This window comes from Culex pipiens, unplaced genomic scaffold, assembly GCF_016801865.2.
Source record: "Culex pipiens pallens isolate TS unplaced genomic scaffold, TS_CPP_V2 Cpp_Un0001, whole genome shotgun sequence".
In the NCBI taxonomy this organism is placed as follows: Eukaryota; Metazoa; Arthropoda; class Insecta; order Diptera; family Culicidae; genus Culex; species Culex pipiens.
In genome coordinates, this window is record NW_026292818.1 from 1,108,402 (window position 1) to 1,396,759 (window position 288,358).

Here is a 288,358-nt window from a genome sequence, read left to right on the forward strand (position 1 = left end):
TTAGAAGTATTTTAAAGTCATAGTGAAGATTTTGTATTTTTAAATTAAACCTCTTTTCAGAAAACATTGTTTTACTCATACCATAATTTTCAATTATTTCCTTTCTTTTCTCCCCACAAACTAGCATCACATCACCGAGCAGCACCAGAAGCAGCCCCTCAAGCTGACCCGTGTCTGCCGAAGAAATCTCTGTACGTACCAAACCAAAGTGGCAATCATGAAAAAGTGCTAGGATAATAAAAACCAGGAACCAGAAAGTGCTCCAAGCCAGCCGAACGAGACGAGAGTGGGGTGATAAATCTTGACGAATCTCATCATAAATAACAGTGTTTGAGCTTTTTTTTTTTGGTTTGCTGCACCCATTTGCTTCGACGTCTGGGGGGTCAGCTCACATACGAGCAGGCTGAAAGGTGCTAAAATTGCTTTGCGAGAAACGGAAGGAAAAAGTGTTGGACCCTCGAACACATTAGGAAAGGGTATTTTCGTCCTGAACGTCCGAACGTGCCCCAGCTGTCGAGGGGTATATCCGGGGCTCTCCCTCTCGGAATGACAGAATAATCCTAAAGTGTGAAAGCGGCACAAAAAAACAAAAGCTAATGACACAAAAGACACATTTGTGAGAGTTTCTTTGAAACGGAAGGCTAAAAATACACGACGCTTGAAAAAGTGAATTTCCATAAAAGAAAGAAAAAAAAATTGTTGGTAAAGGAAAATTGTTCAAGAAGAAGAAAAAAGTTTTCGCAAAACAAGCTAAGTGAACATCAATCGAGAAAGAAAGCAAGAGAAAAGTGAAAGTGAAACCATCTGGTCTGAGAAGCTTTTTCCGGCGTGTTTCTATTGTGCAAAAGAATTGCTGCTTACGTGAGTGAGTGTGTGTGAATGTTTTGTTGAAAAGAAAGAAAAAGTTTTTCCAGTGATTTGAAAACCCGGACAAAAAAAAAGGGAAACAAGTGCAAAGTGTTTTGTGTGGCTTCACGCGAGATTCAACAAGAAAAAAAAGAAACACATTTCTTAGTGAGTGATTAGCAGCATCCGGTTTTGTTCAACTTGGCAGCCCCAGCAACCACCAACTCACATGGGAACATGAGCTCAAAGGATATTTCACCGCAGCTTCGTCGTGCTCGTAATGAGTAAAGTTACATCGGAGCAGCGCATCCATCATACATAGGATTTTTATAGCAGGTTATTATGGCTCTTTTTTTCTTCTTACAATGTTTTCCCTTAACTGTTATTGCGCACGCATGCACGAACACAAACACACACTCGCGCAGGAAAAATCATCATGAAGTCGCATCTGATTTGCGATGCGATGATAATGTCAGTCAGAATGTGAATGTGTGTGTGTGTGCATAATTTATGCTTTTGCTCATTTTGTGGTAGGATCGAGCAAGACAACAACAATAATGATGATGATGACATGGTCGTGTTAGAGTTTTGTTCCCTTTTTTTATTGGATTTTTTTTTTGTGGCTTGGAAGATTTTTACCCTAACATGAGACGTCAAGGACGGTCGTTAGAGGAAATTTATGTTGCGTACACGATTGTGATTTACTTTGTAGGGAAATGTGTTTCAATGTAGGGCGGAAATTAAATATTAATCAATTGGAATTTTATTGATTCATGGTATTCAATTGTATCATTTTGTTTAACCTTATCGCAATTACTATTAATTTATTAATTGGATTTCATTAATTTTTTAAAACATTTCAAATACTTTTTACATTTGTTTTGTTTAAAATTATTATTTTTTTGAAAAATTTAAAAAGATGCCTAAAAACATTCATTTTTAATCACAAACTTAAACCAAAAAAAAAGGTTTAATAAATTTTTCAAGTTTTTCGTACTTTTTGGCAAAAGGTTAACTGAAGTTTTTTTTTTATGTATTGATGTTTAAAATTATGCCGAAACAAACTTTAACAGTTTTAAAATATTAATGTGTAATTCTCTACCAACTCACACGAAATCGGGAAAAGTTGTCCCGACCCCTTTTCGATTTGCGTGAAACATTGTCCTAAGGGGTAACTTTTGTCCCTGATCACGAATCCGAGGTCCGTTGTTTGATATCTCGTGACGGAGGGGCGGTACGACCCCTTTCATTTTTGAACATGCTAAAAAAGATGTGTTTTTTCAATAATTTGCAGCCTGAAACGGTGATGAATTGGAAATTTGGTGTCAAAGGGACTTTTATGTAAAATTAGACGCCCGATTTGATGGCGATGTGTTTTTTCTGACTTTGCAGGGTTATTTTTTCGAGTGTAACAATGTCGTAAAATCGCGATAACTCGTGATGGTTACAAGCAAACCCCTTATGTTTCTATATTAATTTTTTTGTAATTGTCTGCTCCACAACTTTGTAAAACATTGTTGAACTCTAATAAATAACCTTGCAGGGTCAGAAAAAACACAAAGTTTTAAATGAAAAAAAATGTTCTAAGTGAAAAAATTACCCTTATGGGTCAATGTAGATTCGAAAAGATCATTAAATTTACCATAAAATGACATGTTAAAAAAATTTACAGTCGAGTAACGGAAAATGGCAGGATTTTTAGTGTTTTAGTGTTTTTTTCGATGAAAAATACGTTTTTTCTTTGTACGCCATCAAATCGGGCGTCTAATTTTACATAAAAGTCCCTTTGACACCAAATTTCTATCTCATCACCGTTTCAGGCTGCAAATTATTGAAAAACTCCTCTTTTTTCGCATGTTCAAAAATTGAAGGGGTCGTACCGCCCCTCCGTCACAAGGTTTCAAAAAACGGACCTCGGATTCGTGATCAGGGACAAAAGTTACCCCTTAGGACAAAATTTCACGCAAATCGAAGAGGGGTCGGGGCAACTGCTGCATGAGTTGGCGGAGGATTACCCTTTTGTTTAATCTTATCGCAATTACTTTTAATTGATTAATTGGATTTCATTAATATTTTAATCATTTCAAATACTTTGTGATTTGTTTTGTTTAAAATTATGCATTTTTTATAAAATTTAAACAGTTGCCTAAAAAACATTCATTTTGAATCACAGGCACAAACCTAGAAAAAAAGGTTTAAATTCTTCAAGTTTTTCGTACTTTTGGCAAAAAGGGTACCTGAAGTTTTTTTTTATGTGATTTATATTTGAAATTATGCCGAAACTTACAGCTTAAAAATATTAATGTTGATCAAGTTGAAAATTTAAAAAAAAAATATGGTTGTTGGATTTTGAAAATCATTTTATTTTCTAAATTCGAGCAACCTGTCTTTTTAATAATTAGTTAAAATTGCAAGTTTTTATAGCAAAAGGTTGTAATTTATTTGTTTGTGTTTTTTTTGTAAATTTGTGGCATATCTCTTAGTTAATTCTTACGTCATTCGAATGACAATTTATAGAACTTTTTTTTTTGTCATTCAACTTCAGATACTCAGATCAATTTTAATTTATCTTGGTTCACAAATCGTTAGAACTCATTAATATCCGAAATATTGTTATAAAAAAAAATCGAAATTATGATACTAAATATATGTTTGAACTGTTACGTATTTTGTCACCATATAAAAAGGTAAAATTATACAGAAATGTTTTTTTGCATTAAAAGAATAATGCATAAACAGTAAATACCTGAAAAAGCGTAAACATGTAATTATAACATAAAATATTTCGAAAAATTCCGATTTTCGAGCCACCTTAAGACAAAAATAGCTGTATTCAGCAATTCCCCACGAAAACAGCATGATTCGAAAAAAGTTCTCCGATCGGGCTCAAAATTTTTCTGGGGGTTCCTTGGTCGAAATAATTAGACCCGTATTTTTTTTTGTTTGACCATAAGGGTGACCTACGCCGTGTTAGGGTGGTCTAAAAATGGCCATTTTCGTCGATTTTCGCAAAAACCACTTTTTTCGAAAAATCATAACCCCTCGCCATTTCATCCGATTTTAGCTGTCCTAGACGCAAAAGAAAGGTGATTATTTTGGCTATTTGGGAAAATTAGTATGAAGTTTCAAAAATCTAGCTTAACATTTGAAAAGGTCGTATGAAAACTTAAAATGCTGTTTTGAAGGTCTCGGGATCAAAGGGCCTATGTCTGAAAATATGTTTATCGGATTCCTCGGAAAATTTCAGATAACATATCACAAAATGGTAAAGTTATGTTTTCAATACTCTGAGATACGATTTTTTGAAAATAAAAACAGGGTTTTTCGACGCGCCACGCGCAAAAATGGAAAAATGACGAAAATGGGAAAAAATCGACCTTTTTCACTAAAACTGCGATAACTTGAAAATTTCAGCGATGACCTATACATTTCGTTTTAGTGAAAAAAGTCGATTTTTTCCCGTTTTCGTCATTTTCCCATTTTTGCGCGTGGCGCGTCGAAAAACCCAGTTTTTATTTTAAAAAAATCGTATCTCAGAGTATTGAAAACATAACTTCACCATTTTTTGATATGTTATCTAAAATTTTCCGAGGAATCCGATAAAAATATTTTCCGACATAGGCCCTTTGGTCCCGAGACCTTCAAAACAGCATTTTAAGTTTTCATACGACCTTTACAAATGTTAAGCTAGATTTTTCAAACTTCTTACTATTTTTCTCAAATAGTCAAACTAATCACCTATCTTTTGCGTCTAGGACAGCTAAAATCGGATGAAATGGCGAGGGGTTATGATTTTTCGAAAAAAGTGGTTTTTGCGAAAATCGATGAAAATGGCAATTTTTCAGACCACCCTAACACGGCGTAGGTCACCCTTATGGTCAAACAAAAAAAATACGGGTCTAATTATTTTGGCCAAGGAACCCCCAGAAAAATGTTGAGCCCGATCGGAGAACTTTTTTTTCGAATCAAGCCGTTTTCGTGGGGAATTGCTGTATTAGTATATCTTATAAAAAATGTGTGATTATGCAAGTCATTCTAATGGTTATTTCAGTTTTTTGAAAAAGTTGTTGTGCCTTTGGTTTTCCTGAGGTATATTTTTAAATCATGAAAACACAAGATACATATTTTTTAACTAAACCTGACTACGAAAATGTCATCTACTGTGCTAGAGTTTAGAATAGTCAAAGCTCTGGTACAGGAGGTATATTTTTATTAAATTTGTGATTTTGAAAAAAAAAAATCATGTTCAAGCCAAAATCAAATTTGCAATAAGTCATTCAATGATTATTTAATTTTTTCGAAAAAAGCCGTTGCAAATATTTTCAAAGATTATGTCAAAATATAAAAAAAAAATCAAAATTTCAATGAAATTAAACGTTTAATCAACTGAAAAAAAAATGAAATATATTTTCCAGCAATGATAATCACTTTGAGCATGATTGAAATCGTAAAAAAATAATTTGAATTTTGTAAAATTTCGATGTGCAGTACCGCGAAAATATTTAAAAAGCAAACCTCGTGCAAATTTAGATTTTTGAAAGCAGATGATTGTAAAACAATTCTTTTTTTTTAATTAAAATTTCCAAGCTATGTTAAGTAACTCCAATTTTTTTTTTGTGAATGAATGTAGTGCGGGAATGAAGAATTATTTCTTTTGCACAAAATTTAACCGTTAATAGGCTCTATCTCAGCATTGCAAGCCCGATCAACAAAGTCAAGGAGGAAAATGCAGTTTTTTTTGAGTCATTCGATTTTTTTTTGCACTTTTTCGAATATTCAATTTGCCAATTTGGTATGACCAGACCAGACTTCTATTGACTTAGGGAATGCATGGACAAAGTTTCATTCATAGTTATAATATCAAAATTAAAAATTGCGACATTCTGAAAAATACTCACCTGTTTTTTTTTTTTTGGGCGAATATGAATAAACAAACTACAAAAAATGGCTCTGATTTTTCTTTAAGTCTAAGAAAATCATATAACTTAAAAAAATCTGAACAAAAACTTTATACTAGTTTAAATTTCAGTTAACTAATTGCACTAAATTTAAAATAAAACTGAAAAAATAATATTAGATGTTAAAAACTGTTTTCTCCACATTTTTGAACACATAATTTTAACCATAATAAAAATTAATTAAGACAAAACCGTCACAACAACTTACTGAAATGTTTTATTGTGGCAAAAAATAGAGTTTTTCCTATTGAAATCCAGAGTAGAGCCACTTAAGACTTTTCAACAAAACACCATAAATCAAACCCGCACAAAGCGCGGGCAACCTCTGAACTTGAAAGGTGCATTGTTCACCAAGTTCACCAAGAAATGGAAGTGAACGATAATTAATTCCACCGTGTGAGTGCAGCCTATTTAGGGCAGGTACACAATCCCACAAACACTACCAAAGAATCGATAATATCTGGAGCAGGTTTCAGACAATTGGCCGGGAACAAAAGGGCTCCGCCGGGATGTTTTTCGTCCGAGGATTTCCATTAAATTTTAATCAACCTCTCTACATCGTAAGCTTATTTGAGAGCTAAAGCTCGCAATCAGGATCAGGAATTGTTATGAGTGTGTAAGTGCGACTTTGTTTGAGTTAGTGTTGATCATAATGGAGCGGTCTGATGGTTATGGAGAGAAGGAAGCTTTTCCTTGTTTTCCGGAATCCCGGGATGTGTGTGTGTCATTGAGCCAAGGCCTTTTTAGCAGCAGACGTGGTGGGGGAGACCTTTTATCATGACACGAGGGTGTGATAAGTGGGTGGAGGTCTTTGTGATAGGACGGAAGGTTTCCAGGAAAAACGAACAAGATTTTGCTTGCAACTCAGATCCGAGAACCTACAAATGTGATGGGATGTGATTCGGAGAAGACATTTATATGACAAATGAATAAAGGTTAGACGATACTGAGCTAGGGATTATTGTTATGATAATGCTTATTTTGGCAGGAATCGTTAGCTTAGTGTCCATTTGAATTCTTGGGAGATTCAAATTATGTTGAAACATAAAATGCAAATAAAATAAACTTATTAGCAATATTTATAACAAACAGTCAACACCACAATCCCAACCACATTCCACCACAGCTCAGCAAATCAACTTTTCACTAAACTTTCAACAACTCACCAAATCCAATGTCAGCTTTGTCCGCTCAACAGTTGTATAATACTATCCCGTTTCCAGTCCTTAAACTTTCGTCACCCAGCTGGTTTTTCACTTTTCCAAATGCATTTTCTCCCCCTTCCCCATTCAAGGGGAGGAGGGTCACTCAACAACGCTTCGTAAAGTAGCTTTAGCCATGGAGTTTCTTTGTGGTTTTCCACAGAACTGGCCAGCTAGCTAGCAATTGTGGGAAAAAACTCAGGGTTGGACAACCGGCACCACTGGGAACAGAGAGTCCCTTCTATCATTTCCACATTATTGCAGTTGGATCCCTCTCTTCGGTGTTCTTTGTTCTTGTGACGCCAGCCGTGACTTTTTGCCCATGCTTACTTTCCCTTCTTAGAGAAAGCAACTTTGCAAGAAAGTTTTTGTGTGTTTGTTGGAAGCAGCTTTCCAACTTTTCCTTTCAGAGTTTTTCTTTTGAAAACAGGTAAAAATCAACTACATTTAATTTCATTTAGCAAAATAATGGTTTAAATTACCCCTAGAAAACTCACAAAACAAACTTTTCATGTTAGCAAACTCAACATTCTGCATCTAATTTGAGACAATTGACGCTAACATGTCATGTGCTTCCACCATACGTGCCCGGAAGGTTGTGTTCCATCCAATGTGTGCGGTTTTATTTGGTACGCACGCAAATGACGAACAAACCAAAAATGTTAACAGGACATCCGGGTGGCAAAGTTAAAAGTTTGATAATTTTGTTCTCTTAAAAAATCGACAGAAACAAAAACATTGCAAAACCAAATTTAAAAAAAAATACGTTCAAATGCCAATTCAAATCATGTGTTAGAATTGAAAAAGTAGAAATACTCGTGATTATTTTTGATAATTTACTAATTTTTGACTTTATCAGAATTTAAATGAACCGATATTTTTTTTGGTTTTTTTATTCAAACATTTATTCGCACATGATTAAGCGGCAAAGAAAGAGTCGATCTCTGCCAATCTTATCATTGATATGAATGTGAAAGCTATTAAAAACGTTTCAAACAAAACATCCACCAAAATTATAAGTTTGACAATATGGCTCGAGTTATTCAAATTCTGATATAAATAGGGCATGATTCCATCATTTGGAGTATTATTTGAAATATTTCAGCGCCACTGACCATTTTTGGAACAGTGGCAGGCCGGAAATAATAAATTTGATAAAAGTTGTAAAAGAAAACATTTTAATAAAGTAGTGTTTCAAATAAGAATAATATTGGTTTCTTTACATCAAGAAATATAAGTCAAATCTTTTTTACAAAAATAAAACTTTTTGCGGTCTTCAAGTATTTTACTAAATATTTGTTAAAATGATTTCAAATTTCATATCAAATTTTAACAGTGTAGGAAAATATACAATGAAAAGTTTTCAATTGGTTATTCTTAAAATTTCTTGGAAATATTGAAGTTTATGAAAAAATATATTTTGGTCCTCCATTTCATTTTCAGACATTTTTTTTAAATTATTGGAAAAAAAACTTAAAATTATAGTACGCTGTATAAACTGTTAGAAATTTAAATTAAGTGTTTTTTTCTATACATTTATATTCAACAATCCATTTTATTTTTGACATATATTTACCATTTTTACGAAATAGATGATTAAGCTTGTAATAGAAATAGAAATGATTAGAATTAAATTCAAACATAAGTAGCGTTTTAAATTAATTTCAAACAAACATATTTAATTTAAAAAATCCAAATAATACGTTGACCAAGCAACATTTCGTCGTTGTCGTGCTACCTTGTCACACGTGCTTTTTGGCTAAATCAAATTAAGAATAAACGCTTTTACTATTTTTTTTTAATTTGGCCATTCAATTTATTTACAGCTTAAAGGGCCAGTCATAGAACAGAATGATATGCAATTGAAAAGTTACATATTTTTTTCATTTGATTTTAAATAACAATGTCTTTATTTTTTAGATTTAAATATAAAGTCAATGTTTGTCCTTCTAATTTATGGATTTTTCTGAAGTATTGAAAAACAAGCTTCTTTTTAGAACTAAAAGTAGGATAAATTGATTTTTTTATTCTTAGCTTAGGATAAGTTGCTGCTGAGCTTAAAATTAAAAAAATATTTTATCTCAATTTGCAATAAATTTTCAACTGATGATATCTTGGCAGTTATTGTTTAATGTTAACTAATTAATTTGGTAGTTTTGATTTTATTTTTCGTAAAACAATTTTTTCCTGTTTTTTTTAAAGCTTGTTTGAATTGTATCAAAATTCTTTCTTACTGTCAAAATAAGATCTGCTTAGGTTAATATTGAATAAATGCTAAAATACTTTTAAATCATGCAGGCCCGTAGCCAGGGGGGGGGCTACCGGGCTGCAGCCCCCCCCCCCCCCGAAATTTTTCCCATATTTTTTTTATTATGTACTATCGAAAAAAAAATCTAAAATCGATGATTGTGTGTTCTCTTTCATTCTCCCAGAAATAGATTGTTAGATAGAGAATCTAGAATATATTAATCAAACTATGTAATTTTTGCGTCCATTGCCGGCCAAAAACATTGTGGAATATATAAATCCAATATTCAACAATTGAGCTGCATATTTGAACATCGTTTTACTTTGGTGCAAAATCTATCCTACACTGAGACGTTAGGCTATCTTTCAAAGGAGAAAGAAGAAAAAGTGTCTAAAAGAGCGCCTAGGTCAAATAAAGTTCGGCCCAGCCTCAATTTCCCGCAGACCTTGCAATAATTTGACTTCGAAAAATCGAATCACGAAAAAAAGTGTGTTATTTTTAATTTTCGAGCTTAAGTACGGTACTTTTCTAAAGTGATTTTAAGAAAGCGGTCATAATGGCGGTGATGGAATATTGAATTTGACTGAAATGAGGTGGCAGAAGCCGAATTTGATTTTAAAATCAAGTAAATAAAAATACTTTTTTTATTTTTTCATGTTTCATGTTTTAACATTGAAAATCTTACCATTAGTTGCTGAGATATCGACATTAGAAAATTGTGGGTTGTTTTGGTGAGACTTAGAATACTTCAATTTCCTGATTCTTTTTATTAAACCCACATTATCTAAGCAACCAGATGTCCAATCTTCAATGTCTCTTAGAAAACTTTATTGCAAATTTTCTGAACTTTTCAAAAAATATATTTTTGGAAATGGTCATTCATGGTCACTATTTTTAAAAATCGAAAAACTGCAAATATTTCGCCAGAATCAAACTTTCGGTGGCTATATCTTGAAAACGGAGCCCTTTTTTCAATAAATATGTAATGTACTTTTCGATTGCAAGTTCAATTAAAAAATAACGTCAAATGATTTTTTCGAAAAATCACTATTTTTTTCAAAATTTCATAACTCGGCGACAGATTTTTGGACCATGTTTCTCTATGGCTCAAAAGTTGCGGATTTTTGTCCCCTCAAACATATCAAAAATCTCGAAATTGTAATTTTTTTCCGTGTACCTATTTTTTCTCAAAAGTCCTCAACAATACCTACTACTTTGCCGAAGACACTCAAAAGTTACAGCTGTTTGAATATTTACGTACCATTTTTGTATGGACAGCAGCCAAAATTGAATGGAGACTTGTATGGGTGAACCAATGACACAAAATAGCTTATTTGGTCACAGGAAAGGCCCCCACAAAGTTTGAGCCAAATAAAAAAATACAAAAAATTAAAATTGCCGATATTGGCCGATTTCGTAGAGAGTTGCTCAAATGAAAAAAATCATTAAATTAAAACTAAAAATTCTCAAAATATTTTTTCTATTATTTTTAATATTTATTATTTTTTTTTAAATTCTTAAATTTAATATGGAGTTTATGTTTGGAGCATTTTTCAAGTAATTTTTGAATTTAGACATTATATTTTATTTTTATACTTTTCTGTTTTCAAACTTTAAACTTTCTGATTTTTTTAATCAGCACCTTAAGATTTAGAATTTCAGAGTTTTAATTTTTAAATAGTAAAAAATCTAAATATATATTTGTTTAATTTCATATTTCTGCCTCTTCTGCAACTCGTCCGAAAATTTGAAGGACAAATAGAACATTTGTTTCAAATAACTTCACACCATTATGTAGAAAACAAATTGAAGTGCATTTTCTTGCGTCAATAATACGACATTTTTTGCCTTGCTGAAAATATTTTAATTTTTTCTAAAATTTCGATGTACAGTAAAGAAAAAAAGGTTTCGTCACTAGCCGGATATTTTGAAAACTTAGGATGCAAAACAACTGGTACAAAATGCATTTTAAAACACATGTAAATGTTTTATAATTTAATTTTTTAATATATTTTTTATTTGCTTTTGCTCCGCCTGCTCGACCTTGGTCAGAATCGAGAGATAGAAATTTAAAAAAATATTCGTAGCGGCCTAATTTTAAATTGAGAAATTTCACAATTTTAATAATTTTAGATTTAATTTTCTTTATTTCAAAGTGTTTTTACCTTGTATTTTGGAATATTTGAATTTAGAAATTCTTAAATTACTGAATTCATAAATGCTCAATTTTATTTGTTTGTTTAAATTTTCTATTTTTTTAAATTTTGCGTTTTTTTATTGATTTTGATTTTAGAATTACCTAATTCTAAAACTTTTGAATTCCTAAATATTTTAAATGGACTAAATTATGGATTTTTAATATTTTTTAGCATATACAACATTTGCTTGAGCGTTTTTTATATATGGAATTTTACGTTCCTTCCGTGCTCCTTACATGATACGGCAATTTTTTTTTATTTCCTTTTGAATGTTAAATATGATTCTAGTAGCAAAATGCCAGACGTAGATTCGATTTACAGGGAAAGCCTCATTGTTTTAATCATTCTTATGTAATGTTTTCTTGACTTTTCATTGAATCAGATTTCGTACATAAAAAGTATCTAAATCCTAAAATTTGTAGGATTTCGTTTCCAGTATCACGATGTTGCTTGAATATTAAAACCTAAATAATTTTACATAATTTTTATTAGTCAAATCAGGGAAATGAAAAAAAATATTGTGATATGTATTTTTTAATTTTGCTAAAAAAGATTAAGAGAGCATTAGACGTTCCTAGAACCAACACAGCCATGTTTATCAACAGTTTAGTAAAACATTAATTTTTCTCCTATTTTCATGTACACTCATATTTTCTATCAAAACTCATTTCAGATTAAAATATAATTCGGACAGCAATAAAATTAATTGAAGATTTCAATGGGTTAATCGTGTTTATATGAATTTATATTTTTTATCGCACAATTTTATTTTAAATTTCAAGAAGCTGTGTCTCAAGAACGAGTAGACAAATTTTTAACAACAAATTCATGGTTAAAAACAAATTCTCATTTGAGAACTTTGCTAAATTGTTTGTACACTATTTTCAATACATTTTTTAATGCAATATCTCTTTGAAGATTACTGTGAATTTAGGATTTTTGGTCGAAAATCGGAAAAGACATTTTCTTTTGAAATATAAATGTTTTTTTTTTATGAAATCATTTAAACCTATAATAATGTTTATAAGTATATTGTGATACTCTTTGCTGGATTTTTTCAATTTGGAATATATTAAAGGAAAAATTTAACTATATTTATTCGAAGATAAAATTTTGACAGCACTCAACCATATATTATTTGCTATTAAAAATAAACTTTTTGAAATAAGGATCTGATTTAAAAATTTTCAACGATTTGCATAATTTTAATAATACTCAAATTTCTGAAGCAATTTTTCAGCATTTTTTTTGTTTTATTTAATCGGGAAAAATCAAATTATGATTCAAACTTGCTTTAAATAAATGCATTTTTTCAGTAAATATTGTGACGTCTGTATTTATTAGGATGTAACAAAAATGACTTTTTGGCGGGCATTCAAGGGTTTGTTCCGGTGGGCATACTAAGCCCAAATCCAAAATATGAGCTTGATTGGACGTAACAGGAGCTGGCGCTCCGCCCTTCAATTTTAAATAGGATTTAACCCGTAAAAAAAGATTTTTTCAAAAATGTAATTTTTTTAGGCATTTTGGCCACTGAAGCGTTTATTTTCAACATCATTGGCGTGTAGGCCAGATCCTTGCGCATCTTTTGGTATATATAACATTGAAATTTGGAGCACTCTGGAGCTCGGTACAGACCTTCAAAGTTTGGCATTTTTTCGAAAAATCGGCCCCGGCAAAATCAAATGGCGTCTAGGGCGTCGCGAGGCGCGACGCATATCTTTTTTGCCGGGACCGATTTTTCGAAAATGTTATGAGATATGAGTTTTATTTTGCTTAAAAATCGTGCAACATTTTTTTTCAGTTCATAGTTTTTAATTATAAAATATGCCATCAAAATATACACACAGCTGAAAATTTCATTCTAAACAGTTTTTAATTAGATAGTAGAAATTTATTTTAATTTTTTTATTTGTTCATAAGTTTTTCATCCAGATTTGTTGAAAAATTAAATTATACATAAGTGAGATAAATTAACATTCTTCGGGCATTTTTTTTAATCAAATTTTATTTAGGGTATATTTTAAATTTAACGATAATTTGCTAACGGACAGTTTTTCATGAAATTCGTTTAAATGTCAACAATCCAAGAAAATGTAAGAAAATCACTTTCTTTTCATGTCTTTTTATGTAAACATGGTATATGAAAAAGCGGATTTTTGATGAAGCATTTTCTTCAATTTAATTTTTTTAAACATAGGATGAAGCTTTTTGAAATCTTTTTTGCATACATTATTTTATAGATTTATAATTCGTCTCAATAATCATACCGTTAGCCAGGTGAATTTAAACAAATGGAATTTCTGATTTACTGATTTCTATATCCTTTGAGTTTTTGAATCCAAGCCCCCCCCAAACAAAAATCCTGGCTACGGCCCTGAAATCATGGTTATCAAACAGAATTCAGCCGGCTTAATTCCTCATTATTTGGTTAATATTCATGCTATACATTATTGAGGAAAGCACAATGGTTTTTGAAATAATTTACTTATGATTTAATTAATTTAATAATTATTTATTTTATTTATAAAAGATTTTTTTATTTTATATATTTAAAAACATGACTTTTTCCAACTTTTTCAGCCAACCTTTTTTTCCAACCTTTTCAGCATGGAATCCCCGCAAAGTATAAAACACGACCGTGACTATTTTTCATTCAGATTACGCTCGACACGGCCAAAACCACTTGCGCAATTCAAATTTAAAACAAACAGGTGGGCGTGTGTGAGCTGGTTGAGAGAGGTGGGGAAAATGAAAATATTTATTGTTGGTTGGCATTTTCCGGGGATGACGCTCGTTAACAAACCAGATTCAATTATTCGAGTGGGTGCACAATTTTGCGTCGAGTTTTTTTTTTTGGTTTTCACTTTGCGCGGTTTGCTCACCAAATTGTGAAGTGTACTTTATTGCAGTTTGTTGAACGCATAAATTTGCTTTGCAATAGTGGGAAGTCAAATATTTAAACATGTTATTGCCACTATATAGTGGACCTTCTATTTTGTGGCGATAACAATCAAATGTGGCACTAAAAGTCTATCACGTTATAATTTTATTACAATATGATTACGTAACGAACATCTGCCCACGGCAACATATTTTATTTTTATTGATTTGCCATCATTTCCTCCCCCTTCTATCATTGGACATGTATTTTGGAAATTTTCACAACAGGAGGGCAGCACCGGCTGTCCGAGGATGATATTCTAACGCAAAATATGGCACCTTCCCTATTGGAGCGAGATGATTTGCCCCACGGGATATGTTTCCACAACTGGGGATGGAATTTGACTCCCCTCTGCCAGTTTTATGGAACCAAATGGTGGATATAAAGCCATTATTGCGATCGTTGTATGATAATGGATCGATCACGTTCGGTTGAGGGAGTTTGTTTGGAAAGCAAATTTGCAATCTAATTCAAATTTAAATTAAAATTATTATGAGTGATATTGATTGATTTTCTGACTGATGCTGGGTATCAATGGTAAGTAATCAATTAAATTAATCTCTTTTTTTTGCAAAGCAATCTCATATAGTAGTTTCATTGAATTTGAAAAAAAAAATTTCAAAGTAATGTAACATTAAAACTCAATTCAATTTCATCACTGCTTCTCTTCCTTCTCGCAGAACGTAGAAATTTCGTTTCCAATTTTCACTCTCTTGAAGATGAGAAGCTCGAGCTTTCCTCTTGGATTATATTTTTCTAAGAAGTTGTCTTGCACGTGCAAAATCCACTCATCCCGTTGGGAAATGATCCGTCTCTGACAAGGACGTCGACGATGCTGGTGGTGATGAGTTTATACCTTAGCACTCTTGGTCCCGAACCCACAGTTTCCCAGCTCGAGCGAGATAATCTCCAAGATAATGGCAAACTGGGGCAATAACGGAAAACTCCTGAAAAATCGTTTATCGATGCTGGAAAAGCAGCGCCCTTCTTCACCTCTCAAAACTTTCCTCTTACTTTTCTAAGCTGCCGGGATTAAGTGTACTTTAAAGCGATTTAGACGGAAATGGGCGCACTCTTGACAACACTCTGATGAGATGATTTTCCAAACTCAGCTCAGTTCAGTATGATGCCGACAGGAACAAATAAACAGAACCATCTCGGAAGCCGAATTCAATCACCAACCTGTTTATTATTTTACCCTCCCCGTCCGGAGGAGGGGTTTAAGCAAATAGTTTGGGCAATTCCGATTTGATGGCGCGAAATTCGCAGAACCGCCAAATTCTTGAATCGGTTCCAAAATTCCTCCCCCTCCCACCCTTCTTTTTCTGTGCGGACATGCTGCCAAACTGTCAATCCAGCCAGACAACTTTTAATCGCTCAAGTTTTGCTTTGTATCGAGCAGAAAATTGCCGACCGACCGACATCCTCTCATTATGTGGGGGTGTTGCACGCGCGCGCTGAAGGGTCATTAAAATAAATCATAAAATTTATGAACATGCGAGTTTGTGAACTCCCGAAGGGGGGTGACGGAAAGCAGTCGTTTTCAATGCCAGAAGAGCCATTTGATTCTGGGAATTTTTCGCGATTTTAGCTACGCACTTCCTTGCGAGGATTTTGATTGATTTGGAGGGAAAGCTTGAATTGATTATGTTTGGCATTCATTTGCGAACTTATGAAGAAACTAGTTCTTTTTATACTCAATTCAATTTAAACATTAAAACACTCGACATTTTATTTGCAACAACTTTACGAGGGTACGCACATTTCAATGAAAAATCTCAACATTCCATTCGCAATTCCAGACTGATGTCTCATTAGGGAGAAGTTGAAAAGAGTGCATGAATGCAGCACGAGTGACAGACATTCACTTTTTGTTGGTTGAAAAGGCAGAACAGCATCACAGATGTGCTATATTTTCAAGTTTTCTTGAGTAAAGTTCCGAAATGACGAATTTTGTTTTATAAAATGACGTGAGTTGTGCAAAAAATAAAAAAAAACATCTTAAATTTATTTTATTTATTTTGTGGATTCTATTTTCAGTTCAAAACTGTTCATACTTTTAAAAGATGTGAACGCGGTTTTGGATTCAGCTAGCAAAATCACCAGAATTCTCATCCTTTGGCTACTACTAACAAAATGTGACAGCGTTAAGGAGGTATTAGACTTAGAGCGTCCAATTTCCCGGGGTTACAAATTTCCCGGGAAACGGGAAATTTTCAACCAATTTCCCGGGAAATCCCGGGAATTCCCGGGAAATTTTAAATTTATTGAAAATTATTCTAATTTTGGTTTTAATTAATATTATGCAACAAAATTGTATAGAACAGCAACTTTAATGGTTTAACCATTTTGTGAAGATAAATAAACAGCTTGACTGCATGTAAAAAATCATTCAAATACAAGAAAATGTATATTTTTTTTTCTAATTTTATAAGCTCCAATCGTACAATAAATCCAAAAAATATCTCAGGTATTTTTTGATGAGAAGTATTTTTTTAAGTGTTTTAACTGTGAGTAAAATGAATCCATAATCCACAATAATAAAATTCCTTTAAAACTTGCCTCTGTGACCAGATTGTTGAAATGAGAAAAAAAACATGCAGGAATTATGTTTTTCATGACAAATACTGGTTTCAGCTCTTGAACAAATTGAAAAGCTTTTTAGTTTTGATATTACTTCAAACACCCCAATGTTTTCCAATATTTGAAGCAAGCTTTGAATATATGTTTGAATTTTTCGAGAACTTTTTAAACAATACAAAGTAGTTTTTCAGTTTTTTTTTGTATTTGAATTATACGATAAATTTTAATCATTCCACGTTCTTCCATTTTTTAACATTAAACCCTCTATGACTTATAGTTGCACGAGTGCTCCATAATTCTTTTACTTTAAATTTTAATTTCTGTAATACTAGGTATTCAACCAATTTAATTAATGCTTCTTGCAAAAAATCGAGTTTCATCTCATTTGATCGTGGCAATTTCGAGGTAAGAAATAATATTGGTTTTAGAAATAATATCAATTTGTAAAAAGCTTACCTAATTGCAATAATTTAATACTCATTAAGCAAGATCTATTTCCAGTTACTTCAGATATTAATATTATCAGAAATAAATCTTGATATCATAATTTTTGATAATCTGAATAATTATATATAATAGGATGTAACAAAAATGACTTTTTGGCGGGCATTCAGGGGTTTGTTCCGGTGGGCATACTGAGCCCAAATCCCAAATATGAGCTTGATTGGACGTAACAGGAGCTGGCGCTCCGCTCTTCAATTTTAAATGGGATTTAACCCGTAAAAAAAGATTTTTTTCAAAAATGTCACTTTTTGAGGCATTTTGGCCACCAATGCGTTTACCAAAAACATAACTGGCGTGTAGGCCAGATCCTTGCGCATCTTTTGGTATATATAACATTGAAGTTTGGAGCATCCTGGAACTCGGTACAGACCTTCAAAGTTTGGCATTTTTTCGAAAAATCGGCCCCGGCAAAAAAGATATGCGTCGCACCTCGCGACGCCCGAGACGCCATTTGATTTTGCTGGGACAGATTTTTCGAAAAAATGCCAAACTTTGAAGGTCTGTACCGAGCTCTAGGATGCTCCAAACTTCAATGTTATATATACCAAAAGATGCGCAAGGATCTGGCCTACACGCCAGTGATGTTTTTGGTGAACGCATTGGTGTCCAAAATGCCTCAAAAAGTGACATTTTTGAAAAAATCTTTTTTTACGGGTTAAATCCCATTTAAAATTGAAGGGCGGAGCGCCAGCTCCTATTACGTCCAATCAAGCTCATATTTGGGATTTAGGCTCAGTATGCCCACCGGAACAAACCCCTGAATGCCCGCCAAAAAGTCATTTTTGTTACACTCTAATATATAAACTAAACAATAAATTTAATTGAATAAAATCATGTTGAGTTTGCTCATTTATATTTTTTTCAGAGCATTTTCAACAAAATGGTTCTAAAAATTCAAGAACATGTATACTTTTGCTTAAATTTCGGGAAGTCCCGGGAAATTTACAAATTTCCCGGGAAACGGGAAATATTTTTTTTCGGGAAATCCCGGGAATTCCTGGGAAAAATTTTCCCGGGACGGGAAATTGGACGCTCTAATTAGACTATAACAATCAAACAATCAAACAAACTAACACTATTCACAATTTGCCTGCTTTGTTTGTGTATCTGTATTTGTTGGCAGAAACGTAAGCCTGCATACATTTTGCTTTGTTTGTGAGTTTGCCACAAACAAGTTTGCGAGTTTGGTAAACTTTCAAACATGGAAAAGTGCGAGTTTGTTAGTCATAGCCTAATACCTCCTTTATTTCAATTAATAAATTTGTCAGGTTTTCTTAAAATTATTAAATTATTATTAGCCTGTCCCATTTTGAGGTCATGTCAAGGGATTTCAGGTGCTCACTTCTTAAATGATAGATTATGATGTTAGGAACAATGTTTCCTTAGACAAGAAAAAATAATAAAATACTTTCTCGCAGACACTTTAAAATATCGAACAACTAAAAACATCTAAGGTTAAATTAAACTTAATCTGATAAACAGCACACTCTATCAAACTTTCTGCAAAGTTCTTTTTTATAACAAATTTGAATTCATATTAAAAAGAAAATGAAATTTCGACACTCCAGAGCCAAGATATTTGAGTTTTAGTGAGAAAAAAAGTGCCAATTTTCAAAATTTCTCAGAATTCAGAAGCAAGGCCTACTAATTACACGATGTTGCAAGCATATGTCTTATAGGTCAGGGTTTGCTTTCTTATAGTAATTTTGGCCGCTGAATCCGAATCTGAAATCAAATTTCGTGTAAACAGTGATAATTGGAGCTAAACCCTTTTGGAATGTTATTTGCGTGTTTAAATCGCTGCAATTCAAATTGCTTGCAAGTTTGGTCATACTTTTCTCGGTTTTCGTTCCACTTTGATTGATATTTTACTCACTGAACTCTTTATGTGTAATGTTTTTTACGTTCTGATTATGTTTTAATAATGTGTTTAGTAGGATGTAACAAAAATGACTTTTTGGCGGGCATTCAGGGGTTTGTTCCGGTGGGCATACTGAGCCTAAATCTCAAATATGAGCTTGATTGGACGTAACAGGAGCTGGCGCTCCGCCTTTCAATTTTAAATGGGATTTAACCCGTAAAAAAAGTTTTTTTTTCAAAAATGTTACTTTTTGAGGCATTTTGGCCACTGAAGCGTTTATTTTCAACATCATTGGCGTGTAGGCCAGATCCTTGCGCATCTTTTGGTGTATATAACATTGAAATTTGGAGCACCCTGGAGCGCGGTACAGACCTTCAAAGTTTGGCATTTTTTCGAAAAATCGGTCCAAGCAAAATCAAATGGCGTCTCGGGCGTCGCGAGGTGCGACGCATATCTTTTTTGCCGGGGCCGATTTTTCGAAAAAATGCCAAACTTTGAAGGTCTGTACCGAGCTCCAGGATGCTCCAAACTTCAATGTTATATATACCAAAAGATGCGCAAGGATCTGGCCTACACGCCAGTTATGTTTTTGGTAAACGCATTGGTGGCCAAAATGCCTCAAAAAGTGACATTTTTGAAAAAATCTTTTTTTACGGGTTAAATCCCATTTAAAATTGAAGGGCGGAGCGCCAGCTCCTGTTACGTCCAATCAAGCTCATATTTGGGATTTAGGCTCAGTATGCCCACCGGAACAAACCCCTGAATGCCCGCCAAAAAGTCATTTTTGTTACACTCTAGTGTTTAGCAATTCGGAAATCGCATATTTTTATTTGGCGGGGGCTTAACTGCCCCTGATCGCATAAATGTCCCATATGCATTTTCATCGATTTCTAGTTATTGATGCACTTTGGTTCAAAATTGTGTGCTCTTTCAAAAGAGCCTATAACATCCTGTACTTTGTTCTAGAAATCAGGAGGAAATCCAGTTTTTTCGCGAACACTTAACACGTAGCCTTATGTATGGGACAAACTTCAAATGCGTTTTTCTCAGCTTGCTGTTTTTGCATATGGGACATTCATGCGAACATGGGCAGTTAAGCTAATATGGATTTATAAAAAAAGAATACCAGAGAAAATTTTAGGAAAAAGGGATAAATTTGTTTGTAAAATTACATTAAAATAAGTTCTAGAAGACATTTTCGAACATTTTTCATAAAAAAAAAATGTATGTGACAACTATCAAAAATGCTTCAGAATTTTTAGTTTGCTCTATTTATTAATCAATCCTTAATTCTAGTAAGGGACCGTTCATAAACCATGTGGACACTTTGTTAGGGGGCGGGGGAGGCGGGAGAGGGGTTAATAAAATTGTATCAGATTTTTTTAAAAGTTCAGTTTTTAATCTATATTCAAATTTGTTATCAAAAAGTACTTTTTAATATGAATTCAAATTTGTTATAAAAAAGAACTTTGCAGAAAGTTTGATAGAATGTGCTGTTTATCAGATTAAGGGGTTACATACATGTAAATCGGCAAAAATTTCAGAGGTTGGTTTGAGCACACGATTAAACTTTTTTTAAATCTGTTTTCAGGGCATTAAAATAAACATTTTCATATATCAATAAAATAAATTTGAACACATTTGGTTGTATATTTGCCGAGATATAGCTATTTGAAGTTAGCAGTTTCAAAAAACGGGTGCCATGATATCTCAACATTGCTTTGACCAAATCGGCTAGAAATTTTGGTGAAGACTCAATAAACCAGTCCCGTCTTCTTGATATAGCCACACCGAGTTGATTTACGGGTGCCACGATATCTCGAGATGGGATAGACCAAATAGGCTGAAATTTGGGGTGAAGACTCTCAAGACATATTCCGTGTGCATGACGAAGCCCGATTTTCAAAATTTTGTTTTTTTTTTTAAATACAAAAATCAAAAACTGACGAATTTTTGTATGAAAAACACAAAAATATTTTATCTTTTTTTTAAATAAACTTTTTCAAATCGGTTTCTCAACAACCAGGGGTCCAAATCTTCAATGATTATTTTTATAGGACATTTTCTAATCTTTTCGTTTTTTCCAAGAAATTGACGCTAATGTAGCCTTTATTAAATAGAAAAACTGAAATATTAAGCTTAATACTTGATGTGGCTATATCATGAAGACGGCGCAAACATCAGAATTTATTAAAAGTATTTACTTTCCAACTTTTATATGACTGCAAACTTTTTTTGAGAAAAGGTCTAGATTTTTTTTTTAATCGTAAACCTTGTTTTTGTCCCTGAAAATTGAAAAAAAAACCGTAACCGTACTGTAAGTATTTTGTTGTTATTTTATCTCAATTAAGTTGAAGGTAACTTTTCCGAGGACCAAATTGATCAGAAAATTCCTCCAAAAGATACCGATTTTCGAATATTTGCGCACGATTGTTGTAGGGAAAGCTGCCAAATTGTATGGAGGATTGTTTGAGCGTATCAAAAATTGAGTCAAATAAAAAATCAAAAAAGAAATAAAATTTCGCTAAATCTGCTGATTTTGTAGAAACAGAAAAAATATGATTTCTTAATTTTTAATAAAAACTATTTATTAAACATGCGAAGGATGAAAACAACCTACCCAATCAAATTGTTTTTGCTTGCTCTAAAATTTTGTAGAACACATCACAAATGAACAACGGAAGAAACCATCGAAGCTTTTGGGTTTTTGAAAATCAACCATGCGTTTTCATCGAACTTAAATGAAAATCAAGAATCAATGAGGACGCATGGTGGTTCATGATACTTCTTAGTTTAGGAAGACTTCCTTCCTTAGTGATGGAAGTGTTGAAAGTTTTTGAAAAAATTTCAACTAAAAATTTCAAAATTGAAAATTATTCTGTATACGCCTTTTTGAAAACTCTCGCGTGTACTATTCTGTGCCAGCTGGTGGTGAAACTTTGTGAATGAGGTTTTATCATCGCCATCACTCATCGTTGCACTTCATTGCAGCGTTCAAGTACGTGCGCCAGCGTTGAATGCAGAAACGCACTCACCCACATTTTTCCGCGTTAATGGCACAAGTTTTCCCTCAACTAGATGCAGTGGAGTGCAATAAATGATTGTTTGAAAGTGTCATTTTGAAATGAAGGAGGAAGTATTCAAATTGTTTGTATAAAATTATTTGAAAGAGCTTTTTTACTATATTGAATATTCAACTTTCTTTGAAAAATACGGCTATCATCTCGATTGAGATAATCCTACAAACAGTGTGTTGATACTACGAGATCAAAATTCACCAGATTCCTACAATATCATACGTCTATTTCCAGGCAAAAAAAAATCGTGACCCAAAACGATAGCAAACTTTCCGAGCTAAACGACCACGACTGGGCCAGCCCTCTTCACGTCTTGATGGATGTGGTTACCAACGTTTAGGTGTCACTGATCGTCTTGCGTTTTGCCCCAAAAAAAAACCATGAGCCCATTTCCTGCCATTTCCAGGGAAGGAAACACCATTCAAAAGCAGCAGCTGTTTCCTCGTTGGCGGAAATGTACTTCCAAAAAGCGCTTCAAGAGCAGCAAACACATTAATCTTCCGGGCAATCAGAGAACCATTGTTTCGTGGCTTGGCTGTTTTGGTTCGCCACCGGGAGGACGAGATTTGAGACTCTGTTTTGGAACGATTTAGCGTGGAAAAAGTGGGGCAAAAACCGCGTTTATGACGATTCACATGATAGATGAGGGTTAGCTAAATGATGTTATATAAAATGATAAAAATACTTATGGTACCATAAACTAAGTTTTTTTTAAATTCTTTTAAGCAAAATAGATTATGTTTTACGATTAATTTTGTTGTCTTTACAGAATGTGATTTGATATTGAAACCACTAAAAATTTGATGGTTTAACCAGGTCAGAACAAAATTTTACTTTTTTCAAATATTTATGTTTTTTTTAGACGTTCGTGCAATTTCTTTTTAACAGCTGAGCAGTTCTCTCCGATTTGGGTCATTCGATTTTTTATTGTATTTTTTAATCCGACTGAAACTTTTTCGGTGCCTTCGGTATGCCCAAAGAAGCCATTTTGCATCTTTAGTTTGTCCATTTAATTTTCCTTACAAATTTGGCAGCTGTCCATACAAAAATGATGTATGAAAATTCAAAAATCTGTATCTTTTGAAGGAATTCCTTGATCGATTTTGTGTCTTCGGAAAAGTTGTAGGTATGGATGAGGACTACACTGAAAAAAAATAATACATGGTAAAAACATTTTTGGTGATTTTTTATTTAACTGCTGTTTGTCACTAAAACTTGATTTGCAAAAAAAAAACACTTTTTTTAATTTTTTTAATTTTTGATATGTTTAAGGGAACATCAAATGCAAACTTTTCGGAAATTTCCAGGTTGTGCAAAAAATCTAAGACCGAGTTATGAATTTTTTAATCAATACTGATTTTTTTCAAAAAATCGAATTATGAGTAAAGGCGTTATATTGAATGTTTGGCCATTTTGAAATGTTAGTCTTGATTTAAAATTTGTTTAAGTATTGTTTTCGAAAAGATCGAATTTCACAAATGTTTCATATTTTAATATTGGAAATCGGACCATTAGTTGCTGAGATATTGACATTAGAAAATTGTGGTTTGTTTGGGTGAGACTTAGAAAACATCAATTTTCCTGTTTTTAAACACTTGCATGGCAATCTCTCAGCAACTAAGCGTCGTATCAACAAAGTTCAAAAAAGCAAAATAAAGAGAATTTTCTCAGCTTTTTAAAAATATTTTTTTTCAAAAGTGGGCAAACATGTGCACTAATCTAAAAAAATAAAAACTGCGACTATTTTCCAAAAAAAAAAATTTTGCGACCAATATTTTGATATTTTGAAAAAATCAGTATTGATTAAAAAATTCATATCTCGGTCAAAGATTTTTTGCAAAGCCTAGAAATTTCTGAAAAGTTGTCATTTAATAGGGGACATCACATAAACATATAAAAAAATAAAAATAGTGTTTTCTTGCAAATCAAGTATTAGTGACAAAAAGTTAAATAAAAATCGACAATGTTTTTACCGTGTATCATTTTTTTCCAGTGTAGTCCATATCCATACCTACAACTTTGCCGAAGACACCAAATCGATCAAAAAATTCCTTCAAAAGATACAGATTTTTGAATTATCATACATCTTTTTTGTATGCACGCAAAAAAGTCCGTTCGCGTAAACGTGAACAACGTACCATGAAAATAGGAAACAAAGCAAATTTTATGATAAGATTTTGCACCGTGAACAAATGCATGATTGCAACCGATTTCCATGAACGTTTGTTCACGAAAAACCGTAACGCCAGGTCTGGTTACGTTTTTCCTGATCTCGTATTCATAAACGTCGTTCATGGTAATGGGAAACAAATCATACATTTGTTCACGCTCATGCGAACAAAAAGCATGAAATTTTTCTTGGGGGGAATTTTGTGGGCGTTGCCACAGCTTTGAAACAGAGGCGAAGAACGTTCAGAAATCCTTATACGGAAAAGTGACAGTTGCAGGGTATCATTCAATTATTACGTGATAAACTATTTAATTTTGGCCCGGGTACGGATATATTTATCTGCAATCAGTTATTCGCATACCAAAATTCGATAATTTAACCGATTTTGGATTTTTTGGCCGCAGATGAAAGATACTAAGAACCTGCTTTATTGGAGCAATGCCAACGGAACCTGGTCCAACCTGGCCACTCCGGAACGGGTCACCGGTAACCGGTGGCCACTTGGGGACACTTCGGAATTTGCAAGGAACCATGTCATTTGACATATCAAAATTCATCAAATTGAAAACTATGACCATAACAAGTTAAGCCAACGTCCTCTGGTCCAACCTGGTCACGTCGGAACGGGTCACCGGTAACCGGTGGCCACTTGGGGACATTTCGGAATTTACAAGGAACCATGGCATGTGACATATCAAAATTCATCAAATTAAAAATTATGACCATTACAAGTGATGCCAACGTCCTCTGGCCCAACCTGGCCACTCCGGAACGGGTCACCGGTAACCGGTGGCCACTTGGGGACACTTCGGAATTTGCAAGGAACCATGTCATGTGACATATCAAAATTCATCAAATTAAAAACTATGACCATTACAAGTGATGCCAACGTCCTCTGGCCCAACCTGGCCACTCCGGAACGGGTCACCGGTAACCGGTGGCCACTTGGGGACACTTCGGAATTTGCAAGGAACCATGTCATGTGACATATCAAAATTCATCAAATTAAAAACTATGACCATTACAAGTGATGCCAACGTCCTCTGGTCCAACCTGGCCACTTCGGAACGGGTCACCGGTAACCGGTGGCCACTTGGGGACACTTCGGAATTTGCAAGGAACCATGTCATGTGACATATCAAAATTCATCAAATTAAAAACTATGACCATTACAAGTGATGCCAACGTCCTCTGGCCCAACCTGGCCACTCTGGAACGGGTCACCGGTAACCGGTGGCCACTTGGGGACACTTCGGAATTTGCAAGGAGCAATAACATGTGACATATCAAAATTAATCAAATTAAAAACTATGACCAATACAAGTTATGCCAACGTCCTCTGGCCCAACCTGGCCACTCCGGAACGGGTCACCGGTAACCGGTGGCCACCTGGGGACATTTCGGAATTTGCAAGGAACATATCAAAATTCATCAAATTAAAAATTACGACCATTTAATGTAATGTCAACGAACCATGGCCCAAAGTCACGTAGAAGTTGCTATATTAAAAAGTACAAAAATACAAAAATACAAAAATACAAAAATACAAAAATAAAAAAATACAAAAATACAAAAATACAAAAATACAAAAATACAAAAATACAAAAATACAAAAATACAAAAATACAAAAATACAAAAATACAAAAATACAAAAATACAAAAATACAAAAATACAAAAATACAAAAATACAAAAATACAAAAATACAAAAATACAAAAATACAAAAATACAAAAATACAAAAATACAAAAGTACAAAAATACAAAAATACAAAAATACAAAAATACAAAAATACAAAAATACAAAAATACAAAAATACAAAAATACTAAAATACAAAACTACAAAAATACAAAAATACAAAAATACAAAAATACAAAAATACAAAAATACAAAAATACAAAAATACAAAAATACAAAAATACAAAAATACAAAAATACAAAAATACAAAAATACAAAAATACAAAAATACAAAAATACAAAAACACAAAAATACAAAAATACAAAAATACAAAAATACAAAAATAAAAAAATACAAAAATACAAAAATACAAAAATACAAAAATACAAAAATACAAAAATACAAAAATACAAAAATACAAAAATACAAAAATACAAAAATACAAAAATACAAAAATACAAAAATACAAAAATACAAAAATACAAAAATACAAAAATACAAAAATACAAAAATACAAAAATACAAAAATACAAAAATACAAAAATACAAAAATACAAAAATACAAAAATACAAAAATACAAAAATACAAAAATACAAAAATACAAAAATACAAAAATACAAAAATACAAAAATACAAAAATACAAAAATACAAAAATACAAAAATACAAAAATACAAAAATACAAAAATACAAAAATACAAAAATACAAAAATACAAAAATACAAAAATACAAAAATACAAAAATACAAAAATACAAAAATACAAAAATACAAAAATACAAAAATACAAAAATACAAAAATACAAAAATACAAAAATACAAAAATACAAAAATACAAAAATACAAAAATACAAAAATACAAAAATACAAAAATACAAAAATACAAAAATACAAAAATACAAAAATACAAAAATACAAAAATACAAAAATACAAAAATACAAAAATACAAAAATACAAAAATACAAAAATACAAAAATACAAAAATACAAAAATACAAAAATACAAAAATACAAAAATACAAAAATACAAAAATACAAAAATACAAAAATACAAAAATACAAAAATACAAAAATTCAAAAATACAAAAATACAAAAATACAAAAATACAAAAATACAAAAATACAAAAATACAAAAATACAAAAATACAAAAATACAAAAATACAAAAATACAAAAATACAAAAATACAAAAATACAAAATACAAAAATACAAAAATACAAAAATACAAAAATACAAAAATACAAAAATACAAAAATACAAAAATACAAAAATACAAAAATACAAAAATACAAAAATACAAAAATACAAAAATACAAAAATACAAAAATACAAAAATACAAAAATACAAAAATACAAAAATACAAAAATACAAAAATACAAAAATACAAAAATACAAAAATACAAAAATACAAAAATACAAAAATACAAAAATACAAAAATACAAAAATACAAAAATACAAAAATACAAAAATACAAAAATACAAAAATACAAAAATACAAAAATACAAAAATACAAAAATACAAAAATACAAAAATACAAAAATACAAAAATACAAAAATACAAAAATACAAAAATACAAAAATACAAAAATACAAAAATACAAAAATACAAAATACAAAAATACAAAAATACAAAAATACAAAAATACAAAAATACAAAAATACAAAAATACAAAAATACAAAAATACAAAAATACAAAAATACAAAAATACAAAAATACAAAAATACAAAAATACAAAAATACAAAAATACAAAAATACAAAAATACAAAAATACAAAAATACAAAAATACAAAAATACAAAAATACAAAAATACAAAAATACAAAAATACAAAAATACAAAAATACAAAAATACAAAAATACAAAAATACAAAAATACAAAAATACAAAAATACAAAAATACAAAAATACAAAAATACAAAAATACAAAAATACAAAAATACAAAAATACAAAAATACAAAAATACAAAAATACAAAAATACAAAAATACAAAAATACAAAAATACAAAAATACAAAAATACAAAAATACAAAAATACAAAAATACAAAAATACAAAAATACAAAAATACAAAAATACAAAAATACAAAAATACAAAAATACAAAAAAACAAAAAAACAAAAATACAAAAATACAAAAATACAAAAATACAAAAATACAAAAATACAAAAATACAAAAATACAAAAATACAAAAATACAAAAATACAAAAATACAAAAATACAAAAATACAAAAATACAAAAATACAAAAATACAAAAATACAAAAATACAAAAATACAAAAATACAAAAATACAAAAATACAAAAATACAAAAATACAAAAATACAAAAATACAAAAATACAAAAATACAAAAATACAAAAATACAAAAATACAAAAATACAAAAATACAAAAATACAAAAATACAAAAATACAAAAATACAAAAATACAAAAATACAAAAATACAAAAATACAAAAATACAAAAATACAAAAATACAAAAATACAAAAATACAAAAATACAAAAATACAAAAATACAAAAATACAGAAATACAAAAATACAAAAATACAAAGAAAAAACATACAAAAATACGATTGTATCTCCATTAAACTTCTTTTTAGACGTGAATTTTTTTGAATTTCTTGAATTTCTTGAATTTCTTGAATTTCTTGAATTTCTTAAATTTCTTGAATTTCTTGAATTTCTTGAATTTCTTGAATTTCTTGAATTTCTTTAATTTCTTGAATTTCTTGAATTTCTTGAATTTCTTGAATTTCTTGAATTTCTTGAATTTCTTGAATTTCTTGAATTTCTTGAATTTCTTCAATTTCTTAAATTTCTTGAATTTCTTGAATTTTTTTGATTTTCTTGATTTTCTTGAATTTCTTGAATTTCTTGAATTTCTTGAATTTCTTGAATTTCTTGAATTTCTTGAATTTCTTGAATTTCTTGAATTTCTTGAATTTCTTGAATTTCTTGAATTTCTTGAATTTCTTGAATTTCTTGAATTTCTTGAATTTCTTGAATTTCTTGAATTTCTTGAATTTCTTGAATTTCTTGAATTTCTTGAATTTCTTAAATTTCTTGAATTTCTTGAATTTCTTGAATTTCTTGAATTACTTGAATTTTTTGAATTTCTTGAATTTCTTGAATTTCTTGAATTTCTTGAATTTCTTGAATTTCTTGAATTTCTTGAATTTCTTGAATTTCTTGAATTTCTTGAATTTCTTGAATTTCTTGAATTTCTTGAATTTCTTGAATTTCTTGAATTTCTTGAATTTCTTGAATTTCTTGAATTTCTTGAATTTCTTGAATTTCTTGAATTTCTTGAATTTCTTGAATTTCTTGAATTTCTTGAATTTCTTGAATTTCTTGAATTTCTTGAATTTCTTGAATTTCTTGAATTTCTTGAATTTCTTGAATTTCTTGAATTTCTTGAATTTCTTGAATTTCTTGAATTTCTTGAATTTCTTGAATTTCTTGAATTTCTTGAATTTCTTGAATTTCTTGAATTTCTTGAATTTCTTGAATTTCTTGAATTTCTTGAATTTCTTGAATTTCTTGAATTTCTTAAATTACTTGATTTTTTTGAATTTCTTGAATTTCTTAAATTTCTTGAATTTCTTGAATTTCTTGAATTTCTTGAATTTCTTGAATTTCTTGAATTTCTTGAATTTCTTGAATTTCTTGAATTTCTTGAATAACTTGAATAACTTGAATTTCTTGAATAACTTGAATAACTTGTATTACTTGAATTTCTTGAATTCAAGTTCTTACTTGAATTACTTGAAAAACTTGGAATGTACTTGAATTTATCGAAATGCTTAACATGTTTGAAATACCCCTCCAACCCAACCCTCCACCCTCTCCCTGTGTTGCTTTTCTCCTTCCTCTCCCAAAAAAAAAAACACATGCATGAGTCCTTGTGTGTAATGACCCCTCACAAAACTTACCAGAACCACTCGCCCCGAAGCCGAACGGTCGAAAATCCACTCACAAAACTACAACATTGATTTGTAAATCAAACTTCTTCGATAATCTCTTTGAAAATACACAAACCAATTCCACCAATCAGCTGGTCAGCACGTCAAAACTTGTCTGTTTTGTTTCCAAGCGTTACTGGTCGACTTTGAAAAAGTAACGCAACTTATCGTCTTTAAACACGGATCACAGCGTCGTGAACTAGTTCATAACTTTATGAAGTGCATATCATGATTTCATAATTTTTGTACCATGATTTCATGAATTTGTTCACGTTTCCATGAACACGTTTGTTTGCTAAATTCGTGATTTTTTGTTCATGGCTACGGGAACGCTTTTTTTTGCGTGTGGACAGCTGCCAAATTTGTAAGGAAAATTATATGGACAAACTAATGATGCAAAATGGCTTCTTTGGGCATACTGAAAGCACCACAAAATTTTCAGCCGGATTAAAGAATACAAAAATTAAAATTCTAAAAAAAAGACCGATTTTGTAGAGCTCAGCTATCAAAATGGACTTTTAAAAATTTTGAATTTAAGAGTGAATATAAACATCACCCGATAAACATCGAGAATCACTTCCAAATTGTCGCTTCTCCAGATCCTCTCACACACATCCGACGACATGAGACTCGTATGAATATATATTTTTCCGCATGTAATTCCCACCATTCGGAACCGATTGATTGAGCCATTAAAAGCGCGAGCTCGCTGCATTCATATGGAAATCAAATCTCGCAATCGACATTCGATTCCTAACATCACACTCCTGCAGAAGTCAAATCCAATCACATCGGAGGAAAGAGATACGAAAATAAGCGTGTTTCGCGTTTTTGCATGTCAATATAAAAATATGTTGCACACGTACAAACATACAACTTTTTCCTAACATATTGAGGGTGTGTGTGTGCACGCCAAGTTGAGTGGTTGACACGACAAAGCTCGTTTCGCAGCGTAGAGGTCTCCGCTGAACGGTCGTTGACGATGTCGATGGCATCTTTATCGAGTGTACCGTACAAAATTGGATTAGGGTGGTTCACTCAAGTTTAAATTGTAGTGAATTTTTCTTTTAAGTTTGCCCGAAATGTGTTTCCGTCGTAATTTTCATAATATAAAGGAACAAATTAATATTTTTTTAGCTGCACTGATCTAAAATCACACTTCAATTCCATACAACGACTCCAACAAAGCCCGTCGTCATCGTTATGAACCAAGCCAACAATAAAGCCCGACCATATCGTCGTTGTGACACAAAAGCACGCACGCACGATAACTTTGCGCGTTCATCAGGTGGATTTCTTCACCAGCAGTGTATGTGTGGGTGAATGGTAAAGTTTGTCCCATCATCATCAAGTGGCGGCGCTGTCCTTCCACCACCACACCTTCCTTCTTCAACTACATTGTGCCTCAAAAGCCGGAGGGGAGTGAGGGTAGAGACAGAGTATGAATTTCAAATCGAGTCTCTTAAATGGTTTTTGGCCCAAAAGTTGCCAAAATAATTTGCTCTTTTATTCAATTTTGCCACCCTGTTGCTTTTTCGCAAATGTGGGTGTGCTCGCTTAGATCAGTGTAGTTGTGTGGAAAGGATCCTTTCAACGGCGAAAAAGGTCCTGCCTCTTCGAGAAGGTGTGTGTTCGTGTGCTGTGAATTTAAATTAGAGCCATTTTCGGCTTCCTTCCAACGGAAACTGCTGCTCGTTCTCGAAAAGTGAGTCTGCTGCTGCATCGTCCTTGTGCGGTGGGATCAAGAACCATCCCATGTAGGAAAGTGTATGTTTGTGAATCGGTCGATAAAAGATCCTAATCACTCGAATCAACAGGCCTTCTTCCGTTGGTCCTTAAGGGCATCCTTTTGAGGATGTCCCGAGCAGCTGGCAATGCCAATTTTGTTGATTGAAATTTAATTAAGCGATTTTGAATTTAAGATTTTCAACAAAAAAAAATTGTGATTGCATCAGAGAAATGTTGAAAAATCTATTTCAAATCAAATTACCCAAAAACTAGAAGCTTCCCAAGCTCGGGACACAACCATAGACCCATAACTTTCGCCTACCAAAAACGGTTGGTCGACCGGTGGTTCTAGCCCCCCCTCCCCCACCCAATTGGAAGGCACTGTGACGGCAAAAGTTTGCTCCTTTTTGGTTTTTGTGGTTTGTGTGCTTGTTGATTCAACTTTATGACCTACACTCACTTACACAATGCTAAGCCCTAGGATCATCCTGCACACTGTAAGAGGGGATGGGATGAAACGATTCCGGGAAAATCAATTGTTATAGAGTGTGAGAGCAGGTCATTATGTGAGAGAGTGCTTTAAAATGGGTGTCATTTGGGCTTTGAACCTGGAGGCAAGGGAAGGCCCATCAAAGGACGTTTATGGTTCGATAGAGCTAATAACTCTGGGTTATTTGGGAAGCTGAGGCATGTTTTATGTTTTTCGGATGCTGTTTATGGCTTTGGGCCCCCATAGATCGGACTTTGTATGGACGCTGGCCAAAGGGATATTAGGTGAATGGCCAAATTTTTGAGGAGAACAATAATAGTAATTTTTTGATTATCCGTTAACTATGAAATTCGTAAAGATTTGTGAGCAAATAGCAAATAGCAATAAGGCCGTTGCAAATATTTTTCAAAGTTTCAAAAATATGTTTTCCAAAAAACAAAATTTAAATGAAAATAGATGTCAAATCTTAAATCAATCTAAAACGCATTTCTCTGCATTGATAAGCATATTTAGCATGTTTTTGATGGATAAATTTTTTTTTTATTTTTTTATGAAATTTCTAATTGTTTTGCTAAAAACTATAATGATAATATATTATAATAATAATTTTTCGTCAATACTTAGGTAGGTAGGAAGCTAATGATTGCAAAACAACTGGACAGGTGTATAAAGCATTTTTAAACACTTTTTTCATTCATATGATGAAACCATGGCTCGTAAATTCAATTTTTATTTTTTTTATTTATTTAATTATACAGCAATTCCCCACGAAAACAGCATGGAAAAAAACAAAAGTGCTCGGATCGAGCTCAAATTTTGTCTGGGGGTTCCCTGGCCGAAATAATTACACCCGTATTTTTTTGTTTGGCCATTAAGGTGACCTACGCCGTCTTAGGGTGGTTTGAAAAATGGCCAGTTTCGTCGATTTTCGCAAAAACCACTTTTTTCGAAAAATCATAACTCCTCGCTTTTTCAACCGATTTCAATTGTCTTATACGCAAATGAAAGGTGATAAGTTGGCCTTTCAAAGAAAAATAGTAAGAAGTTTCAAAAATCTAGCCTAACATATGAAAAGGGCGTATGAAACCTCGTCTTTTAATTAGGAAAATTTTTGTACCCAAACATCTATAGGTCATCGCTGAAATTTTAAAGTTATCGCAGTTTTAGTGAAAAATGTTGATTTTTTGCCAATTTCGTCATTCTCCGGTTTTTGCGCGCGGCGCGTCAAAAAACACGGATTTTATTTTCAAAAAATCATAACTCGGAATCCTGTTAGTGAACTCCTCCCATTTTTGTGTATGTTATGTAAAAATGTCCGGGGATTCCGATAAAAATATTTCCAGACATAGGCTCTTTGGTCCAGACACCGTCAAAACGGCATTTTAAAGTTTCATTCGACCTTTTCATATGTTAGGCTAGATTTTTGAAACTTCTTATTTCCAAAAAAGTGTCCACGTGATTTATGAATGGTAAAATCTAAAAAGCACATGTCTCAAGTCATCGCTGTCGTGCTAACTTGACGCAAGTGCATTTTGGGCCAAATTGAGTTGAGAACGCCATTTTGTGTAGTTCACAATGCCTCTCCTTTTTACCTTCACAGATCTTCAAAATTCCGATTTCAATCCTGAGATATTCAATAAAAACTGAAAAATTTCCGTGCATTGTTGTCACTTTTCATATGAAAGAAGTTTCAATCTTGCAGTGCTATCTTGAAAATTGATGTAAGTGCGACAAAGGGCAAAGAGATTTCAGGTCAGAACGCGTTTGACACAAGTACGAGCTCGACTACGGTAAATATTTGTAATTATAACTCGGAACTCCAGCAACCAAATTCAACAAAACTTCGGGGCAATGCACATAATGGTCTACCAAACAAAACTTGTTTGTTATTGTTTACATTGCGTGCTCTCGTTTCTGTTTATTCAAGGTCAAACATTGAAACGATTTTTTTCTCGGAACGTCAAAACGCGACGTGCGACAAGTTAGCACGACAGCGTCGAAGTGTGCCTTGGAAGTAATATTGTGTCACGTGTCACAAGGGTGCGTGCATATAATTGCCATACAAACTAAAAAAAAAACCGACTTTACCATTACATTTTCAAAAACAAAAAATAGCATTGCCCTTATAAACTTTGTATCAACGTAAATTTGTGAAAAATAAGATTTTTTTCCACATTTCCATCGTTATGATTAGAAGTTGATTTATGTCACAAGTGTGTTTTTGCGATACAAAACGTCATCATTAACTCGTTTTCGACCAAAATAATCGTAATCACAAGAGACTACTTGATGATATTTTAGAATTCCCAAGAAAAATCCATCTTTACTCAAAAACTTCTGGAATAAAATATTGTTCAATCCATCAATGTAAACTTCAAAACTCACAATCTGCGTCATTCCTTTTCTATTTCTCTACTGATTAAACTTTGAATCGCGTGAACCTCATTCTCCCGTCTATACTTACCTAGCTCAACTGTTCTTAATCTAACTGGGTCACGAATAAACTTTAAAGATAAGCTCAACCAGAACACGCGAAACAATTACCATTCACACGGCTAATACCCAATCCATCCCGCCCGAATGTGTAATCTTACACCCGCAATCTGGTTGACGTGACCCTCTCAAAAGGTTTGCGTGGGAGAAACCCTCCTCCAACCGCCCACCAAGGGGAGCCCAATTCTATGCAATATTATACGATTTCTTGGTCGGACCGTTATCACCCACGCAAAAGAAAAGGTGGGTGGGCACCACCCCCTCGGCGTCACGCTCGAAATAAAGCGAAAATAAATAATAGATGCAGACTTACAGCAGAAAATAAGGAAAATGGAAAAGAATTGTAGGCAAATGGAAAAATTGTGTGCTTGATTTATGAAACGCTTCAACAGGTATTCTTGCTCCAGACGGCAAACCAGCCAGATGAGCAAGGTGAGGGTGGTCCTGCGAAAGTCAGAGTGGTCTTCGTGATTCGTGAGGAAAGAGGAAAAGCAGAGGAAGGTGGGGGGAAGAAAATTGTATGCTCACTTTGGGGAAAATTGCTCATGCTTATTTATTTTTGCTGAACTCGAGCCAAGTCGCTGATGGCACTTTGCCAGTGTGTGTGAGTGAAAGAGAAAGAGAGATATAAAGTATCGTTTGCCAGTCCAGAATGGAGGTTGGAAAAAAAAAACTTTCTTCTTCGAGTACGATGGTTGGGAAAATAAATAAAAACAAAAAAAAGTGTACATTGGAAAGAAGACACAGTCTGGTACGGTTTGTATACTTTTCCGTTACTACATGCGGTGAAGTGGTTGGTGCTTCTGCTGCTGGCATGATACTCTATCTGGGCATTTTTTTTTTTTTTTTTGCAGAAAGAGAACGGGAGCGAGTTGGCCATTTTGGGGAAATTTTCATACAGAAGAAGCTGTTGTTTTTTTTTTGCTTGCCTGTTCGATGCATTTGAGAAAAAGGAAAGCTTGAGTAGATTTTTCCGTACTGATAACAGCATGAAAATGAACTCATTTAGATTAAATTGATTGGGTATTTGAAATTATTCTAAACGTATTAACAAGCACGATGTTAAAGTCTCATCACATTGACGTAGACGAATCCGAGGTCCATTTTTTAAGACAGGTTTTTATTTATGATTTCTAGGGCATCCAATTTTCCCGGGTTTTGAAATTCCTGGGAAACGGAAAAAAATGTTTTGTGAATCCCGGGATTTCCCGAGATCCCGGGATTTTTTTGAAACAGTCTAAAAATCTATGTTTTTATCAAAGTTGTTATGTTTTCAAGCTTAAAATCATAGAATGACCTCAATGCTAGTAATTGTTGAAAATCTACACTTAAATCTAAACATGAACAACAAATTTATTGTTTTTTTCATTGATTTATTTTTATTAGGTCCTTTACGGTACTGGGACATTTTTTTTTTCATTGTTGTGCTTTGGATTTCAAATAAACCATAATTTTCAAAACAATGAGATTCAAATTAGTTAGGTTTCTTATTATTATATCTCTTTTATTGATTTTTTTCTATGACATGACTACAAAAGCTTCAACAAAATCATTGAAATTGTCTATAAAAAACAAGAAACGAAAATAAATAAAATGATAACAGCCAATGTAAATTTTTTGATTAGTTTAGAACGTCATGTTTTCATAAAGCCAATTTTACAAGTTACCTTTAAGTCACTACCGTCAACTGGGGAAAATCGGGACTACAGTCTGAATAGGTACATGAGATTTTAGAGCAATAAATTTGGAAATCAGTGTACTAATTGTTTTGTTCTGTTCCTGTTTTAACCGAAATAAATAAAAAAAATCAAAACATTTGGCCTTAACAGCTGTCTTAATTCGTTACTTTTTTCCTTATTTGTCCTTGTTTGATGAAAAATAATTAAATATGATTTTTTTATGTTTGACAACATAAATAAACGTAAATATAATACCAAGTCTTTTTAAAAATAAATAAAATTAAGTAGAAAATATTTTAAGCACTAGGCATTTTGCGGATCTGTAAACTAAAATTTTAACAATTTTCCTAAATAAGCTAAATTAATGCTGATATATGCCGAAAACAAATTTTAATGCTTTAAAATTCTTATCGATTACTAAGTATTCAACTGTTCATCTATTTCCTCAACCAAATCTAAATTTGCAGACCAAAATTTGTTTTTTTTTTCAATTTCGGGAATTCCCGGGACAAAATATGTAAAATCCTGGGATTCAGGAATTCCTGGTTTTGGAAAAATCCCGGGAATTTTGTCCCGGGAATTCCCGGGATGGACGCACTAATGATTTCCTTTCCTAAAACGTGTTTTATGAAAATTTTTGGACCTTAGATTCGTATCAGGGAAATAATATTTTAAGGAAAATAATAGTTGAAATTGTGAGAAAATATCAAAATACTTGCATTGGGCTACATTTTCAATTTTCAGCTGAATTTAAATGAAAGCTCAAAAATTTACAATTATTGCCATTACTGTTCAGAACCATTGCCAAGAAATGTTTATTTTTGTTTTATCAAAAGTAAAGTAAGATTATATGAGAATAATGATATTCATAAACAATTACCCTTTTTGTCGGAAAACTTCAAATCTATGAATTTTCAAATTTTGTCGAAAAGAAGGGTAATTTTTTATGAATTTCTCAATTTTCGAATAACTTACTCTACTTTCAGCAAAAGAACAACAATACAAATTTCTGGGAAAACATTTTGCTGGGGATTGGTTTATTCTGACATTTTTATTGTTTTTGTTTCCATAAACATCTTTGAAGAAAACCATGAAGTCATATAAAATACAATCTTTGATAACATTGTTAAGAATTATACATTCATAATTCTGAACCTGAACCAACATAGTTCATCACTTCATTGTGTGTTCTCTAAAAACATTTTCCTTTCAAAATCCATCTACCCAACTCAAACAAAGCATGGAATTCCCCTTTTCACAAGTACGAGGCAAGATAAACAATCCGGTTGAACGACTATCATGATGTGTGGTGCGGTGGTGCATTATCGAAATGAGAACAAGTGTGCGAAAAATCACCCTCAAGCACCCTCGAGTACATTCATGCGAGTATTTGAGGAAAATTCTTGCTGGAGAAAAAAAAAGGAAACCGATGAGCAAATGCTGCTGGCTGCCAGTGTCAGTCACTTTTCTTCCCAGTCAGTCAGTTATTCAGTCATTCGTGTCTGTATTTGCTCTTCATTAAATATTGGAGTCTGTGTGAGGCGATATCTGATCGTTCCGATCTGATCTGGGCAGATGTGTTGTGAATGGGAGAGCTGCAGGATCAGTAGTCAGTGGGCTAAGAATAGAAGCGTTTGTTTTGACAGGTCGTACATCTCCTTCCATTCATCGAGTTGCTAGAGATTTGAGACTGGGGCAGGTATTTTGGCAGCTGCTTTACGTGGGAAACGCTGCACGAATGGTCACGGGTCCCCCACAGACCGTTATTATGAAAAAAAAAATTTCCACCCAAACCAATGATTGGACATGGTTCCTGGGACCATTCTGCACCTCTGGGCCGAGTTTCAAAATATTTGCCGGCAGAAATTTCGAATACGGTCAGTTTTAGTGTTTTGAGTAGAAATTAAGGAGAAATCACATGTGAAATGCGTAGGAAATGATCAAAATTTCAATGTTTCAACTCCAAAACATTACTGGTCATGGTTTTAAATTGTATTAACATGTAACAGAATGATATAACAACGATTTACAGCTCTGACTTAGCCGGATTAAGCCTAAGTGATGTGACTTAAGTATATTATTTACAAGTTTATACCTTAATATTTAAAAACACTCCAACATCAAAGAATTTTAAGTCAAGGAATACTAGATTGCACAAACATAACTTAAAATGGGGTGACTTTGAGCCAAGGGGTGACATTGTACCAAATTTTACGATTTTATAATAACCAGATAGCTTAACAACAAGCTCAATAAGCTTGAATTGCAAAGTATAATCGTTGCAAATATTGTTCTTATGTTGTCCTCTGCCATGAAAAGTTCAATAAGTACGCAACACTAAAAAAATAGATAAAGCTTTAGTTTCATAAGCCTTATCGTTTGACCCCGACAAGAGTTTTAGGACACAAGTCACATTGAAAACTTACATCGCCTGTACATACTTGACTATACCGGGTTCGGTGGTAGAGTGTTAAACGTGGTTGCCTCTCACCCCAGTTTGGCTGTTAATGTTGTAGAGCGAACAATTTGATTTGATTTGATGTTTAACTGTACTATTTTCATGTTTTCATAAGATATGCCAAGCTTGTTAAAAGATTGATTGTGTTTTCACATTGGGCAGAAGTAGGATTTGTTTTGTTGAATACATTATTAGTGAACGTTCTTGATGATCAACAATATGTTCTATTGAATTCTGACTATGAGTGTTTCAACATTAATTTAATCAATTATAAAATGTTATTTTATGACGATAACTGCAATATTGGAAAATAATTGGCTGGTTTAAAATATTAATCCTGTGGGAAGTTGTGTCATTAAACTTTTGCTAAGTATAATCATTACACAGGATAACAAAAATATATGAGCTAAATGATAGATGGAGTACTCTCCAGATTTCATTCGTAAGGTTGAAATTTGTAAGCGATTTAAAACAAAAAAGATCAATTTTATTCTAATTCACAAAATTTGTTTCCCTAATATTTTGATTGTTTTATTTGATTACAGTAGGAATTGATTCAGAACTGAAAAATGTGAGCATCTTTTTCAAATTTTGAGGATTCCAGGAGATTTCAAGTTTATTTTAATTTATTTAATTTTAAATCAACAGTCTTTATTTAAACAGAATAAGCAGATTTGCGTAGCAATATCATCAAATTGCTTTGGGGGAACATAAATAAACCAAATTAATCCGTCTACAAATAAATAAATTAACATAAAATTCAAGCTTATAAAAGCAATCTTTATGCGTTTGTTGATACAATGTCACCCCTTGGCTCAAAGTCACCACATTTTAAGTTATTTTTGTGCAATCTAGTTTTCCTTGACTTAAAATTCTTTGATGTAGGAGTGTTTTTAAATATTAAGGTATAAACTTGTAAATAATATACTTAAGTCACATCACTTAGGCTTAATCCGGCTAAGTCAGAGCTGTAAATCGTTGTTATATCATTCTGTTACACGTTAATACAATTTAAAACCATGACCAATAATGTTTTGGAGTTGAAACATTGAAATTTTGATCATTTCCTACGCATTTCACATGTGATTTCTCCTTTATTTCTACTCAAAACACTAAAACTGACCGTATTCGAAATTTCTGCCGGCAAATATTTTGAAACTCGGCCCAGAGGTGCAGAATGGTCCCAGGAACCGTGTCCAATCATTGGTTTGGGTGGAATTTTTTTTTCATAATAACGGTCTGTGGGGGACCCGTGATGGTGCATTCAGTGTATTCCATCTGCGCTGAAATCAACGTTGAATCTTCTGTTACGAAAAATTAATTAAAAGCATTGAATTGTACAACTGTCACATGACAACATAACTGCGTGTAATTAATTTCGTTAAACAAACCAGAATGTGCAAGTTTTATTGTCCAACAACACACACACACGTCAGCTTGTAATTTTTGGCAACAAAACCCGCGCCGAATAAAACCACGACCAAGCATAAATCATAACTGACAGGCGAGGATCGGGTCGTAAATCATTTTCCGCCCCATGAACCATGGGCGAACGCGACCCACCAAAATACATTTTGCACAGTTAAAAAATTCCCAGAAATTCATGTTAAAAAAAAAACAAATATGTAGTAGTTTATTTATAATTTGGAGAAAATATATCAAAAAAAAATTTTTGTCTCATTGTAAAACGTTGCAAAATTCCGTAACCAAAATGAATCATGCCCAAACAAACGTGTCTGCTACTGCAGTGGTTGTTGGTAATTCTAAATGTCACGTGCAACAACGGTTTGGTTTGGCCAAGTGCACTCAGAGATTCGCTATCAGAAAAGCATTCAACCCGAAAATATGCGCTCACGGTCCAAAACGGTTGCGGACCCTCTGCCGGGAAAATGGACCAAAAAGTTGCATTCAAATTTTAACGACCACTTAACGATAATTGGCTTACAAAACGCTGCTGCATTAACAGACTCTGGCTTGGCTCACTTGGGGCGCACGGTATGGCGCCGATCGTCGTTTATACTTATCAACTGCGGTGCTTTGGTAAACAGAACACACAAAATTGCACCAAATGGGGCTGGGAAATCACTCGGGAAAATCGTTCGACACTGATAGAGACGTTATTTTTTATGGGCCTCTTTGCGTGGTTGATATCGGCGTCATCGAACACGGGTTGTTGATTTTTTTACTTTTTGACAAGAAAGACAAATCTTTTTTCTTGATTTCTTTTCTTTATCGATGGTGAAATTTGTTATTATTACGTGAATTAGATTCAATGGAAGTCTACAAAGACTTCATTTTTTTCAACTAAGACCTCATTAAAAAAAATCATATCTCCTGAACGGCTGAACCAATTTTAGCTAGCCACGTTTCAGAAAAAAATGCAATTAGTTAGGCTTTTCATGAAAAATACTAAGATATTTGAAAAAAACATGACACTTGCAAATAAAATCAAAACTTGGTGTGCTGATTTGATGGCCTCGGGACCAAATAGCTCGAAGCTGAAAATATGATTTTATCAAGGTTGTTAATCAATAAAATTATCGTCGATGATATTATCGTCTAACTTTAACGATAATGGTTATCGTTATCGTCGGGACGATAAAAAAATACTCAAATTTTCATAATTTGCAATATGGGTATGAAACGACGCAAAATGTTGTTTGCGTTTTCACATTATTAGAATTTTTTTGTGAAATCTAAAATTTTCCAAAATACCGTATTTTTTCGATAATACTCAAACTTTCAAAATTTGCTATTTGATGCCCATATACGAAGCGAATTTGCATATGCTTTTCACTTTATAAGAGTTTTTTTTTTCTTGAAAACTAAAATTTCACAAGTTCCCGTATTTTTTTGAAAATACTAAAATTTTCAAAATTTGCAATATGGATATAAAAATTTCGCTTCGTTATTTTTCACCTTATTATTTTTTTTTTGGAAAATACGCAAAATTTTCACAAAAAGCCGTATTTAAAAAAAATGCTTAAATTTTACAAATTTGAAATATGGGTATCAAACGAAGTGAAATTTGTATGCATTTTCATTACATCAGAGTTTTTTTTGTTGAAAACTAAAACCTTTAATTTTTTTTCGAAAATATGAATATTTTAGAATAATACGGCATTTTGTGAAAGATTTAGAACTTAAACAAAAAACAATAAAAAAGTGAAAAAGTATGCAAAATTTTGCTTCGTTTGATATCCATATTTCAAAATATAAAAATTTAAGTACTATTAAAAAAAAGTATTTTGAGAAAATTTTTGTATTTTCCTAAAAATACTCTCATAATTAGAAACTGCATAAAAAATTCCGCTTCGTTTGATATGCATATTGAAAATTTTGAAAATTTTAGTATTTTCGAAAAAATACGGTATGTTGTGAAAATTTTGAGCATTTTCCAATAAAACTTCAATAAGGTGAAAAATTTCGCTTCGTTTGATATCCATAGCGCAAATTTAAAAAAAAATGGGTATTTAAAAAATACGGTATTTTGTGAAAATTTTAATTTAATAAAACTTTTATAAAGTAAAAAGAACACAAAATTAATACCCATATTAAAAATTTATAAAATATCCCGAGATTCCGAAAATTCCCGGGATTTCAAAAATATTTTTCTTGCTTCGAGGGAAACTCAAAACCCGGGAAAATTCGAGGGAAACTCAAAACCCGGGAAAATTGGACGCCCTATTTTTCAAACTATGTCACTTTATTCTTTCTCTGAGATGAAGTCTTAAACTCTATAAAGATGTTATTTATAAAGTGAATAAAATTGTTATTTTTAAATAGTTTTATTATATTTTTCTTTATTTTCTTTAAATAATTTTTCTTTCTAAATCCATTGTTATAATTAGTTCTTAAATGCTTTATTTCCATTTAAATACTTTAAATATCAATCCAGATTGTGTTTCCTTAAAAGACATAAAGCAACCGCAATCGTGACATTGCATGTTAAAAGTATAGGAAAAGCGTTGCAAAAGGGGGAAGGGGGGTACATTTTGGCTGATTTTAGCGTGACGTACTCTATCGATTACGCCTAATGAAAAAAGTAATAAGAATTTGTTGATTTTGATTTTAAGCGTTGAAATTTTCATTTAATTCAAACTGAAATTAAGAATTCACGTAAAATGCTTTAAAATGTTAAACAAAGATGTTTAGGTACCATTGAACAACTATTTAACGATTTTGTAAAGTGATAGCATAGCATAGCATAGCATAGCATAACGGGTCTGCACCACGCTGTAGGGGGTGCCACAATGGTCAATTCAATATTCTTAGACAATTTGATTGCTGCCCGGTACATCCAAAAATATCTAAGAACGTAAATTTCCACACTGTGCTCCAAGGCTACGCCCATACAGTCCCGTGGGGATTTGGGAGGGGATGTTTTTGTTGTTCACTAGTGGCAAAAGTGCAGGGAACCCATGCGACTTTTAAAAGTGAACGGAATATTTTTGGGAGGTTTGGAATGGGGGTTAGGGGCATTTCATCGGGCCGATGAAAATGGTTGAATGCGTAGTGTATTAAATGATTTGGAAGTTTGTACGTGTAAATGTGAGTCTTTAGTGTATTATATAATAAGCATGTAGTTTTGTAAAAATAATAAACGAAACAAATATAATACAAATAATAAATATAATAAATAAAATCAAGATGATTCCAGGAAGCTGTAAAAAAAATGCAGTAATTTAAAATATAAATGCTCCAGATGGTTCCCATGCTGTTCTAGAAAGTTTCGTTAATATAAACAATTTGATCATATATGGTATGAGGAGATGGTATGTTACAGGAAAGGAAAAGGATGAGGAAAAATATAAACAAGTATATAAATCATATAGTGAGTTGATAAATTTGCATGCAGACAGTAAAATTACCACAATCCCTCACCCCATACGAACAGCGACACAAAAGCACACACAAACAAAATTAACCTGAATAATCACGACTTCGACTGACGCGCAACAATATTCATTAGCACAATGACCCCCCCATTATTTAATTATAATAACCACTCACCCAAGCACACAAACAGCGACACAAAAGAAATAAAAATGAGCATGCAAAAACAAGACAACGCGTCCCCGTGGTCAGCGCACTAATGATGCCATTATTTAATTATAATAACCACGCACCCAAGCACACAAACAGTTACACAAAAGAAATAAAAATGAGCATGCAAAAATAAGACAACGCGTCCCCGTGGTCAGCACACTTATGATGCCATTATTTAATTATAATAACCACGCACCCAAGCACACAAACAGTTACACAAAAGAAATAAAAATGAGCATGCAAAAACAAGACAACGCGTCCCCGTGGTCAGCGCACTTATGATGCCATTATTTAATTATAATAACCACGCACCCAAGCACACAAACAGCGACACAAAAGAAATAAAAATGAGCATGCAAAAACAAGACAACGCGTCCCCGTGGTCAGCGCACTTATGATGCCATTATTTAATTATAATAACCACGCACCCAAGCACACAAACAGCTACACAAAAGAAATAAAAATGAGCATGCAAAAACAAGACAACGCGTCCCCGTGGTCAGCGCACTTATGATGCCATTATTTAATTATAATGACCACGCACCCAAGCACACAAACAGCGACACAAAAGAAATAAAAATGAGCATGCAAAAACAAGACAACGCGTCCCCGTGGTCAGCGCACTTATGATGCCATTATTTAATTATAATAACCACGCACCCAAGCACACAAACAGCTACACAAAAGAAATAAAAATGAGCATGCAAAAACAAGACAACGCGTCCCCGTGGTCAGCGCACTAATGATGCCATTATTTAATTATAATGACCACGCACCCAAGCACACAAACAGCGACACAAAAGAAATAAAAATGAGCATGCAAAAACAAGACAACGCGTCCCCGTGGTCAGCGCACTTATGATGCCATTATTTAATTATAATAACCACGCACCCAAGCACACAAACAGCTACACAAAAGAAATAAAAATGAGCATGCAAAAACAAGACAACGCGTCCCCGTGGTCAGCGCACTTATGATGCCATTATTTAATTATAATAACCACGCACCCAAGCACACAAACAGCGACACAAAAGAAATAAAAATGAGCATGCAAAAACAAGACAACGCGTCCCCGTGGTCAGCGCACTTATGATGCCATTATTTAATTATAATAACCACGCACCCAAGCACACAAACAGCTACACAAAAGAAATAAAAATGAGCATGCAAAAACAAGACAACGCGTTCCCGTGGTCAGCGCACTAATCACTATTTAACGATTTTGTAAAGTGATCTACATAAAGAAATTACTTATTTTTTTCTCTTTTATTCAATATGAGGGCTGGTGCTTAAATACAATTGAAGCATTTAAGAAATTTCACATTCAGCTCCTGAACATTTCCAATTATATCTTTAATAAAACTTGGCTTTATGCAATCAGCTTCCACCGGGATCAAAATGTTTCGCAACTGCAATGCTAAAAATTAACGAGCTCAATTTCAAATTCCCAATCAACTCGCAACAACTTTCAACAATGTTTATCAAAACAAGGTTCCCACGGCCCATGTGTCGACATAATTCCAAAAGTTCAAAATCAACCCAATCGAGTGACAAATGACGCATGAGGGATTACCAGGTATAAGCCGTACAGCACAGGACAAAAACCCTGTGTCAACAGAATTCATCATATTCCCATCGCCATCAATTTCAAGCTTACCAAAATTTAGCCCACGACAAAGGATTTTTCGGTCTGCGCCTAGGAAAAACATGTCACGGCTTGGTGGGCAGCGGGTCGGAGTCGGTGTCGGTTCCGGTGACATTACACGCTCGATTTACGGTTACATTAGCTGGTCGTGGGTGAGGTGCAGTGATGCGAGGAAATTTCTGGCCTCACAAAACCCGAGAAAAAGTTTCGCCGATTATTGTTTCCGGCTAACCTAACTTCACCCGCCCAAATGGAGCTGATTGTTTGGCACAACACTGTAAATCAGAGCTCCGGAAACAATATTTTCCCAGCCCGTGTGTTGTTGTGCAATCAAACAAATTGGGTCGTAAGGCGAATGGAGCCGCATGGTGTTTGATGTTCGAAAACACACGTGCCATCCCCTCCAATAACGATTTGCGCCAATAAATCGAACCCCGGCTCATTATTCGGCTGCGCGTATTCGAAGCATCAATAAACTGAAGCTCATAAAACGACTTCGTTAATGATCGAGGGAGTCAAGGTCGATCGGGCGCGTGGTGAAGCATTCTCGGGGGAAATAATGTTAGGGTGGTTCCCTATTAAGCATTCCAGAGAAACCCTTGAACTCAAGCATGGATTGTAGGGCCCAGGTTGAAGTGAACGACTTCTGAAGTCGTTCATTGACCACGCCAAAGTGGACTTTTGAGTTTTGGTTTTGTCTGGTCTTGTCTGGTCTGGTGGAGAACGATGGTGCTCTCCTCTCCAACGGGCTAATTATAGACTTCCAGTCCAGGGAAAAACGATGTTCCAACTTTTACGTCGATTCGATCGATACATATTAGTTGGGAGGGAAAATGTTGGATACATTAGTAGGTCCACGGCAAAGAACGAACAATGAGTTTAGTGATTTTTCCTTGCTTAATTTTGTCCCTAGATACAATATTTGGTTAAATTCAGACAATTGGGCTAAAGAAAAAATCATCAGATATTTCAGGATGGATGAATGGATGGATTGCTCATATAGATTTATAAACAATGCTTTCAATTCCTCGAAAAATGTATAAATTTTTCCCTTCCTTAAAGAAGGGAAAACTCTCCTCCTCCCTTTTAAAGGTAAAATTCAACTTGTATCAGTCAGTAAAGTTTTCCTTTGTTTAAAGAAGGGAAAACTTTCTAGCCTTGTAATAACTGCTGACACAAGTTAACGTGGTGATTATTGCACTCGAGCGTAATATTTCAATCTTTATTTCTCGCATCACGTTCGAGATTTTTCGATCTAAATATTATGATCATAATTTGTCAATGGTAAGTCAAAAAGTCAAATTAAAAACATTTTCAAAATTCTCAAAAAAAAATCAAAAAGTTTGGAATTCAAAAATCAAAATTAAAGAGAAAAGAAATTTTAAAATTTAAAAAAATCAAAGATTATGAATTTTACTTTTTTTAGTTTGAAAATTTGAAATTGAGTAATTCTCGCTGAAAGTGGACCACTATTTACACAAGGTGCTCAAAAATCAAAAGCAATGTACTTTTCCAATAGCCCCCACCAAGTTATGAATGAAACCATGTTTGGTTGGTTTAATTTGTCCTCACCTCGGCGCCACAAAGCTAAAACATTTTTTTAAATTGGTAATTTTTTGACTTAGGCGCGTCTACAAAATTGCTCATAACTTTGCAAAACTTCAACGAACCCTTGATGTTTAGGGGTGTTTTGGAAAGGAAATGAGCAGAGCTTTCGAATGAACTTGTCAGAAAAATACCGTTCCATACATTTTTTAGCCACAAAACACCAATGTATTTTTAAAAGTCATTTTTGAAGGCCGGCGCCCCGCTTTTTCGAAAAACTGACAAATCCATTCGAAAGCTGAGACGATTTCACATAAAGGACCAATAAATCTAAGGTGTATGTTCCTCCTATCTTTTTTAATCTTATTTTGATTCTGCGAGCGCAGCGCTCCGTCCGCATTTCGGGTGCCCAAAATGTTGTGATTTGCTTGCCCCATTTTAAGGTTTTGTCAAAAAATATAGTTGCTCACTTTTTAAATGATAGTTTATTGTCCAAGGATCAAAATGCACTTTCGATAATTGACCAATATTTATGTTTTTGGGTTCTTCCAGGCAATTTAATGTCGAAAAATTGTTTTTTTTTTATTTTTTTTTGTAAAATGCTCACTTACAATTGGGTGGACTTTTTTTCAGTAGTACTAATGAATGTAGCATGTAGGAAATTTCACTACGAACCTTTTTTCTCTAAAAGAAAACGTAATTTAGATACTCCAGTGCCAAGATATTTTTGTTTTAATGAAAAAAAAAACTGCAAATTTTACAAATTTCTCAGAATTAACAAGCAGGCCTATTATTTACATGCGGCATATGTTTTGGAGGCCAGAGTATGGTTTCTTATAGTTATTTTGGTCGCTGAATTTGGATCTGGAATCAAATTTCAGATAAACAGTGAACAGTGATATTTTAGTCACGCTCAAATATTACCTGCTTGTTAATTCTGAGAAATTTGTAAAATTTGCAGTTTTTTTTTCATTAAAACAAAAATATCTTGGCACTGGAGTATCTAAATTACGTTTTCTTTTAGAGAAAAAAGGTTCGTAGTGAAATTTCCTACATGCTACATTCATTAGTTCTACTGAAAAAGGTCCACCCAATTGTATGTGAGCATTTTACAAAAAAAAAGTAAAAAAAAACAATTTTCGACATTAAATTGCCTGGAAGAACCCAAAAACATAAATATTGGTCAATTTTCCGAAAGTGCATTTTGATCCTTGGACAATAAACTATCATTTAAAAAGTGAGCACCTATATTTTTTGACAAAACCTTAAAATGAGGCAAGCAAATTGCAACATTTTAGGTGCCCGAAATGCGGACGGAGCGCTGCGCTCGCAGAATCAAAATAAGATTAAAAAAGATAGGAGGAACATACACCTTAGATTTATTGGTCCTTTATGTGAAATCGTCTCAGCTTTCGAATGGATTTGTCAGTTTTTCGATAAAGCGGGGCGCCGGCCTTCAAAAATGACTTTTAAAAATACATTGGTGTTTTGTGGCTAAAAAATGTATGGAACGGTATTTTTCTGACAAGTTCATTCGAAAGCTCTGCTCATTTCCTTTCCAAAACACCCCTAAACATCAAGGGTTCGTTGAAGTTTTGCAAAGTTATGAGCAATTTTGTAGACGCGCCTAAGTAAAAAATTACCAATTTAAAAAAATGTTTTAGCTTTGTGGCGCCGAGGTGAGGACAAATTAAACCAACCAAACATGGTTTCATTCATAACTTGGTGGGGGCTATTGGAAAAGTACATTGCTTTTGATTTTTGAGCACCTTGTGTAAATAGTGGTCCACTTTCAGCGAGAATTACTCAATTATGGAAATTTTGATTTTTTTTTTGAATTTTTGAAAATTTTGGAAATTTTGAAAATTTTGGAAATTTTGGAAACTTTAAAAATTTTGGAAATTTTGGAAATTTTGGAAATTTAGGTAATTTTGAAAATTTTATAAATTTTAAAATTTTTGTAAATTTTGAAAATTTGAAAATTTTGAAAATTTTGGAAAATTTTGGAAATTTTGGAATTTTTGGAAATTTTGGAAATTTTGGAAATTTTGGAAATTTTGGAAATTTTGGAAATTTTGGAAATTTTGGAAATTTTGGAAATTTTGGAAATTTTGGAAATTTTGGAAATTTTGGAAATTTTGGAAATTTTGGAAATTTTGGAAATTTTGGAAATTTTGGAAATTTTGGAAATTTTGAAAATTTTGGAAATTTTGGAAATTTTGGAAATTTTGGAAATTTTGGAAATTTTGGAAATTTTGGAAATTTTGGAAATTTTGGAAATTTTGGAAATTTTGGAAATTTTGGAAATTTTGGAAATTTTGGAAATTTTGGAAATTTTGGAAATTTTGGAAATTTTGAAAATTTTGGAAATTTTAAAAATTTTGGAAATTTTGGAAATTTTGGAAATTTTGGAAATTTTGGAAATTTTGGAAATTTTGGAAATTTTGGAAATTTTGGAAATTTTGGAAATTTTGGAAATTTTGGAAATTTTGGAAATTTTGGAAATTTTGGAAATTTTGGAAATTTTGGAAATTTTGGAAATTTGGAAATTTTGGAAGTTTTGGAAATTTTGGAAATTTTGGAAATTTCGGAAAATTTGGAAAATTTGGAAATTTTGGAAATTTTGAAAACATTCAGAAATTTTGAAAATTTTGGATTTTTTTTTAATTTTGGAAATAATTATATTCACCACGATAAATATTTCTGGGGAACAGTACATTCTGGGGAATGGTTTTCTGGGGAATAATACATTCTGGGGAATGGTTTTCTGGGGAACGGTTCATTCTGGGGAATTGATTTCTGGGGAATGGTATTCGGGGGAATGGTTTTCTGGGGAACGTGACACAATCAAAACTCTCTTGTCTGTCAGTACTGTTAACAAAAGTTTAATTTTCCCTGGAAAAAATCTGGAAAACCCATATTTCAAACCTTCATTTCATTATCTTAAAATTGTGTGACTTAACTATAAAAAAGAAGAAGAAAATATCAATATCATAGTTTCTTAGTAAAAAACAAATCTAAATTGAAATAGTTTTTCAAATTAAAAAAATAATTTGACATAGTTACAATAAGTTAATTTTAATATCATTTTATTAAGGGCTCACATCAGCCGGGGAAGTTGTTCTCTTCTTCTTCAAAAAATGTTGCATGCGACATTACGCAGAAATGTCGTGCAACGTTTTGAGGTGGTTAGATTGTTCTGTGGAGTGATTTGAAGATGGTTGATTGAAATACCTTTCATCCTTTATTGGTTTAGGACACATTTTATGTAATAATTCGTGATTTTTTTTTTGAATATCCTGAAATAATGCAACACAAGTGCAACAAGCAATTCAGTTGCGCAGCGCAAAAATGGCAACAGCGCACCATTCTTGGCTGCTGCTGCTGCACACGGCCAGCACAAAGCGAGGACAAAGAAGCGTTATAGGGTATACTTCACATTTGTGTTCTCTATTATGAAAATAAATGTTAGAAAGTTGTTATTTTTTCATCAACATTTTACTAACATATTGAAAATACATTGCGCAATAATGTATCGTATGCTAATAAAATTTAGAGATGTCTCAAAAAGACCAAAGCCCATTATCATCTCTTTTGCTGAGCAATTTTTCCTTCTCAAGCACAAGTCAAAAAAAAATGAATAGAAAAATGCAAAATATATTTTCAATTGTTAGAGCACACTTCAAAATAATACAAATTCTATATTCTAGTTTACTTTTTTATGTCAGTGACCGATCGAGTACTTGACCCTATTCCAGCAGCAGAGGCTCGCCAGGAGTATTGTTTTGAATTTGATCCATTGTGATTGGCTGAAACTTCAAGCACGTGGTTCTCGTGTGTAAACAAACTAACATACTCTCGCGCATGGCTATCTCTATACGCATCCTGTCTTAGTAGTTGAATTGTTTCTAATTTTGTTTCAATGGAATGCATGATTTTTGGGTTTTTCGGCAACCTGTGACTGTCCACGTGACTGGTAACGGAGTTGTTCACGTAAGAAATTTTCATGTGATTGCTCACGTGACGACTCAACCACGTGTCTAGCTACTCACGTGACTGACTTATGGACGTTAGGGGAAGTGTCGTGAAAGTTAATAGATTGTTCCAATATTGTGTTGTAGTTCAAAGTAGATAGTCGAAGAGTTTTCAAATGCTTCGAACCATCGAATCATGAAAAATAACGTTTCAGTAATGTTTTTATTTTTTAGTTCAGCAGCAAAAATACAAAAATACAAAAATACAAAAATACAAAAATACAAAAATACAAAAATACAAAAATACAAAAATACAAAAATACAAAAATACAAAAATACAAAAATACAAAAATACAAAAATACAAAAATACAAAAATACAAAAATACAAAAATACAAAAATACAAAAATACAAAAATACAAAAATACAAAAATACAAAAATACAAAAATACAAAAATACAAAAATACAAAAATACAAAAATACAAAAATACAAAAATACAAAAATACAAAAATACAAAAATACAAAAATACAAAAATACAAAAATACAAAAATACAAAAATACAAAAATACAAAAATACAAAAATACAAAAATACAAAAATACAAAATACAAAAATACAAAAATACAAAAATACAAAAATACAAAAATACAAAAATACAAAAATACAAAAATACAAAAATACAAAAATACAAAAATACAAAAATACAAAAATACAAAAATACAAAAATACAAAAATACAAAAATACAAAAATACAAAAATACAAAAATACAAAAATACAAAAATACAAAATACAAAAATACAAAAATACAAAAATACAAAAATACAAAATACAAAAATACAAAAATACAAAAATACAAAAATACAAAAATACAAAAATACAAAAATACAAAAATACAAAAATACAAAAATACAAAAATACAAAAATACAAAAATACAAAAATACAAAAATACAAAAATACAAAATACAAAAATACAAAAATACAAAAATACAAAAATACAAAAATACAAAAATACAAAATACAAAAATACAAAAATACAAAAATACAAAAATACAAAAATACAAAAATACAAAAATACAAAAATACAAAAATACAAAAATACAAAAATACAAAAATACAAAAATACAAAAATACAAAAATACAAAAATACAAAAATACAAAAATACAAAAATACAAAAATACAAAAATACAAAAATACAAAAATACAAAAATACAAAAATACAAAAATACAAAAATACAAAAATACAAAAATACAAAAAATACAAAAATACAAAAATACAAAAATACAAAAATACAAAAATACAAAAATACAAAAATACAAAAATACAAAAATACAAAAATACAAAAATACAAAAATACAAAAATACAAAAATACAAAAATACAAAAATACAAAAATACAAAAATACAAAAATACAAAAATACAAAAATACAAAAATACAAAAATACAAAAATACAAAAATACAAAAATACAAAAATACAAAAATACAAAAATACAAAAATACAAAAATACAAAAATACAAAAATACAAAAATACAAAAATACAAAAATACAAAAATACAAAAATACAAAAATACAAAAATACAAAAATACAAAAATACAAAAATACAAAAATACAAAAATACAAAAATACAAAAATACAAAAATACAAAAATACAAAAATACAAAAATACAAAAATACAAAAATACAAAAATACAAAAATACAAAAATACAAAAATACAAAAATACAAAAATACAAAAATACAAAAATACAAAAATACAAAATACAAAAATACAAAAATACAAAATACAAAAATACAAAAATACAAAAATACAAAAATACAAAAATACAAAAATACAAAAATACAAAAATACAAAAATACAAAAATACAAAAATACAAAAATACAAAAATACAAAAATACAAAAATACAAAAATACAAAAATACAAAAATACAAAAATACAAAAATACAAAAATACAAAAATACAAAATACAAAAATACAAAAATACAAAAATACAAAAATACAAAAATACAAAAATACAAAAATACAAAAATACAAAAATACAAAAATACAAAAATACAAAAATACAAAAATACAAAAATACAAAAATACAAAAATACAAAAATACAAAAATACAAAAATACAAAAATACAAAAATACAAAAATACAAAAATACAAAAATACAAAAATACAAAAATACAAAAATACAAAAATACAAAAATACAAAAATACAAAAATACAAAAATACAAAAATACAAAAATACAAAAATACAAAAATACAAAAATACAAAAATACAAAAATACAAAAATACAAAAATACAAAAATACAAAAATACAAAAATACAAAAATACAAAAATACAAAAATACAAAAATACAAAAATACAAAAATACAAAAATACAAAAATACAAAAATACAAAAATACAAAAATACAAAAATACAAAAATACAAAAATACAAAAATACAAAAAAACAAGAATACAAAAATACAAAAATACAAAAATACAAAAATACAAAAATACAAAAATACAAAAATACAAAATACAAAATACAAAATACAAAAAAACAAAAATACAAAAATACAAAAATACAAAAATACAAAAATACAAAAATACAAAAATACAAAAATACAAAAATACAAAAATACAAAAATACAAAAATACAAAAATACAAAAATACAAAATACAAAATACAAAAATACAAAAATACAAAAATACAAAAATACAAAAATACAAAAATACAAAAATACAAAAATACAAAAATACAAAAATACAAAAATACAAAAATACAAAAATACAAAAATACAAAAATACAAAAATACAAAAATACAAAAATACAAAAATACAAAAAATACAAAAATACAAAAATACAAAAATACAAAAATACAAAAATACAAAAATACAAAAATACAAAAATACAAAAATACAAAAATACAAAAATACAAAAATACAAAAATACAAAAATACAAAAATACAAAAATACAAAAATACAAAAATACAAAAATACAAAAATACAAAAATACAAAAATACAAAAATACAAAAATACAAAAATACAAAAATACAAAAATACAAAAATACAAAAATACAAAAATACAAAAATACAAAAATACAAAAATACAAAAATACAAAAATACAAAAATACAAAATACAAAAATACAAAAATACAAAAATACAAAAATACAAAAATACAAAAATACAAAAATACAAAAATACAAAAATACAAAATACAAAAATACAAAAATACAAAAAATACAAAAATACAAAAATACAAAAATACAAAAATACAAAAATACAAAAATACAAAAATACAAAAATACAAAAATACAAAAATACAAAAATACAAAAATACAAAAATACAAAAATACAAAAATACAAAAATACAAAAATACAAAAATACAAAAATACAAAAATACAAAAATACAAAAATACAAAAATACAAAAATACAAAAATACAAAATACAAAAATACAAAAATACAAAAATACAAAAATACAAAAATACAAAAATACAAAAATACAAAAATACAAAAATACAAAAATACAAAAATACAAAAATACAAAAATACAAAAATACAAAAATACAAAAATACAAAAATACAAAAATACAAAAATACAAAAATACAAAAATACAAAATACAAAAATACAAAAATACAAAAATACAAAAATACAAAAATACAAAAATACAAAAATACAAAAATACAAAAATACAAAAATACAAAAATACAAAAATACAAAAATACAAAAATACAAAAATACAAAAATACAAAAATACAAAATACAAAAATACAAAAATACAAAAATACAAAAATACAAAAATACAAAAATACAAAAATACAAAAATACAAAAATACAAAAATACAAAATACAAAAATACAAAAATACAAAAATACAAAAATACAAAAATACAAAAATACAAAAATACAAAAATACAAAAATACAAAAATACAAAAATACAAAAATACAAAAATACAAAAATACAAAAATACAAAAATACAAAAATACAAAAATACAAAAATACAAAAATACAAAAATACAAAAATACAAAAATACAAAAATACAAAAATACAAAAATACAAAAATACAAAAATACAAAAATACAAAAATACAAAATACAAAAATACAAAAATACAAAAATACAAAAATACAAAAATACAAAAATACAAAAATACAAAAATACAAAAATACAAAAATACAAAAATACAAAAATACAAAATACAAAAATACAAAAATACAAAAATACAAAAATACAAAAATACAAAAATACAAAAATACAAAAATACAAAATACAAAAATACAAAAATACAAAAATACAAAATACAAAAATACAAAAATACAAAAATACAAAAATACAAAAATACAAAAATACAAAAATACAAAAATACAAAAATACAAAAATACAAAAATACAAAAATACAAAAATACAAAAATACAAAAATACAAAAATACAAAAATACAAAAATACAAAAATACAAAATACAAAATACAAAAATACAAAAATACAAAAATACAAAAATACAAAAATACAAAAATACAAAAATACAAAAATACAAAAATACAAAAATACAAAAATACAAAAATACAAAAATACAAAAATACAAAAATACAAAAATACAAAAATACAAAATACAAAAATACAAAAATACAAAAATACAAAAATACAAAATACAAAAATACAAAAATACAAAAATACAAAAATACAAAAATACAAAAATACAAAAATACAAAAATACAAAAATACAAAAATACAAAAATACAAAAATACAAAAATACAAAAATACAAAAATACAAAAATACAAAAATACAAAAATACAAAAATACAAAAATACAAAAATACAAAAATACAAAAATACAAAAATACAAAAATACAAAATACAAAAATACAAAAATACAAAAATACAAAAATACAAAAATACAAAAATACAAAATTACAAAAACATAAAAAAAACAAAAACACAAAAAAACAAAATTGCTAAAATACAAAAAATACAAAAAATCAGAAATACAAAAATATTAAAATACAAAAATACAAAAATACAAAAATACAAAAATACAAAATACAAAAATACAAAAATACAAAAATACAAAAATACAAAAATACAAAAATACAAAAATACAAAATACAAAAATACAAAAATACAAAAATACAAAAATACAAAAATACAAAAATACAAAAATACAAAAATACAAAAATACAAAAATACAAAAATACAAAAATACAAAAATACAAAAATACAAAAATACAAAAATACAAAAATACAAAAATACAAAAATACAAAAATACAAAAATACAAAAATACAAAAATACAAAAATACAAAAATACAAAAATACAAAAATACAAAAATACAAAATACAAAAATACAAAAATACAAAAATACAAAAATACAAAAATACAAAAATACAAAAATACAAAAATACAAAAATACAAAAATACAAAAATACAAAAATACAAAAATACAAAAATACAAAAATACAAAAATACAAAAATACAAAAATACAAAAATACAAAAATACAAAAATACAAAATACAAAAATACAAAAATACAAAAATACAAAAATACAAAAATACAAAAATACAAAAATACAAAAATACAAAAATACAAAAATACAAAAATACAAAATACAAAAATACAAAAATACAAAAATACAAAAATACAAAAATACAAAAATACAAAAATACAAAAATACAAAAATACAAAAATACAAAAATACAAAAATACAAAAATACAAAAATACAAAAATACAAAAATACAAAAATACAAAAATACAAAAATACAAAAATACAAAAATACAAAAATACAAAAATACAAAAATACAAAAATACAAAAATACAAAAATACAAAAATACAAAAATCAAAAATACAAAAATACAAAAATACAAAAATACAAAAATACAAAAATACAAAAATACAAAAATACAAAAATACAAAAATACAAAAATACAAAAATACAAAAATACAAAAATACAAAAATACAAAAATACAAAAATACAAAAATACAAAAATACAAAAATACAAAATACAAAAATACAAAAATACAAAAATACAAAAATACAAAATACAAAAATACAAAAATACAAAAATACAAAAATACAAAAATACAAAAATACAAAAATACAAAAATACAAAAATACAAAAATACAAAAATACAAAAATACAAAAATACAAAAATACAAAAATACAAAAATACAAAAATACAAAAATACAAAAATACAAAAATAAAAAATACAAAAATACAAAAATACAAAAATACAAAAATACAAAAATACAAAAATACAAAAATACAAAAATACAAAAATACAAAAATACAAAAATACAAAAATACAAAAATACAAAATACAAAAATACAAAAATACAAAAATACAAAAATACAAAAATACAAAAATACAAAAATACAAAAATACAAAAATACAAAAATACAAAAATACAAAAATACAAAAATACAAAAATACAAAAATACAAAAATACAAAAATACAAAAATACAAAAATACAAAAATACAAAAATACAAAAATACAAAAATACAAAAATACAAAAATACAAAAATACAAAAATACAAAAATACAAAAATACAAAAATACAAAAATACAAAAAAACAAAAATACAAAAATACAAAAATACAAAAATACAAAAATACAAAAATACAAAAATACAAAAATACAAAAATACAAAAATACAAAAATACAAAAATACAAAAATACAAAAATACAAAAATACAAAAATACAAAAATACAAAAATACAAAAATACAAAAATACAAAAATACAAAAATACAAAAATACAAAAATACAAAAATACAAAAATACAAAAATACAAAAATACAAAAATACAAAAATACAAAAATACAAAAATACAAATTTGTATTATTTGTATTATTTATATCATTGTATTATTGGTATTATTTGTATTATTTGTTTTATTTGTATTATTTGTATTATTTATATTATTTGTATTATTTGTATTATTTGTATTATTTGTATTATTTGTATTATTTGTATTATTTGTATTATTTGTATTATTTGTATTATTTGTATTATTTGTATTATTTGTATTATTTGTATTATTTGTATTATTTGTATTATTTGTATTATTTGTATTATTTGTATTATTTGTATTATTTGTATTATTTGTATTATTTGTATTATTTGTATTATTTGTATTATTTGTATTATTTGTATTATTTGTAATATTTGTATTATTTGTATTATTTGTTTTATTTGTATTATTTGTATTATTTGTATTATTTGTATTATTTGTATTATTTGTATTATTTGTATTATTTGTATTATTTGTATTATTTGTATTATTTGTATTATTTGTATTATTTGTTTTATTTGTATTATTTGTATTATTTGTATTATTTGTATTATTTGTATTATTTGTATTTTTTGTATTATTTGTATTATTTGTATTATTTGTATTATTTGTATTATTTGTATTATTTGTATTATTTGTATTATTTGTTTTATTTGTATTATTTGTATTATTTGTATTATTTGTATTATTTGTTTTATTTGTATTATTTGTATTATTTGTATTATTTGTATTATTTGTATTATTTTTATTATTTTTATTATTTGTATTATTTGTATTTTTTGTATTATTTGTATTATTTGTATTATTTGTATTATTTGTATTATTTGTATTATTTTTATTATTTGTATTATTTGTATTTTTTGTATTATTTGTATTATTTGTATTATTTGTATTATTTGTATTATTTGTATTATTTGTATTATTTGTATTATTTGTATTATTTGTATTATTTGTATTATTTGTATTATTTGTATTATTTGTATTATTTGTATTATTTGTATTATTTGTTTTATTTGTTTTATTTGTATTATTTGTATTATTTGTATTATTTGTATTATTTGTATTATTTGTATTATTTGTATTATTTGTATTATTTGTATTATTTGTATTATTTGTATTATTTGTTTTATTTGTTTTATTTGTATTATTTGTATTATTTTTATTATTTCTATTATTTAATTTATGTTATTGTAATTTTGTAATTCTGTAATTTTGTAATTTTGTAATTTTGTAATTTTGTAATTTTGTAATTTTGTAATTTTGTAATTTTGTAATTTTGTAATTTTGTAATTTTGTTATTTTGTAATTTTGTAATTTTGTAATTTTGTAATTTTGTAATTTTGTAATTTTGTAATTTTGTAATTTTGTAATTTTGTAATTTTGTAATTTTATAATTTTGTAATTTTGTAATTTTGTAATTTTGTAATTTTGTAATTTTGTAATTTTGTAATTTTGTTATTTTGTAATTTTGTAATTTTAAAATTTTGTAATTTTGTAATTTTGTAATTTTGTAATTTTGTAATTTTGTAATTTTGTAATTTTGTAATTTTGTAATTTTGTAATTTTGTAATTTTGTAATTTTGTAATTTTGTAATTTTGTAATTTTGTAATTTTGTAATTTTGTAATTTTGTAATTTTGTAATTTTGTAATTTTGTAATTTTGTAATTTTGTAATTTTGTAATTTTGTAATTTTGTAATTTTGTAATTTTGTAATTTTGTAATTTTGTAATTTTGTAATTTTGTAATTTTGTAATTTTGTAATTTTGTAATTTTGTAATTTTGTAATTTTGTAATTTTGTAATTTTGTAATTTTGTAATGTTGTAATTTTGTAATTTTGTAATTTTGTAATTTTGTAATTTTGTAATTTTGTAATTTTGTAATTTTGTAATTTTGTAATTTTGTAATTTTGTAATTTTGTAATTTTGTAATTTTGTAATTTTGTAATTTTGTAATTTTGTAATTTTGTAATTTTGTAATTTTGTAATTTTGTAATTTTGTAATTTTGTAATTTTGTAATTTTGTAATTTTGTAATTTTGTAATTTTGTAATTTTGTAATTTTGTAATTTCGTAATTTTGTAATTTGTAATTTTGTAATTTTGTAATTTTGTAATTTTGTAATTTTGTAATTTTGTAATTTTGTAATTTTGTAATTTTGTAATTTTGTAATTTTGTAATTTTGTAATTTTGTAATTTTGTAATTTTTTTAATTTTGTAATTTTGTAATTTTGTAATTTTGTAATTTTGTAATTTTGTAATTTTGTAATTTTGTAATTTTGTAATTTTGTAATTTTGTAATTTTGTAATTTTGTAATTTTGTAATTTTGTAATTTTGTAATTTTGTAATTTTGTAATTTTGTAATTTTGTAATTTTGTAATTTTGTAATTTTGTAATTTTGTAATTTTGTAATTTTGTAATTTTGTAATTTTGTAATTTTGTAATTTTGTAATTTTGTAATTTTGTAATTTTGTAATTTTGTAATTTTGTAATTTTGTAATTTTGTAATTTTGTAATTTTGTAATTTTGTAATTTTGTAATTTTGTAATTTTGTAATTTTGTAATTTTGTAATTTTGTAATTTTGTAATTTTGTAATTTTGTAATTTTGTAATTTTGTAATTTTGTAATTTTGTAATTTTGTAATTTTGTAATTTTGTAATTTTGTAATTTTGTAATTTTGTAATTTTGTAATTTTGTAATTTTGTAATTTTGTAATTTTGTAATTTTGTAATTTTGTAATTTTGTAATTTTGTAATTTTGTAATTTTGTAATTTTGTAATTTTGTAATTTTGTAATTTTGTAATTTTGTAATTTTGTAATTTTGTAATTTTGTAATTTTGTAATTTTGTAATTTTGTAATTTTGTAATTTTGTAATTTTGTAATTTTGTAATTTTGTAATTTTGTAATTTTGTAATTTTTTAATTTTGTAATTTTGTAATTTTGTAATTTTGTAATTTTGTAATTTTGTAATTTTGTAATTTTGTAATTTTGTAATTTTGTAATTTTGTAATTTTGTAATTTTGTAATTTTGTAATTTTGTAATTTTGTAATTTTGTAATTTTGTAATTTTGTAATTTTGTAATTTTGTAATTTTGTAATTTTGTAATTTTGTAATTTTGTAATTTTGTAATTTTGTAATTTTGTAATTTTGTAATTTTGTAATTTTGTAATTTTGTAATTTTGTAATTTTGTAATTTTGTAATTTTGTAATTTTGTTATTTTGTAATTTTGTAATTTTGTAATTTTGTAATTTTTTAATTTTGTAATTTTGTAATTTTGTAATTTTGTAATTTTGTAATTTTGTAATTTTGTAATTTTGTAATTTTGTAATTTTGTAACTTTTTGATTTCGTAATTTTGTATAAAGTATCTCATTTGATCATTCTTTTTACCAGTCGATGACGACGTGAATGCCAAAACAACTCCAAAACCATGCCTTTGATTGCAACAAAACAAGCCTACACACACGCACACACAATCACACACCGAGGCCAGCCGGGCCGGCAAGTTAGCAGAGAAGAAATAGGGTCAATAGTCCACCAAAATTATCAAGATGTTTTATAGGATAAACACTGTTTATTTTTGAAATCACGTGTGTTATTTGAAGTTTCAAATTACATTATTATTACATAAAATTTCATTCAGTTTTCATCTTGAGGTTTCCAAATGCAAATGTTGAGCCGAGTACGAATTTTGCGCCTCCATCTGGCTGTAAAACATCAATAAATTTTATTAGAATGTAAAATGTTATTGCATAATTTACTATTGCCATTATTTCAGTGAAAATTATCTTGAAAGATATTAGTCATTCAATATTTATTTTCCTAAAAGCGTACAAAAATATGAAGTCGACCCTATCTGGCTTCTTTGTTCTCGCTCTGTGCCACGTGCTGGCCGAGTGCTGAGCAGCAGGCTAGCATGGCGCGCTGTTGCCACTTTTGTTGTACGCAACAAAATGGCCTGTCGCGCGCCTGTTGCATGATTTGAATTGGATAAAAATATTTTTTTGTAGAATATTTACTATAAAAAAACGAAAACTCAAATCAATACAAATTTATATTCAATGAATAGATAATTGTCTTGCAAAGCGCGTACCAACTTCCTTTTTTGGACTGGCATTGTGGTTTTTGCCCTGTTGGGGTTACACGACCAAAAAATAATATGTAGAGTGCAAAAACAGACTGCAACATTGAACTCTCGGACCCAACATTGAAACAATGGTATTGTAAAAATAGTTTAGCTTAGTTGCAAATTGTTCAGAAATTAATACTCTAGGGGCTAAATCAAAAACCATATCGATATGTTTTGTAGTTTTCGAGATATACCAGTTTTAGAAAAAAAAAATTCGAGGACGGGTTTCCGGCTGATGTGTCTCGTTAAGTTGAAGAATTTATTCATTAAATCATGACAAACATATTTCACAATATCTTTAAAATATTTCCATTGAGCAATCGTAGCTATACAAAATAACCATGGGATGTCTCTCAAACTCAAGCTGAACAGCGGTAGGTTTTTTAAATTATTGATTGGAATAGCTAGCATTTGATAATAAATCATTTTCTAACTTCATAAATGTTTACATGTATGCGAATATGTGATATTTGTATTAACGATTATTAAAATTAAAAATGTGAACCATTTTTTCCGTATTTCTCAAATAATTATAAGCAAAAATGTCTTCTTGACAACAAAGTGCAAAGGGATGATTCAGAAAACATTTGTGATTACTTTTTTAATTCGAACTTTGATGTTCTAATGACTTTGCGCAGACTTTGACTAACTTGACGGGCAGAATTTAAACATTTTTTATTCTAATAGTTTTGATGAAAAAACTTAATTAATGTTCTGAAGTTCAATTATGCAAAGAAGTTTGTAATAAAGCCACAATATAAAAATATTTAGGAATATGAATAAATTTTCGTCTATCAAGTTAAGGAATGTTTTATTTACTTCTTATTGAAATTTTCAGAAATATCGGTTTTAGCCAAACAAATAATTTTATCTAATAGTAAAAAGTAGTTTTTCTAATTTCTATTTTTAACAAGAACATCCCAGTTGTTACAAAATAAGGAGCCGTGATATTTTTAAATTCGTGATCTGGAACCACAATTTGCATCTAGAAAAAAAATTCAAGAAATTTACAGTCATTTGGAGACAACAAATGTTTATTTTTGGAAGAAAATAGCCCTCGAAAATGAATAAAATTTATTGGATAAGATATTCAAAAAGCAACCATATTAAAAAAAATCTCAGTGATTGATGCCTTCTGCACCAAATATTATGACTTAGAAAACAATAATTACGCCTAAATGCAATCGGTCAAAAAAGTTAGCTAAAAGTTATTTATAGGCGGGCTTTGATCTGAAGATTTGCCAAAAATCAATTTTCAACCAATTTTTGAAGAAAATTACGTGTTGAAAGTTTGACTTGTTTCATGTGACATTGAAAAATGTTTTTAAAAATGTTGTTATTTCTGGGGTCAAATTTGATTGTGTTTTAGCGTTTTAGACTAACATTTCCTATATGTTTTGCAAATATAAGTTTGCAGTAATTTTTATAATATGCTAAACTATGCCTCAAGTAAAAAAAAAAATTAAGAGTGGCTGAACTTGAAAAAACTGATTATTGGAGGCTACTACCTCCAATAACTTTTAAAAACAAACATAAACTAAACATGATAAATTCAAACAAAATACTGAAAATGTAACAAGAAAAACTAAAAAAAAAACAATAGAAGTAAATTTTTTCCTAGATCGAAAGTTGCTTAAAATGACTTGCTAAACAAGGGAAAAATAACAATTTTCGAAAAAAAATATGGGCTTTAGAGACATCAGCCTCGCCACTTTTGAGTTAATTGGAAAATTTACTTTTTTGCATCTTACCTTGATTTTGACCTTCTTCTACACCAATCCCCACAAAAAAAAACATTTGATCAGAATTTCAGTGATTTCTTAGAGCAAACATTTTCTTGTATGATATTTGGATAGTGAATAATTCAAATAAGTTTCATGAATTTTCAAAAAAAGAACATCACTCGTTCAAGCTGGAATTTTCATCAAACTATATATTTTTAATCAGATCAATATCATGCTAATCAACCCAAAGAACATAATTCAATCGCAACTTGACCTGGACTCCCCTTAATGAGCCACGCCTGTTGGAGCCCCGACTCGTCTCTTGATGCACCTTTCCCCTCCTGGAAAATCCAAAACCAAGTCCAGCGAGAAAAAAGATCGGAAGGACGCAAATATTTAGATTCTCCGGGAGCTGTTTTTATTTAGAATTAATTTTTAATTATATACTATCAGCAGTCGAATGTTTACATCGGGGGCTTCTTTCCTTTGGAGGTCGCGGTCGACCTCTTGAGCGGACTTGGTCGGATCAAAACCTGACTGAATGGACTGTTTTTCAGGGTACAAAACGCGCAAGATAAATTCTTCGCCCCGAAGGGCAGAGTTTTCCGCCCAGAAAAAGAAAGACGAAAATCAATATTTATAAACTGCGCCGGCGGCCGTGTGATCACGGCTGTCTGACGTAGACACGCGGGAAAAATCCAAAAGAAAATGTGTTCATTAACTTGTTCAACTTTTTAACAACTTTACTCACCTTTTTTTTTTTTTTTTTTTGTTGCTTCGTTCGTTCGAACCCGGTGTATGATAGGAGAACGGTCAGCCTGACCGTGGGTGGCCACGTGGATGGGCGTGGATGGATGGACGGAGACAAACCACCTGACCTGAACCCGGCCCATGTTTGGCCCGTGTTTGCCTTCATTGACCGGTTGGTACACAGGTTGGTGAGGTTGGTGTTGTTGTCGTTGTTGGTGATGGCGGTGCTGGTCATGGAGGTGGTTGTCTGGAGAAAATTGTTTTAATTAAGTTTTGACAGCGGGACGGAGGTGACCTACAAAATTGGTCTGGAGAGGAGGGTTAATGTTATGTCAGTTTGAAGGTATGGAGTTTGTTGGAAAAATAAAGAGTGTTTTTTTTTGTAAAATATTATTCATATTTATACAAGTTCTTAGTGCCAGCCCCAGTCAGAATTTTATTATATTTTTAATTTTATTCAACGTGAAAGTCAGATCAGTAAAATATAAATACAAAAAAAATGATTTTCTTTATTATACCTTAAAATATAAAGAAGTTACCATTAATTTTCATCCATGAGAACAAAAGGCAAGACATTGAATTTCACGAGAAAATTTCAGCAATTTCCTGTGTCCCGCTCCACAAAGCTATCATTACGGCTGGTGGCTCTCCCAGTAATAGAGTAATGACCACGTTAAATGGCCATCTCAAATTTTTACGACAAAATAAAAGGTAGCAAATTACAGTCTATCAACTGCTAGGTCGGGGGGTCACGTCCAAAGACCGCTTCCTTCAGCAACAGGTGAAATGAAACTCGACTTTAATCGCGCGCGCTCTCCACGGAATACGTGGCAACGGTGGCAGAAGTGGTTTATAAGCGCAACATTAACGCTCCTTGTCGAGCGAAACCACTTTGCATGCCAGCAAAAAAAGAAAAAAAGTGACCACCCTTGAAGAGGTGTACTCTTGGCTGTCGAACCGTTAGAGAGTCAAATCGCTGTTTGTCACGTATAGATCAGGAGGAAGGAAAATCGTTGTAGAAAAATTTCGTCACGTCATCATCGTTATTTAGATTGTTATCCACGTGGTGGCCAGAATTTGGTTTGTGGTGTTGGTTCTAGGAAAAAACAGCATCCCGGAACGGAGGTCGTCCTCGTTGAATTATACAAGGAGGATTCACAATAATGGGAAAGCACTTGCTTGATGGTCGTGGTCGGAGTGGAGTTGAGCTTTCTGTGTACCTAAGCTATTATAAAAGAAGAGTCATGCTGGGTTGGCAAATTTGATGATTTTGGGATGAAGATGCTGGAAAAGTCCAGCAAAGTGGAGAACGAAAGGTCATCTGCTGAGAACGTTTGAACTGACGTGCAGTGAAATAGGAAGTCGGTAATGAATTTTGATGTTGACAAGTATTACCATTTTGAACAAAAAATAACTTATTTTAATTTTTCAAATTTTTGTTATGAGATTAGATCTGTTCATACAGAGGTTTGTTAACGTTTAAATTATCATTTTTTATCTAACTTCTCTTAAAATACCTACGTACCTACTGATTAAACATTTTTTTTTGCAACATGCAAAACATTTGAGTGTAAACTATTAAATGTAACAAATTTATTTTTTCTATCAAAACAGATTGAAATCTTCAGATCGACTGCGCTTGGGTACACTGTCGTGTATGAAAGCTTGAAGATCTGGCAATTATGTCTCAATATATTACCACTTCTGTGATGTATAACGTCATGATTCGAATTCCCGGACGCTTCGAAACCCGGACACTACAACTTGTTTTATCAATTATTTGAATATATGATCGCGTTATGAATGTCAAAACTGTGTTATTTGATGAATTCCAACATCAACTTTTATTTAAAGTTTGTTTGAACGCTGTAGTTAATAAAATAAAATTAAAATTAATAAAATTATAAGTTTACCAAAAATGCGAAACATTTCACTTGAAATATTTCATAGGCGTTCGAAGCACCGGGAAGGCAAAGCAGAAATTTATGGTTTCGATTTCCTTAAATTCTAGCAAATTTTTATATAAACTATCGATTGTTTTGATGTTAACAGCTTATTTGAGACCTAAAGAATGCCATTCACTAACATTTCAGTCCAAATTTGTGCGATTCATAAGTAAAATCGAGTGTCCGGAATTCGAAGCAAAAGTGTCCGGATTTCGAATCAGCTTTTATCAGTGTCCGGGATTCGAAGCACAACAAGTCATTTTAATTTTAAAATTCTGATGAAAAATTGTTAGAAAAGACATATTTTGCATGCATTTTCTTGAAACTGACTGTTTATACTACATCCTGATGATATTTCTACTAGGGCGTCCAATTTTTCCGGGTTTTGAATTTCCCGGGAAACGGGAAAAATATTTTCGAAATCCCGGGAATTCCCGGGATCCCGGGAAATTTTTGAAGCAGTCGTAAAATCTATGTTTTCATAATATTAGATATTTTTTCATGCTAAAAACCATTGAATAAGCTCAATAATAAAAAAAAATGGTGACAATCTAAACAAGGACGACTAAATAACTAAAAAATGAAATGGATTTTTGTTTTGTTCTTTGCTGTGCTTTGGATTTCAAATAAATTACAATTTTTGATTCCAATGTGATTCAAATTAAATAAGTGTTTTATAAATATATTTATTTTATGTATTTTTATCTATGCCGTAATAACTAGAAAAGCTTGAAAAATTTCATTCAAAATGTCTAAAAAACGAGTAACGACAACAAATCCAGAGTTTTTTTTTTTTTTAAGAGGTAAGCTATTGTCTCTCATTTATAGGACCTTTTAAAAAAAACTCTGGAAATAAAATGATACCAGTCAATGTAAAATTTAAGATAAGTTTTGAATTTCTTAGTTTATATAAAACATATTTAACAAATTATCTTTAAGTTACTCCGCCAACTGGGGAGAATCAGGATTACAGGCTGAATAAGCATAGCATATCAGAGCATTGAATTCGAAAATCGGTGTACTAATTGTTTTGTTCTGTTCCAGTTTTAACCGAAGTTATTCAAAACACGATACAAAAAATTGACTTGAATGGCTGTCTTAATATTCTAAATTTTTCTGGGGCAAATAGATTCCGGTGTTTGTTGAAAAATAATTTAATATAAATAATTTAATATTTTTTTTCATATTTAAAATCTTAAATATACGTAAATATAATACCCAGTCTTTTAAAAATACATTAAATTATACAGAAAATATTTATTGCACAAGGCATTTTTCGGATTTGTGAACTAAAATTTTAACAAATTTCCCTAATAAGCCAAATTAATACTGATATATGCCGAATAAAATTTTTAGTGCTTCAAATTCGTATCGATTACTATGTACTCCCTATTTATAATAGACCAAAATTGTTTTTTTTTCAATTTCGGGAATTCCCGGGAAAAATTATAAAAAATCCCGGGATCCGGGAATTCCCAGTTTTGGAAAAATCCCGGGATTTTTGTCCCGGGATTTCCCGGGATGGACGCACTAATTTCTACACTCAAAATCAGAAGTACCCTTCAAAAAGGGTTCTATCTACCCTTTATCTGTCATCCCAAAGAAAAAAACCCCTTTGCAAAAGGGTGACGACGGGTAAACTTAAAAAAAAGGGTGGAAGTAACCCTCAAAAAGGGTTTTTTTTCTTTGGGATGACAGATAAAGGGTAGATAGAACCCTTTTTGCGGGGTACTTTTGATTTTGAGTGTACGTTTCCAACTTGTTATATGATTTTTTGCCAGCTATAACAAAAATGATATGCTACTAAGTGTCCGGATTTCGAATCATGACGTTATGTTTTTTTAAGCTGAGTAGTTTTCTAGAATTTCGCAATTTTTTTCGAGATATTAATTTTGTATTTTATTATTTGAATGAAACTTTGTCCATACTTTCCCAATGTTTAAAGTAGACATTCTGCATCATAAGTTTTTCCAAACAATGATCCATCACAGAAAAAAAACCATCAGGGAATGGTGGCAGATTTTGTGTCAAAAATATGTGTAATATTACATCAGGAACTAGGAAATTTTCATCAGGTTCACATTTTTACAATTTTTTAGGTAAAATTACTCAAATAAGAAAAATAAATCAACCAACAAAATTTTTAACCATCCAAAAATCTACTTTCATATCTGGCATTGAATTTTGCGGGGTAATGATACAAAATCGATATAGGAATATTCGAAACAATTTATCTTAAGAAAAGATTTTTTAATTGATAGTCTTCAGAAAAAAAAATTAAGTGCAAAAATGTTTTTTTCCGTATTTTAAATTTTATTGCCGTTTTTTTTTTTTATTTCAAAAAGTTCAATTCCTCAACTACGTATTTTTATAGGTCTAAAAGCCATCTTTTCTGATTGAAGATGTGAATTTTCGATAAAAAAATTGGATAAAATTATCTAAAAAATCATCAGTTAAAGCTTCTAAAATTGGAATAACGATGCAAAATCAAAGGTGATTTTTTGAAAAATGTTGAATTGTTTTGCGTTTTTGAAAATACTATATAAAAAAATGCATCAACACACACAATATTAAAAAAAATAAAAACAAAATCCTCCTTTTTTTTATTGCTCGATTAGATTGCTGGTTGCTGAGAAACAGCATACATTAAATATAAGTCACATACATTTTGTGGAGAATAGGTTTTTCTCATCTCGTATTTTTTTTATCCCGCTATCCTACAAAAATATTTTTTTTTTATTTTGGAATCAAGAGTTTCGAGAGGGCTAAAACCCGCCTTTGGAAAGTTTCAACTGTTTTGTAAAAAACTGAAAATATTAATTTTGAAAAAAAATTGACGAAAATAAAAGCATCTACAAAAACCATCAGAAATGATGATTATTATTTGTCGTGGAAAATCAAGATCTAGTTTTCTTTAGAGATGGAATAATTGATCAACTTCTACTTAAGGGAAAAAGCTGTAATAATTTCTCAAACAGTTTAGTTATAGCGAGCAAAATGAATATCTTGTAAATTTTTATGAAATTATATCATTTTCTGAACAAAAGCCATTTTTAAAAAAGGTCTTAAAAATATCCATGCATTTTCAGAATTTTGTTTTCTTTGTTGCTTATTTTTCCAATTTTTATCAATTGACGATTTGATAGAATTTATTGATCCGGATTACATAATCAAAACAATGCAACATTTAATTTCAATTTAAATTTAAAAAAAAACCAAATAACAATTAAAAGAAGCTAAACTATCTTAAAAATAAAACCATTTCAATCGGAAAGGGATGGTAAGGCAAGTAATCATACGTTATTTATTATTTTATTCTAGTTTGTGTTGAATAATAAGCCATCCCTTTGAAATATAAATCAAAAATTTCAAAAAGAATTAAAAAAGTCGAGATTTTTGAAACCTTTACATAAAAGAATTGCGTTGATAAAAAAAATCTTAACGCCTTCAGATATTTTTTTATCAATTGCCATCTCTTTGGAATAAAAATCACAATTTTTGAAAACAATTGTAAAAAATTAGAGTTTTTTCAAATGACAAAAAATATTTGAAGACGTTGTGAAAATATTTTTTTCATATAAGCAATTCTTTGTAGTAAACGTTTTAAACTTAAAAGAATTGCTTCGATAAAACTTCTTATTTTCTCAACGTCTTCAGATATTTTTTTGGCCCCTGAGATTTTTTTTTTTTTGAGTTTCATGTCAACAATATAACAAAAATATTCCCTCAAATATTCCCAAAAACTATAAAAATGCATTGATGGAGATTTATTATTTGATATAATTTTAAGCTTTGATCTCTAAGGCTTCATCCATAAAGTACGTCACGCTAAAATCAGCCAAAATTTACCCCCCCCCCCCCCCCTCCCCCCTTTGTCACGCTTTTCCTATACTTACAACACGCAATGTCACACTTGCTCAGACCCCCCCTCCCCCCCTAGAGCGTGACATACTTTATGGATGACGCCTAAGTGGATATAACCCGAACTCTATATCAAAATTAAACATTTCAGAACACGGAGAAAAAAACCGTTCTCAAAATCGTAAAAAAGCTTTTATGAAATTCGGAACCACCAACAATTTGTTTGAATTTCATGGAACATTTATTAAAAACGTAAAGATTTCTTTCAGATTTCAAATTCAAAAACTTTTATTCTTTATTACAGATTTGTATTCTCTGTGTAGTATTCGTCAGGCACTGCTCAACAGTTACACCCATGCTAAGAAATAAGCTGCGGAGTCTAATCAAACTAAATTGAACAATTCAAGAAAAATAAAGAATTGCGAAAAAATTTCCGCTTAAAACCATTCCTGTCCCGAAATTTTCTAATCAATTCCCCAATTTCACGGACAATTTTCAATGCATAGAACGAGAAAATAGCAGAAGCAAAAAAGACTCACCCTCGTGAAAGAGAGAAAACCCAAACCCTGCTGCGGTTCACCCTCATCCCGACGTTAAACAAACTTCTGATCGACCATCAATGAACGGTCGTTTTGGTTCACAGAAAATGGAGTAGATGAGGGAGGGACAAAAATCCTTTTACCGTGGGATGTTCACAAAAACTTTTTTTTGTCACAAAACTTCACAGTTTACGATATTGAAGCTGTTATACAACTCCAACGTTCTAATTCAATTCCAGAATCACAAAACTTTGTCTGCTCCTTTTATCTGACAGAGAGTAGGACAATTATTCGAACAACCCAACCTGGGGGCTTCCACTCCGGGAACGGTTTAAGATAAAAAGTTCAACTTTTCTCCCGTCGTCGTCGTCGTTTGATTGCAAAACGAAAAGGGAAAAATCAATAAGCACTATACGGGTGTCCTCTTCCCTTAAGTTGGTAGGAAAGACAGGTAGATGTTGAAGCTCGTCACTTTCCAGAGGTGGAAAAGACCTTCTTCCAGGACGAGGCATGATTTGCCTCCAAGTCATTGGAACGGTTTTATGAGCGAGGAAGGCCACAAGATGAGTGAAAAATCAATACATCAGGATGGTCTTATCTGCTTGTTCAGTTTGGTAGTTGATAGTCATTCATCCAAAGAGCACTTCCGATCCCTGGATCTTGAGGTTTCTGACCTGACCCAGAATTTATTTTACGACTCTCCGACCCACTTCAAGCAAGACAAGAAAATGAACCTTTCATCGAGTTCAACCCCAAGTTTCCAAACGAAAAACCCTCATATATCTCTCCCTCCTTAGCTAAGTGAGAATACCTAATTTAGTTCAAAATTAATAATCTTTCATCGAAACTCCCCCATTGAAACTCCCGTTCACCACGCGTTGGTGGTGGCCTTGACAAGCAAGGTGTTTGCTCAATTTTGTCCCCCATCCGGGCAGCTTCCAGCCAGCCCTGCGAGCAATTAATTAAATTCCGCCAAAATCAATAACGAGAAGCAAATTTAATTTCGAACCCTGATACTCGGTGGTGGAGGCTGAGTGGTGAAATTTATATTATTCAATTTAGCGCGGGACGACACGGTGCTTGTTGATCGATTCGGGTGACCTTCGGTGAAGTGCTAATAATCGGCCCCACCTACAGGTTGTTGGAGGCTGCCCAAAGAGGAGATTGTGGTTGCACATTGAGAGTAAGTTGGAGATGATTCTGCAATTTCTACTTTCAACAATGACTTCATCATAAAAATAATAATTTTAAAATATGTTGAGAGAGAATTATTTGCAATATTACTGATCTTATTGGAATTGTAAGATATGGAAAGTATTGTTATGAACAGAATGCAATTTATTATTTTATCTTGATTTATTTTGAAATTGAAATCCGTTATTTCTAATCTAATCCGTTTTTTACAATTGGGTTTAAAAAAAAACATACTTTTCCCGTCATTTATTATTATACATACTCAATATTATAATACTCACTTGTAGAATCTATGACATTTCCCCGAAACCCACATTCCCGAAAAGACATTTCCCCGAATGCCACATCTCCGAAAAGACACTTTCCCGAAATGTCATTTACCCGAAAATCATTTCCCCGAACAATCCATTTCCCCAAATGGCCACATCCCCGAATGGCGACTTCCCCTAAAAACCATTTTCCCGAATGGCCACTTCCCCTAATTTTCCACATCCCCGAAAATCATTTTCCCGAATGACCATATCCCCGAACGGCCATTTCCCCGAACGCCACTTCCCCGAACCCGGTCAGGCGGGTATGCCCGTTGCCCAGAACCGCGCGCGCGGTTCTGGACAACGGGCATACCCGCCTGACCGGGTTTGGGGAAGTGGCGATCAATGAAGTATCATGTCCACAATTGAACGTTCAAAAAATTCTGAGTTTTTTACGAGCGTTTTATTCCAGCTCCACTTGAGTTTCTCCCAAATCCCAAATTTTGCGTTACGTAATAAAAGAACGCTCCCTTATTTCTAATGAACAAATCTAAATAGCTGCGTGTCGCTTAATTCATTTGCCTATTTTTCTCATTTCGTCGCATTCGAGCTAACTTGTCGTACGTCGATTTTGGGCCAAATTGAATTAAGAAAGCCATTTTGTGCAGCTCACATTGCCCAAAACTCGATTTCAATTCTGAGATATTCAATAAAAACCGAAAAATTTTGTCTCGTGCTAACTTGACACACTCTGAAAATTGCTGTAAATGAGACAACTGGCCAAAAAGGTTTCAGATCAGAATGCGTTTGACACACGTACATGCCCGACTACCGTAAACGATTGTAATTATAACTCGAGACCTCAGCAACCAAATTCAAACAAATTTCAGGACAATGCACAGAATGGTCAACAAAATATAACGTGATTGTTATTGTTTACATAGCGTGCTCTATTTTTCGTTTATTCAAGGTCAAACACTAACACGCATTTTTCTCGGAACGTCAAAAAGCGACAAACGACAAGATAGCTCGACAGGGTCGATTTGATACATTGATCATTTCGGTGCTGTGCAATCCTTACCACGTAGATACCGTTTTGGAAAATTGTGCTTTGCTGAAAATTGTCCGATACAAAAAAAATCTTTTTTATTGAACATGGATGATCTCAAAACCTCACTTTCTTGAAGTTTCCGCGTGGTTTATGAATACGGTCATTTGTTTTGACAAAGAACTTTGTCCTAAGGTTTCTATACGGGGTGTCAATCCAAAATTTTCGCGAAGCGAAAACGTAACGTGACGAATTCCCCTCTCGGCAAATTTCCCCTCTTTTTGGTGCACGCTGGTTGGTTGAACAAACGTTTTCCAATCAGTCAATATAGAGACGTGAGATTGATGTATCTAAAATCACCCCCACTCTACCTCATAACTTTCGGATCGTCGACGCGGCAAAAAGCGAATAAGGAGATGTAGGAGAATGGGTGCAAAAAGGCGGGGCATACGTCCCCGATCTAAATTAACAAAACTCGGCTCGGTCGGTCCCGAAAATTCAGTCTGTTGCTGGCCGTCGACGAGAACACATCAGGAGCAGATGGCCTGGTGGCCCGTTTGCAGACGGCCTGGAGGCCCGGGAGCAGATAGCCTGGAGGCATGGACATGCCAAGACATGCCAGCCGGCATGAGCGGGAATTGGAATTGGCCACCACTTGGAGTGGCCGGAGTCCCCGGCGGGTGTTCCGATAGGGGGACTTTTCCCGAACCATAAGAGTTGGGGCAATATGGGTATCAAACTTTAAGGTTTTTGATACTGAACATGAAATTTGACATTTCAGCTGTAGTGGCCACAATCCGGAGGGCCCCGCAGATGTTCCGATGGGGGAACATTTGCCGAACCATAAGAGTTGGGGCAATATGGGTATCAAACTTTAGGGTTTTTGATTGGATATGAAATTTGACATTTCGGCAGTAGTGGCCACCACCTGGAGTGGCCGGAGGCCCCGCGGATGTTCCGATGGGGGGACATTTGCGGAACCATAAGAGTTGGGGCAATATGGGTATCAAACTGTAGGGTTTTTGATACTGCACATGAAATTTGACATTTTGGCAGTAGTGGCCACCACCTGGAGTGGCCGGAGGCCCCGGGGATTTTCCGATAGAGGGACATTTGCCGAACCATAAGAGTTGGGGCAATATGGGTATCAAACTTTAGGGTTTTTGATACTGGATATGAAATTTGACATTTCGGCAGTAGTGGCCACAATCCGGAAGGCCCCGCGGATGTTCCGATGGGGGGACATTTGCGAAACTATATGAGTTGGGGCAATATGGGTATCAAACTTTAGGGTTTTTGATACTGGACATGAAATTTGACATTTTGGCAGTAGTGGCCACCACCTGAAGTGGCCGGAGGCCCCGGGGATATTCCGATGGAGGGACATTTGCCGAACCATAAGAGTTGGTACAATATGGGTATCAAACTTTATGGATTTTGATACTGGACATGAAATTTGATATTTCAGCAGTAGTGGCCACAATCCGGAGTGGCCGGAGGCCCCGGGGATGTTCCGATGGGGGGACATTTGCCGAATCATAAGAGTTGTTGCAATATGGGTATGGGACCATCCATAAACCACGTGGACACTTAGGGGGGGGGGGGTAAGCGATTGTCCACGCTCCATACAAAAAAGTTTTTTTTTTGTATGGACAATTGTCCACGAAGGGGGGGGGGGTTGAGATTCCCAAAAAAGTGTCCACGTGGTCTATGGATGGTCCCTATTAAACTTTATGGATTTTGATACTGGACATGAAATTTGAAATTATGGCAGTAGTGGCCACATTCCGAAGTGGCCGGAGGCCCCGGAGATGTTCCGATGGGGGGACATTTGCCGAACCATAAGAGTTGGGGAAAAATGACTGTTAAACTTCTAAAATCTGTTTCTGGAAATTTAGAATAACTATTTCGTAATCAATTAGAGCCCTGAATAGGGCAGTTCAGCTCCACTTGCAATTTTCATCCCCTTAGTTTGATAGGACGTTGATATTATGTCTTAAAACTTTACAAATTAAACAGCCTGTTTCAGAGCCACGAAATAGACCACAAAAGAGTTGTCTTGTGTAATTATAAGGGAATCATGGGGAAATTTGGATCGGACGTTCTAATCGAAAATTTCAACAATCATCTAGCAAAGTTCTTTGTCATACTGGTCATGTGTAACATAACCACCTGCACCTTTTTTTTTTTCATATTTTAAAACACACGTAGGAGAATTTAATATTAAGGTCATACTTTTGTAAAAATATCCCTAAAAAACAATTTAGTTTATGTCTAAGTTAATATCATTCGGGAAAATGGAACTTTCGGGGAAATAACCATTCGGGTATATGTAAATTCGGGAAAACGACAGTTCGGTAAAATGGCCATTCAGGTAAATGACATTCGGGGATATGGAATTTTCGGGAAAATGATTTTCGGGGATGTGGAAATTTCGGGAAAATGATTTTCGGGGAAATGGCACTTTCGGGGAAATGATTTTCGGGAATGTGGAATTTTCGGGGAAATGATTTTCGGGGATATGGGATTCGGGAAAGTGGGATTCGGGAATATGGGATAAAACCTCACTTGTAACGTAAAGAAAAAAGGAAAAATAATGTTTAACCAAGCGTTTACTGAAAAATTCTACTTAAAAAATTATTATTTTTTGCTTAAAAATCTACATGCAGCTCGTTGGTATACTCGTTTTTCAGCACTCATCATATTTATTCAACTGAGCTTCTTATAACAAATGTGCGAATCGTGCTGAAAAAATCATCATTTTGCAACTGATTCCATAAACTACTATTTGAAAGTTTATTTTTGCAATTCCGTCGTGAAACTACTAACTTTTCCTGTCATTCTTGAACGACGAAATAGCCTACTTTTCTGTACCAAAAATAACAGAATCGAATAGCAACACTTTTCAAAATAAATGCTGAAAAGTTCTACTTTTCAGCACTCTAATGGGTGCTGAAAAGTTGAACTTTTCAGCACTTGTTTCGAAAAGTAATACTTTTCAACATTTTTTTGATTTAAACGATTTATTGACACAATACATGAAAATTTGACATAAAATTTCACTAAATGTGTGTTTTTTGGAATTGCAAAAAATGTTGTATGGAACTCGTTGCAAAACTTGATTTTTTCAGCACTCTTCGTATTTATCCAACTCGGTGAACCTCGTTGGATAAATGTACGACTCGTGCTGAAAAAATCCTCTTTATGCAACTTGTTGCATAGACTACTATTTGTTTATAATTGATGTTTAACGTCTAACAAAAATCTAAAATTAAAATTTCAAATGAGATTTGAAAAGAATTCTAAATAATAACGCAACTCAACAGGAAAACCCTTTCACCAAAAATGTTTGAAGCCATTTATAAAAAAAATGGTTAAGGATTGATTGATTGATTTTGACCAATTTTATTTTTTTTGTATTTTTTTATTTGACTCAAACTTTTTATGGACGTTTCCTATGACCAAAGAAGCTATTTTGTGTCATTGGTTCACCCATACAAGTCTCCATACACTCCGGCTGTTAGCTCATTAATAAAGATAAATCATAATAAGTCTCCATTCAATTTTGGCAGCTTTCCATACAAAAATGGTACATAAACATTCGAAAATATTTAACCTTTGAAGAAATTTTCAGAGCACTTTGGTGCCTTCAGCAAAGTTGTAGATACTGTTCAGGACTATTCATAAAAAATAGATGCATAACCTTGTTTGTTATTAAATTACTTGGAGATTTTATATTTAAGAAAACCTGATGCTAATTTACCTTTTATCTTTTATATTAAAAAATTTCGACGGTTTTGTTCGAACGCGAATCAGTTCAATATGTTCAATGCTCTTTGTTGCGTTGGGTTCGTATAAGCCCAAGGAAGGTTTATACGCTAACTAATTGACACTTTGGCCACTCTGGAACCGATTCCGGAGCAACAGCAAATTGTATGGCGAAAGTTACGTAAAATCAAATTTTAATCACAGGAGGCTGAATAAGCAAAAAAGCAAAAAAACGTCAACAAACGAAAAAAAGGCAGAACGAAGTTTGTCGAGTAAGGCTTGTTCTTAATATTTATTAAAGTCACTTTAAATTGATCATACACAAAAACAATTTTTCTTAACAAATTGCAATTTGGCTTTCAAACGACAATTTTTTTAACCAGTTCAGAGTTTTTTAGTGAAAAAAACGTAAATACTCAAAAAAATTACATTACTTTTTACAAACTAGACAGTACAGAACTGGCCACAGGAACCATGTTCCGGGACCCCGCTGGAAGTTTGTCCAGGATGTCCAGTAATTTTAGCATGTTGCATTTCAAACGTCATGTTTTCAACAGAGTTGCTTACCAATTAGTAAAACAATCAATTTTGACCTACTGTGACCGGTTCCAGGTGCCCCGAGGGAAGTGTTGGCCACCATGGTCCAGTAAAAAGGGCAAGATTCATGATGCAACATCATGCATAAAAAGCGTTTTCAAGACAAAATGAAGAATTTGGGAAACTTTTTTTCAAATCATAAAAAAAATTGAAAATATTTTTTTTTCTTTTGAAAACGCGTTTAATGCATTGGTTTTAAAAAATCGTGAAGTTTGACATGCATCTTGTCCTTTTTACCAATCTTGTCCTTTTGTCCAAAGTAACCAATTCTTCCCCCGGGGGAAGTATAGAAAGTTATTTAAAGTTGAGATAGGCTAAAGCATTTTTTTAAAATTAATTTATGATTAGGCCTAAAATTTTATTTATCTCTAACTTTTCTAAAGGCCGTATGTACATAGAAAACCCATGGATGCTTTGAAAAAAAACTCTAGATTTTTATTGTTTACCCCCTACCTCCCTCTTTCTCGATCTTGACCAGAGCCGAAACATAAAAACATTTTAAAATATGTTTTAAGATTTTGCCAAAAAAAAAATAGGAAGTAGAAAAATAATATTGATAAAAATCTCAACTATCACTGCAAAAACTTTCAAAATTGATTGTAAACTATTTGAAACACATTGTATAACCTTTATTATTGCTTTTTAATATTATTATTATGTTATATTAATATTATTTAACCAATTCAGGTTAGGTTCTTCATAAATTTTGAATTTTAAGGGTACACATAAGAAAAAAGATGTAAAACATGAGTGAGTATTATTATAATGAATTTATTTATATTTTGTAAATAAGTGAAAGTATCAGTTTCATAAGGCATTTGATTATACTATTACTTGACCCAGTTTATTTTTTTTAAGATTTGGCTTGATTTTTTCTTTATTCTTATCATTTTAATATTGAGCTTGTCCAGCGTTTTTCTCATCATGCATTTTTGAAAGCAGTTAACTTAAGATATGTTCCATGCTAACAGATTTTACGATTATTCCAAATATAAGCAGTATATGTTGTATAAATAACGTACACTTTCTAATTTAGAAAATATTCCACGGATTTGATAAAATAAAACCCTTCAGAACGGACAAACACATTGAATAAATCTTTCATATAAAGTTTTATCAATAATGTTTAAAATTGTTTCAATAGATAACAAACAAGAACAAATCAACAACAAAGTTCAACTGTTCTCTCGATATGTTCACAAATCGCGAAAAATATTCAAATAAATCGCGTCCTTCCTTCCCTTCCAAGAAATTCATTCAACCAAAAATGTTACTTTATTTCCTTCCAACTTTCCCCCTACCATTCTCAGTGAACTTTCCCAAAATTATAGAAGGTACTTTATTAGGTACTTTTCTTCCAACGCCAATGAAGGATACAGTGGCACCATTAACCAGAAGGGCGCCTACCTGCCAGACCCCCGAAATTGATATCGATTTTGAGGTTAAGCCACCACCCACACTTCCCTTGTGGTGACCAAAATTACGCTCTTCTACTTGATTTAATGGCGATGATTATTTAGTCCTGGTCGTTCATTTCCACGACGGATGGTCAAACGTGGCTCGTTGCGAGAAGGTAAAATGATAGCTAGACTTGTTAGACAGTTCTGGGAGCTTGGAAATCAATAACGGTAATAACGAATTGTAGCTGAGATTGATTATTCTTATTGCTTCAATAAATAGTGCTGTCCATCATTTGGGTGATTATTTACGTTTCTGTTGAGGAACCAAGCGTCTCCATATATTTCACATAATTTAAATTAATTTAATTACTCTTTTAAAAAAACAAAACTTTTCCAAACGGCGATTGAGCTTATCTCTTCCAGACAACTGACACCAATTTGCGACCCTTTCATGAAGTCAGACATAACTTTTTCCCACAGCACATGAACCAAAAAAAAATCATCGAAAGGCAACAACTTTTCCCGAGCACAGATTCACGCGTGACGAAGCATGAAAATGTTGGTTCTGCTCGTTGCCTCTCGAGAACATGTGATCTCTACTAGACTTGGCTTCCTTTTTTTCTCGTCCTTCATTTTGGCGCGCGCAAAAGAAATAAATTGGCCTATAATTATTGATGAGTGCCGAAATGCTAGGCCTAATGAATGGGTATTGGTTTCCGTGTCTTTCGGCTTTGTGCTCTCTTCCCGAACTTCAGCCTACAGGGTTGAAGTGGTTCTCGGAAAATTATTCTTCAGAAATTAGCAGTAAATTTGGCTTTTTCAACTGAAATTTGCCGCAATTCTATGTTGGAAAAATTGAAAATGCATACAAAAATTTTAAAAGTTCAACTAACATCTGTACTGCCCCTGATCGAATAAATGTCCCATATGCATTTTCATCGATTTCGAGTTATTGATGTAGTTTGGTTCAAAATTTTGTGCTCGTTCGAAAGAGCCTATAACATCCAGTACTTTGTTCAAGAAATCAGGAGGAAATCCATTTTTTTCGCGAAAACTTAACACGTAGCCTTATGTATGGGACAAACTTCAAATGCGTTTTTCTCAGCTTGCTGTTTTTGCATATGGGACATTTATGCAAACATGGGCACTGTTTGTATCAACAACCTTATACGGATTATAAAATTATACAATTTTGAAATTTAAAAAAATAAAGAAAATAACTTTTTATCAAACGTCAATGATTCATTTATAAAAAATGTTGAGATGGGTGGTTCGGTTACAAAAAATTACAACGCACATTTTTGTGTCACTGATTCTTAACGAAAATTACTATTTACTCAAATGAAAATACCTCAGATTTCTATACAAGAAAACCGGGATAAATTGAAAAAAAACAGAATTTTCCTTGCTTTTTTAGTTCTCGGGAGTTTGGTGCATTTCAGGGATTGACTCTTTGTATGTTTCTCATTTCAGAAAAAACGAGAAGTTCAAGAAATTAAATTTGAAACACTCAATATTTATATCTTAGCTCAAAAGATTTTTATTTTTTGAACAAAAATATTGAGGAAATTATTTACCCATGGTTTTCAGCAGCATGTTAATGAAATATTCTTTTGAAATTAATCACTACAGAGAAATGTGAATTAAATATTTGTAAGACCTGCGAATGTACAAAAAATTAGTTCAAAATTCTACAAATATTGCTGAAAAGTACACACAGATTAGCAAATTTTGAAAAAAGTAATTTTCGATCATTAAAGATATTATTTAAGAATTGGCTATTTTTGCAATTTAAATCAAATTTCAAACATTTTAAATTTTCATGAAACACTAATGTACAGTCTTTTGTGATTGGAAAGCAACTGTACGCCTGTAAAATGCATTTTAAAATACTTTTTTCATCCAAATGTTGAAACCTAGGCTTGTAATTTCATATTTTTTTTTTTTTGCAACAGATGATGCAAATTTTAAAATTCAAGTGATTTTTGAAAATACGGTATTTTGTCAAAATATGAGTTTTTTACATAAAAAAATCTAATATCAGTGAAAAATTATACAAAATTTCGCTTCGTTTGATACCCGTATTGATATTTTGATAGTTTTAGTATTTTCGTTAAAAATATGGTATTTTGTGATATTTAAAGTATTTATGCTTTGAAACTTAAAAAGTCTATCCGGTCCGAAAAATCAGATAGCAAAATAGTAGTTTATGCAACAAGTTGCAAAAAGAGGATTTTTTCAGCACGAGTCGTACATTTATCCAACGAGGTTCACCGAGTTGGATAAATACGAAGAGTGCTGAAAAAATCAAGTTTTGCAACGAGTTCCATACAACATTTTTTGCAATTCCAAAAAACACACACTTTTGTCAATGTGTATTTTGTCAATAAATCGCTTAAATCAAAAAAATGTTGAAAAGTGTTACTTTTCGAAACAAGTGCTGAAAAGTTCAACTTTTCAGCACCCATTTGAGTGCTGAAAAGTAGAACTTTTCAGCATTTGTTTTGAAAAGTGTTGCAATTCGATTCTGTTATTTTTGGTACAGAAAAGTAGGCTATTTCATCGTTCAAGAATGACAGGAAAAGTAAGTAGTTTCACGACGGAATTGCAAAAAAAATGTTTTTCATTTCCATTTTTGAATTTTAGTAAATTTGCGACTTGCCGCAATTTTTTTTTCAAATAAATGTTTTTCCTCGAATCTTATTTTTTAAACTAATGATTGCATACCAATTGTACAGGTGAAAATTGCATAGGCCTTATAAAAAAATATACTTAGTGAAAGTGCTGAAAATATAATGTGATATTGATGGATTATGTAAATTTATGAAATATTTTGAAAATGAGTTATCGTTCGTCCTATCGTTAGACGCTAATATTACGAACATAAATTTTCAATGTATAGTGGCGCAAAAGTGATTTTTTGCTAAAAAGTATTTTTCAATAAAAGATAGAATGTTTTTTTTTAATAAACATTTATTCTGCATAATTTTGCTTTTTTTTAAATTTGCCAAAGAAAGCACAGGTCGTTGTATAGATTTTTTAGTTTGTTTTGAGATGTAATTGTTACAATTCACCCAAGTTGTTGATGCTGGAGTTTAAGAATCCTTATGAATTTTTGAAAGTTATTGAAAATCTTGCAACATTATTTTACGTTGAGACTATTCAATTGAATTTTTCAAGGCAGTCATGTAAGGCATGATGAAAATAACTTCCAGGACAACCCTTCTGTATATCGTTTTTAAAATATTTCTGGAGCTTTTTCCAAAGGGTCCAACAAACCAAAATCTATAAATTTGAAGTCCAATTGGGAGAAAACCCAAATTTTCAACAGGTTGGCTTTGCTTTAATTTACTAAAATAAATTTGCAAGGCCTATTCTTCACCCGGAAAACCTTTAAAGTGAATCAATCACCCCATCCCTCACATCCTCATCAAACTGACAGCCTAACTAGCTCTCTTCACGATTATCGATCTTCCATTCCGAGAACGTATGCCACCTTCTCACCCTCTGAACTATTCACCCAAATGAATGCTGGTCGGTCCGGCGTATTTGCGGAAGGTAATCCGCTTACGGATTGATGTAATTAATTAGCACGGATAGAATAACATTCATTTCCTTTAAGAGCACGACGACGACGGGGTGAAATGGGCTAGAACTAAACGGTTCTCGCTAAGCTAACCTAGGGTCTAGGTGTAGAATTGGGGGTCGTTACGCCGAACAAATATCCGCGTGCAAATTGAAATGGTAATTTCGCGATTAGCGGTCTTCTTGGTGGTTTGGGGGGAAATCTAATTAATTAGAGATAAATTTGTGTGCCTTTGAGTGGTTTCCTGGGTTGGGCCTTCGGCCAAACGAACTCAATCAGCTGGAAGTTCTTTGTGAAGGAACGTGCCTGTAATGCTGAGGTTTGAGAATTCTTTAAGAGAACTTCAGGCATTGTTTTGAGGCAACAAAAAACTCACCCTCCAAATTGAGGTTAATTGGCCAAACTTTGTTATAACAGTCGCACTAACGAATGCAAGTCGTCCCGTTTGCAGTATCGTGACATCTCTTGAATTGGACTGTGCCTTGCCTGCCACTGTACAGAGATCCTGAATTCGTCCTTATCAGCGTCGTCGTAGTCGTCGTCTGCAGACAATAAACCCCGAAAGCAGCCAGCCTGAAAACGGCATTCCAATTAGGGCCCCGTTAAGCGAAATTCCTGCCTTGTTACGCAAAAGACCCGTCGTCGTCCTTGTTGTCCTTGTGTCCTTTTTTTGCGCTGTAGCTACTGCTGCTGGTTGAGTTTGGTTCATGACATTGCACCATTCATCCTTCTCTGGAACCTGCAGAAGCTGTGTGCACTCTGTGTGTGACAATGTGAAAGGATACAGTCGGTTGTGTATAGTTAGCCGAGTTCTGGCCCAGGTATGGTTTTGCCCAGGTGAACCACCCAAAGGAACAAGTTTCACTTCGTGGAGTGAATAACGCACTCACACACACAGGTACAATTTCCAGAACCAGGTGGAAAACCCCGGGACCATGTTGCCATTGTGGCGGAACCATTTCCCCTCCCTTCCCATCCCCCGGGGCTCCTCTATCTGGTAGGAGGGTGAGAGTTTCAGTTAGGGATGGTGAGCTGCCGGCATGGCTGCAACACTGTTAGAACAGAAGAAAGCCCAGTGAGGACGACGACGATTCTGCAGTCCCTGGTTGCAGGCTGCAAGAACATTTCCGGCTCGAAATCGAGAAGGATCTCCGACGGTTGAGGCGATGGAAATGAGCGGTGGATTGGGTTATGGGTTTTTTTGATATAATTTTGATCTTCCAAACTAACCAACAAATCATAAAATTACAATAAATAGGAATAAACCAATTGGTTTTTTGGTGGTCTGATAGAAAAATTCAAATTTATTAAAAATGTGAATTAATTAAAGTTAATATCTATTCAGTTAATTTAACTTCTGCTTTTAACTATTTTTTGAAATTACTGAAGCAAACTAAAATGGTTAACTCTTCGTAAACTCACACAGCAGTTACTTTTTTACATCACATAAGGAAAAAAAATAAAATTGCTTAAAATAACCTAGACAGGTCAATTTATTATTTGGAAACAACATTTTCATTTTCAAATTACGTGTTTTTTTGTAACTTTGCAAAATTGTCTTTTTGAGTGTATCAAAGTTCAAAAACTTTGTACAGCAGCAAACACATTTTTATATACATAGTAGGCTGTGCAAATGTTTTTTGAAGTTTATGCCCCTCAACCAATGTCGAAACTCTACAAAAGCGAAATAACGAGCCATGATTTCAACACTAGAATAAAAAAAACCGATCTAATATCACCAGAGGTGAAATAGAGCCTTTCTTACAAAATGATGAAACTCCGACAAATATATTGGTGCAATTAATTTTTCAGAAACAAAATGATACCACCCAGTGAGAATTTGACCTAAAGCTTCGAATATTTATAGGCAAAACCACGAATAGGGGAGCTGGGGGTAAGACGGCCAGGCGGGGTAAGACGGCCACCCCACTGTTTTACTAAGTATACTAATGAATATTACTAAAATGTTTAGCAATACTGTTCCTCATGCTAAATAATGCATATGGAGTCACCTTTGCCGAAAATATTGTTTGAAATAGTATAAAAATAGCTCAAAATAAACAAATAATTTTTGAACATGAAGCTGGATGTAATTTTCATGAATTACAACTTAGGCATTTTTTTAGATAACAATATGTTTTCCTGTCTTCAAATATTTTTTCATGTTAAATTGAAGTTTTCCCTAGATTATGTCCCTCGAAAAAGTTTAGAAAATGCGATGAGCTATTTACAAAAAATGTTTAAAAAAATAATTTATTTGGGGGCAAGACGGCCACCTCCTCCGGGGGTAAGACGGCCACCCGTAATTTGTAGATTTTAATTGATATAGGTTATATTTTTGACGGTTTTTGACTATTAAGACATATTTGTAGATAAGGAAAAGCATTTTCAATAAAACTATCAATTTTTAATCAAAATGCTGTTAACTACCGTTTCGACAACATTCTTTACTGTGATATAGCAAAACTCATTGAATAGTATGAAATCCTATCAAACTTTTCATAAAAATCGCTAATTAATATTGTTTACATAATTTTGATTTACTTATTCTAATCAAAATACAAAAACTAATTATTTTGCATCAAATTGTGTTTGTTTTGTAGTAAAAATTCACAGTTTTTCATAAAATGTGGTCGCAATAATATGAAATTCACTGAGCCAAAATATGAAAATTTTTAAACAGCATTTTTCTTCACATTTGAAACCTGATTTTTTTAAACAAAATAGTTATGATGTTCAGAGAAGTCTGTTCAACCAACTTTGTAGGAATTTGGGTGGATTTAGCAAAATTATTAAGTTAATTTATAGCACTGGCCGTCTTACCCCACATGGGTGGCCGTCTTACCCCGCGTATTTCATATATATACGATTTCAATTATTTTTTTAAAATTCCTGAAAAGTATTGAAAATTGGTTTTTAGACTAACTAATTTATGTCATTTCTATAATGGACTAGTAGTAGAACACTATGTACGTAATTTGAGATCAAAATAATCTTTAGTGTAAATTTTATTAGACTTCTCCCTTAGGGTGGCCGTCTTACCCCCATCTCCCCTACCATTTTTTTTTAAATTTCAGAGGTACATTATGGGTCGCAAGGTATTAAAATTTAATTAAGAAAAACATATTGGATTGACATTATAAGAAAAATATAAAGGGTGCTCAGTCTTTAATGTTAGTCTATGATTAACTTAAAAAAAATATGTATCGCTATTGCACTTTGTCGATCTATTATGAGAAGCCAAAAAGAACACTTTCACGTGCAGCGAAAAACGCGCAAGCGTAAATGTGCTGGCGTTTATGCTTCGACTTGACGACTTGTCGATCTTTCGAGCGAGAACGTGCCGGGACTTCGAATTTGATGTTCAGTATATGATTGTGTATAAAACCAATAATTTAATAGGAAAAAATAGGGTAAAAACAAGAAGAAAAACACTTATATGGGCCCAAGCAGTTTATGGCGCATGTTTTCAAATGGCTTTTTGTTTGAAACTGTATTCTTTTAATTTGATAGTGTTATCTGTAAAATAGTCCAAAAAATACCTCTAAAAATGACTTTGACCACATTTATTGGTCGAAAATTGTGAATCGAAAAATAAAATGTTCGTCTCCGACCCCATGGCTACAGATCTGACTTATAAAAATTGTGGGTTTTACGAGCGGTTTTCCAATGATGGAAGACACAAGTATTTCAGAAAAAAGAGCTCTCAAAAATCAAACTTTGAGTTCCGGGGGTGTGTGTGTGTGTGTGTGTGTGTGTGTGTGTGTGTGTGTGTGTGTGTGTGTGTGTGTGTGTGTGTGTGTGTGTGTGTGTGTGTGTGTGTGTGTGTGTGTGTGTGTGTGTGTGTGTGTGTGTGTGCAACCATCCAAATGAGACCACGCGGCCACTTCTTACAAATTGAGTTGTTTCCATGTATTTTTAGATCTACATTCTATACATGCAAATAACTCGCATAGGCATTTGGAAGGTGTTAGCTCTGCCGAGCTTCGGTGACCCATTTCTACGCTGGCTAGCCGAGCGCGAGGTACTTCAGCTTTATCGACAAGCCCCGCCCTGAAGAACGTTTGTATCAATCGGATTCAAACGTTATTTAGAACTTCCGAACCCTTGTCAAATGGACAAGGACCCAGCGCGTATATAGTTGATAGTAACAGTATTTCTAATTCCAGTCATAGCTCACCAAGTGGTTAGCATTTTTGCTTACCAATTCAAAGGACGGGGGATCGAACCCCGACTCAAGCGACTTTGATTTTTCGTTCTTATTCAGTGTTTCAAGTTTTTCTAAGTCTTAAACTTTCTCGTTGGGAGCAGATGGGCATCAAACCCAGGACCATTCGCTTACAAAGCGAATATCGTAACCAGTCGGCCACGGTCGCTCCTTATCAAACTTTGAGTTCCGGGTTTCGGGCCAAAATTCAATCGAAAGAGCGCATTTAAACCTTCAATTTAGTAATAGGATTTTTTTCTGGGACGATTCCTCGCCGCGCACGATTTTTTTAAGATTTCTGAGAAAAGTGTTTTTCTAAAAGCAAACCTTAAACCTTTCTTTTGTAAAAAAGCAAAAAAAATGAAATGGCATAATACACTTTTAAATATGATTATCAATCACTTTCGTTCAAATTTCGAACCTTCAAGGGGCTGGGCGAAATAAACTTTGGAAAATATTTACAACAGATTAATTTCAAGAAATGTGACGATTTTGTAATTTGTATACCAATTTTTTAAATGTTCAACCCTAGAAACTCAATTATGTGCTTTTGGAGGTTTTTTTTTTTTTGTTGGAAAGTTTAGCAAAATTTGCATAAGAATGTTCATTTGATCGTTTTTTTTGTGGTGTGTGCCATACAAAAAACAGATACTCACAGAAAAAAATAAAAAAACGGTAATATTCATCAGGAAATGGTGACAGATTTTGTGGCAAAAAAGTGTGTAATATTACATCAGAAATTGAGTCTGATTTGCGATGCCTTTCGGTCGGGTCGCAGGGTTTTTTCGCGTTCGTCGTCGGTGTGTAATAACAACATAAGCTTATCATACCATTTCAGCTCGATAAACATCGTAACTCGTCGTTCGCTTCGTTAATCAGTACCCCACTAAACATGAATCATGTAAAACTCGTAAAAACATCTCAATTAAAAAGTCAGACTGTTAAATCCTTCATCATTTAATTACAAATAATTTTGGTTCTATCTTTCCACAGCCGGCTGTCTAAGATTAAACCATTTCAATTAAAAGTTAACAGCCGATAAACGGGAAATGTCTCATCCGCAGCATCCGATTGCTTGCCTTGGGAATAAAACATAATACCTTTCAACAAACTCTATGATTTTGGATCGTATCATCATCTTCTATGATGAATCCTGACCAAACACCCTATCCTACTAACAAATTTTCAGGTTCCTGGTGTTTGTGGGGTGTAAGCACAGAGTAAATCAGCTGCCCTAGTAGCAACCTGCGCTAACTAACATTCCCGTCCCTAAAAATCGAGATCTACAAACTGACATGGCGGGCGCCGTTGGTGGCCAATGACTGTTACCTATTCGCAACTGATCTTGTTTTGGCAATCATGGTGTTTAATCTTTTCAGCGCATTCATACATGCTGTTGATAAGGGAAACACCACTAGATCGTCGAAGCCTATAATCAGTAGTGCTGAAAGGATATTACGGTTCTGTTCAGCAACGGAGGGGCAACCATGGGTGATCTCTCATGCTCATGCTCATGCTTAATATTACATCAGAAATTGGTGAATTTTCATCAGGTTCACATTTTTACGCATTTTTTGAGTAATATTACTTAAAAATTAGGTAATATTCAACCTACCAAATTTTCAACATTCCGAAAATCATCTTTTTTTCTGTGTCGCCATTGATCATACAAATATTTTTTAAATAAAAGATTCTCGCATTTAAGCTTTGACCGAGTCAATAGTCAAAATCATCACTTTTAAACCAAACCATTTGCTTAAAATTGTTAGAACTCGTAAATGATTCATATACAATAAATTACGTCCGTTTTTACACCTTCAGTAACGAACATAATCTCTCTAATAGAGCAAATCGATCAGATTTCGGTCATTGGATTTTTTTGTATTTTTTAATCCGACTGAAACTTTTTTGGTGCCTCCGGTATGCCCAAAAAAGCCATTTTGCAGTTTGTCCATATAATTTTCCATACAAATTTGGCAGCTGTCCATACAAAAATGATTAATGAAAATTCAAAGATCTGTATCTTTTGAAGGATTTTTTGATCGATTTGGTGTCTTTGGCAAAGTTGTAGGTACACAGAAAAAAAAGTTGAATTTTGGAATGTTGAAAATTTGGTAGCTTGAATATTACCTCTTTATTTGTGTAATATTACATACAAAATGTGTAAAAATGTGAACCTGATGAATATTCATCAAAAACTGATGAAAATTCATCATTTTCTGGGGTAAAATTTATCATTTATTATGCCACAAAATCTGTCACCATTTCCTGATGAATATAACCATCATTTTTTTTATGTGTATAAATTTTTGAATCAATTTTATTATTTTTTTTCAAAAAATCGAAATATTGGTCGCAAAATTTTTTTAACTTCATTTTTCCATGTAAAATCTAATTTGCAATCAAAAAGTACTTTAGTGAAATTTTCATAAAGTGCACCGTTATCAAGTTATAGCCATTTTTAGGTAACTTTTTTGAAAAAAGTCGCAGTTTTCTTTTTTTTTAACTAGTGCACATGTTTGCCCAATTTTGAAAAAAATATTTTTGAAAGGCTGAGAAAATTCTTTATATCTTGCTATTTTGAATTTTGACCCTTAGTTGCTGAGATATTGGCTTAGAAAGCAGGAAAATTGATGTTTTCTAAGTCTCACCTAAACAACCCACCATTTTCTAACGTCAATATCTCAGAAACTAATGGTCCGATTTACAACGTTTAATTATGAAATTTTTTTCAAAAACAATATTTTCAAAATTTTCAAATCAAGACTAACTTTTTAAAAGGGTCAAACTGTCAATATTACGCCCTACACAGAAAAAAAAATGATGGTAATATTCATCAGGAAATGGTGACAGATTTTGTGGCAAAATAAATGATAAATTTTCATCAGTTTTCGATGAATATTCATCAGGTTCACATTTTTACACATTTTTATGTAATATTACACAAATAAAGAGGTAATATTCAACCTACCAAATTTTCAACATTCCAAAATTCAACTATTTTTTCTGTGTAGGTTAAAAATATGGAAAACTGCGAATATTTTCAAAAAAGTTACATAAAAATTGCTATAACTTGAAAACGGTGTACTTTATGAAAATTTCACAAAATATTATTTGATTGAAAATTTGATTTTACATCGAAAAATGAAGTTGAAAAATTTTTGACCCCAATATTTCGATTTTTTGAAAAAAAAAACAGTGATTTTTTGCACAACCTGGAAATTTCTGAAAAGTTGGCATTTGATGTCCTCTAAAACATATAAAAAAAAATAAAAATAGTTCTTGACTTGATCCCTTATTTTGTATCGCGCATAGCTCTCTCAATGAATACAAAACTATGAACTTTTTGCATGATGACCAGACCAACGTAATCTTATCGATTTTTCACATTCTAGACCCCATTTGAAACTTTCCTCCTTCTTAAACGTCAACCCGTTTGCAATACATTTTAAATTCTACATCCCAAATCACCGAACCGTGTTTCAACGATCCTCGCCGTGTACAAAAGCCTCCACTGCTCGCTACCTCTTTCAAGAAAGGTAAGCAAGCATCATAATAGGGTTGAGAGGCTCTGTATGTGTGCGTCTGTGGGTGTGTGAATAGGGTAGTGAAGTATCCTTAAGGAACCCTCACACACACATAGTATAGTAGTTGGTGCCACTCTCCTCTTGTTCTGCTTCACCTCGTCCACACTCACAAAAGTCAAAAACCACACAACACACTGCTGCTGGCTGCCAGGGTTTTCTCCCAGTGTGTAACTGTGTGATTGTGTGACAGGATGTGTACGTGTGTGTGTGTGTGTTGCTCACCGGATACCAGCAAGGATGGAGGATTGTCACAAATTGCACGGAGGATACAAAACCGGCAGTTGGAGGAGCAAAAAAAAGTCCCGGAGAGTATGCTTTTCGACATAATAATCTTCCTTTGGCGCTGTCCCCTCTTATCACTGTGCAGTTGTGAGGGTATTTGTGTGTATGTGTTGTTGTTAATGTTGCAGATTGTGCTGGCTGGTATCGTAGACAATAATAAAATGCAAAAGAGACACCAACCACATCAGGAAGGTTGGACCGGCAGCAATCACTGCTTCTCTGGTTTGCCCATCCGGAATGTGACACAAACATGCACAAATTCGCGATTGGCGGCGGTGGTGGTGGTGGTGTTAATGCTGTTTTATGAGCCAAGGGACAAAAGGGATGTCACGCTGGGGAATTACCGCGGGGTGAGTAGGAAAAGGGTGGGAGGTGTTGCATAACTGATTGGCTTTAATAAGTGTTACTTTTTAAGGTGGGATGTAGGTCAACGTGGTAAATGTATTCCCATGGTACTGCTGTGCTGACCGGTGATTGGAATTACAAATTTTTTTTCTCTTTGTTAATTCTATTCAATCAAGCATTAGCTTTATGTATTGGTACAGATACATTTCCATATAAATTCACCATAAAGTAACATTGAAATGTTCCAGGTTTTTAAAAATCGGATTGAAAAAAAAAATGAAAACTTAATTCAATAACGTCATGATTCGAATTCCCGGACGCTTCGAAACCCGGACACCTCATATTGTTTTATCAATTATTTGGATATAAGTTCGCATTATGAATGTCAAAACTGTGTTATTTGGGGAATTCTAACACCAACTTTCATTTAAAGTTCGTGTGAACGCTGTAGTTAATGCCAAAACAATTATATAAAATAAAATTATAAGTTTACCAAAAATGTGAAACATTTCACTGAAATATTTCATAGGCTTCCGATGCACCAGGAAGGCAAAGCAGAAATTTATGGGTTTGATTTCCTCAAATTCTCGCAAGTTTGAATATAAAATATCGGTTGTTTTGATGTTAGCAGGTTATTTGAGACCTACAGATTGCCATTAACCAGAGCAATTCTCTGAGATTTCGGTCATTCGATTTTTTTGTATTTTTTAATCCGGCTGAAACTTTTTTGGTGCCTTCGGTATGCCCAAAGAAGCCATTTTGCATCATTAGTTTGTCCATATAATTTTACATACAAATTTGGCAGCTGTCCATACAAAAATGATATGTGAAAATTCAAAAATCTGTATCTTTTGAAGGAATTTTTTGATCGATTTGGTGTCTTTGGCAAAGTTGTAGGTATGGATATGGACTACACTGAAAAAAAATGATACAAGGTAAAAAAAATTTTGGTGTTTTTAATGTAACTTTTTGTCACTTAAACTTGATTTGCAAAAAAAACCCAATTTTTATTTTTTTTTTATTTTTTGATATGTTTTAAAGGACATAAAATGCCAACTTTTCAGAAATTTCCAGAATGGGCAAAAAATCTTTGACCGAGTTATGACTTTTAAAATCAATACAGATTTTTTCAAAAAATCTAAATATTGGTCGCAAAAAATTGTCAACTGCATTTTTCGATGTAAAATCGAATTTGCAATCAAAAAGTACTTTAGTAAATTTTTGATAAAGTGCACCGTTTCCAAGTTATAACCATTTTTAGGTAACTTTTTTGAAAATAGTCGCAGTTTTTCATTTTTTAAAAATAGTGCCCATGTTTGCCCACTGTTGAAATTTTTTTTTTGAAAGCTGAGAAAATTCTCTATATTTTGCTTTTTCGGACTTTGTTGATACGACCCTTAGTTGCTGAGATATAGCCATGCAAAGGTAAAAAAAAAACAGAAAAATTTATGTTTTCTAAGTCTCACCCAAACAACCCACCATTTTCTAATGTCGATATCTCAGCAACTATAGGTCTGATTTACATAAACATGAAACATTCGTAAAATTTTTCGATCCTTTCGAAAAAAATATTTGCAAAAATTTAAAATCAATACTAACATTTCAATCGGGCCAAACATTCAATATTACGCCCAAAAATCACAAAAATCTGTATGTACAGATTTTTTTAAAATGATTTAATTTGAAAATTTCAACAATTTAGTAATTGAATAATGCTTTAGTATGATCAAAAAGCTTACATCTGTTGTGAAAAGTTTCAAAAAATCTTCTATGGCTTCGAATTTGACATGATACAGATAAAATACAGATTTATTTTTAAGAAAATACAGATCTCCCATAAAATAATCTGGCAACGTTGGGCCCAGCTAATGATTAAACTTTATTATGACTGACACTTGGAAAACCTAACAACCCTGTTGAGAACGTAACTAGAAGCAAATTTTCTCTTGGTAATGTTGTTCTTCTTTTATTTTTAGTATTTTTATGTCTATTTTAAACATGTCTACATGTTTACTTCATTCTTTTAATTTTCATCATTAGTTTTTAAGTTGCCTAAAAGCCATAGTCTAGAATTTAACAAAAATTACTGCATACTCATTATGACTAAAACAAATTGATGATTTTTTGTGAATTTATGATCTTCCAAGGCCATCCCGAGCAGACGGAAATAATTTGGGAATAACATTTTTTTGTTATTTGAAAATACTAGGCCAATAACATTATATGTTATTTATAACAAGATTTGTTATTCGTCGTTATGATTTTTTTGTTATTGGATTGTTATTGCAATAACAGGCTTATAACATATTTAGTTATTCTTCGAACAAATCTTTGTTATTATTTTTTGTTATTTTAACAACTAATCCAATCATCCCAATAACACTTGGAGATATATCAGACCAATAACAAATTTTGTTATGATAACATAAACTGTTATTATACCCTTTTGCAAAAATGGATTTTTCAAGAAGATTCCATAACAATTTCTGTTATTTTAACAGTATTTGTTATTGAAATGGCATGAATTTTGTTATTACCGTCTGTTCGGGATTTCACAAATCTGCATTCACAAAACTTCTTTCCCAAGAAAGCAAAACAAAGACAGCTTATCACATTCGTTTAGATTACTACATTGTTAGTGATACTGAACAGGATACAAAGAAAATCCCTAATTTTATCACTCCAGCCTCTCGTAACTTACAATGCATCCGGACAAAAGCCTTACAAGTGTAATTCCCAAGAAAAATAGTCCTACTCCATTGGGCTCAGGCACGCAGATACAGTTCTGCCGCAAGAAGTCCGGTCAAAAAGATAGATTTATTTTGGGATTGGGAGAACTATTTCAAATTAGATCTCATGAATGAATTATGCATATCATAATCTCTCATTTTGTCTGATTCATCTGCATTCCAACGAAATGTACCCTTACCAAAATATGAATTGAGATGAAAGGCCTGTCCAGTGGAGAAAAGGATACCCTCCCGTAAGGGGGAAACCATGTTATTTCTTTCACTTTTTCCTATCCTCAATGTCCGGCTTTTTGGGAGCTCTCTTGTTCCGCTGGGCTTGTTGTACTACATCCGACAATCGTGAGCTGGTGACAAAATCTTGGCTAAGCAAAAAGACAAGGCGATTTTCTTGTTTTTTTTTTGTGTTGTTCCCTAAGAAGTTTCGGGGGGACTAACAAGATTTATGCTTCTGCTCCAGTTATGAACAGCTTGTACTTGTCTCGTGTGAGAAGACATGATGGCTGCCGGGCGAATCTTTAACTCTTGTTGTTCAGCTACTTGAGAGAGAGTATCAAAGCTGGTACTCTCCAAGGAGCAGGACGACGATGGTGATTTATACTCGTGTTGTTCTGAGTGGATGCTGTGAATAACTCAACTCCGATGTACAGCTGTCTCATAGTCGTCCCCCGGAGTCGTGTTATCGGACAAGTGTTATTCCACCTCTTACTTACAAGCGATGCACTTAAGGAATCCATCAACGTGACCCGAGTTCACAACACGAACACCAGTAGTGTGCATCAAGTCAATTATCGTCCTCATCGAGGCTGCTGCTAATGAGATTTCCTGTCATCTTTTATTGCTTCCGGTGTGTTTCACACGTGCGTTCGCGAACAGACCTGGGCATGGGTATGTGCATCCCCCCTCCCCTCTCTGGTTGGCGAGATGATCTACAATCTCATCAATTTCTCACACGTTCCGGGCACAGTTCGAAAAACTGTTATAAGCTTGACTTTCTTTTAAAAAAATATTAAAATATGATCTAAAAGATTTTGATGAGTTTTAAGATTTGATCCGCTCTTTAAAAAAACCTTTTTTTCCAAAGTAGTAACTTAAGTCAACTGGTCCGGAAAGGCGAATCGAGTATCCCTAGCGCGTGATCCGAAATCATGGAAGGGAAGGGTGTTGGAAAAAGAGAGGCAGCAATATCTGATGGGATTACTACCCTTGCCTGGTACGAAGTTTTGCACGCACGGACGAGAAAACGAGAAAAAAGTGTGTTTTATCCAGAAGGAAAATTGGCTTCGCTAATCCGGGAGGGACGTGCTCTGATGGAATTGGGTCACAGGTGAATATGTCAATTTGTTTGTGTTTTCAAAATGATCGGAAAGGGTTTGTCAATGTGAAATTTCCATCGAACATTTATCAAATGATTTTTTTCTTTTCATTTTTCAATAAACTAAATCGGCGTACAAAATCTTAACGAGTTGGCTGTACTCAAACTGTTGTTTACTTTCCGCTTTTATATCATTTTTCACTAAAATAAGTAAGAAGAGAGTTGCGAATGGGATAACCCGGGTTTACCCGGAAAGTTCATCATGTAGTTATACCCTCGATTCCCAAGATTAGTTGTCGAGAATCCTAGGAATTTTAAACTTTACCAAGGCAAAACAAAATGTCGATTTTCTTCTTATTAAAATTGACCGTACCAGGCAAGCGTAGTAATTGAAGTAACATTGATAACTTAATTAAAATTAATCTAATCATTTTATAGTTCAATGAGCTTAAATGCCCAAAGAAGCCATTTTGCAACATCAGTTCCATATAATTTACCATACGAATGTTGCAGCTGGCCGTGCAAAAATGGTATGTGAATATTAAAAAATCTATACCACCTGAAGGATTTTTTGTCTTCAGCAAACATTTAATTTTTTTTTTCGCTGATTTTTAAAATCGCTGTTGTCAAAATTTATTAAAAAAAAACATTTTTCAGGTGTTTCAGGGGACAAAAAATGCAATTTTTCAGAAACTTCCAGAATAGGAAAAGAAAATATTTCAAAATCAAAATTGCAATCAAGAAGTTCTGAAGTAAAATCAGATAGGTAACTCTTTTGAAAAAAAAAAATCAGTTGTTAATTTTTTTAAAATGATGCCCTAGATAATCCAAAAGACAGTAAAAATAGATTTTCACAGAGTTGCTCAATTAGCTCTCGTTTTATGATTAGCAATATCTCAGGAACTAATGGCTCGATTTTCAACACTAAAAAACACTGAGGGCATATTCAGATTCAGTGGGCAAAATTACATGGAACAACATATGATTGCCCGGGCAGACGGTTATAACAAAATTCATGCCATTCCAATAACAAAAACTGTTAAAATTACAGAAAGTGTTATGGAATCTTCTTGAAAAATCCATTTTTGCATAAGAGTTTAATAACAGTTTATGTTATCATAACAAAATTTGTTATTGGTCTGATATTGATCGGCAGCCAAAACAATTTGGGAATAACATTTTTTGTTATGGATGAATACCTCCAACTGTTATTGGGATGATCGGATTAGTTGTTAAAATAACAAAAAATAATAACAAAGATTTGTTCGAAGAATAACTTAAAATGTTATTAATCTGTTACCACAATAACAATCCAATAACAAAAAAATCATAACGGCGAATAACAAATCTTGTTATAAATAACATAAAATGTTATTGGCCTAGTAATTTTAAATAACAAAAAATGTTGTTCCCACGTTATTTCCGTCTGCTCGGGTGGACTTTTTTCGAATTTCGTTAAGGTGGTCTCATACACTTTTACCATCAAAATTAAATATTTTCAAATAAAGACATGTCGAGTTTAAAGAAAACGCCTCTGAGATTTTTTGGCGCAACTTGGCGCTTAAATTTTGACTTGCGCTTTTTAAACAATAGTATCATGTCAAATTGGAAGCCATGCTTCAGATTTTAGCTTTTAAACATTATTAAAGCATAATGCAATCAATAAATTGTTGAAATTTTGAAATAAAATCAATTTAAAAAAAATCAGTATTTACAGATTTTTGGGATTTTTGGGATCAAAAAATCTGTAAAAAAAACAGATTTATCTGTATATCTGGCATGGCTGCATTGGAGACATACAATTGAACAATATAACTGCTAAAATTTGGACATAACAACTTGATTTTTTGAAAAGCAATTTTTTGCCACCTGATTCTTTGGGATTATTTTGAAAGGGGAGGGGCGATATAATCTCTGAAAATATGGGTAACAGCCTATTGTAAAAAAGTTGTGTTTTGAAAAGACTTTTGTCAGGCATCCCATTTGACTTTAAAATAAAGCACCATCCACAAATGACGTAGTTTGGTGATTAGTGGAAACTGCTTCTAGCCTTTAATTTTGGTAGCATATTTTACCTATGTACATATTACTCCGCTAGTTGTTTGAAATGAATTTAAAATATTTTTGGAAAAACGTACTTTTTAATATTTTGACATTTGTCAAGAATAAAAAATAATTAAGAACGTCTAATAAATTTCTTCGAAAAAAAAATATGTCATAGCTGAGATTCATGTCACCCTCTTTCCCCTTACTACTTTATTTAAGATTCATATAAATCTAGACCGTGGTGTAGTGGTAAGCGTGGTTGCCTCTCACCCAATCGGCTTGGGTTCGATCCCAGACGGTCCCGGTGGCATTTTTCGAGACGATATTTGTCTGATCACGCCTTCCGTCGGATGGGGAAGTAAATGTTGGCCCCGGTCTAACGTAGAGATTAGATCGATAGCTCAGTCCAGGTGCAGGAGTCGTCTCCCTGGGTCCTGCCTCGGTGGAGTCGCTGGTAGGCAGTTGGACTAACAATCCAAAGTTCGTCAGTTCGAATCTCGGGGTGGATGGAAGCTAAGGTGTAAAAAGAAGTTTGCAGTTGCCTCAACAACCAAACCTTCGGACACCTTGTTTCGAGTAGGAATCTCGCAATCAAGAACGCCAAGGCAATACTGTAGAGCGAATAATTTGATTTTGATTTTGATAAATCTAGACTAATACAGAAGTTCAAAGTTTCTCTCCTTCTAAATTTTCTAGTTAAATCGGGTATAAAAAAATAAAACTGAAACTTAAATTTGCTAAAAAAATATATGAATTTTCATTATAAATAACTTTGCAGCTTTCTTTTTTATTTTCAATATGTTTTTACAATTTTAAAAATATTGAAAATGGGAGCTTCAAATCTTCAAAGCTACAGATTGCATGAATCAAACAATAGTTTCCTACATGTTATTATTATAAGCATTTTACAAATCACATGTTTTTTCATATCCATTTTCTTATCCTTCTTCTGAAACAGAATTCTATTTACCATGACATCTGCCAGCACAACTTACAGCAAAATTTGACAAACCTAAAACTTTACCTTCCTCAAGAAAGCTTGCAAGTCACCCTCTTCAAGCCCGGGTTGAACCGACGAACTAAGGATACTCCGTATCATCATCTTACCATCGATCTGGGGGTCACTGGCAAACCACCACAGCCCAGCGATGTTTCCGCCCGGAAGCCAGCCGGAATCAGTGCTGCAAACTCCTTCTTCTGGGAAAACCCACCAGAAGAAGAAAAAATACGGGAAGGAAGTCCGTATTATTCCGCTTTAATGCAACATCTTGATTCAATCAATTTGTTCCGCATCAAACCATCCCCCATCTTCAGATTTTTTTTTTTGCTTTCTGTTTGGTGGATAAAGTAGTTGGAAAGTCCCAGAAGGGAAGGGCAAAAGTCGGGGATGAAGTCGCAAAATCGAGTCTGGCCCCATCTGACACGGTCGATTTTCGTTCGACTCTTATTTTTGGGTGGGAAAAACTTCGAATAATCTTACATTATGAATATGTACGATTTTTAGTGTGGTTTCGATGATCTTTAGTGGGGCACAATTTGGGACGAAAAATTTGCTGGGTTGAATATTGTCGTGAATAAAGCAACAGATTTTAGGGCGATTTCAGCTCGGCTCTGACTGGTTTGGTGTCGAGGCACGTGCTGAACCTCTCTTAAGCTTGTCTACTTAAATTTGCAACCGCGATAAGCTCCAAATGAAATGGAAATTTTGTGGGGATGAACCCCTCCCTCGGAGATTATGTGGGAAGCTACAGGTGGTAAATAGAAAGAAATTTTGTTGTTTGTTCTACTCAACAAAAATTGTTATCTTTAGTGTTTTTTTGTCTCAAAACTTCAACTAACATTTTTTTTCTCTCTCTTTCAATTTACAGGTAAACACGAGATTGATTTCATCTTGGAGAATTTTTCACAAAAACTGGCAACACTGGCACCCACGAGTGTCCACCGAGGTTTGCGCAAACGACAATTTTTTTCAACTCTGCTCAACCCTTCAAGCAAATATAAACCGCACTGTTCAAACACTCGGCTGCTGGCTCTCGGCAAAGGGTAAAACTTCCATTTGTGAAAGTTTCACCATAACACGAAGCACACACAGTTTATAGTGTTACGCCAGGGTGGCCAGAGTTATGAATAAAAAATGTCGCTGGTCAGGCCAACGCGCCCGGGGGACGAAACGTTACGCGCGCCAGCATAAAAAGGTTAACCAAATAGGAAAGTTTTATGCGGTTGAAGGGGTTTTTCTTTTTTTTTTCAGGGTACTTTCAAGGTGTTTAGTGCAGTGGTTGTGACAGCGCAGTGATAATACTGGTGGTGATATAATTTTTTTTTTCGGGTGCAAAACTGCGAGATTGCTGACCGAAAAGTTGCCTGGCAGCGTCTATTGACTGAAGATATGGCGATGGCGATTTAAGTGGGATTTTTCTGTGAATTGGCACATTTTTGATGAACTTAATGTTTTTACAATATTGTTAAAATTGTTGAAGTTTATAAAAAAATCAAAAAATAAAAAATCCAATGTAAAAAATAACTGCAAAAAAATATATTTTAGATCAAATTCAAACAAACGAAATCAACTCTTACCTGATTAAAAAAAACAAATGACGATTTTTTGAATAGTACACATGCAATAAGTTCTACTGATAAATTGAATCACTTTAAATTTGCATATTTTCCGAATTGTACTGCATATTTTTGTATGACCTATGAAGACATTTTAAATCCTTATTTCGTCCATACAAGTTTTCATACAATTTTGGTAGCTGTCCATACAAAAAGACTATTATAACAATAAAAAATCTGTATCTTGAGAACGGTAGGCATTTCTTTGGACTAATCTGAGAAATATAGCTACACTAATAAAATTTTACACATTTTTTAATTCGACTTTTCACACAAAAAACTGGATTGCGCAAAAGAACACATTTAGAAAAATCTCACGTTTGGTTGTGTTTGGATTGAGGAATAGAGTTCTAATGACAATTTTTTTTAAATTTGTTTCGTGTTTTCCAAAATTACATTTTTTTTTTTTTTTTTCATTAGATAATTAGCACCACTGCCAAATAAGTTTCGTCCATTTTTTCAAAAAAAAAAAAACAGTTGTTATGCGCAATCCATTTTTTGGTGTGAAAAGTCGAATTTAAAAATGGGTGATCTTTTTAGTGTATGCGAATATAACAAAATTGATCAGAAAATCCGTTCTCAAGATATTTTTTAAAATTTTATAGAAAGTTAGAGCAACTATCTACGAATTCGGCCGATTTCGACCATTTTTATTTTTTGTATTTTTTTATTTGACTCAAACTTTGTGGGGGCCTTCCCTATGACCAAATAAGCTTTTTGCGTCATTGGTTCACCCATACAAGTCTCCATACAATTTTGGCAGCTGTCCATACTAAAATGGTATGTAAATATTCAAACAGCTGTAACTTTTGAGTGAATTTTCTGATCAATTTGGTGTCTTCGGCAAAGTTGTAGGTATTGTTGAGGACTTTTGAGAAAAAAAAATAGTTACACGGAAAAAAAATTACAGATTTTTTAATCAACTTTTTTTTCCCAAAATACGTATTTTTTGATTTTCGAGATTTTTTGATATGTATTAGGGAACAAAAATCCGCAACCCTTGAGCTATTGAGAAACATGGTCAAAAAATCTGCCACCGTGTTATGATTTTTTGAAAAATAGTGATTTTTGAAAAAAATCGAAATTTCTTGCAAAAAAAAGTTTGACATTATTTTTTAATGCAAAATTGAATTTGCAATCCAAAAGTACTTTACAGATTTTTGGATAAAGGGCTCCGTTTGATTTTAGCGAAATATTTGCAGTTTTTCAATTTTTAAAAATAGTGACCATGAGTGACCATTTCTAAAATTATGTTTTTTGAAAAGTTCAGAAAATTTGCTATACAATTGTCTAAGTGACATTGAAGATTGGACCTCGGGTTGCTGAGAAAGAGCCGCTTTAAGAAAAAGAAACACGAAAATTTAAGTTTTCTAAATCTCACCAAAACAACCCACAATTTTCTAATGACGATATCTCAGCAACTAATGGTCCGGTTTTCAATTTTAAAATATGAAACATTCGTGAAATTTTTCGATCATTTCGAAAAAAATATTTTTAAAATTTTAAATCAAGACTAACATTTAAAAAGGGCCAAATATTGAATATTTCGCTCATTTAAAATGCTAGTCTTGATTGAAAAAATATTTTTTTCGAAAAGATCGGAAAATTTCACGAATGTTTCATGTTTTAACATTGAAAATCGGACCATTAAATGCTGAGATATCGTCATTAGAAAATGGTGGGTTGTTTTGGTGAGATTTAGAAAACTTAAATTTTCGTGTTTCTTTTCTTAAAGCGGCTCTATCTCAGATCGGGTTCAATCTTCAATGTCTCTTAGACAATTTTATAGCAACTGAACTTTTCAAAAAAAATATTTTTATGGTCACTCATGGTCACTATTTTTAAAAATCAAAAAACTGCAAATATTTCGCTAAAATCAAACTTGCGGTGACTATATCTTGAAAACGGAGCCCTTTATCAAAAAATCTGTACAGTACTTTTCAATTGCAAATTCAATTTTGCATTAAAAAATAATGTCGAACTTGTTTTTGCATGAAACTTCGATTTTTTTCCAAAAATCACTATTTTTTCAAAAATTCATAACTCGGCGGCAGATTTTTTGACCATGTTTCTCTATGGCTCAAAAGTTGCGGATTTTTGTCCCCTAAAACATATCAAAAAATCTCGAAAATCAAAATATACGTATTTTGGGAAATTGAGTTTTAGTGAAAAAAAGTTGATTAAAAAATCTGTAATTTTTTTTTCCGTGTACCTATTTTTTTCTCAAAAGTCCTCAACAATACCTACAACTTTGCCGAAGATACCAAATTGATCAGAAAATTCACTCAAAATTTACAACTGTTTGAATATATACATACCATTTTTGTATGGACAGCTGCCAAAATTGTATGGAGACTTGTATGGGTGAACCAATGACACTAAAAAGCATATTTGGTCATAGGGAAGGCCCCCACAAAGTTTGAGCCAAATCAAAAAATACAAATAAAATCCATTTCCGGTTTTGGTAGAGAATTGCTCAGTAGGTTGATAACAAAAATATGGATTTTTGGAAAATTACTAGATTCATGTTGCAAATTAGGCATCTGTGCCAATTTTAAGCCAAATCGGGTAAGACTTAGTGGTAAAAATCTTTTCATGCATATAAAAACGTCGGTTCAAAGTCGAAAAATTTTAGTTTTTTGACATACTTTTTTTAAAATTTACCGCACCAATTTTTAACTCTTAATCCACATGTTTCAATTTCCCTAAGGGGAATCACATGTGATTTTTCAAAATTTGCAATTTTCGTGTCATTCTAATTAATAGCTGCCAAAATCGTGTGAATACTAACATGGAGGAACTGAAAATGACTTTTTTGGTCAAACATACGGATTTTTTCCTTACCGTACGGATTTTCAACCCTCTCCGCGGATTTTGAACAGGCCGGAATTTTTGTACGGAATTTTTCGCATAATACGGATTTGTACGGAATTTCAACAACTTTTTAAAAAATCTATTGCTTTTTTGATTGGGTTGCTTTTGCTGATTAGACATTTTTATTTAACTGTCAGTTTGATTTTAAGGAGATAACTTGCATAATTTTCCGGGTTTTGCTCAGTTCAAACTTGATTGTCAATAATTGTTCTTTTCAAATTCCTTACAAAACATATTTATCAAATAAAAGATCAAAAGGCTTTCTAAAGCTTGTGAAAACCTTTCCAATAAAAACTCTAGAAATGTTTACTAGAAACACTTACAACGATATTATCCGTAAAAGCAATCTTGATATTCCGTAATCTTTTAAACGTTCAACAAAACTATTTCTAATTCCCAAATTCCAAATTTATCTAAATAATTCCTTGACATTTTTTGTTATACCATGGTGTCATGTCGGTAAAGTATACGGATTTTTGCTCAGCAAGAGTTGGTAGCCTTAGTCAAACATAAAGTGTACACAAATTTTCATCAAATTAAAAGAAAAACAGTTTTCTCCAACTCAAACAGGATGTTGGCAGTTCAATGATATTTTTTAATGTATGTTGTGACTCGTCTTCCTAAACATTCATTTTTTTAATCAAGGCTAACATTCCAAAAGGGCCAAACATTGAATATTACGCTCTTTTGAAATGTTAGTCTTGATTTTAAAAAATGAAAATATTGCTTTCGAAAAGATCGGAAAATTTCACGAATATTTTATATTTTAAGATTGAAAATCGTATCATTAATTGCTGAGATATCGACATCAGAAAATTGTGGGTTGTTTGAGTGAGACTTATAAAACATCAATCTCAGCAACTAAGAGTCGTATCATCAGAGTTCAAAAAAAGAAAATATAGAGAATTTTCTCAGCATTTCAAAATATTGTTTTCAAAAGTGGGCAAACATGTGCACTAGTTTGAATAAAATGAAAACTGCGACTATTTTTAAAAAAGTCACCTAAAAATGGCTAATTCGATTTTACAACGAAAAATTAAGTTGAAAAATATTTGCGACCAATATTTGGATTTTTTGAAAAAATCTGTATTAATTGAAAAGTCATAACTCGGTCAATGTTTTTTTTCCCATTCTGGAAATTTCTGAAAAGTTGGCATTTGATGTCCCCTAAAACATTTCAGAAAATAAAATCAATTTTCAATGACATAAAGATAAATTGAAATTCACTAAAAAAATTTACCGTGTATCATATTTTTTCTGTGTAGCCCTTATCCATACCTACAACTTTCCCTTGGTGTCTTCGATCAAAAAATTCCTTCAAAAGATATAGATTTTTAAATTTTCATACATCACTATTATATGGACAGCTGCCAAATCTGTATGGAAAATTATATGGACAAACTAATGATGCAAATTGGCTTCTTTGGGCATAACGAAGGCACCAAAAAAGTTTCAACCGGAATAAAAAATACAAAAATTTAAATTAAAAAAATAATACAGATTTCGTAGAGAGTTAATCTGGAAAAAATCGCCTTGATTTGTTGAAGTTTGGATTCTGATTAATTTAGTGAAAATTCTATATAAACGTCCCACACAAATTTAAAAATTTAAAAAAATACAAAGAAAAATCAATATATTTTAAAGTGAAACATGTTGATGTTAGTAATTAAGTACCAATTATGCAGCAAATAGCTAAGAACCTGTTTCCACAAGCCGTCTCTCTAATTAATTGCACGACATGCTCGCACCCATTTTGCAGCCGCTAATAGCTTTGCGTGAAACCATAATAATCTCGTTACATGTGACATAATCGTTCCGGCAAATGACTTGTCAAACTCGCCTAGAATCCGCGCCACATCCGGCAAGCCAGGTAGACTTGTGTAATCCCGCCGTCGTCGTCGTTGTATTCTTGTGTGTCTAATTCCATGATGTTACAGGTCGTGATTCATCATCTTCGCTATGCGTCCAGAACCACAAACAACAGAAACGATTTGCCAACCGGCGCGTTTCCTCTCTCTCTCTCTAGAGAGCACCACGTGGCAACAACTGCGTACACAACATTGGCCATTACTGCGCCGCTAACCGGAGCTAATTACGCCCCGCTTCTCCTTAATATTAATGAAGACACTCGGTCATAAAACAGTAATTAACACCAGCAGCGCGCACGACCAGCACAACCCAAAGATGTAGACGGCTCTCTCTCTTCCTTTGGGGGAACGCAAATACCAACCAACCAACCAAAAACTCAGCGCCAGACTCTTAAAAGCTTGCAGGACTTGGACCAGAAGAAAAAGATCACGCAAAATGAAGTGAAAAGCAGCCGAGCTTCAAGTTTACAGCGAGATTTCGAGCTTCTATGGAGACGCCTAGTACTTCAAAAGATCCGTACCATCCGCAGCACGACTGTTACGTTTTCCCCCTCCGCAAAACATTCTTACCGGAATACCAGCGAGGCACTCCCGAGCAAGTGGAAATCCACCTTTTCTTCTTGTCGTCACGGAGGTCGGAGCTGCGCCACCAAGGGGAAGCAATTTGGCAGTTTGCCAGGGCATGAACTCCCGAGCCATATGATATTGGGCAGCACGTTTTTATGGGCTCGGTGAGTAGAACGAGTCCATGCCACGCCAAAAACTTTCGGATTATGACGGGTTCAAGTGAATCCGAAGGAGATTTCAGCGCTGAAAGACGGCGTGAAATCGAAGAAAATGAAATTTTTACGACCGGGCGCTGGCGTGGCGTGGCGCAGGTATTTCTCTGAAGCTGGCTGTCTGTCTGTCGGAGGAGCTTTTGAAAGGCAAGGATTTTGACGGAGAAAGTGGTGCTTAATGCTCGGGTGAAGTCATCGTTTTAATTTCACTGCTGCAGTGTGTTGAAGGTGGTGCTTTAAGGTTCCCTTTTTATTTCAAAATGGGTTGAATTATCTGAAATTCACAATTTTTTATGCATTCAATATTCACTGATTATAATTCAACCAACAGGAAAAAAAATGATTTCGAATTTCAAGTATTTTAAATCTAAATAAGCTAAAAGCTTTACACAATGCTTAAAACATAATTAGAGCTATGCTATTATCACAAATTTGTTAAATATTAATCAATTATTAAAAATAAATTCATACTTCTTTTTTCGATCTGCGGTCCCAAAATTAAAAATTTGTAAAAAGATTCCCAATTCATTCATTAAAAGGGCAAATTTGAACATTATGTCATATTTAATAAAGTCAGAATAGTTAATTATCGATTGTTTTGTATATATTGAGTTAAATCTATTAATTTAATTCAGTGTTTATCAACCGATGAGGAATTCCCCTCGGGGAGCAATTTGATCATCTTTGGAGGGGAATTAAGATGCAAACAAATCCATATCTTCAAATTTGTTTGTAGAAAAAATATTCTGATCTAACAGCTTTCTTGAAAAAATCATTTAGCTTTCATAATTTATGTTAGGCCAATGCAAATATTTTTCAAAGTTTTTGTCCCTCGGCCCTGGCCGAGACCGAAAGGGGGGGAGGAGCCATAGTCCCAACATTTGAATGCAAAAAGTGTTTTAAAATGCTTTCTACACTAGTTCAGTTTTTTGCAATCATTAGTTTAAAAAAATGATTTGACAAAAACAAAAAAAAATTAGCGTAAAAAAAACTTTTTGCGGTACAAAACATTGAAAATTTTCATAAATTCAAAACATATTTAAATCAACCCAAACATGGTAGAGAATGCATTATAAGTCAATTTCAGCTGATTGCACTTACAAAAACTTCAAATAAAACTTTTACCAGCCTTATTTAATAAAAATTAACAGTTTTTAATTTATTAATTTATTACATAGTTTCATTTTTGTGAGTTTAATCATGATACCATACCTGAGTAATTCTTAAAAATAAATTTTTATATTGTCCACGTTTGTTTAAGGGGTTACATACATGTAAATCGGCAAAAATTTCATAGGTTGGTTTGAGCACACGCTTAAACTTGTTTTTAATCTGTTTTCAGGGCATTAAAATATACATTTTCTTCTATCAATAAAAAAAATTTGAACACATTTGGTTGTATATTTGCCGAGATATAGCTATTTGAAGTTAGCAGTTTCAAAAAACGGGTGCCACGATATCTCAACACTGCTTTGACCAAATCGACTCAAAATTTTGGTGAAGACTCATTAAACCGGTCCCGTGTGCATGACGAAGGCCGATTTAAAAAAAGTTTTTTTTAAGATAAAAATATTTTTGTGTTTTTCATATAAAAATTCATCAGTTTTTGATTTTTATATTTTTAAAAAACACAAAATTTCAAAATCGGGCTTCGTCATGCACACGGAATATGTCTTGAGAGTCTTCACCCCAAATTTCAGCCAATTTGGTCAACCCATCTCGAGATATCGTGGCATCCGTAAATCAACTCGGTGTTCAGAGAAAAACGCTCACAAAGTTTGACAGTCCGCTTTGCGCATGGCAAAAGTTTAAACTTAAATCGTCTTCTTCTCACTTAAATCATGACATATCTTCATGAAATTTTCAGGAGTGATTGGAATTCATCTTTTTAAAGGTTTTAAAAAATATTCGGAATTATGAAAAATTTAGATTTTCTACATGTATGTAACCCCTTAACCTAAAAAGCTTTTTTTCAATCCCTTTAAACATTTTTGTTATGATTTTTCATTTTTGATTATCAATCAACAGCTCGTATTTATTCCTCTTTTACAAAAAAAAACTTTAAGTTCTGGCATTCTGTCAAACAGAGTTGCATTCCATTCAACATTCTTTCAGGCTTGAGAAGTTTATACAATTTTAATATTTTTTATATTGAAAACTTCCCTAACGGAACGGAACGGAATCGACGTAACACCTTATAATGTGGCCCTCTTAAACCTTGCGGTTTCGTCAACGGATCCACAGGCGTGTATCGTTCTTTTTGCGACAAGACTCCGCCTCCCGGGTCTCCTAAGTGTGAAGGTATGACACGGGGAGAGGGCACCGAATACCTATATTAACACTTAGAATTTTTGCGTCTGCCTCGGGATTCGAACCGGCGACCTCTGGATTGTAAGGCCGAACAGGCGATTTTAACTAAATTCATGCCATTTCAATAACAAATACTGTTAAAATAACAAATTTTGTTATGGAATATTCTTGCAAAATCCATTTTTGCATAAGAGTTTAATAACATTTTATGTTATCATAACAAAATTTGTTATTGGTCTGATATTAGTTGGAAGCCATAACAACTTAGGAGTAACATTTTTTGTTATGGAGAAATATTTCCAATTGTTATTGAGGTGATCGGATTAGTTGTTAAAATAACAAAAAATAATAACAAAGATTTGTTCGAAGAATAACTGATAATGTTATTAGTCTGTTACTAAAATAACAATCCAATAACAAAAAAAATCATAACGGCGAATAACAAATTTTGTTATGAATAACAGAAAATGTGATTGGCCTAGTATTTTCAAAAATCAAACAATGTTATTCCCAAGTTATTTCCGTCTGCTCGGGAATGCTGAATTTAAAAACAATATTTTTAAGGGATCGGGAAATTTTACATACTTTTCTTTTTTACTGTTATTAAAATTTTAACCGATAGTTGCCAAAGTACTTTAGCCAAAAAATGATTGCTGATTGAATAACAATAGCAAAGTTTTTTTTATGTATTTTTTGTGTTGACTGAATCTGTTCGATATTCAGGATAAAAAAAGAAAATTATTTGAATTTTTAACTATATCTCGATTTAAAAAAACATGTTTAACTGGATAAATAAACAGAAAACCAACATTTTAATGTATGAAGAGTATGATTGTGGTTTTTTATGAGCCTTTCAAGACACTTTTCAATGTAAAATATATTAACTACTATCCAATTCATTGAAAATTGGCTTCAAACATTGCACTCAATTTGAAAGAATCGATTAAAAATTTAAATTGTATGTTAAATTATTTGTAATGCATTTCAAAAACTGTTATTTTTTCAAATAAAAATTATGATAAATCTTCTAATAAATAACTTTAATTTTACCACCTCAGTGATTGAGGCCATCATTGCAAAACCGATTGCTGAATCTTCCTGGTTGTACTACGCCTGAATACTTGCAAAAAAAGGTCCATCAATAAAAGGTAGTTTAATATCCCCGCAAGAAATCTAAAGTTAAGGCGTTGATTTACGACATCCAGGCCTGAACTGTTCTGGTTATCTAAAAATTAACCCTTTTTGCAAATTCAAGGATGGTTTGTTTGCATTACTTAAGAATAACTAAATTTAACCTTACAATTTTCAATACCAAGTTATGGGACCCGAAACTGGATCGAATGGAACAAATCCGGACAAATTTGTTCAGTCAAATACATGAATATACAGTGCATATTTTTAAATAATAGCCCCAAAACAAACACCACAATTTTCCTTGAATTTTATTTAGAGTTGACGTGTATAACAAAAAGAAAGTCTAGTAGGTCTAATAAATAGTTTTTTTTTTCTCCAAACTGGAATGCCCAGATTGTGGTAATGGAATAATTATGAATATTGTTAAAAATAACTTTTGACAATCTAAAATGTTACCATTTTACTTAAACAAGATTTTGTTTATAAGTCAGTCATCCTGCATCAAAGATTAGCTAAATCGATATTATTGCATTTTTCAATTTTATTTTCTTTGTAGCATAACAAATCAGACCAAAATTCAAAAAATCCAGCCAGCCAAAGAAATAAATACGTAATTTAAATAAAATTATGACAACAAACAACCATTAAATCTACCTTTTCCATTTCAACACTCTATTCTTCTCAAATCTTGAGCTGTCAACGCGCGCCAGCTTCCTAATAAAAGAAGCCCTCCAGAAAAGCTCAGTTGCCAAACAAGCTTCCCCTCCAAAAAAAAGGTCCATAATCCAAAGAGTGATGATGGCCGGCAGGAAAATTAATTGCTGCCTCTCCAGTTTGCTGACCTTAAATTGCTGCGGGCCGCGAATGAGCAAAAAAAATCGCCCGGCAGGGGTACTTTGGCTATAAAGAATGGAAGGGAAAATTTCGGCCCGGCCCATCGTTAAGGTGAAGCGAAAAGTTTTAATGAACTTCAGACGGAGTGTGTTACGGGAGGGAGATTCCGGCGTAACAAGGGCGATTAAGCCGAAAATAATTAAAATGACTATCTATTCGTCGCCATCGTGCTAACTTGTCGTACGTGCATTTTGGGCCAAATTGAGTTAAGAACGCCATTTTGTGCAGCTCACAATGCCTCACCTTTTGACCTTCACAGATCCCCAAAATTCGATTTCAATCCTGAGATATTCAACAAAAACTGAAAAAACTCCGTGCATTTTTGTCACTTTACATATAAAAGTAGTTTCAATCTTGTCGTGCTATCTTGTCACTCCATGAAAATTGATGTAAGTGCGACAAAAGGCCAAAGGGATTTCAGGCCAAGAAAGTCAGGATGCGTTTGTCGCACGTACAAGCTAGACTACCGTAAACATTTGTAATTATAACTCGGGACTCCAGCAACCAACTTCAACCAAACTTTGGGACAATGCACAGAATGGTGAGCCAAAGAAAACGTGTTTGTTATTGTTTACATTGCGTGCTCTCGTTTTTGAATATTCAAGGTCAAACATTAAAACGCGTTTTTCTCGGAACGTCAAAATGGCGGATGCGACAAGATAGCACGACGACGTCGTATTGAGGATGGTTTTTTTTTTGCACTCTCTCTCTTAACGACCGGTCATTTTTGGGGGTTATTGCTGGGGAAAATTGGATTTGCATTTTTACGACAATTAGGGGCAAATTTGAAACATTTGCTTTTTCATCTGTTGCGGAAAGTGCTGTTGAACGGGGTAGCAATTGCAAATTATTTAGCTAGAGAAAGTATTTTGGGTTGAATTACCATGCGTCTCCTTTGAATTGACTTTCGTTCAACCTTTTGGTGGAGACGCATGGTACTTTAAAAAAAATTAGAATGTTGTTGATCAATTCCACGTGACATATTTAAACCAAAAGAAAAAAACGTAAATTATCTTATAAAGCCTCAATTTTTTTTTTTCATTCTCAATCCTCATGAGTAATTCTCTAGACTTTCGCAACAAAAAATAAATAAAAGCTTCTTGACTTGTTGTAATCTATACAAATTGGCAGTCAGTCAGATTTTTAATGTAAACAAATTTAACTTTTGTGAGTACGCGTGTTTTTGTTTTCAAAAATTTCATAATAAATAAAAGTGATTTTTTGAAATCGTAAAGATTTCCGCTCACCGAATGTATTTGTGTCTGCTTTTCTGCTGGGTGGTCGGACGTGAATTATTAAAATAAAGCATAAACCTCTCATTTTTTCCTCAACTTACACAGCAAAACATCCCCACTACCACCACCAACGCCAGCAACAAGGACGATGGCAAACATAGAATCTTGCCGGGGAAGAGGGAAAAAAGCCATGCAGGCGTTATCTCCAGCGTTCATCATCGGACGACTGTTTTCATTTCACTTTTGTTTGCTCGACAATAAGGCTTCACGGTAAAAATAAGTAGAAAAAAGTTTTAAAAAAATTGTTTATTTTAGATACTTTGATTAATTTATTTAACAAAATAGTAACAAAATTTCATTCAGAAAATTTACTCATGAAACTACATCTTATTTGTGATGCACGGAGGGAAATTCACGTTTTCCCTATCTGCAATCATCGTCACCGTCCTACATTGTGATGTTCTGATTGTCGCCGTCCCCGGCAATGACGATTGGTGTGAAATTAAATACTCTAGACCCCTGATTGTAGTTGTGCAACTGTCCAATGGTGGTGCAACAGCACTTTTTTTCACTCTCTGTTGCCTTTCGACAAAACACAATGTATTATTGTTTGCTACGAGGGTGGAAAAATGTAGGTGAATGAGCAGCTCTCTCTTTGTATGGAAAAAAACGTCACAAAAAGTAGATTTTGATAGGGTGACCCAAATAAAATTAGCCAGTTTTATTTTATGTATTCTTTTGCTTAAAAAATGTTTTAAAAACTTATTTAAAAAAAAACAATTCTACGTAATTTAGAAACGTCCCCATTCTCCCCCTCAGTCGCTTGTTATCTATTTCCGTTCCGGTTGTCGGACGTCGTCGTCATCATCATCCAGAGATAATTTCAGTATGTTCCTCACATCAACGATGAAGACCGTCCATGACGCAAAAAAATGTATGTCTGTCCAAACGTGACAAATTTGGCTTTATTTATCGATCATCATCAGGCTAATTCGAAATCGATTCCCTCCCCCTCCCAAAATAACCGTGGCGTATTTCCCGCGACACCATCCCTTCGAAATTTGTGGTCAGACCACCGAGGCAGCAATGTCGACCTGTGGTTTTGGGACCCTGTCCCGTCCTGTCACCACATGCCCAAATTTTCGGCCACGCGTCAATGGGGCGGAATTTGCGCTGAGCTGGCAACAATTATCGCGATGGCGTGGTGATGCAGTTAGCACGATAGTGACTGTCAGAGGAGGTGGTCACGGCTGGTTGGGTGCTGATGGACTATTTAGGACAAATCGAATTATGCTGGAGACGTGGATGAAAGGGATGTTGGTCATTGAGTCGATCATTTGATTATGAAAGAGAGCGTCATCAGGGATGAGATTGGGTCTGGGGGGTTAGATTGGGCAAAATTTCAGCATTTTTGTATGACCCAATCTCAGCCCCCAGACCCAATGTCACCCCTGATGACTGTAACAATAATTTGTTTTATGTTGCAAATACAAAAGAGTTATAACCTGGTATAAACTGAGAAAAAAAACTGCATTTCGGCATAATTGAGCTTATTGCTGCAGCCGTTAGAAAATGTTCCAATAAATCTTCAAGAACTTGTATTTCACCAAAAAAAAGTGGTAATTTAAAGAATTTAAAGAATTAAAAGAATTTAAAGAATTAAAAGAATTTAAAGAATTTAAAGAATTTAAAGAATTTAAAGAATTTAAAGAATTTAAAGAATTTAAAGAATTTAAAGAATTTAAAGAATTTAAAGAATTTAAAAAATTTAAAGAATTTAAAGAATTTAAAGAATTTAAAGAATTTAAAGAATTTAAAGAATTTAAAGAATTTAAAGAATTTAAAGAATTTAAAGAATTTAAAGAATTTAAAGAATTTAAAGAATTTAAAGAATTTAAAGAATTTAAAGAATTTAAAGAATTTAAAGAATTTAAAGAATTTAAAGGATTTAAAGAATTTAAAGAATTTAAAGAATTTAAAGAATTTCCTACAATTTTGGGAAGTAAGATATGTCGCATGATTATGTTTCTAATGAAAAGTCATGTGTTTATTTTCTTACTGATTTCAATTCAATTCAATTGTGTTTTTATTAGAATTTAACAGTTCTGCTCCAGGATGTTACATTTGCAATTCAGAGATTTGGAGAACCTTTCAACTGAGATCAATTCATAAGCCTTTGCAGGGAGGATACATATTTCTAAGTTTAGATTTTGCTAACTGGGTGTTCTTTTAGGGAAAATAAATTTTGAGAAAAAACCCTAGATCTATTTTCTTACTGATTTACTAAGCTTTTTTAGTAAAACTTTATAGAAAACATAGTCGTTTCATATTCGTACCATAAAGTTCAGATGGCTTTTCAAAACACTATTAAACATTAGTTTTGCTCATGTTTTGCATGAGATGTATTTTTTACAAATTTACTGTAACGCATTTTGCTCGGATATTTTTTCGTCAAATAAATATGGGTAAAACAAAGCGACGAAGAATAAATCACGTTTTCCTCGGATTCTCACAAATCCGGAACACGCACAGGACTTTTTAATGAAGATCAGCAAAACACTGTGTGTTTTTTTGTGTGTGGTCCAATCCAATACCCGCTAACCGGTAACGAAATTATGGGAAAGTATAATTTGTATCAGACTTTGTATATGCCGAATGCTGATACAACTTATCTCAGTCCCGGGTATTAGGTGTTGATAGCCCTCGCGCTGCTTCCAACGACCCGTTTCAGAATGACAGAGCTCCTTGCGGTCCAATTCCGAGGTCGCTGGGCATTGTTCGGCCCCGCCTAAACATAGAAGCAAGCATCTGAAGGAAACTCGATCTATATTTAGACTTCCAATCCCGTCAGGCAAATCAGGGATCAGCGCGTATTAAGATAACATGTTTCAACGCTACGGATCAATTTACTGCAAGAGTTTAAACCTTCTGATGGCCGACTGCTCAGCATCCCAGACCACCAATCCAGAGGTGTGAGTTCGTATCCCACCTGATTCATTTTCGTTTTTGTTCATATTCAAAGTTCAAATTCCTGAATCCAAATTTCAAAGATACTGGCCGGGATTTGAACCCTGAACCTTCTGCTTGAGAGGCAGAAGCCGTAAACATTAATCCACGGAGCCGATTTATAATGAAGATCAGCAAAACACTGCCTCCAAATTGCCTGTTCCATCGTAGTGAGAAGTTATTGTTTGTGCCTCCCACAAAATTTTGTGCAACACGTGAATGTAAGGGATTACTTCCCAAATTCATAAAAGCAAAACAAAACTTAAATTTCAATGATTTTAGTGCTTGAAGCCGCAATTTTGCAAAACAAAAATTGCACTCCTGGAAAAAGTTTGTTCCAAATTTGTGGATTTCAAGGGTCAAGGTTTTTCTTTAAGAATTTGAAATTATGCGATGACATTTTTATAACATCACTCGAAAGTTTGCAAATGACGGTAAAAGCGAATTATTATGTTCAATACTTTGATTAGTTTGCAATACGTCGTAACAGTCAACAATTATTTGATTTTGTTCTCTTGAAACGAATCAAAATCATATTGTTTTTTTTTTTCAATAAAGAGTATTTAAAAAAAGTGCATATAAAAAGCTCCCACCTAAAAGCGAATCTCAAAATTCTGTAAATACCGTTCATGCGTTCTTCTTCATAGAATAATTACATCAAGATTACCCCAGTATCTTTATAAAAAATTGACTCCCTTTCGTAACACAAGAACCCAAAGTTACGTTATTCCAAATTATAACTCCTTTTACTACAGTCAATCATTCTTTGCTAGAGGCATTGTAAATTGGAACAGTTTACCAACCAATATAAAACTCGTTATATCTAAATATACTTTCAAACATGATTTGCTCACCGACCTTAACAACAAGAATAATTATTTAGTTTAAGAGAACCTATCACTGTGTCAAATAGTTTTATTACACCAAGCAAGCACACAAATTGTAACAATTGAAAAGATTTCATCTTACGTTACATGAATAAATAAATAATACTAATAACATAAAAAAATAAATTTGATAATTCACCAATGTACGGAGAACCAATCGAAATACGGCTTTGGTTACAAGTGGTGTTAAGGGCATTTTAAAAACTATTATTAGCGAATTCAGTGCATGAGAAAAAAATAAGCTACAAACTTTCTATGGCCAAAGAAAACGTTTGGCATCATGAGTTTGTCAATACAATTAAGGGAGCTGTCATACAGAAAGATATAAATATTTTGAAAATAGGTTTTCTGGTCGATTACGTAATTTGGCAAAGTTGTAGATATAACTTAAGACTTCTGAGACAAATATTGACTTAAAAAAATAAACTTTTTATTTCAACTTTTCTCACAACAAAAATTCAAAATTACCATTGTTACAAAATGAAATATTTGGACAAATCTACGATTACAAAAAATTCCATCATTTGAGCTATGGAGCAAGTTGCTCAAATTAGTTTCGCAGTGTTTACAATTTTTCGATTTTTTTTTTAAAGACGTGGAACAGATTAAAAAAAAATATTTAATATTTAGATGTTAAAATAAATTATCCGGAGTTCCCAAAGTTTTTAAATGGTGAGCCAAGTTTTAAACCATTGAATTATTTTATAACAGCCATTGACTTGCAAAATAAATAGATTTATTGATTCGACTATGTGACGTAATCGCCAATAAGGAGAAATGAATTATAAATAAATCGCCTTTAGTACACAAAATTTTTTTTCACCGGTTTTGAAGGGAGAGGAGGGGGGCAACATAAACTTTGAGAAATATTTGCAACGGCCTTATTTCAGAAAGGTCACAAAATGTCCTATAAAAAAGTGTCTATTTTTTAAGAGATGTCAACTCAGCAAATGTGCGCCATTACGTCATTTTTAATATCAGAATATTGAACCATCCAACCATTGAGATTGATCTTTTCTTTCTTTTTTTTTAATTTCCAAAAATTTCTTATACAAAACGGAATGATTGCACTGATAAATGCTACTTTTTAACAGTTACAACATTTTTTCGATCCCAGACGGTCCCGGTGGCATTTTTCGAGACGAGATTTGTCTGATCACGTCTTCCTTCGGAAGGGAAGTAAATGTTGGTCCCGGACTAACCTAAAAAAGGTTAGGTCGTTAGCTCAGTCCAGGTGTAGGAGTCGTCTCCCTGGGTCCTGCCTCGGTGGAGTCGCTGGTAGGCAGTTGGACTAACAATCCAAAGGTCGTCAGTTCGAATCCCGGGGTGGATGGAAGCTAAGGTGTAAAAAGAGGTTTGCAATTGCCTCAACAATCAAGCTTTCGAACACCTAGTTTCGAGTAGGAATCTCGCAATCGAGAACGCCAAGGCAATGCTGTAGAGCGAATAATTTGATTTTTTTTTGAACATTTTTTTTGTAATACAGATATTTTTTTTTAAATTATGTCTTCTGAATTAGAAAAAAATAGTTTTATACCTTTTCACAAAATTATTATGATCATAAAAACATTAGTATCACACTATACTTGAAGCCAGGTATAATTTAAATCTTGTGTTGACATAGATCTGCTCAAAAGGTTAATTAGTCAATTTATGATGCCTAACCGCATCAGTGTCAATGTAGGTAGACGAGGAAAACCTTACGCTGCACGTCAGTCTGATCAAACACGAGACGCGTGGCTTAGCTAGCCCGGGCTAAGTGGCTGAACCGTGTAGATTAGCTTGTTAATTTTCCCTCAGGATACTCAGGTTGAGGTGGATCTGATTTCCGCTGGGAGGAAGCAAAATCTGGCGGGGGGAGTTTCCTAGGATCGATTTCACAGCATGAGCTTGCACTTTGCAACTCTTGTAGGAAAAGGTGGGTTTGGCTTTGGAGGAGGGGGAAAGCGGAAGATTTTCTCAAAACCGGTACTCGTGTTTGCCGTCTCATCGCGTCAGCTGGGATTAAAGTCTAATTACTGGAATTTCCTATGAAACGGTTTTCCCACTGTCATCGTTGCTCGCTGATGGGGTTCATTATTGGGTTAAATTGGGTTTCCAACTCGTTGTGAATACAATGGCCCTTTTGGGATCGTTATTTGGATACTTCAACGAGAATGAAGGGCTCTTTTTTTTGCTGACATTTGCAGAGGTGATAAAAGTCAGAAGGGCGAATTAAAACATAAATTTTCATCAATTTAATCTTGTTCGAACGCAAGCACTTAATTAACGGCATTTCAAAAATTATATATTTCTGCATGTGTTAATTAACTTTCGCACAGCATGAAAGCTTGTTAACGATTCGCACCGATAATTATCGGATGCCAACTTGGCTCTTTATCTCGCATTGAAATGTTATTCGACAGAAATAATACACATCATGACTTTTTAATGGGGTGGTTTAAATTTTACAGTAGTCTTTTGATTATGCGACACTTTTTTTATGCGTATGTGAGAAATTTTCAAAGTGACCAATATTCGAGTACAGGCTGTAAGCTGCAAACCCGGTATCCATTAAAATCCAATGATTTATCATATACCTGGTGAAGTTTTGCAACAGTCGCATCGCAAATGTACTGGAATTAATAATACACTCCAGCTCGAGCTTTGCGAGGCTGAAAACCAGCAGGAGAGCTGCATCTGAGCTCTGTAACTTTAATTGCAAAACTTTTCGGGGTGGGATTTTCTCGGCAGAAAGTTTCACGCTCGACTTTCTCCAGATGTAATTGAAGAGTGTTTTATTCATGGCTTGTTTTCGGGTTGGCTTGAAGGTGGCGGCGAGGAAGGACGATGGAGGGGGATTCATATTCATAACCTTTTCAAGAGGGAGGCAGCCAAAATGGGCAGAATAAAATGCAACTAAAACTTTCAAGTCGTGCGAAATTATAACCGAGCAAAGAGAAAAAAAAACTAAGCTGGAAACTGAAACTGAGCTCCGGTGGATGTGCAAAAGACAACCGTTGCCCCCTCAGCACTGTTGGACAAGTGCGCGCGATAGTTTGAAATTGGAGCAGAAATTCTTGTTTGGAGAGGTTAATTAAAATTTCATCGTCCCTCGTCTCCCCCAGTTAAGCTGGGAAAAAATCTTTTTATTTTCTTTCTTTTTTTTTTGCGCCACGTGGCCCAGCTCCAATTAACTGCCGTTTCAGAAACAGTTGAAGAAGGTTGAACTTGGTGGAGACGCGTGGTGCATTTTATCTGAAGCAGCTTGGTTGTTTCTTTGAAAATAAACATCATAAACGAAGTTTAAGTGCTTCCGGGAAACGGTCGATGAGGGTCAACAGTGAAGTTTGTTGTTGATTGAGAGCGAGGGGGAAAGTTAATTGATATGCCTTGAGGGGATGGACGTTTATTTGAAGTTTGATGAGATGAAGTTTGTTGCTTCTTAGAAGTGAAATGAGAAGAATTTAAGGTTAACTTGGAATTCTTTCGAGAAAGTTACAAGACTTTTAACTATTGCAAACAAAAAAGGCAAAAAAATCAAAAAAAGAAAAAAAACAGACAAAAAAAACAAAAAAGACAAAAAAGACAAAAAGACAAAAAGACAAAAAAGGCAAAAAAAATCAAAAAAAGAAAAAAACAGACAAAAAACAAAAAAGACAAAAAGATAAAAACGACAAAAAAGACAAAAAAAAAACAAATAAAACAAAAAAGACAAAACAGACAAAAAAGACAAAAAAGACAAAAAAGACAAAAAAGACAAAAAAGACAAAAAAGACAAAAAAGACAAAAAAGACAAAAAAGACAAAAAAGACAAAAAAGACAAAAAAGACAAAAAAGACAAAAAAGACAAAAAAAGACAAAAAAGACAAAAAAGACAAAAAAGACAAAAAAGACAAAAAAGACAAAAAAGACAAAAAAGACAAAAAAGACAAAAAAGACAAAAAAGACAAAAAAGACAAAAAGACAAAAAAGACAAAAAAGACAAAAAAGACAAAAAAGACAAAAAAAGACAAAAAAGACAAAAAAGACAAAAAAAAAACAAAAAAGAAAAAAATGAACCTATTCTTTTGTAATTTTTCGAATCAAATAACCAAAAGAAAAGTCGAGAAAAAACTTCAGTCCTATCAATGCATTGAATCCCACCAAAAATGAACAGATTATCCCCACAAATCTTCGATAAACCTACTTATCAATTTAAATGGCGTGCAAAAATCATCGCCCTCCATCATTGTTTCCACGCCGGATTGGATTTCGCATTCATCCTTTCTGTGAGGGTGGGCTTAAATTTTTCATCCATGATTGGACCACGTCGGCTCGCTGCTCACACAAAAGGCAACAGCGGAAAACGAAGGCAAAATCTTTTACCATTTAATGAGAAAAATCCCAAACTGATGAAAAACACGGGCGCGCGGTGCGGAACGAAAATAAGCATTATTGAGGCCAAATCGAGGTTTCTCTTTTGCTCAGTTCGATTCGTTCGCCGTTGGTGGGATCCTTTATCAATCGGGTTCGATCCATTTATATTTTTTTCCCCATTTTCATGGCGCTTTTCAATCACCCTCGTTCGAGAATCCAGCCGGATTTAATAGAGACGACTACACTCGATTCCGCGAATGGTGCACACGAAATTGGCCATATTTATTGATGGATGTATCGAATTTCAAATCGACTGGAACGAGCGCTGGAACGCGGTGATAAAAGCGATTTTTATTCCAAGCCAAATTGGCAACACTGCCGTCAAGCGGCAGTCAACTCGCTAATTTACGCATTAAATTCAATCAAAGTCTCGCGTGGGGATAGAGAAACGCGATGAATCGATTTCATTCAGCTGGTTCACACACGATTTTTTCTCTCGCATTTGTCAGCGGGAGATTTGGCCCAGTTTCGGGAAAACAAATTGACTGTTCCAAACTTGGAATGGATCCGGTCGGCAACTCGGAAAAATTGATAAAAAAAGTCACGAAGGGTTTGAGCAATTTTGAGGATTTTAAAATGTCTAATTTACGAGAAATGAAGCAACGTTGTTAAAACATTTTAAGTCAATTTTGTTATTTTTTCAAATTTGTTTTGATAAAAAAAAGTTGAAGCAAAATAAAATTTATTGAAATACAAACTTTCTCAAATGTGCCCGTTTTACCCTATTCACACCCTTGGACGGTTTCCCCGGGAATCAATCGATCAATCTTTTTTTCTCCTTTCGCATCCGAAATTTAGCTTGCGTGTTTGAACAAAACCACGTGTGCGAGGCACATTTTCCAACGTGTCAATCGAGTGCGTGTTTTTGTTGACTTTTGGGAATTTGTGCCTCCTGTTTTTGCTTTGTTGAATTTGAATTGTATTTTTGTGTTTATTTTCGTATGATACGTATCTGGTTTCAAATGATTGCTGATTCGTTGGTTTGGGATTTTGAATACATATTGACAGCATCGATTCGCATTTTTTTCGATATGGAGATGATGGTTGGTGTTTCAGTGATTGCAAAAAAATTAACATTTATTTAAATTTCGTTACACTTAAATAAAGGCATTTTAAAATCTCTCAGATAAAAAACAACTAAAAACATACTCATTATTATTCATACCAACATTTTCAACAAGTCCTTTCCCGCACACAAATTTCTCCACCCACTGCCAAATTCAAATCAAATTCAATTTCCGACGGCAAACGAGCCAAACGAAATTATCATCGCCCAGAAGAGGTGGATAATTTTCTCAAGAGCCTTCCCGTTATTTTTTGTCTCCAATCATATTACACCCTCCCACAAATGATGCCAAAATGATGGCACCGATCGTTCCGAACTTCCCACCCATCCATTACGTGGTTTTGCTTCCCCCCACTCAAAGAAAAAAAAAATGTGAAGCAAAATCAAGGCCCTCGGAGCTTTTCCAGTCAACGCAAGGCCTTCAAAACACACAACAAAAAACAACCAAATAAAACATATCGATTTTTGCCTCCCCCAACTCTCACACGCATCATCGACACTCTCTGCTGAAGACATTGACTATGAAGGCAGCAAGCGAAAGCCAGGCCAGATTGCTTCCTCTCGCTTGGGCTCAAGGCGTCGTCGTCTTGCTGTCGAGCAGTCTCGGTCTCGAGGCGTCATAAAGCAATTGACTTCCTTGGCTCGACAAGAGGGAGAAAGAGAGAGAGTTGCTTCTTGGCTTTTACTGCTTTGATTTATATGGTAAGCGGGTGTGTTTTGAAGCAATAATAAAATAAATCATTTGATTTTAGCAGACATTTAATCAATTAAAATAACTTTCAAACTCAAAGTACTATGCTTCTCCATCGAAATGAGTTCCCAGTAAATTTTACTGGAGACGCACGGTGCTTTATGTTGAATAAATGTACCGAATTTCGATATTTTGCCTTCCTCACTGAGGTAAGGCTATAATCCTGCTCTAAAAATGAACTTTTTATTAAAAGCTCGAAGACCCACCTTCATGTATACAAATCGACTCAGAATCGAAAACTGAACAAATGTCTGTGTGTGTGTGTGTATGTGTGTGTGTGTGTATGTATGTATGTGTTCAAAAATCTTGCCAAGTTTTCTCAGCACTGGCTGAACCGATTTTGATCGAACCAGTTGCAATCGACTTGGTTTAGGGTCCCATACATCGCTATTGAATTGTTTGAAGTTTCGATAAGTAGTTCAAAAGTTATGTATAAAAATGTGTTTTCACATATATCCGGATCTCAATTATATGCATGTAAACGATGTCCGGATCCATCATCCAACCCATCGTTGGTTAGGTAATCAAAAGACCTTTCCAACGAGTCCACAACATTGAAGATCTGGCAACCCTGTCTCGAGTTATGACCACTTAAGTGATATTTATGTACTTTTTTGAAGCCGGATCTCACTTAAATGTATGTAAACGATGTCCGGATCCATCATCCGACCCATCGTTGGTTAGGTAATCAAGAGACCTTTCCAACGAGTCCAAAACATCGAAGATCTGGCAACCCTGTCTCGAGTTATGACCACTTAAGTGATATTTATGTACTTTTTTGAAGCCGGATCTCACTTAACTGCATGTAAATGATGTCCGGATCCATCATCCGACCCATCATTGGTTAGGTAATCAAGAGACCTTTCCAACGAGTCCACATAATTGAAGATCTGGCAACCCTGTCTCGAGTTATGACCACTTAAGTGATATTTATGTACTTTTTTGAAGCCGGATCTCACTTAAATGTATGTAAACGATGTCCGGATCCATCATCCGACCCATCGTTGGTTAGGTAATCAAGAGACCTTTCCAACGAGTCCACATAATTGAAGATCTGGCAACCCTGCCTCGAGTTATGACCACTTAAGTGATATTTATGTACTTTTTTGAAGCCGGATCTCACTTAAATGTATGTAAACGATGTCCGGAACCATTATCCGACACATTGTTGGTTAGGTAATCAAGAGACCTTTCCAACGAGTCCACAACATTGAAGATCTGGCAACCCTGTCTCGAGTTATAACCACTTAAGTGATATTTATGTACTTTTTTGAAGCCGGATCTCACTTAAATGTATGTAAACGATGTCCGGAACCATTATCCGACACATTGTTGGTTAGGTAATCAAGAGACCTTTCCAACGAGTCCACAACATTGAAGATCTGGCAACCCTGTCTCGAGTTATAACCACTTAAGTGATATTTATGTACTTTTTTGAAGCCGGATCTCACTTAAATGCATGTAAACGATGTCCGGATCCATCATCCGACCCATCATTGGTTAGGTAATCAAGAGACCTTTCCAACGAGTCCACATAATTGAAGATCTGGCAACCCTGCCTCGAGTTATGACCACTTAAGTGATATTTATGTACTTTTTTGAAGCCGGATCTCACTTAAATGCATGTAAACGATGTCCGGATCCATCATCCGACCCATCGTTGGTTAGGTAATCTAGAGACCTTTCCAACGAGTCCACATAATTGAAGATCTGGCAACCCTGTCTCGAGTTATGACAACTTAAGTTATATCTGTGTACTTATTTTTCTGGGCCTAAAAAAATAGCTGAAATATGTGTCCAAACCACTCATATTACCCATTGTTGGTAAAAAGTGAGGAAGGCATCAACCACATAGGTGGATTAAGTTAGTTTTTTTCAAAAATTCTACCTCCGAAAACTTTTAATAGATACTCTCAATTTTAAGTTAAGTGACGTAAACGTAAACCACCCGTAGAAAAATATTTAAAGCTATGAGCTCTTTGGACCCGAAGCCTTCAAATCAGCCAACAAAGCATTCATTCATTTGATCGGTGAGTGTATTCAGCTATGTTGTCAAAAAGTCTTGATATTTTTCAATAAAAAATTCTTTCAAAACATGGCGAGCTAAAATTGGTTCAGCCGTTCCGAGGATGTGGTTCTCTGAAAAATGTGTTAAAAATCGTTAAAATGCATTTTTTTAGACCACTCTATTCAAAAATGACCACCCTAACTGCCAAACAAAAAATATGGATCTCACTATTTTGGCCAAGGAACTCCCATGTGAAATCGAAGCATTTCAGATCAAGATCATGTTGGTTTGACTTGCTTTTCACTAAACTAATATAAAGAACCTTTCAGCGATTCTAGAGCTTTTTTAAAGGTACACCCAAACGGCGGTCGCATGATTGTGATGCATGGCTGCATGAAATTATATCAGATTCTGCATGAAATCTGTCCTCATGCTTTTTTCTTGCGATGAAGGGGTATGACATTTTTGCCCATTACCGACAATTATCGACATTACCGCCTGCTGTTTGTTGGTATTACGAAAAAAAAATTTAACCGAACGAGGATTGAACTAACAACTTCTTGGTTGCGAAGGACAGAGCACCAACATATTCTTCTCTCTGAAGTGTTGCTCGGGGAATCGCCAGCATTACATGTGTTGGTGAGAACTGCAGATCGCTGACATGTTTACACATGTGCAATGATCTTCGGACTTGTTGCAAAAATTGTGAGAAAATGTATCATTTTCTGCAGCAAATCCACTATTGCACATTTTGATATATATTTATCCTTTGAGTGTACTTTATGCTATGAGATTCCCTAAGTTTGTAGGACCTTTTCAAATAATACTCTAGAATTGCATCTTGGCCTTTTTCGCAAAATTTGAAAAATCGAGAGAGTTGAGAAATTATAGCAAATTTTATTTAAATCTTTAAGACATTCGCAAAACAAGCGCTTTTCCAAGTTTGAACATATTTTTATTCATTGGCAGTTTTGGTGACATGCTTATGTATAGCTAAAGGATAATCCACAAACAACCTGAAAATTTCGTATCATTTCCCGGTTAAGGATCCAGTTCTTTTTTCATGCAATTTGTCGATTCTCTTTTTGTAACGAAATGATTTTGCCAAACATTTGAGCAATTTAAGCAATTCTCTAACATTTTGGATATTAATTGGATTATTTTTAATGTATTTTTTCATTTCGATGAAACTTTGTGTGTACATTTTCTATGTTCAAAGGTGACATTTTGCATCATTAATATCACACAAATCTCCGTACAGTTTTGGCAGCAAAAATGCCAAAATACATATTTCGACGCTAAATATTTTGATGAAGCATGAAAAGCTTCATTTTTCATGTATGCTTTTCTTTCAGAGATTGTTTCTCAGCAACCATTGGAAAAATCTTCATTGTCTTTTTGATATTTTTTTTCAAAATTTCTGGTATTGTCGATAAAGAACATAATTCAGAGAAGGTCAAGCATGGCGTGTAAAACATACACGTTTTTTACAAAAAAATGTAAGCTGCTATAACTTGAAATTTAGAAATTTATTTACGTGCTTTTCAAAAGGAAAACTTGAATTTACATGTTAAAAATGTCAAAACGTATTTTTGAAGGAACCTGTTCCGTAGCTCAAAAGATCCCGGTTTTTGCCATATAAATTATAACTATATTCAAGAAAAAGATTTTTCTAAAAGTATAATTTCGCCCAATTTGACATTTTGTTTGAATAATTTAATTTAAAATTAGTAATTTTAGCAACCTACGCAATACGAAAGCATCGTATCAAAAACAGGCCAAAGGCAAACTTGTAGGAAATTTGACGGGCTTTCTGAAAAATTATACTGAAAAAACAGTCTTTTTTTTCTTTGCAATTTTGAATTTTGTATATTTTAATCCGGCTGAAACTTTTTTGGTGCCTTCGGTATGCCCAAAGAAGCCATTTTGCATCATTAGTTTGTCCATATAATTTTCCATACAAATTTGGCGGCTGTCCATACAAAAATGATATATGATAAGTGACAAATCTGTATCTTTTCAATTTCAATTCGGTTTTATTGGTGAATAATCAAGATACAATAAGAGTTTTGGAGTTCCTTACAGCTGTGTGTTACTTCATAAACCATGTTGGAACAGTTATTGCTTGTAAATAATAGTGTCACCAAGAGTAAGAAAAAAATAAAAATAAACTTACTAAAATATCTGCATCTTTTGAAGGAATTTTTTGATCTATTTGGTGTCTTCGACAAAGTTGTAGGTATGAATAAGGACTACTCTGAAAAAAAATGATACACGGTAAAACATTTTTTGGTGATTTTTAATTTCACTTATTGTCACTAAAACTTAATTTGCAAAAAAAAACACCATTCTAAATTGTTTTCTGATATGTTTTAGTGGACATAAAATGCCAACTTTACAGAAATTTCCAGAACGGACAATATATTTTTGACCGAGTAAAGAATTTTTGAATCAAAACTGATTTTTTTTCGACTTCATTTGCAGATGAAAAATTAAATTTGCAATCAAAAAGCAATTTTAATGAAATTTTGATAAAGTGCACCGTTTTCAAGTTAAAGCCATTTTTAGGTAAGTTTTTTTTTAAATAGTCGTAGATATTTATTTTTTTAAATTAGTGCCCATGTTTGCTCACTTTTGAAAAAAAACTTTTGAATAGCTGAATAAATTCTCTGTATCTTGCTTTTATGAACTTTGTTGAAACGACCCTTAGTTGCTGAGATATTACCATTCAAAGATTTAAAAACAGAAAAATTGCTGTTTTCTAACTCTCACCCAATCAGCCCACTATTTTTTAATCTGGAGTTTCTTTTTTTAAAAAAAAAGGTCCAATAAACCAAATTTCCAGTTTTTGCATTTGGGTGTTTCTGAAACCGCCTTGAGTCAGGGATATTTAGAAACACCCAAAAAGCAAAACAGAATATTTGGTTTATTGAACCTTTTCAAAAAAAAACTCCAGTAATGTCGATATCTCAGCAACAAATGGTCCGATTTTCAATGTTAAAATATGAAACATTCGTAAAATTTTCCGATCTTATCGAAAAAAATATTTTCATTGTTTTTTTTAATCAAGACTAACATTTCAAAAGAAACAAACATTCAATATTACGCCCTTTTGAAATGTTATTCTTGATTAAAAAAAACTTTCTTAAGAAACAGTGACAACAATTTTCGCCTTTAAATTGTAAATGAAGATATTATTTCAAAATTATTTTTATATAATTATTTTAAAGAGTGTGATTCCCAAATAAAAACCTGTTACCCTAACTTTTCACTAAACCTCCACCGCACTCTTTGACATCCGGATCGTTTTGATCCGAAGACGCTAGAAAAAAGGGGCGAAAAAGTTAACTTTCTGCTCAAACGCCACGTCCTGCCGTAGCAAAACGATATGAGTAAGTAAGCCCGGGACATAAAGTCGTAACCGTGATGATTTCGTGCTGGTGTGGGAGAGGAGGTGTGCGACTACTACTGGTGGCTACTTTTTATTGACTGGCAGGAAGTTTATACATGGGGACCAGCTGTGGGTGTGGCGGTGTCTTGATTGGGATGAAAGTGAAGGAAAATGGAGGGAAACATCGAACGTTATAGGACAACAATGGTCGTAAAATGAGTGAAGGAGGGGTTTCTTGAAGTTTTTTTTTTTTTTTTTGGTTTGCTTCCCAAAACCGTACAAGAGAGAGTCATCAAAGTGACGTAAAAGTGCTGTTTTTCAGGGGTTTATGTTGTGGGGGTGTGATGGAGATATGAGATTTCAATCTTGTATCTTCAGGTTGGACAGCTTTGAGAAGGAGGATAGAGATTTATGCTGACATTGAATGACTATGAATTGTGTCTTGAATTGAATTGAAGCTGGTATCGTTTGGGAAAGTGCCATCTTGATAGTTGGTATCACTAAACTACTAGCAAGTGGTTTATTTTCAAAGAAATAAATGATCTCTTCACACTCGAAAGAAGGGGGCTTCCGTGTTGAATAAACAAGCAAATACTTGCACGGTTAGACCTTTAAAACGAGCGACATGAATAAATATCCATTCCCAGATGAGTAAACACGACGGAACGTCTCTCCATTTCACGGGAATAATCTCCTTGGAGCGTGATTCCGTTTGTTCCGAGCTGGTGGTGCGTGTGGCAAGGATTTGCGGTTCCATTTCACTGCCAGCCAAATAACCGACCAACTTTTACACACTAAAGATGGTCGTGTTTTAGCGTTAGATCCACCCTAAAATGGTTCGTTGAACTCGACCATCTCGCTGCCAACCTTGACTCACACCTTCCACAATAAACAGGTCCTTTAATGTCCAAACCCCGGGAATGTTGCGTGTACTGTCTGTGGTTTCCTCTGGAGAGATCCCTCCTCCATCTTCTTCGTCTTCCCCCCAACACAAATCCAACCGAATATTTGCTAAGCCACATAAAAGGTTTTCGATGTAGTCCCGTGAAAGTATTTCAAATCTCTTTAATTCACCGAACGTCGGATTTTGGCAAGCCGGGAGATGAGTCTCTCTGGTGGGATTGGACGCTGCTGGGTTTCTACGGGATTGGCAAACAGTATGGTATGGGTATGGGACTGTTTAATTTTGGGGAAAACGATGGAGATTCCATGATGGATGCCGGGTTAATACACTCCCGAAGGAGTAATCTCTGCTGCGGACATTTCAGCGCGAAGGAGCCCGGGCAGACGGTAATAACAAAATTCATGCCATTTCAATAAGAAGTACTGTTAAAATAACAGAAACTGTTATGAATTTTTCATGAAAATTCCATTTTTGCATAAGAGTTGAATAGCACTTTATGTTATCATAACAAAATTTGTTATTGGTCTGATATTGATTGAAAGCAAAAACATCTTGAGAATAACATTTTTTGTTATGGAAGAATAACTCCAACTGTTATTGGGATGATCTGATTAGTTGTTAAAATAACATAAAATAATAACAAAGAATTGTTCGAAGAATAACTTAAAATGTTATAAGTCTGTTATTACACTAACAATCCAAAAACAAAAAATTCATAACGACGAATAACAAATCTTGTTATAAATAACATGAAATGTTATTGGCTTAGTATTTTCAAATATCAAAAAATGTTATTCCAAAGTTATTACCGTCTGCTCGGGAGATATATTTGATTTGAGCTGGTTTGACCTGATGTTTTCTCGCAGAATGGTATTTCTACTGAATAGTTGCTAAAATCGACAGATTCATCAAAACATTCATCAAATTTCTTTAAAATATGCCACATAGATTATGAATACAGAGAAACCTCTTTTTACGCGGTGGCGTTACGTTTTTTGTTTCGTAGATTTCTCTTAAACTAAAGAATATTTTTGCAAGCTTAAAAAGCGTTTTGTAGAACCAAAACCTTACAAAACCTACAAATTGATCTTAAAACAATGCAAAATGTTGCGTCGTTCAAAAGAAATCGACAAATTAGACAAATGTCACTGTATTTGACCTCAAATGAAAAGTTTTCTAACCAAATTTAACCGGATTTCTAGCATCCTACACACAAAAAAATATTTTCGAATGTTACATCATTTATGATGTAACACTTTTGCACGTCATTTAACATTTAAACTTACATGCAATTTGATGTAAATTTGCAACAAATTATACGTAAACACATGATTTTACGTGTGATTCAACCGTTTACGTTGAACAACTTTTTTTTTGTGCAATTTGTCATGTAAATGCAAGAACATGCTCATATTTCATCAAAAAGCTATTTATTACCCAATAGACTCCCAAGTTATTTTTTCAAATAAAAAGTTGCCTGCAAAAAGCAGTAATAGTGTAAAATAAGTAGTGATATTCCCAGTTTCGTAAAATAGACTATCATTAACAATCTCCAACACTTTTGGATTAAATTTTCTTTCACAGGAGGAGACCGCCTACTGGATTGTTTTTATAATACTACAAATTTTATAAAATTTTCAAATGTAGTGTTACATTATCTTCATTGGTCAGTGGTCCAAATCGCAAAATCAGGGAAAAAAATATTTTCCGAAAATAATGTGAAGGTTTGTCTTAAGAAGAGTTGCTGCAAAAGGAAAGGAGAAACATTTGGTTTGGTTTAGAATTAGAGTGGTTTACAATAAGGGTGATTTTGACAATCTAACTTTTCAGGAATATATTTGGCATTTTATTTTGTCTTCTAGAAAATTGTTGAACTTGCCAATCCAAACAACTTTGTTCTAGACACCAACATTTTATCTCGAAATCTACGCCTTCTACGACTTAATTTAGAGAAACATCTTTAAAAAAAAGTAAATCTTTCCCTGTTCCTGAGGGGAACACCCTTGAAGAGTATCGGGGCCGGCATTTACAAAGCGGATTCAGTGGCAGTTTCATTTTCAACTTAATGTTAACATGTTAAGGTTAGTGTTAACATTCCATAGGTCGCCTCCGTAAGGTGTCGTGATAAGGTCCAGTTTGTGACGATACACTACCTTCCCTTTACTAAGCAATCGATTCCAGAAGGGAAAAGATCACCAGTTGTGTTGGTCCGAGCCGGGATTTGAACCCCGATCTACCGCTTACGAGGCGGAAGCGTTATCACTGGGCTACGTGGCTCGGTCAGAAACATCTTAGCCAACCTGAAAAAACATAGCAATTCATAATAAAGATTTAGAAAAAAATGATTTTCGAGGAACTTTTAGGGCTCAGAAAAGCAAACATTTTTATTTTTTGACAAGTCATTTTTTTCTAACGGATTAAGAGTTGCAGCCATTTTAAAGTAAAAAAAAATTAAATTTAAAACTTGAATGTCTTGCTCTTCTTGAAAATCGAGATATCTTCATTTAAAAATGTATAATTTTCAAGGGAAAAATGTATGGAACCACCCTAACAAAATTTCAAAATTGTTCAACTGCATGTTTTTTTCATGTAATTCTACCCGCTGAATCTGGTTTTGCCATTTTTAAATGGTTTTTGCAGAAAATTTTAAAGAATGTTTACCACGGCTTTTTGAAAACTAATCCGAGATTTCAGGTATGCTTTTCAAAACATTTATAATAGTTGTAAATTTCCTCGAACATTTTGTGCATTTTTTTATCCTACCAAGTTAAACATTTTCTATGGTTCCAAGCTTTTCTAAGCAAAGTTTTGTTAAAGAGAAAATTTCGTCCACCAGCATTTTCAAGTGGCATTAATTTTGCAAACCCAAAAAATCCAAAATTTCGAAGTTGTTTTTTTATTATTGACAACCCTATAGAAAATTCGAAGAACACATACAAGTTTTGGATCAACATCTGTATAAAAATGCTGTAATTAAAAAAAACAGCACTAAAGATTTTTTAATTACCTTTTCTTTACAAAACCTTAATTTCCATAAAATCCGTATTTTTTTTTATTTTTGAGATTTTTTACATGCTTTAGAGGACAAAAACCTTCATTTTTTTAAATAGTGACCATGAGTTGCCATTTCTGAAAAAAATTAAGGTAATAAAACAAATTTCGATTCTTATTCAAAACTATTTTTTTTTTTTTCAAAAAATCTACCATACTTCTTTTGGTTCAAAAAAAATCGTAATAATAAATATATCAAAAATCTCGAAAATAAAAAAAAATACGGAATTGGAAAATTGAGTTTATGTGTAAAAACAAGTTTATTAAAAAATCGGCATTTTGTCCGTGTACCAATTGTTTTTCATATTTGAACCAAAGTCCTGAAAAAGCTCAAGGAATAATATTCAGCTTGTTCAGGTTTGGGGAAAAAAGTCCCACCCTAATGGACAGCAGCCAAAATTTTATGATGACTTGTATGGGTGAACCAATGACACAAAATGGCTTTTTTGGTCAGAGGGAAGGTCACCACAAACTTTGTTCCAAATAAAAAAAAATACAAATAAAATCCATTTCCAGTTTTGGTAGAGAATTTCTCAAATACATTTTTGTAATAACCACTTGAAACCCACTGCCATGTCAAATCCAGACCAAAAAGTCAACACTATATAGAAAATCACACAAAAAGCTCAGAAATCGATGTTTAAGTGTGCCCATCCTGGCACCCGGTCCTAAAACAACAGATTTCATGTTAGCTCTTTATTGGCCCCATCGCGAGAGGTGGGGGTAATCGAATCAGTATCGTATATCCCACTCTAGTTGGTGGCATTTCCTTACTCTTTCTTCTGTGTGTGTGTGTTTTTTCTCCGGAAAATCTCCCAGGATTCCACCACATGTGAGCTTTTACCCAAGTCGGATAGATTTCATAGCGTCTGGCAGAATTGTAAATATGTTTGAATAAGCAATCCTCCCCCATCAGGCTTAAACCGTGCTGGTCTAGTTTTGACAATGGAAAATGCTTCAGGGTTCTTATCTGCTCCTGTGTTGGTGTGTGAGGCCAACGGAGGTCGCTCTCAGAGGGTGATTTTCCGCGGCAATTTGGCGATCCTCGTTACCTCTCTCCATCCGTGGGTGAAATATTCGGGGTTGTTTACGAAAACATAAACAACTGTTTACATGAACGGCTCAAGTGTTTACAAGCCATTTGGCGTTTCGTTCGGGGTGGCACATTTTTTTGCTTTAAGCGGGAAAATGGGATGAAAGGAAGAAAATCTGGGAGGGATAGAAAAAGTTTGCGAGAAAGATGATTTCAGTTCAGATTTGAAAATTACTTTAAAGAATAGAAAGCCCAGCAATAACCTCAATAATTCTGATTCAATCATCATCCATTCATTAATCTCGTTCTCAACAAGTTCAATGCCAAAATTCCGGAGCAATTTCTCAACGCCGACGGAAATCAAGTTCATCAGGTTATAAGATTGATCGATTTCTGTTCATTTCCCGCCAAATTGAAACCATCTTCACCGGTCCATTGAATCAGTTTTCCAACCATTCAGCCTCTTCCCATTTGCAAGATGATTTGATTGAAAGGGGTGGGGGGAGGCGTCGTCTGTTTGATCTCTTCTCGAAGAGCTCATTTGTACAGCGATCCGTCTTCGTTTGGCAAGCAAGTCTACTCTCTACCAGGAAAGATGGAGAGCACGATGCCAATGCGTTGACGGACATATTTTCCAACCTCAACCCCTCCCCTCCGAGAAGATGGTGAACCCGTGCCGCTAATGATCGCTCAATTAATAATATCTGCCGCAGCTGATGGTGGTGCTTAGAGTTTAGTATATCGACTAAGTCGGTCGTGTCATCACTTTTCAACGAAGCGCACTCCCCGGAGGCAGCGAAGGAACATACCGCAAACTGATGGCAAGAGGTTGTCATCAGCTTCGACTAGAAGGAGGGTGGACCAGCTCAACGACTAGGGGAATTGTGAGGTAATTTGAAAATTGGACAACTCTATCAAGTGATACAGTTTTTGAAAGCCAATTTCACAAAATTTGGTAAAATGAATTGATCATCAAGATTTAACAATGCTACCAATAGTTATTAGTACTTAAAGGTTATTAACACCTAAGAAATATTTACAAAAAAAAAAGTTACATTCATCTTCCTTTAAAGCCGGAAAAGTGCTTCTCTCGATATCTACAAACTGACAAGGCGCGCGCCGTTGGTGACCAAGGACTGTTTCTTGTCCCCTATGATCAAGTTCAGACTTGGTGTTTTATTTTTTTTGACGCGTTTACACATGCTGTTGATTAGGGAAACACCACGAAATACCACTTGGTCATTGAAACGCATGATTGGTAAGGGGAAAAAATATATTTGAAAATCTCTGCTTCTAAATCGACAATTGAGTTATCAACAACAAACAGTTCTTTTTTCCACTTTCCCAACCTCCCGCAGTGGATTATGACGACACCCTAAAGCCATTATTTATTCTTCCAATATTGCGATGATCAATAAAGACGCACCCTGCCAAAATCGCTGAGCCAATTTGCGAAGACGACGTTGACGACGACGATGAAGACGTCGGAGACAATAATGCGACGGAATTGGATTACGCGGGCTTGATTTTATTTTATTTTTCACCCAACTTCAGTATGAAAAGAAAAGAAATAAAAAAAGAACCCCCCAAGATATCGCCCGCGACAGCGAATTTATATGAAATTTTCATCGACTGATTATCATTTTTTTTTTTTGTTCGGTGGAAGGTGAAATGCAGAAAAAATTTTATTACGCGACGCGACGAAGCAGTTGAATTTGAGCTTTCAGGTTTTATTTTGCAAACAGAAAAAGGTGTGCGAAGAGAAAAAATATCCTCTCGAGGAAATGAAATTATTCACTTTTCACTCGGGCGAAATTTGCATGACTGTTAAGGGAGTGGAAAGGATCTCTCAGAGGAAAACTGTGCCACAGGTGCTGACGGCTTTGGGAGGGGTTGGTAGTTTGTCGCCAAATTTTGGTTAGTTATGCTTTTGCTGAATTTGTACAAAATTTAACATCCAGCTGAAGTTGTGCATTCGCAGAAAAAAAATATGGTATTATTCATCCGGTGACAGATTTTGTGTAAACAAACTGTATAATATTACATCAGGAATTGATCACCGTTCATCAATTTTTGATGAATTTTCCTCAGGTTCACATTTTTACACATTTTTTATGTAATGTTGCAAATTTCAGAGATTTTGCAACAATCGTGAAAGTTGTAAAAAGCTCTCTGGTTGTATTCAACCAACCAAAATTCAACCATTCAAAATTAAACTATTTTTTGTGTTGTTATGAAGAAATTATTTTATTTAGCAAATTGATATTTATTATTAAAAAAACGATAGATTGTGACTGTTAAAAAATTGTCGATTTGAGCTATCAAAATTTTGGACAAAACAATCAGTTTACTCAAATAAAAAAAAATTGTTTGCGGTAAAATTTCAGTCACATTTTTATTCACTTTTCTATTTCGGTCTCGTGGCGCAGGGGTAGCGGCTTCGGCTGCCGATCCCGATGATGCTATGAGACGCGGGTTCGATTCCCGCCTTATCCACTGAGCTTCTATCGGATGGTGAAGTAAAAACGTCGGTCCCGGTTTCTCCTGTCTCGTCAGAGGCGCTGGAGCAGAAATCCCACGTTAGAGGAAGGCCATGCCCCGGGGGGCGTAGTGCCAATAGTTTCATTTCGAATCATCAATAAATCGAGCCATTCTCTGATATTTCGACAATAAAACTATGCTTTCATTTTTAAATCCGGCTGAATCTTTTTGGGTGCCGTCAGTAATATTTGCCCAAAAAAGCAATGGGCATCATCAGTCTGGCCATTTCATTTTGCATTATTTTGACGTCTTTGGCAAAGTTCAATCAACTTTTTCAAAATAAATAGCAACGAACTGTCACTTTTTACAAGGGACTTACACTTACTCTCAAACCAATCAAACTATTTAAAGAGAATACAAACGTTTAGATGACCCTATTCGTTTGGCTACAATTGGTGTCAATTGGGTTTCAGTTTACACCGGAGAAAAATGAAACAAATAATAAAAAACTTATTTTTGAAAATATTTTTTTACTAAGAAATGATTCCCACAAAAACATTTTTTGTTAAATATATGTTTTAGGAGACATTTTCTGATTGATCCATTAGGGATTTTAAGCTCCTGATCCAGGTTTTATTTTTTTGCAAAAATTAATCAAATTTTCTTTAAAAAAGTACTTATGAACATAATGCCCATGATTGCCCAATTTTTTTTAAGCTTTGTTGATACGGCCTTTGGTTGCTAAGATGTGATGTGAACATATGAAAAACAAGTTAAATGAGTATTTCTCAGTGTAGCCCTCGTTTTTTGATCATCGTAACTTGGAAACTATTGCTCTGATTTTCAATTTTGAAAATTGAAAATTTTGTGAAACTTTCTACTCTTTTCAATAAAAAATATTACAAAATTTTTAAATTTTACCCAACATTTGAAAATGTCAAAAATAAGTGTTTGGTGCCCTTCAGTAAGTTATTTATAATTATAAAAATCAAAATTTTATTTATTGTAAAGAGCAGAAAATCAAGTGAAAACATTTTCTTTAATGTAAAGTATATTATTACTCCCCGAGATTTCGTTGATAAAAAAACTAAAGCTGATTGGGGTACACTGAGATATACTATTTTTCTTTTTATTTTTCCATAATCATGTCTTAGCAACCAAAGGCCGTATCAACATTGTTCAAAAAGCAACATGTACGGAGTTTCCCCTTTTTTAATTTGAAAAACTACGACTTTAAAAATAAGTCACCTAAAAATTACTCTATCTTGAAAATGGTACACTTTATGAAAGTCTAATAAAAATTCATTTTACATTTCTAAAGATTTTTTAAAAATCATTCCGTTTCCAAAAGAATAAATAAATTCAAGATTTTCTAAAAAGATGGCATTTTATGTCCTTAGGGGAAATTAAAAAAATGTTATTTTTATGAAATTTATTTTTACTGACAAAAATTGATTCTCAAAATCAGCTGTTTTCGTGTATATTTTTTTTTAGTTCAGTTCCATGCCTACAATTTCGCCAAATCGATCTTACAATTCCTTCAAAAGATACAGATATCATTTGTATTTTTTGATTTGTATGAAACCTTGTTCATCAATTCTGTATGTCTAAACAAGCCATTTTTGTTTTTTTAACAAGTCTCCTTAAAAATTCGGAGGATGTCCATAAAGAAGCTCTATGAAGACATTTGAAAATCTGTAACTCGAGAAAAGATTTCCTGATCAATGGTGTCGAAAAAGTTGAAGGTTATTAAAAATAGCATAAAGCAAAAAAAAATTACCCGTTTTTAAAAATGACATTTGATCACAAAAACACATTTTCTTATAAATTAACGCCCATTGATTTTGTTATATTGTTAAGTAGACAAAATGCCAACTTATGCACAATTGAGTGCGTTTCTTATTTTAACAATTTATAAAAATGCAAACAAAAAATAGATTTGGGTAATTCTCCGCCAACTCACACAGCAGTTGCCCCGACCCCTCTTCGATTTGCGTGAAACTTTGTCCTGAGGGGTAACTTTTGTCCCTCATCACGAATCTGAGGTCCGTTTTTTGATATCTCGTGACGGTGGGGCGGTACGACCCCTTCCATTTTTCTACATGCGAAAAAATAGGTGTTTTTCAATAATTTGCAGCCTGAAACGGTGATAGATAGAAGATAGAAGATAGAGGATAGAAGATAGAGATAGAAATTTTGTGTCAAAGGAACTTTTATATAAAATTAGACGCCCGATTTTATGGTGTACTCAGAAAAAACGTATTTTTCATCGAAAAAAACACTAAAAAAGTTTTAAAAACTCTGCCATTTTCCGTTACTCGACTGTAAAATTTTTTGGAACATGATATTTTATGGGAAATTTAATGTACTTTTCGAATCTACATTGACCCAGAAGGGTCATTTTTTCATTTAGAACAAAAAATTTCATTTTAAAATTTCGTGTTTTTTCTAACTTTGCAGGGTTATTTTTTAGAATGTGACAATGTTCTACAAAGTTGTATAGCAGACAATTACAAAAATGTTGATATATAGACATAAGGGGTTTGCTTATAAACATCACGAGTTATCGCGATTTTACGAAAAAAAGTTTTGAAAAAGTTGGTCGTCATCGATCATGGCCGTTCATGGTCACCTGCGAGAGACACGGACGACGAAACAAAGAGAAACGCAAAAAGTAACTTTTTCGAAAAGTACATTAAATTTCCCTTAAAATGACATGTTCCAAAAAAATTTACAGTCAAATAACGAAAAATGATAGAATTTTCAAAACTTTTTTGGTTTTTTTTTTCGATGAAAAATACGTTTTTTCGGAATTCTGAGTACGCCATCAAATCGGGCGTCTAATTTTACATAAAAGTCCCTTTGACCACAAAATTTCTATCTCATCACCGTTTCAGGCTGCAAATTATTGAAAAACACCTCTTTTTTCGCATGTTCAAAAATGGAAGGGGTCGTACCGCCCCTCCGTCATGAGATATCAAAAAACGGACCTCGGATTCGTAATCAGGGACAAAAGTTACCCCTAAGGACAAATTTTCACGCAAATCGAAGAGGGGTCGGGGCAACTTTTCCCGATTTCGTGTGAGTTGGTAGAGAATTGCCCGTTTAAAAAAAAAACTAAGATGTATAATTTTATTCTGAACCGAAAGGTACCTTTGTAAAATTTTGATAGTGCTCTTTTTTTGAGTTATAGTCGTTTTAAGGTTGAATTTTTTAAAAATATGTCTTTTACCATTTTTAAGAAAAGTGCACAACAATATATTCCAAAAGATTTCTCTACAATTTGCTTTTTGGAAATGTTCATTCAACCGTTGCCTTGCAAAAAACTAAATTTTCAAAAAAAAATAATTTTTTTTTCAAGTTCCACATTTTTAAAATCACATTTAAATTTCATAAGGGATTAATCATAATAGTTGGTATTTTTGATCTGGACAAACAGATCAAGAAGCAAACTAGAAACTACGAGAGTAGAGTTTGTTAAAATCGATTTTGTTTTGATAAAAAGTGAAAAACAAAAACTGTGATTCTTATTCATGCACCCATTCTTGCTCAAAACTGATTAGCCCTAACCTACCATTTTGCCGAAGACTCAAATCGAATAAAAAAATGCTGTCTCGAGTTACAAATTTGAACATTTTCGAAGAACTTTTTCCCCAAATTTGTATGGAGTTAACAATTTTTGTACTCTAAAGCTTAACTAAAACTTTAGTTTGCTTTAAACATTTGAAAAAAAAATCCAATATTCATTTTAAACAAAAAAACTACCTAGAAAGATTAATAATCAAACCGCTTCAATTATGTACTACTCATATCTGAAACCACATTTCCACGTTCAACTCACGATAAAAATAAAACACAATGACTTCCATAAACAAAACAACAAAAAAAAAGAGCGCCACTAGTAACGTAAACAGTCCCAACTCTGTGTTGTGGTCTGGCAGTAATAACGGCGTACAAAATGCCCCAGGCCCCCTATTCTGTACGAGTGTGTGTTTGGCCACAGAATGTAAACAAGCCAGCACACAATTTTCGGGACTGATGCTGGTCTGGCCAATTTTCCAACATGGTTCCGCGTCATGTCGACTCATGAGGGGACGACAGGAGGGAGGGGGACAACACCGGACCACATAAATAATCACCGAAACATTGACCTCGTTCCTCTCCGTCTCCGTTGCATGATGGATGATGGTCCAGAACTACAACACACATGCACAATTTGTGCGGTGAAAATCGATGGGAAAATTTTCCCACCATTTGCTTGCAGCTTCGGCAAATTTAGGTCATGGTGTGATGATGGTTGATGATGATGGCGGTGGTTGGCCGGATCCTGGAAGGAAAACGAGAGCAGTAGATTGCACATGCCTGTTGCTTGCTGGAAAATCCTTTCTTGCTCCGGCAAGAGCATCCTTCCTTGTGTATTTGTAATAAATCACCAGACTGACGGGCTCGTTTCCCCTTAATGTTTCCTTCGGAACGATAGTTGCATCTTCTCTTCTCACTTGGCTTAGCCCTTGGGCTTAGGGAATCGATGCAGCAGCAAGACCAGCAGCTTAAAAGTTTCAACCGAAAGCAGAAGGACTTTAGCCATGGTAGGAGGGAATCCATGTATTTTGACGAAAATCGAGTATAAAATGCTGCAACCCTGAAATCGTCGACGTGCCACCCAAGCCACGATGCTATAATGCATACATGAATTTTCATGCCAGCTCACTTTTTCGTCACTCAGCTTGGAATAACTCCCCGAAAAACGTTCAACCTAGACGATGCTCGTTCACCGGACAGAGATATCAATTATAACTTCCCTCGCCCTCTGGCGAGCCTCCTGGTCATAGAGTCGGTCCTTTCATGCAACTGGTACAATCGCCTGTTGATTCGGCTCGACTCTATGTGTGGGCCCCGCACAGGCCGGGTGGTGGTGGAATACAAATTGCCATTACATCCTATTATTTCTGGTAGGTACCACACGATGTGATTGCTTTATCGATTCTGCCATGAATTTTTGGGGGATGACCTGCCCATCCTGGAGGACCATCGACTTAATATTCTGGAGCGTCGGTTGGTGATGACGATGATGGTGCCCAGAACTAGGACCGGGGGACGATTATTAAATACATACGTTTTGTCACAGCAGTGGATTGCCGGCCATCGGGGACGGATTCGTGTTCGAGTGGGATTTTGGACAAGAGGACAAGTGGACCATTGTGTGTTGGTCTTTTGTGGAAATTTGACAATATGGGCGAGCTTGATTGAATGGTGGGATTTAGTTGATAGATTTGAGTAATCATGTGTAATTTTGTGGGGGATTAATTTTGCTCAAAATAAGCTGCTTATTTGAAGCTTTACATGAAAGAGAGATATTCTTTGAAACCAATATTTGAAATTAATTCCCTATTCCTGAATATTATAAAAATCGATCCTCCATTACTCGATATCTTTTTCGCAGGTGTAATATTCAACTAAGTTGTGGCTCATAACTTACTACATATACCGTTGCACTTTGCGTAACGTCACCACAACTTGGCCAACCAACGAGCCCTATTCGCACGACACCCTGATGCAAGTGGGAGCTGGAAATTTTTAATTCAATTTCACCCCAGCCTCCATGAGCCATGAGCAAAAGGTGCCCCGTTGTTAACCTTGCGCAAACAAATTTCCCGTTTCCCAGCACGTCAAAGTAAACGAGAAGACACAAGAACTTAGGCAGATTTTGCTCGTCCTGGCGCTGACTTGGTTATGCAGAACCTGTCGTCCGAATTATGGGACCAGTATGCACCCCCGTGAGGTGCGGGTTTTTGGGCAACTAGCACTACAAGGTGTGTCGTATATAACTAGGTTGGGGATTGTTTGGTGGTTTAGAGTAGCCCTGAAACCGAATCTAACTCAAAATAAAAAAAAACGAAAAAGCGATTTTTTTTTGGTCCAGTTAACATTACATAATTGTAATTAAGGATTTCGTTATCATCTTCACATTTTCCTATCAGATTAGCAATTACTTTTTTTTGTAATTCTGAATTGGGTAATTCTCCGCCGACTCACACAGCAGTTGCCCCGACCCCTCTTCGATTTTTGTGAAACTTTGTCCTAAGAGGTAACTTTTGTCCCTGATCCGAGATCCGTTTTTTGATATCTCATGACGGAGGGGCGGTACGACCCCTTCCATTTCTGAACATGCGAAAAAGAGGTGTTTTTCAAGCCTGAAACGGTGATGAGATAGAAATTTGGTTTCAAAGGGACTTTTATGTAAAATTAGACGCCCGATTTGATGGTGTACTCAGAATTCCGAAAAAACGTATTTTTCATCGAAAAAAAACACTAAAAAAGTTTTGAAAATTCTCACATTTTCCGTTACGCGACTGTAAAAATTTTTGGAACATTTTATTTTATAAAAAATTTAATGTACTTTTCGAACCCATATTGACCTAGAAGGGTCATTTTTTCATTTAGAACAAAAATTTTCATTTTAAAATTTCATGCTTTTTTCTAACTTTGCAGGGTTATTTTTTAGAGTGTTACAATGTTCTACAAAGCTGTAGAGCAGACAATTACAAAAATTATAATATATAGACTTAAGGGGTTTGCATATAAACATCACGAGTTATTGCGATTTTACGAATTTTTTTTTGAAAATGTTGGTCGTCGTTGATCAGACCCGCGACAGACATGGACGACGAAACAAAGAGAAACGCAAAAAGTAACTTTTTCAAAACTTTTTTTTCGTAAAATCGCGATAACTCGTGATGTTTATAAGCAAACCCCTTATGTTTATATATAATTTGTTTTGTAATTGTCTGCTCTACAACTTTGTAGAACATTGTTACACTCTAAAAAATAACCCTGCAAAGTTAGAAAAAACACGAAATTTAAAATGAAAAATTTTGTTCTAATTGAAAAAAATTACCCTTCTGGGTTAATGTAGATTCGAAAAGTACATTAAATTTCCCATAAAATATCATGTTCCGAAATTTTTTACAGTCGAGTAACGGAAAATGGCAGAGTTTTTAAAACTTTTTTAGTATTTTTCGATGAAAAATACGTTTTTTCGGAATTCTGAGTACGCCATCAAATCGGGCGTCTAATTTTACATAAAAGTCCCTTTGACACCAAATTTCTATCTCATCACCGTTTCAGGCTGCAAATTATTGAAAAACACCTCTTTTTTCGCATGTTCAAAAATGGAAGGGGTCGGACCGCCCCTCCGTCACGAGATATCAAAAAACGGACCTCAGACTCGTGATCAGGGACAAAAGTTACCCCTAAGGACAAAGTTTCACGCAAATCGAAGAGGGGTCGGGGCAACTTTTCCCTATTTTGTGTGAGTTGGTAGAGAATTACCCAATTACAAAAATTTTAACGGTGTAACTTTGTAATTTGTGATTACCTGTTTAGAAAGATTTTCTGCGTTTAAATTTTTCACACTCGACTTGTTGAACAATTTTGATAGTAGTAATTTTGAATAAGCTTCTATTTGTACACTCACATTTAAATTTTGAAAACAAATTAAGAATTTTGAATTTGATTAAGGGGTTATATACATGTAAATCGGCAAAAATGTCAGAGGTTGGTTTGAGCAAAAACTTAAACTTTTTTTAAATCTGTTTTCAGGACATTAAAATATATATTATCATCTGTTAACAAATTTGAGGACATTTGGTTGTATCATTGCCGAGATATAGGTATTTGAAGTTAGCAGTTTCAAAAAACGGGTGCCACGATATCTCAAAACTGCTTTGACCAAATCGACTCAAAATTTTGGTGAAGACTTGTTAAACCTGTCCCGTGTGCATGACGAAGGTCGATTTTCAAAAAGTTTATTTTTTTTAAAAGATAAAAATATTTTTATGTTTTTCATATAAAAAATCGAAAGTTTTTGATTTTTTTATTTAAAAAAAATGCAAAATTTGAAAATCGGGGTTCGTCATGCACACGGGGTATGTCTTGGGAGTATTCACCCAAAATTTCAACTGATTTGGTCTATCCCATCTCGAGATATCGTGGCACCCGTAATTCAACTCGGTGTTCAGAGAAAAACGCTCGCAAAGTTTGACAGTTCGCTTTGCGCATGGCAAAATTTTCAGCTAAAATCGTCTGTAATTTACTTTAATCCTGAAATATCTTCATGAAACTATTTAAGTTGATTTAATAAATTTTCTGTAATATGAAATTTTGTAATTTACTACATGTATGTAACCCCTTAATTGATTTTTGGAACAACATTGTTCATGCTAATATTTGGCACATCGGTTCTGAGTTCAGGGGCACAGCACGACGCGGACTTCAACACCGGCTGACGGAAGGAGAAAGGAAAATAACGTTACCCAGATTAACATAAATTATAAAAATATAATGTGATCAAAATTGAAAATTCTGGTCAAAATTCAACTAGTGTAGGGGGTGTGTTACAAAAATTTAAAATAAATAATTAAGCATGCACAATGTTGTTACAAAAATTATAAATCAAATTCGAAATTCTTAATTTGTTTTCAAAATTTAAATGTGAGTGTGTTTCTGAAAAAAAATAAAAGCTTATTCAAAATTATAACTATCAAAATTGTTCAACAAGTCGAGTGAGAAAAATTTAAACGCAGAAAATATTTCTGGACAGGTAATCACAAATTACAAAGTTACACCGTGATTTTTTTTATAATTGAGAATTACAAAAAAAAAGTAATTGCAAATCAATTTAAACAAAAAAACATGTTCAAAACAAAAGGTTATTTCTGGGATAGTTTCTCTATTGTAGAATTTTTTTTTAATTAAAGCTAAACAACTGAATAGTATGCATGAACAAATGCCTCATCTAATTTTTATTTTATTTGAGATAGAAAATCAATACTTCTGTGGGACAAAAGTTACTCAATAATATATTTCATTGCGGTTTTTCTAAGTGAAACACTGTACAACAGTTATCAACCCAGCATGATCTTTATTATATCAATCAATATTGGACGTGTTACAAGCCATTTGCTTCCTGAATTATTTATTCAGTACCGAACTGATTAATAGTTCAGTTGTCCCCTATCAACTCGGCAGCCTGACATGGGACCACCCTAACCCTTAACCCAACCTTTCATGATGCGGCAGAATTTAATTCCTGTCCCGTTGTCCTTAATTCTGCTGCTGCTGCTGATTACTGTGTTTCACTGTAACTGCAACACACACTCACACATACACACTGCACACGTACAACACCGCCCAGGGTCAACTCGGTGTACAAGACAGTACACCAGTGCCACACCGTCTGGGCTCTGTCCAAAGTGAGAGTCCCAGCTGCTTTTTGGTCTTAATTCATCCCGAGACGGGTTGGCATCAAGCTCACATGTGTATGTATGTATGTATGTATGTGTGAGTCTGTTTGTGTTCAAGCTTACCACCGTATAATACCCGAGGATGGAGGGCAGAGAGTAGAGTCCTCGACCCGGATCCGGACTTTCCGGTCCTCTTCGCTGCTTCAGCCCTTCCTGGCGTCCCATTGTGAGCCTCAAAGAACAGAGAGATGAACTGTGTAGTAGCTTCTCTTAGTAGTAAGTACAATAAACCTACTGTGGAGTGTATGTGTGCTGAAAAACAAAGTCAAACTGTGCTTAATACCGAATGGATGACAGAATATGGCGAGGTTTTGCCGGAGAACCATCTTGACGTGGTTGTTTTGCACTCTTTGTTTGCCAATTGCATTTCCTTTAAGGATCCTTTCTTGTTATGTTCCTTTTGGAGAGGTGAAAAGTGATGGTTGAGTTGAAGCTTTGATGCCCTTTCTTTGTGTTAAATTAAATCTGACACATCAATAAGTAATTAACAAAAAAAAAAAGATTTTCAATTTTCAAAAATCCTTTTAAGCACTTTCAACAAGCCCTTTCTATACCCTTCGATGGCAAACACTTGCTCCCATAGAAGGCCAGAGCAGACACTGAAAAACAATACACTTATCCACTTCATCGACGAGGACAGCACCCCACTTCAGAACAAGTCACCCCTTTTGCGACGCAACACACACACTTTGAAGTGTGTTGAAAGAGCTGCCTCAAAGTACTTCCAAAGTGTTTTGCTCGAAACTGTATCCTGTCGTGAAAGGGGCAAACTTTGTCGTGATCGGACTCATGAATAAAACATCAAGTATTAGCGCGATGTGACACCTGAAAACAATAATTATTCAAGAGATCGAACACACCGAAACGGGGTAAACAACAACATGACTCCCGCTCACTTTCCAACCGAGGGAACGAGTCAATAATAAGTTTTGAGCTGGTGGACTTTAAGCTGGGTAAATAATCGCTCGCACCGTTGTTTGTTTATGGGAAGACTGTGCTAGGAGGTGAAGTGTTTGTTATGAATTCATTCTTGCGAGGAAAGGGGAACCGTGTGTGTTTAAGTTGAAGGTTATTGCTGGAAAAATACAGTTTAGCAAAAGTTAACATTTCTATGAATTATTATGAAATGGCGTTACAGTACGGAAATTTTTACTAACAATCAGAAAGCAAACTTGCCTTTTTTGGTTTTAATTATCATAAACAATCATGAAGTAGTAGGCCTATTACGAGCCTTAATAATTTTTCATTCTAGGAAAGTAGCATCTTTTTGTTTTTTGTGGAAAAAAAAGATAAAAAATCATGCTTTAATTAATTTTCCCTTTCAAGCCTGGATTTTCAAAAAAAAAAAATTCATCTGTGTGACATTTTAAACATTATGATTTCAACAGAGCAGACTACTACTGGTGTCCAATTAGTAAGGATAGTGAAACTTCACGATTTCGCGGACATCGTGAAATGTGCGAAATTTGACTTTTTCCGTGAAGTCCCGTGAAATTTTATGTTTTTGTGTGAAACTGTCACGATTTTTCTCAAAATATTTTATCACACTCAAATAAGAATAAAAATAATCTTAAGAACTACTGTAGAATTAAGCGAGTGAAAACCGTTTGTTTCATTAGTGAATTTTGACGATTTCGCGGACGGTGTGAAATTCTTGAAATTTATCAATTTTCTCAAATTATTTTGTTTTTCCAATACCATCATAATTAATATTTCAACAATAAAGACTATTTAAGTAAATTTTATGAGATTTCAATTGAAAAGTTTGATATGAACCATTTGAAGAATCTTTCACATTTTTCAGTTTCTGATAACTAACTAAATCTGATAATATTTTCATTTGCTGTTGTAAAAATTTTAGAACAATTTTATTTGAATGGTATAATTTCAAAAGAAATTGAAAGAATCATACTTTGTTTTATTCAAAAACAAAGAATGAAGAGCATTTTTTATCTTTAAAATCATCTTTTAAAAACATTTCGTTTTTTCTGAGTCCTGTTTAATTACAACGATATTTGATTGTTTGGGTGGATGATTCCCGTGGAACTTAAAAAAGTTTCTGTGGATTAAACATGAGATTTTCAGAGTTCATTTTATTAACATTTTTCACGTACCGCGAAATTTGGTGATTTGAAATTGAGGTCCCCGTGAAATTGACTATTTTCGTACTTGAAAAATCACTAAGCCTACCAATTAGTACAACAGTTAATTTTGATCAGCTGTGGCCGGTTCCAGATGCCCCGGGAGAAGAATTGTCTACCATTGTCCATTAAAAATGGCAAGATGTATGTCAAACTTCATGATTTTTCAAAACAAGTACATGGCCGGTCAGATTGTGTCACGTTCCCCCGAAAAATACTAGTGGTGGACAAAACCGCTCATTTTTGTGAGCCGCTCATTTTCGTTCGCTCATTTAAATGAGCGGCTCTTTTGAACGGCTCATCCGCTCATTTCGCTCAAAGTCAGAAAATAGACTGGAATGAACTGAAACATGTGCTCAAGATATTTAGATTTTTTTTTTTTCAAACGACCAATGGAGTGTCCATGAGTGTCACACTTCGTATGATTTTTGTTGATTGATAATTCAAAAATATATGTTTTCATCGCACTTATTCTGAACAGATTGGAGATCGTCCATAAAACATAGAAAACCGTCGATTTGCTTTATCCTTTTTTGGAAAGCATTTCAAATATAAACGTTTTATATGAAAAATAGAAAAACATTGATCTCTGAAATCCACAAATATCGAAAACTTTTTTCATAGAGAGGTAAACAAACTTGAGTTTTTTTTCAGAAGTGAATACTTTCAACCAAATTATTGCTTTCAATTGTAAAAAGTAAAAAGTAATGAAAAGTTAGCTGAATTATCGTTTTGATACTTATCTTCCCATTATTATGTGAAACAAAAGATTTAATTTGGTGCGTTAATGAGCACCAAATTAAATCATATGCATATTTGAGGTAGCGTTTTGCTGCACTTAATAAATTAGTCTTGAAATGCAGTTTTTTGTTTAATAAGAACAACTTTTATTCATGACAGCAAATGAATGATCAAAACAAGCGTCAAAAAAGAAGATCTGAAAAAATGCCTTAATAAATCTATTGAACAATTACCACAAAAGAGTACCAAGTTTGTGTGATGTGCTGTGGTGAATTACATTTTAAATCATAAACGGTCCAATACATGGATTAAAACCGCAAACTAGCATACGAACTATGTTCGAATGCGTGTAAAAACTTCATGTACATAACATTTGAGAAATGTATCGATATTTTCATAATGAGATAATAAGATTCATAAACATAATGCAACATCGGGCGACAGTCAGCTGATTCAAAATCACAGGCGCTCCGACACGGGCTAGCAACAAGCATAAAGTGCGCCAAAATGTTGGAATATGAGGTGACCGGTGAGAACCTAGTTTCCCCTCTTTTCTCCACAGCACCGTCACCACCAGCGCGTGGAAGAACGAACCGAACGAGAGCGAATGAACGAGAGCGAAATAACGAAAGAGTGAGCGAAAACGACGCCGTTCGACGACGCGAGCGACGCTTATCAAGCGCTCCGTTCGTTCTTTCCGTTCATTCGCTCTCGCTCATTCGCTCTCGTTCGGTTCGTTCTTCGACTCGCTCTTTGATTTGACGGTTCTCTGAAAAGAACCGGTTCACAAAATGAACCACCGCTCATTTTTTCTGAGCGGTCGCTCATTCGTTCTTTAGCTTGAGCCGGTTCATAAGAACGGTTCGCTCAAAAAAGCCCATCTCTACCGAATACCATTCCCCAGAATGAACCGTTCCCCAGAAAAACATACCCCAGAATGTATTATTCCCCAGAAAACCATTCCCCAGAATGTATCGTTCCCCAGAAATATTTATCGTGATGATTATAATTATTTCCAAAATTTCTAAAAAAATCCAAAATTTTCAAAATTTCTGAATGTTTTCAAAATTTTCCAAATTTTCAAAATTTTCAAAATATCAAAAATTTCCAAAATTTCCAAAAATTCAAAAAAAATCCAAATTTCCATATTTTCAAATTTTCAAAAAACTAAAAAAAAATCATAATCTTAGATTTTTTTTTAAATTTTAAAATTTATTTTCTATTTAATTTTGATTTTTGAATTTCAAACTTTTTGATTTTTTGGAGAATTTTTAAAATGTTTTTAATTTATGACATTTTTGAAGCTTTGGTTTTTTTGACTTACCATTAACAAATTATGATCGTAATATTTAGATCGAAAAATCTCGATCGTGATGCGAGAAGTAAAGATTGAAATATTACGCTCGAGTGCAATGATCACCACGTTAACTTGTGTCAGCAGTTATTACAAGGCTAGAAAGTTTTCCCTTCTTTAAAGAAAGGAAAACTTAACTGACTGATACAAGTTTAATTTTACCTTTAAAAGGGAGGAGGAGAGTTTTCCCTTCTGTAAGGAAGGGAATAATTTATAGCCTTGTTATTATAACTGCGACACGGGTTTAATTTTCCCTTTTTTAAGTAAGGGAAAAAATACTTGACCACTTACACAACTTTTTAAATTTGTTATCACTAGTCAAGAGAGTTTTTCCTTATGGAAACAAGAAAGAATACGAGAAAAAAAAAACTTTAAAGCGAAAATTCAACTTCTGTTAGCAGGAGACCTTAAAAGAAGGAAAAATTAATCAGTTATTGTAAGTCAAGAGAGTTTTCTTCTTCCAAAAGTGATAAATTTAATTTTGTCACCTTAAATCAAATTTAGAAAATTTAAATAATCATGCCAAATGAGCAATATGCCAAAGGTCGGACCTTTGGCATATTTCTCATTTGGCAAATGGAATTATACCAATGACACCCATTATCATATTTTAATTTTAACAGACATTTTTCTTCTTTGCAAAATAAAAATAGCATTCACGGAAAACAAGAAATAAAAAGAAACTGCAATTTATTCGGCATTTGTATAACATATTTAACATGACTGAAAAAGAAGGGAAAATTTCTTAGAATAATAGAACGAGTCATAAGCTGAATTAACATGTTCTATTATTTTCTGAAGAATTGTTGTCAAAAAAAGAAAAATTTCTTGGCATGGATAAAATAACCTTGTCCAATTTTTATATTTTCTAAGAAATTTCAAACAAACTAATATTTGAAACTACTTTGATTTTTCGAGAAAGAAACTTTTCGGGGGAATGGTTTTCTGGGGAACGTGACACAATCGAATAATATATGATACCTTTCAACAAACAGTATGATTTTGGGTCGCATCATCATCTTTTATGATGAATCCTGACCAAACACCCTACACAGAAAAAAAAAATCCGGTAAATTTACATCATTTATGATGTACCAAAAGTGCACGTCATTAATGATGCTTATTTACATCAACTTCAACTGAAATTTACATGCCTTGCAACGTAAACATGCCGAAGAAATTCGACCTCGAAAAGTTTAAATTTCCGATGAAAATGATGTAAATTTACCGAAGTTGAAAATTTTTTTTTACTCCGTTGAATTTTGAATCCGATGTAAATTTCAATCACTTCGCCCAAATAATGTTTGTAAAGTTGCATTATTTTATCAATTCTAATCAATTTAAGCACATTGTAAACAAATTGTTTTCATGCATTGCTTATTTTTGATCAAAAAAGACAAAATTGTATCGTACAAACATAAAAAATGGGCTTGAGCTTGAAAAAAGTATCGGATTTAAAATTCAACGGAGTAATACAAAATTAGACTCATTAAAAAGAAAGCTTGTTTTATAAGTATAATTGTGATTTCAACTCTACGGATGTTACAAGAAATTTGAAAAAAAAAAATATACAATACCTACTCACAGTTTTACTACATGGCTGATCAAAATCTGCTAGGGGTCAATCCAACAGCGTCGAGGTCCTCTTGAATCTCTAGTGCCAGAAGCCGAACGCCCACATGCACTCCTGATCAAGTGCAACTTTTCGCCGTGGAACAACGATACACCCTGCGCTGGACGGAGCCAGCTGTGAACCGGAAGCTGCTTAGGGATCCAGTTTGTCGCAGAATTGGCGAAATCTTGGTAGGCCACACTCATGTTATGCCTATAAAAATAAACAAAATTAATCTCTTGGCATTAGAGGCAAGGCACAGCAACAACCCACCTCTATGACGGCACGGAAAACGAGAGTATGTGTGGCCAAGCCAGCCAACATCTCCGATCGATTATTCTGGAAGACGTACTGGTAAAAGCGGCAAAACGGACTCGCTCGGCAAACTCTGAAGCACCTTCTTTCACATGGACCCGCCGGATATGGCGTTTGCGTTTCCGCTGGTGCGTTTCTACTCTCGAAGATCATTAAAGGTGAACTCGAGGCGAACTTCTCGCTTCAAGACTCACCCGAAGTGCTGGAGAAGATCTAGAAGTGGGCGTTCGATTCGGAAATTGTGATGCACGAGCGGCCTTCCGGCATCGACAACACGATCTGCACGTACGGAAATCTCATCAAGTTCAAGCGTGGAAAACCGCTCGAGGGTCTGAAGCTTCGCCAGCAGGTTAACATCCCGATCGTGGACACCGGAGTTAGTCGGACCACGGCGAAGTTGGTGGTGGGCGTGGCAGATTTGAAGAATCGCCACCCTGGGATGTTGGACTCGATGGGACATCTCGTTGACGATGTGGTTTCGATTCTGAAAGACGACGGCGATCGGTTTGAGGAACTTCGGACGCTAGTCTCGATCAACGGCGATCGGCGTAAGCCATCCGACGCTGGAGCGGATCTTCCGATTGGCTGAAGAAAGTGGATTTAGTGCGAAGTTGACCGGAGCGGGTGGTGGAGGCTGTGCGTTGGTCTTCTTGCCGCAGGACTACGCAAGACCCTTCTTTCGATGGAACCGCATTTCGTCGGTCACGATGACCTGAATCACCTGCTACAGTTGCTCGAACAGCACTCGCTGATTATTTCTGAAAAAAAACCGAACGTGGAACCGGACGTATCGTGCCGAGCGACGATTCCCTAATTCCGACGGGATCGTTTCGAACTCGGATTGTGATGTTTACCGAGCTGCAACAGCAAACACTTTCACTTTTCTATTGGAACCCGAGGCACTTCTGGATTTCGGCGCGAGTCGTTCCGGGTGGAGGTGGTGCTCCCAAAAAATTGTATGTTTTGAATTTGGATAAATGACGTTTGTCACCCTGCGACTGAGTGTTGCAGAGGCATGCCAAGCAGGTGAACTACTGAACTAGATAAGTTAACAGGGTTTTAGTCCCGGCTTAAAGTTACAGACAACATTCAATGTAAATGTATTAGATAAGGTAAGGAGATTTTCAGAAAAGTGTAAAAACCTATTTTTTTAAAAGGTCCTATAATTATATGAAACATAACAGCTTAAAGGACCTTTTCGAAAATATAACTCTGTGTATGATCAAACAGACAAATTGTTTCACATTTTTTTTACTATGTAAGTTTGTTGAACATGAAAAACTGAATAGAAAACGCTTTCAGTTGGACTTTTTTGAAAACAGAGCAAGTTTTTCGTTTAAAAGTGTTTTTTGATCTAGTTTGGCTCTTAAACAACCTTACAATGAAAAACCTTTTACCCGGAAAATTGCCACATTTTCTGAAAATCTTCATAAAAATTCCTCTTTTCGTACCAAATAAATGTGAAACCCCAATCTTTAACTTTTGCTCATCACGATTGATATTTAAAAAGTCATAAAAAACATTGCTTCAAAACTGATCCTTAAATTTATTTTCTCTTTGCAATGTTGCATTTTGTCATGGCCATTATAATGTAATGGTTCTAGAATCAAAGAATTTAAAAAAATGAAATACCAAATATACATTAGCTTGAGACAAAGTGCTCTGTAAATAGATGGCGTAAAATTACTAAGCTCTTATATTTGTATTTTAACATTTTTTTGTATTTTTCTAAATTGTTATTGCTAAAACTAAAAAAAAACAGGTGCCGAAGTTATATCAGAATAACAGTCCATACTAATTATCCGATGGCTATGGAGGCATCGTGTTTTGCAGATTTCGAGCCAACAGGTAAATAACTATTTAAAAATTTCACAATGTTAAAAGGTACGCGGCAAATCAACCTCGAACTACGCACTTTCGGCAAAAGCGCGCTGTCAAATCCCATACTGCACGTTTTGAATTTGTTGTTCTTGCCAGGTATGAATTTGTTGCATCAAAAGTGCTGAAAATAGCTGAAAACAACGTCTACGGCTCATTCTGAAATACCGCGCGGCGTGTACCTTCTAGAGAAACAGACAATATTAATTTCTTATTGCACCCAATTTTTCGTTACCTCCATCATAAATCTCCTTGGTACGCTGAAACACCGGCATTTTCAGTCACAGGGGTTCTCACCTGACGGTTGAACTGTCTGTCTGTCAAATAAATATTATGTTAAGAAAATTTAGCTGAAAATAAGTTTTTGCTTTTTGAAAAAATGGTACCAGTTTTGCAAAAGTTTAACATAAACCTCCTTCAACGCAGTTCTGCAAACAAATTTAGCGCAAATTTGCTCAAAATTGCTGACCAAACCGTGAAACCGTTGATGTGGATTGTTGAGCATTTCGGAATGGTTCTGGTCCAAGATCCGGTTGCAGATTCCCTACGCTCCGTCCCCTTTACGTTGAGTTACGATCAAGCCGAGATTGTAGTGAGTGAGCAAGGAACAGTCACGAGGAAGAAATTGCACAACCGGAACGAAACCGGCGCAGTGACGGAACCTGAGCAGCTTGTTCAAGGTCGTACCGAATCTTGCCGCGCCAGAAGCAAGCGTGTCCGCATCGGCACTTCTGGAAGTCCCGGTTTGCTTATAAATCCAGTTCCAGCGTGCAGGAATCTTTCCAGCTGGTTGCCGTACCGCCGGAAAACTTCGAGAGCCACAATTTTCAATCTGTGCTGTCAGAGTGGAGTTCGATCCAATAAGAGTTTAGAATTCAACGCGGCCGTTGACGTGGAACTTGCCTGGACCAGCAAATCCTGGTGGCGTTGAGCGCCACCGGCGGGACACTGCAAGGTGATGTTTAGTTTAAGTTCCAATTGGCCGTTTTGGGTTGGTAAACAAAGAATGTATCCCTTTCGTGCTATATGTAAACTTCCTCTAGCGTGAACAGGATACACTCTTTGTTTACAAACCAACAACGGCCCTTTTCTTTGTTTTGTTATGTTGACTCTTGTTTTTAGGACTTACCGTTTACGGTTTTCTGAACATTGGCCGAAATTAACTAATTACTTGGTCTCACTTTCAATATCAATTTGAACCCGGGAATTTAATGCAGATATCAACGTAAATATTGTAGCCAAATCGAAATTTTGATTGGAAAACACTCCCACTGCAATGCGCACCAAACATCACAACATTGATCTGATTTGCTTTTGTATTCTGCTTGAGCTGTCATTTCATAAAACAAACTTTTTATTTAAATATAAATGCTTTTCAACTTTACATTTAGTAAATTTTACATTACAAATACAATTACATGCCTTTCAACTTTTCAAATTTACGATTTGGTGGAAACAATTTTTTTGTTTAAATGAGATTTATGCATTACGTTGAATCTCATTTTACATGAAGGTACTTTAAATGCGATACAACGTTTTACATTGCATTTCAAATGTAAATTGAGCATGTTTACGTATGAAACATGATTTCAGTGTCGGGTAAAATTACATTTTTTTTTCTGTGTATCCTTCTAACCAATTTTCAGGTTCCTGGCGCTTGTGGGGTGTAAGCATAGGGTAAACCAGCTGCCTCTAGTAGCAACCTGCGCTAACTAACATTCCCGTCGCTTAAAAACGAGATCTACAAACTGACATGGCGGGCGCCGTTGGTGGCCAATGACTGTTACCTATTCGCAACTGATCTAGCTTCAGCAATCATGGTGTTTTATCTTTTCAGCGCATTCATACATGCTGTGGCTGTGCTCGTAAGCTCTCAAGAAGAACTTCTTAAAGCTCTTAAAAGTGCACTTAAAGGTTCTTACCCTCTCTTGGTTTTCAATATAACCTCTTTGGGTCTTCGGGAGTCATCTACGGGAATCATCTACGCGAAATACCAAACAAGTTCTTCTAATAGAGGAGTTAGAGCGGATGCATGTGCGCCTACAACTTTGCTGAAGAAACTAAATCCATTAATTCCTTTAAAGATACAGAATTTTGAATATTTAGGGGCAATATCCCCTTTCTAATCAAACACCTATCTGCGTCGTATGAAGAGTTTGATGCTCGATTTAGGCTCAAAAATACGATTTAGTCTATAAACTTACCAGCAGCAGCACCGCCTTGAGTAAGCACGCAAAAATATGCCATTTACTGGCCAAAAAGATCACAGAGCACTTTTGATCATAATTTCTATTTTGCGAGACCATTTCTCATCATTTTGGTGGCACTCACATCCACACGCCTTTTTAAAATGTTAGTCTTGGTTTGAAAATTTTGAAAATATTTTTTTCGAAATGATTGGAAAATTTCACGAATGTTTCAAAAAAATTTGCGACAAATTTTTCGATTTTTTGCAAAAATCAGTATTGATGCAAAAATTTATAACTCGCTCAAAATTTTTTTGCACAACCTGGAAATTTCTGAAAAGTTGGCATTTGATGTCCTCTAAAACATATCAAAAAATAAAAAATAAAAATAAAAATAGTGTTTTTTTTGCAAATCAAGTTTTAGTGACAAAAAGTTAAATAAAAAATCACCAAAATTGTTTTAACCGTGTATCATATTTTTCAGTGTAGTCCATATCCATACCTACAACTTTGCCGAAGACACCAAATCGATGAAAAAATTCCTTCAAAACATACAGATTTTTGAATTTTCATACATCATTTTTCGGGAGCACCAAAGGCACCAAAAAAGTTTCAGTCGGATTAAAAAAAAAAAAAAAATTTAAGAAAAAAGACCGATTTCGTAGAGAATTGCTCAACTGTTATTTGAGTATCAAGAAAAAGTATAGGTATAATCGCGAAAATCAAAACCATTTTTTTACAAATTTCAAACCGTGGCTTTAATGCGAATTTTCGCGATCCACTTCTTTTCAGCAATCCTGAAACAAGATAGCACCTAAGTAACTTAATGTTACAATGTTACGAAAAATCAATACACTTTACAATAATACTTTGCCTACACTTTATTTTACTCAAATTCTAAAAAACTCCTAATATGATGTGCTGTCAAACAAATATCAATCAAACTCGTCTCACGTCGTCTTCCAAAAATTGCAACTCAAACTGCAGCAGAGCTCCCGTCACGACCGTTATCAGGAGTCACGTTTCTCCAAACCCGATGTTCAAATGTAAATTACACATTCATGTTTCCCTTTTCCCCCATTCGTCTTTATGAGGCGAGACAGATTGGTTGGTTGGTCCCAAATCAACAACCGTGGGAATCGTGTGTATGTGTCCCAAAGAACTTTTGGAAATTTCATTTACGGTTACATTTACACGAGGCGAAAAACACACGCAACGTTGAGAAGTCAGCTCAATTTGTTAGGAAATCAATAAAGAACTTTTTTTTAGAGAATGTCAATCCACCCTCTTAATATTTTTTGGAGACATTTTTTCATGTTAGAATTTTGCATTAAATTATGTTAAAAAACGATACATTTGATGAAACAAATCTGAAAAAAAAAATCGCAAGGTTTTCCCAGAGGCAACACCTTTCAGGCTTATTTTGTAAACAAATTTCGGTTCCAATTGGTGTCAGTCGCACGTGCCGAACCGCCCACCCCGGGGGGAAGTTTGACTGCGATGGAGGTGAAATTGTGTCATTTGCACGTGAGCTGTGCACGAACGATCCTGATGAGAGCCGCGCGCCGGTGCGAATTTTATCCATCAGTATTCCAGGAAGCGAAAGGTGTGCGTGCGTGCGTCGATTTGACCTGTATCTGGTGGCAAAATGCAAATCAGTTTGCATTTAATTAAAAAGCTGAGAGTTTGCATCGGAAATGGAACCGAAATTGGATTTGCCGGAAAATTGTGACATTTGAGGAGGAGGTTCAACGAAAAACCATGCGTCTCCATGAAAGTTTATGATGGAATCAACATTTTATACAGCTTATTGACATCGTTAAAATGTTAGACTAGAACCCTCAAGTCAATGTTGCTCAAAAAGTACTTCAACCATGATTCCTCCCAATCATCAATTTCACAACAGCAATCAAACTCGTCAAAACATCGGCGCCATATCAGTCAACAGGCCGCCATTGTGACTCCAAGTTTTCGCGCCAATAGCTTCACCTTCACCAGCAATTTTCCCTCCGAACATTTCAAGGACGTGGACGTCAACGTCAGTACGACTCGAGTTCGATTTCCATTTGACGAAAGCAAACACCATCAAATTCGATTTTACGAGGATTTTCTTTCCAACACAAATTTTCACACACACACGTGAAGTCACTTTCGACCCCGTTCGGGTGCCAGTAATTGGATGATGTCGTTTATTTAAATGGTGGCACCGGGAAAAAAAGGATTCAATTGGGCCAACCCGTGCCAAAAGTGTGTGTGAGAGACCGAGTGAATCCTTTTTGGGATCCCCATTTTTTTGTTTTTTTGCTGCTGAACGACTCTCGGTATTTAGGACGGACGCGCTTTCCACGTAAAAAAAACTTTTCGGTCATAGTGAATAAACTAACCATTTAGCTTTTCCCTGAATTCGATGGGACTGTTTCGATTATCGACGATGGCAAAAATCGGGATTCATCTTCGATTCGCTTGGGAATGTATGTTTTTTGGAACCTTTCAGATTATATAACCTTTTTAGGGTATTTAGAGTCCACTTTTGCAGAAGTGACTTTTAGAGGCAAACTAAAGCCGATTAATAGTTTGATATGGTTTGCCCTTTTTTGTCATTTAGAAAGCGTAACATTTTTTTATCTCTCTTGAATACGTCAAGAACCAAACTTCGCGTTTCAAATTGGGTTGAATAAGAATAGCGTCCCCAAAAATCGCAAGGTGGGCAATGTAGTAAACGCACTTTGGTTTTTAAAAGCAGTACGATCATTTTTAAGTAGAAATATTTGTTGAATAATTCGGGTGTTCAGTAATTATCACAATAAAGCCGTTGCAAAAATATTCAAATATTTATGAACCCCTCACATTCCCACACCATTAAAATTTTCCCAAAAAATCAGAAAGCAGAAAAAATAGAAAAAAAAATCAATTTTGCGATGGATGTACATACAAATCAAGGTTGTTAATCAATAACTTTATCGTTGGTAAACTTATCGTGCGACGATAACTATGATAGTTATCGTTAGCGTTATCGAAACACGATTATCCTATCGGCGATAATCGTATGGACCAATATCTTACCAAAATTGATTTATTGAAACCAAGTCTTGTTAAAATTTTAGTCAGGATGTTTTTTATCCCTCAACTTTAACCAAAGTTAAAAAAAATACAAGCCACTGTTTCAACATTTCGTCGGTCTTGTGCCATCTTGTGACACGTCCTATCTTTTTACAGCAGACGTGTCACAAGATAGCACACCCGGGCAGACGGTAATAACAAAATTCATCCCATTTCAATAACAAATACTGTTAAAATAACTAAAAGCGTAATGGAATCTTCTTGAAAAATCTATTTTTGCATAAGGGTTTAAAAACAGTTTATGTTATCATAACAAAATTTGTTATTGGTCCGATATTGGTTGAAAGCCAAAACAACTTTGGAATAACTTTTTTTGTTATGGAAGAATACCTCCAACTGTTATTGGGATGATCGGATTAGTTGTTAAAATAACAAAAAATAATAACAAAGAATTGTTCGAATAATAACTTTAAATGTTATTAGTCTGTTATTAGAATAACAATCCAATAACAAAAAAATCATAACGACGAATAACAAATCTTGTTATAAATAACAGAAAATGTTATTGGCTTAGTATTTTCAAATATCAAAAAATGTTATTCCCATGTTATTTCCGTCTGCTCGGGCAGAAGCAAGGATTTGAATAAAAAAAAGTGTTTAAAATACACTTTTTTCGCAATAAGTGCATTTAAAAAAAGGCTTTTTGTGATACTGTACATAGAAATAAAAATAAAATAACAAAATAGTTTCAAACGAACCCAATCATGCTTGAAAACATTGTTACCAACGCAGAAAAATATATTTAAATTGTTTTCAGTTTATTGGACTTCGATTTACGTTACAATTTTGGTGCTTAAAAAAATTTTTTTTGCCCCTCCTAATTTGTTCGGCCTATTTTTAAAGTAATTTCTACAGTTTTTTATAATTTACAATATTAGCTTTTTGGCATTTACAATCTGCATTAACCCTCGACAATCCAACCCATCTCTAGGCGGGCTTCGATCTAAAAATTCGCCAAAAATAAATTTTTCAACCAATTTTTGATCTTAACAAAGCATTAAATGAAATAAAATTTTAGGGTTGGAAGTGTGACTTGTTTTATGTGACTTTGCCAATGTTTTAAAAAATTTCATTTTTTTTTGGGTTCAACGTTGGCTGTGTTTTTCATTATTATTTAGGCAGTGAAGATTAAGTTAGGGGTTTTCAAAAACAACCAAAAAGCAAAAAAAATGATTCCAAAAACTCAAGATTTTTACTTTATTCGATTTTTTTTGTCAATTACTTTTTTAATTGATACTTATATTAAAGAAGGATCATAATTGAGAACTCTCATGAAATAAGGTATTTTGTTAAAATATGAGTACTGCACAAAAAGTCATCTAGGGAAGCTAAAATGCATAGAAAATGTCGCATCATTTGGTACTCATTTTGAAAATTATGAAACTTTTAGTATTTTCCTAAAATTAGGTATTTACGTTTGGTTCCTGTATTAATAAACAAAAATTTGAGTGTTTTGGAAAATACGATATTTTATGTGAACTTAAGTATCTACCCATATTTAAAATTATTAAAATTTTAGTATTTTCATGAAACTTGGTATTTTGAGCATGTTTTTGTGTAATTATGCAAAAAAAACTCCAATAAAGTTAATTAAAAACAAAATATCGTATCGATTGTTAAAATATTAAATATAAACAACAGTTTTATAGTGAATTGCGGTATTTTGTGAAAATATTAATAAAAAAAACTGCATCGTTTTATATCCATAGTCAAAATTATATATTTTTTTGAGTATTTAAAAAAAAAAACACTAATTAAGTAAAAATGCACACAATATTAAGCATATTTTACTATTCATATTGAAAATGATCATAAATTTGGAATTTTCATGAAAATCGGTATTTTGCGAAAATATGAGTATTTTACAAAAAGTAATCTAGGAAAGCTAAAATGCATAGAAAATTTCGCATCGTTTGGTACCCATTCTGAAAATTATGAAAATTCTAGTGTTTTCCTAAAATTCGCTGTTGATGTAAAATTTAAGTATTTTCCGAAAAAAAACTCTAATTAAGTGATAATGCAAACAAACTTTTAAATAGTTTGGGTCCTATATTCAAAATAACGAAAATTTTAGTGTTTTGATGGAATACGATATTTTATGAAAACTTAAGAACAGTCATCCCACATATTCGGAACACCCACAAATTCGGAACACTTTTGTGGTAATTTGTCAATAAGATGCAAAATGCAACTTTTCTGTCGTCCCTGCTATTTTTAGGACCTTTATTTGGACATTCTCTTGCTATTTCACTAGTAAAAATAGTACTTTTTGAACAAAAACCCTCATTTCAAGACTATTTTATCCAGAGCAGCAAAACACTGCCTCCAAATTGCCTGTTCCATGATTGTGGAATGTTATTGTGCCTCCCACAATTGTGGAACACCTGAATTTAATTGATATTTTCACAAAAAAATTATCAGTCCATGTTCAAAACATCACTAAGCTTGAGTTTTATTGGTTTCAGAGTGTGAAGTCATTTTTTTATAAGATTATGTACTCCTGGAGAGAAAAAGAAAGTTTGTTTACATTCTAAGAAAAAAGTGTTCCGAATTTGTGGATTTCAAGGGTCAATGTTTTTATTTAAAAACTTGATATAAAACGTGAAAATGTACAGTCGGTCTATACATCAATCGAAAGATCGCAACAAAAACTTTCACATGAACGAAAAAGCAAATCATTATGTTCAATTATCGATTTTATATGATTTGTTGATCATTGGCTGATCTGTAAACTGTTACGAATATGAGGGATGACTGTATTTTACAAAAAAAAAAAATACTCTTACAAAGTGGAAGTTAATACAAAATTTTGCATTGTTTAAGCATGTTTGAACTCGCTAAAAATATTTTGAAAATGTGAAAATGGGGGTGGGAAATCCTTCAACAGTTACACTGAAACTTGTTTAATCGCAATAACGTTTTTTGAGAACGCTGACTTCCAAAGCTATTGATTGGAATAAAACTGGTCTGATGGAAATTTTAACAACATTTTAAGTCCCTCTAAATGCTTGATCAGAAAATGTTGATTTCAATTTTGCACTTTTTTGTACACGATTAAAGGTGGAATGGTGGAATGGTTATCAAATTATGCGAATTTTGCATTGTGTGAAAAAAAAATTGAGTATTTGAATATTTTGAATTTAACGAAGACATCACAAAACTTAGTCGTAAAGACGGACGTGGTGATATCAAAACCAAAAGTCCAGTTGGGGCACAAAAAAAATGCAAAAAAATATTAATAAAGTGAAAATTCGTACAAAATCTCAAATCGTTTGATGCCCATATTTCAATCATATTTTTTATGTTTTTTTAAATGCGATATTTTGAAAAAAAAATCTGAAACTACTCTTTTCTCTTAAAATGTGATAACATGAAAATTTGAGCGATACTTTTTTGGATACTAAAACTTTCGTATTTGAATAACGCAACAATTTTTTCTTTAGAGCTTAGGCTTTTTAAACTATTGATTGATGGCTTTTTTGGTGTACAAAGATCTAATTTAAATAAAAGCTAAACTTTGAATGCCTGTAAAGAGCTCTAGAATGCCCAAAACTTCAATGTTTTATATAATACAATTTACACTGATGTAGGCAATTATCAAAATTAATGACATTTCGTCATTTTTGAAGAACTATCGTACGCCCATCAACAGAATTCGAATGTTACATAAATTCAGGACTGCTGAGACAGGTAGCTTTGAAATGACTCCGACTTCGGCTCCTGAAATGTTGTGACTCCTACACTGGGTCCTCGAAAATATCAGAGTCAACGGGCTCAAACTTCGATCAAAGCCGTGTTTTATTTTACCAACGTTTACAAGATGATTGAAAAAATATTAACTATACACAAAATCACTCTTTAACAACCCAGTGATTATTCTTATCCTACAGTGATTATTTGACTCCCACCAAACTCAAGACAAACTCTACTCTACTCACCTAACTTCAAACCTTTACAACTCGACTTTCCTCAAACAAACCCCAAAAAAAGATCAACTCCAAACCCACAACTTTTCTCCCATTACCCGCAAAAGTTAGTACACACAAACCTTTCCCCTACCATTCTTCGCCGCTCGTCGTCGTGTTTTCATTCGTTCGCGATAAACACAAAAGACCGACCCGACCCGACCAACCGCCAAAACGCATTCCAATATTTCCCGCCACCACCTTCTTGCTTCTGGATTAATTCGAGTAAAACCGCAAGTTTTTGTTGGCCCTGGGAGGAGGAAATTTCACTCGCTGGTTGTTCCGAACTGATCATATTCCACACGAAACCTTGCTGGTTTTTGGCGGGTAAACACTTGGAAGTTTTGGACAGTGGTAGATTTGGTTTAGAAATTGGTAAAAAATTACTAATTAAAATATGATGAGAATTTAAATGAATCCATTTTTAACATAATTGATAGTTTTATGAAACAACGAAAAAAATATACATTGATCATAGTTTGTTTACTTCTCACGTTGAATGCCAGACATTTTCTGCCAAGTTCTGTTTGTGAGTAAATTAATACTTTGCCAACCAACCAAAAAAAACAACCGGCAAAGTCGGCTCATGATCAAGTCATCAGCTGAAACATTCTCACCACACCGTTAATGACTCAATGAAAATGCAAACCATGATCTAATTAGGATCTTCTCTCTTTCTCCCCATTTCCAGAGAATGTTTCCATAGCAATGGGAAAAGCCGCGCGACGGTCCGTTGCGTCAGATCCGTCGTCGCCGACCTTATCCTTTTTGCAACGCTACTCTTCAACCGACCCCGCCGCCGCCACGTCATCAACTGACGCAAAACGCACATCCTCGCCCTTCTCGAGTTCACCCTTCTTCTTCAGCAGCAACAGCTCTCCAGCATCCAGCAGTCCGTACCGATCGCCACGGTCATCGTCGGCGGAGGGACAGCCACAGACCACTTCCGGCGATTCCAGCAGCAGCAGCAGCAGCAGTTCGGACTACTCCGACGAGCATCCCTTGTTCGAACCCGAGGCCTACACGCCATCGCCGCCGTTGGGCACCAGGCCGGAGCAGACCACACCGAAATTCGGGTAAGAGTTCTCCAGCACCTCCGAAAGGTTCTAGCTGGTCAACATCCCGCGAACATGGTCATTATCATCACGGGAGCAGTGAAAACCCCCCGACCGCTTCTTCCTACTTCCACTTCCTCTCTATTTCATTGTTATCATCTACTTCCCATAACCCACAACATCATGAGGCTCGTTCGGTGGGTTCGGTTGCATTCTGCAACCAACTCACTAATTTGAGTGGACACAAGCTTCGTTATCCTGGCCCCTTAAATGCTGTTTCAATTCAATACAGTGCAGTCGGTTTGCGGAAAGTACGGTTTATTGGTCCAAAAACTATTCAGGGAGCTTCCCAACCACCAGAAAAAGCAACGAAGCAAAATTTTTGTATGAATTTTCACTTAAGTAGAGTTTTTGTAAAATACTAAAAAAATCGCTTTATTTAAAAACGCAGTATTTTTTTATGAAACACAAAAAATTTCATAATTCTCACTGTGGCTACTAACCAAAGCAAAATCATTCAAAAGTTTGTTTTTTTTTTTGTGCCGGACTCAAATTTTCAGAAAATACCAAATTTTCATAATTTGCAAAATAAGTATGACACAAAGCAAAATGTGAATGCATTTCCACTTTATCAAATTTTTTGTTGTAAAATACTGCATTTTTCACAAAATATTGCATTAATTGAAAATGGGCATGGATTTTCACTTTGCAGTCCACACTCGATAATCCGTAGCCTCGATTTTCCAATGTTTCAATTATTCAAAGTTCGATTATAAAAACTTTACTTAATCCACCGTTAGGTGGTTGGTGCCTTCCTCACATTTAGAGGGTAAAGCTATCCAAAATAGATACAAAAGGGCGGACCTTTCAGTGGTCTATTAACTTTATTCATTATTCATACCATTAGATTGGATGGTCAGATCTTCATAATTCAGGGCACTTATGTGCTTATAACTTTTGATAGGGTTGTCCGATCTTTACTCTTTTGAACTTGTTGAAAAGGTCTTTTAATTGCCTATTCAACGACATGATAGATCCGGACAAAGTTTTCATCAAAATATCTGGGATCCGGCCTCCAAGAAGTTCTTAAATAGCACTTAAGTGCTTATAACTTTTGATAGGGTTGTCAGATCTGAGATCTGTTGAACGCGTTGAAAAGGTTTTTCTTTCTAAAAATGTATAACATGACGGGGTTTCTTACAAAACCACCCTTTTTACAATCTGTGCAATTTTTTTTGATCAACATCCCACCACACACACAGACATTTGCTCAAAATTTGATTCTGAGTCGATATGTATACGTGAAGGTGGGTCTAGGAGGTCGAATTAAGAATTTAGTTTTTCGAGTGATTTTATAGCCTTTCCTCAGTAAATTGAGGAAGGCAAAAAAAGAAACTATTTTTTTAATTTTCTTACTTTCATCTTACATACATCAATTCAAACTCTGCGACCCCATTTTGGTCAAATTTGTCAGATTATTTGCTTTAAAAATTATCCAATGCATTTTTTCATTATTTCATCACCGCCATTTTGGCCGCCATCTTGGATTTAGAAAATCTAAACCCCTTAAAGAAGTTAAGGGGTCATATGTAAACTCGTCAATTAAAAATAGCACATAAAAATATATTTTTTCATGATTCGGTAATCCATAGTTAAATTTTTCGAGGCCTTCCGATAGTCGAGTCTGGACTGTATTAATTTTTTTTTTTTTTGTAAAATACCCTAATCTTAACAAAATATCGTATTTTTGCTGAAATACTAGAGCCGTAGCATAATTTTGAAAACATTTAGTAAGGTATTTTTTATAGAATACACAAATTTTCACAAAATATCGTATTTTTAGAAAATAATCAAATTTTCATAATTTGAAAAATGGATACCAAACGAAGCGAATTTTGAATGCATTTCCACTTTATCAAATTTTTGTTTTTTTTTATAAAAAAAAATAGAAGATTCCTCAAAGTATTGCATTATTTCAAAATATACGCCCGAATTTTCGCTGTATTATTTTTTTTGTAAAATGCTAAAATATTCATTAAAAATCGTATTTTTTGCTGAAATACTAAAAATTCATCAATCACACTATGGTATTAACCAAAGCAAAATTTTAAATGCAGTTCCACTTTATTAAAGTAATTTTTTTTTGTTAAATAATCTAATTTTCACAAATTATCAAATTTTCATCACATAAAATCGAATTGTAAAAAAAATCTTAAATTTTCATAATTTGCAAACGAAGCAAAATTTGTTATGCGTTTCCTTTTTTGAAGTTTATTTATGTTAAGTATTTTTCACTAAATATCGTAGTATTTTTTTAAAATACTAAATTTTCACAGCCTGCAATGTGGGTATCAAACGAAGCAAAATTTTGATTGCATTGGAAATATTTTTTAAATGCTCTGGTTTTCACAAGTTATCGCATTTTTTGAAAATACTGAAAATTTAATTATGGGTTTCAAACGAAGCGAAATTTTTAAATGCATTTTCACTTTAAAATAGTCATATTTTGAAAATCACTCAAATTTCATTATTCGCAAAACCCATATTTTCATCAAATACCGTATTTTTGCAGAAATACTAAAATTTACATAATTCGCAATACTGGTACGAGGCGAAATATTGAATGCATTTAGATTTATTTATATTTATGTTTCCTAATTATGCATACGAAGCGAAATTTTTAATGCAATTAGGTTTTACTTAAGCATTGTTTTTATAAAATACTCAAATTTTCACAACATTTTGTTTTTTTTTTTAAATAACATACTCAAATTATCATAATTCCCAATATCGAAATCAAACGAATCGAATTTTTTGATAGAAATTCCATTTTATTAAAGTTTATTTGTAAATAAAAACAAAAATTTAAAATTATGAAAATTTTAGTATTTTCCAAAAAATACAGTATTTTATGATGAGTAGTGCGGTGCCTGTGGGTACGCGCAGTCCTGCTTTTTCGTGTTATTTTCGTCTCTTTTGTGTCGTTTGTTTAATGAAGAGAAATTACGCTTCATTCGCTGATCAATTTGGTGCATTCGGCTAAGTTGAAGGTATTGATGAAGAATGTTAAAAAAAGGTAGGAAAATTGCCAATTTTTTTATTACCTTTTTTACAAAAACTTTTTTTTCAAAATGGTTTTTTTTTATTTTTGATAAGTTTTAGGGGACAAAACCCCACAAATTTTGAGCCATAAATAAATATGATCAATAATTTTGCCGCCAAGCTATGATTTTTTGAAAAAATCGTGATTTCTGTAAAAAAAACTAAATTTCATACATAAATTGTTTTGACTCTCATTTTGTATGTATTGTTTTAAATTTACAATTGAGAAATTCTTTACAGATTTTTTTAAGCGCCTTGTTTTCAAGATGTAGTCTCCAAAAGTTTCATTTCAGTGAAATATTTCCAGTTTTTCGATTTTTTAAATAGTGGCAATGAGTAACCGTTTCTGAACATATTTTTTGTCTAGGTGCAGAAAATTTGCTATAAAAAATTGTCTGACAGACATTGAAGATTGAACCTCTGTTTGATGAGATACAGTGGCTTAAAGAAAAAAGAACTAGGATAATTGAAGTTTTCTAAGTCTAACCCAAACAACCATCCATTTTCTAATGCTGATGTCTCAGCAAATAATGGTCAAATTTTCAATGTTGAAAATTAAATATTCGTGAAATTATTCGACCTTTTCGGAAACATTTTTTTCTAAATCAATAATGAAATTCCAAAAGGGCGTAATATTGAATGTTTGGCCCTTTTGAAATGTAAGTCTGTTGTAATTTGAAAGTAATCTTGGATTTAAAAACTCTACCGTACTATCCTCAAACCAACTGCAGTTTCAAACCCCCAACTTCCCACCTTCCCTCGCTTCAATCGTGTGGTTGTGTAACTATCCCTCGATACAATATAAACTCATCTTACCAATAAATGTCTATATATAATAGCCTAGCAATATGTACTAAACCGTTAACCTCTGTACAACTACATGTATGTGTGTGTGTATTGTGTAATAACGATAAACATAACCAACCAACCACCACACCACACAAAACTGCATTCGATTCAAATGGGGGGAAATACTGGGCGATGCAGATAATAGTCCAGGCCGGAGAAGATGCAGTTCCCTGGCGTGGGTTGGTTAGTTGTTGGTCAGACACCATCATCATCCCCGTGGGAGCCCATTAAAGCATGAACAGCCACGTTCAACCATCGCGGTCATGACCACCCCCAACTGTGATGCCTGCAGCAGCTTGGTGTGAACATATGCTGAGGGGTGTGGAAAAATCACTGCCCCGTTTGTGGTTAAAGCCATTCAGAGGGGGTGGTTTTATCGAAGGGTTTTTTTTTTGCATTGGATGCTGGAGTGCCATCAATGAGGAATGCAGAAATAACCGATAATGAACCACTTGTGGCTAGAGGATCTGTATGGGAACTATTTGATTGTGATTGCTTTCAATTGATGTTGAAAAATTGATATTTTGCAAAAAACACAAATCATGGAGACGCTTGGTATTTCATAATGATTCTCCAAGTTTGAAATGGTTACAAACATGCAATGCAATTTATTCAATTGCATTGCATTTACTCTATCTAGGTGAGGTCAAAACATTACTGCTGAATAATTGCGTTACATTGCAATACATTACGGTAAAATATCACCGTCCTTAACAGCTCAATAAAATCCTATTGCCTTCACTGTTGGCACTCCTTTCAACACTTAAAAAAACCCTCACAAAAAGGCACCTCCAACAGCAAACACGGAACAATCCCTATAGGGGAAACGTAGAGTCCCTCCAAACAAATCCCTCGTGTTGGATATCCTCTTTCCAGCTAATTTATTCGCGCACAACACCTCTTTCCCCTACACAAAAAAAAACTCACACACACACATCGCGTAACCGACGCGAGGTAACAAATTCAACAAGTCTCTCTTTGCAATAAATCTTATCACGCCTCACCATTTTGCTTCCCGGCTCAACTCAGGGAGGGGGTGGATTGAAATCAGCACGTCCCGAACCGCTGCTGGTACCTCTGACTAGAACGTGGCATTACATAACAACATCACCTGGCTCGCGACCTGACAGACGCGACGACCCGTCAGGGCAGGGTCAGACCACCTCTATCTCGACACATTCATCTGACAGGTTTAAAAGGTCCGGGCGTGTCGTGCGTTTGATCTATTAGCACAGTGTCAGACGGGGCCGGCAGGTGAACTCTGGGGACTCTTGGGTGGGGTAGAAGGTCTGCAGGTCACATTTTCCAAGCGCGTGTTACGCAATGGTTGTGCGAATTGGCGGTCTTAAAGTGGGCAACATTTGAATGCAGTTAAACAAAAAGGCAATTGAATATTTGGAAAATTAAACTTTTTATGAATTAATTATAATCAGGTCAATACAAATTTTATTTCAAGTTTTGTTCCTCCCTTCTTCAAAATTATTCAAAAATCTTGGAGTAAAATTTGAAAAAGCTGTCGGCGATCAACTTTTAATGATTATTAAGTTTTTATTTTTTATTTTTTTAAATAAAGATAAATAAAACATAGAACTTAAGATCGGAAAAGGCCAACAATTTATTATCTCAATATCTTGGGTATTTTGAACCGTTAAAAATCAGTTATCGGAAAAAAAGATTTGGATGGTTTGGAATCTGAAGCTGAAGCGATTTAATGTATTTTGGAAAAAAATATTGATAAAAAGCCAGATTTTTTCTTCTTTGCGTTCCTTTTTAAATTTATGGCAAAATTAACGTTGTTTTATTTTAAAATTCTATTAAAACAATTCATAGTAGAAATCACTAGATTTAAAGTGTCTGAATTTTAAATTTGAGCAAAAAAATAAATTTCTACGTCTTTTACCGATTCCGTTGTCCCAAAATCCCAAATTTGCAAAAAAAATTCCAAAAAAATATTTAATAGATTTGTTATGTTTGAAAATGCAAAAATAAGTGTTATATAATCTATTCTGAATAGTTAATAATGAATTTTACAAGTTTTTTTCTATTCCAATTTAAGTCTGTATATTTTTTGCCCTCTGATTTTTTGAGGAATTTTTGAAGAGGGAGGCCCACCGCCTCCCGGGCAATACTTGAAATGAAATTTGCAATGGCCTAAAATAAACCAGTTTCAACACAAATAACGGTCCATCCTGACTTTGGAAAATAAACAAAATATAATCGTGCGATCTATCTGAAAAATCTTATCCTCGAAATGTTGAATTTGAATCCAAATTTTTTATCGCAAAAAAACACCTTTTAACACCTTAAAAGCAAGCATTAACCTGGTGCATAGATAAAAAATATGTTTTAAAATCTAACTACTAATGACTAACTTGTTTTATGTGTTTTATAAAATGTTTTACTGTTGAAAATGCATTGTTGAAAAACATTAAGTTTTGACAAAAATAAAAATTATGTTTAACCAAGAAAAACTAAACAAAAATATCCACTCCATCAAGGTATTTGAAAAACGTGTTTAAAAAAGATGAGATTAAAAAGACAACCACAATTATTTAGCTTAGAAAATTTCCTAAAAGACGCCTTAGAAAGTAGCGATGACTATTTTTTTTTCTTCTAAAGTTGATGATAATCGCCTAGTCATTAAATTCCACTAATTGCGTCCGAGTAAATGATCAGAGTTTGGAGCCACATGCCACATGCATAGTATTCTGACTAATCTGGAGATGGCTTGTTTTGTTTGTCCCCAGCGGTATTTGCGAACCGTCCGTCTTGGCTAATCTTTGCCAACCCGCTCTAAAATTGGCACTCTTTCCCATAGAGGTTTTGTTTTTGTTTGAAAGATCTGATGGTCCAAATGTACAGAACTACTTTGGAAAAGTTTCGACACTCACCTCAACTTCCACTCGAATCCATAAAGTTTCGCCAACAAATGAAAACAAGTTCGTCATCTGTCAGACAGTTTATTTTGTCTGATCATAGTGACCGTTTAGATAAAAAGACTATTCTTTAGTCTTGGAGTTAACCCTGGAAAAACAACTTAGCTTAAACCACTTATAACTAAGCCAGATCTGCTCAGATCGTTTCGCGATGTTCTACAAAGTTGTTCCCCATATAAAAATCTATAAACAGCTCGCCCAGAAAGTTATTTGGTTCAATTTTGAATTTTCATGACAAAACGAAACTATTGGCACTACGCCCCCCGGGGCATGGCCTTCCTCTAACGTGGGATTTCTGCTCCAGCGCCTCTGACGAGACAGGAGAAACCGGGACCGACGTTTTACTTCACCATCCGATAGAAGCTCAGTGGATAAGGCGGGAATCGAACCCGCGTCTCATAGCATCATCGGGATCGGCAGCCGAAGCCGCTACCCCTGCGCCACGAGACCCACCATTTTCATGACAATATAATGCAAAAAGTGTCGTTTTCCCCATACTAACGGGTCCAAAATCCAATACAAATTTTCAAACGAATGGGCACCTCGAATTCTTAACCAAATTGGCTGAAATTTTCAGGAGAGCTTCTGTGGATGTGAAACTATGATTTTCTGCCCGCCTATCCGATCTAGCTCAACTTTTTGCTTTTCTGACCCACCCTAGTGGACAAAAAAAATCGTTACATATTTTGGATATTTTGGGAACAAAAAGACAGATGTTTCATGCATTTAAACACTTCGTTTTTTATTAAAATGTTTAAATCATGGCTTGTAACTTCAAATTGCATCCATTTTTGCCAGAAATTTCCTGAATTTTTTTTAATGATTTTTTTTTCAAAAAATAAAACTCTAAAATTAAGCACTAATTCAACAAAAAAAATAGGTACAGTCCAGACTCGATTATCCGAAGTTTCGATTATGCGAAGTTCGATTATCCGAAGGTTTTACATCGGACTTCGGATAATCGAATCATGAACAAAAACATTTTTTTGTATTTTTTTATTTTCTTATTTTAAACATCAAAAACGAGTTATGCAATCCCATCCTAGTTAAATTTTACTGGTTGACTGCCGATTTTATTAAAAAATGCATTTTTAAAATATAACATCACCGCCATTTTGGCCGCCATCTTGGATTTATAAATTCTAAATCACTTTAGAGTATTTTTGGGGTCATACTTAAGCTTAAGAATCAAAAACAAGACAACGAAACTATTTTTTTTTTGTGATTCGATTATCCGAGGTTTCTATTATCCGAAGTGAAATTTCAGCAAGGCCTTCGGATAATCGAGTCTGGATTATAAATACTTTACAATTGAAAATTGTTTTTTTTTTTCATTAAAACGGTCGCCATAACATTTTGCTTAAAATTCGTTTTTTTTTTCAAAAAAATATTTCCTAAATAATTTAAGATTTGATAAACTGCCCACCATTAAAAAAACGGCTAATATCCACTTTTGACAAAAACGAGATATTAGCACCAGGTGGTAGCGGATGTTCCAACGCATCTCCTGGAACTTGAATTTCACTGAAATAGTGTTTAGACTTGGCTGCCGATACGAAAAACCAAACGGCTAATATGCCACTCTTATGGGAAATTGCCTTGACGGAGATTTTGTGACAAACACTAAAACGCGTTTTTCTCGGATTACTTGATTTGGCATAATAGCCGAATTTTCAATTATGGGCAGTAAACTAGCCCATACTTCTATGTAATTTTTCAGTTTCTTCAGGAGTACTAAACAATTTTTAAAATTTGAAAACGAATAGTTGATTCCCCACATTAAGCAAAGTGATTTTGTGTTATTAAAAAATAATCACGTTTCACACTACTTTAAAATCGGACTCATATTCGGTAGCTCTGGATTGTGCTCTACATCTTTCCCGATGTTTAAATTAAACTATTGAGTGAAGCTTAGTTTAGTTTGTATAGAAATTCTGACACTTGTGACACGTATCACTTTTTTTTACTTCCAAAGCATACTTTTGATACGTGGATTTCAGATTTTGGTTTACATTATAAAACTGGTATAACCAAATTTGTTGAAACTTGGAGCGTTGCATCAAAAATTTAACTCCATCATTTATAGTTTTGAAAATATTAACCATCAAATTTAAAATCAATTTTCTCGTCGTTGTACCATGATATCACACAAGCGACGAAATCCTGATTTCCAACTAACGAGCAAATCCCTTCTAACTGGTTGAATGTTTATCGTGATTACACCACACACACCCACCAACTGTCTCGCGCCTGCTAATCAACTTTGCTTTTTTCAGTCATAGTAAAGGTATGAACAAGATTGTCCGTTCGGCCCAGACGCAAACGCAAAAATTTACGCCTGTCATCATAGCCTGCCTGTCATCGAACATTGAACAAAGCAACCCCTGTAGAATGTTCGACTGACAGATCATGGAAAATTCGAACTGGCGCAAAGTTCTGCGTTTGCGTCTGCGTCAAACGGACAATCTTGTTCTTAGCTTAATTGTTATCAACTCGACCAAATCGTCTGTCTCACTTTGGTACAAATGTCTGTTTTCTTTTTCTCTTCTCTCTCTCTCTCGTTCTATTTTCTCGTGTTACCTGTTTAATCGTCTCTATCTGGATCTCTATCCGTTAATTTTCCTCCACGATGGGGACCTTCTTCGATGTGACTACTTAACCAACCGTCAACCGACCGTTGTGAATATGTTTGTATTTTGTGTGTTTGTCTGTGCTTTTACTATTCGGTGTGCCATCTCTCTACCTAGACTCATCAGTTCAACTAGTAGTAGCGAAAGTAGTTCTTTAGACACCATCAGCTTAGCTAGCAGTAGTTCTACAGCGACAACAACTAGTACTCAAGCTCCGACTGCAACTAGTAGAACACCATCAACTTCCGTCACCACTCCGACTACTCTTCTAACGACTGCTGCTAGTATTAGACCTTCTTCTACCACTTCGACTGCCTCAACCACTATCGCTGCTGTTGCCACACTCAAACCTACGGAAGTCACTCCACCGTCGACTACTGCGAGTCCTGCTAGCACAGGTTCTCCCGGCACCAGTTCCACTCCCTCACTCTCACTGCCCTCGTCTCGTCTCTGCAGCAACCAGACGCAGGCCGACCGGGACCGGGAACGGCTCAGGATGGAGTTCTACGCGACGTACGACGTGATGACCGGCGTCCGGATCGCCGCCACGCTCGGTGGCTTCTTTGGCCTTATGGTGTTCCTGGTGATCTACAAGAGCCGCAGCCGGTCCACGACCAAGGCGCTCAAGGTAGGGGTCGTTGTCCAACCACGAAGATCTTCATGAACTCAATTGACTCTCTCTCCCACTCAGGATCCCACGATAGCGGCAGTGGCCGCGGCCGTCATCCAGGAAGAGGAGGAACGTGAACTGCAGGAAGCGATCGAAGCGACGGCCTTTTCCCTCCTCCAAGAGGAACTCCACATAAACTTCCCGGGCCTGAAACGCGACCGGTTGATGTCGCTCGGGAACGTGAGTGCGCCGCCGATGCTGAACCGACCGCACCGATTCTCGTCGGTTGGTGGCGGCGGGTACAGCAGCCTGTTGAACCCGCCGCCCCGTCGATACTCGTACGCCAGCAGCCGGGGCCATCGGAACAGTGTGTCGGTGTCGTCGCGCGTCCTCAGTGCCATGGGCGAGAGCTTCGGGCAGGACGATTATTTTTTAGAGAGCGACGGCGAGGAAGCTGACGACGAGTTCGACCAGTTTACGACGACGGCGGACGTGGGCTACCCGCCGGGGAACTTTCTGGCTGTGCCGGGACGGGTGAGTAAAATTGTCATGTTTGTATTTTTTAGCAATCGATTTTCGACTCCTTTTTAAGTGTTATTCAGTTGATTTAGAGATTCTCAGGAAAACAAAGATTTTTTTCAAATTGAAAACATAATAATTCGGAACAAGTGATGACTATGTACTAGGGTGCCCAGAAAAAATGAACCCCTGCTCCACAAGCGGAAACGGTTTTTTGGGTTATTTTAAGCATCTGTGTGAATTTTGAGCGAAATTGGATTAGATTAACCCATTGATACCCGAGCCTAAAGTTGATGAAAAAAATAATTTTCATACAGAAATTACTTTCTTAAATCGCTAACAACTTTTCAGGATCGAGTTTTACAGCTTTGGTATGTTTTACAAAGTTGTAGAGCTTTAAATTTCCAATGAGAATCTCACTTTTGGGAATATTTGGATGAAACTAGAGCATCGTACAGACCAAACCGTAAGAAAATTGGGTTTCCCATACATTTTTTTCGATTTTTCCCATACAAACTTCACCTTCGAGTATCAATGAGTAAATGTTGGCCGATTTTGCTCATATTTGGCCCAGAGTCCTAAATTAGCTCAAGAAACAATATTCAGCTTGTGGAGCAAGGTTTAGAAAAAAAGTCCCATATTCTGGGCACCCTACACGAATCAATAACAACGACAACCAAAGTAGTAATTCAATTAAAAACAAACGCTTTAACCTCAAAACGCGAGTTTTTAAAGATTTTTGGGTTTTTATGGGGCAAAAGTTTATCAAAATCAGGGTGAGCCCGAAGGTTTCCGAAAAATCGTGTATGTTTTTGCCTTATTTCATGAAATATTAAGTTATATTTGCGTTGAGGGAATAAGTGAATGAATTAGTGAGTGAGTGAGTGAGCGAGTGAATGATGAGTGAGTGAGTGAGTGAGTGCATGAGTGAATGAGTAAGTGAGTGTATCACATTGAAACAATTTTACTCGTTAGAATGTGAGTCAAAATATAGCAACTCTCTACCAAAACCGAAAATGCATTATATTTTAATAATGTATTTTTCTATTTGGTTAACATTCGGAAATACTTTTAGGGTCCTTTTCTATGACAAAAGAAGTCATTTTGTGTCACTGCTTCACCTATGCCAGGCTCCAATAATTTTTGGCAGTATTCATGAAAAAATAGTTCGTCAACATTCGGAAATACTTTTGAACTATTGATAGAATTTTCTGATCGATTTGGTGTCTTCGGCATAGTTGTAGGTAATGAGGACTTTTCCTAAAAATTGGTGCAAGGATTAAAAATTGCAGATTTTAAATATTATTATTTTTTCACAAACAAAAATCAGTAATTTTAATTTATGATTTTTTTTAAATATGTTTTAAGCAACCAAAAACCCACATATGTGGAACTCGAGGTTCAAAAACGAGGATATGTGCGGTGCTGCCTCAAGCGGTGGAGAGCTGCAACTTTTCTACCAGTTTTTATGACAGTTTTTCATCGATGGGTCGTCTATAGTGCGTGTAGTGAGAATATTTAAACTTTCAAAAAATTAATAAAAGTTGCAAATTATTCATTGTTATTTTTGGATAACAGCATGTATTTCCATCAAGCACATAATGTTGACTCAACGGTACTTCGGCGTGCAAACTCTGAAACTTTTAAAGGGCCAAAGGTCACATTGCCTTGCCGTGTTCGCAAACAAAGTTCAGATAATTTCAGAGGGTCATTCCGTCAACCCGGTTATGCTTTTCATGTACCGATAAGCCATTACGATGGTTGATTTCAATGTGCATATTCTGCCTTGGACAATCTGTCACACTCATACTCATCAAGGTATCATTGTCATGTAGATTCTGATAATTGTCAGTTGATGTAGCTAGTGAGTAACCCTTATTTTAATTTGAACTGTTCCCACTTGTTGATCACAATTTTGCTCTTATTGTATTTTTTAGTGCACTAAAATATCCTAAAAACACTCATCGTAGTGCAAAACAGCATTTTTCCGATCTTAAGGCCGTTGCAAATATTTAGAAAAGTTTTTGTCCCTCGGCCCTGCCCAATGTCGAGGGGAGGGGGGTATTTTTTCCAGCCTAAGATGTTTTTCATTATGTTACAGTATTTGTGTGTTTTTGTATTATTTACTCACAACCAAATTTAAAGTTTCTAGTAAGTTTCCTTATGTTTAATATTTTAAAAAGTTACTCAAATGACAACATCAAATTTTTCGTACAATTTTTTAATTGATGTCTTTAACAAAATTTTAGTTGATATGTAAAATATCATTTTTATCGTAAACAGGCACCGGCTACATGAAATATGCATTGACCCTTCGTCCGATCAAAACTGGTATACAGAGAAGATGCCTCAAGTAAACAAAATCGAAGCATTCCATGATTTGAATTTTCATTTTTCTTCGCACGCGACTCTTGTCGGCCGTTTGTTTTTGCAATTTATCTACTTTTCATGCTCCAAAATGCCGGAAAAATCTGTGCAGTTATAAATTGCGTCTTCAGTGATCATAGCTCAACAATTTAATTCCTTTAGTAACAGGTATTTAGCTAGTTCTGGTAAAATGGCTCGAATGCTGTGACATCGAACAACAATATGGGAGGTCCTCTTCCTCCCATCCCTTATTCGCAACTCCAAAGCTGTTCCTCTCATTTTTGAATTCACGATTTTATCAACCCATCAGTAAAATCACGAGGGTGAGTCAGCTTTAATTGTTGAAGAAGAGCAGTGCAGGCAAAGAAATCGCTTCGCTGAAACAAAAGAAAACAAAGCCGGTCTGTCAATTTGCCAGCGGTATAACACATTCAAATTTTACAATTGTTTATGCTGAGTAGGCTGTGACTAGCGTGGACAAATTTCCACTATACCAGTGGCAGAACTCAACAATCGTCACACTTTTTGGGCTAACAGGATGTATGGAGTTCCAACCATGTGAAAAACCGCAACTTTTAAGCAATAGAGAAGTATGGGCGAAAAAAATGTAACCAAATTATGTTTTTTTGAAAAAAATACTGTTTTTTTTAGGAATTATTTTTTGTACGGACTTTAGTTTTTAATGTTAAATTAAATTTGTAATCGAAGAGTACTTAGAGATTTTTAGATAAAGTGCCCTGTTTTCAAGATTTTTGATTATGTTTAAAAAGTGTCCATAGTTGTACAGTCCATATTTCTTTTCGAAAAGTTGTCACCTCCCCATTTCCGGGGGAAGTGCGAGCATGAGACAAGATGGAATACTATTGAATAGCAGGAGTACCATTTCCTGCACAGATGCAATAGAACACAGCAAACAATAAAAATGGGTCGAATTCCAACAGAATCCCAGATAATCAACCAGCCCTCCCAAGACAAGGATAAATTCAACCTACACAGAAATAAAAGAGGGGATTTTAGCGTACTTACATCTATATTGGCGAACTAAACCTAGTTGGCGTCCTTAAAACTAGAGTTGCGGGTGTAAACCTGTGTGTGTGTGTGACCCCCGTGTATCCCTCGACGATCCGGAACAACGTTGCTGCCCGGGCAGAACCCAGCTTGGTCACCGGCGAGAACGCCGGCCATCCGGTGCATTTGCCCCGCCGTCCAGTCGGCAGGAATGCACAGCAGCGCACTGCTCCACACCACGGCTCCAGCCATGATGGAATTTAGCTTGCGAAACAGGAAATGAAGGCCTGCACAATGGCAGACAGAACAATTAGAACACATTCGACGATCAAAAGCACATTTTGGGACTTATTTTAGAGACGGGTTCACAGCTGAATCTTACCGATCTCAAATTATCCAACTACTCCAGCATGGCCATGCTTTCCATGCTGATAGTAGACGCCACCTCACTAGACACGGAAAACGGTACAAAAAACACCAATTAGCACAAATTAAACACACGAGGGAGGGTCGTCACTCTACCTCTCCACCGCGACCAATTTTCGGTATCGCGGCACCTCGCACTCCAGTGCGGTTAATTTTCCACGCCGATACTTATCCTAGGCGAAACAACAAAAATTACAAATCTGTCTCAAAACCACAAAATCCGCGAAATTACACTGGTGAGACGGTTTTCACCACAAGAAAACACAATTAGCTAAACTTCTGCTGGCCAATCGTCTGGCGGAACACTTGACGGGTCGACGATCGAGGCGGTCTCTTTGATGCTTAACCAGTGACTGATGATGATCTGCGGGCGACGATCGGCTATATTGGTTCGCCGATCGCGCCGCGTGTTATCTCTCACGGCTCTAGTTGGCGTCGGCCGATAAGAGATTAGAGAGTGAGTGCCGGCCCGGGCAGACGGTAATAACAAAATTCATGCCATTTCAATAACAAATACTGTTAAAATAACAAAAAGTGTTATGGAATCTTCTTGCAAAATTCATTTTTGCATAAGAGTTTAATAACAGTTCATGTTATCATAACAAAATTTGTTATTGGTCTGATATTGGTTGAGAGCCAAAACAACTTGGGAATAACATTTTTTGTTATGGAAGAATACCTTCAACCGTTATTGGGATGATCGGATTAGTTGTTAAAATAACAAATAATAATAACAAAGATTTGTTCGAAAAATAACTCAAAATGTTATTAGTCTGTTATTACAATAACAATTTAATAACAAAAAAATCATAACGGCGAATAACAAATCTTGTTATGAATAACAGAAAATGTTATTGGCCTAGTATTTTCAAATATCAAAAAATGTTATTCCCAAGTTATTTCCGTCTGCTCGGGGGGGCGTCGCCAGGGTGGCTGCTCGACTTGATTTCCCCCCTCGGGAAATTAGTTTGATGCTGGCATGGTTGATGTTGGTCCGGTTTGTTGAAGTGGTTTTACATGAGACATGATTTCTGTGTTTGTGCTAAATGTGCTCACGTGCTAGGGTAATCAATCAATGATCGGCCTTCGATTTTTAAATTGCCCAATATCATGTGCATGTGTTCCATATGTGCGTGCAGTTCACTGGGAGATTACGCGCTCGCGAGAGTAAACGCGCAATCAGCATCGATCGGCTGCTGGGAAGCCGCGATCGATGATGATGATGATGGTTCTTGGCTTCTTGTTTGTGTTGTAAGTGTAGTGGTTTTATAAAAAATTCTAGAAGACAAAAGATCAAATTTTGCCCTGATTGGGATGGCTTAGGGCACTCTTCTTGTTATTCGCAGACTTCTACTGTTGCGATGGTAAACTGCAGCAGGCAGGTTACAAAGTTCAGAAAATTTCTAATAAAATTGTCAAAACTTTGGAGGTATTTTTTCGAATAATCCAGAAAATTTCCAATAAAATTGCCTGAGACACTTTGAAGGTTGGACCTCTTGTTGTTAAAATAAAGCGAATATAAGAAAAAGAAACATGAAAATTGAAGTTTTTCAAGTCGCATCCATACATTTCCCTCATTTTCTAAGGCCAATATCTCAGCAACTAATGGTCTAAATTTCAATGTTCAAATTTGAAACATTTGTGAAACATTTCGAAAAAAGATATTTAGAAAATCTTGGAATCATGACTAATATTTCAAATGCGCGTTATATTGAATGTATTGTTACTATTCAAAATATTGAAAAACTGGATTTTTCAGTTAAAATTAAACTTTAGTGGCTAAATCTTTATCCTAGACTTTATCAAAAAAATCGGTAAAGTACTTTTCGATTGCAAATTTGATTTGATTTTTTATTAAAAACTGAAGTAAAAAAACTTGTTCTAACTAAAGTTTCTATCAAAATCAAAAATACGGATTTCGGGAATTTTTTTTTTGTGTGCAAAAAAAATTAAAATCGGAAAAAAATTGTACCTATTTTATCCTGAATAGTCCTCAACTTTGCGAAAGACACCAGATCATGGCCGTTCTTGGTCATCCGCGACAGACACGGACGACGAAACAAAGAGAAACGCAAAAAGTAACTTTTTCAAAACTTTTTTTCGTAAAATCGCGATAACTCGTGATGTTTATAAGCAAACCCCTTATGTCTATTAGGGTGGTCCAAATCCGGACTTTTTTGGGGCTACCCCCTGAAATCAAAGATTGACCCATCACTAGGCTAAATTCCAAATTTGAGCTCATTCTGACCACGGGAAACCCTCCCTCCAATCGCTTAAAGTTTGTATGGGAAAAATCGTCAAAATGTATGGAGAAAAGCAACTGTTTTACTTTTTTACCTGTGGAAGGCGCCATAATTATCCGATTCTTACCATTTCTCAAATGTAGAACCTTCATTAAATTTAGAACAACTTTCCCGAAGACACAATATTTTTAGGATTTTTTCCCGCGAAGTTATTAGCGCCCAAAACTGACCATTTTTGCGCGGCCAGCTGTAAGGGGCTACCTAACAACGATGTTTATTTCCAATTCGTACACGCACGTGCTCTCTCTCAGGTTCACTCTCTCACGAGCTGCTCGCCTGCCTGCCTGCCTGCCTGTTTACTTACAAGCACGCGCGCAGTTTCTCTGCTTGAACTTTTGTCGTCGTCGTCGTTTTCGTTTGCCGTCCGCTGCGCTGCGTTCCTGGCATGTTTATTATAATTTTCAACAAAAATAGTCGGTTTGTATTGAGATATAAAATCAAATGTAATATGTGAACAACAAAACGAAAAAAAAAACACAACAATAGATATCATATTATAAGAGCGTGTGAGAGAGAATACAAATTTGATGAATTAGTTCATCCATGAATCGTCATCTGTTCTGATCCAAACCTAATTGCAAACGTTTTGGATTTTAATTTATCTGCTTTTGTTACAAGAAATACCATGAAGTATTTTTTAGATAAAAAAGGAAGGAATTTTCTTTAGATTTTTTTAAAAACTGAATCCAAAAGAGTATCTTAAAGGAAGGCCGCAACTGCAAGATCTGAAGGTTGTTAACGATTGTGCAGAAAGAGATGTTTCCTGAAACGAAAAATTTACAGGTAAACTGACAAAAAATGATAAACAGTTGCAATATTTGTTGCAGGTGGTCTAGGAACACAGAAAGAAATTTCCAGAAAGAATAAAAAAATAATTTTAGAGAGTATGAATGAAAATTTGCAGCAATAATTGTAAAATTGCCTTGATTTGTTCTGATTTGTACTAAAGTATATTTTTGTTAAAGCAAACTACCTAAAGGAACAACATTTGTATTACCTGAAGATTTTTTTCAAATAATTGAATCATTATCATGTTTCTTTAGCATATACGAAAAACTGCGTGTAGTGCTTGGAAAAACAAACAAACCCTGTTCTCATGACATTTGCTGTATTTTTTTAATTGAGCCTAAGCTGTCTTTTCTTTAAACTATTTTTTTCAGCGCAGTTTTTTTTATTTTTGACATAATTTAAGAAATTATATGCTAAATATATCTCAAAACAATCCTGCTATTTTAGTTGAAAATTATAATAAAAATGCCAGAAATGCAGCGCAGCGGATAGCAAACGAAAACGACGACGACGACAAAAGTCCAAGCAGAGAAACAGCGCGCGCTTGTAGGTAAACAGGCAGGCAGGCAGGCGAGCAAGCTAGTGAGAGAGTTTGAACCTGAGAGAGAGCACGTGCGTGTACGAATTGGAAATAAACATCGTTGTTAGGTAGCCCCTTACAGCTGGCCGCGCAAAAATGGCCAGTTTTGGGCGCTAATAACTTCGCGGGAAAAAATCCTAAAAATATTGTGTCTTCGGGAAAGTTGTTCTAAATTTAATGAAGGTTCTACATTTGAGAAATGGTAAGAATCGGATAATTATGGCGCCTTCCACAGGTAAAAAAGTAAAACAGTTGCTTTTCTCCATACATTTTGACGATTTTTCCCATACAAACTTTAAGCGATTGGAGGGAGGGTTTCCCGTGGTCAGAATGAGCTCAAATTTGGAATTTAGCCTAGTGATGGGTCAATCTTTGATTTCAGGGGGTAGCCCCAAAAAAGTCCGGATTTGGACCACCCTAATGTCTATATATCAATTTTTTTGTAATTGTCTGTTCTACAACTTTGTAGAATATTGTTACACTCTAAAAAATAACCCTGCAAAGTTAGAAAAAACACGAAATTTTAAAATGAAAAATTTTGTTCTAAATGAAAAAATGACCCTTCTGGGTCAATGTAGATTCGAAAAGTACATTAAATTTCCCATAAAATTACATGTTCCAAAAATTTTTACAGTCGAGTAACGGAAAATGGGAGAATTTTTAAAACTTTTTTAGTGTTTTTTTCGATGAAAAATACGTTTTTTCGAAATTCTGAGTACGCCATCAAATCGGGCGTCTAATTTTACATAAAAGTCCTCTTGACACCAAATTTCTATCTCATCACCGTTTCTGGCTGCAAATTATTGAAAAACACCTCTTTTTTCGCATGTTCAAAAATGGAAGGGGTCGTACCGCCCCTCCGTCACGAGATATCAAAAAACGGACCTCGGATTCGTGATCAGGGACAAAAGTTACTCCTTAGGACAAAGTTTCACGCAAATCGAAGAGGGGTCGGGGCAACTGCTGTGTGAGTTGGCGGAGAATTACCCAAATCATACTCATTTTTAGTATTTGAAGAAAAAAAAACAGTATTTAAGAACAGAAATATCAATAAATCTTTCAATAAATGCAAAGAAATCATAAGTTAAATTGATTAACCATTTGTTGTAATTACAGCAACAATTCAAAACTTAACGAAACCCCTCCCTCTCTTCCCGCCAGGGGACGGAGTCCCGCCGCAGCAGCGCGATGACCTGCTGCAGCACGGAGAGTTCCTTCCTGGAGCGACGCTGCTCGGCCATCACGCTGGGTTTGTCCTCGCTGTCGCGATCTCCGTCGCGCCAACAGAGCCGTGACGATCCCCGAAGTAACGGCGGACCGTACTGTGGCGGCGGAACGGCTTCTGCGGCGGCCTCGGCTGCGGGGGCGACCTGCGCCGACTGGGACGCGTTCTACCCGGGCATCAACATCATCGAGGCAACGCCGAAGAGTTCACCGTGTCCAAGCGAGAGAGTGGCGCACCGTGGGACGACGACTGCGACGACGACGACGGGTAGTTTGTGTGCGAGGGAGTTGTTTAGTGGGATTGGGGGAAGTGGGAGTAGTAGAAGGCACCAGTATCAGCTGTACGACGAGAGTTCGATCGACTGCATATCGGAGTATCCGGTGGAGACGGATGTCGAGTTGGGACAGGTGAGGTCGCTGAGGCATAAGAACTATCACAGCAGTAGCAGCAGGGTGGACGAGGTTAGTATAGCGAACCATCGGAATCCGGTGGCGGTGGGGATTGTGGGGGTGGCCAGCGGTTCCGGAGTTCGGCGTGCCCCGTTGGCGTCGCTAAGTTCCTTCAAGATGTCGTCGGCAGATGGTCCCGACAGTGACCAGCGGAGTTGCGGGTCGGACTCGGTGTTTGACGAGAGCTGTGCGGACACCGACGAAGATCTGCAGCAGTTCAGCACGGACAGCGACGAGCTGAGTATTCCAGATGACGAGGAGGAGGAGGTTCAGCAGGTTCAGCGTTCCAGGCCGGCGGTGGCCGGTCCTAGCAATCAGCAGCAGCAGCAGACAGGTGCTAGCAGTAGCAGTGGTGGTGGTGGTGGAGTTCGTGCCAGTGATAGTATTTATGTCGATATCGAAAAACCAAATGATACTAGTTGTTTAAGTAGTCTTTCAAATAGATCGAAGCTGAAACCGGACAACAGCCGGGGCAACAACCTAGTGACTAGAATCGAAACCAAAGCAATCATCGAAAGACAGCAACAAAATGACAGCAGCAGCAACAGCCGGGACCGGTCACCGTCCCCGCGGTCCACCGCGACGACGGTGGTCAATCCCCCTAGCAGTGTCAGCTCTAGCGCCGCCACCACCATCGCCGTTAGTCATAACAGTAAGGACAACAATAACACTAGCACTAGCAGTAAAAACAGCAAACATCACCACACTAGCAGTAAGAGCAAAAACGACGATAATAGCAATCAAAAGCAGGTCGAACGCGACCCGGACACTAATAATAAATGCGTTGAAGTTAATGTTATAATTAAAAACCATAGCCAGCATCACCACCACATCAAAAGCCCCTCTGTGATTCTCGAGCTCCCGATACTGACGATCGACGAGGACAGCTCGCAGTCGCCGCTGTCGCCGGTGGATCCGTGCGTGCCCGGTCCCTCGCGGAAGTGGTCCAAGGAGACGCTGTTCTAGTTGCGACTGTTTGTTACTGTTACACACTGTTGTTGACGACCCCCGCCCCTCTAGAGAATCCTTCGTTCTACTTCTTCACCCATCGATCCGTCCAGCAAAAAAAGCAAGTTTAGTGACGAGACACTTCCAAGAGACGATGACGGGAGTAGAGTTTGACTGACACTGTTACACTGTTACGAAAGAGCATGCGTCTCCATTGAAGTGAATGAAAGGGCAACGTTTTAGTGGGGACGCAAGGTGCTTCAAATTACTTGGTGATTACTCTTGAGGAAAATCGATTGTTCATTTTGTCATCTATTTCTTATAAACATATAACAATTGAGTTAAATTTCGATGTAATTTTTCTATTTATTTCAATACATTTGAACTGTCAATAGTGTAATGATTCATATTGATTATCAAAATTTAACAAAAATGATAGTATTTTTGTGCACAATAAAAAAAAATGATACTAGTTGATCACTTTAATTCAAAATTATAACTTAAAAGGAGAAAAAACATTTTTGACTCTCTCAAAAATTCAAGGTATAAAATTCGCGATTTTTTATCGATCGTTCTCGGCCTACGTACAACACAGGCCAAAAAATCGAAATTCAATCAAATTTTAGAAACCTAAAAATCGACAAGTCATAAGATCAAAACGTTATGTTTTTGACATGTAAAAAAAACAGGTTCGATACAAAAAACATAACTTCAAAATTTATATTTTTAAAGTTGTAAAGTGATTGTCGATTGCAAATTCGATTTAAAATAAAAAAAATCAAGTGAAAAGAAGGTTTTGATCATGATTTAAACATTTGCTAAAATCCAAACAAACTTTGATTACCACAACTGTAAAAGCTGAAAAGGTGTCATTTTAATTAATCTTAAACAAATACAGAAATAAATAAAAATCATTAAGGATTAATTTGTGAACCCTAATAGAAATCTATTTTTTCATTTCTTTGTTCTTTTATGTCACGGAAGATTGTTCTTTACACGAAATTATCAACCAAATAGACCATTGATTGGTTTGAAAATGTAACTTCTGATAAAATTATCAACTTTAAAAAATATCCTGATGAATGATCAAAATATAATTATTTTGGTTTCAATTCAAAATATTTTCCAGTTAGCAATCACTGATTTCTTAATATGTATCATTACTTAAATACTACAATTATTAATTCTCTATCCTGATTGTTCCTGATCCTGAATGTTACTATTGTTAGAATGTTTGCTTTTATCTGATAATTAAAAATAAATCAATTCATTTAAAAAAACTGACCAATCTTTTGAAATCAAATCAAAACAGAGATGTTGAGCCAATTTAAAAATGATTTTTAATTGAATATTTTTATGAAAACAAAATAAACATAAAGATATTAAACTACAAAAAGCCAAAACTCTTACAAATTAATAACTTGATAATTCCGAAAATATTTTCTTTTTGACAAATGAGGTTGCATACTTATTTAGCGAATGTTGTCCCATTTTTTATGTTTGTTTCCTTTTCAATTCTTCAAATAGTTTATATACAATCTATATAAAAATGCATAGAAATATATAATCTATATAAAAAAGTATATATAATCTAAATAAACATGCATTGTGCGTGAAATTGTTGTTGATTATTTATATTTTTATTACAAACAGTTAAGTTTCATGTATAATTTTCAATGACATTTGGATGAACCCATGAACCACATCTTTGATTGGAGGAAGATATATTGCGAGGTTTCTCTTCATTTCTAATAATATAAATTAAAGTTTAACTTACCCGAACAGACGGTAATAACTAAATTCATGCCATTTCAATAACAAATACTGTTAAAATAACAAAAACTGTTATGGAATATTCTTACAAAACCCATTTTTGCATAAGAGCTCAATAACAGTTTATGTTATCATAACAAAATTTGTTATTGGGTTAATATTGGTTGAAAGCCAAAACAACTTTGGAATAACATTTTTTGTTATGGAGGAATACCGCCAACTGTTATTGGGATGATCGGATTAGTTGTTAAAATAACAAAAAATAATAACAAAGATTTGTTCGAAGAATAACTAAAAATGTTATTAGTCTGTTATAACAATAACAATCCAATAACAAAAAAATAATAACGACGAATAACAATTCTTGTTATAAATAACATAAAATGTTATTGGCCTATTATTTTCTAATATCAAAAAATGTTATTCCCAAGTTATTTCCGTCTGCTCGGGTACTCACAAGCTACCATAGACTCAAACGTTGTTTGAAGTAGAAAAATTTGGCCACATGAAAATTAATTAAAGATCTATATTTTTTTAATTTTATCTTTCTTTAATTAAAAAAAATGCTACATTTATTTCAAAATTATTATTGAAAATTTTTAAGAATCAAATTCCGTAACTCAGGATTTGTAATAAATTGGGTTTTTAATCCTCATTCATTCCTGAAATAAGCAAAAAATTTACCACAAATCATGAATGAAAATAAATAGTTAATTTCATTATGAATGATTGGAAAATCATTGTGAGATCAATAAGCAGCCTGTCCCAGATACCGTAAACCGGGGTAAAATTGATAGCCAGGGTGACATTGATGGTATCAAGATTTTTTTAGCAATATGAAAAATACAAATTTTATATAAACGGGATGGGTTGGAATCATACTGAGTAAAGAAGTAAAGAGTAAAGTAAAGAAGTGTTAAAAGTACATAAAGAAACAGTTTTGAACCAAATTTTAAAAGCCTCAAAAGTCAGATATTTATAATTGAGAAAACATAACATAAAGGATTGTTTAAAAACATTCTAAAATTCGGACATTTTCACAAAGAGCTTATAAAAGTCTCTATAATCAAAGAGTTATTCAAAAAAAAATTGAAAAATTTCTTCTGATTTATTTATTTATTTATTATTATTTTTTTTTTTTTTCAATAGAACAAGATTCTTAGCATATTTAGCAAATTCATGAATCATGCTACAAAGAAGGTTTTAATGACAAAAAATAGATATTTTTTAATAAAAAAGTCAATTCCTTATAAATTTTGGATTTTTTTTATGAATTTTCTAAAGTACTTGAAAATTGTTAATGCATAACCTCAAATTAAAAAAAAACATTTTATCAAAAGTTGATTGCTAAGTTAAACATACATTTTAGTATGATTTTTTCAAACTTAACCTACAAAGTATTTTTTGATGTAAAATTGAAAAAGTCGTTGATCATGGTCGTTCTTTGTAGAAGATTGCTACGCTCTAAAAAAATAATCGTGCAAAGTTTCAAAAAACATGAAATTTTAAAATTTGAAACTGTATTTTTTTCAATGAAAAATATGTTTTTCGAGATTCTGAGTAGGCCATTAAATCGGGCGTCCAATCTTAAATAAATGTCCCTTTGAAACCAAATTTCCAAATCGTCATCGTATTTTATTTTATTTTATTTTTTTTATCGTATTTTTTCGAATGTTTCAAATGGAAGGGGTTGTACAGCCCCACCGTAACGAGATATCGAAAAATGGAGCTCGATTCGTGGTCTGGGACAAAAAACACCCTTATAGACAAAGTTTTTCCGTAAATCGAAAAGGGATCGGGGCAACTTTTTCCGATTTCTTGTGAGTTGGCGAAGAATTACCATTTTTTTTTTTATTTTGAATTTGGCTGGTAGTAAATGTTAAATTAAATTAGAATGCATAGATATTTCTACAAGAGTAATCATCATGCGACTTTACTGTGCTCAGCTCAATTCAACTCGACATCTGCACACACATTAGAGAGAAAAAAAACAATACTGTAATCACATATCCAAGACAATACCCTGCAACAACTTTGGGATTCCAAACCATCAAAACATTTCGCAAACGCATCATTCTATAAATCAAACATTCTAATCACGAGAAACAACAAAAACAAAAGTTCACATTTTATCGAAAGAAAAAAAAAACAAACTTTTTGACTGTGCTTAACGACCGAGGGATCTCCACTGATAACCCGACTAGAAAAGAATAAAAAAAAAACCCTCTCCAAAATCGGTTCAAACTGTGCGAAAAAATAGTGTACTTAGCGAAACAAAAAAAAAATAGAAAGATTTAACAAAATATATATTTCTAGATGCCCGAAGCAGGTAAGCAAAAACAATCGTTAAAGAGTAAAAACAAATGAAAAGAATCAAATATAGTGGACCTTAGCTAACGATTAACCGAGGATCAAGATTTGTTTTTTTTTTTTTTTTTTTTGAGTTTTGTTAAACGTTTCCGAGTTGTTGAGTTCGAAAACATTTTGTGGAAATACGAAAATCGATCAAGTTTAATAGTGTCACAGAGAGAGAGGGAATATGTTGTTGCGAAAAAATGTGCCTACAAATCATGTATATTTAGAGCGAGTGTGGAGTAAAGAGGAGAAATTATTGATCTTTGCATCTACTAGTGCGTTAGGTCTTTACTATACTAATTGTTGTACTACAAGTGTCATGCAATTAGATTTTTATTTGTTATTTAAACCGTGTAGCAACTTGTAGCTTAAAGAAAACGTGTGACCACATAATCATTCCGGTTTAGAAAGCAGAACGAAAATGGGAGAAAAAAAGATCGCTATGCAATTCAACCATCTAATCTGCGAATTTTCACACCATCTTTAGCACTTTCACACAAAAACACATGCAGAGCGAAAAAAAAGAAGAATCAACACCACAAGTGTAACACCAACCAACAAACCAATAAGCAACGTCTGTGCCAATTTATTCTTCCTTTCACGACGACGTCAACCTTTGCACTCTACAATTTCCAAAAGGAGAGGAAAAAACACCCACGTCACACACACACAAACACACTCGCTAATGTCCTTTGATGGCAACCCCCCCTGACTGAAATTTTCACCCTTCCACCACCACCCCCGCACACGAAACACATCGTCACAATCGAATGCTAATGTGTAAGCTCCAGTGCCCACACACATACACAAACACACTCATTACCATCGCCGTTTTACTTGGCTGCCCGAAGTGACAGAAACCGATTGAGTAAGAACACAGTTTGTTATTTATAATTTCACATTTTGTTTTCTCTATAAATAATCTAAATAATATGTTTTCATGTTTTCAAAACGTCTCATTCTTGTTTACAAAAAATCAAATCATATCAAGTTGTGTTTTCATAAGCAATCCCAACATAATTTGTTGATTTTCTTATGCCCACATTAAAAAAGAAAAATTGAATCAAACTTATTATTAGAAACCCATGAAACCGTTCAACCAATCTCCACACATCATGGTATCAAACCAAAAACTTTTTCTGCTCGGGTTCCCCCTCCACTTCCCGCGCTTGTCTGGAAATCTGTTGCCGTGGCCACCCCCTTGTCTAGCGAAGGACTTTATCGTGGAAACCACGTGCGCTCCTCGCAGGTCCTTACAACAACCGAGGTGTCACCTTTACACCAACAGAACCCTCCCCCTCACCCCATTCTCCACTTGTCGGTGAGAAAAGTTGCAACTTTTGAAAACGGTAACGAAAATAGAAAAACCGCGGGTGTTTGTGGCGCTGGCGGCGACCGAACGAATGAAGCTGCCAGCGGTGGCAGCTTTTCCCGGAAAGTGAATAGAAATAAAGGAAATTGAATCGTTTGTAATTCTGCGGGGCCATTTAGACACACCGCAGCGAAGGAGGAGGGTATCCTGGGGAATTGATGAGAGAGTGTGGAAAATTAAGGGAGGAAGGGGGATTTTGAAATGATTTCATTAGCATCTTATTTAAATTTGTCAGAGCGAGAGTCAAGATCAGGGAAAAATCTTAGTTTGAAGATTTAGATTGTGTTGTTTTGAACACAATTTGTAAAAATTAAATCGAGAAGATCTTTAAAAAACAGCAAAAATATGCAGATATTTGAGAAACTTACCATAAAAAATTGCATTTTTTTTAATAACTTAGCATAATAGCCAAAAAAACAGCAAATGATAGGATATGCTTCAAAATAACATGCAGTGTTTTTTATATTTTATGTATTAAACTGGTCTGAAAATGATATCCTTTCATCCTTTAAAAAGAATATTGGGTTTTTTACAAGTTTTAAAAAATAACCACACTAAAATAAGTCTTTTTCAAATCTGCGGTCCAAAAATTCAGATTTAAAAAAAAAGTTATTAATCTTTTTACAAGTTTTCATTATTGAAGCCGCAGTCGCAAAATTTTAGACGCGATATTTTTTTTTAATTTGACTCAACATGCAAAAAAACAATACAACTGAGCAATTCTCTACGAAATCGGTCTTTTTTTGAATTTTAATTTTTGTATTTTTTAATCCGACTGAAACTTTTTTGGTGCTTTCGGTAGGCCCAAAGAAGCCATTTTGCATCATTAGTTTGTCCATATAATTTTCCATACAAATTTGATATGTGAAAATTCAAAAATCTGTATCTTTTGAAGGAATTTTTTGATCGATTTGGTGTCTTCGGCTAAGTTGTAGGTTTGGATATGGACTACACTGAAAAAAAATGATACACGGTAAATTTTTTTTTGTAATTTTTTATTTAACTTTTAGTTATTAAACCTTGATATGAAAAAAAAACAATATTTTTTTAATTTTTTGATATGTTTTAGAAACTTTTCAGAAATTTCTAGGTTGTGCAAAAAGTCCTTGACCAAGTTATGAATTATTGAATCAATACTGATTTTTTTTTCAAAAAAATCGAAATATTGGTCGCAAAAAAATTTCAACTTCATTTTTCGATGAAAACTTAAATTTGCAATCAAAAAGTACTTAAAAAAAAAGAAATAAAAATAGTATTTTTTTACAAATCAAGTTTTAGAGACAAAAAGTTAAATAAAAAATCAACAATTTTTTTTACCGTGTATCATGTTTTTTCAGTGTAGTACATATCCATACCTATAACTTTGCCGAAGACACCAAATCGATCAAAAAATTCCTTCAAAAGATACAGATTTTTGAATTTTCATACATCGTTTTTGTATGGACAGCTGCCAAATTTGTATGGAAAATTATATGGACAAACTAATGATGCAAAATAGCTTACCGAAGGGCATACCGAAGGCACCAACAAAGTTTCAGTCGGATTAACAAATACAAAATCTGAGAGAACTGCTCAACTGATTTAGCTTTTTTTACCACCTGATTTTTGGAAAAAAATAAAGTCGGGAACAAAAATTTAAAACGAAATTCGCATTGGCCAAAGTTATTAAAATTTTTGCAGCCAACCGTTTATTTTAGCTATTCCAATTTTCACGATTTTCTTAAAGGATATCAAACAATAGAATATTTGGTATAGAATTTTACTCTATAAAAGTTTTCAATTGATAACATTTAACACAAAAACTACAATTTTATTTTTTTTTAATCAGATTTTCATGCTGCCAAAGTTTTTGTTAAATTTGTAGTAAAAATGTTGTATAAATTTCAGTGTAGATACACGAAATTACATAATTTTTTTTTTTTCAATGAAGATACTAAAATTTTCATAATTTGCTGCATGGATATCAAATGAAGGTTGCCTAAAGTTACAGTAGCTGAAACTAGTTAATAGAAATATTACTATTAACTGAAAATCAAATCCAATTCGCAAATTATAAATATTTTAAGTTTTTCAGAAATGTATAACTTAACAGTAGTTTATACAACAAGTTGCAAAAGATGACTTTTCAGCACGAGTCGTACACTTATCCAACGAGGTTCACCGAGTTGGATAAATATGAAGAGTGCTGAAAAAATCAAGTTTTGCAACGAGTTCCATACAACATTTTTTGCAATTCCGAAAACACCCATTGAGTGAAATTTTAAGTAAAATTTTCATAAATTTTGTCAATAAATCGTTTAAATCTAAAAAATGTTGAAAAGTGTAGCTTTTCACAACAAGTGCTGAAAAGTGCAACTTTTCAGCACCCATTTCAGTGTTGGAAAGTAGAACTTTTCAGCATTTATTTTGAAAAGTGTTGCTATTCGATTCTGTTATTTTTAGTACAGAAAAGTAGGTTTTTCGTCGTTCAAGAATGACAGGAAAAGTAAGTAGTTTCACGACGGAATTGCAAAAAAAATATTTCAGCTTTAAACATTTTAAACTTTTTTTTTAAATACTACTAAACTCTTATGTAGTTTCAATATAAACATTATGTTGCATCATTTGATACCAATAACGCAAAATATGAAAATTTAAGTATTTTAGAAAGTACGGTATTTTTGAAACAATTTTGCACCGTTTGATGTCCATATTGCAAATTATGAAAATTTTAATGCAGAATTTTATAAAATTTGTAAGAAAAAAAATATTAAAAATTATCGAAACAAATATTGGCATCTTTTAAAGTCTGACATGTTGATGTTATCGTCGGTAATCGCAAAGAAGTCATCGTATTTCGATAACGATACTCGAATCTTTATCAAACGATAAAACTGACTCATAAATTTTTGACAATTAGCAACATTAAAACATGCTAAAATCACAAGTTTGTTAACTTTTGAAAAAAAAACACAGATAAGTTTAGATCACTTAAGAAAATGCAATTTACTTAAAAACATTCTGTGAAAATTAAGTTTTTTTTTTTCTTAAAAACATTGACATTGAAATTAACATCAGATGTAAAGTGTATAAAACTGATTTTTATATTTATTTTTAATTTAACTCCAAATGTAATGTATCGATACTGCTCAGAAACTTGAACATAAACATAGAATTCTGGTTAAATTTCACTTAAAACAGTCGGTTATGGAACACATTTTAAGAGTATTTGCTGATATATTAACCAGAGATTCAAAAAATGCAGTCCTTTTTCTGAACCGAAATCAACTTGCAAAAACTTTATCAAACTATATAGTTGAGTGAAAAACATAGTAAAAATGTTGGTGAACCTCAAAATTTGATGCCCAGTTTTACATTACTGCTCTAAAAAAATTAAGTGACGTAAGTGAATTATTACAACATAGCATTTAGGGCATTTTACCGTGAAGAGAATTATTCTGGAAATGCTATAATCTCTCTGCTCTGCTATAATGATGAAATTTTGATGTTTGACTTTTCAAGCTTTGATGTTAGCTTTTGGATGATGAGGATCGGGTTGAAAAATGAATATAATTTAATTTTTTATCGATTTGGAATGTACAAATATTTTTAAAAGAAAATGTTGCTTTTGAAACTTGAATTAAATTTCAATTTCTATTTTAAAATTGCTTCAAAATTAGTTTTTAATGGTTTTACAAAAAAAAATTCTCGACCAAAATCAGATTGCAGAGCAAGAACAAAACTTTATCTACAAATCCATAAATTTTCGGCACAATCTCTTGCCATGACTTTACTCTAGTGTGCAAACAAAAACCCACAACTCATCATATTCTCATCTTGACTTTTCCATTAGTATACGGTCTCCCCCTCCTTTTTATAAACGCACCCTTGCCCCCCCCCCCCCTCTCGGATCCCACAAACTATCACTGACTGGTGATAAGTTTTCCGGAAACAGAGAGAGTCAACAAACTCGGCTCGCTTCTTATTTGCCTGCAGTAACAACCCCAATGTTACACTCTAAAGCGAAAAAGCTGCAAAACTTTTGCCGACGAACGAAGTTCAACGGCACTCATATCTCTCAAATGCAGAAGGAGAGAGAAAGGGGTTTCCCTTCCCCGGAATTCCTTCATTTATCTTGCATCACGTCGACGAAACATGACCTGAATGAAGACGGAATTGTGTATTGGAAAAGTTGCTGCCAGGTTGAGGCAGGTTTCGTGTTGAAAAACGGGGTCGAAGACTATAAATTAAAATTATTGCGACATTTAACATTTATATTGAGAGCTGGGGAAAAAATCACAGATAAGTGGAACACTTTTTACTGCAACTCACAAAACATAGATCAAAACAAAGAAACTTGACTTGTCTTCTTATCTATGGCCCAAGGGTAGGAACGTCCCAGAAAGCCGAGCACGAAAGCCGCCGGATAACAATTGTTTTGCCAGGTGAGAACAATTTAATTTTCAATTACCGACACCGGAAATGTTGAACGTCGACTTTGCATGAACAGAAAAAAAAATAACTAGAAGGGACCAGTCGAGAGGAGTCATGAAATCAGAAATCTTATTCTCGCTTTCACTCCTCTGTACAGGAATCGCTGCCGGCAGGGCAAAATAGTCTTATGAATATGCAAATAGCGTCAAGCTTTCAGATGTTTTTCCTTCCTGTGAGCTTTCTTTCTTCTTCTTATTTTACTTCCGATTCCGTGTCGTGCCCGACACGAGAGGAAACTTTTGCGACAAGAAACGAGCGCGGTGGGTTTAAAAATGGGTTTTCATAAATATTAAAATGCAAATTTAAATTTTTTAAAATTAGGGAAACTGGGAAATTTGAAAAACTTGAAAAAATTCTTACGAAACCCACCTTGCAGTGGAATTTTTCCACCTGTAAGGTTCTTCTCGATTGTCTCAGAATGGGGTTCTCCCTGTTGCTTCTTCTGAATATATAGCAATTCTTCTGCGTGGACTGATGTGCGGCCGTGATTGTAAGGGGGGAAGGGCAAAGGGCGTTGGGTTTGATCACAATGTTTTAGTATCGCTTTATTTGAGTATTATCGATTGTCCCCAGGGAACAAACCGGGGAAAGTTTCGTGGATGCAGCTGAGCAATTCTCTGCGAAATCGGTCTTTATTTTTTGTATTTTTTAATCCGACTGCAACTTTTTTGATGCCTTCGGTATGCCCAAAGAAGCCATTTTGCATCATTAGTTTGTCCATATAATTTTCCATACAAATTTGGCAGCTGGCCATACAAAAATGATGCATGAAAATTCAAAAATCTGTATCTTTTGAAGGAATTTTTTGATCGATTCAGTGTCTTCGGCAAAGTTGTAGGTATGGATATGGACTACACTGGAAAAAAAAGATAGATGGTAAAACAATTTTTGGTGATTTTTTATTTAACTTTTTGTCACTAAAACTTTGCATTTGCAAGAAACACTATTTTTTATCTTTTTATCTTAAAATCTTTGAGCGAGTTATGAATGTTTGAATCAAAACTAATTTTTTCAAAAAATCGAAAAATTGGTCGCAACAAATTTTTAAACTTCAAAAAAATGTTACACTTTTAAAATTTTTAAACCAAGACTAACATTTTAAAAGGGTGTAATATTGAATGTTTGGCCCTTTTAAAATGTTAGTCTTGGTTTAAAAATTTGAAAAAAAAATCAAAAAGATCGGAAAATTTCACAAATATTTCATATTTTAACATTGAAAATCGGACCATAAGTTGCTGAGATATCGACATTGAAAAATGGTGGGCTGTTTGGGTGAGACTTAGAAAACATCAATTTTCCTGTTTTTAAACCTTTGCATTGCAATATCTCAGCAACTAAAGGTCGTATCAACAAAGTCCAAAGAAGCAAAATATAGAGAATTTTCTCAGCTTTAAAAACATATTTTTTTCAAAAGTGGCCAAATATGTGCACTAATTTAAAAAAAATTAAAAACTTAGACTATTTTCAAAAAAGTCACATAAAAATGGATTTAACTTGAAAACGATGCACTTTATGAAAATTTCACTCAAGTACTTTTTGATTGCAAATTTGATTTTACATCGGAAAATGAAGTTGAAAAATTTGTGCGACCAATTTTTCGATTTTTGAAAAAATCAGTATTGATTCAAAAATTCATAACTCGCTCAAAGATTTTTTGCACAACCTGGAAATTTCTGAAAAGTTGGCATTTGATGTCCTCTAAAACATATAAAAAAAATAAAACTAGTGTTATTTAGCAAATCAAGTTTTAGTGACAAAAAGTTAAATAAAAAATCACCAAACCAACCCAATTTTTTACCTTGTATAATTTTTTTCCAGTGTAGTCCATATCCATACCTACAACTTTGCCCAAGACACCAAATCGATCAAAAAATTCCTTCAAAAGATACAGATTTTTGAATTCTCATACATCTTTTTTGTATGGACAGCTGCCAAAATTGTATGGAAAATTATATGGACAAACTAATGATGCAAAATGGCTTCTTTGGGCATACCGAAGGCACCAAAAAAGTTTCAGTCGGATTAAAAAATACAAAAAAATCAAATGACCGAAATCTGAGAGAACTGCTCAGCTGTTACTGTGTTCGTGATAATTTTAAAAGGAAGGAATGCTAAATTTATCTGAAATATTAAATGTTTGAAATATAAAAATATGTGTACAGTCATGCCTCGGTTTTGCACGCCTCGGTTTTGCACTGCCCCGGTTTTGCACCGTTCAGCTGCCTCGGTTAAGCACGGCCCAGTGCTTAACTGAAGCACAGAGCTTATGGGATTTTGGCTATATGGGAGACATTGGCTATAATTCTATGAATATTCATGCAAACATCAAACATTATAGTGTTTTGGAATCGGGATGATATCAGCTATCCATTAAAATTATAATTTCATGAAAGTTTTTACAAAAATACGTATTTTTCCTGTATTTTGAAAATGCATAAAGAAACCAAAAATAAATTGATATTGCAATATGGGTATCAAATGATCAGTTTTTTTTTCATACATTTTGGATGTAACAATAACATTTTTAGAAAATACTCAAAACTTTCACAAAACTACGTTTTTTCGAAAAAAATACTCAAAATTTTAATTTTTACAATATGGGTATCAAACGATCGGGATTTTTTCATACATTTCGAATGTATTAACAACATTTTTAGAAAATACTCAAAATGTTCACAAAACTACGATTTTTTTAAAAAAGGTACTCAAAATTTCCGTTTTTACAATGTGGGTATCAAACGATCTTGATTTTTTCATACAATTCGAATTTAATAACAGCATTTTTTTTAAATACTCATAATTTTCACAAAACTACGTATTTTCAAAAAAAAAAAACTAAAAATTTCAATATTTACAATATGGGTATCAAACGATCGGGATTTTTTCATACATTTCGAATGTAATAACCACATTTTTAGAAAATACTCAAAATTTTCACAAAACTACGTATTTTTGAAAAAAAGTACTCAAAATTTCCGGTTTTACAATGTGGGTATCAAACAATCGGGATTTTTTCATACATTTCGAAAGTAATAACAACATTTTTAGAAAATACTAAAAAAAACTACGAATTTTTGAAAAAAGGTACTCAAAATTTCCGTTTTTACAATGTGGGTATCAAACGATCTTGATTTTTTCATACAATTCGAATTTAATAACAGCATTTTTTTTAAATACTCATAATTTTCACAAAACTACGTATTTTCAAAAAAAAATACTAAAAATTTCAATATTTACAATATGGGTATCAAACGATCGGGATTTTTTCATACATTTCGAATGTAATAACAACATTTTTAGAAAATACTCAAAATTTTCACAAAACTACGTATTTTCAAAAAAAAAAAATACTCGAAACTTCAATATTTGCAATATGGGTATCAAACAATCGGGACTTTTTCATACATTTCGAAAGTTAAAAAATTAAAATACTCAAAGTTTTCACAAAACTACATATTTTTGAAAAAAAATACTCAAAATTTCCGGTTTTCACAAGAGGTATCAAATGTTCGGGATTTTTTTATACATTTCAAAAGTTTTAACACAAATTTGTGAAAATATCCAAATTTTCACAAAACTACGTTTTTTAAAAAAAAATACCCCAAATTTCAGTTTTTTACAATATGAGTATAACATGGTTGAGATTTTTTCATTAATTGTTTCTTTGTATCGTCAACGGAAATTTTAAGTATTTTTTCGAAAATACGTAGTTTTGTGAATTTTTTTAGTATTTTCTAAAAATGTTGTTATTACATTCGAAATGTATGAAAAAATCCCGATTGTTTGATACCCACATTGTAAAACCGGAAATTTTGAGTACTTTTTTTCAAAAATACGTAGTTTTGTGAAAATTTTGAGTATTTTCTAAAAATGTTGTTATTACATTCGAAACGTATGAAAAAATCCCGATCGTTTGATACCCATTATTGCAAACATCGAAATTTTGAGTATTTTTTCGAAAATACGTAGTTTTGTGAAAATTTTGAGTATTTTCTAAAAATGTTGTTATTACATTCGAAATGTATGAAAAAATCCCGATCGTTTGATACCCATATTGTAAAAATGGAAATTTTGAGTATTTTTTCGAAAATCCGTAGTTTTGTGAAAATTTTTAGTATTTTCTAAAAATGTTGTTATTACATTCGAAATGTATGAAAAAATTCCGATCATTTGATACCCATATTGTAAAAATTGAAATTTTGAGTATTTTTTTCGAAAATACGTAGTTTTGTGAAAATTTTGAGTATTTTCTAAAAATGTTATTGTTACATCCAAAATGTATGAAAAAACCCTGATCATTTGATACCCATATTGCAATTACAATATATTGTTGGTTTCTTTAGGAAAAAAATATGCATTTTCGAAATACAGGAAAAATACGTATTTTTGTGAAAACTTTTATGAAATAATAATTTTAATGGATAGCTGACATCATCCCGATTCCAAAACACTATAATTTTTGATGTTTGCATGATTTTTCGTACGATTAAAGCCAATGTCTCCCATATAGCCAAAATCCCATAAGCTCTGTGCCTCGGTTATGCACGCCTCGGTTTTGCATCCCCCATATGCGGTGCTAAACCGAGGCACGTCTGTACACACATTTTAATAAACTTTTTACACAAATGATATTTTGCCTAAATATATTGACAAAACAAAGTAACCGAAGCTCTTTTTTTAGAATATCTTAAACACGATATTTTTTAATCTGGCCTATTCAAATTAATAAACAAAACTTGAGTACATTGAAATTGCATTTCTACTTTAATAAAAAGTTTTTTTAATCCTATTTAAGCTTATAAAAAAAGCGATCCACTTCCATTTAAAGACTTTTATGAAAAAACTGAGAAATAATCAAACAATACTTTTGAAGATTTGAAAATCATTTAAAATATTTTTTTATTTTTTAAACGTCACAATCCAAACTTTTTTTTTTAATTTGAAAGCCTTAAAAAAGTAAATGCATTGACTTTCATAGCACTTTAAGTTGTTCATTGTTTTGGATCTGCACATAATTATATTTTATATAACCCTTAAAAATTGTTGAGTTTTTGAAACAAAACTTGGCATTACAACATTCAATGAGTTTAAAAGACATGAGTGGTCAAAAGGTCAAAAGATAGAAAATATAAAAAAAGTCTTATTTCAAGCATATTTAAACATAATCTGAAAACGATTAATTCGCTTTTATGTAACATTTGTGTGCGTTACAAATGGGCAATAATTTGAAAAAAGGTCTTTTAGAGATAGGATTGAGGCAAGCAAATTTAAAGAAGTTTTTATTCTTTTATAATAATTTATATTTATTTGAGTAAATTTTTTCCATGCATTTTTGCATTTTTTTAAACAAAATCAGCTTGAAAAAAAAAATTACTATCATAAAAGTTCAACAATAATTTTGTTTTGTTTCACTGATATTCCTGTAATGTCTCAAATGATTTTTTCTTACAATTTTTCCATTCCTAAAAGGCTTAATTTTCTGTAAATCTCTCAAAATGATTTATCATTTTTCTTGAATATTTCTTTGAGTTATTTGTTTTTATTTCCAAATACCTAATTATTATTTGTTTCAGTAAAATTTTTGTAAGTTTCTCAAATTGAGCGATTTGGCAAAGCCATTTTTTAATGTTCTGTGAGAAAACCAACATGTTATGGTTTTTATATTCTTTCAAAATCATGAATTCCTGCTCATGTCATATTTGGCTGAGTTTTTCCCTTCTATCAATTCAATTATTTTTGGAACAGTATTCCTTTAATAGTATTTTGATATTTTCTAAAATTAAACATGTTTTCAATTTCTTTCCGCTGTTACTACTATTTTTTGTTAGATTTTTCAATTCTTTCATGCAATTTATTCTTGTGTCGGTAATATATCCTTTATTTTTTCCATTTTTTCAAACATGCACTGAACCTGTTCAAAGATACTTCAAAGAATTTTAAGTGTTTCAAAATAAATAAATGCTGGTATTTTTTTTTGTAGGTACCAATCCCTTCCTTCAATAATGCATATTTTCTTAAAAAGTTTTATGAGTAAATCATTGTACACTTGTTGAACTAAGACAATACTAAGCCATTCGAAATTCGACCTTAGTCCGTTCGACCTTCTGTGTTTCGACCATTTGTTTTACATTTATTTTCATATTGTATGAATAGTTGTCAAAAAGATTTACGGCATAAAATCGAATGGACAAATGGTCAAAGCAGCGTGTAGAGCAAATAATTTGATTTTGATTTGCTTCAATTATTTTATTTGTACAATTTTGTATATCTTCTCATTTTGTTTGTTTTATTTGGAAATTCATATTCACAAAATCAAGACACCTTTGAGCTCTTCGCTGAACATTAATCACTCAGACTACTATTTGGCATCATCTTTTCTAGCGTGTAGAACCAGGGACGGTTACAAAACAAATCTATCACAGAGAAAGAGATCAAACAATCAGCAACCAATTCACACATAAAAATTGCAAACCAGTTACGATCAATTATATTGAAGGAACAGATAAGAAAAGTGTGTACTTTAATATATTTTTTTCTAATAGACTATCTTAGGCAAACTCTAACTGTAATAGACTGTGTTTACTATATAACAAAAAGAAAGAAAAAACGAATTAAAATTCATATTGAATTACTATTTTCTCCTACTTGAAAGTGCGAAAAAGTTCAGAAAAAAAAAACAAAATTTGGCATGTAGAACAACAAAATACAGTGAAATCCAACAAATTGCCTTCAACTGCGAACGGTACGACCAAAACGAAAACCATGAAAAGAGGTTCAACTCTATTTGCTCTAATACAAAAAAACGGTGTTTCACACTACTCACAAGTATAACAAGTACTAAATACTGAAACTTACACACACACTCATGTGCACAAATGTGAACAAAACAAAAAAGATGGAATCAAGCGATGAACTAAGGATAATCAGAAAAGTCAATTTTTTTACCAAAACTAATCTTTAATGTAGCGTATCGAAGAAAAAAACTAAAAGCTGGGCGAGGAAAAAGTTCATTTTGGGAAGGAATCTTAGGAATCACGTAAGGAAAACTGACTTTTAAACAAACTGAACAACAATTATAGCAATCAAAAGTTTCACAAAAAACGTAGACCAAACAAACCAACCAACAAAAAAAGTCGTGTTTTTCTTCTACTTTTAACTGTGACTCTCTATATTTAGTAGGGATCTTTCTATAGGGAAAACAAATCAATAAAGAATTGCAATGAATCGCCAACTTTTAAATGTGCTTAAAAACTCGAAATGAACGAATGAAAACCAACAACTTTTTAGGGTAAACAGTAGCGAGAGTTGTACGACTTTAGATCGGAATCACGTATTAGAAAAAATAAATTGAAAAATCAAACGAGATGGAATCGACTAGTGCTAACAATTATGGAACAAATTTGTGTAACAAAATGAAACACGCGTTACAGAACTTGACGAAAGAATGGGTAGCTTTAAATAGGTTCTAGACAAAAATAGGGATTCGATCAACGGGATGGGAAAATCAACAAAGTTGTTTAAAAAAGTGGTGGAGCATTTTAGCAGTTAACAATATCAGCAGCAGCCGGCAAAAGAAAATAGTTTGTTAGTAGAGGCGGTAATTTGAACGCTTTCAAGCTGGACTTGATCATGTAGTAACAGTTGTTTCTTCTGAAAACTCGATCACAATTTGCAAATTTTGATTTAAAATTGTCTCAAACGCTTAAAGCTTTCAATAATCAAAACAAAACAAAAGAAAAAAAACCATAGGTTCGTTAGGAAACGATTGAAATAGTTGAATTATAATAATGCAAAGCAGAGTAAGTCATTACATGACAAATTTGTGTACCACAACCGTCACTTTGCAAACAAAAATCCAGAATAAGGAAAAACGTCCCTCCTCCGTCGTGTCCACACCACAAATCCCGCTCAGTTCTACACTGAAATCTAAATTCAAATAACACGTTGACCTATAGAGATGAAAAACCATAAAACAATACAATTGAGCTTACGATCCGTCAAAAAAAATTCACCCTATTGTAACCAGTAAACAGTAAAAAGTTTAAGAAATAGAAATTCACCGGAACAAAAAAAAACAAACAAATATAGCATTTAAACGTTACAAACATAACCAACTGCTGAAAACTGAAGCAAATAACTCAAATAAAAACAAAACAATAGAGAAAAAAACAAATCCCCTACCCCAAATTTTAGTGTGTACCAGTGTTTCCAAAAGTCACACAACCCCACATTGTTGCGAGTCGTTTGTAGTGAAAAGTGAGAGAAACCAACAACTCAAACCAAAAAACCAAACCAAGTTATCTAATTAAATGTGGCTATTAAAGCGAAAAAAAAAGAAGAACAAACCAAACAACCAAGGTGTTAATAGTAGCTATTATATAATTGTAGCGAATAAGGGGACAACACACACACACACATTGAATGAATACAAACAAAAACGCATATGAAAACATAAAAAAAAATGTTACATAGAAAAGTATGCTGCTCAAAAGCATCGTCAGCGAATAATAAAGAAAGGCATCAATAGAGAGGATAACTATATAGAGCGCAAAAAATAAAACCGTTGAAAAATTAAAATCGCAAAGAAGAAAGTAATCGAAAAAAAAGTTGTTTAATTATTTGATAGAGTTGTACAAATTGTATAAAACAAACCAGCAGAAGATGATTAAGAAGATGAAAAAAAAACAAGTAAGAAAGTAAGTAGCGTATAATAAAATTAAACAATTATAGAAAAGTTAAAATAATTAAGAGAAAAAATGTGTTAAATTGATATGTGAAGAATAAAGAGGAATCAGAGGAAAACAAGTAACTACCAATTGAACCGGGCACTGAGTTGGTTTCTTTTTAATGAAAGAAAGCCTGTTGTATGTTTTTTTTAAGGATTATTGCATTTTAAAGCTAATTTTTTTTGTAAAGATTTTCAATCACAGTCTGGACTCGATTCTTCAAAGGCCTCGGAAAAAAAACACTTCGAATAATAAAATCTTCAGATAATCAAATAACAAAACACAAAGTTTTTTCGCTGTCATTATTCAATCTGTATATTAAATTTTTACAACACTAATGATTGATTAGTTGAAATTCCATATAAAATAAAAAAATATCACAAAGATAATTTTCCACATTTAAATTTATAAATTCGAGCATAAACTCTCAAATGTAAATTCAAGTCACCTTCCCCTTCAAAATCGGCCCGAAAAATCAGAGGGCAGTAATTTGAAATACGTTTCACTGTGTTTTTTAAGCATGTTTTGACTATTTGAAAGTATCAATCATTTTTGTAAAATTTCGATAAACAGTGCCGCAAAAAAAGCGTTTTTTTTGTCAATAAGTCAAAACAAAATCAAAAATTAACTCAAGTTCAAATTTCAAACCTGATTGTCGAATTTATCGCAAATTACTTTATACATCATTAAAGTTAGGTAACCATAAAAAAATCTTGTCCATATATTTTTTTCCAAAACTCCCAAAATTCAAAATTTGTGAATTGTGAACGACAAAAAGTTTTTTTTATTGAAAATGCATGAATTTGCGTCATACAATCAATTCTGAATAGATTACAGTCAATTTAACGAGTTTTTCATGCCCCTTGATTTTTGAGGAAATTTGAAAGGAGAAAAAAATGCAATGGCCTAACGATTCAAAATAACTGGACAAAAAAAATGCAACGGCATTTAAAGCAATTATTTTTTTTCTTTAAACAAAATATATTTTTTTTTAATTTAAAAAAATATCGAGTTCGGTAAAAAAATAATCTTAGTGGAAAATGTAAAAAAATAAATAAAACATCAAATAACAAGCCATCCCGGGCAGACGGTAATAACAATATTCATGCCATTTCAATAAAAAATACTGTTAAAATAACAGAAAGTGTTATGGAATTTTCTTGAAAAATCCATTTTTGTAAAAGAGTTTAATAACAGTTTATGTTATCATAACAAAATTTGTTATTGGTCTAATATTGGTTGCAAGCCAAAACAACTTTGGAATAATTTTTTTTGTTATACCTCCAACTGTTATTGGGATGATCGGATTAATTGTTAAAATAACGAAAAATGATAACAAAGATTTGTTCGAGGAATAACCAAAAATGTAATAAGTCTGTTATTACAATAACAATCCAATAACAAAATAATCATAACGACGAATAACAAATCATGTTATAAATAACATAAAGTGTTATTGGACTAGTATTTTCAAATATAAAAAAAAAATTATTCTCAAGTTATTTTCGTCTGCTCGGGATAGTTTCAACATTTCAATGCAAAAAGTGTGTCAAAATGCATTTTATACTAGTTCAGTTGTTTTGCAATCATTAGTTTTCAAAAAATGTAAGATTTGACGAAAACAAACAATTTAGCATAAGACAACTTTAAATCATCCTAAACTTTCTAAAAATGATTCAAAACGCAGGGAAATGCATTTTAAATTGATGCACTTGACAAATTCTGATCTTTTGGGCCAATTTTCTAGACAGGAAGATTAATTTAAATGTTTCTCTAATTTTGAGTTTAAAAAAAATTAAGAGCATTTAGATGAAAAATCCAAACATTTATGGCATTTAAGGTTTTGACTTGAAACACTATCAAAAACAGCTTCGTATTAAACTAATTCTTACGAAATTGTGACATGAACCAAATGTAAGCATGAAAAACTATTTTGATACTAAAGTAACCTTGGGCCAACTTGGGCTGTAACTCATAGGACTTTATTGAACAATTCTACCAAGGACATTATTTTGACCACGATATGTAGTATTTTAACCAAAACTATTATAAAATGATGAAAATTAATGTTGATTTTTTATTATGGTGGGGGGTACATCAATAATTTATCCGAAAAAATTCTAACTGTTCATAACCCAATTCGATTTTTTTTGCAATTTCGTCATGAAACTACTTACATTTCCTGTCATTCTTGAACGACGAAATAGTCTACTTTTCTGTATCAAAAATAACAGAATCGAATAGCAACACTTTTCAGCACTTGTTTCGAAAAGTAACACTTTTCAACATTTTTTTATTTAAACGATTTATTGACAAAATACATGAAAATTTTACTTAAAATTTCACTCAATGGGTGTGCTGAAAAAAAATCTCTTTTTGCAACTTGTTGCATACACTACTATTATATGGCTAAAACTTATGGAAAATTCACTCTTTTGGTTGTTTGGTCACTTGGATTGTTTGTCACAAGCTTGATTGTTTTGCGTGTCATTGTTTACAAGTAAAACTTTTGAAATTTTAGTGCAGTAGTTTATAGAAATGTAAATAATGCAGTAATTGAATGGCAGTGATCAGAAAACTAATTACAAAACTAATTTGAAAAAAGTAAAATTAATCAAATAAGAAAAAGGTTGACATTTACAGCTGTATATAAATTATAGCAAACTAAATTGTATAAAAACTTGCATACAAGTTTAAGGTAGGTACACATTTAATATGAACTACCTATTTGTGGACAAAATTGCAAGCCATTTTGGAGTCGACACAAACAAAGTTTGTAAACAACAAACAAGTCTAACTAACCGGCTTTGTCCTCATCTACACACCAGAGTTCAGTTCATATCCACAGTTCAACCAGACCTACCCAACACACAATGGCCACCACCCCAAACGTCGTCCCCGTTCCGGAACCGCGCATCCGCGAGCAGAACCGCAACGAGGTCCGCTGGGAGCGCCAACTCCACCGCAAGGCCGAACTCGACGTGAACCGGGCCAACCTGGGCGAAATGCTCCAGGAGGTGGCGGCCATCGAAAGTGTGACCCCGCAGGAAATCAAGGGCCTCGCCTCGCGGATCAAACGACGCAAGCACGCCGACCTGCGAGATCTGGTCAAGCTGAGCTACGGATTTCAGCAGAGCGGCGAGAACATCTCCGAGTTTGTTCGGATTACGGGGGCGATCAACGTGGTGGTGAAGGAGCTGACCGGACATGACTCGGACCGGCAGCTGCTGGCCGCGGAGTGTTTGTGCAATTTGAGCCTGGGGGATGAGGTTTGCTGCGAGAAAGTGGCCACGTTCGCGGGGACGTACTTGGTCGCGCTGGTGGAGAACTTGAGCAATCGGAGGGTGGCGGTGAGTGTTGTGACTGGTTCGTCTCAGATATTTTTAGTGATGATCTACTCTTGTTATAGACGACCTGCATGTGGACCTTGCAGAACATGATTTCATCTGGGACAAAAGCCATGAAGATCTTGAACTCGCAAGGAATCATTCCCAGTTTGACTCATCTTTTGGAAGTCCTTGAAAAGGATGATCTTCTAGCTGAGATACTGTTGGCGATTGAACTTATTCTAGACCATGATCCAGCATTCATTAGGTGAGTTGGTAAATCTTCATGAAAATATCGTCAACTTAATAATTGAACCAATTTTAGCCCTGAAACAATTCACGCCACCATCCTGCCTCTAACTTCTTCAAAGGAGCCCCAACTGAACAGTCTCAAGGTGGTTTACAAAGCCTTGTGCCTCACCGGATTTGAAACGCTGGACGTCGAAACAGCACCTCAAATAGTCAAGCACGTCGTTCAACAGTTGGTTCTTATTGGAACCGAAAATGGGGCGGAAGCAATTCTCTCGATCCGAATACTGGCCAATCTGGTTGCGATCAACGAAGGTTGTGTGGATTTTTTGGTAGCTCAGTGTCAGCAGCATAATTTTAAGCTAAGTCAGTTGTTTAATTTGTTTTCTGAGGATGGTCAAGTAGCAGTTTGTAGGGAAATTTTGTGGTTAGTGGGTAATATGAGTAAGGCGGGCTCTGGTAACGAATTCAAGAGGTTCGTGCAGTTTGATAATTTTGTTGAATGTGTTATTATTCCAAAACCATTATTGGTTTGAATATTTAATAAGGAAGTTAGCTGGAATTGTTGTACTTACATGAACTTATGGTTTATTCAATTTGGATTAGAATAATAAATTGAATTGATTATCATACAAACCGATAAAATAATTATTTAAACATCTCCAATTCCTGACAAAAGCCCAACAAATTAAAAAAAAAGTGAATTTGGATGATTTTTGTGTCTCCGATTCTATGAAAATATAGCAAAAGTTGTTATTTTCATAAGTTTCAACCATAAATTTATAACCCGGGCAGACGGTAATAACAAAATTCATGCCATTTCAATAGCAAATACTGTTATGTGTTATGGAATCTTCTTGAAAAATCCATTTTTGCATAAGGGTTTAATAACAGTTTATGTTATCATAACAAAATTTGTTATTGGTCTAATATTGGTTGCAAGCCAAAACAACTTTGGAATAACATTTTTTGTTATAGAAGAATACCTCTAGCTGTTATTGGGATATTCGGATCAGTTGTTAAAATAAAAAAAATAATAACAAAGATTTGTTCCAAGAACAACTGAAAATGTTATTTGTCTGTAAGGCCGTTGCAAATATTTTTTGAAGTTTATGTCCCTCGACTCTGACCAAAGTCGAGGGGGGGGGGGAATTTACGAGCCACGGTTTTAACATTTGAATGAAAAAAGTGTTTAAAATGCATTATACACCTGTCCAGTTGTTTTGCAATCATTAGTTTCCAAAATACCAAAGTATTGACGAAAAAAATTTTTTTTGCCAAAAATAAAGTTTTTGCGGTGCATTGGAATATCATAAAAATTCAAAATATTTTAAATCCAGCCCACACATGCTAAATATGATTATCAATGCAGAAAAATGCGTTTTAGATTGTTTTCAGTTGATTTGACTTTTATTTTCATAAAAATTTTGAAGTTTTTTGAAATTTTTTTTTTTTGTCCCCTGATTTGTCCCCTGATGACCAATTTTGAAGGCGGGGGGAGGAGGGGGGGGGGGCGACGTAAACTTTGAAAAATATTTGCAACGGCCTAATTGACATAACAAAAAAATCATAACGATGCATAACAAATCTTGTTATAAATAACATAGAATGTCATGGATCTAGTATTTTCAATTATCAAAAAAAGTTATTTCCAAGTTATTTCCGTCTGCTCAGAATTTGCTTAATTTGAAATATTTTTTCCCGGCTTTTCTCTAATTTAAAATGAAACTTTGTCAAAAAATCCCAATGTCAATTTAATTCATTTTGCATAATTAGTGTTTCCAAACATAGCTCCATCCCGAGCAGACGGAAATAACTTGGAAATAACATTTTTTGATATTTGAAAATACTAGGCCAATAATATTTTATGTTATTTATAACAAGATATGTTATTCGTCGTTATGATTTTTTTGTTATTGGATTGTTATTGTAATAACAGACTTATAACACTTTTAGTTATTCTTCGAATAAATCTTTGTTATTATTTTTTGTTATTTTAACAACTGATCCGATCATCCCAATAAAAGTTGGAGTTATACTTCCATAACAAAAAATGTTATTCCAAAGTTTTTTTGGCTTTTAACCAATATCAGACCAATAACAAATTTTGTTATGATAACATAAACTGTTATTAAACCCTTATGCAAAAATTGATTTTTCAAGAAGATTCCATAACATTTTCTGTTATTTTAACAGTATTTGTTATTGAAATGGCATGAATTTCGTTATTACCGTCTGCCCGGGATACGATTTTATCGGTTGGTTTTTGTACCAAAATGGGCATGTGAATGTTCGAAAATCGGTATCTTTAAAAGTGATTTTCTGATCGATTTGGTGTCTTGAGCAAAATTATAGGTTATGTCTTTTTTATCCAAAAAATGACTGCAAATAAAAAACAGTCTATAAAATGCCAATATCAACCATATAAATATATATAAAAATAATTTTTTTTGACAATCACACTAAAAATTTAAACTCACAATAATTTATTTAGAAAAAAAAAACAAGCTTCTAACGAGAACTCATAATATTAATTTCAGAGACAAACTAAAAAATAATGTTAGGTATTTAAAAGAATGCAATAATTACAAATACATCCATCCATTTTCATCCAACATCTTTGCTTGCAAGATAATGGGATGTCAAATATTAGAATAATTAATTTGTAAATTTTATTCCTAAATTTACCTTTTTTATCAAAAGAGCTTAAAACACGATAACTGTTATTAACCTTAAAAAAAGTTATGGTGTGGAAATTCGTGTTCATGTTTCCATTTGTTTTTATTTTTTTATATTATGCAAAAGTCTCTCATTTCATGAGAATTTTTTGACGAGGCAATAAACGTATTTGTAAAACATAATGGAAAATGTCTTGAACTAATTTTGTAATTTTTACAGCTTAATTTTATTTATGTTTTCAACATGAAAAAAAAGATTTCAATTGATAGGTACTTAATGTAAATCATGCTTTATCCCGAGTAGACGATAATAACATAATTCATGCCGTTTCCATAGCTCGCATACCCTGAAAATATCAGAATGTGTTATTGAATCTTCTAGCAAAATCCATTGATAGATTTTAATAACTGTGTTTGTGTTACCATAACAAAATATGTTATTGTTCACTTGTGTGCTATCTTGTGACACATCCCAACTTTTTACAGCAGACGAGTCACAAGATAGAACACAAGCGACGATCGTTCAATAACATTTTATGTCATTTATAACAAGTTTTGTTATTTCGTCGCTTGTGTGCTGTCTTGTGACACGTCCTATCTTTTTACAGCAGACGTTTCACAATATAGCACACAAGCGACGATTTGTTGGTTATGATTTCGTTGGTATCGGATTGTTTTTGGAATAATAGAGTAATAACATTTTGAGTTATTTTTCAAACATGTCCAACATCATTTTTTGTTATTTTGAGCAACTAATCCGATGACTTTCCCAGATTATTATTCAATGTAAAAAAATAATATTTCCAAGTAAATTTCCAACAAAACCCATAACAAAAAGTTGCTGCTCGGGGTGAGTAAATAATTTTTTTTTTTTTTTTTTTTTGGGAGGGTGATCCAGCCGCACATCGTTGATGTTGAAACCTCTAAACTGGGCCCTCGTCCTGTCACGTCTGTCAGTAGTCTTGTCGTACATTACAACTAGAATCAGATCTGCCAATGAATTAATACACTTCGACCAAATAAACACTGACGCTGCATGGATCTGACTCTAGAATAAATGCACAGTTGTGTGTTACCGTAAAATGGGGTGACTTTGATAGCCGGGGTGACTTTGATAGGTTTGCGATTTTTCCGCAAAATGAAGAGTACAATTAAAATACGTAAGGAATGGTTTAGAAACATACTGACCGTGGTAGAGAAGTGTCCAAAGTACCTCAAGAAGAACTTTTCATAAAATTTTGAAAAGTTTAAAAAGTTAGTAAACTATAGTTAAGAAAATGTTGATGAAAGTCATCATTTTAAACTTCTCAAAGTGTCATGATTTTCTCAATGAACATGATTTTTAATCGGAAAACGGAATGCATTTTCGGATTCTTTGGACAATTTTCCACTAGGAGAAGGTTAAAAAAGTTTGTAAATAATAAATAATATGTGTTTTTGAAACACAATTTAAAAAAACTCCAAATTTATAGGCAATTTCGGTTGAACAAATTTCATATAAAATGTGAAAACTTGTGATTTGTGCTTCGAATTCAGTATAAAATGCAATATAAATCGATAATTTTACAAACAAAACTAGTTTTAACACATTTCAGGCAAAATTCCGACTTTTTAACAATTTTACCTAAAATTTATATGTATTTTGTAAAAAAGCTTATACTCTTAGTTAACTAAATATAAACATTGTTTTTTTTTCTTAAAAACTATATCAGCTACTTTAGTGATGGTACATTTAGCGTACAAATAAAATTTGAACATCTTAAATATGATTTTAATCTAATCTAATCTAATCTAATCTAATCAGACCCTAGCGCAGCCAATCTTTCGAAGGGATCCTGGAGAGTGCCTTAGGTTAGATGACGCCTAGCACTCTTCTTGTCATTTATTAACATTTGTAGTGCGCCATTGCATTAGAATGCATTGAAACATCACAAGCGTTAAAGCGGCCAGGCCTACTGCGTAAAGCCATATCGCAGAGATGACTCGTAATTGGGTTGAGTTTGAGCACTAAGTGTTCGAACAACAACACAATTCTGAGTCGACAGGGGAGGAAGAAGCGTGGGGACACACCACCATACGCTCCGAGATTTGGTTGTATTCGTTGGGAGCACCATGCTAAGAAGGTTTGGTACTCCATGACCCTCTGGGATGGGACATTGTATTTCCACGAATGCCCTGGACACTTTTTGCCGTGGTTATAGCGCCACAACTCGCTCTCTGTAACAGTATTCCTAATTCCAGTTCACACTCACCAAGTCGTCATGGCCTAGTGGTTAGCATTTTTGCTTACCAATCCAAAGGACGGAGGATCGAACCCCGCCTCGAGCGACTTTGATTTTTCGTTCATATTCATTATTTCAAATTTATGTGTTCTAAACTTTCTCGTTGGGAGCAGATGGGCATCGAACCCAGAACCATTCGCTTACAAAGCGAACACCGTAACCAGTCAGCCACGGCCGCTCCTTATAAAAAACATCTTAAATATGATTTTAACAAGAAAAACTATGACTATCAAAGTCACCCCGGAATTAAAATTAAGAATTTTTAACGTAAATATTTTTCTAAACATTATTGAATAAACTTTTTTTTCCGAAATAGTGCATGGACTTTGTGTGGTCTACCCCAGTACATATTTTAAAAATAATAATCTTTAGAAAAACCTTACCTGTTGGAAAATAATCTGAAAACAAATTGAAATCCTATCAAAGTCACCCCGGTTTACGGTATTCATAAGTCCAAAATGTTCAATTATTCATATAAGTCCAAATATTCATTTGCTAACTACTTTGGATTGAAAATCTAAATTTTAATCTAAAATCCTCTAAACTTAATGTTCAAAACTAAACGTTCCTTTAACTGTTGTAGTACTACTTCTATCAAAAAAAAAACAATAAAAAATTATGAACTGATTTATAAATAGGATAGAAATCGCGATTTGAAAAAGAAATGACCATTTACGTCAAAAGATCCGTAGTGCCTCGATTCGCAACAATGGTCGATACAACCATAATCCGAAAACCGTTAGTTCAACAGATCAACGAATTTTGTCCGATATCATTACATTATTGATTGATCGAGACTCTATGAACAATTTGACATAAACGAATGCCTAGTATTCTACATCAATCAAAGTTTATTGACAGCATTACTCTAACTTAACAATTGCAACTAAATTTATCATCAAATAGATTTGGAAAAGATACAGATTTATTTTAAATGCTAGTGCTAAGTAACAAATCAATTGTACTATCCTGAAGTCCCACCTAAATCCCACATTGTGATAGTGAAAAAGTCACAGAGGCAGCGGTGTCTTGTGCAATTGTGATATTTTCACTATCGGAGAACTACCTAGTTCACGAAGACAGCTTATCGGTCAACGCTTAAGCCCTGGGGCTGCGACAAAGCGAGTTCTCGTAGCATGAAGTGGTGTCCATAGTGCTTATAAAAAAGAATGTATACCCAAATTTTAACTAATGCACTAGGATCAAATCATGCCCCTTGACTTTACAAGGCCCAGGGGGGGTGAGTAAATAAAAAATTGAAAAAATATATATAATGCCTACATAAATTTCATTAAGGAAATTTTACATATTAACTACAACAAAGTTTAAAGTTTACTGCTACCTTTTTAGCAAAAAAAAAACTTATTAGAAGAACAAAAAAAATATGTTTATAAGTACAATCATCATAGTTCAATATGTGTAAGGAAGAAAATGTCCCAACTTTTAACAAAAAATCTAAATTCATATTTCTAGTTACAATAAATGCATAATGAAATTGTTAAAAAAACAAACATGTTGGACAGTTTAGTAAGATTCAAAGCGCTAGTTTTGCAAGATTCAAAGTAAATTTTGTTGAGAGCGACAGTCATTTTCACAAAAGTTTCATTTTTAACTGTGGAAATCAATTCAAAAATTTCCCAGTTATTACAAGTTGAAAAATTGGGGCTTTTTAGATGACACTGAGAAAAAGTAACTTTTCACAAAATTCAAACTTTAGAAGGCTGTATTTCAGCAACCATCAGTCCTAAGTCAACACAAAGTCAATAAAAGAAAATTGTGAGAAATTTCAATTTTGAAGACATGCGTTTTCTTGGGTCTTAGAGTTATGGTCACACTTTTAACAATTTTTAATCAATTTTTTGAAGTTTTCGTTCCGCCAAATCGGTTGTTGAACCATTTTCCGTCAAGTGATTCTTCCACAAGAGATCCAGAAAATGAACCGTCAGCAAGTTTGTACCCAGTTGACGTTTGCTGAGTGTGCCAAAAAGTTTTTTTTGTCGGCTCGATTTCTCTTACTGTGAAGATTCAGGTGGTTATGTTACAAACATGACCTGTATAACAAAGAATTTTGTAAGAAGTTGTTAAGGATATTGTAGTATAATTTACTTTTTTTTGAGTGTCTCATATTCAACGAAAAAACGAAACTATTGGCACTACACCCCCCGGGGCATGGCCTTCCTCTAACGTGGGATTTCTGCTCCAGCGCCTCTGACGAGACAGGAGAAACAGGGACCGACGTTTTACTTCACCATCCGATAGAAGCTCAGTGGATAAGGCGGGAATCGAACCCGCGTCTCATAGCATCATCGGGATCGGCAGCCGAAGCCGCTACCCCTGCGCCACGAGACCCACAATCATATTCAAAAAGAATGCAATTTTTTATAGAATTTTGTTTGCTCTATTCTCCATTTGAAAGCTTTTCTCGTGGGTTTTCGATAAATCAAACCGATGATTAATTCAACAATTTTATTTGGAGAAAAACGAATCAGATTTTTTTTAAACTTTCTTAAGAATGTAAAAAAAACGTGTAAACTAGTGAACATTGGGACCTATTAGTTAAATTGAGGAATTTTCCCAAGCCGACGGAAATAACTTGGGAATAACATTTTTTGTTTTTTGAAAATACTAGGTCAATAACAATTTATGTTATTTATAACATGATTTGTTATTCGTCGTAATGATTTTTTTGTTATTGGATTGTTATTGTAATAACAGACTAATAACTTTTTGAGTTATTCTTCGAACAAATCTTTGTTATTATTTTTTGTTATTTTAACAACTAATCCGATCATCCCAATAACAGTTGGAGGTATTCTTCCATAACAAAAAATGTTATTCTAAAGTTGTTTTGGCTTTCAACCAATATCAGACCAATAACAAAATTTGTTATGATAACATAAACTGTTATTCAACCCTGATGCAAAAATGGATTTTTCAGGAGGATTCCATAACACTTTCTGTTATTTTAACAAAATTTATTATTGAAATGGCATTAATTTTGTTATTACCGTCTGCCCTGGTTGTTTCTGAGGGGGTACGATAACATCACACTATTATGGAACAGACATGTTCAAGGCAATGCCTCAAAATTTGACCTTTACATGTAAAACAGCAAAAGAAGTCCCTAAAATAGTAAGGAAAATAGAAAATTACTTTATTTATTTATTTATTTATTGACAAATTAACATAGGAATGTTTTCAAATTGTCGATGTTCCAAATTTGTGGGATAACAGCAATATTATTTTTTTCAAAAAAAAAAGAAGAAAAAAATATTTTCGGATAAAAAGCACAAAAATCTAGTTTATGTAGCTTCCACTTATCTTGAATGGTTTATTTTGAATAAGAAAAAAAAAACCTTTCGCGTCACAATTGATTCTTACCCAAACTCGCTTCTACTTTTCTTTCCTTCGAGCTCGCGAGCACACATTTTGGTTCGTTTTCGTCTAGGTTAGGAATGAGTCACAGATTTAAATCGTACCCTTACAATACAATTGTTAAAAAAAAAAACAAAAATTCGCTAAATTTCTCACTTTCACCGGGCGGCAAAAAGTGTCCTGTTCTGTCGATTGGTGGATCGTGGTCCGGTCCTAAACGATCGCCTCGGTGCTGCCGAAGATCGTGAACACGAACCAGCCGAACGTGTTGATGGCGGCGGCCGTACTGAACACCGCCGACCAGCTCTGCGTCAGCTCGAGGATGTGGCCGGCCAGGTAGACGCCGAGAAAGCCCGGGATCGCCCCGACCGTGTTCATCAGGCCGAACACACTGCCCGAGTGGTTCGGAGCGAGGTCCTGCGGGTTGACGGTCACCGCGTTGTTGTGGAATCCCGACAGGCCTACGGAACGATTCGCGGGTTAGTTGTTGGTTTGATATAGTTTGATTCTGGTTTTACTCACCAATGATAATTGACATGCAGGTGAGGGCCGTGTTGAACTCCTGCGTGTGACACATGATGAAGAGGGCCACGTTCTGGCCGAGGAAGCAGATGCTCTGCACCAGCTTCCGGATCCGGGTGAGGGACCACTGCTTGGCGATCAGTCGCTCGGTGAGCGATTTGCCGAAGAAGGTCACCGGAGGCAGGGCCAGCCAGGGGATCATGTTGACGACCCAGCCCTGGAACAGTACCGGGTAAAAGTCAGTTCAATGATGTTTCGACAATACAGTTAAGTTTAGACTCGATTATCCGAAGGACTATGTTTCGCCACCGCCTTCTTAGATTACATGTTTTTAGAAGCTTTGTGAGCGTAGATGGGAGTACCGGCCTACTTGATTTACATGACAGGTGGTACCAGCCTTGACGAAGGTTGATAATCGATGGTTTAAAGTAATTCAAAGAAGCACATTTTTCGGCGAGGACTTTGGATAATCGAGTCTGGACGGTAATGAAGAACCTACCTTCGCTAGCGGGAAATTCTCGTGAAAGTACGTCGGCAGCCACGACAGCAGCACAAAGAAGCAATTCATCTCACAGGCATGGGCCAACACACAGGCCCAGAACGAAGCTCGGCCAAACAGCCGCAGCCACGGAACGGCCTCCGATGGTCCCAGCTTGGAGCAGATTCGACTCGGCTGGGAAATGTTTATGATCCGACTCCGGTCGGAAGACATCGTGTAATACCGGAGCAGCAGCGTCCACGACAGACCGAGAAAACCAATCACCCGGAACACCGTTGGCCAGCCAAAGTAGTCCAAGATAAACGACCCAAGAATGCCCGTCAACAGCGTTCCCATGGCCGAGCCGGACGTCAGGATGCTGAAGAAACTGGTCCGCTCCGTTGCGCACAAATTCTGACTAGTGATGCTTATCATGCTGGGGAAATGAACTCCCTGGCAGGCCCCATTGAAGATCCGAATAGCCACTATAAACGGGATCGAATAGCTGGACAGGTACGACGACGAAGTGATGATATTCGGCATCCAGAACGTCAACATGGACCAGCCGATCGCGGCCAACAGAATCACCTTCTGGCCGCCAAACTTATCGCTCAAATATCCCCCGAGAACCTGCGTCAACGTGTAGCCCCAGAAGAACGAACTCAGCACCGTCCCGGAGTCAGTCTTGCTCCACTTTCGCTCGGAAGCCACGGCCGGCACCAGCAGTGGCATCGTGGTCCGCGTCGAGTACAACATACACGTCCCGGCCAGCAGCGTCAGGAACCAGGTCCGCTTCTCGCTCCGGGTCCATATACTCTGGCTGTCGGTGAGGTCCCGCAGAAGCGAGTACTTCAGCTTTTCCTCCATCGGGGTAGGTTTGACCATTTTGTTGTTCGGCTTTGTCGATATCACGGCGTTGACTTACACTACGAACGCGGACTTCATCGTGGGAATTCGCCGGAAATTTTGGTTTGGCAAAGCTTCTTTATATTTATTTGCTAAATATACGAAGAACGCCAACCAGACACCACAAAAAAAAACCCACGACGACTACAGAAAATGTTTTTAGTTGCTTTCTCTTGTCCTTTTTTTTACTACAGATGACGGGCTGACAGCAACATCTGTCAAGATGTATATTTTGGTGGCACGGAAAATTTGTTAATATGAGATCACAGATAATTGCGGCAATTGGGTACTAAAGCTTTATGTAAATTTTTATGTACAACGGTAAAAAACACGATTAAAAACCATTTCTGATCACTTTTTTTCATTTTAATGCAAAAAAAACAGGACAACATTTTTTCGATGGATTAACTATGGTCCCCTTGGAACTAGCTGTCAAGTAGGAACTTTTCTGTCAAGAAGGAACGCGAGGTTAATTTTTCAAAATTGATTTAAAAATCCATTTTAAATTCTTTGTGGTCGTACAAAGGGTCATTGTACTCAGAAAAAAAAGCTTTATCGCTGTAAACAATATAAACAATAATATCAGCAATCTAAGCTTCATTTTAAGACCCAACTCCAAGAGAATTTTAAATTAAAAATATTTTGAATTATAATAAATCAATTGTAGACCAAATGGAAATGTGTGTTTTTTTAATAATTGAAAAAAAGGGCAACTACTTATATAAATTTTAATTTGTTTTTTTTTTTCGAATAAAAACATAATGTTAACATATTTTTTCAGAGTAGAATTGGGCCCTAAAATTGAGCTTAGATTGGTGAGCAGGCTTGGCGGTAAAAAACACGATCAAAAACCATTTCTGATCACTTTTTTTCATTTTAATGCAAAAAAAAACAAGACAACATTTTTTCAATGGATTAACTATGGTCCCCTTGGAACTAGCTGTCAAGTAGGAACTTTTCTGTCAAGAAGGAACGCGAGGTTAATTTTTCAAAATTGATTTAAAAATCCATTTTAAATTCTTTGTGGTCGTACAAAGGGTCATTGTACTCAGAAAAAAAAGCTTTATCGCTGTAAACAATAATATCAGCAATCTAAGCTTCATTTTAGGACCCAATTAGCTGATTCTACTACCACATAACCGCCCAAAACGACGTAAACGCCACGGGGCATAAGATTGAATGATTTTTTTTTCAAAACCTTTATTTTCTTATAATATTTGGAAAGTACAAAATAAGGCTTAGGGTTGTGGATCAATCGGACCGTCTGCCTGTGTGGATCAATCGGACCGCGCACTGGACTCACAATCCAGAGGTCGCCGGTTCGAATCCCGGGGCGGACGCAAAAAAATTCTATGTGTAAATATAGGTATTCGGTGCCCTCTCCCCGTGCCCATACCTTCACACTTAGGAGACCCGGGAGGCGGAGTCTTGTCGCAAAAAGAACGATACACGCCTGTGGATCCGTTGACGAAACCGCAAGGTTTAAGAGGGCCACATTATAAGGTGTTACGTCGATTCCGTCCCGTTGTTTTTAAGGCTCATTTTATCAAAATGCTATTTTTCCTAGATCAGTAGAGTCCCTACCAATGACTTGCACCTATTATAAATTATGATATAACTTTTGATTAGTTTTCGTTGAGCGCTTCTAAAAACTCTTGTTCAGGTGGGGCAAGTGTACCATATGGATTTTTAATATGGAAAAAATACGAATTGCTGCAACAACATATTTTATTGGGAAATAAATACATAAAAGTACTTAAAAACTGATAAACAATTGTTAAAAAAAATGTACATACAAACTATATTGATATTATGCAAATTTCCTTTTTTTCATCTAATTAATATTTTTTGCCTTCCTCACCTCAATGAGGAAAGGCTATAAAATCACTCGAAAAATGAACTTCTTTATTCGACCTACGAGACCCACCTTCACGTATACCTATCGACTCAGATTCAAATTCTGAACAAATGTCTGTGCGTGTGTCTGGATGTGAGTCCGTGCACCCAAAAATATGCACACGATTATCTCCGGACTGACTGAACCGATTTAGACTGTTTTGGTCTCATTCGATCCGTCTTGGCGTCCCACAAGACCCTAGTTAATATTATGAAGTTTAGATAAGTACTTCAAAAGTTATGCTAAAAAACGGTTTTAGCTAAACTTCGGAAGATTGTAAAAAGGGTGGTTTTTGTAAGAAAACCCGTCATGCTATATATTGTTAGAAAGGTATTTGAAAGACCTTTCCAACGAGCCCAAAAGATTGAAGATCTGACAACCCTATCAAAAGTTATAAGTACTTTAGTGTTTTTAATACACTTTTTTTGAGGCCTGATCTCAGATATTTTGATAAAAATAAGTGTTATTTATACGCTGTGTAGTGTATTCACTTTATGAATGTAAGGAAGGCACCAAACACCTAAAGGTGGATTAAGTAAGGTTTTTTTCGTAAAAACGATTAAATTTTTAGTGAAATATTAAAGAAACCTTTCAAATACATTCTTATCTGATGTATCTAAGTGATAACAGTTCAATTGTTAGCAAATTAACATGTTGTTTCATGCATTGTTCATCTTGCCCCAACGGGTTGTTTGTCTTGCCCCACTAGGTGAGTAGAACGTACGTAAAATCAAAATTAGTAAAATCATTTTTTTACATTAAGCACAGGATTTTTTTAAAACTTGTTCTATCAAAGTCTTAGTCAAGACCTGGAATAAGATGATTATAAAAAAAGACAGATTTTTTAACGTTTTGATGAGTTATAGCGAGCATTTCCTTAGCGTGTTACACTTGCCCCACTTTCCCCTACTTATCCCATTTTCTTTCCATTTTTTGAAAAAAGTGAAATTTTGGTGTAGCTTCGCTAAGAATCGGTCTATTGTACACAATGGATGAAGGTTTGAAATTGACACTATCAAAAGGGAAATATAAGATGCAATAGTAATATCGAGCCAAACATTTCATTAGGGCACAAAACCAAAACGTAAACATTCGGGATTATTCCACTATTCCATTCATTAGTACACTCCCTACAAGCCCTCCAAGAATCAGATTGATAGCAAACAATTTACCATTGAAAAAATCAAAAACACAAAAGGGCACATAACAATTTTCACTCCAAACAAAAAAAAAGTTAATTTGTGCCCTTTTGTTTTTCGTAAGTTTTTAGTAGTTGTGGAACTTTTTGTGTTATAAAATGAACTTTTCATACATTCTTAACACTAATTCACTTCAAAACAAAGTTTGGTTTACTTTTCACCAAGCATTTCTGCAGAAAAAAACTTCGTCAAAAAACAATATTTAATACAGTCCCGCGGCTGCTGTTCAGTACACTTTTGAAGAATTTTAATGTTTCACATAACTTATCTACACTATTCAATCACAAAACTTCACCAATAATCAAAAATTTTATTGAAATCCTCGTTATTTCTAACTAAACAAAAGGGCCCGTAAACATCATTCAAAGCAACAATCCGGTGACAGCGCTTTAGTGCCCTTTCAGTTCTCTTCGAAATTGCATTTAGAAAGGGCCCATTATGAACAGCAGTTGGAAGGCTAAAAGGGCCTAATAACGAGATTTTTGAAAATTATGATTTTTATTGCGAAAATCAACAAAAATTAAGAAGCATTAAAGCAGAGTTCAGGATAATGATGTAATTTATCGAATCGTCAGTTAAAATGCCATTAGTCAAGCTTCTTTTTTAAATAGGAATTGAAATAAGTTGTCCACTTTTTGCAAGCGATTTTCTCGAATGGCGGTTTTTGGTTTTGTGCTCTAATGAAATGTTTGGCTCGATATTGTCAGGTTTAATAGTGTCAAAAGGTAAGACCAAAGAAATAAGGGAGCGTTCTTTTATTACGTAACGCAGTTAGGGGGGGGGGGAGGGGGTGTCGATGTCTGTTACGAAATGTTACGAAAATTGGGGGAGGGGGGAGTGCTGAAAAATTCTGTTACGTAACGCAAAATTTCCATATAAGAGTTCATAAAAAAATGCAAAACGACCTTGCGTTACGCGTTACAGGGAGTAGGGGGGGATAGCTCATCTGTTACGATTTGTTACAAAGGGGGGGGAGGGGGGTCAAAAATCCCAAATTTTGCGTTACGTAATAAAAGAACGCTCCCTAAGGATTATATATAACAGCACATATAATGCTGGCGCGTCCCCGAGCAACACAGCAACAGAGCAAAGAATATGTTGGTGCTGCGTCCATGGCATGGTGGTAGCGTTCAATCCTCGTTCTATTAGGATTTTTTTTTTCTCAATGCCAGCAAACAGCAGTCGGTAATGTCGATAATTGTCGGTAACGGACAAAATTGCCATACCCCCATATCACAAAAAATGCATGAGGACAGATTTCATGCAGAATCTGATAAACTTTCATCCAGCCATGTACAAATATTAAGCAAACAAGAATAATCCATCAAGATTACTATTAACTGCACTTACTGTTTCAGATTATGCAATAAATGATTGACTTTATGAAAAACATACCCAAAATAAACGAATTAATTTAAAAACAAGCTGCCACAAAATTTTTCACTAAGTCCACTTTGTAAACAATACTATAACCGATTTAATCAGTCAATTCGTAGGCAGATTCTATAGGGACCGATTTAATCCAGCATTTCGTCGGTTTTGAGAACTGTCAAATTTTTATGGGGATGCATTAAATTTAAAAAACATCACAGAACACATTTTGTGGAGGTATGTTACACCCTGTGATTGTTTCTAATGAAAAATGTGTTGTTTTTTTCATAGAGAAGTTAATAAAATCGAGAATATGATACTTGACTTGGCAAAACAAATGTTAAACTTTACAAACAACGAATAAACCGAACTCATAGAGCTTTATGACGTTTCGCGTACGCACACTAGCGCACCATTTGGTTTTGCTAGCTGACAAAATTTAACCTCACTTTATTTTCGTGTACGTACACGCAATACATACGCATGTAGAATGCTCTATAGAGTTATCTACGTGCGTATGTATTGCGTGTACGTACACGAAAAAAAGTGAGGTTAAATTTTGTACCGGCCAGCAAAACAAATTGTGCGCTAGTGTGCGTGAGAGCGGGCTTAGATAGCTCTATGTAAACAGTGCACTCCTTCTAACCTCCAAATCGAGTCGGCGTAAAACATAATTGTCAACAATCGAAGGCTTTCTTTTAAGATCTATTGAGAAAAGACCCAATTGTGAGCTAGCATAATTCACAATTTAATTAAGATAAACACTTGTTTCAACATACCTTCCTACAACTCCTTCGACATGTACGGCCCATCCAGCTCGTACCCCATCTTCCGATAATAATTCCTCGTGCCAACGCCGGAAATGACCGCCAGCTTCCTGCTCCCATGCTCCTCCCTCGCAATCCGCTCCGCCTCCTCCATCAGCAGCATCCCAAAGCCCTGGTGCTGGAACTTGGTCGGATCGCGCGCGTTCACCGGCACAACCGACCCGTACACGTGCAACTCTCGAACGATCGAACAGTTGTCCACCAGCTCGGGTCGGAACGTGGCCGGCGAGCACTTGCGCAGTCGCAACAGCCCCACCAAAATGTCCTGCTTGGGATCTTCGTACGAGAGGAACGTCTCCCAGCCGCCGTTCGCCACGTAATCCCGCCGAATTAGCTCGATTTCGTACGGGCGGACCTTGTTGTGGATCTCCTGGATGCCGACCTCGCGGGTTCGCACGTCACGACAATCCGCGCCAAGGTCCTTCATCCGGGCGAGGGCCAGCTCGCGCAGGTTGCCGTGTTCCACGCCGGAACTGACCAACGGCATCGGGATGTCACGCTGGACGCGATAGACGCGTGTCCACGGCGGAACCAACGCCAAGATCTTCGCCACCAAATCCACCAACGTCGACGGCGGGTAGCTCTTGTACCGTCCGGTTTTCCACAGCTCGTACAGCCCAGTTCCACGAATGACCAACGTCGGATAGATCTTCAACCCGTCGGCGCGAAAGTCCGGATTCTCGAAGAACTCGATAAACTGCTCAACATCTCGCTCAATGTCCACATTCGGCAAGTCCGGCATCATGTGCGAAACCACCTTAAACCCGGCGTCCTTACTCATCTGGAAGCTCTCACACGTCGCCTTCACCGTATGGCCCCGGTTCGTGTCCCGCGCCACGTCCTCGTAAACCGACTGAACGCCAATCTCCAGCCGCGTACATCCGTAAGCCAACAAATCCGACAAATGCCTATTCAAGCAATAATCCGGCCGCGTCTCAATCGTTATCCCGATGCACTTGGTGTGCGACTTTTCCGAATACCGAACCGCCTCCTCCACGCTCGAGCTCGTGTGTCCCGACAACGCGTCGTGCAAATTCCGAATAAAATAGTCCCGATAATCCTCCGGCAAGCACATAAACGTCCCGCCCATCACGATAAACTCAACCTTATCGACCGAATGCCCCAGCTGCTTCAGCTGTTCCACCCGGTGGCGCGTCTGCAGAAACGGATCGTACCGGGCCCGGATCGCGCGCATCGACGTCGGTTCGTAACCCGTGTAACTCTGCGTCGAGTACTCGAAATCGGAATCCGGCCCGCCCGGACAGTACACGCAAATGTTGCCCGTCATGTTGATGTGCGGACAGCGGTGCGGCTTGCACATGACCGCCACGACGGCGATTCCACTCGCGGTCCGGATCGGCTTGGCCTTCAACTTAGGCAGCAGAATCGGTTTCGCTTCGTGCGGCACGGCGGCAATTATGTCCACCAGACGGGGAGCGCTCGGGAGGCCATAGTTGGAGGCTAGCCGTGTTTTCAGCCGGTTCAAGTTAACGTCCTTGCCTTCGTGGTGGGCTTTCAGAAGTTCCTGGATGATTTCGCTGACGACGATCAACATTCGCTCGTCCCGACTAAGGCCGGCTCCTGCAAAGGGAAATGTTAGCGATTAATCGTAACATAATTGTGCGGAATACAAACCCAGCGGTTTCTTCTTCGTCATGGTCGATAACTGTTAAAGATTTTTGCACAAATTCACGGAAAACTAATGAAATAACTTAAGAATTTCACAAATTTTTTGAATCACGCGTGTTTTTGTTTAGGATTTCATCACTTTGACAGCCTCGAAGAATCGATCAATAATTGTCGATCAAACAGGGGAATCGGATTTGAGGTCGAAAAATGATCACAAATATAAGAAAAATATAAAACCTTTTATGTTATCCAGCTTTTGAAGCGAAAATGGCGTTCGAAGGGTGAACGCCCAAAATGTCAAAATCACGCAGTGGTACCAACATTACGAAAAAAGTGTGCCATGGCATGACAGCCGCATTTTTTTTTCTAATGTTGGTTCTACTGCGCGATTTCGACATTTCGGACGTTCAACATTCGAACGCCATCTTCGCTTAAAAACCTGGATTTTTTTTTAAAACAAAGAACAATTCTAGAGTTTTTTTTATTAGGTCCTATAAACATATGAAAGACAATAGTTTATTGGTCCTTTTCAAAAAAAACTCTAGAATTTTATTTAAAATAAATCGGAAGATTTAAAAACTAGTTACAAAGATTTATAAAATGTTATTCAAAATGCTTTTTCTTTTGTTAATATTCATTTTTAACCGAGGCCAACTCGCACCTCCCAAAAAAAGAAATCTAGAGCTTTTTTTTAAGGACCAATAAGCTATTGTCTTTCATATGTTTATAGGACATAATCAAAAAAAAAAACTCTAGATATAAGCTATTGTGTTTCATATGTTTATAGGACCTATTAAAAAAAAACTCTAGAAATCAAGAAAAGGCTTCACGAACAGCAGAACGAAGGAGACCGAACTATTTCTTGGACTTTTATCCACCCTGTCTGGCTTACTTTCGCTGCCGCTGCTGCCCATTTGAAATTTATCTTGACCGATTCCTTCCGAAGTGCATACGAAGTGCGTTTAATACGGAGCTCGGAAGGAACGCAAAATTTTAAATAAGAAATTCAGGGTGTAGACATTTTTCAATTTAAACTTGATAAATAAAAAAACATAAATTTAAAAATACAAATAAACAAAAAAATTCAATAACAAAATTTAAATCTTAGAAAGTAAAAAAAATCTGAAATCCCAAGGTTTAAAAATATTATATTTAAAATATTCAAAATATGTATTAAAAAATTTAATATTCATAAATTTTCAAATGTAGATATTATAAAATTCAGTTCAAAGTTCAGAAGACCCAAAATTCAAATAATAATTAATGTTTCAACTGAAAAGTACTAAGAAATTATAAAAAAAAATCAATGATTCAAAAGTTTAAAAAATTCTAAAATTTCAAATACAAAATTCATGAAATTCTTACCGATCCTAAAATATGAAATTCAAGATTTTAAAAAATTACGGACGTAATAATTTGAGAATTTGGTCTTAGAATTGCTTAAATTCTTAATATCATTGTTCACAAAGATAATGCTATTTTTCTAAGTGCAATGACTTTTTGAGCGACCACAACGGTTTTATAGATGTTTTTCCTTCCTCACCTCACTGAGGCAAGGCTATAAAATCACTCGAAAAATGAACTTCTTGGTGTATTCTCTTAGAATCAAATTCTGAACAAATGTATGTGGGGATGTGTGTAGACATGATTTTTTTCCACACGATTTTCTCAGAACTGGCTGAACCGATTTTGGCCGGATCCGCCTTATTATGTTCTTTTTGGGGTCCCCTAATACCCCGTTCGCACGGGCGAGTTATAGCCGGTTTTAACGAATTGGTTATAAGTTATAACCAAGTTAAAACCAACCCGTTCGCACGGGCGCGAGAGGTTTTAACGGTTTTAACTGTTTTGACAGTTCCAAGCAGGCTGTGGTATTTTTGTTTAATGTCATTAATATATTTTTTTCTGTGATATAAATCTTGGCTCTTGTGGCCACTTGTTCCGGCGGACCAAGATAGTAGGTATTTTGAATTCAAATTATCTTATTCAAACCTGACCCTCCCGTTTTCCCGACCTGCTGCATATAAATCTTCTCCTGAACTACCATCTATTTCGGTCGTACCCAGTCCAGATGATCTTCAGCCGCCTCACGGGTTTCAGCTGTAATCAACTGATCCGCGTCCCGCCGCTCCCGTTGCAGCTCCTTCATCTACATACGGTAACTGGAATGCCCGTCAGTACCTTCTTCCTCGCGTACGGAGATCCTATCGTGGAGGATTCGTCCATGAGCAAGATGGTCAGTTTACGAAAAGGGCCGCATCTTCCGATGGATCGAGGCACACCCAGGCAGGTGCGGATCTGTATTGCATGGTTGGTGCGCGCAGGCCATCGTTGGATGTTTTGTCCAACAGGGAAGTCAGCCAGCCGGTGTTTTTTTTTTAAACGCTGACACGATCCCTGAACAACGAGTCGAAACTGAGATGGACCTTCCCAGACGTGACCTTATAGGACATCCGCTCGCAGTCGAAGTCGAATTGGTCGAAAAAGGTAATACAACTCGTTTGAATTTAAAAGTAATCCAAATTAATCTGTATTTTGTCAGTTGTCCACTAGACTAGCGCCAAGACCTGATATCTTCTTTGTCCTTTGGAAAAGACCTGTTATGGATCAACGGTCGGAAAGTGCCCCATGGGCTGCTGATGCTCTCAGAGAAGGACAATGATGTGTGAACCACCAGCGAAAGATCTGTATCCGACGCAGGTCAAGAGCCGTTCAAGCCACCTTCCGCGAAGGTGGTCGGGTTGCGTCAACTGGAAAAACATAAAGAGGCATCGATGAAGGAGAGGGAGGGGGGGGGAGTCTCTTTTTTTGAAAGAAAAACAGGTGACAAAATGCTAGATACATGATTGTGTCCGCCACCATAGCAGCTGGATACTGTGGTGGCCGGTTTGGTACATATATTTGGAGTCTCGCAGTGGATTGACCCACTTCTCGTCCCATGTTCTAGCCGACGGGCAAACCCAGCTGGCGGTGCCGGTTTTATGGACGACCAACGGGCGTTGCTGGTTCCGACGGGCAAGCGTCTTCCCTCTTTGACTAATCGTCAGCCCCAGCATCCGCTGATCCGGGTGTGCCGAGTGGGGTCTCTCCATTAGTATGAAGGCCAGCGACCTGAGGATAATGGATAGCTCATTTCCCCGAATGCCATTTCCCCGAATTTCATTTCCCCGAAAATCATTTCGCTTCCACCTTCCCAGATCGACGACCGCAACATGTGCTGATCCTCCCCTACGTTGCAACTTATGAGCATAGATCGTTGCGATTTGAGTTTGTCCGCCGAACAAGTCAGCACTTTTGATTAGGTACTCGTAACTCACGTGAAATATGAGAATTAGCTCACAGTCCTGCGTTCTACATCACTTTACGGAACAGTTAAGGAATCAAAATATCTCCATGTGACCTTCATGCTAGGTTTTAAGCTATCCACAGTCTCTTGTAGCTTTTAGGACAGCTGACGGACGATCGGGAGCCATACAAAAAATGATCGAGCTCCACCCTTTTCAGCCACAATTTGGCAATATGTAGCTAGTAGGTGTGTTGTGGCCCACAACTTGTGGGTGATTTCCGGTGATACATTGGCAAGGGAGTGTGTGTGTTCGTTGATAGTGTAACGAGCCGGTTTGGAGGTGGGGAAACTGATGATTTGCCGGATCAGTTTTTGATCAACCATTTGCCCGGTGAACTGAAGTGCGACAAGACGCGAGAACCGTTATAGATTCGACTACAGCTCAATGAGCCTGGGTGAAGCGAGCCATCCAGGAACTCTAGAACGCCGCGATTAGGATACTCCGGCATCACCGGTGTCTCACCGAACCACGCCCCACCCATCAAGGTGGCCAGAAACGGTCATTGTCCACCATGTCGACGAGCAGCGACCAGCCGCCATTGCTGAGTTGTGCATCCTCCGTACGGGAACCACGAGCCACACCCAAGACCTGCCCTACAACTACAACCCTGCGCCGGAAACCGGGGCATTCCACGAAACATCTGGGACGTGGAAATTCGAGAATCCGTCAACATACTCGAGGGCGATAGGGCAGGCATAAAGGGGTCAGCGAAGACTGTAGCATCAATCACAACGACGTTGGGACGCCGGCAAGTTGAACGTCCTCCACCAAACCAGCGAGCAGCAGAACGAGACGGCTGGAGGTGGTTCCGGAGATGTTTTCCTGCCTGAGCGCATGCCGACCCTGCAGAGCAATAGGGGAGTCATGTGGACCCCCACAACCCTTGCTGTTGTCAGCAAACCTCCAACTGTTTATCGGCTCAGGTTTTTAGACGTTTGGTAGGCCGTCCAGCGATGTGCATAAGTGGTTCAGCACTGAATCCGAGGTATGTAGTGATGAACCCGAGGTTGCAATCTTCAAAAGCGTTTCCGGTCAGGGGAATGCAATATTGTTTCAACTGCAAATTAAAAATAATAAGTTTCTATACTCCAACTGTTAAAATAAAAATCCTGTGTTCTTTGCGGCTTCATTTGGCAAAGCCGTAACCTCGGTGATTAGTTCCTCTCCTTTCACGGTGATCCGTCCGATCCGCGAAACGAAGAAAAATATTTTTTGCTTCTGTCAATGTCAAAATTTTTGCAAGTTTTTCCAAAGGCTACTATGAGTTTTGAAGTACTCGAGTTCCCTTTTCGAGCAGTTTTAACTTGGTTATAACTCTTAAAACCAGTTTTAATCTGACAGCTCGTTGTATGGGCAAAACCAGAGTTATAGCCGGTTTTAAGAGTTATAACCACTTTTGGTCTTATAACCGGTTATAACTCTCCCGTGCGAACGGGGTATAAGACCCTATTAAATTTTATTCTTTTTAGTAAAGTATTTAAAAAGTTATGCTAAGAAGAAGATTTTTTTATCTGCAAAAAAGGGTGATTTTTTGCATAACCTCAAAAGGCCGGGTCTTTTTGTTTACGTGCGAGAGTCGCGCCAGATGCGAAACGCCCGGTTGCCACATTGCTTCAAATGAGAGTCTGCATGTTTGCTGGAAAAGTCTATATCAGGTATATACGTGAGTATATATTTTTTTCATAAACTTCTTTTCATTATTACTTTGTAAATGTGAGGAAGGCACCACCCACCTAATGGTGGATTAAGATACGTTTTTTAACCCAATATTGAAAAAAATAACTTTTCGACCTTCCAAGCCGATTCCCCTCTCCCCCTGTCAGCCGACACTGGGCTCACTCGACGAAACGCTGTCAAAGTGATAAAGGACTCCGTTTGTTTACATACAAAAGAGAAAAAGTTTTTCTTGAGTCTCTGTTGTTGCGGCGGCATTTTTCATCCTAAATAAATCGGAAAATTTCCCCAAATTTTCGCGCAAATGGCTGCCGGCTGCAGCAAGTCGTTCACCTCCAAGTACGAGGAGGAGCTGTTTTACGACGTCGAGTTTGAGGACTTTTGCAAGAGCTTTGAATTTTCGGTGAGGTTTTTTTTTGTGTGCTGGACTTGAACCGCTTGTTTTCGTAACAATTTGTTATTTTTTTTTATGAAGAATTCCTCTTCCTGCTGGATTTGCAACGGATATTACGGACCGAGTTACGGGGAGCCGCTTTGCGGCACGTGTCACGCGTTCATCTTCCCGAACCATCCGAGTGAGGAGGCGCAGGGGCTGGTGACGGAGTTTTCCGACGACGAGGATTCCGGGAACGATGAACCGCCGGAGAACGGGTCCGAAGCGAAGGACCGGGATGATGAGGATGGCGGCGGGGGTGGGTCGGCGGATTCGGACGTGGAGCGGCCGCGGCCGTCGGCGCCGCGCAATTTGAACCAGTATTTGGACATGCTTTCGCAGCCGCGGGATTCGGACGAGTGCCAGCAGAAGATTTGCTCACTTCCGGTTGAGGTGCTGCTGTCGATCTTTTCCTATTTGGATGATTTGTCGTTGTGGAACGTGAGCGAGGTGTGCAAGCAGTGGAAGCGGATACTGGAGGTCCACACGCCGCAGCAGATGTGGAAGAAGTATACGAAGGAGAGGTGGCCACTTTTTCAGCAGATTTCCACCATTCCGAACTGGTTGCATGTGAGGATCAACGGGGAGGGACTTCCGGTTGGGATTGTGGGACTAACTCCTGCCTTTTTTGTAGATGTACGGAGCCCTGATGAATTCCTGCTTCTGCCGGACCTGCCTCATCCAGATGGCGATGAAGACGCCGATGGCGATGGGCCGCGTCAACCACATCCGGGCGAACCGACTGCGGAGCGACATCCGCTCGCTCGATCTGGACGCGACCGAGGGCATCGACGCCGTCGCGCTCGACAACCAGCTGTTCCACTGGCAGGCGTCGATTCTGGGGCCCGCCGGAAGTCCGTACGAGGGCGGCAAGTTCTTCCTCTACATTGTCATTCCCTGCTCGTACCCGATGCTGCCGCCGCAGGTTCGCTTCCTGACCAAGATCGTCCACCCGAACGTGTCGCGCCACGGCGACGTCGGAATCGACATCATCCAGCACAACTGGTCGCTCGCGTTGACCATTTCGAAGCTGCTGCTGTCGGTCCAGAGTCTGCTGACCGATCCGTTTACACAGGTTCGACTAGGAAGTTCCCTCTTCAAAAACCAGCATCTAATTTATTTATTTTTAAGATCTGCATGGAACCGGAACTCGGCCGGATGTACGAGGCGGACCGGCCCAAATTCGAGGCGCTGGCCCGGCGGTGGACCTGGAAGTACGCCATGTACGAGGTGCTGCCCCCGCTCGAGGGACTCTTCTAAAGCACGTAGTCAACAAAACAGTCGTAATATTTGTAAACAACTCCAGGTGAGTTTCGAATTCCTACCTTAGCTGCGCTGAAACTGGCACAAAATTACTTGCTAGCTTACAATAGAGAGAGACACACACACCCACACTTGAAACACTTTGCATCTAACGGACAATATTGTTTCCTAAAAAAATAGTGATTAAAGGAATATTCGTCTAAAAGTATACTGAAAAACAAACAAACTCAACTACCGAGCAAAACGCAAAAACAAATATTTATTTAGTTTCAGTCAAAATAGTTGTAGCGAAAAGAAAAATTGTGCATTCTTTAAGTTGTACAACGCAACGTTTCGACGAGTGTCAAAATTTTAGATATTTATTTTATACGTTTGGGAAGAAGCAAAACAAAAAGGCAACGAAAATAAAAACCAAAATTCTCAGTCAAACGACCGGTATTGGGAAATGTTTCAGCAGTTTGCGAAATAAACTAGATTCAGATCCCTTCCCCCCGCTAAACCCCCTCAAAATAAGTAAGAAAACCCTATCGATGTGACTGAATAAACTTATGGATGATGTGACAAAAGTGTTGGAAGAGTTTCTTTTGATGATGACAATCTTTATCATGGAATTTTGATGTATTAAAAAAAATCGTAACCTAAATATTTTATCAAACATTTGTTTTATCTTTGATAGTCAATTCAACATATTAAGGTTTGAGACATATTTGAAAATAAAATTTGGAATTTAATTCCAAGTACAATTCTAGAATGATATTTGAAAAGGGCAAATATGAATTAGTCTTACAACTATCTAACATCTATTTTATTACATACACATTGGGACTGGAAGCTTAGAATTTCCAGTTATCAAAATAATTTTAGGCAGGTACAAACATTTTTTAAAGTTTATGTCATTTCCCCCTTTAAAACCGGCCCAAAAATAAGGCTTTCTAGGCCCAGTGAGAAAAATATAATTTAATCAAAAAAAAAAAAAAATAAAGAACTTCTCGTCACAGTGGCCTGATGCAAACAATGACCAAGCTCGAGCTGTCACAGCCCAAGGTATGTAGATTAGTAAGGTAAGGCGGGTTTTCCATCTGTCAAAATAGTTAACACGGATTTTATATAGAGATTTTCAGAAACGTGAAAATTTGACCATTTTCCGGACAAATTTCACCGGATTTTTTTCTGTACGGTTGATAAGCATGCCAAACTGAACCGAAATACGCTTTTAAAACAAAAATATTTATTCCAAAAAAAAAAATTCAGCTAAACGCGTTTGTCGGTTCTGTTTGAAATGTTTTACAACCCTACAGAAAAAAAATCACTTTTCTGAAAATCTCCATATAAAATGCGGATTTCGTGCTAACTATTTTGACAGCTGGGAAATCCCGCCTTACCTTATCTAATCTACATACCTTGGTCACAGCCCTGCGAAGTATGTTGGCTGACATATCAGGCGGTCTGTCAAAAAAAAAACAGCTAGAAATCGCCTGACAACAAACTTTAGCTAGAAAGAGATAGAAAATATGATGCAAACAAACGTCCAGCTGCCTTGTTAACATGCTTTGAATGTGTTAGTATTTTCCTGACAAGAAAGCCTCATTGCACTAAAAATTTCACTGACATTTTGATGTTTTTTGATAAATATATCACTTTTTCGTTTGACACTTTTTTAGTTTGGTTTGTACCCCGTTGGTTGGTCAAAGTCAAACTAAAAAGTGATGAACTGTCACTTTTTACACGGCGTTCACGCACACTATCAGAACAAACGTTTGATAGTGTGCGTGAACTCCGTGTAAAAGGGGTGTCAAACTAAAAAGTGACCCCGTTCGTTTGACAACAGTTGGTGTCAAACCATCGGGGTTTGAGTGTAGTTTCAACTTCTTTACAAATTGTTTTTTTCGTGATTTTTAAATTTATATATTTTTTATATTTGGATAAAACTTTGTTTTTCCATACAAGTCTCCATACAATTTTGGGGGCTGGTCATACAAAATGGGTATGTAAATGTATGGAATTCGGTATCTTGAGATGGAATTTTTTCATCGATGTGGTGTCTGGTTTTGAGGTTTTGTGTACAATACAATTGAAAATGTCCAAAATGGTATACATCATATCGCCGTAAAACGGCAGCAGTTGTGTTGAAAAACACAACTCGTCATTTTCGAAGTTGATGTCAATAGACGCTTCAGTTTCGTAAAGGTATGATAGAACATCTCATTGTATCAGTAAAGTAGTTCTACCATACTCTCTGAGATCCGGCTGAAAAATTGTGTAATTAACACTTCTGTGATGGTAACTTTTGAAATTTCAATATTTTAGACTCGAGGGAAAGGAAATTATTTTTACAACAATTCAAAATGTTAGGTATCTGCAAATCTATCATACCTTTACGAGACTGAAGCTTTATATAAGGTATGCACTTCGGAAGAAACCGGTCAAGAAAAATTTCAAATAGGAAGCAGCGGCAGCGCAAGCAAGTCAGAGAGGGTGAAGAAAAGCCCCAAGAAAACGTTCCCTCTCCTTTGTTCTGCTGTTCGTAAAGCTGTTTCTTGACCCCTTTCCTTCCGATCTACAGACTAGCCTTTAAGGAGGTGTTGGACTATTGGCCTTTGAAAGCAGTAACATAACCAAACTTTTCGGCACCCTCAGCAAACGTTAAATCAATAAAAAATACTGCCGGATCTTTTTCCGGATCTCTCCGGCAGCAATTTTGTATGATTTGACGTTTGCTGAGGGTATCGAAGAAAGGTAAACAAATCACTTCGTACATCACCGATTGACAAACAAACAAACTCGCACTTTTTAACAGTTGTTCAGTTTGCCTGTTTGCGGAAACGTACATTTTGAGTTGTTTGCTTGTTCGCCGTGGGTTTTGGCGAACTGTCAAACACGACAAAGTTTGTTTGTTTGGCATAGTCTGATACCTCCTTTAGTTGACATCAACTTAAAAAAATTAAATTTATATTTGACATCTTGAAATTGATTTTTTTATGTTATTTTTTGCTTTCGATATTTTCTAAAAAAAAACACTATTAAAATCATAACTTGGCAAAACCAACATCCGTCCAGGGAATTGGTTTTTGATAAACTTCAAAATTTCAATAGGAATTTGATATCGTACCATTAAAAATCACAACGATTGTAACTAGGACAGATTTATTCGGGTCAGATAAAAATTTACAACTTTATATTTTCGTTTTCAACGCATTAAAATATTCTCTCTTTTTGCACAAAGTCTGCCTTCTTCTTATTTCCGATTGTTTTTTTTTTATTGTTTTCACTTGACTCGCGAGTGTTTGTTTTTTATTCCGTGTCCGTTTGTTTTGTGTTATTTTTTCGCATCACATTCGAATTGGTTTAACCTTCTTTTTTTAAACTCCTACTCTCGAAACGATCGATCCTACTTAACGCTTAGGCTTAGCCTTACAGTTTAGTAACTGGCGAAATTGAATTGCTTCGAATGTAATTGAACTAACTAGAGATATTACGAGGAGGAAGTGAGGGGATTGAGGGTGGTTTCGCAAAGATGTCTTTTATAAGGTTGGTTCCATTTTGTTTTTTTTCTTGTGTGAGAATTTTCTTAGATAAGCGTTTCCTTGTTTGTATTTGTCACACTGGTTTCATCGTCGATCCTCCTGCTGATCATCCCCTCCAGCCGTGGAAGGACTATTGGCTTGGCCGTTCCGTTCCGTGTTGCCACCCACATACTGCTGCTGCTGGTAGTTGTAGTACGGACGTCCCGGCGGAGGTGCCTGCAAGATCAACGGCGCCCCGGACGTCGAGTCTACCAGCGCCATCTCATGGTTGGGAAAGTCCTCGTCCGGAAAGTCGTGATCGCAGTGGTGCTCGCCGCAAATCTTGCACTCGTACAGGTTCGGCTTGAGGGTGTTCATGATTTTCTGGTGGGGGGGGAAATTTTAGTTGAGATATGCTACGATCACTTGAAGGAGGTGATCTTACCTGGCCGAGGGTGTCGCCTTCGGCACGCGCGATCTGATAGATCGCAAAGGCCGGAATGCACACCAGTGAGGTGGCCGTAATGGCCCATCCGAGTCCGTGGGCCCAGCCCGGGTAGACGTACTGACCGTTGTGGTACGTCGGGGCGTCGTAGTTGATCAAGCTGAAGATCCAGAGGGACTGAAAAGAGATGGGGTTTCTTAGAGGAGGTTTATGAAATGACTTGATGACAACTCACGATCAGCAGACAGGGTGCGGCAATCAGCAGACAAAAGCGGAGGTACAGCGACGGATACCTTCCGGTCATCTGCTTGACGTTCTTGGACAGCCGGTTAATTCCGTAGAACCAGGCGATCGCGATCGTTTCGAAAAAGGCAATAAACATAATCGAGATGGACGCGGCGTAGTGGTCGATCAGTTGGAAGAAGTAGATCCCGCCCTGTATCAAGTTGGGAAGTCCAGCGAAGAAGGACACGACGCACACGATCAGTACCAGCAGTTCGTGGTAGACCAGCTTGCGTTTGATCCACCGCGGGAACCCGTCCTGGATCGAGGTGACCACGACCTCAACGATCGCGAACTGAAAAGACATGATCGTGGGTTATTCAAGGTACCTTTCCGCGATCACTTGATCTTACCTGACTGTTCAACCCCAAACAGAGTAACATAAAGAAGAATAGAACTGCCCACATCTGGGCCGCGGGCATCTTGGCCAACGCTTGCGGGTACACCACGAAAATCAACCCGGGTCCTCCGCTAATAACGTCCTCCACCGTGGTATTCTGCTCCAGCGCAATGTTCCCGATCGTGGCAAACGCAAAGATCCCCACCAGCAGCGACGTGATCCCGTTGACGAACGACACGGCCAGCGTGTCGTGCAGGATGTTATTATTGTATTTGTTGTAGCTGGCAAACGAGATCATCGACCCGAACCCGATCCCGATCGAGTTGAAGTTCTGCGCGGCGGCGTTAATCCATACCTGCAAAAAAAAAGATCGCCACTATCATCACCCAAATTCCAACGATCACCAACCAAACTCACGTTAGCCCGCCCCAACTCACTCCAGTTGGGTCGGAAGAAGTAGTTCAGTCCCTTATCGGCGCCCTCCAGCGTCAACGATCGCCCCAGAAACACGATGATCAGCACAAAGGGCAGCGTTGCCGTCAAGTAACGCACCTTGGCCGATGACTTGATCGACTTCCAGATGGCAAAGTAAACCAGAATCCACGCGCAGATCAGACACGCCACCAGCTCCCAGCGCATCCCACCCGGATACTCGATTCCGTGGCTTATCTGGAGGACCTTGTTCCTGCAACGAGAGAAAAAGACCTCAAAAATCCGCGATCACCCCCAAAACAATCTACGGTCATACTCGAAAAACTCCTCGGTCGGGGTGCGGGACATCTCCGGCCGGCTGATGTTGTGCTTGAGACGTTCCGGGACCCAGCAGTCCGGGGTGTTCCACCGGTGGGAGCAGTCCGTCCAGGGCAGGTCCGGCCGGAAGGAAGTGAAGAAGTAGTAGATGGCGTACGCGATGATGACGCTGTAGTACGTTGACATGAGGAACGAGACGACGACGCTGGCGAGACCGGTTCCTGGTGGGAAAAAAATGGCGAGTTTTTTCAATTAATAACCAAGCTTCTCCATGGAAAAACTCAAACTAAACTGCGTCTCAATTGTATAGGGCTATCAAAGAACCATGCGCCTCCATTGAAATTATCATTCTTAGAATGAATCAATGGGGTAGCATGGTTGCTTATGACGATTTCATACATTGTTATTTACACCATATTAAAATATTGATTCATTTTTTATTTTTTTCAAAAAACAAAACCATGGAATAACCAAAGAGCATAAAGACTCTTAACTAAATTTAAAAATTGTTACATAAACAGTCTAGACCCGATTATCCGAAGGTTTGTATGGGACTTTGGATAATCGAATCATGAACATTTCTGGAGTTTTTTTTGAAAAGGACCCATAAACCAAATTTTCATTTTTTGCTTTTTGGGTGTTTTTGAATACCCCTGACTCAAGGCGGTTCTAAAAACACCCAAAAAGCAAAAATTGAAAATTTGGTTTATTGGACCTTTTCAAAAAAAAACTCCAGATTTCTTTATTTCTTGTTTTGAGTTCTGCGATATATTTTTTCCAATATTTCTGCACCGCCATTTTGGTTGCCATCTTGGATTTAAAAATTCACTTTTTGCAATTCCGTCGTGAAACTATTTACTTTTCCTGTCATTCTTGAACGACGAAATAGCCTACTTTTCTGTACCAAAAATAACAGAATCGAATAGCAACACTTTTCAAAATAAATGCTGAAAAGTTCTACTTTTCAGCACTGAAATGGGTGCTGAAAAGTTGAACTTTTCAGCACTTGTTTCGAAAAGTAACACTTTTCAGCACTTTTTTGATTTAAACGATTCATTGACAAAATACATGAAAATTTTACTTAAAATTAAAATAAAAAAAAAAAATTTCACTCAATGGGTGTTTTTCGGAATTGCAAAAAATGTTGTATGGAACTCGTTGCAAAACTTGATTTTTTCAGCACTCGTATTTATCCAACTCGGTGAACCTCGTTGGATAAATGTACGACTCGTGCTGAAAAAGTCCTCTTTTTGCAACTGGTTGCATAAACTACTATTAAAATCACTTTAGAATAGTTTAGGGGTCAAACTTAAGCTAGACAATCAAAAATAAGACAGTTTGTTTGCTCTTTCTTTGCTACTAAGTGTTCTAAAAGCAGGGTTGTTACGGACGGCACGGATCGCGCGGATGGCGCGTTTCGCGCAGATAGCGCGGATCTGGCGCGGATTTGCTGGCTAATTTTGCTCAGGCGCGGATTTCGCGCGGATGGCAATTTTGAAAATGTTTGTATTTTCTTAGTACGAAACGTCGAAAAATGAAGATAAAGATTATGTAAAAATTATTTTTTTATATGTTTTTTGTCATTTCTTAACATCCTCAGCTCTGAATATTTATTTTTTTTAAAGTTTTGAGTAATGATTTTTAACCTTATTTATTTTAAATTTAATACTGGATTTATTCAATTTTTATTTTGTAAATCAAAAATTACAAACTTTTCCCTAAGATATAGACATTAAAATGTATAACAAAAACTATTATTGGGGCTTGTTCTGGTGGGCGCCAAATATGACCTTGATTGGACGAATGAATTTAATCGGTAGAAATATTTTTTTTTTCTAAATTAAAACATTCTTGGCGAAAATAAAAAGATCAGAACATTCCAATTTCTAAGCTTCAGAAATTAAAAAATTCGAAAAAAAAATGTTTTAATAGTTTTTGTAATAACAAAAAAAAAATCAAAATACAAATGATTTTTTTTCGAAATTTCTAAAATCGTAATTCAAAAAATCTGAAATTTTGAAATTCAAAATTTTAGCAATCTGAAATTCAAAATAAAAAAAAATTGGGTAATCGAAAATTTGAAAATTAAAAAAAAATCTAAATTAAAAAGTCAAAATTTTTAAACTAAGAAATATCAAATTCAAAACAATATAGAAAACAATTTCTCAAATCTAAAATGATTTCAGTATCCTTAATAGGATGTAACAAAAATGACTTTTTGGCGGACATTCAGGGGTTTGTTCCGGTGGGCATACTGAGCCTAAATCCAGCAAAATCAAATGGCGTCTCGGGCGTCGCGAGGTGCGACGCATATCTTTTTTGCCGGGGCCGATTTTTCGAAAAAATGCCAAACTTTGAAGGTCTGTACCGAGCTCCAGGATGCTCCAAACTTCAATGTTATATATACCAAAAGATGCGCAAGGATCTGGCCTACACGCCAGTGATGTTTTTGGTAAACGCATTGGTGGCCAAAATGCCTCAAAAAGTGACATTTTTGAAAAAATCTTTTTTTACGGGTTAAATCCCATTTAAAATTGAAGGGCGGAGCGCCAGCTCCTGTTACGTCCAATCAAGCTCATATTTGGGATTTAGGCTCAGTATGCCCACCGGAACAAACCTCTGAATGCCCGCCAAAAAGTCATTTTTGTTACACTCTAATCCTTAAGCTTATAAATTCTAAAATCCTAAATTCTTTAATTCTTAAATTCTAAAATCCTAAATTTTTAATTCTAAAATTCTAAAATTCTAAAATTCTAAAATTCTAAAATTCTAAAATTCTAAAATTCTAAAATTCTAAAATTCTAAAATTCTAAAATTCTAAAATTCTAAAATTCTAAAATTCTAAAATTCTAAAATTCTAAAATTCTAAAATTCTAAAATTCTAAAATTCTAAAATTCTAAAATTCTAAAATTCTAACATTCTAAAATTCTAAAATTCTAAAATTCTAAAATTCTAAAATTCTAAAATTCTAAAATTCTAAAATTCTAAAATTCTAAAATTCTAAAATTCTAAAATTCTAAAATTCTAAAATTCTAAAATTCTAAAATTCTAAAATTCTAAAATTCTAAAATTCTAAAATTCTAAAATTCTAAAATTCTAAAATTCTAAAACTTTCAAATTCTTCATTTCCTAAATTCGTAAATTTTTAAATGTTTTTATTTTTAAATTCTTAGTTCTTAAATTCTTAAATTCTTGAATTCCACAATTTTTGAAGTCCAATTTTATGTAAGAGATTTTGAAATTATGCGAAGACATTATTTTAAATATCAGAAATTAATATTTTTTCGGAGTGAAATTTTAGCGAGGATTTTGGATTACAAACTGTATAAAAAATCTTAGATTTTGAATATTTAGACTTTCGAAATTTAAAATTTTATCATATTATAATTTTAGATTTCGATTTAATTTTGAGGTTATATTGTTGAAGTTAAATTTTTAAGTTTTTTAATATTGTATTTTCTATTTTGAAGATTTTTTTTTCATGACCCTTGCCTTGACCATCTTTTGAGGATATTTTAAATGTATTTATTGCTTTCATTCTTTTGGAGCCTTTAACCATAAAACGAGTTTTTTTTATCAAATACTTTCTGAATTAGTTTTTGTTCATTAAAAAATAAAATTTCTTAAATGTTGGTCGCGATATTTTTTTATATGGCGTAGATTTTGCGCGGTTTCGGATTTTAGGTCGGCGCGGATTTGGCGCGGATTTTTTTTTCGACTCTCCCGTAACAACCCTGTAGTAAAATCTACCTTCTCATTTGGCTATCTCAAGTTCCCACATAAAACAAAATGTGTTGTGATGCATCGTCGAATACTAGCAACCTTTGGGTTGTTAGGCACAAGTGGACATTAAAAATTAAATGAACTTTAAATCAGCCACCTTCTTGATAAATTTCCACAAAGCTTTCAAGATTTCTAAAATGTTATCACCTCGTAAAAAAATTGAGAGTATTTTAGGTGCTCCCGGAAAATTTTAGTGTCCAAAAGAAAACATTCAATCCCGTGGCTGACACCGTTGGGTTCGTCGCCTGCTGTTTCACCGAAAGCCCACGTGGGGAGTGCACAATCGTTTGTCGATAATTTTACGACTCTGGCGCAGAATCCACAAACAAAAGGCGGCCTAAAACAAAACAAAAAAAAATCGTTTGCCGTTGACCGGGCACCCCTCTCAATTAAACGCCTCTAAATTAGCTGATTTGCATTCGCCGAAAAACGTGCCGCCCTCATCACTTTACGTACCGTCTGATTCCATCTGTTATGAAATGGAAAACACTTGTTCTGGAAGCTCATTAAATGCTCGGCACGACCAAACTGGCTGCCGATGCTTGGTGGATTATGGAAATGAACAGTCGCAGCACCCGTCAGCTGGGGGAAAAGTGTCTCATTTTTATGAATGAAACTTGCGATAGGCACGTGTTCGGTGGCAGTTTAAGAATGAATCAAGTCTGAGCTGTCCGATTGTCTGTCCGAAGGTCAACGTGATCGTAAATCATCTAATCTGGACCCGGTTTCTGCATTGTTTTGCGACAGTTTTTGCAGTGTAATGTTTGCGTAATTCTTAACTGTTTTATAGCGGAGAAAATCCACTTTAACAGCTTTCCAGGCCAGATTCTTGTCTTGTAATCCGATGCAAATCCGTTTAAATTGTCACCAATATAGCACCACATTATTCAGCACTCTATTTGCAAAATGCAAATTTTAAATTGACTGTTGATGGTTTTCAATAACTTCCCTCATTGTCAATTAGCATTCTGCTCACGACAAGCTCATTAATCATCATTTGAGGCAGTGAATAAATTTTGCATATGAGCAAACCAAACTGCTTCTTCCAGGCCCAGACTGACTGGAGTCGCCGTTGGTTGTGGTCTGAAAATAGATCTTGTCAACGCGCGAGCATTAATAATTCATGGACCCTGTGGGATTGGCCACCACAAGCCAGGCGTGTGGTCAGGCCACGCGAATCGATCTTTGTATTGATAGTGCTCAAATTGGCAGCCAGCTGTCAATATAAATCATCGGGAAATTTGAATTTTGTTTTTAATTGAAAAATCCTTCATTAACACTTGCGGGTAGGTTTATATAACAAGGTGTGCTAAGATGAATACTTAATTAATGTGACTCATTAGCGTTAACTGTTTTGCAAAATGTTTTACGGTCGATCTGAAAATTTGGTGGACGATTCTACATTCAAAAATAGGCCGACATTTGAGCTAAATTCATGCAGGGGAACTCATCGCCCAAGAAGTTTTCAGTTCTTGGTAGGAAAATCGATACAGTCGACTCTCTGGCTGTCGCTCTTCTCGATACCAATAATTCTCCATCTATCGATGAATTCTTCAGTCCCTTCAATCTGCATACTTCAATTATCTTCATTCCTCGATATTTTCCCTTGCTTGAAGGATCTCTTCCTCGACGGTCCCTTGGATTCTGTTTGCTTTAAGAATCTCTTCCGGTTGTCAATAATTTCACTTTCTCATGGCTTGCATAGACATTTTTCTTGGCGAAACGAAGCTTTGAAGGGTGTTTGACATTAGTTTGTTTTTGTTTGATGGACGTTGCCATGATTCTTTCCCATAGCTGGGTATCAAGAAAAAATACTTTCAATCGAGTCTTCATTTTGCATCGTTCTGTATTGACAACCAGAGAGTCGACTGTACTTTTCTTTGGGTATTACATTTTCAATTAAAGTAGGCGTTATTGGGGGTCTAAATATAACCCTGGTGAACGAAAACGGTACAGATTTGGCTATTTTGTAGAGCAAATCACCAGGGCTCTGTTTGTCCCCCAAAAATGCTTACTTTGATTGGAAATAGACCACCCGAATTAGAAAAAAAATTGAAAATGAATTACCCGAGTGACTCAATCACTAACCCTCTAATGCCCAATTTTTGTTTCGAATATTTTTATTTTCCCGTGTTCTAATTCTATTCCTTCTAATTTTGACAAACTTTTATTCTACGAGAAACTTAACTTCTCTTGTTTTATATTTTTCCTGTTTAATTTTTAGTAGTAGAATTTGTTTAGTTTATGTTTGTTTCTGAAAGTATTTAGCTTACTCTACAACATCCTATCATTACGTTTTATCTTTTTAGTGTTTTCGTGTTTTTACAGTCACTTTTTCAATTGCAATTTTTTCACATGTTTTCCACATTTTCTACTATAGAATGATAGCATTATCATTTAAATTGTAAAAAATGGGGAGAGGCATAGTCTGGGACAGTACAAAAATTACTGCATACTTATTTTTTCATAAAATATAGAAAATGTTAGTGAAACATACAGCCAAAGTTGACCACAGAAAAAACATTTTTTTTTAACTTTCAACACCAACAGTTTCTAAAATTTAAAGAGTTCTTCTTGTCAATGCTTTTTAAAAATCAAAAATTGGTTGAACAATGTGTTTTTGACGAATTTTTCAGATCGAAGCCCGTCTAAAGGTGAGGTTGGGTTGTAGAGGGTTTAAATTAAGAAAGGAGAATGGGCAAATTTGTATGGGAGCTGGTCCAAGGATGTACACGAACGGGACCAACTTTTTTCGAAAGATCTCGCCGAGACATGAAAAAAAGTCTTCTGGACCAACTCTCTAAACCCCGGGGTTCAAAAGTTACATGCTGTTGAAGTTTGAGCATTTTGGGTTAAAATGTACAAAAAATCGTATTTTTGCTATTTCTAAAATCATTCATAAAATCTTTGTTTCATTATGGATTTCGATTTTCTTGACTTCATTCGACGCGTATCAGCAAAAACTATGAGTTCTGATATGTCTTAGCATGATTGAAACATGATTTCTCTTGTTTTTATCCGTTTGAACCGTTTGTGCAAGAGGCATCCTATAGAAACAAGTCGAAACTTCAAGGTTTTGAAACCGGATCCGACCCAGACTGCTTCAGTGAGAATGGAAGGCTTCAGTGCAATGTTGTAACAACTTATTGGGATGGTCTGAGTCATCCGAGAACTCCTTGGAGTTAAGACCGGTGAGTCTACCGCCGTAACAAGCAAGATGTCGGCGGTTTTTGACCACGGATCATACCCGCATGACTTCAGTGAGTATGGTAGACTACTATGCTGATGTGTTGGAGTGTCCTGGGTTTTCCTAGGACTCCCTGGAGTTAAGATCTGTGGGTCTACTACCGTAACAAGCAAAATGTCGACCGGTTTTGACAACGGAACATACCCGCATAGCTTCAGTGAGTGTGGTAGACTACTTTGCTAATGTGTTAGGATGTCTTGGGTCATCCAAGGACTCCCTGGAGTTATGATCAGTAGGTCTACGGCTGTCACAAGAACATCCCAACATAACAGCAATACAGTCTGCCATACTCACTGAATCTTTGCGGTTATGATGCGCGGTTAAAAATCATCGACCTTTTTCTTGTTACAGTGACCCAAATATCTAAACTCCAGGGAGTCCTAGGATGACCAAAGACATCCCAACACATTAACAAAGCTGTCTACCTTACTGTCTGAAGCTATGCGTGTATGTTCCGGGGTCAAAAATCGTCGACCTCTTGCTTGTTACGGCTGTAGCTCCACAGATCATAACTCCAGGGAGTCCTTGGATGACCCAAGACATCCTAACACATTAGCAAAGTAGTCTACCACACTCACTGAAGCTATGCGGGTATGTTCCGTTGTCAAAACCGGTCGACATTTTGCTTGTTACGGTAGTAGACCCACAGATCTTAACTCCAGGGAGTCCTAGGAGAACCCAGGACACTCCAACACATCAGCATAGTAGTCTACCATACTCACTGAAGTCATGCGGGTATGATCCGTGGTCAAAAACCGCCGACATCTTGCTTGTTACGGCGGTAGACTCACCGGTCTTAACTCCAAGGAGTTCTCGGATGACTCAGACCATCCCAATAAGTTGTTACAACATTGCACTGAAGCCTTCCATTCTCACTGAAGCAGTTGTAGCGTTAGTAAAATTTGGCTGTATTTTGTGTGAGAATAAGATCAAAGATAAATTTTCCAACCTTAATATTGTAAGAATCCCACGTCAATTTGACCACTTTCTATCAAACCCACACACGGCGCTCTTCGGAAAGATCGCACCAATACCATCAAGGCGCTTCCGGCGAGGCCGTCCGCAGAAAGAGAGCGCGAGAGCAAGCACGCGGGAGAGCAGAGCAGCACAAATGGAGGAGAGAAAATCGGGTCGACTTGTGCTCGGCTCGTCAAGCTCGGCCATTCGCTGCCAACCAAGCAACCCGTTTAAACGTTCTGCCGCGTTGTTTGACGTTCAACGTCGTTCGTTCGAGCAAAGCCAACTTTAACACTCCGGGCGAGGACGATCTTCTGGAGCAGATTCAACACGGCCCGCACGCGCACCCGAAAATCCACGGACGGGGGAAGACACGCGGCGGGAGGCCGCGAGGAACTGGCGCGCGGTGGCCGGACCTGGTTCGGAGGCCGCGGCGCAGGATGGTGACGGAGAATCGCTGGAGCGACGGTGTGCGAGGAAGAAAAGAAGAACAATCAAGAAAAGTGCTACTACGGTAGGAAGAAGAACAATGTGAGAAAGGGAAGAAGCACGGTCGAGGTCAAGGGCAAAAATACGTTGGGCGAATAAATGATTAATAATTACTAAATGTAGTGCTTTTTTTGTGTGGAAGAGTCTCTTTTGCAACATGGCGCCCAACGTTAATGACCCACTCTGAACAACTAAAGTGAAAAGTTGTAAGCGTTGATTTTGTTAACTGTACGATCGACAAGTTTTAGAGATGAAGCTAGATTAGATCTGGATTTTTGTGAATGGTTTGGGCAGGAGGAGTGGACCGTGTCGGAACAATTTGTCATGACTCGATGACGTTCAAATCAATCTTTGGCAGGAACGCTGCCGTTTAGTTTTGAGCTGGTGTTGATAGGACGGAAAATGTGATCTGACGAGCAGTAAAGGCTCGTGGTTATCAGTTGATTTTCGATTAGTTTTTCGGGCATAGGCCCTTTTGATTTGTCCGTTTCGGCACGGCGTCCAGAGCAGAGAAGGTTGAAAGTTTTTTGCGTGCTTTCCTCTCGGAGCACACAAAAAACTTTTCTGTTGAAGGGGGATTGTGTAGCGTTAGTAAAATTTGGCTGTATTTTGTGTGAGAATAAGATCAAAGATAAATTTTCCAACCTTAATATTGTAAGAATCCCACGTCAATTTGACCACTTTCTATCAAACCCACACACGGCGCTCTTCGGAAAGATCGCACCAATACCATCAAGGCGCTTCCGGCGAGGCCGTCCGCAGAAAGAGAGCGCGAGAGCAAGCACGCGGGAGAGCAGAGCAGCACAAATGGAGGAGAGAAAATCGGGTCGACTTGTGCTCGGCTCGTCAAGCTCGGCCATTCGCTGCCAACCAAGCAACCCGTTTAAACGTTCTGCCGCGTTGTTTGACGTTCAACGTCGTTCGTTCGAGCAAAGCCAACTTTAACACTCCGGGCGAGGACGATCTTCTGGAGCAGATTCAACACGGCCCGCACGCGCACCCGAAAATCCACGGACGGGGGAAGACACGCGGCGGGAGGCCGCGAGGAACTGGCGCGCGGTGGCCGGACCTGGTTCGGAGGCCGCGGCGCAGGATGGTGACGGAGAATCGCTGGAGCGACGGTGTGCGAGGAAGAAAAGAAGAACAATCAAGAAAAGTGCTACTACGGTAGGAAGAAGAACAATGTGAGAAAGGGAAGAAGCACGGTCGAGGTCAAGGGCAAAAATACGTTGGGCGAATAAATGATTAATAATTACTAAATGTAGTGCTTTTTTTGTGTGGAAGAGTCTCTTTTGCAACACAGTCTGGGTCGGATCCGGTTTCAAAACCTTGAAGTTTCGACTTGTTTCTATAGGATGCCTCTTGCACAAACGGTTCAAACGGATAAAAACAAGAGAAATCATGTTTCAATCATGCTAAGACATATCAGAACTCATAGTTTTTGCTGATACGCGTCGAATGAAGTCAAGAAAATCGAAATCCATAATGAAACAAAGATTTTATGAATGATTTTAGAAATAGCAAAAATACGATTTTTTGTACATTTTAACCCAAAATGCTCAAACTTCAACAGCATGTAACTTTTGAACCCCGGGGTTTAGAGAGTTGGTCCAGAAGACTTTTTTTCATGTCTCGGCGAGATCTTTCGAAAAAAGTTGGTCCCGTTCGTGTACATCCTTGGACCAAATTTGCCCATTCTCCTTTCAAAAAAATATCAGAAATTCAAAACATAATTCTAAAATTCCAAAATACAATAATTCGAAAATAAAAAAGCAAAAAGAAAACTATTTTTTTATAATTTGAAAAATCAGAACAGCGAAAATTCAAATCTTTAGTAGTAATGATACGTAATCTACGAAATCATATTTTTGTAATCAAATTAAAAAAATCTAGGATTTTGAAAAAAAAATAAAAACAATTCGTACTCTCTCTTCGTCAAAATTTCTAATCCTGTTTAAAAAAATTAAATTTTCGCCAAATCACTCCACAAATTTCTGTTTTTTGTAAGTTGAAAAATAAATAAAATTTAAAATTGAATTTGAGAAATTAAAAATTTGAGTATTTAAGAATTGCAGAATTGAAGAATTTATTAATTTCAGGTTTTTCGAATTTAGGAATTTACGGAATTTTGCATTTAAAGTTAAAGAATTTAGGAATTAATGAATTTTATAATTAAAAGACTTGTAAATTTGATAACTTGAGAGCTTTTAAAATTCCAGAATTTCAGAGTTTAAGAATTTAAAATTTTATAAATTATGTTTTTCGTATTTTTTTATTTTTGTAATTTTAGTTAGTCGATTTTTTTTATTAATTCAGAAATTTTCAAACTCTTCTTATTCTATGTTGTGCTTTATTTTTTTAGATTTAGAAATTTTAGAATAACAGCCGAAAAGGTTGAATCGGATCACTTTTGATTTGAATCTAGCTTGTTCGAATCCCTAAATGATTAAATCATTTTTGAAAGTACGTCCCTAAAACTCCGGGAACAAAAACAATATTAATTCGGAAAAGTTCAAAATTTTGATGGAAATAGAAACCTATTCAACAGAAAAAAAAATTAAATGTCTTTTACGTTTATGTTTCAATATACTGAAACACTTTTTTCATTAAAAGTTCGAAATAATAGGTTGAAATTTATATTTTTTCATCACACTCGACTTTGGTCATAAATATTTGCAACGCTTTTAACTTGAAAATGAGGCTTAACATCAAAAAAAGATCAACATCATTTAAAAAATAAAATGATTTTAAACGATGGCTTCTTTTTAAAACTTTAATCTAGGGTCGTTTTTATCTACAATAAAACTATTTGAAAAAATCTTGTATCTTGAAATTATTTACTTTGAAAAATATCTAAATTAGTTTTATTTAATGTTTAAGGAAAGGTAATTTTCTCTGATTTTTTGGAGCTTTTTCGAGTAACCTACATGACTTTTTGCATTTCTAGAAATGTGGCTTTTCTGAAGCTTACAGGTCTACAAATTTTATATTTTTCTATAAAAAAAAAGTTATAACACTCAAAAAGAGATCAGTAAAATAAAAATGAGTTTAATTAGAATCGCCCAATAAATACAAGAAAAAAAGATAAACAACAGAAGATAAAAAATACAAACAATACATGAAAGTTGAAACAAGATCTGAATAAAGACTAGCCAAAAAATGTCCACTGATAACTAAATTTTTGCACTCAAACGGAAAACATATTCATCAACCGAAAAGAAAAACAAACATTCGCCACTATCGTCGCTCAAACAAGTGACAACGATGTCGTCTGGGCTTAAATATTTACCCGTCTAATCCACACACACACGGCGCTCGCATTTCGTGGGTGAGGAAGGGTCTAATTTTTGTGACTTTGACGGCGGCGATGATCGTCACCGCGGAATCGTGCTAGTTCACTTACCTTTGAACAGCGGACAAAGCTGGCCGAGTGCGCCGATCGGTCCCCGGCCCGTGTATTGGCCGACGGCAAGCTCCATGAACAGCATCGGGATGCCGCAGATTAGCAGAATTATGAAATACGGCACGAGAAAGACGCCTAAAAAATGGGAAGATTTAGGACATTTTTGCATAAATGACGTATGTGCTAATGAAGTCACCTCCGCCACTTTTGTAGGCCAGGTACGGAAACCGCCAAACGTTTCCGAGGCCAACCGAGTACCCGATGCAGGCCAGCACGAACTGCATCTTGTTGGCCCAGTGCTGCTTCCGGGGCTTGAGGTTGTCAATGTCCGAGTCGTCCGAGATGCCCGTGTAGCTGTCATTCTCGTACGGTTCTTCCGGGGGTCTGAGAAGAAAAAGGTGAAATTGGAGAAGGTTAGATCACTCTATTGCTATTTTAGGAATCAATCAGGAATCAAACTTGATTAGAACCGCAACATTTCAATTCAAATTGGTAAGCCAAACAGTTTGCAGCTTCGAAAGCCGCAAGAAGCTATTTCTGTTGCTAAACCAGTCCTCGTCACTGCCCACAATAACTAGATCGTATTGCAGGTTCAAGTGCTATGAGGTAGGGGACGAGTGAATGATACTGGATGAAATTGAGTCTCGAACGATTTGCGGTTGAAAGCTGATTCCGGAAGAAGATTTAACTGGAATATTGTCTTACTAGATCTCTTAGAGATCAACTCCATAATCCCAATTAATTAACAAAAAAAAATTGACAAAATTGATTAATAAATGTTATACAATAATAATTATCAATATGGAGACTTTATGTAAAATTTGTCTTCTAAACTGAATAAAAAGCTGTTAGAAGTGGCGTGTATATTTATTTCAGTATATTTTTTTCAAAAAGCCCATCAAATTTGTCGGCTCCCCTCCCATTCACATTTACACACAAGATCCTCTGTAATTACTCTTGGCTTAAACAAAAATGTCATTACAAAAGCCGACTCGGTCATAACCAGGTCCCAGTACCGAAAAGGACCCAATAAAAATAATTTTATGAATAAAGCCCATCAAATTTCCCAAAAAATGGATTTGAACTGGGGAACAGCATTTAATTCCATCAAGCACCTAATGTTGGCATATCGACACTTTGGTGTTCAATTATCGTCAACTGGGGTGATTCGGGACTACGACCTGAATAGGGACAGCAGTTTTCAATGTATTCATGAGCTGCAAATTAGAAAATCGATGCACCAATTTAGTTGATCTGTATCTGCTTTGACTGAAATAAATCAAAAATATCAAAGTATAGCGCAAGAACCTGGATAAAACAGCCGTGCCTATTCGCCCCATGGGTCCCGTTTCACCCCAGACTACGGTTCAACCAGTTAAAAGCATTCTTTACTGAAATTAAGCGAAATTTCTTTTAAATTAACGGTCAGAATCAAACGAAATTTAATTTGTTTCAAGATAAGTGAATCTATTTCATTTTTATTTAAGTGTAAGTAGTGTGTTGTGTTGCTTGAATGGTCAAATAGAACTTTGTAATATTGATCTATTAAATGTAAAATTAGGAAAAAAATACTTAATACTTGTAATTATCTCAAATATATTATTAATCAGGGTGACCACTCAAATTCCATCCAGACTTTTCCAGAATATTCAAATAATAGGCATTTCTTATCTAAAGAATGGTTTCAAACTTTCTATTAGAACAGTCAATATTAACCACCGAAAAAAAAATCTCAATTAATTAAAAAAAACCAAATATAGGCATTTTTTGTAAATACAGACACTAAACAACAAATAAAAAAAACTTGAAAATGGAATTTTATTATTATGATTCAGAGTAGAAACACAAACAGTCTTTGCAAAAATAATCGAAAGTGCAACAATACTTATAACTTCCATGTTGTTTTTTTTTAAATTTGCAAACGTATAGTTTTTGATACTTCGTTTCAACTTGAAATGACAAAAACTTAAAGATAACTGAACTTAAAACAGCGTTCCTATTTTTCTAAACTTCATCATCGTTTTAAGTCAAAGAATGATTAAAACATAATTGCTGTTATTATTCATTCAAAGGATTTAGAAAAATGTCGAGGAATGCATAAAAAAAGGTTTTTGCCAAGTTCCCTTTTTAATTTTGTAATTTTTGATATTGAATTTTCTAATCAATGTTAATTTATCTAGTGGTCAGTATTTAACTGTTTTTTTCTTTTTCAATGAAAATTCAGTTTGATATGATTTTATGTTTTCCCACTTATTTTAAGCAAAATGTTTGAAGAGAAGTTTTTTTTAAACAATTTTGCAATAACTCAAAATTTCTTGGATATTTTTTTTTGCAATTTCAATATTTTCATTATGTTTTCAAAACGTTTTTCAATTTTGGATTTTATTCGATGTTAGGTAATTTACCTATACTCACAAAAAAAAGTTCAGGGGCAACATTTGGAAAAAAACATATTTTGAATTACTAAATGAATTTAGTTAAACAATTAAAAATATTCACCAAAAAAAAACTATTGCCAAACTCAAGTTGGAATCTGTTTTCAAATATTCAATTATGTGGCAAAATGAAATAGAATCATAATTCTAAGCTGACCATTAGGCTCTATTTTCATATTAGTTTTTCATTAACTTAACCTCTTGTTTGATGAACAAAAATTAAAAGCGATCATTTGATTCATAAAAAATATTATGAAAATCTGTGTCAAAGACTCCAATACTCATTAAGATTTTGAACGCCTTTAACAGCTTTTCTATACTCAAATATATTGAAATAGTGAAAAGAACCTTAAATTTAAAGTAAGTTACTACAGCAGAATTGAGAATTGAAAATTGTACAAAATATTACAAAATTATTCCAGAGTTAAAAAATAATTTTCAAACTAGTATGCTCAGAATTCCCGACTTTTGGCGGATTTTGGCGAATTCCCGACTTTTTACCGACTTTCCCGATTTCCAGACTTGTGTGGCCACCCTGTTATAATATAATATGAGCAATTCTCTACGAAATCGGTCTTTTTTCTTAAATTTTAATTTTTGTATTTTTTAATCCGGCTTAAACTTTTTTGGTGCCTTCGGTATGCCCAAAGAAGCCATTTTGCATCATTAGTTTGTCCATATAATTTTCCATACAAATTTGGCAACTGGCCATACAAAAATGATGTATGAAAATTCAAAAATCTGTATCTTTTGAAGGAATTTTTTGATCGATTTGGTGTCAAAGGCAAAGTAGGTATGGATATGGACTACACTGAAAAAAAATGATACACGGTAAAAAAAATTTGGTGATTTTTTATTTAACTTTATATCACTAAAACTTGATTTGCAAAAAAACACTATTTTTATTTTTTTGAATACTGATTTTTTCGAAAAATCGAAAAATTGGTCGCAAAAACTTTTCAACTTAATTTTTCGATGATAAATCAAATTTGCAATCAAAAAGTATTTCAGTGAAATTTTGATAAAGTGCACCGTTTTCAAGTTAAATCCATTTTCAGATGACTTTTTTGAAAATAGTCGAAGTTTTTCATTTTTTAAAATTAGTGCACATGTTTGCCCACCTTTGAAAAAAATATTTTTGAAAAGCTGAGAAAATTCTCTATATTTTGCATTTTTGAACTTTGTTGATACGACCCTTAGTTGCTGAGATATTGCCATGCAAAGGTTTAAAAACAGGAAAATTGATGTTTTCTAAGTCTCACCCAAACAACACACCATTTTCTAATGTCGATATCTCAGCAACTAATGGTCCGATTTTCAATGTTAAAATATGAAACATTCGTGAAATTTTCCGATCTTTTGGAAAAAAATATTTTGAAAATTTTTAAACCAAGACTAACACTTCAAAAGGGCCAAATATTCAATATTCGCTGAATTCAAATTACCTTTGTATTTGACCTTCGAAAAGTATCACCAGGATTTACCTCAAATCGCTTGTATATCGGGAACCTGCTCTAAAAATTTCGATAATATTTTTGTGTAAAAGCGGATTTTTTATGTAGTTTTCAATTGGGGGTTGTTTTTTTTTCAAATAAACATTAATGTATGGTAAATTGACTTATTCGAACAAAGATGTACTTATAAAACTCAAGTTTTAACAGAAATGAAATTTTTCAGTGACTTGAATGCGAATGCGAATGCGTTTGATTTTTTTTCATTCAAAAATGTTAGTGCGTACCTTTGACCCGCAAATATCTTTTTGGGGAAAATAAGAAGAAGAATTTCAAAAAATCTTTAATGGACAGCGAGGCTATTGACTAGGCTAAACACTACCTAAATGGTTTCGTGAACCTGACTTCTTATAAATATTTTTTCATAAACTTCGAATATTACATCATTGTGGCTAAAAAGTGAATTTTGTCCATAACTGTATATTTTTGTAAACACATTAAAATTACCCTAAAACAAGTCGAAACTTCAAATATGAGATTTTTAAATAAAAATTAAATATATAAAGGGCTGGTGAAATTTTTATGATGATTTTTTTTCTTTAACTTTGTAATTGTTAATAACTGCCTTGGAAAAATAACTGTCACAAATATTTGCAACGAATACGTCTGATTCACAAAATACAATCACATCATTGAAAAATAGCCTTCATGTTCCGGCTTTGAATTATACAATTTGACCGGAGGTTTTTTATTCGATTCATACGAGTAATTGACAGATCTTTTATTTTCATAAAAAAAATTAAAAAAGAAATCAAAATGTTTAAATATGTTTAGTTTGAGGTTACCCCTTAATTCACGGCATTTCACTCAAGTGTAGCAGCCCACACAGAGTGTCATTTTTTACGTTTTGATATCCTGATCAACCGCACGTTGTCCCTGAATTATCATCACTCATTTAATCTGCTCTAATTTAATCAATCTGTCTGACGAACTCACGAGACGCTAATGCATGCATTCGATAATCCCATTTGCCACGCTCTCAAAACCTGTATTTTCCTGATTCTGGAACTTTTTTCATTATCATTTATTCACGACGAAAAAGAAAACTCACGCTCCAGCAAATTTCCGCGCCAGCACCGGACTGTTTGGATAACTGCCCACCAGTTCCTTGTACTCTTCCATGTGCCCATAGTGGAGCTGCTTTCGGAGCTCTTCCCGCTCCCGCTCCAAATCCTGCTCCTCTTGGCTTTTGGGATCCCGGTCCCGGATCTGCACATGGCCCCGGGACATGCTCTTTGTGTTGTTTTTTATTTCTTTTAGAAACGTTTAATCATTGTCACCGAAAGATTAGTTTGCGAATTTCACTTGATTTTATTTTTGGAAAAAAAAAACGTTAAGGTTGGGACACAACACGTGAGCTTTCCGTCGGAGCAAACACGACGACGGCGACGACTCCGGACCACACTCGAGCGATCCTCAACCGTTCATGCTAGCCAACGTACTGAACGTGTCGTACCTGTTACGCAGATTTCGGATCCGAGATAAATCCCATGATTTGTGGCCACGACAGAAGAACATCAGATATCGCGCCCGCGTACATAGCAGAATAAAAAGGTAAATACCTGGCCTGGTCTCTTGGATCACACGGTGATAATCCCTTAGGAAAATAAATTACTATAATTGCGCGAAGATATTCGCCATCATCATCATCATCAGTTTGTGGACGACAAATCTTCAATATAAACACACTAAAACGAAGGCACTTGAAGCTTTCTTATCTCCAACTCTTTGATATGGTGATATACAAGGGATCGTACATATAGCGGATCTTCAAGGTACCGATTCTGGAAACGGTTCGGCGCCACCACTTTGGGGGGTGATAATTTTGGCTTTCCAAAGCACGACCACCTATCTATATTTGGCATTGGTATCGAAAGATCTGCGTTGGCAACGCGCGATGCTACTGGTTTGAGCGAGATGGACTGTTGTTATATCGGAAGTCCACGCGTGCAAATACGAGAAACTTGAAGTTGATTAACACTCTTCTTTTTTTCTCAAAAGTGCTTTACATGAGCAATGCCAAGTTTAGGAGCAAATATTGTGATCGTCGTTACTTGTTACATATCGAATTGCTAAAAGCTTTTTTCTGTTTTGTTTGAACTGGATAGTTGTTTCAGATCAATGATTTGATACAATATTTATCGATATTAGAGTGGTTCAAATTTGACGTCTTTTAAGCATTCATTGCAGAGAAGAATTCTACAGGTGTACTCTCAAATATCGGTGCCCGTGTGCTTAGATTTCTGTATAAATGGGACAAGAGAGCACAAGTTCTTATTTGGGTGCTATTCAATTGTACTTTTCAGCACTTGTACCGTAAACTAATATTTTTCCAGATTGCTTTAATTTTCGACACGGCAAACGTTAAATCGAAAAAGGATAATTTGCGCAAGTGTAAAAACTGTTGTAGGAAACTCTCATGTATCTCATGACTCTTGGTGAAAAAAATCATCATTTTGTAACCTGTTGAAGAGACTCTTTTAAAAATGTTCCGAATGAGCAGGAAACAAAAAAATATTTTCAATTCTATATTTGAGCGCATTTGAAAATCTTTTGAAAGTCAAATTATAATGATGCAACCGCTTGTTATTTATTTACGTTCAGTGAGAAACTAAACTGGACGAGTTAGATTTTTTTCAAAGCTTTGCCCCACATGCTGAATATTGTTCCTGTAGGACTGTGGGACAAATATGAGCAAAATCGGTCAACATTTACCCATTGAAGTTTGTATGGGAAAAATAAAAAAAAAATGGAGTGGAGAAACTAATTTTTGCACGATGTTATCAACAGGGTACGCTACTTCCATCCCAATATTCCCAAAAGAGAGTTCTCATTGGAAATGTAATGCTCAACAACTTTGTACAACATACCAAAGCTTTCAAACTCGATTCTGAAAAGTTATTTGCAATTTAAAAAAGTCATTTTTGTATGAAAAACACCTTAATCAATTTCGCTCAAAATTGGCACAGATGATTAAAATAACTCAAAACCCTGTTTTCCGCTTGAGAAGCACGGGGTATTTTTTTCTGAACATCCTACACAGAAAAAACATGGTGCTAATATTTATCAGGAAATGATGACAGATTTTGTGCCGAAAAAAAATGATAAATTTTAAGTCAGAAAATGATGAATTTTCATCAGTTTTTGATGAATATTCATCAGGTTCACATTTTTACACATTTTTTAGGTAAAATTACACCAAAAAGAGGTAATATTCAACCAACCCAATTTTCAACCTTCCATCCTACAACTTTTTTTTCTGTGTCAGCATTAAAGTACAAGCAACGTCAGCTTGCTTTGATCATTTATGAGAACAATAATTTGAGCTTAAAGGCTAGTGTCAAAAACACTTATTTTGGACATTTCACAAAAGTTTCTTTTTTAACATTAAAAATTAAATTTTTTTGGCTTTTGGTTCATGCGTTTTTTTAACAGCAAAAAATATATATTTTTCGAAAAATTTAACCTTAAATCTGACTGAAAATTGCACCTAAAAATAATTTGTGTTTTTTTTACAACTAGTTTATCCAACAAAATTTTGCACCATTTTAAACTCTAGCGTAATAAAAAGCCTTTTAAAGTTTCATTAAAACATTGTTTTCAAGGAAAACTAAATACATACATAATTTTTCCATGCACCTATTTTTGAAAAAAAATTCATTTCGTAACCTAACGCTTTGCCTTAAAAAAATTATTGGAAAAATGACTTCTTAAAAATAATACTGAAAAGAATAAAAATATCATCCTAAGCGAGAACCTTCAAAACATTCAACCAAACAAAATTCACTTCATTCTTAATATTTGTAACAACTTTTATGGAGATACTCAAACGTCAAAACAAAGTAATCTTCTAAATTTTCGACAATTCTTTTTTTATTTTGTCCATTCATTTTTTATGTCAAACAAGCCTTACCCGAAAAACTTCGTCTTTTCCTTTTTTCGTTTGTTGACGTTTTAAGCTTTTTCCTTATTCAGCCTCCTGTGATCAAAATTTGATTATACGTAACTTTTCCCATACAATCGGCAAATTTTCCGAAATCGTTTCCAAAGTGGCCAAAGTTGTCACTTTTTTACGTAAGAACCTTACTTGGACTTTTACGAACCCAACACAACAAAAAGCACCTCGATCCGACGCTCCGTATTGAACTGATTTGCGTTCGAACAAAACCGTCGAAATTTTTTATGTATATATTGAAGACTAAGCCGTTTTGAATCATTGGTTTCTCAATAAATTGTTTAGAAAACACTCGAAAACTTGTACATCGATTAAGGATTTTTTTATTCATTCAGTTCAAACAGTGTTACCATTTTTGCAGGTTAGATAAAGTCTTACCGTAATCTGGGGTGAATCGGGACTACAGTCTGAATAGGGACAGCAGTTTTTAGAGCACCTAAAGTTTTTAAATTTGGAAATGGATGTACACATTTTGTTGGCCTGAGTCTGTTCTAACCGAAACCAACCAGAAAAATCAAAATATTGTGCTCTGCTGTCCCAATTCGCCCCATGTGTCCTGATTGACCCCAGTTTACGGTACTTGAAGTTATTGGGGTTGCATCTAGAAAAAAAACCCAAGACTTTTACAGCAAAAAATATACAAATTTAGATTGGAAAAATTAGAAGGTTTAACGTTACCTCTTTTATAACGTAATATTTCCTCAACGAAAAAAGTGGTAAATTTACACATTTTTAGAGGCCTTGCAAAGAATGAAAATAATAAGAAATATTTATTTACTATATTTTTTTCGGTTTCAAATGCAAGTCGTTATTTTAAAAAATATACAAAAATGAAAATTTTACTTCAGAAAATTTAACTCCACTATTTTTTTCACTCAGGGATTGCCATTAGCAGCTGCTCCGCAGACTCCTAAACAAATTGAGCAACCATCACTCAAAAGAACAAATTCCTAGGTGTTCTTATCCAATTTCGCTTCGTGACCCACTTATTCTAAGTGGCCTCTTTGCGAGAAAAAGAGCATTATCCAATCATCCTGACCATGACTGCCCCGCAAATCTTCCAATGGCATTTTAGTCAAATTACTATTTGAGCGTTGGGGGCCATTGGAAGTTTCCTCTAAAGGGAGTTTATTTCTGGTTGCATACTTTGTGGCGCTTAAGCACCTAGATTGATTAAATATTGCCAATTTGATCGTGTGACATGATAATCGGGTGATCCCCGCACAATAAACCTGTAAATCTATAAATCCTGTAGCCTTACGCACTGGATAATCACGTGTGCAAGTCACGACCTTCCCCCCTTGTGGATCCAAATTTCAAACGTTTCTCTATACTATAGGCTGAATGGAGTGCACGCTCTTGTTGCGGATTTCAGCACTTAGCATTCAAATGAAGGTCTCCCGCCCGGCCAGGTCCGCCCGACGCGAGCTCAGTGCCATCTCTCTCAATTGAGGAAATTGTCATCAGTCGCTCAGTGGCTCAGCCGTTTTGCCGACTGACTGACTAGGCCAAGTGACATCGCATTGGGTACTTTATGATTATTATATGGATTATCATCGTCGTCGTCGTCGTTTTGAATGCCTTGTTGGAGGTGGAATTATAACTCACATTCACAATTGTGGCACTGCAAAAGCTGATGCTGAATGCAAATGATGTTCAAATCTCGACCCATTTCGTCTAATGCGGCTCGTAACACCCTGCCGTTTATTATGCAATACATGAGGTTGTAAAAATGTTAAAAAGGAAAATTAGATCACCCACATCTAGCTTAGAGAGCGCGAATAAAACTGAAATTAATCACCATTCCCCGTCGATGGTGGCTGTTTCTCTGCGGCAGGTCGTCGTCATTTAATTAAAATTGACATCTCTTCACACGACATCTGACCAGAACTGTCTGGTTTAGCCAGCCGGTAATGTATGCACAAAATATGGTGCGACCTACCGCGGCGGTTCCCAATGTGGCGAAAAAGACAGCTCAGTTGGGTGACGAATTGAGTTGGAAGGCAAATTGAGTTGGACAGCAATATTTCAGATATGCTTGTGCGGTGAAGAGGGTTTTGATCTTTCTTTGGTTTGCCGTAATTTAGGCTTGACGAATTACTCTTTAACGGATTTTGAGAGAAGATAAATACATAAAGCCAATTATCATCGTTGTTTTGTATGCTAATGGATTCACAGAAAACTGTGATAGCTTCTGATGGAAAATGTAATGAAATCCCTGATATTTTAGATTTTTTTTTGTTTTTTGAGTGAAGCTTGATTAATGGAAATGAGTTTGTAGAAACTCGGTTGTTTCGTTTAAGCACGATTAGTTAAAAAATAAAGATGTTAATTTTAATGGTGTTTCTAAACTAACTTCTTCTTCTTCCATACAAATTTGGCAGCTGTTCACTGCCCACCATTGAAAAAACGGCTAATATCCACTTTTGGCAAAAACGAGATACCAGCATCAGATGGTAGCACTAATTTAAAAAAAAATGAATAACTGCGACTATTTTCAAAAAAGTTACCTAAAAATTGTTATAACTTGAAAACGGTGCATTTAATCAAAATAGCACTAAAGTAATTTTTGATTGCAAATTCGATTTTACATCGATAAATAAAGTTGAAATTTGTTGCGACCATTATTGGGATGTTTTTTTTAAATTCAGTTTTGATTCAAAAAATTATTACTCGGTCAAAGATTTTTTTGCCCATTCTGGAAATTTCTGAAAAGTTGGCATTTAATATCCTCTAAAACATATCAGAAAATAAAAAAAATAAAAATAGTGTTTTTATGCAAATCAAGTTTAAGTGACAAAAAGTGAAATTAAAAATCACCCAAATTTTTTTTTGCAATTCCGTCGTGAAACTATCTACTTTTCCTGTCATTCTTGAAAGACGAAATAGCCTACTTTTCTGTATCAAAAATAACAGAATCAAATAGCAACACTTTTCAAAATAAATGCTGAAAAAATATACTTTCACCACTGAAATGCTTGTTTCGAAAAGTAACACTCTTCAACATTTTTTTTTATTTAAACGATTTATTGACAAAATACATGAACATTTGACTTAAAATTTCACTCAATGGGTGTTTTTCGGAATTGCAAAAAAAAAATTGTATGGAACTCGTTGCAAAACTTGTTTTTTCAGCACTCTTCGTATTTATCTAACTCGGTGAACCCCGTTGGATAAATGACTCGTGCTGAAAACTTGTTTCATAAACTCCTATTACCGTGCTGCCAAATTTGTATGGACAATTATATGGACAAACTAATGATGCAAAATGGCTTCTTTGGGCATACCGAAGGCTAGCCGGATTAAAAAATACAACAAATAAACGAATGACCGAAATCTCAGAGAATTGATCAATAGTAGTTTTTGCAATTTCGCTATGAAACGTTCAACTTTTCCTGTCCTTGGGGAGAGACGAAACAGCCTACTTTTCAATGCCAAGAAACAGTGCTGAAGTTTTTATTCCAATTATTTTTGTCGGCCATTTCGTCACTATAGAATGACAAGAAAAGAAAATATTTTCAGAATGTAATTACAAAATTGAATTTAAATTTTTAGTTCTATCATATTTAACATTATCAACGTAAAACTGGACGTCGGTCATTGAGAAACATGCAACTTAAATACATTTTTAAACTGGACAGATTTTTTGCTCACGGCTCATTTACCGTCTGCCAAACAGAGAACTTTCTAAGATACGTAGTTTTTTCTAAAAACTGCTTCCAAAAACACGAGTCGAGGAATACGTATTTTCGCGATTACAAACTCCTAATTAGCTCTAAATGAAATATTTTGTCAGCAAATTGCCCAGATACAAGAAATCATCTCCTCGTTCAGTTTGTTTCAAGTCAACTGAAATGTTAAACTCATTTAAACCCTAGATATGCATCACTTAAATTGCTTAATCCAATAAAGAGATTAACATTCGTCGTCGAAATCTGATGCACGCCAGCTCTATTTTAATTGCACTCGCGTGCCACCACTAATCACCGTTACATTTTTCGATAATTCCCCAGAGTGCGCGACGGCAATTGAATAATTCCCCCTGTTTCGCCACACGGATAGAATCTAATCAAGATGTTTGACCCCTCAGCATAAAGCTAGTACTACTCACGTCGGTGGGTTGATGATGGTCAGCAGCTCGGTCGGCGAGTTGGGCACCCGGCGGATCACCATCCGGCGGCCATCGGTGGAACCGACGCCGATCGAGGCCAGCGACCGTATCGAGGTGGCGTCCGAGAAGAGTCGCGGCGTCCCGCCAGAATCGCTAAAGATGTACGACCCCGTCCGGACGATGGCCGGGTTCAGGTGGGCGTCCGCAATGCCGGAACGATCGTTGGCTGTAACGGAGGGGACTTTAGAGTAGATCCTTGGTATAACGTTTTAGTAGAAACCACAGACGAAACAGACATAACACACTGCTTGTTACGTCCAGTTGTCCGCGGTTCGCAGAGAGAAAGAAAGAGTTCGATCTACCCAATCAGTTCACCTACCGGAACGTACCGATCTCAGACTGTGGAACTGCTTTGGCTTGGAGGCGGCCGTGGCCAACGGGTAACCGGAACTGGTCGACGCCGAACTCTCCCCGATCTGGAACTTGGCCACCGGAATGCCCGACGGCGGTGACCCGCTTGAGCTGCTCGTCGCTTGCTGCTGGTTCGGGGAGGTCGATCCGCCCGAGGTTGGCGATGTGCTACCTCCGCCGCCAATGGCACTCCCGGGTTGCGCCGGAACGATGATAAACTTCCGGTGGTTCGACGGCAGCAGTAGCACCTTCGAGTCTTCACCCTGAACGACCTGGGCTTGGCCGTTGTTGTTGTTATTGTTCAGCTTGTTGGCGTTCTTGTAGTTGGTGTTGAGGGCGTTAAAGTGCAGATCGTTGATGGCTCGCCGGTTCGGGACCGGGTTGAGCGATTGCGTCTCCAGCTGGTGCTGCTGGTCCTGGGGGTGGTCCATATTGGAAGGTGGGTGGAAGATGAGCGCAGTTTGGGGAAGTTTATCACAGATTTCGACTATTGGTGGTGGTGCTGGGGTCTGCTATTACGACACCAGCAGAGTCATCTCTGTCCGGGCAGGGCAAAGACAGCGGTGTCCAGGGTTAACATCTGAAAGAATTAGAGAAAGAAAAACAAGAATTATGAACGTACGTATTATGTGTTTAAGCATAGAGTTATTCAATAACTCATCAATGGAAAACGGTTACGAAATTAGAGTGTACTTAAAAAGAGATGAGGCCAGAGCTAATTTCATTTCATTTTTTTTTATTTTCACGAAATATTCGCAGCTCTGGTTCTGGTTTAAGGAAAAAATACAGGAAAATTGATGTTTTCTAAGTCTTACCCAAACAACCCACTATTTTCTAAGGCGTCATCCATAAAGTATGTCAAGCCTTCGAAAAGTACGTCACATTCTGTTGACACCCCCTCCTCCATATTGATTTTTTGAATAATTATTACATGATTTATAAATAGGATTATTTATAAATTCGGAGTTCAATCGAGAAAGTTTTTAATTTTGACAGGTTGTGTTTAGATTTTTATTTTGCGTAATGTTGTAGTGATAGAAATCACCATCAACAGTTTCTTTGAAAATCTAATGATTTAAGCATATTAAATCTATCGTTGAAAACTCTGTTTCTTAAAGCTTTGTGTCGTTTTTGATTTACGAGGAAATTTTATCAAAAAAAAAACTTTTTTTAGATATATTCTTTGACTGAATTTTCAGTATTCAGGAAATAGTCTAGCGTGACGGTCTCACCCCCCCCCCCCCCTCCATCTTACCCTTGTCACAATTTGTCACGATTGCGACAACCCCCGCTCCGCCCCTAGAGCGTGACGTACTTTATGGATGACGCCTAATGTCAATATCTCAGCAACTAATGGTCCGATTTTCGATGTCAAAACATGAAACATTCGTAAAAATTTTCGATCTTTTCGGAAACAATATTTTGATTTTTTATTTTTTCAAAATGCTGTTTGCCCCCTTTGAAGTGTTAGTCTTGACTCAAAAAATTGCTCAGAAAATTCACTCAAATGTAACAGCTACATAAAATAAAAATGGTCGAAATCGGCCGACTCCGTAGAGAATTGCTCAGAATACAGAATGCAGAATTCTTCTTTCTTGATATTTAAATTTCATTTAGATATTAGTATAACTGTAATAATGAATTTGATGATTTTGATTTTTAAAGTAACGCTTCAATTTGAGGTAAATATGTCATTCAATTTAATCTAGAGTTTTTAATTTTATGGAAATCACCAAAAGAATATTTCCAATATTCAATCAGTATATATTTTTTAGTAAAAACCGTTATTGGAAATTAATGTAAAAGATATTATAGTTTGTGAACTGCCAAACGAAACCAAAAAATAATAATAATATTCTAATACACAATCGTTCTACGCCGTATTGTCAAATGTCAGTTTCTTTCGATGTTGACATTTTGTAACCAACTGTTCTGTTTTAGGTTCGATTTTTAGAAATCTTTCTAATAGAACATAATTTCCTTGGAAAAAAATGTAATAAAAATACAATTTTGACCATCAAATTATATTTTCAAACAAACTGATTTTTACCTTTTTTATTTTTAAAATTATTGAAAATAAACTCAATATTGTAGGGAAGTTGAATAAGACAAATAATTTAGATTTTAGAATATTGTAGCCAAAAAAAAAATTATTTGAGCTAAACATTTTTTTTAGAGGAACTTTTTGTTATTTTTAATAATTAGAGTAAACAGATTTTGCTTTTAAATACAAAAAAAAATTAAATACAACTAGACTAAATAAAGCTATCCTTTCACGAAACAAATAAAAAAATCTATTTCAATGTTTTTGTGCTCTTTTGTACTAACTATAGAGGAATCCAAGCAAGCTAAGTGGAAGACTATTCAACTATCAATGAGCAGAAATTCGCAACAGAGCCCACAAAAGACCCGGGGGTCGTTAAAGTGGATTGCTTTGCTTTTTTTCAACTATTCTCGTTTTAAGCTCTATCTACAATGGAAAAATGCGGCTAATGGTGACAGAAATGGACACCTTCACTGCCCCTGTTCGCATAAATGTGTGTGTGTGTGTGTGTGTGTGTGTGTGTGTGTGTGTGTGCTTTTTTTAATCAGTTCTAAAAACAGAGACTTTCCTACGATGATCTACAATGGGTTGCGTAGGTTGCTGCGATTGTATTGGAAATGTCAACACTGCGAAAATGTTCAAATATCGATTTGAGCGCTTTTTGCGATCCTCGAGTATACCGTCTAAGATAAGGCTTTACCTTTGTTCACGACCCAAAAACTATCGAACACTTGTCAAAAGCGTTGCCCAGGTGCAAAAAGCATATTCTCATGTTGATTGAATCATCTAGAGTACGTCATTTCTGTGCCAAACTTACCACTTAATCTAAATCAGCTTACAGTTAATCCTTTTAACATTTTATCGCGGAACAATTGTTGAAGCTTGTGTGTGAAAAGACATTTAAAATTTATCATGACTTATCCGGACTTGGTAACCATCTTTATTCTTTAAAGCAAATTTTATTCACATTTTTTGAGCTTTGTTATTATTATCTAGATTTTGTATTGAAATTTACAACACATTTCTACCAAGATTGTAAACAAAAAGAACTTTTCTCTTCTCTTCTCAATGTGACGACAACCAGCCTTGTCTAACCGTGTGTGAAAGACGATGTTTTCTGTTGCATGTCTTAGCTCGTTGTATGTAGTACATACTACAAACAACATCTTATAGAATGTATGTTTTATTGGCCCCCTTCTTGTTACTCATCTCATCGTTTGTGTAGTGGCTGACACCTACGCAAGTTTTACTACCAGAGGAAGTGGAGAGCCAAAACCAATTAACCGATGAGTCTGGTGTGAATGGAGTCAATGCATTTTTTTTTCTGCAAAAATTACAACAACTGTTTTAAGCTATTTTATAAGATTTTTATAGCACTAAAATAGAATCAATTACTTTCCAAGATAGCACAATTTTCTAAAAGAATTTACCGGCAACTCAACCTCACTGCAATTCTCAAACTGACATAAAATTAACACCCCGCGAGGAGCACTCCTTCGCTGGTGCTGGTGAACTCTCGTCAACGCTTGGGTTAAGAGATTTATCAGCCAGTGACAAATTGGCCTCACTTGCTCACACTTACTCCCCCGCGCCTCTCACTTTAAGTACGACTGTGGTCAAGTGTTTGAATAAAATAAAATATTAAATACAACAGCAGAATTTGTACGTTTTTCTTTTCGTAAAGATGTTAGAAGAGTGAGAAAAAATGCTCACAGACAGATGGACGAATCAATAAAAATAAACACACGTAATGTTAACCCTCAAATGCAAAACATGTGAAAATGTCGAAAAGTTATGAACTCCCTCTTTCCCCAAGCAAATAATAGTAAATTAGTAGAAAACGATAAATTGCCTAAAACATAAAACACACCACGCAGTTGAGGGTTAATAGTAATTACCCACACTTCTTTCATCACACTCCACTCGCCCTCCTTCCCATTGAATTTTTTTATTCGCTTCAAATTTCACTTTTCATCACGTTGTAAAAACAAAGGAGAGACAAAACCAAAGAAACAACCATGCGTCTCCACTCCTTCAACAAAAGTCGTACGACTGTTATTTATTTTTTTAGAGAAGAGTATTTTGTTTGAGCGATATTATTAAAAAGCATAAGCCGGCTGGCGGTTTGGTTCTGGCGGTCAGGGTTCCGTGATCCATCAGCAGCCGGCCGGATCCGTCCGTCGCGGCTAATTTTAGCCTAAACAAAAATATCAACAACAACAACAAAAATGAGGGTGGGCTAGACGTGAAAAAAAGAATTTTGGTGAATGATACCAAGCGTGATGAACGATAGATGAAGACATGAAGACATTTTTAATGGTTTGTGTTTGATAGTAAAATGATGCTGTGATGTGGGAGGGCAGGCAGCGATTTGTGAGGAATTTTGGCCCCAGTAATTTTACGAGGTATTTACTGTGACGTCACAGTTATGTTGCCGGAACTGGTGTCTATGGGTTAACAACAATCAAATTTATGCTTAATTCAGTTGTATATTTTGAATAGGGCGTCCAACTTTCCCGGGTTCAAAACCCGGGAAACGGGAAAAAATATTTTTGAAATCCCGGGAATTCCCGGGATCCCGGGAAATTTTTAAAACAGTATTAAAATCTATGTTTTCATTATATGTTACACTTCAACCTAAAAAAAGATAGCAGTTTTTAGATAGCTTGAAAGATTTTTTTTTGTTCTTTGTTGAGCTTTGGTTTCTTATTTTGTATCTTATCCAATGTGATTCAAATTAAATAAGTTTCTTATAAATACATATTTTTTTATTTTTTACATGTCATGACTAGAAAAGCCTCTTTTTAAATGTCTAAAATAACAAATAAAAAGACAACAAATAAAAATATAATATTTAAATTTTGGATAAGTTTAGACATGCATGTTGTATATAAAAAATATTAATCAAGTTGTCTTAAGAGGCAGTATTTGTAGATTCTGCTCGGTTTGTTCTAGAGGTCGTATCGAGTTGCTCCGATTTGGATGAAACTTTCAGGGTTTGTTTGTCTATACATGAGATGAACTCATGCCAAATATGAGCCCTCTACGACAAAGGGAAGTGGGGTAAAACGGCCTTTGAAGTTTGAGGTCCAAACAAAAAACATGAAAAATCTTAAAATTGCTCGCATTTCCGTAAAACTTCATCAATTCCAACTCTCTTAGATGCATTCGAATGGTCTTTTGAAGCCCTTCAAAACGTGCTATAGACATCCAGGATTGGTTTGACTTTTTCTCATAGCTTTTGCAAATTACTGTTAAAAATTGATTTTTTTAAAACCTTAATAACTTTTGGCAACAGCCTCCAACACCCATACTCCCATAGGTCAAAAGTTAGGGAATTTCATGGACTATAAGCCTACGGTATTAACTTTTTGGCCAATCGCAGTTTTTCTCATAGTTTTTCGATTTTTCTAGAACAAACATTTTACAACGTTAGTTTTTGCTCTGTAGGCCTCCATAGCGGCACTTTTTGCTCTCAATTTTGACATATTCGGAATCCTCAGAAATTTTTACATTAGATTGAGGTGTTGGAATTTTGAATTTGATTGGAAAAAATGCCATTTAGAATTATTTAAAATATTATTTAGAATTTTGTCGGATTAGGGGTAAACAAGTTTTCGCCTACTTGATACAGCGTTTGACGTATTGATCATAGGGTAAATAAGATCTATTTCTTTTTTCAAAAATGTTTTATTCAACTATTTTTTAAATCAAAGTTACAACTCCAATACTTCTAACTTACGTGAAATTGACCGAGGATTCCGAATATGACAAAATTGAGACCAAAAAGTGCCGTCTTCTTGGCCTACAGGGCAAAAACTAACGTTGTAAAATGTTTGTTCTAGAAAAATCAAAAAACTATGAGAAAAACTGCGATTGGCCAAAAAGTTAATACCGTAGGCTTATAGTCCATGAAATTCCCTAACTTTTGACCTATGGGAGTATGGGTGTTGGAGGCTGTTGCCAAAAGTTATTAAGGTTTTAAAAAAATCAATTTTTAACAGTAATTTGCAAAAGCTATGAGAAAAAGTCAAACCAATCCTGGATGTCTATAGCACATTTTGAAGGGCTTCAAAAGACCTTTGGAATGCATCTAAGAGAGTTGGAATTGTTGAAGTTTTACGGAAATGCGAGCAATTTCAAGATTTTTCATGTGTTTTGGACCTCAAACTTCAAAGGCCGTTTTACCCCACTTCCCTTTGTCGTAGAGGTCTCATATTTGGCATGAGTTCATCTCATGCATAGACAAACAAACGCTGAAAGTTTCATCCAAATCGGAGCACCTCGATACGACCTGTTTCACATCGGTGAAAAACTCGCTCTTAAGGTCATTACCGCCAACTAGGGGAAAATCGGGACTACAGTCTAATTAGGTACAGGAGATTTTAGAGTAGTTCATTTGGAGATCGGTGTACTAATTGTTTTGCTCTGTTCCTGTTTTAACCGAAATCAATAAAAATAATTAAAACATTATGCAAAAACAATGACTAAAATAGCTGTCTTGATTCGATACATTTGTCTTGATTTGCCAAAAATGTTTCATGAAAAATAATTTAAAATGATATAATGTATTAAATTTAAAATTATAAATATAACTAGTCTTTCCAAAAATATATAAAATTTGATAAAAAATATTTAGATTGCTAGGCAATTTACGGATCGGTATTTTGTTTTACAAGTTTGCTTCATAAGTCAAATTAATGCTGATACCTTGTTTGGATAGGTCCTGTAAACATATAAAAATATAAAAGCTTGTAGGAATTAAAAAAAAACCCCTGGATATATGCCTAATATATATTTTTTAATCGTTGTTCATCTATTTTAACAACAAAACCTAAATTTCCAGAGAAATTTTTTATATTTTTTCCAATTTCGGAAATTCCCAGGACAAAACACAAAAAATCCCGGGATTCGGGAATTCCCGGTTCTGGAAAAATCCCGGGAATTTTGTCCCGAGAATTCCCGGGATGGACGCACTAATTTTGAATAATTTGTTTACGAAACCAAGCACCTCCATTGAATCTCTAATTCTTCGAATAAATGAATGGAGACGCTTGGTTTGAAGTATGAGTCCATAGCATTTGTACCGAAAATTTTCACATGCTTATTTTATATGTAGAACTGCTTAAACCAAAGTGTTCTCAGACTCATATTGTAGTTCCAGATATCTCCTTCAAGCTTCAAGTCAAATACAGTTGATATCTGGATGGAACATGTTTTTAATTTAAATTTGAAGAAAAATGCTGATAAATTTCTTCATATCTAACCAATGGCGATGTACAACAAACACACTTCATTTTGTTATTATTTTTTAGTATTTTCAGGTGCTTTTTGAATATTGGAATGTTGATAAAAGAGTATAGACTCGCTTTTAAACTCAGCAAATCCATAAAACAAAACAACCGATTTAGGTTGAACTAAACCGGTATAAGCCGGCATTATCAAATTTATTGCCAAACTGAACGCGTCTCCAATCAGCTGTTCTCGATGGCGGCATACTTTCTTCATTTAACGACCGTGTCTAATCAATCACGTGCCCTCGTGGTGATAAGACTGACTTTACCGCCAAACGGCAATAGTTTCTTACAACAAACCACGCAAGCTTGTTAGCTGCGTCAAGTATTAAGTTGCCCGCCGGAGTGTAAAATTATGTCAACTAATTAGCAATAAAACAACAAAATCCCTCCCTTGGAAAGCTTCGAAGGAAGAAGCAAACATCTCACCCGTTTATGACCATCGTCCGAGGGGCATGTCAGCTGTTATCAGCAACCTAGGGATAATTGATAATTCAAATGGTTTCGACTGAAAAAAAAAGATTGCTCTACTTTTCGCATCGTGCGACCGTGAGTCTTCCTTCTTCCTTGGTAGCTCATCGCTAATTATACCACACACAGAGGTGCCTGATGAGCAGAGAACGTGAGCTTAAGTCCTACAAGTGATAAGCCACCAAAAACACCACTTGATCGATTCGTCCAAATACCGGCGAAATTGATAGACTTGCGAGACGTTTTATTGCCACTTTTCAAAGTGGCGTTGTTTACACAAACACATCAGACACAGATCGGACTTCTTCTTTTTTTCTCTCCTCAATACAAACAACAGCAAACAATTCTCATCATGGACTTGGAGGGTATTCGTTTGAGAATGCCTCGTCAACGCCGCGCGTATAAACATCGTGACTAAGATGAATATGCTGCTCAGTATTTGACCCGGAGTGACCGAGAAAAAAAAAACACTTGTACCATAATACCAGTGACGCTGTGTCTGGTGAACGGCGAAATAAAATCGAAGTAATCGAATAACTGTCTCATGTGTAGGAAAATTGTTCATTTTGTCGTCACAACGTTTTGAATGTCCATGCAGCAAACTTCTTTCCATGGGACAATCATGCGATTGTGAACCTCAAAAATGTGCAAGACACTAAAATTGAGGAAACCACCTGCTACCGCGTGACCAGAATGCGTGGCCGGCTTTGCCAGGGATTCTGCGAAAATTGTTGTTTGGATTCGCGTGAGCATCCATAACCACTTGTTTGACAAAATGTTTGAAAGTTTGGTCGGATTACCATTGATGTTTTGTTTGAATCCTCCACTGCTCAGTTTTTTAATTACTCCCTCTAGAGGTTTTAGAATAGGCCTTATTGCGATTCCATGTCAAACCAGAAGGATCAAAATCTAAATACCCCGATTTGGCTCTAATTTGGCTTGGGAGTTCCTTGGCCAAAATAATAAAACCTTTTTTTTGTTTGGCAATGATAGTACAATTTTTAGCCAACATTAGAAAATAAAATACCTCGGGCTGGACCAGTTTTAGCTAGTTGCTTTGCATAAGAAGTGTAATAAGTAGGGCTTCTGGTCAGGGATGGAAAAATCGCAAAAAAATCTTTTAACAGCAGAAGATTGTTTTATGATTTTCATGGTTAGCACAATTTCGTTTTGTTTACAAACACTGTTCATCTACGAACAGTGACCGGTCATTTTGGACGTGTGACATTAAAAAAAAATATTTTAATTTTTTTCATTTTTTGATATGTTCTAGAGCAGGGGTGCCCAACCCTTTGGCCCTGCGGGCCAAATTTGATTTGTCTGAAGCAGTGGCGGGCAGGAACTAATGTTGTTATGAGTTCAAAGTTTGTTCATAAAATTTATTTTATTAGGTTGTTTTAAGTGAACAAATAAATACACTAGTGTTACAAATAAGATTCATATATCTTGATTTTAAGAAAGAAAAACAAGGATAACTTTTGTTTATTTAATTTATTTTTTAATTAGTTTTGGTTAAAATTGTATTGTAATTGTGTTTGTCGATTAAAATTAAATACTCTGAAATAATTAACTAAAAAACGTTAAAATTTCGTCTCTGCATTTTTTTCGAGTTTGAAAATCAACGAGAAAATATAAAATTAATTGAAACGAAATTTGGATACAAATCATGAATATGGAAAAAAAAACAATTTTTGCGTTGTTGTGGAACTTTATTCAAATATTTTACAAAACATTTAAAAACTAATTTAAAGACACCAAATTTAAAAAAAGGAGGAAAATATAATTCTGATAGTTTTTAGTTCGTCATTTTTAATTTCTCAGAATTATTGAAGCTTATGAAAAAAAAATTATCTATCTGATTTCATAACTGCTTTTGAACAATTTTTAATGTTTCCAAAATATTCGCAGAGCTCATTATTTGCAATTCCATTAATTTGTTTTTTTAGCTTTGCCAGCAAAACTTAATCATTAAAAAGTTGTTCTGAAAAAAATACGAATTACGCATTTATGAATAATCGATTTTAATCAAAATTCTCCAAAATGAAACAATTCAATTAGAAGTAAATTTTGAGAAATTTAGTTTTAGTATCTTTTTGCAATCTTTTTGCACATTATTCAAGTTTAATAATTGATTCTGAAAATATCAATATAGAAATGATAAGAATTAAATTGAAACATAAATAATTTTCAAATGTGAAATAAAATTATTTTTAGAAAAATTAGAAAACAAACGTTGAATAAGCAACATTTCATATCAAAAACAAAAATAAAACAAAAAAATAAAATGTTATGATATCTGAAAATTTGATCTCAAGATTTTTTTATTTTATTTTGATGCTCAATTTATTTATTAAGTATTTCATGAACAGCTGTAGGGCCGGTCATAGAACTTTTTTGAAAAGCCGTCACGGGCCGGACGAAATGGCTTCACGGGCCGTACGTTGGGCAGGCCTGTTCTAGAGGACATAAAATGTCAACTTTTCAGAAATTTCCAGGTTGTGCAAAAAATCTTTGACCGAGTTATGAATTTTTGAATCAATACTGATTTTTAAAAAAAACGAAATATTGGTCGCAAAAATTATTCAACTTCATTTTCGATGTAAAATCAAATTTGCATTCAGAAAGTACTTTAATGAAATTTTGATATAGTGTACCGTTTTCAAGTTAAGGCCATTTTTAAGGTAACTTTTTTGAAAATAGTCGCACTTTTTCAGTTTTCAAATTAGTGCACAGTTTGCCCACATTCAAAAAAAATATTTTTGAAAATATGAGAAAAATCTCTATATTTTGCTTTTTTGAACTTAGTTGCTGAAATATTGCCATGCAAGTGTTTTAAAAACATGAAAATTAATGTTTTCCAAGTCTCACCCAAGATTAACATTTCAAAAGGGCCAAATATTCAATATTACGCCCTTTCAAAATGTTAGTTTTGGAAATTTGAGAGAACTGATCACCTGTAGTAGCGAAATCGATGTTCCACTGAGCAATCCCAGTGATGATTTTTTCAGTTTCCTTTTACCGATTTTTTGTGTGCGAGATAAAATATATCGGATCGGAACTAAAAGTACCTACCATTTAGCTGGAGACGCATGGTGCTTTAGGATCAATTAATGAACAAAATTTCGACAATATTTATCGAAAAATATTTCAAATTTCAAAATAGGGAGCAGCATGTTTTTCCATCGTGCACTTAATGTTGGCATATCAACTCTTCGGAAGACGTTTACAGCTTGTAAAAAGCATTTTGAGCCTATATCAAACAAAAGATAGGTTAAATATAGTTAAATAGGTTAAGGTTGTAGATGGTGCCTTTCACTTTTAGGGCAATGACTGTCAATGATGGTTCTGAATTCAAGGACCAGAAATAGTAAATTGAAATAAAAAAATAATCACGATATGTATAATGCTTCTACAAACAACACAAAGAAAACCATTTTTTGATTGAAACATTCAGAATCAAGATTTGAATGTTTTTATAAATCAAACATGGCCGCTACATGGCCGATCGGGAATGAAGCCTTTCAGAGCCTTAATGGTAAGTGAGCAAGCGAGCTTTTATCAAAACGTCCGCAAAATATTTTTTAATAGCAAGAATTGGCACATTGCATATTAAATTTCCTAATATTTTAAATTGGGTTAGTCGTTCTAGAGATATGTTTTTGTGTGGATCCTGCTGGTTTGACGTGGAATCGCTGAATATTCGAAAAACTCATTTTGGAAAGGAATTTTCTGATCGATTTGGTGCCATCGGCAAAGTTGTAGGTATTGTAGAGGAAAAAAATGGTGCACAGATTTTTCCCCGATTTTTAAATTAGGTTTTTTTTACAGAAGATCAATTTCCCAAAACCCTGTTTTTGCCTTCCTCACCTCACTGCGGAAAGGCTGTAAAATCACTCGAAAAATGAACTTCTTAAATAGGCCTCGTAGACCCACCTTCACGTATACCTATCGACTCAGAATCAAATTCTGAGCAAATGTCTCTGTGTGTGGATGGAAGTAGATTTTTTTCTCACTCACTTTTCTCGAAACTGGCTTGACCGTTTTTGTTCGGATCTGTGTTTCTAGATCCGTCTACAGGTCGCTGCACTGTCTGAGGCAAATCGGGACTGCAATCAAAAGCATTAGCATGGAAAACGATGTACAGATAACGCTGCTTGATTTTTCATAACTAAAAATTTAGTTTCCATAAAAAAAATAAAGTAAAATGGAATTTTTCATGTTGAATGGTTTTTTTTAAATGAATTAATGTTTTTTAACTATTTTTTTCTAATACAAAAAAAAATAATTTTATATAAATGAAAAGTTACAAGTTAGCTTTTTTGAATTCATTAGAAAATTACCTTGAAAAATAAATACAAATGTACTGAAAAATTTGTTACACTGTAAATGCCTTGAAGTTTGAAGATATTTTTTGAAACGCAAAAAATATCAAAATCAGGACTGTTTTCCGTTTACTTTTTTTTCATTTAGAAAATGATAACACTCTTTGTTTATTTCATTTATTTCTATTTAAAAACAATTCATTTTTGAAAATGATTTTTCAAAGTTAGTTAGCGCAGAATGATTTAGTTTAAATTTGTTAAAAAAGTAAAATGAGTACCGTCATCTGGGGCAAATCGAGACACTGTTCCTATTCAGACTGTAGTCCCGATTCACCCCAGTTGATAGAACGATTTTTTTTTATAATTTGTATCAAAACTGTTCAAACTTATAATGCATTTGTAAAATAACTGGACTATTATATCTTCACAAGACATCCGCAACGTGAGTTGTTTCGATGTCACTTCCTTTCCCAAGTCCGAAATCGTTTCCACTGCAACAAAATAACCCACGTACGCTATCGATTCCATTTAAACAAAATTCCAAAACCCAGTCACACTTCAACACTTCGTTTGACCTCACCTTCTCAGTGATAACAAGAAATCAATCTTATCAGCTTGGACGCCGTGCGTCGTCACGTTAGTCACAGCCGTCGATACCTCACAAAAAATGATAACGACCGATTCGCGCGTGTATATCTTCACTAAGAACTGCAGAAATTACCTGCAAATTGAACTCTTCAATACATTTAGGCGCTGCTGGACAGCAGAAAAGGTTGACGTAATGATCTCACTAACTAATCCGGGAATCACTGCCGTAGCTTTTATTCACTCTTTTTATTCAGATATAAAGTGACGACACTTTTACAAAAGCTACACAATTTATGATCCCCAAGGGAGCTCTTAATTAGTGCTAATAACTGTGTAATATATGATTTTTTCGGCTTAACTTTGAACTTCACACAACAAACTTTTTGTTTCGTTTCATTTCATGCCGTAATTGGGAGCTGGTTCAAACTCACTTTTATTCTTGTTAAAAGAGCCACAATTCTCTCTCTCTCTCTCTCTTCCTCTAAACTCGCTTTGCTTCACGCTCAATGGGCGTCTTTTTCCTCAATTTTCGTTTTTCCGCCTGTGTTTCGCGTTATTCTCGCGCGTGTTTTTTTCCGCACTTTTCCTCACCATAAATTTGACACTTGTTGACTATTTTTACCCTGCTTTTTCACACTCACAAAGAACAACGACGTTCGAACTTCAGTCGAATCGCCCGCGGAGACGACGACGACATCGAAGACCATGTGCATTAAAAGAAGGCAAGATCCATGCTTCACTTTATGGCTTAGCTTCCTTTTTGGTCACAAAGTAACACTTAGTTTTAACAAATTGTACCGAAAAGTCTACTTAAAACCATTTCAAGCTCAGAAAACTGAAAGAAAGCAACACTTAAGCCACACCGACTTAAGCCACTTCCAACGAGATGTGTGTGACAACAACGGTACGCGCGCGTTGATCTTCGGGGACAGTCTGATAGTAGCTTCGTTTAGTATATCAGTCTAAAGTTGCTTTCTAGCCAACCCCAAAGTTAACGAGAGCGTAGAATAGGTCTCTCAATCTCTCTCGCGATTTACAGGCGGCTCGCGTGATACGGTGATGGCGTGAGAGAGTCGAGAGAAACAGAGCCGGTGTGGTCATAGCGCACCACGCCAACTTGGATGGCCACGCTTAAACGCGACTTGGTAAGAGCGACTAACTACCTGTTCCGCGAGGGACGCGGAATTATGGCGAGATGACACTAGGGAATGCTTGCAAGTGTGGGTGATTTTTGAGTGTGCAGAATTACAGGGTTGGCAAATTATGACAAATAAAAATTTAGGTTTCTTTTTCACTTCATTTGTTAATCCGGAACAGTTCCCAAAAAATCAAGAGACAAAAGAAGTATGTTATATAAATATTGCCTTATCCTTTATACATCTTTTGTATACTAATGTTACAGTATTTATGTTAAAAATATTTTTTTTAATTCAATAAATTAACCATTTTTAAGCAAGTTTTAGAAATTGTTTTTGTTTTGCTTCTTATGGGTTTGGATTTACTGGACTGGAAATTCAGAAGTCAGAAATCTATTATTTTATGCAAAATGTTGAAAACTTGACAATATTTTAAGCATTTATTATTAGTTAATTTATCAAAGTCGCGAATGTCACGAAATCTGTGAAATTAGCTCCAGGCCGTTAAATTTAATCAATACAGTCATGCCCCGGTTTTGCACTCCTCGGTTTTGCACTGCCCCGGTTTTAATTCGTTTAGCTGCCTCGGTTATGTCCAGTGCTTAACTGAAGCACTGAGCTTATGGGATTTTAGCTATCCATTGCAGATATATTTATATGAAAATTTTCACATAAATACGTATTTATCCTGTATTTTTAAAATGCCATGTTTCTCGATAAAATATTCAAAACTCTTTTTATTACAATATGCGTACCAAATGATCGGATTTTTTCATGCATTTCGAATGTTATAACAACATTTTTGAAAATACTCAAAATTTTTAACAAAACTACGTATTTTCGAAAAAATAGTCAAAATTTCAGTTTTTCACAATATGAGTATCTAATGATCGGGATTTTTACATAACTTTCGAATGTAAAGACAACATTTTTTGAAAATACTCAAAATTTTCACAAAACTAGGTATGTTCAAAAATAATTACTCAATTTTTAAGTTTTTTACAATATGGATAGCAAGTGATCGGGATTTTTTTATACATTTCGAAAGCAATAACTTTTTTTTTGAAGATTCTCAAAATTTCCACAAAACTACGTACATTTCATACAATATTGCTGTCAAACGATCAGGATTTTTCATACATTTCCAATGTAATAACAACATTTTTTGAATTTACTCAAAATTTTCACAAACTTTGTATTTTCGAAAAAAATATTTAAAATTTAAGGTTTTTACAACATGGGTATCAAACGATCTGGATTTTTTCATACATTTTGAATGTAATAACATATTTTTTTGAAAATACTAAACATTTTCACAAAACTACGTATTATTGAAAAATACTCGAATTTTCGGTTATTGCTTCCCATATTGTGGAAAAGAGAAATATTTTAGTACTTTTTAGAAAATACGTAGTTTTGTGAAAATCATTTGATATCCCCCCCCCCTTCCCCCGTGAAAACTGGAAATTTTGGTGCTTCTCTGAAAACACGTAAATTTGTGAAAATTTAGAATGTATTCAAAAAATGTTGGTTTTACATTCGAAATGTATGAAAAAATCTCGATCATTTCATACCCTTATAGTAAAAAACTGAAATTCTGATTTTTTTTTTCGAAAATACGTTGCTTTGTGAATGTTTTGAGTATTTTCAAAAAATGTTGTTATTACATTCAAAATATATGAAAAAATGGCGCTCATTTGATATCCATATTGTTAAAAACTGAAATTTTTAGTATTTTTTCGAAAATGGCATTTTCAAAAGACAGGAAAGTACGTATTTTTGTGTAAATTTTCATGTAATTATAATTGCGATGGATAGCTGCCCACATCCCGATTTCAAAACACTGTATTTTTTTTATATTTGCAAGATTTTTTATACGATTATAGCCAGTGTCTCCGATATAGCCAAAATCCCATAAACTATGTGCTTCAGTTATGCACGCCACGGTTTTGCATTCCCCATATGCGGTGCTAAACCGAGGCATGACTGAACCGTTAAATTATGCAAAATTAAAAAAAAATCATGAATTTTGATTTTTAACGATACATTTGGTAGTCTACATGAAAATGGTGCATTACAATTTGTTATAAATTTGTTCAGAACGATGTTAAGTTTCAAGTATTTTTAATTACTCTGTAGACAAATTTCAGCGATCAATAAACGTAAAGCATCTGGAAATCTTGATTTAATTTTCGAATCTCTGTATATTTTTTACAAATAAGAATAAACTAGTTGCATAACGTATTGAAAAAATTATTTTTGAAAAAATGTTTATCAGTATACATAAAAAAAAGTTAGACAAATCAATTGAAATGGAAATTGACTTGAACTTCTCAAACCACACTAATTTTCTTCTGCTAGAGAGTCAAAATCGATAATCTCATAATCTTTGAAAAATATTCGCAACGGCTTAACCGTATTTTTAAAAAACAATTGAGTTCTTGAATCGAACATCTCTTGAGCTTGTTTTGATAAATGCATCTTTTTAAAGTTATTGTTACTTTTTGGTAAAATTTCTATATCTTTATTTGTAATTTAAGCAGTGTGTTGTTGAAGAAAAGATTTTCGAAGAGATGCGACATTTTTCAACTGAAATTTTGTGATCCCTTTGAAAACAGCAATCTTACATCTTATCAATATTTTTTTCAGAAGCGCTTATTTTGACCTACTTGAAATAAGACATTTAATTTAGGAATAAAATAAAGTTTTTTAATAGATCAAAAAAAAATAAATGATTTTCGAAAATCCCAATTTTTTGTGATAGATCAGAATCAGCTGAACTAATTTTAGCTCACCATGTTGTAAAAAAATGCTGTCTTCCATACAAAAACTACAAACTCTGATAGTGAGTTTTTGTCAACCCTGTCCATCAAGTGCCTAGATTAAGTCACATCCGCACTGTTTTTAAGCGCGTACACATCCCTCTCATTTAACACACTACCACCGTATCCTGCACACACGTGAATCATTCACAATTTCGTTGCTTCAGTTTCAGCAACCGATTGTTGAAGTTTGCTCACGCGCCATAAAATTGAACCAAAAGTTACGCGTCTTGTCTTATCGTGAAATGCGCTCTCTCTCTCTCTGACGCAAAAATTGGCAACGCTTCTTTTCTCTCTCTCTATAGTTGAGCGCTGTGTCGCACTTAAGTACCACTTAAGTATGCTTCATTAACTATAGGGCCGCTGATGTGACTAACGGCGAATGATAGAATGCTGGACAGTACCGTAGCGTTTCTTCGGTGCTAATTTATCGTCGGAAAAGAAGGCAGGGTCGGTTGATGACGATCGGATGAGCTCGGAAGCACTAACTCAGGGTGGTTCAAGTTCCGCTTTGATGCTGGGTGATATATTAGACGAGAGTTTGCGAACGAACGAACGACTGACTGGACCCGTCCGATCGAAACGTGTTCCGCCACAAACGAATGTCAACTGAGCTCGAGAGAGTACGAATGCGAATTTATGGTGGCGTTCCGTTTTTATTTTATTTTACACTCATTTTACTTTTTTGTTTCTGCCAGTGTTTCATGCGGAAATACTCTTCTCATCTGTATCGGTTTACGATTTTTTTGTCGATCTGAATTGTTTGGCTGTGTGAGAGCAAGTATTGGGCTTCAGATATGGAGCGCATAAAGTACCATGCGTCTCCTTGAATGCGAAATAATCTGAATATTTCAGGTTTTTGTGCACCAAAACATAAATAATTAAATACATTACAAACGCAGGTACATTCAATTGCAAAAAAGCGCTAATAAATGCTCAAACTTTGCAGTTGATAAATATTTTCTTATACAGCGATTAAGGCTTCTAAGGGAAATTACTAATAAGTTTTAGCAATATACCAGAGTGTGCATATAAATTATAAAATGCATATAAAATTAAAAAGTTTTTTATCTGATTTGGGACTAAAAGCCTTTAGTAGAAAATATTCTAAAATGAAATTTCATCACGTTTTACGTAACATTTACAAAACTGGTAAATATCCGTTAACAGAATTTGGTTATATGATTTTTTTTGAAAATAATTAATTGGATTGGGTATTTTTTAAAATCGAACTTAAAGAACCATGCGTCTCCATAAAAATGCAATGGGAACTCATTTATTTATTTATTACTCAAATTCATATTTAGAAGCAAAATTTTATCTAGTCCCATTCACGAAAAATGCCATCAGAGCTGGTTCCAGCTACTTTCAGTTTAACTTTTTCAAATGTATTTTTAACATTTTTATTTTTTCCTTTTTCCTAATACATTAATTTCAGATGATCGGGCTGAATAAATCAGAGGGCATAAAAATATATTATAAAAAACAGCAAACTGAAAACAATGCGAAATCAATGTGAAATGCATTTTTTTCTGCGTTGGTTATTTATGCATGATTGAACCAGTTTAAAAATGTTAACAATGCACGGTATCGCAACATTTTTTTTGATTTTAGCGAAAACAAATATTTGAAAATGGATGATTTAAGAACAATTTTACTGGTGTGAAATGAATTTCCAATTTAAAACAAATATTCTTTAAATTGAAAGCTGAAATTTCAAGTTTTTTTTGAATTGCCAAACATAAACATCCATCTAAATCATTGTTAGAAAAGAAAAGAGTTCAGAAAAAAATCCTTGAACAAATTAGGCCCGAAAAATTAGAAGGCAGAAAAAATATTTTTTGGCCCAGCAAAAAAAGGTCAATTTTAAAATTTCAATATTTTTTCATACTTTTAATAGTGAAACAGTTTTTCCATTTAAAATGGAAACGTTTATTTAAATAAATTTATACTCATTGAAAAGTTAACGAGAAATATATTTTAAATAGCTTTATAAATTGAGTATAAAAAGTTCATACAAGTTTAAAAAACTATTGTCAAACTTAGTGCGTCCATCCCGGGAATCCCAGGGATTTTTTATTTTTGTCCCGGTTTTTTCGGTCTGGAAATTCAGAATTGGTTGAGAAAATAGATGAACATTTCAATGCTTAGTAACCGACAAGAATGTTATAACATTAAAATTTGTATATTGGCATATATCAGCATTAATTTAGCCTGTTAGGGAAATATGTTAAAAATATAGTTTACAGATCCACAAAATGCCTAGCGCTTTAAATATTTTTCTTGTTTTATATATTATTATTGGGTATTAGATTTACGTGTACTATTTTATTTAAATTTCAAAAGATTAAACTTTTTATTTTACCTCAAGCAGCGCACAATGTTTGCATACTACATTGATTTATTTATTAATTTTTGTTCAAACTGGAACAGAACAAAACAATGAGTACACCGATTTCCAAATTTATTGCTCTCATATCTGCTTTCCCTATCCAGATTGTATTCCCGATTTTTTTAGACATTTTGCAGATTTTTAATTTGCGACGACTCCAGGATTTTTTAAATTGCATTGAATTGCAAAAAGTAGGGGAGAGTGGGGAGGCTTGATTCCCTTTTTTGTAACGCACACAACTCTGTCAATTTCTCTCAAAACTATGAACGTTTTGCATGAAATGAAAGCTTAAACATTCAGCTATGTTGTGCTGATAAGGGTATTTAATCAGAAAAAAATATTTTAAGCCGTCATTTCCAAAATGTTAGGGGTAACTTGATCCTCCTTTCAACATTTTAAAGAAATCTTAAGCGAAATGTTTCTTAATCTTCCTAAATTTTGATTTTCTATGAGTTACAGCAATTTCACATAAAACCTTAACGTTTGTGTTCAAAATAAAACAAGTTTAGAATGTAAAATATTTAAAAACTTAAAATATTCTTTTTTAGACCAAAGTTGAGCATGTTTACAAAAGCTGGTAATTTTTGTTTACAAAACATTAAAAAAATTGTTCAAACTCAAGAAATTCATCCACAAATATATTAAAGGAATCCATGTACGAAAAACTAAACCAATTAATTAAGCTTGAGGCAGATTCCAGTGATTGTAAAAATGCAGAATTCAAGTTTCCATACGCACTTTTTTAAACAATTGATTGTAAAAATAGTATGACGATAATTTAACGTCAAATGCTTAAGGGTTTCGGAGTTGATAAGTTTACCAAACAATCCTAATATAAAAAAAATTGAAAGAATTTTAAATGTTTTCTATACATATCTGGAGCTTTTTTTTTAAAAAAGATCCAATAAACCAAATTTTCAGTTTTTTGCTTTTTAAGTGATTTTTAATACCCCTGACTCAAGGCGGTTTCAAAAACACCCAAAAAGCAAAAACTGGAAATTTGGTTTATTGGACCTTTAAAAAAAAACTCCAGATATCAAAAGAAAGAAAAGAGATCTTGTTTTTTGTAGCACTTTTTCGAAAAAATATGTGTAACTCATTCCAATTTTTTTTTAATTTTTTCTTTGTTTTCTACAGTAAGTTTGGGTAAATTTTGCACAACTTTCAAGTACAAAGCTATTTTTTTATGCACATGCAGAGATACAGCCTTGGGATCAAGTGTGCCCGAGGATCAAGTCTCCATACTCTCCCCTATACCTTCATTTTCCCAACCTTTTGACATATACATAATCACAAATTCACGACTCTTTCCTGTTTTCTTTGCGAATGTTTTTTTTTTTGAATTTCTGATTTTTCTGATTTCCCGACTAGAGTTGATAAGTCATTTTGAATAAAATTGATAAAACTATTGAAAAACTTCAATACAACAATTATTTGGAGATAACATAATAATATATGTATCTACATCATTACAATGAATCATTTGAGCATAACGTTTAGTGTTTCGAACCACCACGCGTCTCCACTTCATCCATCCTCTCGTTCGTTCGTAGAGAAAGCTCTCAAAGCAATCACAATTTGTTCGCCTCATTTGCATTAAAACCACCAGCAAATAGATCTCTCAGTCTTGATAAAAGTTTCCTTTTAGCGCCGCAAATAAAAAAATTGACAACTTCCCACATCCAACTGAGAGCGACGGCAACCTCTCGGGTTAGCCTAGAACCTAGAACCACGACAAACGAGCAAAAAAAAAAGAGAGGCTGAGATTTGAATTTTAGATTGCCACAAAATTGACCACATCCCGAAAAATGAATGGTGTGACGTAAACACGGGTCATTTATTCCAATCAGCTGTGGACTTCGTCTTTTTACAGTCGCAAAGGTAACACAAACCCCCCTCGAGAGTTGGCAGGACCGGGAGGATGTGAGCAATTAGCGCGAGTTTGAGCCGCGCGCAACGAGCGAGGGAAGTCATCCGCTCGGGAGCGATTATGAACGCAAATTGAAGGTGGAGGCTTTTTCGCGAGAGCACATTTAAATTTATTGAAACACACAAGAATAACTTAACAACGTAACGGACTATCAACTACTTGTGCGACTTTTTGCCCTTGGCTTGAGTCTTCTTAAACAGCTCGGCTGCTTTCTGCTTCCGGTTGGCCATCTCCTCCTGGTCTTTGACTCGCTGCGGAATGGCCGGATTAAAGTCCGGGATCTTGTTTTGAACTGCCTTCTTGCGGGCTTCCTTGGCCGCGGCCTGGTCACCGAGTTTGTCCGCCGATTGGTCGTTTATCTTCGAGATGATACCGGAAATGTTGGCCAACGACGACGACGGCTTGTCTGGCAACTCAGGAACATCCGGTGTCGTCTTATCAGCCTTGGCTTTGGCCCTCGTTGCTCTCGGCTTTCTCGCCGCCGGTGCTTTTGCTGCTGCCTTCTTCGGCACCACCACAAAGTCTTCATCACTATCCGGTTCCGACAGGCAAATGACCTCCCCCTCCTTCGGCTCCTCCGCCTTGGGCTTCCTCTTCCTCACCACCTTCTTTTTAGGACTCTTCACCTGCTCGACAACCTCCTTCCCGGCCATCACATCCACCGCCTGTTGAACCCGCTTGCTAACTTTGACCTGATTGTGCGCCACAGCGCTCTGCACCTTGAAGTAGTTCTTGATCGACGACTGCGACTTCCGCTCATCCAATCGCTTCAGCACCGGCAGCAAAATGTCGTCCGTCTTCGCCTGCGGCCAGCCAAACTTTTGCTTCGCAAAGTCCCGCAAACTCTCCGTATCCGGATAGCCCCACGAAAAGGCGTCCTTGTTCCCGTCCACCGTCGGGTACAGGTACGCCTCGACGATCGCCGAACTCGGGAAGCCCTCGGTGAACTCGATGTTCTTCAGCTTGGACTTCAAAGTTATTCGCGTTCCGACGGAGTTGTTCCGGCCGTGGTTCCACCAGTCGCGGAATTTACGTAGGCCGGACAGGAGGGACATCATCTCCGTGGTTTCGCCGTCCTTTTCCGGGGTTGGGGGGAATGAGGCAAGAACTTCGAGGGCGGTGACGGCGCCAATGCCGGAAATGCCTGGAAATACAATATTAAAACAATTGATTGTAATTTATTCCCTAGATTATCCGAAATCTCGATTATCCGAAGTTTGATTATCCGAAGGTTTGTATGGAACTTCGGATAATCAAATCATGACCAAAAAATTTTTTTTCATGTTATTTTTTTTTTACTTTTAACATAAATTTTTTGTCAAATTTGAATAATTGATTGATATTTAAAAAAAATACATTTTTTTATTCAAATATTTCAGCACCGCCATTTTAGATTTAAAAATTCTAAATCATTTTATAGTTGTTTTTGGGTCAAACTTAAGCTCGACAATAAAAAAAGACAGCGAAAAAAATATTTTTCCGTGATTCGATTATCCGAAGTGATTTTTTTCCAAGACCTTCGGATAATCGAGTCGGTACATTATTAAAAAACTTTTTTGTTTTATTCCATCAAATGTTTTACAGTAAAAAAATGTATACAATTTGTAATTTGAGTTTGGAAAAACTTGCATCTTATTAGCAATTTATTTAGAAAATAAAAAAAGTCCTCGAGAGATAATATCATGCGATAATCTTCAGATATTAATCCAAATTCAAAACTAGTTTTCCCGGATTATACATTATAATATATAGAATAATAAAGCAGAGCTAGCACAGAACCGGAATTTCAGGTACCTTTTTCCTCGACCCTCGATACAATATCAATGATTTTTTGGTCATGCTATCCTAAACTTGCAATCCAGTTGCACTCTAAAATTACATTTGAGAAGAGGTTGAGTTATTTATCCATTTTTGGGACGATGAGGTCAGGTACCTGGGTGTGGTGCATGACAAGAAGCTGAAGTACGACAAGCACGTGAACAACATCATCGAGAAGGTGGATCGTTCCACCAAGGCGCTCGTGGTCAAGTGCATCATCCGTCCAATGCTGACCTACGCTGCTGCGGTCTGGGGCAACTGCGCCAAATCGCACCGTAAGCGACTCCAGGTGAAGCAGAACAAGCTGCTCAAGATGGTGCACAACTTGGACCCGTGGTACCCGACCGACGATCTACACGAGCTGGCCGGCGTCGACACCATCGACGCAAGCATCGAAAAGGCAACGAGAACCTTCAGGACTTCCTATGGGATGTCAACGAATCCGCTCATCGAAGCACTCCTCCGTCAACAACTGTGATATTAGTCTTAAGCCAAACATTGATCTAGGGTTTTTTCTCAAAATTTATTTTCCCTAAAAGAGCACGCAGCTAGCAACATCTAAATATAGAAACATGTACCCTCCCTGTAAAGGCTTATGAATTGATCTCAGTTGAAAGGTTCTCCAAATCTCTGAATTGCAAATGTAACATCCTGGAGCAGAACTGTTAAATTCTAATAAAAGTATCTTAGATTTGAGATTTATCCATTTTCGTTATCCGTAATTTAAATATTACTGCCTCTCGAAGCCGTTGCATCGAACTAAAAAGTGGTCCAAGAGAAACTCGTAGGAAATTACATAAAATACACTGAAACAAAAATACACACCACTTCTATATGATTTTTAGATTTTTATGTTTTGAAGGCGAATTTAAAGGTGAATTGTTTAGATTTGTTTTCGCTTTTTTCTTAAAATGCGGTCAAATGCAAATTTATGGGAAATTGGACGAGCTTTCCGTTGAAAATATTTTCGAGGCTGAAAAATCAAGTCTCACAAATAGAAATGGCCAAAAATCACCAAAAACTGGTCATTATCCCTGATTTTCAACATTTTTTATTTTAAAACCGCTGATTGACCAAGAATTGTCAAATTTCTCCCCAGGGGGGAATTCCTCACTGGTTGAGAAACACTGCCTTAAAAATCAAAATTTTCAAAAGTTGCCTACAATTTTCGTATGGTCCTCAAGATCATTTTCCCATCATTAACTATTTTTTTTTAATTCAGGCCTGAAAGGGTTAAAACAATGGTCAATATTGCAATTTTTATGTAAATTTTTCTGGAGAATCGATTCTGAGATCAGTTTTGGCTAATTTTAATGTATAATTTTAATGCACAAAAAACAGTTTTGACGATTTTTTTTTAAGGAGACATAAATACCATCCTGCATTTTTCGTGGAGCTTTTTGCAACACCTTATGATGTTTCCACAAAAATGTTGAGCAAAAAAAAATCGTGAACTCACCTTCAGATTTTACTTTTAAACCATAAATTCAAAGTTATTGCAATACATGTCAAAGTAAACTTTTAGTAAAAAAAAAAACAAAAAAATACTGTTTTTATTGACATAGGGGCAGTAGGGGCAGAATGGACCATGGGGGCAGAACGGGCCACCCTTGGTTTTGGACTTTAGAATGAATTTAGATCAACTGTAAGGCATAAAGGACGTCAAATAGCATCACCATACCGAAAACGACGTTTGAATTCGTTGTATTTTTCGAATTATGAGCAAAAATTTAAATTTATTGACAAAACCACGCAAATGTGTTTTTTTTCGAGGTTTTCAAATAAGCTTTCTGAAAAGTTGGATTGTGTGAAAAACTTTTTTCAATGCTTATAATGTTACTAGATGTTACTACCAAGGTAATCAAACAACAACGGAACCTTCAAATCATTTAGAGGCTTGGTTGTGGAAGTGTTAAATTAAAATCCACTGGGGGGCAGAATGGACCACCCTCATCCTGCCTTATAAAAACAATCAAAAGTTATGAAATTTTGATTTAATGTATTATTTCACTCCTGGTAGCTTCACAAATCACGTTTAATGCAACATTAGTTGATTTTTTAATTGTTTTGATGCTTATTTGTAAAAATAGTGTCTTTTTTCGATATATTTACACTATTTTCAAAAATCTTTGTTTTGATAAGTTACTATTTTTATAAAAGTGGTCAAACTTCATGGAAACAATGTCTGAAAGGTCCCTCGAGTCATTTCTTATCACCCTTCAACGTTGTATTAGAAGAAATGGCTTGTTTTCCAAGGTGGCCCATTCTGCCCCGCACCCTGGAAAGTTAGTCGAAAAAACTTTTTTTTAAAGTGGCTCAAAAATAATTTTAGTTAGAAAAATTTCATCAACCAAGTATACAACTTTGAAGGGAACAATCCAAAACATAAGCCTACTACACTGGATTCACAAAATTTGTATGTTTTTTCTATGATTTTCGGTACATTTTACTTAGGTGGACCATTCTGCCACCCCTGCCCCTAGTTGTCTTTGTTTGCTGAAAAGTCCCAATCATAACTTACAACTTTGCCGAACACACCAAATCGAATATTCCCATGCCCATTTTGTATGGCAAATAATGCAAAATGGAATCCTTTGACATATGTATATAATCGAATGAGCAAATCCGAATACGCTAATTGGACTGACAGCTGTCAAAAGCTTGAAACCACGCAAGGCATATAGATTAGAAAAGGTAAGGCGGGTTTTCCAGCAAGAGTTAGCACGAAAACCGGATTTTATATGGAGATTTTTTTTAAGTGCAGCTTGGCACGTTAAGCAAACCTACAGATAAAAAAATCAGGTGAAATTTTCCCGGAAAATGGTCAAATTTTCACTTGTCTGAAAATCTGTATATAAAATCCGGTTTTCGTGCTAACTTTTGTTTGACAACTGTGTAACCTACCCTACCTTATCTAATCTACATACCTCGGATACCACGTGCTCGGAAACCGTCGTACAATGGAGTTAAAATGTCAACATCAGTGCTTTTTAATTCGGAAACGTTCGAATTAGCGATCATTCGAATTAACGAATCCGTACTGTATAAAGCTTTTTGTAACATTCTTTGCTTTGCTTCAAAATTTCCGAAATTAATCTTGAAATTTGTATTGTTAAGAACTCACAAATGAGAACCTGGAGGATGTGGTTTCCATCGAAAATCCAATCAATCCGCTGGATCAGCAATTTATAAAAAAAAAAATAAATAATATTAATAACTCACCCGTCGTATAATCACTCCCCACCAACAGCGCCAGCTGAATCAACTTCTTCCGGTCCATCTGGAACGCCCGCTCAATCCCCTCAATCGTGAACTCCATCACCAGCTTCTGCTGGTTGAAAAAGTTTTTGTACACCGTCTTCCCGCCAAACAGCCAGATATCGCTATCGTCCGTAATGGTCCCGTCGGTCAGCTCGATCTGGTTCAGGAACGCACATTGCGCTTCCGCCTCCATCGGCGCCACGATGAACGGGACACCGAACAGTTTCAGCAGGTCCATGCAGTCCTGCTGCATCTGCTCGGTGATGGACATTCCGAGGCGCGCCTGGCGGTTCTTTTCCTTCTCGAGTTCGCGCTCTTGCTGGGCCAGGTTGAGGGACATCTTTTTCAGTTCGAGCGGGGTGGCTTGTTTTTGGAGGTCGCCGGCCATTTCGGAGATTAGTTGGTCGGCGGAGGGAGGGGGTGCGCTGCTGGTTGAGGGGAGTGGTTCCGGGTTTTGGTCGGGGAACAGCTCTTTCGACACTTTGATTGCTTTGGTGGGAGTTGGTTGATCATCGGATGGCTTCTTCTTCGAAGAAGAGGTTGGAGTTTTGTTGACAAAGAAGGGTTGAGGAACTTTTGGGATGTCTTCTTCGGGTTCAGATTTCTTGGAGTCGCTACCGGGCGTTCGGGATACGACCAGGTGCTCGAGGGTGCCCTTTTTTGGGGTTCCTAGAAGAGGGATGACTTCCTGGGTTTTTGCCTCGTCAGATTGAATGATTTTGTAGGTCGTTTCTCCGGTGGCTTCCAGCGCCTTTTGGACCGCTTTGATCGGTGAGTAGCCCACCGTGGCGTCGCTGTCTTCGGCGTCGGAAATGGCCACCGGTTCGTCGACGAGGGAACTGTCCAGCTTGATGTCGTCCAGGTTGATTTGAGGTGTTTGACTTTTGAGCTGTTCCAGCTGTTGTTTGACCAGGTCGTGAACTGCTTCCGGCTTGGAATCGACCTTCGGAATCAGTGGTTGGCTAAGGATGTCTTCCAGATTGATTAGTGGAGGAGCTGCCTTCAATTTTTCCAATTCTTCCTTCAATTTAGCGTTTATGTCGTCGACCTTTTTGATCTGGATTGTGGGAAGTTTCGGTTCTACGGGCTTTTCGTCGACCTCCACGACTTCCGTCAATTTAACAGCATTTTCCATCTCCTTCACCTCAAAAACATCCGCGAAGATGTCATCCTCATCTTTTAAGCCAATCTTGCTCGGCTCGATGAAGATTTCAACCAGTTTGCTCTCACTTCCGGCCTTCCCCGGCAGATCGTTCAGCGTGAAATCCACGACCGTGCCAAAGTGTGGCTTCTGATGGTTGCTCGGGTTCAACGGAAGCAACACCCCCGGCGGACTGTCGCCCAAGTCGTCCTCCGGAACGTCCACAAAGTCCGAATCCGTGTCCGAAGAAACTTCCTGGACCTCCTCCACTTCCTCCACGGGATCGAGCGTCCCCTTCAAAATCGAAGCATTGTTGTGCTCGAACATCTGCGTGAAAGACTGCTCGACCTCCCCCGGGTCCACGTCCTGCGTCTGATGGAGCAGCTCCCGGACGTCGTCGTTGGACATCCCGCCGTACTCGAGCATGTAGCCGCGGGCCAAACTCATCGCTGCTCCACCCAAAGCTTCCTTCTGCTGTCGGGACATCCGAACCTCCTCCGATTCCAGCTCAATCACCACGTTTGGATCCACGTCCTGCATCAACGACATCTGGATGGCCATCTGCAGCTCCGCGTCCATCTCCTTGTCGTCCTCGACTTCCCGATCGTCTGACTTTTTAATCTCAACTTTCGGCAACTTTGGAGGCTTCGGCGCATTCTTTTCCTCTTCCTCTCGCTGCTTCGCCTTCTCGATCGCCTTCTGAACATCCCGCACCAACAGGAACCGGGTATTTTCATCCGAGGCGATCTTCTGCGCCGCCTTATCCGAAGAAGTGTCCACACCCTCTTCCGAAAGCAACGCTTCCAACTCCGCCAGAGACAAGCACTTCCCTCCCATCTCTTTCTCCGCCTCCTCCAACTCAACCTGGACCGTCCTTCGCTTCAACAGCCTCTTCATCTGGAACGTCGAAAAGTTATTGCTCTCAACGGGAAGCTCGTGCAGCCTCCCCCACGACGATTGCTTCCTCGTCTCTTTGATATCCGACAGAATGTCGTGCCTCACATCCGCCGGAAGGTTCTTAAAGTGCACGCTGGTCACGTCAATCGCGTTCAAATTCAAGTGATAAAAGTTCTTCGACCCCTTCTCGTCCCACGAGCTGTTGCTTTCGTCCAAATCCGTCGCCGAACTGTCCGCATTCTTAAACGGAGAATCCTCCTTCAGCGGTGGCAGCTTAAACATCTCATCCGGTTCACCCTGCTCCTTACTACTGTTCCCCGGCTTCTTCGAAGGAGACACCAGCAAACTGGTCGCCGATCCAAGAGCCTGCTGAACTACCTTTTCCTTGGCCAATGTCTCCAGCAAGAGTTGCTGCAGCCGATCCGCCTCGTTGTGGAACTTGCTCTTGCTCTGGTTACGCTTGGCAATGGTCTGCCGCTTCAAGGCCGGAACGCCACCGTCAAACACGAAAACCGGCTTAATCCTATAATACATCAGCTTGCAGAGGCGGTGGAACAGTCCGAGGACGTGTGCGTTCGGCAGGGCACTGCCCTTCGAGTCCTGGAAACCCTTCGTCACCTGGTGGAGCCATATCGAGATATCTAAAACCAGAAGACCCCATTCAGAACCAACTCCAGCACAAAGATTCAAAATCGCTCACTCACCAACGGCAAGAACCTTGTTCTCGAGCGTTTCCAGTGGAACCGGTTTGCCGGATTGTTCCACCAGCTTCCACAGGCCGGTCACTCCCATCGTGGAACGCGCACTGAGACACGCTGAAATGCACGCACTTTCACTGCTTTTTCACGAATTTCACAAAATTAAACCGCGCGCACTCCGCGAAATTTCCTGTTTGACAGGTTGCGTTGCGGCGGTGAATAAACAACAACAAATCAAGCTAGTGAGTCGTGAGAAATAGCGTCGCGACGCTTGAAGATTTACTCACCAAAGAGCAGTGAGCGATGAGTACGATAGGCTGGTTCAAATACAAAAAGAAGTTTATTAAGTTGATGTTTATTAATAATTTTTATTAGAATTTTCCTTCATTATTAATTCAAACTTTTTTTTATAAAATAATCTGCAAACTTTTTTATAATGAATAACATTTCTGTACAGTATTTTTTAAAGGTTCAATAAACCAAAGTATTTTGTTTAGTTTTTTGGTTGATTTTGAAAACCCCAAACTTAATGCGGTTTCAAAAACACGTTAATTCAAAGCCTTTTCCCAGCAACAAAATGTCGATTGGGTAATGTTTAATAAATCAATTCACAGTAAAACAAAAGGATTATCATTATTTATTTTTGTTTTACGCGTATAAGCACTCAATTATGTACAATTCAAAATATTTATCTAAAACACGTATTGAACAGGACGGTAGGGGAACAGCATCTAATTAAATCGTGCATCTAATGTTGCCATATCAGAACTTTGACGTTCAATTACAGTTCTTAAAAAGCGTTTTCAACTGAAATCGAGTGATATTAGCTCAATGGGAAGTGAGCAAGCAAGTTTCTGTAGATAGTTTTGCAAAATAAGTTGTTTAAATTGTGAAAATCGGCCAATTGGACGGAGTTAGGAGCGAGTGCTTAACCTGGCAAACATACGAGAATTTCCCCTACCTACCTTTTTTCGTACGCCTTCCAAAAGAAATGTTTTTTTTTCTATTTCAGATAATCTACATTTTTTGTTGAAAAAACTATCGACAAACGGTTATAACTATTGGCCATAAACATACTTTAATTTAAATAAATCAGGTTTAATTTTGTTTTTTGCTTGTCTCATTTTATAATTCTGATTTTTCCCCCTGAATAGTCTTGATTATAACTCACATATTTGTTCAAGAAACCTAATTGATCAGAATGTCTACTCAAGAAACATATTTTTTTTAAATATTTTTGAAATGTTTGATTTGTG

The 288,358-nt window shown here is 34.5% G+C and overlaps 8 protein-coding genes and 1 pseudogene across 12 annotated transcripts; 5 read left to right on the forward strand and 4 right to left on the reverse strand.

Moving 5' to 3' along the window:
• Positions 1 to 998: 998 nt before the first annotated feature.
• Positions 999 to 182,586, forward strand: LOC120417818 (serine-rich adhesin for platelets-like). 2 transcript variants are annotated; one of them, XM_052711331.1, is made up of 5 exons: positions 999 to 1,182; positions 161,406 to 161,790; positions 171,404 to 171,914; positions 171,978 to 172,430; positions 181,050 to 182,586. In XM_052711331.1, the coding sequence occupies exons 2-5, from the start codon at positions 161,423 to 161,425 to the stop codon at positions 182,526 to 182,528; spliced, it is 2,811 nt and encodes a 936-aa protein (XP_052567291.1). In that variant the 5' UTR covers positions 999 to 1,182; positions 161,406 to 161,422; the 3' UTR covers positions 182,529 to 182,586. The 2 variants fall into 2 exon arrangements, with proteins under 2 accessions (XP_052567291.1, XP_039435963.1); XM_039580029.2 differs by having other exon boundaries at positions 171,743 to 171,914.
• Positions 127,841 to 153,063, forward strand: LOC128093684 (uncharacterized; annotated as a pseudogene).
• A 21,403-nt stretch (positions 182,587 to 203,989) lies between the features above and the next one.
• LOC120417752 (transmembrane and coiled-coil domain-containing protein 6-like) lies at positions 203,990 to 205,425 on the forward strand. The gene is made up of 3 exons (XM_039579910.2): positions 203,990 to 204,559; positions 204,619 to 204,803; positions 204,861 to 205,425. The coding sequence occupies exons 1-3, from the start codon at positions 204,083 to 204,085 to the stop codon at positions 205,318 to 205,320; spliced, it is 1,122 nt and encodes a 373-aa protein (XP_039435844.1). The 5' UTR covers positions 203,990 to 204,082; the 3' UTR covers positions 205,321 to 205,425.
• Positions 205,426 to 213,045: 7,620 nt separating this feature from the next.
• Positions 213,046 to 215,229, reverse strand: LOC120418299 (solute carrier family 17 member 9-like). The gene is made up of 3 exons (XM_039580632.2): positions 214,141 to 215,229; positions 213,642 to 213,858; positions 213,046 to 213,580 (listed from the first exon to the last, which is right to left on the reverse strand). Exons 1-3 carry the CDS (start codon positions 215,002 to 215,004, stop codon positions 213,333 to 213,335), a joined length of 1,329 nt encoding a protein of 442 aa, XP_039436566.1. The 5' UTR covers positions 215,005 to 215,229; the 3' UTR covers positions 213,046 to 213,332.
• A 4,987-nt stretch (positions 215,230 to 220,216) lies between these two features.
• On the reverse strand, positions 220,217 to 222,113 carry LOC120418224 (elongator complex protein 3). Its single transcript, XM_039580519.2, has 2 exons — positions 221,955 to 222,113; positions 220,217 to 221,900 (listed from the first exon to the last, which is right to left on the reverse strand). The coding sequence occupies exons 1-2, from the start codon at positions 221,974 to 221,976 to the stop codon at positions 220,276 to 220,278; spliced, it is 1,647 nt and encodes a 548-aa protein (XP_039436453.1). The 5' UTR covers positions 221,977 to 222,113; the 3' UTR covers positions 220,217 to 220,275.
• Positions 222,114 to 227,196: 5,083 nt separating this feature from the next.
• Positions 227,197 to 228,883, forward strand: LOC120418344 (uncharacterized). 2 transcript variants are annotated; one of them, XM_039580707.2, is made up of 4 exons: positions 227,198 to 227,372; positions 227,445 to 227,972; positions 228,037 to 228,477; positions 228,534 to 228,883. In XM_039580707.2, exons 1-4 carry the CDS (start codon positions 227,274 to 227,276, stop codon positions 228,660 to 228,662), a joined length of 1,197 nt encoding a protein of 398 aa, XP_039436641.1. In that variant the 5' UTR covers positions 227,198 to 227,273; the 3' UTR covers positions 228,663 to 228,883. The 2 variants fall into 2 exon arrangements, with proteins under 2 accessions (XP_039436634.1, XP_039436641.1); XM_039580700.2 differs by having other exon boundaries at positions 227,197 to 227,372; positions 227,445 to 228,477.
• A 3,004-nt stretch (positions 228,884 to 231,887) lies between these two features.
• Positions 231,888 to 275,576, reverse strand: LOC120417577 (sodium- and chloride-dependent GABA transporter ine-like). Of its 3 annotated transcripts, none has more exons than XM_039579699.2 (11): positions 275,370 to 275,576; positions 258,257 to 258,868; positions 257,878 to 258,103; positions 246,062 to 246,249; positions 245,866 to 246,000; positions 233,984 to 234,206; positions 233,653 to 233,920; positions 233,249 to 233,590; positions 232,849 to 233,190; positions 232,614 to 232,790; positions 231,888 to 232,552 (listed from the first exon to the last, which is right to left on the reverse strand). In XM_039579699.2, the coding sequence occupies exons 2-11, from the start codon at positions 258,717 to 258,719 to the stop codon at positions 232,274 to 232,276; spliced, it is 2,643 nt and encodes an 880-aa protein (XP_039435633.1). In that variant the 5' UTR covers positions 258,720 to 258,868; positions 275,370 to 275,576; the 3' UTR covers positions 231,888 to 232,273. The 3 variants fall into 3 exon arrangements, with proteins under 3 accessions (XP_039435633.1, XP_039435625.1, XP_039435640.1); XM_039579691.2 differs by lacking the exon at positions 275,370 to 275,576 and adding an exon at positions 271,000 to 271,938; XM_039579706.2 differs by lacking the exons at positions 257,878 to 258,103; positions 258,257 to 258,868; positions 275,370 to 275,576 and adding an exon at positions 250,863 to 251,237.
• LOC128093683 (uncharacterized) lies at positions 241,910 to 243,722 on the forward strand. Its single transcript, XM_052711327.1, has 2 exons — positions 241,910 to 242,487; positions 243,180 to 243,722. Exons 1-2 carry the CDS (start codon positions 242,414 to 242,416, stop codon positions 243,631 to 243,633), a joined length of 528 nt encoding a protein of 175 aa, XP_052567287.1. The 5' UTR covers positions 241,910 to 242,413; the 3' UTR covers positions 243,634 to 243,722.
• Positions 275,577 to 279,358: 3,782 nt separating the features above from the next.
• On the reverse strand, positions 279,359 to 287,311 carry LOC120418208 (DNA excision repair protein ERCC-5-like). Its single transcript, XM_039580516.2, has 3 exons — positions 287,109 to 287,311; positions 284,328 to 287,045; positions 279,359 to 280,431 (listed from the first exon to the last, which is right to left on the reverse strand). The coding sequence occupies exons 1-3, from the start codon at positions 287,194 to 287,196 to the stop codon at positions 279,443 to 279,445; spliced, it is 3,795 nt and encodes a 1,264-aa protein (XP_039436450.1). The 5' UTR covers positions 287,197 to 287,311; the 3' UTR covers positions 279,359 to 279,442.
• Positions 287,312 to 288,358: the final 1,047 nt, after the last annotated feature.

Coding starts and splice junctions, on each gene's coding strand:
- LOC120417818 (XM_052711331.1), top strand. CDS start 161,423: ATGGGAAAAGCCGCGCGACGGTCCGTTGCGTCAGATCCGTCGTCGCCG. Junction 161,791..171,403: donor CAGACCACACCGAAATTCGG/GTAAGAGTTCTC, acceptor CTCTCTACCTAG/ACTCATCAGTTCAACTAGTA. Junction 171,915..171,977: donor CCACGACCAAGGCGCTCAAG/GTAGGGGTCGTT, acceptor TCTCCCACTCAG/GATCCCACGATAGCGGCAGT.
- LOC120417752 (XM_039579910.2), top strand. CDS start 204,083: ATGGCCACCACCCCAAACGTCGTCCCCGTTCCGGAACCGCGCATCCGC. Junction 204,560..204,618: donor TGAGCAATCGGAGGGTGGCG/GTGAGTGTTGTG, acceptor CTCTTGTTATAG/ACGACCTGCATGTGGACCTT. Junction 204,804..204,860: donor CATGATCCAGCATTCATTAG/GTGAGTTGGTAA, acceptor AACCAATTTTAG/CCCTGAAACAATTCACGCCA.
- LOC120418299 (XM_039580632.2), bottom strand. CDS start 215,004: ATGGTCAAACCTACCCCGATGGAGGAAAAGCTGAAGTACTCGCTTCTG. Junction 213,859..214,140: donor AGAATTTCCCGCTAGCGAAG/GTAGGTTCTTCA, acceptor GTACTGTTCCAG/GGCTGGGTCGTCAACATGAT. Junction 213,581..213,641: donor CTGCATGTCAATTATCATTG/GTGAGTAAAACC, acceptor ATCGTTCCGTAG/GCCTGTCGGGATTCCACAAC.
- LOC120418224 (XM_039580519.2), bottom strand. CDS start 221,976: ATGACGAAGAAGAAACCGCTGG. Junction 221,901..221,954: donor GACGAAGAAGAAACCGCTGG/GTTTGTATTCCG, acceptor TTCCCTTTGCAG/GAGCCGGCCTTAGTCGGGAC.
- LOC120418344 (XM_039580700.2), top strand. CDS start 227,274: ATGGCTGCCGGCTGCAGCAAGTCGTTCACCTCCAAGTACGAGGAGGAG. Junction 227,373..227,444: donor GCAAGAGCTTTGAATTTTCG/GTGAGGTTTTTT, acceptor TTTTTTATGAAG/AATTCCTCTTCCTGCTGGAT. Junction 228,478..228,533: donor TGACCGATCCGTTTACACAG/GTTCGACTAGGA, acceptor TTTATTTTTAAG/ATCTGCATGGAACCGGAACT.
- LOC128093683 (XM_052711327.1), top strand. CDS start 242,414: ATGGTGACGGAGAATCGCTGGAGCGACGGTGTGCGAGGAAGAAAAGAA. Junction 242,488..243,179: donor TCAAGAAAAGTGCTACTACG/GTAGGAAGAAGA, acceptor CTCTTCGGAAAG/ATCGCACCAATACCATCAAG.
- LOC120417577 (XM_039579699.2), bottom strand. CDS start 258,719: ATGGACCACCCCCAGGACCAGCAGCACCAGCTGGAGACGCAATCGCTC. Junction 246,001..246,061: donor GGCCTACAAAAGTGGCGGAG/GTGACTTCATTA, acceptor CCCATTTTTTAG/GCGTCTTTCTCGTGCCGTAT. Junction 232,791..232,848: donor CCGCACCCTGTCTGCTGATC/GTGAGTTGTCAT, acceptor ATCTCTTTTCAG/TCCCTCTGGATCTTCAGCTT.
- LOC120418208 (XM_039580516.2), bottom strand. CDS start 287,196: ATGGGAGTGACCGGCCTGTGGAAGCTGGTGGAACAATCCGGCAAACCG. Junction 287,046..287,108: donor GAACAAGGTTCTTGCCGTTG/GTGAGTGAGCGA, acceptor TTCTGGTTTTAG/ATATCTCGATATGGCTCCAC. Junction 280,432..284,327: donor GGGGAGTGATTATACGACGG/GTGAGTTATTAA, acceptor TTGTATTTCCAG/GCATTTCCGGCATTGGCGCC.